The sequence below is a fragment of the Capra hircus genome, chromosome 11 (genome assembly GCF_001704415.2).
Source record: "Capra hircus breed San Clemente chromosome 11, ASM170441v1, whole genome shotgun sequence".
Taxonomy (NCBI): domain Eukaryota; kingdom Metazoa; phylum Chordata; class Mammalia; order Artiodactyla; family Bovidae; genus Capra; species Capra hircus.
Genome location: NC_030818.1, coordinates 101,934,251 through 102,203,094, shown reverse-complemented (window position 1 = coordinate 102,203,094; position 268,844 = coordinate 101,934,251). Strand labels below are relative to the sequence as shown.

The 268,844-nt window shown below is 49.6% G+C and overlaps 4 protein-coding genes across 4 annotated transcripts; 1 reads left to right on the top strand and 3 right to left on the bottom strand.

The window, feature by feature from the left end:
- Positions 1,489 to 18,697, bottom strand: GTF3C4 (general transcription factor IIIC subunit 4). Its single transcript, XM_018056039.1, has 5 exons — positions 18,291 to 18,697; positions 10,785 to 12,596; positions 7,706 to 7,836; positions 4,775 to 4,863; positions 1,489 to 3,383 (listed from the first exon to the last, which is right to left on the bottom strand). The coding sequence occupies exons 1-5, from the start codon at positions 18,633 to 18,635 to the stop codon at positions 3,319 to 3,321; spliced, it is 2,442 nt and encodes an 813-aa protein (XP_017911528.1). The 5' UTR covers positions 18,636 to 18,697; the 3' UTR covers positions 1,489 to 3,318.
- On the top strand, positions 19,120 to 92,150 carry DDX31 (DEAD-box helicase 31). Its single transcript, XM_018056040.1, has 20 exons — positions 19,120 to 19,463; positions 24,003 to 24,259; positions 24,367 to 24,442; positions 25,424 to 25,467; positions 26,786 to 26,856; positions 27,754 to 27,818; positions 34,218 to 34,262; positions 35,530 to 35,571; positions 36,370 to 36,434; positions 37,942 to 38,061; positions 38,189 to 38,295; positions 39,665 to 39,900; positions 40,643 to 40,819; positions 43,391 to 43,450; positions 54,782 to 54,832; positions 56,320 to 56,459; positions 60,361 to 60,442; positions 66,948 to 67,059; positions 72,889 to 73,057; positions 91,465 to 92,150. Exons 1-20 carry the CDS (start codon positions 19,368 to 19,370, stop codon positions 91,649 to 91,651), a joined length of 2,202 nt encoding a protein of 733 aa, XP_017911529.1. The 5' UTR covers positions 19,120 to 19,367; the 3' UTR covers positions 91,652 to 92,150.
- BARHL1 (BarH like homeobox 1) lies at positions 96,107 to 103,432 on the bottom strand. Its single transcript, XM_018056038.1, has 3 exons — positions 102,775 to 103,432; positions 98,728 to 98,950; positions 96,107 to 97,153 (listed from the first exon to the last, which is right to left on the bottom strand). Exons 1-3 carry the CDS (start codon positions 103,238 to 103,240, stop codon positions 96,859 to 96,861), a joined length of 984 nt encoding a protein of 327 aa, XP_017911527.1. The 5' UTR covers positions 103,241 to 103,432; the 3' UTR covers positions 96,107 to 96,858.
- Positions 112,656 to 266,668, bottom strand: CFAP77 (cilia and flagella associated protein 77). Its single transcript, XM_018056037.1, has 6 exons — positions 266,420 to 266,668; positions 175,864 to 175,963; positions 174,881 to 175,109; positions 140,803 to 140,908; positions 136,958 to 137,059; positions 112,656 to 113,463 (listed from the first exon to the last, which is right to left on the bottom strand). The coding sequence occupies exons 1-6, from the start codon at positions 266,612 to 266,614 to the stop codon at positions 113,341 to 113,343; spliced, it is 855 nt and encodes a 284-aa protein (XP_017911526.1). The 5' UTR covers positions 266,615 to 266,668; the 3' UTR covers positions 112,656 to 113,340.

Sequence of the window (268,844 nt, the reverse complement as noted above, 5' to 3'; positions counted from 1 at the left end):
CCTGGCTTCAAAGGCCCAGTCGTGGGGGACCTTTGCTTCCGCGCCGTCACCCAGAGCAGCGGCCTCACTGCCACCTATAGAGCCACAGAGCCTACAGAGCAGTGACAGCTGAAATTAACTTGAAATACGCCCCCCAGGCCAGGGACATTTCAGGATGGAAGAGAGCGTACGGTACAAGTAAACCAGGAGAGAGGGCCGGTCTGAAGACTCCCGTTGTCCCGCCCACTCTTCCAGGGCTTCACTACTTGGCACTGTCACCATGTGAGCTGACGTTTGGGACGTTCAGAAGGGTACTGTGTCTGTGACGCTGCCATTAACTCACAGTCGCCTCTCACCCTCACAGGTCAATGGATTAACCTCCATGGAAGAGGGGAGGGGTGAGGAAACAGGGGAGGACTCCTGACTCAGTGGGCAGAAGTTTAGGCTGAGGCAGGTGTCAGCTGGACTTCAAAGTCTTAAGAATGCTGTTGGGCAGAGCCCCTGTACAGAGAAACCACTTTCCAGTAAAATAGTTGCCAAGTTTACCCCTACAGATATACAGAATAACTCAGGCAACCCTTTTTAAGTTCACTCCTAAGAGTCAAAATTTCCCCCCAAATGCACAATAGATTTGAATAAAAACTTAATGTAAGTTTTACATGGCAGCCCCACAAAGTTCCGCAGTAAGAACAGAACAAGCACTAACTCTGATCTGTCGTTGCTGCTCAGTCCCTCAGGCGTGTCTCTTTGGGACCCCACGGATTGCAGCACGCCAGGCCTCCCTGTCCTTCACCATCTCCCAGAGCTGCTCACACTCACGTCCATTGAGTCAGGGTGCCATCCAATCACCTTGTCCTCTGTTGTCCCCGTCTCCTCCTGCCTTCAATCTTTCCCAGCATCAGGGTCTTTTCTAATGAATCAGCTCTTCACATCAAGTGGTCAAAGTATTGGAGCTTCAGCATCAGTCCTTCTAATGAATATTCAGGATTGATTTCCTTAAGATTGACTGCTTTGATCTTGCAGTCCAAGGACCAAAAAAGTAAGTGAAACTAAGCATGCTATGGCAGAGGAGGCAATGGCACCCCATTGCAGTACTCTTGCCTGGAGAACCCCATGGATGGAGGAGCCTGGTAGGCTGAGTCCATGGGGTCGCACAGAGTTGGACACGACTGCAGCGACTTAGCAGCAGTAGCAGCAGGCATGCTATGGGGCTTCCCTCGGGTCGCACAGAGTCGGACACGGCTGAAGCGGCTGAGCACACACGCAAGCAGGCACACTACAACTGCACAAACCGCAGCAAGGCCGCAACAGGACCTCAGCTTTTACTGCCATGTCTGCTGTAAAGGCTACAACTTTCTGGACTGTGTGCTCCATGATCTTCATGAGACTTCCCTGGTGGCTCAGACGGTAAAGCGTCTGCTGGCAATGCAGGAGACCCGGATTCGACCCCTGGGTTGGCAAGATCCCCTGGAGAAGGCAATGGCAACCCACTTCAGTACTCTTGCCTGGAAAATCCTATGGACAGAGGAGCCTGGTAGCTACAGCCCATGGGGTCGCAAAGAGTCGGACACGACTGAGTGACTTTGCTTTCACTTTTTTCTTCATGATCTTAATGCTGCCTAGCTCTCGTTCTCTTGATAATCAATTGAACATGGTGAACCCTGAAGTCTGGACAAACAGTCCACTTGAAATTGCCACCAAAATGAGAAAGACAAGCAGAAGACACCAGCAGAATGAAACAGCAGCAGAAATGCAGAATTAAACACAGGGGACAAAAATTTGAATGGGAAACAAAAGACATTTCCAAGCAGACTGTTTGGAAGCGCCTCAAAAAGGCCCGTCTCCAATATGTATGGACAGAGGGGGAAGATACTAGGAGGCAGACACTACAGGAGGGAGCAGTGCTTGTATTACACGCTCTCCAAAGAATACGAGTTTCTCAGCAAGTCACCTCTGGGAGACAGTGGAGGACAGAGGAGCCTGGTGGGCTGCAGTCTGTGGGGTCGCAGAGAGTCAGACATGACTGAGAGACTGAAAAAAACAACTACTCAGTGAGGGCAAAAGTCTTTCACTAAGGACACAAAAATGAAAGCATGGAGAAGTGATAGTATCAGTTAAATTTCACATTTTGTATTTCCTATTCAACTTCTCAGAAACAGGCACCTTTTCAAGGTGCGGGCATTATAGTCCTGTTAATAATTAGCACCAATCCCTCAGATACTTATTTAAAAATCCCAGAACACTGTAGTTCTAGAATGTCTATTTTTGATTTTAGGTTTTAAGACCAATTAACGTCTAACATCTCTTAACAGCCCACAGAAAAATACCTGTGTTATAAATACCAAGGATCTTTGCAGAGAGAAGGCATTCCCAGGCTCTGGTTGACCCAGCCACATACACCATAGCACCAAGGCTCAAGGGTCCACATTCTGAGCTGTCCAGCTCTCTCTAGAAGTCTCTAGACAGACTTGGGATAGAAATGAGACATCTGAACATGTCAACATGAAAAATAGTAAGGGTTTTAATACTAGGAGAAAATAAAGGAGAGAATATTCTTTTTCCTCTATGTACAAACATCTCACCTGGTCATCACAGTTAAGTCTGAAGAGAGGTGTGACACAGGTTAACAGGAATACTATGACACCCTCATACACATGGAGGAGCTGGGGCAGAACTGACGACACGGGAGAGATCGTTAAAAAACAAGTCACAATTACGAGAGTCACCTGATCTTCCGACACATTAAAACTAACTTTAGTCTTGGCTTTAACCTCTTAAAAATATATAGTTTTAAGAAAATGGTTTCAATACGCACGAAAAAAAACTGGAGGGATGCAGATCTGAAGCTATTTGTTGAGAACAAAATATCAGGCCCACATACTGTTTTAGACAGTTGAGTATCTGCTAGACACCATGTGCCATGTGCCCGGTAACTAAAGCCTCTTGAAGCCATGAGACAGTTCCAGACCTGGGCCAGGATTAAAGCCTAATTCGGCCTAGCGAGGCCCTTACCCACACTCCCTAGAAGAGGTCACTCTGTTGAGAAACAACAGGGCATCCACTGTGTTCAAACTGCTTCAGTCAAGATACTTCGACACTTGAAAAATAAGCGGTAGGAGTGGGGGCTAACGCTCATCTCAAAATGGCTTAAGATCTCCGCACACAGTCCCTTTACAGACATCCTGTAGTCCCTGGAGATGGAGCACACACTTCAGCAGGGAGTTCCCAGGCTTACCGACCGTCACAAGGGCACCTTTCCACTTGTGGAGGCCAGGCCTGCGCCAGCGCGTCCCAGTGCTTCACGCTAGACGACACTCTCTGTCTTCCCACCGTGGACACTCAGAAGACAGGAGAGTCGCAGAAAGGGCAGGGGCTCTGCAGTAACCTCTTGATCCAGTCAGGGTCTGCCAATGGGAGACGAGTGATAGTGAGTGCACACTTCAGAGAAGGCAGTCAAATGGGACACGCCCTGGGCCGACCACAGTGTGCACATGTGGGTATTCTGGCCCCAATGCACAGAGGTCCTCACTGTAACATTCCAGACGAGGCTGGACTAAATCTGTGGTTCCCAAAGTTAAATGTGTGATGAAACAGGAAAATAAAGATAACAAGCAAGTGTTTCTCATACACGGTTAATGTTAAAACTTACTCTGAAAACAGTGTCGACACTCTCCTCCTTTTACAGAACTCTCTGGCCTGTGCAATGCTCTGCCTACTGGTGAGTACTCTCCAGAGCTCAGAGATTCCTGTTCTCCACAGGAGCTGTATGTGGCTCAGTGCAAAGTCAACTGGCAGGTGTGCTTGTTTTTGAGTTTGTTCCCATCTTCCCTGATTTCCTGTCTAAACTGTAAACCAATTCTCAATTGCAACAAGTGTTTAAAAGTCCCCCAAATTCGTTTCAAAATACTGCAGCCAGAGGAGAGGGGGAGGAGGACTAGAGAGGAATCAAAAGATTATGAGCTGACAATTTCTGAAGCACAGGTACATAAAAGTTTCTCATCCTCTGTGTCTCTACTTTTAGGATTACATTTTCCACAATAAAGAATTAAAACAGAACATAACATGCCAACACGTCCACTTCTCAGAATTAGAAAGCTTCAGCCAGTTTACACCAAAAATCAAGAAGGCTGTGTGGTTTTACACAGAACATTCTGTGTAAAACATTTGAGACCACACGTTACCCCCAAAGTGTACACCGCTGTACACGTGCTGTCTAGTAAGCTCATTCGGTTAGTGTGATATTAATGAACCTTAGGTTATAAACTGACATTCATGTGACTATTTAAATCATCAATTCCTGGTTCATGTCTATGATCTTATTCCAACAGTTGATTCAGGAATGTGCACTTTGTCACTAGGGCTATCAGGAAAGAGAATACTGATGAACCAGAACAATAGCCCCACCGTGTCTACTAAAAGGATGCCTCCAGGTGCATGTCCCGTTTCAGCAAGGCTGTCTTTATCTATGTTACCAGCTGCAGAGTTTTCATTCAAATATAATCTACATATGCCATCTAAAACAAAGTCATTGACATTTTTTGAATGAATAATTTGCAGTGACAGAACAGCAAACTGCAGCCCTACTTACTCACATAGTATAATGCTATTTGGATGTTGGTGATTCCAGTGATCGTATGTTAATCGGTGGTGGGTTCATAACAACACTGTACAGAGCAAAGCGAACCTGCTCACTGTTCCCGATAGCCAAAGACCAAGGTGGGGGAGGGGGGTGCCCCCGAGGCATCAGCATGTGAGTGTGCTCAACCCCCCCTGCCAAGGCCAGGGGAGCACCCACCTTCTGGAATTGGATGGCGAGCGATGCTGTCATGGAGCAAACACCTTCTGTATATCAAACTCTGGCAGGACTGGTAGGTTAAAAAGCACCTGAAAGCAGACAGATTGTATCATCAGTGCTACCAACAGTGGAAAGCAGCACAGCGTTGAGGGTTAACTCACCACGGACAATTATTCTCAAATGAGTTAACTAAGTGAAGGGCAAAAATGGTTGACAAATTCACAGCAACCATGTATCCCCCTGCACAGGACAGCTGGCCAGACCCACCACACATTAGTAAAGGGGAAGTGCCTGTGTCAGGCTAAGCCAAGAGATACAAGGCTTCTAATCCAGACAGTCACTGCAGCCTGGGAAAGAATGCAGTCTGTTTATACTCGACGATACTGTGAGTTTTCGTACGTTAAAAGAAAATCAACTATATATCAGAAATTATTGTTAGTGATTTTTAAGATTAGGTATAAGCACAATGTTTAAGACTAATGGCACAGTGGTGAAACCTTGAAAGATATAAAAGACACAGTTAGCGGTACAAAAAAATAAGAGCCATAAACAAATGCTCAGAGATTCAATTCCATCCAATGACCCTTCACTGAGCATCGGCCAGGATCTGGCAAGTAAGGGCAGGTGGGAGCAATGGGAGGTCAGAGAGAGCTGCTGCGTTTTGCAGGGAAGGTTTTCTGAAAGCTAACAGGATTTAGGAAGAGCAATAACGAGTAAATCACACAAAGAAGAAGGGAGGTGGGGGAAGGAGTTCCTGGTCGGTTTACCTTGAGTAAAGACCTGGGTGCATAGGAAGAAAGACTATACCTGAATGAGAGCAAGCACCCATTCTCACTGGAAGTTACTTCAGTCAGCAAAAATGCAAATGATTTTTGTGGAAGAAGCCATTCGAGAGACAACAATGGACAGAGGTTACACACGAAAACTCCGGAGCCAGCAGGCCAGGTTCTCAGCTCTGCCACTAACCACCTGTATGACTGTGGACAAATTACTGACCATCCCCAGGCCCCAGCTTCCTCATCGGTGCCTGACACGTGGCTTGAGGTGTGTGCTGCTGAGCACCGCGCCTGGTGCACTGGCAGCACCAAGAAGTGCTGGCTGCTGTTGTTACAAGACCACTGCTATTCCCAGTCTCCCCTGGAACGTAAGTCTGAACAGTTGAATTAGAAAGAAGTATAGGTGTACAATAAAGACTGGAAAAAAATCCCAGTATCAGTCAACAAGAGAGGAAATAATGGAATATCCATACAATGGGAAACTCTATGGCTGTTAAGAATGGAATCTATCCACTGATATAGAAAATAACCACAACATTTTGGTAAGAGAATCGGGACGTTATTAAGGTAGTTATATGTAACAAAATCCTGTTTCTATCGAAAATAAAAGTAAACAATTCAGCGAGTGCCTATCACATATCAGACACTGTTCCAGAAATAGCCAGGAACAAAACAACAAGATTCCCTGTCTTCATGAAGCTTTCTACTCTAGAGGGAGGAGAAAAATCCTAAGTAAAAAAATATATTAAGTAGTGATAACTGCTAAGGAGGGAAACAGAGCCAGGATGAGGGATGAAGGCTACCAGGAGGGGAGAGGGATGTCATCGGGTGTCATGATGTTAGGCAGCCTGGTTGGGAAGAAGCCCTGCTGGAAGAGCGGTCCGAGCAGAGAGGACGGCCAGCGCAGATGTCCGGGGTGGGAAGGATGTCGCGTGTACGAGGAAAGACATAGAAGATGGGTTGGGAGATGACTGTAATAATCTGGGCAAGAGATGATGTTTCTTGGACCAGGGATGTAGAGGTGGAGGTAGTGGGAAAAGCTGGATTCAACTTTGAAATGCCTTTAAAACTTCCAAACAAAGCAACTGAGCAGGTGCTTAGACACGAAGCCTGGACTGAGGGAAGAGATTCAGACTAAAGTGATGTTTACGTCACCAGTACACAGATAATACGCAGCAGCCCAGGGAGAGAGCTGTGGGCTTCCCAGGCGGCTCAGTAGTTACAAATCCACTTGCCAGTGCAAGAGCTGCAGGCAACTTGGTTCGATCCCTGGGTTGGGAAGAACCCCTGGAGAAGGGAATGGCAACCCACTCCAGTGTTCTTGCTTGGAGAATCCCAAGGACAGAGGAGTATGGTGGGCCATAGCCCACAGAGTCGCAAAGAGTCGGACATGACTTAGCACACACACACTGTAGGGAGGGTGCTAATAGAAGAAAAACAGGTCCAAAGATGGACATCAAGGAGATACTGTGTCCAGGAAGCCAGATGATGAAATGGTGCTCTATGGAGGAGGAAAAGGGAGGGATCAACAGCGTCAAACACAGCCCACAGGGCCTCAGAGTGGCCCTCTCAGAGTGAGACTGAGGAGGGAGAAGGGGAAGACTTCTGCCCTTTGTCAAACCAAACAGTACAGGAGCCCTTTGTTCTCTATTAACTTTAATGGCCTTTGCTTTCATCGTCATGATTTTTTAAAATTCAGCACTAACTTCAAAGTAAAACAGTATTGTGTGTTAGTCACTCAGTCATGTTTGACTCTGTGACCCCATGGACCATAGCCTGCCAGGCTCCGCTGTCCATGGAATTTTCCAGGCAAGGATACTGGAGTGGGTTGCCATTTCCTTTTCCAGAGCATCTTCCCGACCCAGGGATCGAACCTGGGCCTCCTGCATGGCAGGTGGTTGCTTTACCATCAGAGCTACTAGGGAAGTCGAATATAGTATTACCAAAACAAACAGAGAAACCTCTATTACAACAAGAAGTTACAAAAAAAACTACTACTAAAGGGTTTCAGTCAAACAGATGGAAAAAAAACCACAGCAGGTTTTATGGCAGCAGCTTTTCTCCAACCTGATGGCATGGGCACCATACCCTTTGGATAAACACTTGACAGTGGTCTGTGGGGCACAGAGCTGGAAAACGCGCAAAAGCAGCTTACCGGAGCCAAATGTGGCCATTGGAGCAGACGGCCTGCTTGCGATCTGTGAACGGCAAGATCTCCTTACACAAACTACAGTGCTCAGGGAAGGTCTGCTTGTTCATCTTCTTTGAGATGTGTCCAATCAGCACCTAGTAAAACAAAGGGGTCAGTGGCACTTCATGGTGAGCGCAGGGCTTCCCAACACCAAGGAGAAAAGGACAACTCTGTGGCGTCTTCCACCAGAGAGGAGTGCTGCGTCCCCACGTGGGCCTGCCACACTGTGTAGAAAGTAAAGAAGCTGGACCTTCAACTTGTGTCAACTGGTTGAGTAAAATAAAATAAATTCAGTCAGGCACCCCTGCGACAACGGTGAACTTTACTCACTAAAGGAGAAATGTTCTGAAACACAAATCTTATTATTGCCTTTACTTGCTTCTGAAAGGACTTCAGAGTTCTGTCAGAAGATAAAGTATTCAGCTATACTTACCATGTTTGACTTTTAAGGAAGAAAAGCACAATCTGTACAGGCAAAGTATCATGTGAAATACTAACTCTAAAACGAAACAAATGTCTATTCTTTCAGAAAAGCTTACAAAGTAAAAAGATAATCGAGATTAAAAAATAATACCTTCTCCTTCTGATGGTCCAAAGACCCACGACCAATCTAGTGAGCCCGCGATAGGAGACCCGCCAGCCCCACAGCAAAGGTATGGGGGACCCGCTGTGGAGTAGGGAGGTAGACAGGGGAGCTTGCAGCCTTGGCCCTACTTCAGTTTTGCTTCTTTCTCTGCTTTATTAGGATTGCATCACTTCAATGAAAGTCTGAAAAACACTAAAGCTACTTATCTTGTTGGAAAAAACCTTCACAAGCTACGTTTTTGGGAGGCATGGAATATGTCAATCCTTAAGAACCACTTTATCTTATTAGCAGATAATGTCCTTCAAAGTTATAATCCATTTACACTTGAGCTCTCATGTAAGAAGAACTTACTAGTTTGCCATTCACTAAAATTAGCTCACTCATGTTCTGAAGGGTATCTTAATAGCTCAGAAGGGTGTCTTACCTACTGTGCATATAATTTGCAAATTTAAAGTCCACTAACTTTTGGCTTTTTTTAAAGGTCTTTAGAATTCTAATTTATGGTCCCTTACAGCAAGGACAACTACTGTACCAGGTTTGAAAAGATTCATTTTAGGTACACAGAAGGATTTTAAAACAAGACATGTATTGTTTTCAATCTAAACTCAGCTGCTGTAGCTGGGCAGAGGTATAATCTTCCTTTCTTTAAACTGGCTTTGTTGGAACCAAGCTAACTGTGCTAAATGTAGCTTTTCATGCTCATACAGCATGTGCAATAATTATGCTAAACCACTGCAAACCAACCTCCATTTTAGATTTACTAATAAGTTTTTGTTAATATTTTACGCTTATAATATCCTTACTTGGTCCTATGAACCAGCGGTAACTAGAAAACTCCTTCACATCATTGAGATCACAATGAAACTATCTTCAAAAGTTGACTTTCGGAGATGAAAAGTCAGTTACATGAACAGTGGATCTTAACTGCTCCTGAGTGTGAATGAACACACTGCTGCTGTACATCAGTAAACAAAAGGTGCAGCAGCCAGGAGCTATCACGTTACCGCTGCCCAAGGGTGAGCCCTGAGGGAACTCAGGATGGAGGCAGGATGGGCCCCATCCAGCTTTCAGCCGCTGCGGTGCCCCCAGTGGGGCATCCTAAGGAGACTGAGGCTGAGAATCACAGGATATGTGGCCCCAGACAGCTGAGGTACACATCACAGTAATGATTTTAGTGAGCCCAGACCCTGTTATCTTCCCATACAGAGAAAAGCCCTAAATTCCTTAACCTGATATGTCTTGGTTTCCTTATTTGCAAACAAAGACTGACTATGGTCTTTCGTGTAAAAACGCTTATATATCCTAGCTCCACACCCTTGCCCTTCTGGTGCAGTCTCTCCGAGTTATCTTAGATGCTGTGTCCCAGGCTTAAGTCCTCAGTTTTGCCTGACGAATAAAACATTAGTCAACTTTTAAGGTTGTGCTTTTTCTTTTCCAGTCAACATCAGATTGTTGCAAACATCCTTAAATAAGTTTAGGAGTATTTGGATATATACACACAACTTTCCAACATAAAAATGCAACAAGTGACTTGTGAATGGTTTAACATTATGCATGAAGATACCTGAATTTATTACCTTCAATTAACATTTTAGATTTTAGATAAGACTTCAGGCAGTGAGAATAAACATCAAATTTCAGAGTAAAAAGGACCATAGTCTTGTCTTCTTGAATATTTTTAGTATACAGTATGTTCCTTAAAACAATTTTTCAGGATTTTAGAAGATGTTAGCTTAGGATTCCTGATTAAAAAGTCTACACAACACTGAACTGCACAAAATTAAAGGCCTCTTTCCTCTAGGAATTCTCAGAACCTTTAGAAGGACGATGTATACTGGAAACCTCAAACAGAAATATGGCTTGGAATATCCCAAGCTTGGAACCCTACTGTTCTGTCAGAGAACTTTAATTCTGTGAAATACGTTTTAGATAACACTGTAAGGTTGTTTACCACCAAAATAAAGATTATACTCAGTTTTTGCGGGGGGTGGGGGTGGGGTGGGGGGAACACACACACAATGGATAATCGTTTTACTTCCTATGCCCTTGTAGGCTAAATCAGAAAACCTCCTAAGTCCTATCAAATGCAAAGAATCCCCGCCACAGGCCTCCCCCTCCCATCTTTCTGCAGACAGGAAAGGGAGAGAGGGCCTGTCATCCTTCCCCTGCAGTGTCTGCCCAAGTTTGCTCCTGGAGCTTATCCACAGGCTGAAATCGCCCAAATTTTGACCATCAATCAAAGCGCCAGTAAGAGTAAGAACTGACATAACTCTTAGTGGGACATGAATATGTCCTCTGCATTAACCTGTTTCCTATTTATTTTCCTGCACCTCATGCTCATCAATTACCTAAAAATGTCAAAGCAGAGGTTGAGTTTTACGAATTAAGTTTAAGTCATTTCTTTCTCGTGAAGCAAGCAGATTTTTCGGTTTTCAGTTTTTGTCGACAAACACCTACCCGTGCGGTTCTGTCATCATACTCCTCATCAGACATCAGGAAGTTACAGAGTCCCCTGGTGGGGATGCTAGTGTTTTCTGTGATCCAGGTGTGCAGGTACACTTCGCCCAGGACTCGCTTCATGTGCTCCCTCGTCAAGTGCATTTCCACTGCTTCAATTTTTCCCTGGATTTCAAGGAGTTTCTCTTCCATTGGCTCTCGGCCTCCAGTATCCCCAGATTGAGGGAGTGAGTCCTCTGTGGGGTCCTCTGGATCCCCGTCTTTGCCTTGCTTACTAATCTGTTTGGAAGAGGTGCCTTCCTCCTGCTGTTCATCCTCAGCATTGCCCACCCCAGGTGAGTCAACTAGTAAGATTTTTGAGTCCTCGTGGGTGGGTTTGCATAAGGCTTCTGAAGGGGTTTTCTGCATCGACTGGTATAAAATCCTCAGGAGGAAGAGTTTGAAACGCCAGTAATAGGTGGCCCCACTGCTTTCAATCTTTTTTTCCAAAGCTTCATGTAAAAATTGAGGGATATGCTTATCCTTTAAAATCTTCCAGCGTACTAGGTCTATTAAATCTACCTGCTTAAAGAGATTCTGGACAGAAGACTCCAGAAGCTGAGCAGCTGCCTCTTCAAAGGTTTTGAGAGTAACGAACTGAACCTGGTAGTTTTTGTTAACAGGATGGAGGCCGTTGACCATGCCCTCAGTGGTGATGACGGCCAGGTATGCGCCGCAGGGGCTCACGGCTATCCCGTGTGTCCTCACGGAGCCAAACACATCAGAGAGTTTAATCAACTGGTGCTCAAACTTCAACGCCACATCTGTGAAAATGGGGATCAGCTGCCTCACCTTGCCGTCACTGGAGCAAGTATACACCGTCCCATTCTGCTTGTCGGCAGTCATGGAGACGATGGGCAGGGAGTGCAGGCCTGTGACGTGAGAGTTGTGAACATTCAGACCTGCTTTGGAGATCAGGAGAAGACACCAAAACACATAGGATCCTCGTGCGGCTACCACCAAGCTACAGCTGCACTTCTGGTAAGGGTGATACAGCGGCACGCACTTGATGCTGTGGACTGGCAACTGGTCCATTTCTTTCCACAAGACGACAGGCTGCCTTAAGGTGAAATAGCCTTTGACTGCTTTAAGATTGACAGGAAGGATTTTTACAGGCCCGAAAGCACTCCCCACAATAAGGCCGCTCATTTTCCGATTGTTGTGCTCGTATTCCCACCAAAACAAAACGCTAGGAGAGCTGATTCCTGACTCGATGGTGTTGCATGAAGAGATGGACTCCTTCCCTGCGAACGGGAGCTGGAACTGCCACACGGCGATGTTCCCGTTCTCGAAGAGGACCGCCAGGAGCACGCTGCCCACGTCGCGGCACTCGTTGTTGTGCTTGACCTGCTGGGTGGTGCAGATGCCTGACCACTCCATCCGCACCGGCGCCTGCATGCTGTGTCGCCTCTGAAACTCGGCGAAGTCCCTGAGACTGCCCTCCGGGGCCTCATTTCTGGAGAACCTGTAGCTGGTCTCATAGAGACGCTCTCCGTAAATCTCCGTCAGGTCCACCAGCTGGACCCACTGCAGTCTGTTGAGGTTAGCCTGGATGGTCAGGCGATTGTCCATGGTCAGTGCGGCCAGCAGGCACCTGCCGTTAGCGTCACAGCCCACGGGGGACCAGCTAGTGTACTTGAACCCTCTCAGCGGTGGCAGAGCCTTCCCCTCAGGGTTGAACACCCTGTCCAACATGAAAGTCTGACTGACTGTCGGGTCTTCAGAGGTGGCAAACCTCTGTTTGCACTCGGCAACCTCCCTTTTTGAGCCAACCTGAAAATAAGATATAAAAACTATCAGATAAATATTTCATTCGAAGAGGAACAGATTTACATTGCATAGGGTGGATTAACTGATCCACATACATATGTACAGTAATTTGACATCAATTCTATTAATACTGACACGACATGCATTTAAAAGATCAAGTACGTGTCTAAAACTTGAGCATTTACTCAGGAAATGGCAATTCTTAAAATTTTAGTTTGTTTACAGGAAATGGCAGTATTTTTAAGGGTCAGAGAAAGTGTGTGGTTACTCACAGCCTGGTTCCCACCTCCTTCTCAGAATTAACAAACGCAGTAGCAATGACAGAAGTGTACTTGATTCTAAAGAGTCAACTAAGCATTCTGCTAAACTAGTCACCAACAGTAAAGGAGTTCAAAAGTCATGAAAACACATGTATCTATATCTATATATAAATATACATATATCTTTGATACAATTAGATGTTTGGATTTTTAACAATGCCTTTGCAATGTAAGTCTTCCATCTGAAATTTCACTGACAGATTACTCAGAACCAGCTCCAATAGCTCTTTCCACTGTTTCTACAGAATAATGTCCACCCTGCCTTCCCTGGCTCCCCCTTGTGTAGAATTATCTTTCTTCCTATCTGAACCCATCTATCCTAAAAGGTCAAGCTCTATGAGACTTTCTGAGAACATTCTCGCTTTCACTTATCTCTCTCTCCTCCAAGTCTGCAACATACACGAGCAGTTCTATTTATTTAATGTCGAGGTGTACAATGGTAAGCTCTTTAGAAACATTTTTAAAGGAACATTAAAGATAGAGGAGAGAGAAATGACCAAAAGAAGGTGATCCAGAGTCATAAGAAGATAGCCAGGAATACTAGAGCCAAAGAGAGCGGAGGTCAATTAGAAATGATTTCTGTTATGTCGGAAGTAGGAAGAAGGACCTGATCTACTGTCTTGTCTTCTCTTCCATAGACGCTTATCTTCAAACTGGAAAGGGTACATTAAACACGATCAATAAGGGATTCTAGCCTAAATATACATGGATATAACAACAACAACAAACTCACTTTAAATGAGTTTAAGCCCCCAAGCCCAGAAGAATTACACTCCAGAACATAGAAGATGAACTCAGAACTATAACATTCCTCAATAAAGCTCGGACAACCAGAAATGTGTCAGAAAACCATAATGCAATGAATAGTTAACTGCTAGATCACACTAACAAATAAGCTTATAAAGTGGAAGGTAGATAAAGATGCCCGGGAGAAGGAAATGGCAACCCACTCCAGTATTCTTGCTGGGAAAATCCCACTGACAGAGGAGCCTGGCAGGCTAGTCCATGGGGTCACGAAGAGTTGGACGTGACTGTCCACACAGACATAGATACAAACCCAACAAATGAATTAGAAGACTAACTTTTTCTGAAGCGTGTTAAACAGAACATCACTCTACTAAATTGCCCCTTGAAAAAGTTTTGTAACTAAAACTGTTTTGAAAGTGCTGTTTATTACACATTATTCCCCCTTCAAGAGTTACAGCTGGGAGCTACTATGGAGTAGCTCTGTAGCTACCATAGAGCTACAGAGTTACCTAAACTTTTTTTTAACAACAGAACCTTACGGCGTTGGTGGAGGGGCGGGGCAGTGCAGGGGCAGTCATCTTTCTTCATCCTAAGTAACACTTTGGAAATGGGCTCTTAGGCAGTGTATCTTAATTGCAGGGTAGTCTCTTGGATACACCTATGGATATACTGGAGAAATACAGACCAGAAATTCCAATTAAATAGAGGTGTCACTTGCTAGTCTGTTAATAAAACGACGCTAATCAAAGCCCACAGCTTTGTATGGGGTAGATAAAATTTGATTGAAAATCTGCAGATCGCCTGGATTCAAATCCTGGCTCTGTCACATACTGGCTCTGTGACCCTGAGCAAATTGTTTAAACCTTCTGGCTTTAATTTCCTCATCTATAAAGAGTGCAATGACACATTCTTGCAGAGTTAGGAAGGTTAATTAAGTCAATATATGTAAAGCATATATTAACAAATACTCAATAAATATTATCTGATGACAAGTAGTAGTACTCTCTGAGGATTCAGTAAATGTTAATGAGACCTAATAAAAGTAAAATGCAGGTTAGGTAGGTATTAAGTTGTCTGCCAAATGGAGGGTAGATATAAAATTATTCACCAAATCCCATAATACTACAAACCAAGCAATAATCCTCAGACTAGGATAATTTACTACAATAAAAACTACTATAGAACTGAAAATAAAGAGAACGCATAACTCCAAACAGCAGTACAGAATGAAATAAAGGAAGCTCAAGCTTGGTCCTAACTCACAGCAGCAAGAATCCTTGACAGGATGGAGAGCAGCTTGGATGTCAGCTAGTAAGGAAAATCCTTAGGGTTTTGTGCAATAATTTCCATTTTAGGTAATCTAAATTAACCTACTGCACCTCCCCTCAACTCTACACATCACAAAACTGGTTAATGAATCAAAACAAGTACTCAGATGCCCCAGGAGCATGTTAGTTAAGAGTCCAGCTCTCAGAGGCTGACCCCCAGTCAGTCTTTTCACTACATGCTATCCTGTTTCTAGTTGGCCACTATGACAACTAATCAGCACATACTTTGTAAGCACCTAACAAAAACTCACTTGAAGCTCATAGACAGTAAGCTTCTTGAGGGCAGGAATATAATTCCAAAGACAGGAAACAGTTATTTAACTTAATGGAGTAGATGGCGTTGATATTACTAAAGTTCCTAACAGTTGAAACAAACAAAAGTAGTCATGTACATATTATTAGATTTTGGAACTGTCTGCAACTAGATGATTCACTACATCAGCAGTCCAGTGGGAAGAGAAATTGCAAACTTGTTCTTAAGTCACTACTTCACTGGTTCTCAGAATCATGCCATTCGCTTTTATATCAATGCCCAGGACTGCTGCTGTTAAGTTGCTTCAGTCGTGTCCAACTCTGTGCGGCCCCACAGATGGCAGCCCACCAGGCTCCGCTGTCCCTGGGATTCTCCAGGCAAGAACACTGGAGTGGTTGCCATTTCCTTCTCCAATGCACGAAAGTGAAAAAGGAAAGTGAAGTCGCTCAGTCGTGTCCAACTCTTAGCGACCTCATGGACTGCAGCCTACCAGGCTCCTCCATCCATGGGGTTTTCCAGGCAGGCCCAGGGCAGTAACTTGCAAAGAGCAGATAATATGTGAACTATTATTATAACTGTGTATTTTCCTGAAAAAACACATAATCTAAATAACGATCAGAGCAAAAGCTTTAAAGAGGTTTAGCATCTAGCCTTTTAGCAGTTCTACACACTAAAACTGTGATCTAGGTTGTAGGAGCCCATCTTCCTTGTTGGAGCAAACTGGCCAGCACCAAAGAGACTGCAGTCCCCAGGGCCTACCAGTGGGCAGCGCCACCAAAGCACAGACTTCCTACACTCCCACCATCACTCCAGCGTTACCCTACAGAGGCCTCTCTCAGAACTGCAGGGCCATCTCAGCCTTCATTTCCCAGGCAGGGCCTGCGAATTAGACTGCCAACTGACCAGTGCTTTCTGTGAGGTGCACACCAAAGCAGAAGGGGAAGACACCACTGACTAATTTCAGGAAAGCAATTGATTACTAGAGCGATATATAAGGATTTCCTGTTACTCATTTTCCAGTTGTGGAACCAATGACAAGAATCAAATTTTTATCAGAATACAGCGATAAGAGATAACTTTGTATCCATAGCCAAAGCATTAACCAGAGTCCTTCCTTCATACTTGCATGACTGTTTTTTAACCTGAGCATTTACAGTGTGCCAGGAGCTGTGCTAAGTAATCACATGTGTACATATGTATACATATGGGTTGCCATTTCCTTCTCCAATACGTGAAAGTGAAAAGTGAAAGTGAAGTCGCTTAGTCGTGTCCGACTCTTAGCGACCCCATGGACTGTAACCTACCAGGCTCCTCTGTCCATGGGATTTTCCAGGCCAGAGTACTAGAGTGGGGTGCCATTGCCACACTTAAAATTTTCTCTACCTGATGTGCAAATAGTTAGCAACAGTAAGTTCCTTTTCAGCAGAGGAGACACCTTTTAAAACCCCTCTGTTTTGCCTCCCTCCTTGAGTGTTTCTCAGTTTCATAGGATTACCAACATCTATTCACCTGACTGGTTTATCAGTTGAGTTGCTCAGGCGTGTCCGACTCTTTGCGATCCCATGGACAGTTGCACGCCAGGCTTCCCTGTCCATCACCAACTTCCAGGCGATTGGTTTATACTTGAATCAATTTGTTCACACCCTGTCCAAGATCTTTGAAAGCTGTCATACAAACTTATCAATGATCTAATCCAACATCAAGCTGTCACTTTCAAACTTGGATTAATAAAAGTGGTGTGGGTCCTCTGCACCCCATTCAGTTACTGATCTATATTTTAAATGGCTTGGCAGAGTAGTTTTTTTTTTTTTTTAACTTCTCATTCACAGAAACACTTTCTCTCTATATAGATACATATTACAACTTATTACTACCTATTATTACATTGTTGTTTCTGACCTGTCAAAAGAATGAATGCAAGCTTCAAGAGGACAAGGATTTTGTTTTTGTACAATGTTTTACTTCTGGAGCCTAGATTGATGTCTAGCTGATAAACTGTTGCTGTTGTTTCAGTCACTAAGTCCTACAAGTCCTAGCCCACCCTTTGGCCACCGCGTGGACTGCGTAGCGCCCCAGGCTCCCCAGTCCATGAGATTTCCATAGTGGCACTCAAAAGTGTGTTGAAAGAAAGAATGAACGTACACTTGGATAATCACACATATGCATACAGGCCTATAAAGGACATAGTAATAAAGTTTTAATATTTTTAAACCATTAAATGAACAACACGACTTACTACTTTAAAACTTTGAAAATGGTGATGATCCAACAATAAAACTTGAGCAGCTTTAAAGTTCTGAAGGCAAACAGTTAATCTGAAGCCTAAAGCACGAAATCTACACGAAGCATTCAATCTATACGAAGATCTTAAGTTTAAGAGTTGCATTTATTTCCAGAAGCTTTATTTTTCATTCTACATTCCAAAGCCTTTTCCTTACTGAAGAAAAACTGGAGTACTAACGCCCGACATCCAGTATCTATCCATCTGCCCAAGATGAGAAGGACCACACATAAAACAAAGTCACTGAAACAGTTAAAGACAAAGCAAAAAAAAAAAAAAACAACCCCATAATTTTCTGTCTTCCAAAGCCAAGGAGGTGGAAGAGGAGGGCACATCACAGTAAACAAAGCCAGCCAGGAGCCTCGGGGAGCAGGCCCCAGACAATAGGAGCGGGTGGCAGAGGCAGGTCTGGGGTTGGGTCAACAGCTGGGTGGAGCCTAAGAAAGCACCAAGGGAAGAAATCTGCGCCAGCAGCCGGCCAGAAGCCGGGCCGTGGGGAGAACTCGTCTCCGGAGAGGGACGTTCCGAAATGTACCTGTGTCTCGGGAGTGGGTGGGCGATCCGGGAAACTGGGCATACACGGCATACCCCCCCGCCCTTAAGCTACGGCGGCGACCCTAAAGACTCAGGGTGCGAGAAGGCGGGAATCCCCGGCCGAGGCAAGGGCCCGGGGATTCCCCCAGGGACCCGCGGGGACGCGGCCGCGGGAGGGGAAGGAGGGAGGCGGGCAGGAGACCCCCAGAGCCCGGGGCGGCGGGCATGACTTACTTTGAGGAAGCAGCTGTGGAGGGGCGCGGGCACCGACGTGCGGTGGATAACCAGGTCCTGGCCCGGGTTGTGCACGTCGCAGATGAGTTCCAGCACGGCGATGCTGCGGGCGGTGGACACCGACACGCGGTGGTCCTCGGACCACGCCAGCGGCTCCAGGCCGCTCACCGCGTACTGCAGCCTCACCGCGGGCTCGCGCCGAGTCACCAGGAGGCGGAACGCCGTGCTGGGCCCCGGGGCCGCGTCCGCCGCCGGCTCCTTCCCGCCGGTCTCAGAGCCCTCCACCTCCTCGGGCGGCGCGGGCCTCTCGGCCGCGGGCCCCACCCGGGTCAGGGCCGTATTCATCTCTCCTCGGAGGCAGAGGCCGGGCCCCGGGGCGCGCGCCAACCTCCCCCCCCTCCTCCTCCCCCTCCCCGCCCCGCTCCGCCCCGCCCCGCCCCGCGTCGCCGTCCAGTTGCCGCCTCCCGCACCGCGGCCGCCGCCGGGCCCCCAGATTTCCTCAGCGGTGGTTTCCCCCCCTCACGGCCGGAGCACCGCCGAACCACGAAGGACCCCGCCGTTGCTAGGCAACCCAGCCCCTGCCGGGTGGCCAAGGCGCTGCCTGTCAAAAAAATAAATTAAAAAAAAAAAATCTAACCTTGTAGTGGGGCCGGATCGCGGGTGGGCGAGGGGCAGGGAGTCCCCCCCACCTCCACCCCCGGCGCCTGACAACTAAAGTGCTGAGGAGAGTCAAAGGAGGAGGCGTTGGTTCGACGGGACACGCCTCTCCTCTTTCCTGAGAGGAATTTCAAAAGAACGTCAAGAGCAATAACTCTGGGGTTCGGTGTGACTTGGCATCCCCCCCACCCCCGGCACAGGCCGCGCCACGAGGGACGGCCCTGCGGCCCGGGGCGCCGCTGATCCGGCCGCTAGTGGCGCGGGCCCCTTCGTGAGGGGGGCGGGGGACCCCAGAAAGCGCGCGCGGGCGCGCAGGACTCGGCGGGACAGCTACAGCGGGGTCCTCGCGCGCGTCCCACGTGGGGTCTCGCGGCGCCTCGCTCCGGGTTTCGCGAGATCCGGACGCGCCTCTCTGTCGACATGGCAGCCGCCAGCGGAGTGCTTCCTCAGGTCCCCGAGCCCCGGCCCGCCGTCTTCAGAACCTTCTCCAAACCCCGCCCGGCCCACGCGAGGCGGGTGAGTCCTGATCCGGTTTTCTGGATGCGTTCGCTCCCGGGGGGAGGCGGGCGGGGGGGGGGGGAGGGGAGGTGGGGCCTCGGCGCGCAGGGAAGCTGCCGTCCAGGCCTTCTCCGTCGGGACTCGAATTAATTCCGCGGAGTTGAGGTGGGGAAAAGTCAGACATCGGGCAGCTCCCGGAGGAGTCGCTGAGCCGCGCGTGTCTTAAGAGCCGACCACGGCCCGCAAAGACGCGCTCGGAGCGGGAGCGGAGCGGGCCGAGGCGGGCGGAGGCGGGCGGAGCTGGCTGGGGGCCGCTTGTTAGTTGAAGGCGGGGATGAGAGTCTTGTTACCCGAAGTTAGAAACGGACTGTCGGGGCGTTGAGTCCCTTAGCAGCCCCATCTTCTAATCTTCTCTCAGCCACTCTTATGGGTCAGTTTGTTTCGGGAATGAGGACTGGAGGCTAGAAATTTCTTTGAAGAATGTTCGAAACCGAGGTATACATCGACGCGCCATGAAGGGGTGGAGGGGCGGGGAAGAAAAATACAACTCATCAATGTAATATCTTCGTTAGAGAGACAAAGATGCCTGAAATTTAGCCCAAACCAGAGCAGAAAATTGGTTTTTAGGATGGCTGACTTAGTTCCTAGCTAAGAGGAGGACTGTGGGACGGAAAGTCTGTTGAAAAATCGTGTTGCCTTAAATAAACAGGGAGGATACAGTTTGCTGCCAAGGAAAGTGCGCGTATGTGTGTGTTTTCTCGAAAAAGCATCATTTAATGCCATTGAAAAATTATTTGTCAAAGTTCGGTTCAGTTCCTTTCAACTAGTGTAGTGCCGCTGAAGTTCCTTGAATTTACATCAGTTCATAGCAACTGTCTGGGTTATTGTCTAGACTTTTTTCGTGGTAATCAAGTTTAGGGTTTAGAGGCTTGTGAGTAAAAACTTTTCGGCTGGGCCACGTTGTGGCTTCATCTATTCTGAAGGGGGAGGGAAGTACAAAAGAGCCAGTTGGGCACAGGGGCTTTGGAATAGGACAGACCTGGGATTAGATGCCAGCGTTGCAACATGCTGGCTCTGTGACCTTGAAGAAATTACTTCACCTCCCTGATCCTCACTTTTCCTACCTATAATGTGGGAACAGTAATTTCGACTTCGTATAAGGTTATAAATCATATTGACTCCATTTTGGGTGATAGAATTGCTCCATCAGGTCACTAAGGTGCTTATACCAAGTACATGCAAGACATAGAAAATACTTGCTAAAAGTTCATTGAGTGGGTTGAATAAGTAAATGTAAGATATCTGGTTTTATGATTGCTTGAACCACTATATCAAAAGGATATTGTTAAACAGCTGTCTGTCTGTGTTGGCCTTGTCTGCATATTTGTTGTGTTCTGAATGAGAATTCTGTGTATGCTGACCAAATTTGCCTGAACTTGGCATGAGTAGCTAATTTACTGTACTTGGAAAGACCTTGACAGCTTAAATTATGCTCTAACACTACATGGAATGCTTTTCCTTAAAAAAAAAAAAAAAGAAAGAAAGAAAGAAAAAATATATATACAGATTTATTGTAGGAAATTTGGAAAGTAGATTTTTTTTTTTAAAAGGCCCACAATTGCCACACTCAGAGATAACTCTGGGTAACATTGTGATGTATGTCCTTCTAGAAAAGAAGCAGAGCAAACTAGGGATCAAACTGCACATGATGTTTTCTAACCAAACAGGATACAGTTTCTAAATGGTATTGCAGCATTACTCTTAGAAACTAGGCTGTGGAATTAATGCTTGGGCAAAGCCTTGATCCCTCAGTGATGCGGGTTCAGGTCACCCCCCCATCGCCACCTCGGTGTTGTTACCTTAAGATGGGGCAATACCAGTACTGTATGGCCCAGTGACATCACTCATGTAAGTACTTAGCGTACTGGCTGGTGCATAGTAACTACTTAATATGCTTATTAATATCAAAGACTGTTAGGGCTGGATGGGCCCTGGAGGTTGTCTGCCATATCCCCTTATTAGGCAGGTGGGGGAGCGGACGCAAGGACTTGCATATTTTTAAAGAGATCCAGGTATATCTTTTCTCCTCTGTGCTCAGCTGCCACCCCATGAAGCATTTCTGTATCTTTGCCTCCCTCCCCCTCGCCGTGGGCCACGGTAGTCTTCTTGTTTTGTGCCCTTAGAACGCTTTGTCCACATCTGTTCTGTAGTACAAATACAGGTTTGGTTTGCAGTCTTACACTTTTGTCTCGTTCACTTGTCTCTGACTTCTTCATGGGCTTGTCAGATCTTTGTACCTTTAGAACCAAGCTACTTGGCAGTTACTAAGTGGTCAGTTTTTTGTAATGAATATGTTGTGGATGCTGGGGGCAAGGGGACTGACAAGTAGAACAGTGTCCAGAGTACAGAAAAGGATCATTCCGTGACGTGTTGTTCGTTCAGCCACAAGTATTTATTGAGCACTTACTTTGTGCCAAACACGGTCCTGTGCAGGGGATGCAGTGCTATCCAGCACAGGCTTGTCCATTTATAACAATCTAATGGGAAAGACAGACATCACACAGCGAATGACATCCTGCATTTACTGTTGCACTGAGTGCTACAAAGGAGAAGCATGCCAGGAGAGCCAAGGAGTTTGATAGGTGGAGGCAGGAAGTCTGGAAAGGCTCCTCTGAGGATGTAGCAGGTGAGCCTGGATTTGAGGAATGAGTACAAGAGGGTGGGTTGGGGACTTGGGTTTGGAAGTAGCATGTGCAAAGGCCCTGAGGAGAGAAGGAGTTCGGGACAGCCTCAGAATTTAAGGAAGACCAGGATGGCAGAGAGTAAAGCTGAGGCTGGTGAGCTGGACAAAGGCAGATTCTTCATAGCTCAGGTCACACATTCTGGATTTTAGCCTGAGCGCAATGGAAAGCCCGCCTGATACTGTGTTTAACTCGAAACACTTAGAAAGACGTTGATATGGAAATAAAGAATGACTGGGATGATGGGGGGTCTAAAGTTTGTGTCGTGTTTGGAATATTTGGTGCAAAGAAGGAGAAAAAAAAAGGAATTCTGTGGTGAACAGGAGTGTTGTGTACAAGAGTTGGTGCCAAGAACAAACTGCAGACGAAGACTTGGATCTTCCAGGAAACAGATTTTGCCTGAATGTCAGAAAGAACTTCCTGACCCCTGGAATTTGGTTGGGAACAGAATGAGCTGCCTCGTGGGGTGGAGAACAGTAGGAGGAGGTGCAGGCAGGAGCTGCAGGGCTGCCTGGCAGGGCTCCTGCGATGGGAGGTCCACGCATGCGCAGCGGGAGAGGCCTTTAGGCCTTTTTGTGCTTCAGGAGCCTGTGATTCTATAAACCAAGCAAGATCTGCACATTTCATCCCATCTTGCAAATGGGACCTGATTCTTGACTTCATTTCTTTTTCAGTCTGAATATTCAGGATTTTGTAAAAATAAATTTGTGACATTTGTAAAATGAAGGAGATTATCAATACTAAATGTTAATACCAGTGCTAAATATTAATACCAAATATTTGAAGTTATATATATTGAATTAGCTACAGGTCCCCTTAGGGTTGCCAGGAACAGAGAACTGTTGTTAATGCCGGGTTAGTCAGAAGCTGACAGTCACAGTTAAAGCACACAGAAGTCCTGATCTCAAGCCAGGAGGAAGATGGCATGTTCCAAGAGAAACCAGAACTCCAGAATAGTGAGCCCCAGCTACTCAGGGGATGTTTGTATATTCATGTGTAATGTAAATTAGACGAGAAGGTCAAGGAAAATAGAGGAATTGGATATTCTTCTCCTAGGGGAAGTTTGGACGTCATGCATTTAACAACATTCATGTTATGGAAATAAGAAGCAACAGGCAAGAAAATATCTCGTGTTGTTTCCCGTAATCGGTGATCAGATGGGGAATGGAAAGGCGATGAAGTGTTGGAAATAATTGCAATGGAGGTGATGGATGGAGCAGAATTCTCATTTGGAATGGAAGCTGGGAGGAGGAATCGTCTCCAAACCCCCTGAATCTGGGGGAGCAGCATGAGGGCAGAGAATGACAGCCATCCAAACGCTCAGGCTAGGCGGTAATGAAGGTTTCCGCTTCCTGGGCACGTGCAGTAAGCGATGGGCTTTGTTGGTAGAGAGAGGCAGGATTCATCTCTCCCCTTCCCCGTGCTTGCCGTGTAAATGGATTCCCAGGGATTTGGATCACCTTAGCTGCACATTTCACTAGGTGGGTCCTCCCTTCCCTGCAAACAGACTCCAGTTGTTAACATTCAGCCTGAAAAATGTCTCTCTCTTGATGGTCTTGGTGGAAGTAGAGGTTAAGACGATTGGTGAGGTCTGGTAGATGTATCAGCTGAGATTTGTGGGGTTTTTTTTCCCTTTGGGGGGAGAAAGGGCCGAATTAAAGAATCTGATTGCATACCCTAAACTTGCTTGACATATGGGGAGTAATGATCTCTGCAGGGAGAAATGCAATTCTGTGGGCAGTCAGGCTTCACTCTGAGGTCTGTCTTCATGGACTGACGCATCTCTTGTCGCTCTTTCCTTTTGGGAACAACGCAGCAAGCAGCAGCCACCAAAAGAAAATGCCAGGCGTCCAGCGAGGCTCCCCCAGCGAAACGGAGGAGCAAAGCCTCTTTTCTCCCGGCCAAGAAAACTGCCGCGAAAGAAACTCGCAGGACCCTGAAGGGGAAGGCACAGAGGACGTTTTCTCCCAAGAAGCCCTCAGCCGGCGCGAGGGACGGAGACCAGGAGCAGAAGCCGGGCGCCAAGACTTCATCGCTGTTCAAAAACAACCCTGAGATCCCGGAACTCCCCAGGTATGGCCAGGGGCGGACGCCCTGCGGGAACGAAAGAGATTAAGTGTCTTCTGCCCTTTTCTTTGTCTCTTGGAACTGATGGCCTGCATCTTATTCGTTATTTGCAGACCTGTAGTAGAGCAGGTGCAAGAGAAGGTGTTCACTTCAGATGCTTTTCAAGCCCTGGACCTCCACCCACATCTCGTAAGTATCCCTCCTTATTTTCTGGGTGTCTCGATTTTGAGGGTCTGTTTGTTCATTCAGAATGTCTGTGAAGTGACAGTTCTAGGAAGAAAAAAAAAAATCAAAGAAGGGTTATATCTGCTCCAGGTACCCAGCTAAACTGAGATTGATAAGACGCTTTTCCAGGACAGTTCACGTGAGCTTAGGAATCTGTTCACTGTCCTCACCCCTACCCCAGCCCACCCCCCTTTTTTGTTTTTTGCTCACCTAACTCACGTTAGGACTGGGACTCCACTTGCTTGACTTGAAGACCACCTCATACTACTGGATAAATACGCATCAAGACTGTTTTGGGTGGCCAGTGTCACAGCGACCCTAGGAGAGGGGGATGAACTGTTGTCTTGCTATTAAGGGAGTTATAAAGAACTGAAGGAAGAAGGGTCTTTTAGAACATGGACACTTAAGAAACCCAGACAGCCATGAGTGAGTGTTCCAGGCGTGTTTACGAATAAGGTGAGAAAAGTACATCCACTTCTGGGAAGTCCAGCTTTTCTTGGCTCAGATGGTCATGGCTTCACCTGCTGCTGCTTCTGGGCAGGTTACCTTTGCTCGCGTTCTCAGCGCAGAGTGCAGCAGCTTTCCGCGTCTGGGTACTGTGCGCGCTGGGAGATGGGACCTCTGTGTCTCAGGGGCTGCCCCGCGTGTTGTAGGATGTTTGGCAGGTCCTGTGCTCACCCACTGCCAGGACCATCCCTGCCCCCCAGTTGTAACAACCAGCAGTTTCTCCAGATGTTGCCACACGTCCTAGGCAAGCTGGCGGGGAAGCAGTGTGCAGAACCACCCCTAGTTGAGAACCATTGGTTTGGAGGAACTTGATTGGATTGTGATGATCAGTTTTTACCCCAGTATTTTCCCCTTCTTTGCATCCTTATTTGCATTAAATATATTTATACCAAAAAAATTATATAAAGTATTTAATTTATTTTTTGTCATTTCTCTTAGATTTCCACGATAAATACAGTCTTAAAAATGTCTAGTATGACCAGGTAAGAGTTCTGGGTCACTTATTTTCTCAGGATTTAAGTGGGTATAAGCAAATAAAATCTGAATTGTCCCTGGAGGACAGCAAACTCATGTCTTGGCTTAGAGAGCAATGCCAGGTTATTAACCCCTGAGGGCTTGGTAACCACTCGGCTTCCCCATGCAGTACGTGGGACTGGGTCTCCATCCCTGCCACCCTCAACTCTAAACTCTTAAGAGGTCTCTTGTCCAGAGGTGGTCTGTGTGGGATGCCACTGTGGTCTGTGCTGCCTGAAAATAATTTGTCTAAAATACAAAATTTATCTTGTCATTTCTTAGTAGTAAGAAGTAGAGTCAGCTACAAGATAGGAGTAAATACTTGGTTGGGTGTAATGGGATGCTGAAAAAAGATTTTAAATGGTAGTCACAACTCCTGGAAAATGGAAATGGAGTAGTGGGAGGGAGAGGTCTGGAGCAAAAATGACCCCCGCCCCTCACCACCACCCCCCCCCCCCCCCCCCCCCCCGCCTTGAGTATGTGTGCTTATGCACGTTTTAATGTCGCCCGTCACTTGGAACTGTTAGTAAAAGTATCAAAGAAAAAATGAGCCCCTTTGTTACTGATTTGTTCAGTTTTAGCAATCAAATGTGATTTCCATATCCTTTCAGTTTTTTTTTTAATTTTCTTGAAATAGAATTCGTTTATAATGTCTTAATTTCTGCTGTTACAGCAGAGTGATTCAATTATATATATGTATATTCTTTTTCATGTTCTTTTCCGTTGTAGTTTATCACAGGACATTAGTTCCCTATACTATGCAGTAAGACCTTGTCATTTTAGTTGTTTGTTTTTGAATACACACCTGGACACACATCTTACCGTGTCTGTGGCAGTCATATTTGGTTTTCTAGAGAATGGGCAGCAATTCTTGGCTGTCTGCGGGGCTCACAAGTCTCCCTTTCTCTCTTCTGCTTGGGAATCTTTCCATAATGTCTTATTGCTTCGTATTCCCTGGTTCAGAAGATAATGTGATATGCTTTGTAGTGGCTCCAGCTTGTCATCATGCTGGTCACATTTTTCTTTTTAATTAGTGTAGCATACCAGCCAATCTCTGGGCTGCCTCAACTTTTTCAGCCCCAAAAGTTCCAAAAATTTAACTAGGGTTTTGCCCTTCTAACCATCAAGGGTTTCTCAGCCCTTCCCATGACTGTTCAGGTGACCTCGAAGGTGACATAGAGCCTGGAGCAGTTGCATTCTGTGGATCTTGTGTCTCTGCCTGTAAACCTGGGCAGGTAGTAAGTACATCATAGATAAGCATGTGCTCTTTCTTTCGGGCGGCCCAAGCGTTCAGAAGCAGAGCATCCCCGTGTTGCTGGAAGGCAGAGATGCCCTCGTGCGATCCCAGACGGGCTCAGGTCAGTCATCACTTGATTTCTGCCCTTCTTCCACAGTCATGTGGTGAGCTGTCTGTTGATGATGGTGGCTGCTTTGTTTGGTGGGGGGAGGGGAGCCCATGCTTGCTTCTGATCAGAGCCTTGAAAGGAGGGGGATGATAATAGGACCACGATCAGGAATGATCAGAAGGGAGTCAGGTTCCACGGTCATTTCTCAGCGTCCCTCCCAGGGCTCCACCTGGTCTCACCATCTATGGCTAGAGCCGTCCATCTTCACTCCAGTGGCAATGAATTTTTTTTTCTGGTGTTAAAGCACTCTTCCCATGAACACGCACTGATCAGATGCCAGTTGTTGTACTCAATCACGGAACACTGGTTTTGTTCCAAAACAGCCTGGAAGGGCTTTTCTGACCTTTTGTGCCTGTAAGAGCAGGTCAGCTGTCCTTTCCGCCCCCGCTCAGCCACTGTCCAGGTGGGTGGAAGCCCAAGGGTTTTGCCATCCGTGGTTTCTCCTTGGTTTCTGGAGGCCGGCTCTGGGCTTCCAACTGGCTCCTGACTGTGAAAGCACCACCGAGGACACTTCTGCCTTCAGAAGCTCCTATGAGAGGTTGAGGGTGACCCCGGGGAGGGGAGCGTCTCTAGTTCCTAGGAACATTCACTGAGCTGAGCTTCTGTGAGATTTGGGGAGCGTGTCATTGTCTTCTTTGTTTGACGTTAAAGGAGCGAAGCTGCAGGCTTATTAGAAGCACTGCATTCACAGAGCAGAGCTGTGACAGACAGGTGCCTTCCGTTTTCCCCTGAATGTGAGTGCACTTTTCCTATCCCCAGACTTCAGAGCGGTGCCAGTTTCCTTTACTATCTTTGGTTTTCTGACGTCCTCAGGCTCTAGTTTTAATTCCTCTTGTCTTCTTTTAAAAGGTAAAACCCTTGCCTATTGCATCCCTATGGTCCAGTCTCTTCAAGCAATGCAATCCAAAATACAGGTGAGTAGGAAGGCTGTCTTTCTGGGAGTTCCCTGGCGGTCCAATGGTTAGGACTTGGAGTTTCACTGCCAGGGCCCTGGGTTCAGTCCCTAGTTGGAGAACAAATATCCTACAAGCTGCTCGACAAGGCCAAAAAACAAAAGAAAGTGCATTTTTTCTGTTATTGTTCATGGTGCATATGAAACCATCAAACTGAACCAAAGCAGTAAAATCTTTTCACTTAGCTTTGTTGTCCTATCTCTGTTGAGTTCATTTACTATATAAGCATGTTGCATCTAAAGATTGTGCCCAGAGTGGGAGATAGAATAAAAAATAGAACAAATAATAGACAACTGTAACAGTCATTCTAGCAGGTCTACTAGGGAACATTTGTAAGATGCTACCTCTGTGTCAGACATGGTGCTGTATGCTTTGCTCAGGTTATCTTCTTGGCTTGCTAACTGCCCTAATCGCACTGAATTGGAAGGAATTACTGTTACCTCAACTTGACAAAAAGACAAGGAGACTTGAAGTTAAATACCATTCTAAGGCCATGTGGGGAGTGAGCCTGAAGTTGGGCCTCCACCTCCATTCTCTTTGGCTCCAGAGGCCAAGCTCTTCTTACCAGAAAAGGTTAGCATTGTATTAAAAACAGGGATTTGGCATGAATGGTAGAAGGGAAAAGAAGCACCCCATTAGTGAGCGTGACAGTTGGGCCGCCTTATGTTTCGTATTTTCTTGGACCTCTCTTTAGTTGTGAAAGAGGGGCCCACTTAGCACCTGGGCCAGAGGGGCCAGAACTAGGTTCCTTGGCATGGATCCTGAGGAGGCCGCAGGAGTGCCGTGTTCCATGGGCATCAGGATCATCTCAGAACCCAACTTGGAATCTCACGAGTAAACCCTGGTTATTCTGAGTTGAGAGGAAACGGTGAGAATAGAAATAGGAAGTGGAGTAGTTCACAGGCAGATGAGAAGAGCTGGTTGGTCACTTTTTTCCTTGGTTTGGGCACGCAGAATTGGATGTGTGTCGAGCCTTCCTGTTATTGCAGTGACAAAATAAATAGTGATAGTGTTGGGTTCCTGTCCACAGTCTAAAACAAAGACCCTGAGTCCAAACTGACACAAATGAATTGTTGGCTAAACAGACGGGACAAGGGGAAGCCCTTCCTTACAGTAGAATTCCGGTGAATTCGTATAGGACATCATCATATAGCAAGCAGTGATACTGCTTCAGGCAGGAGTCACCAGAGATGCGAGAGTGAGTGGATTAAAGTGTGATGAAAATGGGATATTTACACACTCAAGTTATCTTTCCAGGAAATAGAGGAAACAATGGTAGCCTTATAGTGGGGAGCCTGGCTGTCACCACCTCAGCCACGTGGTCACGGGGGACCTCACCAGTGCTGGGTTGTGTTGACCTCACAGGTCTCCTGCTAGGGGTATGAAGGATAAAATTGTACTTCCCTGGTTTTCTTTCATGTATATATTTTTTTCTTTTTAATTTTCCTTTATTTTTGCTGTTTGTTTGTTTGTTTTTGGTTGTGCTGGGTCTCCATTGTTACACAGGCTGTTCTCTGGTTGCGGCAGGTGGGGCTGCTCTCTAGGTGTAGTGTGAGGCTTCTGTGGTTGCAGCTTCCAGGCTCTGAGCACAGGCTCAGTAGTCGCGGTGTGTGGGCTTAGTTGCTCCATGGCATGTAGGATCTTCCAGGGTCAGGGACTGAGCCTGTGTCTCCTGCATTGGCAGCTGGATTCTTTACCACTGAGCCACAGAGGAAGTCCTTCTCTGGTTTTCTTGCCAAAAATGCACAATTCTAATTTGATCACAAACATCAAATAAAGCCAAGTCAAAAGACATTCTACACAGCAACTGCCAAGTACTCTTCAAAAGTATTAAGGTCACAGAAGACAAAGATACACTAAAGCTCTACCCCAGAGTAAAGGAGATGAAAAAAACATGACAGCTGAGTGCTATGTGCGGCCCTGAATTGGATCTGAGTCTGGAAAAAGGCGTGTTAGAAAATCAGGTAACAAAATTTGAATAAGGTCTTGGATTAACTGATAATATTGATTCAGTGTTAATTTCCAGTGTATCAGGTTGGCCCAAAGGTTTGTTCAGATTTTTCCATAAGATCTTAACATAATGATTTTGAGAATCAATGTCATATAAGGAAGCTGGGAGGAGGGGATAAGAGAGTTCTTTGAACTATTTGTGTAGTTTTGTGTAAGCCCGAAATTATTTCAGAATGAACATGTTCAAATTTATTTAAACTTTTTTTAGATGATTTTAAGTCAATAAAACAAATCCTACACAATCATTCAAGTGACAGAACCTTATGTAGTTATTGGAAGTGATGTTTTCTTCAGTTCCTCTTTGTGAACTTGATAGGCATTCTTGCTGTGTTAACAAAGGGAGGTTACAAAGCAGTGTGTATAATGAGAGTCCAGTTTCATAACTGATGGTGGTGGATATGCACATACATATGTGCGTGCACACTCAGAGATGAGAAAGACACTTTTCAAACTAATACTGGTTTTCTCTGAGGTGGATGAGTGAGAATTCTGTTTCCTGTGGACGACTGGTGTTTCCTTCCACTGGGTACTTCGGAGTGCTGGGATTCATACAAGGGCTTTCACATTGTACCTGGTACAGGTTAGAGAAGAAATATGAATTATTAGGTCAGTGTGGTAAAGTCTCAGCCCTTTAGATACTCCAGGAGAACATCTGTAGACAGTGGAGGGTTTTTTCCTTCTTGGAAAGTTGCAGGGTTTGGGCGTATATCTGAGTTGGCGTGGGTCCCACAGTTCCAGCGCAGCTGACTCATTTCCTGGACCTGCGAACTAAGGACAGCAGAGATGTAATTGTGTTCCTAGAGCGGACAGCGTGGTGGGGCTCTGCTCAGAACCTGGGTCTGAGTGAGACGTTGAGCGCATCATTCCATCCCTGTATGCCCCAGGGGGAATCACGGGGAGCCTGTGTCCTGGGGTTGCCAGGATTAAGGAAGGTGTTGCACCAGGAGAGTGGAGCCCTGCTTCCCTGATCCTGGCAACAGTATGTGCCCGCTCAGTGTCCTCGTCGTCAGCAACGTGGACTTGTATGAAGGGCAGTGTCCTGAATTGCTTATATTCAGAGCATTAACCAGCCGTGTATGTCATTGCTTTTATTTACTCAAGTATTTTTTTAATATCAATAACAGCTCATTCTATTAAAGATGGAAGTATTCTGTAGAAACAGTTTTCCAAGCCCAAATTTATTTCAAGTAACATTCAATATAGGCCCTTGTGGTTCAATGTAAACGGATCCGGCCTCTTAAAAACCCGTCTGGAGGGAGCAGCGAATTCAAGGCACCCAGCAGAGTCGTCAATTACTGTAGTGATGGGACGAGAATGGACCAATTTTCTGTGTTTCCACGCTTTCAGCTCCTTGGGCTCTCTCTTTTTTTTTTTTAACATCCCATCCATCCTTCCTCACTCCCTTCTGCCTTGCGAGGAACTGATTGTTCTTTCTTCTTCTCTGTGTAGTAACACCTTTTGAAATGTCAGAATCTCTAACGCTGCGGTGTTGATACCGTTGTACTAACATGTTTACTGTTCCCCGCCCGGGCTTCAGTGCCGTCTTGCAAAGATGTTGAGTACAGACACTCCTAGTTTGAATTCCAAATCTTTTTCTCCTTATAGGTAAATATTTCCTATGCAAAACATGAAAACCATCCTTGTAATTTGATTTGCCACTAAATCTGTACTTAGCTTCTACACTAATGTGGTTTTTTTTTTTTCCCCAAGATTTTTTTTTTTTATGTGGACCATTTTTTTAAAGTCTTTATTGAATTTGGTGCAGTATTGCTTCTGTTTTCTCTCTTGATTCTTCGGCTGCGAGGCACGTGGGGTCTTAGTTCCCTGACCAGGGATCAAACCCACACCCCCTGCATTGGAAGGTGAAGTCCTAGCCACTGGACCACCAGGGAAGTTCCCTAACAGAGTTTTGGTTCCTCCCGTGTCCCAGCACTTTGGAGATGCAGGGCACCACTGGACTCTTTTCAGATTACTTTGTTTTCTTCTATCATTGTTACTGTTATTTATGGATATAATGTATAGAAAGTGAAAGTGAAGTCGCTCAGTCATGTCCGACTCTTTGCGACCCCGTGGACTATAGCCAGCCAGGCTCCTCTGTCCATGGGATTCTCCAGGCAAGAATACTGGAGTGGGTTGCCATTTCCTTCTCCAGGGGATCTTCCCAACCCAGGGATTGAACCCGGGTCTCCTGCATTGCAGGCAGACGCTTTATCCTCTGAGCCACCAGGGAAGCCCATGGTAAAAAAAAATCTCTTGAAGAGTACCAGAGAGCATGCAGTGAGCAGTGAGTCGTTCTACTGCCCCTTGGCCCAAATGGCACAGCTCTTAGGATAGTGTGGTCGTTAGCAGCAGCTTCTTGTTTATCCTGCCAGGGATATTCTTTGAGTGTAAAGTAAGTCTGAGTATGCATAGTTCCCCCCACTTTGGCTGAAGTTTTTGTTTGTTTGATACAGAAATGGTTGCTTGCTATGCATGATTTTGCCTTGCTTTTTTTCACTTAATATGTTTTGGGGATGGTTTCTTATCATTACTGTGTTGACCTGCTTTTTTTTTTTATGGCCTTTTAGTATTCCACTATATGTTTGTTCCATAAATTATTGAGTCATTCCCTCATTGATGGAATTCATGTTGTATTCAACATTTTGCTACAAAGCAATTAAACAACTTCTTTACACACACTTATGAATCTTTTTGAGAAATTCTTATAAATGGAATTTGTATTTTTATTTGGTAGATAATGCCAAAATTGATCTTAAAAGGAGTTATACCAATTTTCATTCCCACCAACAGTGTACAAGAGTTTCTGTGTCCCTATTCCTTTATCAACACTGTCAGCTGTTTTATTTTTGCTCATTGACGGGAAAAATATTGTGTCATGGTTTTAATTTGAATTTCTCTTGGGAGTAAAGTTGAGCATCTTTTCACATGTTTAAAAGTCATATTTTGAGTTATTATTTCCATAAATTAACTGTTATGCCCTTCTCCATTTTTCTGTTTGAGTTGATGGGTTTTTTATTTTTATTTTTAGTTGAATTACAAACATTTATAAACTAATAAATGGTCCTTTCTCTTATGTATGGCATATTTTTCTCCATGTTATTTGATTCAATTTTGTTTAGGTATTACTTTTTCATTGTGAAATTTTAAATTTTTTGCGTAATAAAATTCTTCATGTTTGATAGTTTCTGAGTTTTATGTCATCTGTAAAAAGGCCAGCTTAACTCCAACTTTATTTTTCTAGCTTAGTTTTAAAAGGGCATTTAAATTGTTCATCTTTTCATTGCTGATATAAATTGCCCCTTACTGTATTTCCTTACTTTTTATATGTATTTGATTTAATTCTGGACTGTATTTGCTATTATAATCTCTTATGTGCTAGCATCAATTTTTAAAAAACTACTACAGATTTAAGTTGTTTTAACACTTGATGTTCAGAAATATCTTGATTATTCCTGCACATTTGTTTTTCCACGTGAACTTTGAAATCAGCTTACCTGGTTATGTATATTATCTTTTATATGCATGTATATGTATATTTGTGACTTTTATATATGCATAAATATGCATGTTCATGACGTTTTTATTAGAATTGTATTACATTTATGGATTGATTTAGGGAGATTAGCTTATTAATAATATTGACTCTTCTTATCCAAGAATCATTTATTTAAATTTTATTTTATGTTCCTCGGAGGTATTTAACATTTTTTTATTGTATTTTTGTGAAGTGTAGTTTTTATGTTGAGTTGTTTTATTTTTTGCTATTCCCAAACATGGTTCCATCTAACTTTCTGCATTGGAAGGTTATTGATTTTTATATATTAATTTTATATTCAGCTAGTTGACGGAATTGTCTTTCTGTAATAGATTTTCAAGTGATTTCTTAAGCTTTTTTTTTCTTTAGGATAAAATATCATCTGCTAATAATGACAACTTTACCTCCTACTTTCCAGATTCATGCATATTTCTTTGTCTGATTGCATGGGTCAGGACTTCTAGATCATTGTTCCATGATAATGGGCTTCCCTGGAGTCTCAGACTACATAGAATCCCAGGGAGACCTGGGTTCGACCCCTGGGTTGAGAAGATCCCCTGGAGGAGAAAATGGCATCCCACTCCGGTATTCTTGCCTGGAGAATCCCATGGACAGAGGAGCCTGGCGGGCTCCAGTCCACGGGGTCGCAGAGAGTCAGACACACTGAGCGACTGAGCCTAGGCACAGTGGACCGTCTTGTCACTTTGTTTAAGAAGACTGCTCCTGATGTTTACAAGTGGCTACCCTTAATATCTCCAGATTCCTATGACCTGTGTTCATTCAACTCATGGCATTTCTTTCCTTCTGTTCAACAGCGTGGTGATGGCCCCTACGCTCTGATACTAGTGCCAACAAGAGAGGTAAGCAGTCCCACTTTCGGGATGTGTGCTGATAACAAGTTCTTTCAGCAATATCATTGAATAAGGTTCAAGTGTTTTGACTATTTTTCTCCCTACTGCACCAATCACCGCACTCTTTTCCTTTGCCAGGGAACCATCCTCTGGTTCCTGACAAGAAGAAAAATTTGAGTAGTCTTAGAAACCAGAAGTTTTTGGTTTTGGAGAAGTGTGTTTCTATTATCTAAAAACTAATGACATTATAGATTTCTTTTAAAAGGAATTAAAATAATTGCATTTTTGTACATTTTTTTTCTTTTACAACTTAATTAAAAATTAAAAGCAGTTGACCCTAAAAATGAACCTTTTTTTTTTTTTTTAACTTGTTTCTGAAAGTTAAGCTTTTTGATATTTTTCTTCTTTCTTGGTGGGAATCTCTTCTATCCAGTTTATTTTATTTGCCTGTGGAGGCAATTGCAGATCAGGATGTGTGTTTCCTGTATCAAATGCCAATCACTTCCTTGCAGAGAACAGATCTCGGTGACGGAGGTTTCAGCCCAGCCTTTTGTATATCCTGCAGTGCCCTGTCTCAGCTCCATCCAGTGAAGGAGCAGGCATGGAGCTATTTAAATTTTTACAGCAGCAACCTCGCCTCTTCCCTGGGATGCTTCATGAATACTAAACACATGGAAACTGTGTATCTTCCTTGGATAAAGGGATTACGTAGAGGCTTTGTTGATGGTTGTTAATGGCTGTAACCTATGTTTATTTTCTCTTTCTCTGATTTCCACTGGGCTTGTTGGTTTCTGTGTTATTTCTGCCCCCCTTAATAAACTTGGGAAATGATCATCTCTGTCTTTAGCAGCTGCTCTGCCCCAACATTAGGAAATAGTCATGTCACCTCTACAGCTGCGACCCCAAGGCTAGCCTGTTGCGTCACCATACCCCTTCACACATACTACGTTCTCTCTTTCCAGAGGGAGCCAGATTCAGGTCACCTCTGCTTCATTTTCTTCCATCTTTATGCACCATAGACGGTACCTGTCTGCACGGTACTCTGGGAATTTGAGCCAGCAGAGGGAGCCCAGGACACTGTGTTTGCGTCTGTCCAAGAAATAGACTCTCCAGACTGACAGGTTTCAGCATCGGCCTGAGAACAAGATGTATTTCCCAAGGAGATCCTGTGCATAGGACTTTTTTCTTATCACTTCACACTGTCTAAATTTTTAAAAATAAATGAAAAGGAAGGGCGGGATCTTGCTCATCATTTCTCACTTTTTCATGTTTACAGCTGGCTCTGCAAAGCTTTGATACTGTCCAGAAACTGCTTAAGGTAAGGCAAGCCACGAGTTCAGCTTTGTCTTTTTTTCCCGACTTTTTGAGGAAAGAGATCCCACAGTCTTTCTTTTATTTTCAAAGAGCTAGGAATCACTCCAGTGTCCCTCCATTCCCTGGTTGTCTCTGCTCTCCCCAGGTACAGTTTGTAGGTTTTTGTTGATCTAAACCTATGAATCACTGATTTCTGGCTTAGCGAGTTTACTGATGTTTCCTGGTACTTCCATTCCTATAATCTATTCATCGTCGTCACTAGCAAGCAACGTACAGAGCTTCACAGGTACAACCTTAAGGTGATCCAGTGAAAGCAACTTAACAGGCCGCAAGCAGGGTTTGTTTCAGAATGAAGAGAGAGAGAGCTTCCAAGTCAAAGCCTGCCAGCCCACCAAATTATAATGCGAATTAATCTCTCCTTTTCTTTCATCATGGGTGGCAATGAGGAAGCATTGTATTTGGGTTTGATCTTAACCAAAAAGGAAAAAATAAAAAATGGCAGTAGACTCACTGAAACGTTTTTTCAGTTCAGGCTCTATGGGGAAAGGCAGAGAAGCTCCTTGAATCATTTAAAAAGCTCATATTCCTCTCTCGCAGCATCGGAAGCTAGTTGAATAGTTGTAATTTAGGTTAGTGCTGGTAACCACGGGCCTGGCAATGCCTCGGAACTCTGTCTGCACAGTATTGCCTCCTGCCCTGAGAAGCTCTCCCTCCCAACTTCCAGAAGGAGCAGGAATTTGCAGTTAGGCTCTGTTCTGTAAACGGGGCTTCACATTGATTATGGTCTGATGTCTTTCTGTAGCCGTTTACCTGGATTGTGCCTGGAGTGTTAATGGGAGGAGAGAAGAGAAAATCAGAAAAGGCCAGGTAGGGAGAGTTTTGTTTGCTGTTAATTCCTCCTTCAATCTGCCCTGTCTTCCTCTTCTCTAAGACTTTGGCCCTTCTCAGTCTGGGGAGAGCCTTGTCCCAGACGGTGGTTCCTAGTCCCAGGATGTACAGACAGCTCGAGTCCCCGTGAGGGATTGTTATAAACAGTGCTATTTGTTTTAAATATTGATGAGCCTACCAGTGGCTCCCTTTTGATGTGATCAGTGACAGCTCCTTACTTTCTTAACTCGCACCCTCAACCCCTCCCACCCCCCAATATCCATGGTCCCCCTTGCTAAGGATACATCACCTTAGACTCCCTTTTGTGACATTGGGAGTTTGGGAATTTGTTGTTTGATTTTACAAAAACAAGATTATAAACCTACATGATGCTTTACATCTTGCTTTTTATACCCAAATACATTTATTTGTAATGCTGTGTTAGAATTGGTCATGGGTGTCAGTAGAAAATTATTGCAAAAAGTATATCCCAAATTGTCTGCATTCTCTTGAAGACGTTTTTATTTTATTGTAGCCTCATGCTTAGTAGTTATGTCCAGCCCTGTGTGTAATGTGTAACCAAGGAGCAGATACTAAACGTGAAATCTTCAAATATTGGCTAGGATGAGATTCCACTCCACCGTAAATAACAGCAACGGTGCCACAAATGATATGGAAGTTTTTTTTCTTTTTCTTTCACATTTAAGAAGCTGGCTGGCATGGTGCATGCACCAGCGTGAGCATCCCTGGCTCATTCTGTGTTTTTTGTGCCATTAAGTGAGGCTTTTGTTTTCAATCTTTCCTCATAGTGTTAGGTAGTTGTTGGAGCTCCAGCCATTATATCTAGCTTCCTGCCATGCCTCCTTCTTCTAAAGGTACTGATAGGATTTGCATCTTTCCTTTTTCCACATATCTTATTGCTAGAACATAGCCATGCATCCACTTAACAACAAGGGCAGCTGGAAAATGTACTCACCTGAAAACTGTACACTTTTATTACCGCGGGCTGATGGGATAAAGGACGTCTGGGGAGTAAGAAGTTAAATTTGTTCTGCCTAGTCTGGGGCAAGGTGGGGTACATTGCCTGGAAGTTACAACAAGGATTCAGTGTAAGAAACCTTCCAGCCATTAGAGCACATTGACATGGGATGACTCATTCATGTAAAGGGATTCCCTGGCACAAGCGATGTGACAATCTGGAATGTTCTAGAAAGCATCAGATAAAGGGCATTGGTTATATAGTAAAGATTCATTTGAGACTTAACGGTTTTACGATTTTAATAGAATTTCAGCACTTGCAGTTATTTTCTGCAAGAAAGGGAAACTACAGGGAAAAGCTAAAACCTAAATGTATCTTTGTATCTCCCTGTTGTCGGGTTTGCCATGACTCAGACTGGAGCACCGTGGCTCTGGCCAGGAAACTCTCTTCCTTAACCCTTTCGCTGTGTCTTCCATTGATGCGGCTCTGTCAGATTTACTTTCTGTTGTGATGTATACTTTTAAACAGGCTCCGAAAAGGAATAAATATCCTTATCTCCACTCCTGGGCGCCTGGTGGATCATATAAAATCCACCAAGAACATCCATTTCCGTCAGATCCGTTGGCTCATTCTGGATGAAGCAGACAGGTGAGCCCTTCTGGGAAGCATGAGAGGTGAAGGGAAAGGGCTGTTGCTGGGTCTTCACTGAAACTTCTGGAGCCCTGTAGCATTCCATGTATTCATGGAGATTAAAACTCCTTCCTTGAAACCACAGAATCTTGGATTTGGGTTTTGAAAAGGACCTCACGGTGATCCTCAACGCTGTGAATGCTGAGTGCCAGGAACGACAGAACGTCTTGCTGTCGGCAACGCTCACGGAAGGTGAGTTGAAAAGAGACTCTTTGTTCTCAGTGAAGAGGAGGGGCTAGACATGAGCTGCCCCTTGGCTGTCTGCCTGGCTTGGTTCTCAGCCTCAAGGTAGGGGCCGGGGAGGCAAGGAGGAAGATGTCCTGAGAGGACTGCTCTCCAAACCGCATGTCCTGCGTGTCCGGCCTCCTCCCCCCGCATCCTGACTCTCCAGTCCCTGGCGTCTGGGCAGAAGGAGAAAGGGCAGGTCCCAGGTCCAGCACCCTCGCGGGAGGGAGAGGCTGCTGGCACTCACGTCAGTGTGGAGGTAGGAGGAGGCTGGTGGTCTCTAAAGGTTGTCATGGCGGGTGCTGCCCGCTCAGGGCAGGGCTCCTGTCCTGAAGGAGGTGACCTCTCTGCCAGCACATTTCTAAGTATCATCATCCTGACTTTCTCCTAAAGACACTATGGTGGTGTTTAGTTGCTCAGTCGTGTCTGACTCTTGCAACCGTCAGGCTTCTCTGTCCTTGGGATTTTCCAGGCAAGAATACTGGAGTGGGTTGCCATTTCCTTCTCCAGGAGATCTTCCCAACCCAGGGACTGAACCCACATCTCCTGCATTGGCAGGCAGTTTCTTTACCACTGAGCCACCAGGGAAGCCCAGCTGGGACTTTTAAGGCTCTTTTTAAATTAAACCTGAAAAGTACATTCCGTGAACTCATTTCTGTTTTTTCATCCTCGTGAGATGGGGCTTCTTAGCTCTCTGTCGTAGATGGGTGCACTGAGGCTCCACCAGGACCCCCTGCACGCAGAGCACTGCAGGGCGCTTCAGCTCCCGTGTTCCTGCTTGACCTGGTTAACCAGCCAGTGCACGTGTATCAGATGCCATCCACCTGCCCTGCCAGCACTTCTCAGAGTGTGTTCCAACTAGCAGTGACCTAAGAGAGAATCCGTGAAAAAGGGATTCTGTGCTCAAAGAGTGGGGGAAATGCCCCATTCCTACCCCGTCTAGGAGGTTCATGGGCGCAGTCACACAAGTGAAGGTCCTGGCAAGGCCTGTAAACACGGGAAGCCCTATGAAAGAATCCCAGGAAACCTTTTTATCAGGATTTCCATAATTTGCTTGACCACCGAAGCCTTTCTGGGGAGTGATGGGCAGACATCTGTTGCAGTGGTCTTCCACAGGTCAGAGTTTAGAGATATTGGTGGTGTCTATGGGTTTTTAGACCCTGGGAAGAAATTGGTGGATCCCTGGGAGACTGACAGTGGGGCAGATGAGTGTTAGCGTTTGGAGGTACCCATCAGGGATTTCTTAGTAAGCCTGGATGTGTGGTGTCGGGGTGTGCGAATGTGGCGGTTGTACAGCACACACCTGTCAGCTGTTCCTTCTCGCTTTCTCTCAAAGGTGTAGCGCGGCTAGCTGACATCAGTTTACACGACCCTGTCAGCATCTCCGTCCTGGATGAGAGCCACGACCTGTCGAGCCCAGAGAGCGAGGCCTCTCTCGAAGCTTCTCCTCCACAGGCGACTGACGAGCTGGACAGCTTCGCCATCCCAGCCGGTCTTGAGCAGCATGTGGTGGTGGTCCCCAGCAAGCTGAGACTCGTCTGCCTGGCGGCCTTCATCCTGCAGAAGTGCAAGGTAGGTCTGAGGGCTGGGCCTGACCTGATCCTGAAAGGACCACGGTGTTGTTTACGTCAGGTATGGAGGGCAGTGAACTGAGATGCACGTGAAGTTACCAGCTCCACCGTGGTGGCGAGTGCAGGCCATAGCAGAGCTCTTCTCAGTCAGTGGTTCTAGAATTGCAGTAAGGACTCAAGGTTCACTGTGTGCAGCTTGAGATCTGCTTCATAGACCAGTCCTAGACTGACACCAGAGACGTCACGTGGTTGAAGCACGCCGGATGTGAGCCAGATTACATGGGTCTGTGTGCGTGTTTTTAGAGACTCATCCTATTTGTGTGTTTACTGGATTCACGTGATAACTTTCTCTGGTACATGGAAAAATAGTACGTGGAAGGGCTTGAGGGTGCAGCTTCTAGACTGCCTGCGATCCCAGGGTCCCCGTGAGGAGGGCTGTGCGTGGCAAGCCCTGAGTGAGTGAGGGAGGCCGAGCTCACATCAGCTTAGCTCTGAAGCGTATTTGTGTTCTCAGATGCAGGAGGCCTGTTTGAGGTGGCAGCTAAGTCATTTTCCTGTCCTGCATTCTTTGTATGAATAGTGTGGCTGACCAGTATTGTTTTAAAAAATAATTCAAAGCCATCTGTCACCTCTGTTTCCAGTTCGGGGCCAGCCTGCCCACGTGTTTTACAGAGAGATTCATTTTAGTGTCACCTGATCTTAAAAATACATGGTGGTGTTTTCCCCCCTTTGTGTCCGTGCAGTTTGAGAGAGACCAGAAGGTGATCGTCTTCTTCTCAAGTTGCGAGCTGGTGGAGTTCCACTACACCCTCTTCCTCCAGACCCTGCTGAGCGACTCAGGGGCCCTGGCCCCAGAGCGTTTGCCAGCCACCTCCATGCCGTTAAAATTCCTGCGGCTGCACAGCGCCCTGGAGCAAGAGGTGAGCCCTGGCCTCCCTGGACTGGGACCCTGCTGGACCAGGGAAGAGCGTGGCTAAAGTGGGCGACCCCCTGGAGGCCACAGCGGGTGACACAGCCGTTCTCCCGGGGGAGGTGGTGAGGAGCCCCTCGTTCCTGTTCGCTTGTGCTCCAGGAGCAGGTCTCTTCCACCTGAGAGAGCGCGCGGGCCGGCTTGGCCGGACTCTGCCCCCGCCAGCTGTTAAGGCAACAGAGCACCACTAAGTAGCTGGCACCAGGGAAGGCTTTTGCCTTTTTAGTGCCCAGTGTGTAATTAGGGCTTGATGTCTTCAAATTAAGAGCATTAATGGAGCTAAATTGTGGCTCCCATATGGTACTGCTGAGCGTGACTGCTGTCACTGTCAACAAGATGCAGAGCTTTCCCTCGGAGCACTCGGGCCGAGAGAGGACGCGGGCGCCAGGGGCTGCGGGGGCTCCGCGCGGCGAGTGGTTCTGAGCAGGAAGGAGGGTGAAACACTCTCTTCATCTTGGGTAGTTAGGTACCGAGCTGCGTTCACTCTCATTCCGCAGCTGGTCACCGAGCCAGCCGTTCGGGGAGTCGAGCAGGATGTAGGACAAGGTGAGCTCGCCGGAACTGTGGCAGGAGCGACAGGCAGGCCTTGAAGAGGGAGCCAGCTTGTCTTAGAGGAGAGGCTACCAGGCAGCTGAGGAAACGGAGAGCCCGAAAGCAGAGGATGGTTTGGCTAGAGCCACCTTAGGAAAGTCAGAGCGTTTTTGGAGCCAGGGAAGGCCGTCAAGTCTAGCCCCTCTTTATGTTATTGCTTTTTTATTTTAATAATTAAGGAAATGGAGGCTCAGGAAAATGAAGTTACTCAAGGTCACTCAAGGACACAGCTTCTTAACATAAGACTATGCCAAATGTCCTGAATAGTCCAGCCTTAATGAGTTTTTTAAACTCTTGAGTTTTACCTCCAGGTTCCCCATTTCAGTTGAGTTTGTTGATTTCATAATGTAATGCCATTTATGGTTTGTTTTTTAACTCAGTTTACTAGTCCTCTAGGTCTCTTTTCTCCAGAGTCATCCCTCAGAGGAGGTGTGAGGATAAAGAAGAAGCTGAATGTGAGCTCAGGAGCATCTAGGGACTTGAGTTAGGGTGTTTCAGACAGTGCATCTCATAGGGTAGCAGGGTGTTTACAGCTGTGTGCACTGGGGCAGGCTGCCATTCACTGGCTGTGTGACCTCAGGGAAGCATCTGGCCTCTCTGTGCTCGGTGTCCAGGCCTCAAAAGTGGAGAGAACAGTTGTACAGACTTCCGGAGTTGTGGCGGTTCACTGAGTTAGTGCAGACCGAGTGCTCAGTACATGTCAGGGGCCATCCTTGCTGTTATTTCTCTTTCAGAAAAAGTAATTTTTTCATCATTAAATAATTTCTAGTATTTTATTCATGTTGTCCTGTTTGTTAGGTGCTTAGCCGTCACACCCTCCCTGTGAGATGGGCAGGAGGTTGAAGGGAGGGTCTCTATTTCATTTTTTAAACACGAGTGAAGTGTCTTGTCCCGAGGACTAAGCTAAAACCAGGCCCATCACATCTTCCTGGCTAGTTGCCCTGCCCACTGTTCCACGTGATCTCAGTGTGGTCTCCTTGAGTGGCCAACTCAGTGCTTTACGAGCATCACAGAGGGGCTGCTGTTGAAGGAGTTGTCTCCTGATGGCCATGCTGAATCCTCAGGAGTCTGGTCATTGTATTCCTTACTCCATGTCTGCATACAGCATGTCCTGCCTTTAAGGTGTTTCATGGGTTCTTAGAACTTTTTTGGTTTTGACTCCACGGAGAAGCCATGAACTCCCAGGGTTCAGAAACCAGTTCAGCCCTTTACTAACAGTGGATGCACATTAAGAGGCAAGTTCCTTAACCTCTTATGCCTCAGTTTCTCCCCCTGGCCTGGAGGCTGGTGACAGTACCTGTGCAGATCAGGTACGTTCAGACACGTAGAGCACAGGCCAGCTCTGGTACCTGGGAGCCCTCAGTAGGAGCCCTCAGAGGGAGCCTCATGATGTTGCCAGCTGTGTGGTTTGCTTTAAGAGGTGGGATGATTTCATTTCCTTCCTTTGACTTGAAATATTTTTCTCCAGTTAAGACATATGGTTCTTAACAATTTTACAATCATTTAAAAAATAAATTTAAAAAAAATTGCTCTATAGGAAAGGTTGGTTGCTGTTCATCCTCCAGACCACCTGTAGAAAAGGTGTTAGAATAAATTCTGAGTTGGGACCCCCAAGGGCAGGCACTTGCCTTCGGCACCCCTATTCTTGGTGTTGGCCGTCTCTGGAGGGTGTGCCCCCTCCCTGCATTATCTTAATGAAACGTGCTGCTCTCCATTATTTGCCTCTGTCTGGAAGAAGCCTAGTGCTGTAGGAACAGGGTCTTGTTGGATGATATGAAGAATCCACTTCTTCCTCTTCCTCGGCAAAACCTTTCTGTGCCTAGAAGTGGTTACAGTAGTAGGAAGTCGGGAGACTTGTGAGAATCTAAGCCCACCACCTAGCTGGCATTGAGCTGAGTTATAAAGACCCTATTTTTTCTTGTTTTTGTAGGAAAGAACAGCAGTGTTTCAAGATTTCACGCATTCCAAAACAGGCATTCTTTTTTGCACGGTATGTATCGCTCTGTGCTCCATGGGAAGGTTGGAAATTGATGGTGGTGGTGGTGGTTGCAATCTTTTGTCTCTGGACAGTTTGCCTTGCAGTCAGCGGCCCTACAGGGAGCAGGGTTCCCGGGGGCCACTGGCCGTGCTGGTCTCCTTGCCCTCCTGGTTTGTCACCCCGCTGCCACGGGTGGCGGGCTGCCACTGCCCAGAAGACTTGGCGATTTGCTCACTAATGGTGGCAGCTGTTGGTCTGAAAATGTGTGAATCTTGGTGATTTCTATCCACCAAGAACTTGTAAATTACAGCTATCGGGAGTAATTAGAGCTGAGAAAGCCTTTTCACAACAAAATCACTCTGCTTGCCTCTGCTCACCTTTTCTTAAAGGAAACTAGACACGCTTGGACAGATTCTGTGCGCTCTTGTTTAAACCTACCATTTGCCCTACAGTTTTCAGAGCCATTTCACTCGGCCTCGGTCTTGACGATTGTGGTTAGTCGGCCTCTCCAGTACCGCTCTGACCTTTTTCCTGCACATCTCTTGTGCTCTTTCAAGCTTGGAAACACACTTTCAATGTCCCCGCTTCTCCAGGGACTCACTTCACCAAAGGTGCTGCTCGCTCCCAAGATTAAAATGCCTTCCCCATGTGTTCCATCTCAGAAGATATAACTTAATCCCCAGTGGTAGTTTACGAAATCCGTATCTATACAGTAATGAAATCTCACCGTGGATTTAGTAACCCCATGAACAAGTGTGAGGTAGAAACAAAGACAGTTGGCTGTTTGAAGGCCTCTTTAGGGCTCACTTAATACAATTACTTTTGAAGGAACCCTTGTTTTCTATTTAGTTTTGAAGGTAATAGAGATGGTTTTCTTTCTAAATTGAGTTTATGAGTGAGTACAACTTTGTTACTTGTGTGTATGTACATACGATCATCTACAAGACAGGCCTGCCTGGTCACCTGCTGACGATTCTCAAGTGCACACGCGTGTGTGTGTGTGTGCGCGCGCGCATGTGTGTGTGCCCAGCAGTGGTTCCGCTGGCCCTGGTGATTCAGATCTTAGAGCAGTGACTGCTGGAACACTTGCCTCCAAAGGAGGTCTGAGTCTGGCCAAGTAGCCCTTGTCTTTATGACTCCCATCAAGTCAGATGCTTGTGTTTATCCTAAACCATCTTTACATGTCCAGAGTAAAGAGAAGATAGGTCCAGACAGTCTATTTGACACAGAAATTTGTTAAGAATCCTATGTCCGTTGACACTTCTGGAGCCTGACCCCTTCCTGTCCCTTCTGTCCCCACTTTCCCCTTATGTCGCATCCTTCAGCCAAACAGGCCCCTCTCTCGGCTCCTTCTGGCCTAAGGGCTCTAGTACATGAATTCCCTCCTCCTGGGACACCCCACCCTGACTGAGACTCACCCGTTCTTAGGTCTCAGCTTCATTGTCATTTTTTCTGGAAACAGAAGCCCCCGTGCTTCCCCATGAGACACTGCCAGGGCAGCCTGTGTTTCTCAGTGATGCTCCTCCCAGCTGGCCTCGGTGTCTTCCCACCGAACCCCAAGCTTGTGAAGATGGGGGCTGTGTGCTGTTTGCAGTCCTGTCCCAGCGCCTGGCACAGAGCAGTGTGCAGTAAGCACCGATATTTGTGGGTTAAATGGGTGGATACTTGGGGATCAGTGTTGAGAACCACTGATACATATCTTCGTCTAAAGACTGAGGCTGACATTAGTATACTTGTTCACTAGGGAATACTACTCAGCCATAACAGAATGGAATCATGCATTTGCAGCAACGTGGGTGGGCCTAGAGATGACCATTCTAAGTGAAATAGGCAGACTGGACTGCGAAGACAGATATCAAATGGTATCACTTATATGTGGGATCTAAAATACTGTACAAATGAACTCATTTATAAAACAGAGACGGACTCACAGAAATAGAAAACAAACTTACGGTTATCAAAAGGGAATGAGGGAGGGATAAAATAGTTTGGGATTAGCAGATACAAACTGTATATGTAAAATAGATGAACAACAGGTTCTTAACTGTATAGCATAGGGAACTATATTCAGTGTCCTGTAATAAACCACAATGGAAAATAATACAAAAAAGAATATGTGTGTGTATATACAGACACACACACACATTAACTGAATTACTTTGCTGTACACCAGAAACTAATACAACATTGTAAGTCAACCGTACCTCAATAAAAAAAAAAATAAAAATTCAGTTTTACCTGTGGGATTCTCGTAAACATTCCTATAAAGGATTGTTTATGACGTCTTTTTTTTAAAGTGCTCATTGGGAATCAGTTTACTTTTTCATGTCCATGGTGTTTTCTGAAGAGTGAGCGTTGGAGATCACCGATGTTGAAACAGAAGGCAGCAGGAGCCCTTGTGTTGGAGTTTGGGTTAGAACTGGAACAAAGTGCTTTCTTTGACCCTTACAATGCTGGAAATGTCCCTGGTGGGAAATTGTCAAGTCTCCCAAGGTAAGCAAATGCGACTGTGTATTTCACAGATGTGGGTGAGCTCCAAGTCTCAAAGAAAACTCCAGGTATTTGAAGTTCAGTTTTTGGTTTTTGTCTTTTTCTAGTAGCTCTATGGAAGCAAAGATCATTTTCTGAAATGCAGCTCTTGGTGGGGTCAAGAGCACTTGATGGCTTTCCTGGTTCAGCCTGGCTGCTGCCTGCAAGCAGGTGATGTCAGCTAGATGATGAGTACTCCTGACTTGGCAACATGCGGCGCCTCCCACCTCTGCCCCCTACCAGGCCCTGGTGCCATGTGAAAAGCACCCTGTTGCCATCATCTGATTTCTCTAAGCCCCTGAGTGTTCATTTGCTGGTCTAGGTCGCGTCTAGTATGCTGAGCCTCTGCCAGTCTCTTCTTTATTCTGCTTGAAGAAATGACTGGAAGAGAGCCGGGTGGGGGCTCGTTTCCCTCCATTTCTAAGCCAGGATGCCAGCCCAGGTCCCTGATGATACGAAGTTCTTCATTTCTGCTCGGCCTTCCTCCTCCTCCTGCCGCATGTGGTCGCTGTGGCCCGAAACTTGGGGCGTCTGAGACTCGCGGGCTGTTATCGGTGGTGCCTGGGTTGGGGAGGCGTTGTCACTGCGTCTCTGGCAGCAGTCTGTTGCTCACCACGCTCTGACTGCTCTCCGGGAGCCTCCTGGGTGCTAATGAGCAGTGGGGCCACAGGACGAGGCAGATGGAGACTCATGTCTTCGCATGAAGGGAACCTATGTTGTTAACTGTTGCGCGGAGACTTTCTGCCTTTGTACCGTCTCTTTTGCCATTTTGATTTTTCCCAAGATTCTTTTAACAAGGCCAGAAGGCTGAATGTCTTGTGTGGGAAATTGGGAATTGTGGTGTAAGCACACAAAAGTTCACATTTCTGCTATTTCCTTTTCTTCTAGAAAGTACCTTCCTGCTCCCCATTCCCCTCCATTGTATTTTTTCTGTGGTGAAGGAAGTTAAGGGTGTGCGTGTCTGTGTGTTTAATTATAAACATCTTAAAAGCAAGGACTATCTTAATTTCATGAAGTCTTTTAGGACCTGATATATGACTATATAACATGAGTTCTCGGTGCACATGTGACCACAGTGGCGTGGAGTCTGGGCAGAGGTGAAAGGATACTTGGGCAGGAGAGACCAATCTGGGAAAGAAGAGTTCTTACATACTTGGAATGTAATTCTGTGTAATTTTCCAGCTTTTTCTAGAAAACTGGATCTAAAGAAACCAAGGTAAGGAGGGAGCAAAGTACTAGCAGGAAGGAGTCATTTGAAAGTTCAGAGCCCACTTTCCTCAATGAAATTAAGAAATCAGAAGAACCAGACAGAGGAGATGGGCTTATCTTCATGCTAATTCCTTTGGCTCATAGTGAAGCACTCACGCAAAGCCAGAGGTTTTGAACATCACTGTTAAATCGAGCGGTTGGGAAAGAGAAACCCCAGTAAGTGGCTTCAGTGTGGCGTCTCCAGTTCCTTCTGGCCTTAGGGCTGGCGGGCGGCCCTCCTTGGTTGTCCCTGGTGGTGCCCAGTGCTGTGGCCCCCTGGCAAGGACGGGCCCTTCCAGCTCCGCCCGCGTCTGCTGGCTGAGCCTCTTGGAATGTGTGTGGTTGCCCGCACAGGCCTTATGTTCCAGAAGAGACCTAAAGCGCCCGTGCTGCTCTCCTTCACCTGCTCGCGTTCTCTTTTTTTGCTTGAATCACACCATTAGGTCTCTGCACTACTTAATTTCCTTTCCTCCTGGGGAATTTCCGCAGTGCCAGGTGGCCAGGAGACAAAGGATGCTTCTACACGTCCCAAGAATGTCCCTTCACTGCCCCTAGGAAATGGAGACTTTCTGGGTTTTCTCTGGCCTATGCCTTTTAGGTGAAATTTATCTTTTCCGCTCGTATTTCATCCCTGTTCATGGTGAGATCATTTGGAGACGGTCGGCTGTTGACTCAGTTACGCTAACTCATGTTGCCAGGTTTCTGGCGGCTCCAGCCAAGCTCTCGCGCCTCTGACAGCTTCTGCGCGCTCTCCTTCCCCCTCTGATTACGCAGCCCAATCTGTCACCCGGACGACGGGGGCCCGGACCCCGCTGATGGCTTTCCACACACGGCAGTAATGACTTCTGGCAGGCCGGGAAGGCGGCAGAGGCGAATTTGCTGCGTCCCTTGCTCAGAGAGCCACAGGCCCCCTCTCCCTGTTAGTAAAAGCACTTTGTGAGGTTCTTGGGTAAATAAATGAGTCATTTTAATCCAACTGACAGGCTGGCACCTGAGCAAGCTGCCTTCCATCTGTACCCCTCGGTCTCGTGGAGGCAGCCAATTGTCAGCCCACGGCCTTCAAGGCCTCGCCCGCGAGTGTCTTTCAGAACTGACTTTAGTAAGTTCTTTCATCTGAATTAGGTTAAAGGAATACAGGCGGGTTGGATCTTAAGTTCTGAGGGCAGGCACGGAACTGAGTCTCGGCCGCGTCTTGTGCAGGTCAGAGTCCTCTGGTCTGGTCCTGCCACAGCGTCCGGGAGGATGGAGCCGTCTGCCCCTCCTCTTCAGTCCTCTGCCCGCGTAGGGTGATGGGCTGTGAGTGGGGAAGAGAACCCAGAAGCTTTGACAGTCCCACCTCATTGCCTGCATGCCCGTTTCTACTTCATCACCAGCCAGAACACTCAGATCAGTGATTCTCAAGATACTTTTCACGTCCACTGTCTCATTGGATCGTCATAGCAACCTGGGGAGATAAATCAATTGCAGCCATTTTATAGGTGGGTAAACTGAGGCTCGGAGAGCAGAGTTGACTTGCCCAGATTGGATGGCTGCCTCAGTTGTCCTGGAGTCCAGTTCTTCCTGTTCCTCCCTCCCACCCTCAGTGTAGCCCCAGCCGAGACTGCCAAGAATTGCTGAAGGAAACAGCAGGGTTGAGTCCAAGCAGTGGCTGGCTGTGAGGTGATCCCTCCCCAACACCAGGAGTCGTGGGAAGCGGGAGACTCTCAGCCTGGTGTCCTGGGCTGGCTCTCCCAGCCTGAGTGGGAAAACCATGAATGGTCTGATGGCGGTGGCTGCCGAGCCCCCCGACTCACTGATTCAGTGTGTTTGTGCTTGGAGTGATTTTCCTGAACATCACATGCTGTGTGAGAGTTCCATCTGTGTTCCTTAGTTGGATTTACTAAACCAATGAGTACTAAATTTTTTACAAAGCCTGTCTTTAAATCTCAGACAGCCGTTGTCGCCATGCCTCTCCCACTGCAGAGCGCCTAAATGAAATAAATCATTTCTTCACGAGAGCTTTGCAGATTTAAGAGCCTGACAGTTTCTCTAAAGACAGTGACTGGTTTGTGTCAAGAACACTCTGAGTTGTGTTCTCAGAGGCATCGGCCCCGGAACATCCGCCTTCAGCTTTCAGGGCACCTGGGAGCTGTCAGGAAACACTTCCTGGGTGGTTGACACACTTCTACTACATGAAATGTCTACGTTACACCCACAAATGCAGCGTCTTGCCACCGTTCAGAGGGGACCTGCAATCCAGGTGGGATTCAATCAGCGAGAAGGCAGCCCACCCTGACCTGCCCACCAGTAGTCGTTCTGGCGTGCTCAGGTGACAGGGGTAGTGTCTTCCTCGGGTCCTGCTCTGACCCTGGAAGATCCGGGAGTGGTGTTTTAATGTGGTTCTTGCAGAACTTTGCATTGAGTTGTTGTTTTTTTTTTAAGAAACTTTATAGGGGTGTCCTTGGTGATCCAGTGGTGAAGACTACCCATCCAGTGCAGGAGGTGCAGGTTCAGTCCCTGTCGGGGAACTAAAATCCCACATGCCATATGGTGTGGCCAAAAAACAGTAAAAGCTGCTTTATATGCAAATAAATCCTTAATGATACTGAAAAGTGAGGGGAGAGGCAGAAAAGCTGTCCTTTACAGAAGGGTGCCAGTTATGAAATGGAAGCGGTCATAGGCTTAGAAAGCCCTCATCTGGTAGCCATCAGGGTATCAACTGATAGAGGCAAGCAGCCTCGACAGATGCGAATCCCACTGGGCAGAAGGTTCTGGGAATCAGTCTCAGAGTTTCCCTCACTCATCACAAGGAGAAAGGGCCCTCCTTGAGGGAGGGCGAGGGTGGTCACCACCTGCTCCGGCGACTGAGCCCAGCTTCCCCACACAGGAGAGACTGTGTCTCCTGAGGTCACGTGCTGGGCAGCACACCCCACCCTGGTGGTGTCCTTCTGCCAGGACGCTCTACCTGAATCTTGCCACAAGGAGTCAGAAAAACTCCAGATTCTGGGATGTGCCTCCAGACAGCTGGACTCCTCAAAAACTGTTAATATATAAAAAAAGTAAATGTTAAGGGCAGGGATACACCATTCTAGGTTAAGGAAGGCTGTTGTTCAGTCGCTAAGTCGTGCACGACTCTTTGTGACCCCATGGACTGCAGCACACCAGGCTTCCCTGTCCTCCACTATCTCCTGGAATTTGCTCACGTTCATGTCCATTGAGCTGGTGATGCTATCTGACTGTCTCATCCTCTGCTCCCCTCTTCTTATGGATCAGCCTTGTCGTGGCGAAGGGGCTTACATAACTCAGTGAAGCTCTGAACCATGCCATGCAGGGCGCCCCAAGACGGACAGGTCGTAGTGGAGAGTTCTTAAACAGTGTGGTCCACTGGAGGAGGAAATGGGAAACCACCCCAGTATTCTTGTTGCGAGAACCCCATGAACAGTACAATTAGGAAGGCTAGATGGCTGTAATAAAAATAGAACACAGTGATCTAGGCTTTAGTCCAGGGTTAGGGAAGGAAAACTGTTAAGGTTGGTGCAAAAGTAATTGCGGTTTTGCATTGTTGAACTTCGTTGTTTGATATTGGGATGCATTCTTAAGTAAATGTGGTAATGTTATACATCATTTTAATGTGCATTTCTCACTTTATGTTTTTTTGCTAATGATACTACTTGCTGTGTATTTTATATTTATTTTAGACTAGGATGATGTTGTTAGACAAAAAGCAAATTCAAGCAGTTTTCTTAATTCAAGTTCAGTTTGGCCGAGGAACTGCTAACTAATGTACAGTGTGGTGGTGGTTCAGGATTCTGCAAAGGAAACGAGAGCCTTGAAGATGAGCATAGTGGCTGGCCATCAGAAGTTGAAAACGACCAATTGAGAGGATCTTCGAAGCTGATCCTCTTACAACTACACAAGAAATTGTGGGACAACTCACTGTCGAACATTCTACAGTCATTAGGCATTTGAAGCAAATTAGAAAGATGAAAATGCTTGATAAGTGGGTCCCTCATGAGCTAACCCCAAATCAAAAAAATTAATCATTCCGAAGTGTCATCTTCTCTTACTGTATGCAACAGCAGTGAACCATTTCTCAATTCGATTCTGACGTATGACGAAAAGTGGATTTTACATGACAACCAGTGACAACCAGCTCAGTGGTTGGACAGAGAGAAAGCTCCAAAGCACTTCCCAAAGCCAAACTTGCACTGAAAAAAGGTCCTGGTCACCGTTTGTTGGTCTGTTACTGGTCTGATCGACAACTTTCTGAATCCCAGTGAAACCATTCCATCTGAGAAATATGCTCAGCGAATCGGTAAGATGTCCAGAAAACTGCCGTACCTGCAGTCAGCATGGGTCAACAAGAAGGGGCCAGTTCTCTGCAATAATGTCTGCCCACACACCGCACAACCAACACTGCAAAAGTTGAACGAATGGGACTACGAAATTTCACCTCGTCTGCCATGTTCACCTGACCTCTTGGCAACCACCTACCACTTCTTTAAGCGTTTCAAAAAGTTTTTGCAGGGAAAACACTTCCACAACCAACAGAAGGCAGAAAATGCTTTCCAAGAGTTTGTTGAATCACGAAGCACGAATTTTTACACTACAGGAATAAACTTATTTCTCATTGGCAAAAATGTGTTGATTGCAGTGGTTCCTATTTTGATTAATAAAGATATGTTTGAGCCTAGTTATAATGACTTAAAATCACAATACTTTTTCACTGACCTATTACAAAAGTCATCTCAGGTACAGTTGGTGAAACTTGAAATGGACTGATTATTAGAAAATAAAGTTATTTTAAGTTTTGTAGGTGTGCCCAGAGTGTTGTGACTGGTAGGAGAATGTCATTTTACTGAGGCGATCTGTGCTGAAGTATGAGGGGCGAGATATCATCATATTTGCAACTTCCTTTCGGGAGGTTCTGAAAAGTGTGACTGTACAGAGAGGGAAAAAACAGATGTGGCAGTTTAGCAGTTGGAGAATCGGGAGGAAGGGTTGACAAGTGTTCATGGTACTATTCTTTCGGTTTTTTGTAGGTTTAAATCTTTCTAAAATAAAAATGGGGGGGGTTAATATACATTCATTGTCAAAAGAAAAATGAAGCAAAGGACACAGGAAACTGCAGAAAGTGAAAGTGAAAGTCGCTCAGTCATGTCCAGCTCTTTGCAACCCATGGTCTATATAGTCCATGGGATTCTCCAGGCCAAAATACTGGAGTGGGTAACTGTTCCCTTCTCCAGGGGATCTTCTCAACTCAGGGATCAAACCTAGGTCTCTTGCATTGCAGGTGGATTCTTTACCAGCTGAGCCACCAGGGAAGCCCAAGTATACTGGAGTGGATAGCCTATAATGCCCCCAAGCCTCTGGACCTGGGGATAACCACAGCTGACAGTTCGGTGAACCTCCTTCCAGGTGTCGGTTCTTGGAATGTCAGTCCGTCTATCCATTTATCCATTTGCCTAATGTCTTCTATGTATTTCTTTGGGTGCATCAGCCCCGTCTTAGTTGCAGCGCATAGAATCTTTGCAGGACACAGACTCTCTGTTTGTGGCCTGCAGGCTAGTTGCCCCATGGGATGTGGGATCTTAGTTCCTGGACCAGGGATTGAACCTGTGTCCCCTGCGTTGTAAGGCAGATTCTTAACCACCGGACCACCAGGGAAGTCTTCCCCCTAAAGTTTTCTATTTTTATTACCCTCCTTTTTTTGCCCTGGACTTTTTAGCTGAAGAAAGACTGTTATTCTTTAGAATAAATACCCTGCATCCCGGATTTGGCTAGTTGTGTCCTTAAGGTGCTGTTTGCCTTGTTCTTCCCTCCCCACAGTAGGTGTGGACATTCGTTTAGATTCCAGTCTTAGGATTTTGTTTGTGTTTTGGCAAGAATATGTCATGGGTGACACTCTGTCCTTCCTGTTGCGTGACAGCAGGTTGTCTTCCTTTTTAATTGCATTGAAACATGGTCTCAGGGTTAGAATTATAAGGGCCTTAAAGGCGTACAGGACCCATCCCGGTCCCCTCCCCCCTGTTCTCTTCTTTTCCCTTTAGCTCACTATTTTTATAAGCTTTGGAGTTTTTCCCTCCAGTATTTCCTTTTGAAATATGAGCCCAGTATATTTGTATTTTCTCCACTCCTTATGCAAAAGCATACTATTTGCACTCAAAATATGGCCTCAATGATCTCCATGTCAGTGCAGAGGCGCCTCCCTCTTTTTGAAGCTGTGTTCTGTAGCTCTGTTCTAACAGTATGGTGGTTATTGCCATGTTTTATTCAGCCTGTCTCCTGCTGGACACTGGGGTGTTCACCAGACCTGCAGTCATAAGCAGTGCGAAATGAAGAGCCTTGTGCATTAGTCATTTACATTTTCACCAGTGTACCTTTGGGATGGATTTCTAGAGGGGAGATCGCTTTGGGTCAGAGAGCAACTGCGTGTGTAATTTTTCTGGCTATCCCCAGATTCCTTGCCATAGTATTTTGCATTCCCACCGTGTACAAGGGACACAGCGTTGTCTTTGATGGCGGAACCGTGCAGTGTAATTTGGTCTTAGAAAAGAGCAGACCTGGGTGGGCGGGCTACCCTCTGCTTGTTAGCTGTGTGTCCCTGGACAAGTTCCTTAACCTCTCTGAATCTTGGTTCCTCTCTGTTTTGAGGCGTTATTTTGACGATGAGTCAAGATAACGCAGGTACAGTGTTCTCATGTACCGCGAGTGCTCAGAGCCTGCTGCCTGGGGCTGCTCTTGGTATGTCTCGCCCTTGGAGGTGGATGCTGGCTGTGTGTTTACTGCCAAAGACAGAAAGATTCCCATTTTCCAGTCTCCCTGCCAGAGTGGCCATACATACCAGCAAGCAGAGTCTTTGCTCTTGAGACGGTGGCCAGCGCAAAGGAAAAGAGCAGTCTCCATTGCTTTTGTACTTTGTGTCCGTCTGGTTAAATCTCTGGCCGGTGTTCTGATTGTAACCACCTATCAGAAGAGGGAGCGTCGTTCGGTCCTTCTCGCTCTCCAAGGCCCATGAGCAACGTCCTTGATCAGTGACTCTGGGGCTCACCCCCATGAGGACGTATCTCGGGGTGACCTTCCAGAATTATGACTCAAAGCACATTATCGTTCAGCATTGCTAATAAGACCAGGCATATACCAGGCAGATTCTTAACCACCGGACCACCAGGGAAGTCTTCCCCCTAAAGTTTTCCATTGCTAATAAGACCAGGCAATACCCATGACTGTGTTCACCATAAAGGGGTGTTTCAGATAAAATGTAAAGCATGCCAGCAGTTCTCTGAATTCTTAACACGACACAACAGCCCATGACTCATTCCAGTTCTCCGGTCTGCATGCAGGTGGTGTTTTGCAGTGAAGTGGGTTGCGGCCGCCTTACCACAGGTTCAGTAGAACTCATCCCTAAATCAGAATTTTACCCACAGGTGGGCAACAGTGCGTTCCTGAAGTTGTATGCACGCCTGTGCACATTCCCAGGGATGAGCCCTCAGTGTTTGAACTAGATTATCAAATGGGCCCAGGACCCCAAAAAGGTTGAGAAACTCTGTCCTAAGCCATGTTCTTTTGTTCTTTTCTGTTTTGAAGGATATTGCGGCTCGGGGCTTGGATCTCCCTCAAGTCACATGGATTGTCCAGGTAACATCTCTCGTTTTTATGGTGCAGGCTTGAGGCCGGAATGTATGATCACGAGCAGATGCATTGGCTCGAAGTAGAGTAATTATTAAGATCCTCTTGGGTGTTGCCCTGGTCCCTAGGCAGCCACCAGCCTGATCCACACCATTCTCCTTTCATCTCTCCTTACCCCAGCCCCCCTGACCACCACAGCTCAGCCTCCAGGCTGCACAGCTGTGGGAAGGAGGGGCGGGCTCCCCAGCCCCCAGACAGAGGCGTGTCACACCCTGAGTTTCAGCACTCTGAAAATAACGGGAACCACTGGGCCCCTGGGAAGACAGTGGCTCAGCTGTCCGGAGAGCTGCCGGCGCACGCTGACCTGCGGGGGCAGTTAAGGCCTGACAGCACCTTAGCGCACACCTCCGGCCTTCGCCGCCTCGCCAGAGGGTGCTGGTGTTAGCCCTGGAGCCTGGTGGTTTCAGTTGTGTTTTTTCTTTTCGTTAGTCTGCAGAGTGGTATTTTTAAGCCCTTCTGTGAGAGGGCTAGGGGACACATGCCCTGTTTACGTGAGTCATAGTTTATTCACATTTTAGTGGAATTGCAGGATTGGCACCGGCTAGAGATCTGCTCTGCTCACCGCACATGACGACTTTGCTACCAGGGGCATTGTGTCTTCTCTCCTGCCGGCCACAGGGCAGATGTGAAATAGGATGATTTTAATGTGTGGGAAACGAGCCACGTAGAATTGATCATTGAGTGCCTCCTTGTAATTGTGGGTGTTGATTAGCTTAATATGCCTGGCCTGCCACTGTGGTCATCTTGGCCCGTGGTCTTTGAGTCGGGTAGCAGCAGAGGACAAAAGGGCAGAATGAGTGCAGGGTCAGTTATCGCTAATGATGACCAGTTACTGCCAGGGAGCACGCCTGTTCTGCTGAGTTCGAGCATTTGCCTGTCTCCCGGGCCAGGAATGCTGTCCGCAGGAGCAGCATGTGTCCCTTAGAAGGGAACCTGCCTCTGAATCCACCTGCAGCCCCGCTTCACAGGGACTGGGGACCCTGTGGCGAGGCGCTGGGACCTGATCCCTCTCCACCCTGTGCGCCATCTTCCATGCCCGCAGCCCCGCTGCTCTGTCTCTCGAGGAAGTAGGCCAAGGTCGTGCGGCCATCCTGCCTGCATTCTCACCTTGCCCAGTCACCTCGGTGAAAAGATGCAAATAGGAAAGCGAGGAGACCTGTGGAGAAGTGAAATTAAAAAGGAGATATTGGGACGGGAAGATGTCTCGTTTATCTGAAACTTGGCCACTGTTCCCGTTGGCATGTCGGAGCCTTGTTATTTCCAATGAAGCCGGGAGTTTCAGGGTTGAGTGACTTCTCCTTGTGATGGTGGTGGGGTAACCATAGCACCAGGATTTAATTCTTGGGATACCTGGAGGCAGGTGAGGGGTATTGCACTTCCAATTAATGGCAATCCCTTGATCTGTGAATGCCTTCCTTTTTGTGCCCCTCTTTTAGTACAATGCTCCGTCTTCACCTGCCGAGTACATCCACCGGGTCGGGAGGACGGCCCGGATTGGCTGCCATGGGAGCAGCCTGCTCGTCTTGGCTCCTTCGGAGGCAGAATATGTCAACTCGTTGGCTTCTCACAAAATCAAGTGAGTCAGAAACCTGAACGGGGTTTCCGCTGATCTCTCCTAATTAACTCTCTGTCGCTTCTTACAGTGGCTGGGCCTTGTAAGCCTACGAAGAGCCATTAACCCTTGTGATCCCTCATTGAGTCCCAGAATAGCCAGTGGCAAAGACTAAAACCCTTCATGCCGCCAGCACATGACAGCTGTGAGTCAGGGAGTGAGCGGTTGCAGTCCGTCTCTCTTTCGGGGAGAGGTCTGCACTCCCTCGCTCTTGCCGTGGAGTGAGTGTGCACCACCCTCCCAGCCAGCTCCACTGCGGTCTCTTACTGTCATCGAGTTTTGTCTCTTGCAGTTCATTAACGTTTTGGACCTTAAGAGGTGATTTATCTGTGAGAAAAATGATGCTTTGGGTTCATCACTTTCCCTCCTCCTGGAAAGTACGCCGAGGGAGGAAACCGTTCCTAGCGGGTGAATTATTGTGCACCCCACGTTTGTGGGCAAGGGCGCCCAGTCAGATGGCAGTGTCTCACATCCCCCAGTGTGAAGCCCCAGTCCCCACTCCCTCCACCTGGGCTGGAGACCCCACAGGGCTCGGCAGCTTGGAACCTGGGCCGGGGGCTTCCATCCAACCCCGATCTCCCCGAGCAAGGACAAAGACGGAGGGCAGCAGCTCAAGCTGGCCAGGCAGTTCTGATGAAAGCAGGAAGTGTTGACCTGGGCCCCAGAGATGAGGTGGTTTTGTCACGTTTTCTGTAAAATCTCCAACACCTGGAGTAATAGGCCCTCAAAATGGGCTTCAAAAGGCATGTGTGAAAAACTCACACTCATCTACGTAGGTTCACGCGTTTCCTCTGCTCAAAGCACAGTGATGCCAAGAGCATGTTTGGAACGCAGGCTGGCAGCCCAGTGCACGCTGGGCACGAGAGTGGCCGGCTGCCGTGACATCACGCGGTGACGTGGTGCACGGCGTAGCTAACTGGAGGGTCGTGTTTCTGGGTGGCTTCCTCACCCGGCCTGTGTTTTACGTAACAAGGCTTTTCCCCTTAAGTGCAGAGCTGGGAATGCCATCGCCTTGCCATCTGCACTGACATGCCCCGGCCGCCCGCTTGGACGGGAGAGCTCTGCGTGGTTGTCCCCGCGGGGAGCACCCCACTCCCCGCCCTGCGCCTCAGCCAGCTGCAGCACTCCCAGCACTGTTGCGGTTGCTGGTGTAGTGGTTCATGGGGTGCAGCTTCCTCAGAAACCACGCTCCCCACCCTTCAGGGTTGGGGAGGGCGGGGCCTGCTCCGATGGGTCAGGGGGGGGTCGTGTCAGGAGGGTCCGAGTGAAAGCTGGAGCTTTCCTCTCAGTTCTCTCATCTCATCTCTTACTCTGTCAGGCCAAAGAGTGTTTTTGTTTGTTTCAGTAAGGCGTGCGTCTTTTCTCTTGTGAGAAAAGACTACTACTTTGGCTACCCCTGGCTACTTTGTGGGTGAGCTCTGGTCACCCTGAGTGTGACCAGGTCTGCTGCTGCGGTACTGCCGAGCGTTGTTACACGTGCTGGTTTCCGTTCAAGGCAGGGCTGTCTGCGAGGGAAGTGTATGCAGACTGTTTCTTTGATTTCATACAATAAAATTAAATCTAACAAGTCATTCCAAAGTGTGCTGTGGGAAAAGGCAGACTTGAAGATTTTTGAAATCCAAAAGGTACACATCTAAACATCCAAAAAAACAGGAAGAAGGAGTGTGTGCCTATCTGGTGTCTGAGGACCTGAGAGCCAGGCGGTGGGATGCTGGGGTGGCTGATGAGTTACAGGGAAGATTCAGGGAGGCAGGCGGCAGCAAGGGCCATCACAGCGAACTGCCACCCACCTCCATGCTCCCAGCGCCGTGGAACCGGCCCGGACAGTGTACTTCAGCAGAGGGAGCGAGAGACCCGGGCCATGCCGCCTCTGAGTGCATACTCAGAACTTTGTCTCTGCATCCTTGTGACTTCTTGGTTTTTGCCAACTGCTTCACTTTTCCCCACTTCTCCTTAAAATGTTTTTCTAATGAAAGTCACTGTAGGTTTATTAAAATGGGAAAGCCTCCTCAAAATGCGTGTCTCTTAGATCAGGCTTAAGAAAGACAGTTCCTTGAATCTGTTCCTACTCTCTCTCCATAGCCAGGTGGGGGTGACTCAGGTCTGTTGATAGAACCATACATAGGCAAAATCGATTTGCTTTGTTCCTAAGGAGGAGGCCCTTTTAAACTGTAAATCTCTGCGGGCCAGCCCCAGCTCCTGCTCGCCTCAGGGAAACAGTGCCCCACCACAGCCCACGAGCGGTGCGGGCTGCACAACAGCACTCCCACGCACCTGAGGAAACTGCCCCTTCCTCTGGCATTATTGTTCTCTGTGTCCCTGGTGGTGAATGACACTGTACCTGCCTTCTTTCTTCTCACTTCAGGATCTGACCCCAAGTTTTTACATTGCTTTCCCTTTTGTTTTCTTCCTCTTCTTTTTTTTTTTTTTAATAGAGGCAAGGCAGCTGGACAAAGGGAAAGACAGGACTGGGCTCTGGTTTTTACTTTGCTCCAGCTTTGCAGGCATAAGTAAGAGGCAAATTCAATACCCATAACATTTTTCTCCCACATGAAAAAATAGATTTTCCAGGAAACTATGAACAGTTTCTCCAGCTCCTGCCCTCTCCGCATGTACCTCGCCTTCTTGGGTTGAGTCTTAACTGCCATGAAAAGATGTCCTGAATCTGGCAGCCAAGAAGGAGCGGTGCGGGCTGGGGACTGAGGGCGTTTCGGGAAAGCAGTGACACAGCGCAGGTACATCGCTGTCAGAGACGTGACGTGTTCATTCATAGCTTTGTCAGAGTCACCTTTGGGGGAGGGAATGGGGATTGTCTTCTCCCTCAGAAGAGATTGCCGTTCACATTCTAATTTGCTGTTACATTTTGAAAAAAAACAAAACATACAAGAAAAGCATTTTTCCTTTTTTTTTTTTTGGCTGCGCTGAGTCATTGTGGCACGCAGGCTTTTCTCTGCGCCTCACAGGGACTTCTTTAGTTGTGGCCCCAGGGCTGAATTGCCCTGTGGCGTGTGGGATCTTCGTTCCTTGACCAGGGATCGAACCCATGCCCCCTGCGTCGGAGGGAGGCAGATTCTTAACCACTGGACCACCAGGGAAGTCCCGAAAGTCATTTACCTTTTTAGAGTCTGTTTTCCTGCCCTAGAACTCCTCTTTCCCTCTCCCTTCCTTCCCTGGGAAGTCTGTTCTCCTTGTCTCTGCCTCAGGACTCTGCTGTGTGCCCTTCCCCAGGGCAAAGGCTGGGGCCTTCCAGAGCCAACGGGGACAGTGTGCTGTCCAGACTCCCCCAAGAGGCTGCTTGGAGATCTCATCCAGAACTCAGGCTTCCCCTGTGAATGGGAGCCACGAGGAGCCAGGGAGGTCACAGGAAGGTCCCCCAGGGTGGATTAGGATGGAGTTCTGCTGCTGTCAGCGGGAGACATTGGTCAGCTGTTTACTTTCACTCAGGTGTTTGTTTACCCCACTGTTAAGGGTCTTCAGCCACCTTACTGTTTTTTTGGCTTGTTGCCTTCTGCTCAAGTCCAGGTAATAATATGTCAATAAGCAGGCCTATGTAGTTTTCCAGATCTATTAAGAAATAATGATGTGATCCCCATAAAGGAGATGGTAAACATAGCCTCTATACATGTATCCGAGAGGATGAGATTGGTGGCAATGTCACCCCTTCTGTCCTTCTAATACCATAGAGTCCTCTTCCTTCTGAATTCCTGAAGGGTTAGGAAAACATTCCCTTTCCCATGACCAAGCATCACTTCTCCTTTATTTCTGATTAGCCGGAAGAGAGGCCAGTTTTATGCATCACTTTTATGATAGAATAATGTTTTTGGAAGAATAGAAAGCTTACCTCTGTATGTCCTTCTTTTTACAGCGTTTCTGAGATGAAGATGGAAGACATTTTGTCTGTTCTGACAAAGGATGATTGTTTTAAAGGGAGACGAGGGGGAGGCCAGGTGAGTTTCATTGTTGACTGTGCTTGCTGCTCACAGATATGACTCATCTCCTGGTGTGGGGAGGCAGCGACTCTGAGAACTGGGCAGTTCCTGCCACTGGCGAGTAAAGTGTGTGTTTTCGGGACCATGAACATTAGACGAGGCCACATCTTGCTGGCATTTCTCTCTCTTTGCTTCTGGATGCATTTGCTGGCCCGTCCAGTTAATGGGCCCCCATCCGTCCTGGGTGTCTGCCAGGTGGCAGCAGGCTCCCCAAAAGGAGGGCTCGTCCCCAGCCAGAAAGAGTCTGGAGGCAGCAGCGCTCCATGCTCAGCCCTGGTGGTCCCCCTCCAGCTTACCCACACGGACACCTGGCCTGACCCGTCCACCCAGGGCTGCGTGGCAAAAAGAAATGTCTCAGAACCTCCTTTCAGACACACTTAATTCATCCATTTTTTACCATGTGCTGTACACAGAGGAAGAGCAAAGCCGAGGCCGTTAGGAAGAAGAATCTTTATTATCTGAGCACTTCCATATAGAGATCCTGAGCAGCGCAGGCATCCCTGGACAGCCTTTCCTGCTTTCCAAGGCCTCCCCCTGCTCAGAAGCACTTCCACCCCCACTCTACTGTGTTCCAGGTGTACTACGTAGACTTGTATGTGTGTATCTGTGTGTGTGTAGTGTTGCTCTGTATAATTTTGTCCTTGAAATTTTAATATTTGGATATTTTTGCATCTCTATTCTGATGCCTGTGGATAGACTGGAAAATCGGAGCCAAATAGGTGAAGTTTAAGAGTCTCTTTTGTGCGTCAGTACGTGTCTTTGTTTGGAGCAGTATTCTCCCTGAGGCAAGGAATCCGTTTGCCTGACCCCGATTTAAGTTCTCCCACTTGAGAGAACCTGCCGAAATGCACTAAGGAAAGGACAGGAGCAGATGCCTGTTGCCTACCATGTGTTCTGGGCCTGGCTCTGTGCTGACGAGCTCTTCCCATGCTTGGTCCCGTCTTAGCCTCTCAGCAGCCCACAAGGCGGGTGTTACTCTCCCACTTCATAGATGAGAAAACTGAGGCTTAGAGAGCTGAAGGAACATCCGTGAGGGTGCACTGATAATCGTGGGTCCTTTTGGTGTGAACGCACGCCACTTGTCCTTCACAGTATACCAGCAAGCCTCCATTAGTGCTAATTAGACCAAGTAAATGAAACTAAAATGCTTTCTAAATTGGGGAACGTTAGCGGTTTTCATGGCTTCCCTGGTGGTTCAGTGGGTAAAGAACCCGCTTGTGAATGCAGGAGACGCAGATTCAATCCCTGGGTTGGGAAGATCCCCTGAGAAGGCAGTGGCAACCCATTCCAATATTCTTGCCTGGAGAATTCCATAGACAGAGGAGCCTGGTGGGCTACTGTCCATGGGGTCCCAAAGAGTTGGACATGACTGAGCAACTAAGCAGCTGTGTTCATAGAGGTAAAATTTGGCCAGTAAATGGTACCACAGCAACAATCCCCATGAACAAGAAAAGCTATTAAGGACTTGGTTGATCAACCTGTTATATTAAGTGATATTTCACTACAGAGGGTCCTGGCTCCACAGGCCTTCAGGCCATCCCATAATAATAGACTGTTGTCATGGGAACTGGCTGGAAACTATAGAGAATCATGGGTCTTGGCACACTTCTCTGTTCTTCTGAAACTACTGCAAATTCTAGTTAGGGGGCAGGGTTTGTTTTCTGTTTTTCCAGATGTTCCCACAGCTATGTAATTACAGCCCCAGGGCAGCTCTGTGGGCTGAGCAGGGGCACCCAGGGAGCTGTGTGAGGATGGGATAGCTCAGTGGTCAGGAGCACAGCCTTTGGGCCTGAGTCCCATCTCACCAGCTGTGTGGCTTTGGGCCAGGACTAGACCTTAGGGTCAATTTCTTCCTGTGTACAACTGAGATAATTTTAGTTTTCTTCTCAGAAGGAGATTGAAGAATTGAGCGAAAAATAACCCAAGAGTTCCAACACCGGGACCGAGTGTATTTATTATTATTATTATTATATCACATCAGTTAATAGTATAAGCATATATGGAATTGAAGCTCAGACTCATTGACACGAAGCCCAGTGCCTTTTTTTTTGCAGTTTCACACTAAGTGGAAAATTGGCACTTGGCTTCCCTGGTGGCTCAGACGGTAAAGAATCTGCCTGCAATGTGGGACACCTGGGTTCTATCCCTGTTTGGGGAAGATCCCCTGGAGAAGGGAATGGCTACCCATTCCAGTATTCTTACCTGGAGAATTCCATGAACAGAGAAACCTGGCAGGCTACAGTCCATGGGGTCACAAAGAGTCAGACACGACTGAGCAACTTTCACTTTGACCGTTCTCCAGAATTAAGAGCAAGCAGCCAAGTTACACAAGGAGATGGTGAAGGGTCCAATAACCTTGTCTTCACCTACACTGTTGCCAGGACCGGCTTTGGTGTCCGTATTTATCCCCGAGCACAGCCCAGTTCTGTCCCGGGTGGTCATGTGTCTCCGAGTATCTCTGGGGAGGCTGTGGATGGGCCCAGGGTGCCTCCTGCAGGATGCTTCCCCAGAGCAAGAGAGCCTTCCTCTGCTCTCTCCGAAACGAGCCACAGCCATTCTGTAAACATCTGCCCTGTGGCTGGTGGCCCTAGTTCCTCTCCTTAAGCCTTTTCTGTGGCTCGAGACCAGCCTGGAAGGCTGGCTGGGGTTTGAGGAGCCCTCCTGAGTTGGTGGGTGAGAGGCGGGGCCCAGAGTCCGACAGGCTCGGATCACGAGTCCTGGCTTCACAGTCAGCCATTCTGCAACCTGGGGCAGATTTTCCCCAGCCTGGGTTTTCCCCGCTGGAGAAGGAAGATGTCTTGAGTACCTGTCCTGCCAGGCCGCTGTGAGGTTTAAATAGAACAAGACATGGAGCACTGTGCATACTCTGGGTCATGTGAGTTCACCTCTGCCCTGAACTGCTGCCTTGATGGACATGATGTTTCGATATTTTTACGGTCTGGTGATCTTTGAAAGAGAAAAAGTGCTAAGTAAGGCCGGGCTTTCACCACACCAAAATAACTAACTGGTTAACTTAGAAAACTCAACTAGTCATGCCAGGTTCTAGATGTCACATCCATCAGCACCACCTGTTTGACCACATTTACCTTTCATTCACAGGACAAAGCAAAGCAAAAACTAAGTTGGCTGCATTACTGATTATCATGTAGATTACTGCCTTCAAGTGTGCGTGAATCCTATGAATGGTAAAGAGAATAAAGTGAATGGTGGACACAACTTTTGATTCTGTTTCGCCTGAAAGATGCAGTGCCCTAATTGGCATCTTTGATGTGGGCGATTCTTGCTGGTGTACCAGCCAGTGCCTGGCACACAAAGGTGGGTGCGGTGGCTGGGCCTTCATGCCGAGCCAGATGCCTCACCATGAAGCCCATCCTCGCCCAGCTTGGTTGAAGGCCATTGTAAATGTCCCTCTGGCACATACATTTTAGGGCTTCCGTGAACAGAAAGCAAGTGAGTGAAGCATCTGTAAAATGTATATTTCATATTTAGGTATATAAAATATATATAGCTGCGTCTGGGCGCGCGAATGTTCACCCACCTACAAAGAGAATAAATTTGATCTTTCAACTTGACTGGGAAGTGCTCAGAGGGTTCTAGGGACTGTGGCAGTAGAACTTAGCTTGGCAGCAAAGTGATTAAAACAAAGTCCTTCCATTTAGTTTAAAAGCACCTCAGAAGTTGTCGATGTCAAGACACATGCTCAGACCAAAAAAAGTCTCCCACCCCAACTGCTCCCACCTAAAACTTTTTGCAACAAAAATAACCCCATCCAGCTGTCTTGGACTCATCTGTTGACTCTTGATAGGCATGAATTTCCATCTCCACAGTATAAACATACACCCAAACATATTCTTCCTAAAAGTTTTTTTTGTCCAATGAGATGCACCTATAAGCTCATCCTAACAGAAAGCTCCCTGGCATCATGAGAGATTAAGATCACTAGCCGTCGCCTGGTTTTTGTGGTCTGTTTCTTCTTGCCAAGACCAGTAGAGTCTCTGCAGACACAGAGTATCGAGTGTGTCTAGACCTTTGAAAATGTTTTTTTTTCCTAAACCACCCACCGTCTGCTAGTTGCAAGCTGCTTCATTAAGCGGGAGTAAATCTGCATCTTTGAGGGTTGGGGGGCCGGTCCTCGGAGATGTGCCCTCTGGGGTCTCACCCCCCTCATTATGGGAGCTTCTTCCCTGTCTGGGGCTGAGCCAGTGCTGCCTGACTCTGCCCCCTCTGTCTTCAGTTTAAATTTAGACTGTCCTCCCCAGAAGACAACGGAAAAATACCTCGTTCATTCTCAAGAGGGGCAATTTTAAAGTATTTCTGGAAGTGGCAAGGGGCGGGGGGGCTAAGACCTGCTTTCTCTTCAGTGTATGATGTTTCTTGCCATTAACTTTTTCTTACATTCTACTAAAACTGACCTCATCATTTCAAATGTGCGAACCTAGTTTTATCGCCTTTTTTCTACATATTTTACTGGTATACACACATATATATGTGTATATGTAATTTTTTTTTTTTTGGTTGGAAAGAAAAGATGCCTCATTTTGAAACCTAAAGGGGGGAATAAGAAAAGCCCTTTGTAATATATTGCCATATTATCACTAAATCCCCTGACAGTTGTGACACAGAAGCAAGTCACCTGTCACTTAAGCTTGAGGTCTCTTTAATTTTCTCCTGGAATTCGCACCAGGCTGTCTTTAATTTGAGGCCTTTATTGGAATTCTGAAACCTCTCTGCCTCCCTGGCTCTCAGATCTATTCTGAGAGCTGTTACAGAATGTATACAATAACCAACAGAGGGATTGGAGAGGGCTGGAGCTCTGTTTATTTAACACTCTGGAGGGATTTTTGTGCTTATTCGGTCCTGGCTGCCCGGCTTTCAATATCGCTTTGACAACCATTCTGCCCTTCTCATTAATTTTAAACAGTTAAAACACAGGAAAAAGAGGAAAAAGTTTTCATTATTAAAGTGCTTTACTTTTTAATAACAGAGGATTCTGTCCGCCAGGGGAAAGGGCATCCTTGCTAATTTCACATTCATATTAAAAAAAAAAAGTGCGAGGAAGGTGACAGTTCGTTGCTGAGGTGGCTTAACGAAAGGAGGACGGCAAAAAAAAAAAAGTTTGCATTTCACATCAGTTAAGAGGGTAAAAAAAAATCCTTGTTAATGACAACAGCAAATGTCCACTTTCGTAACACAGCTCCTGAGTGACTTTTCTCTTGACATTTGAGTGGATAAAACCCTTAGGGGGACCATGTACCGTGAAATCAGCTAGACTGTCATCAGCCAAACAGGTAGCAGGAATGATTTGACTAAACTACAACCATTTTCAGGTTGTTAAGTCTCTATTAACACAGAGACTGCTCCCACGAAGGAGGCTTTTTCTCCTCCCACCCCGCCCTTCATTCTTCCTGCAGCAGCTTTCACCGTGAAAGATGCCAGGGAGCCTGGGAGAGGCGCGGCCAGGAGACCCTGGAGCACGCCCCTGTCCTTTACAGGAGTCAAAAAGGAGCATGAACTGGTTCTCACGCTGGTTTTCTCCTGGTGACCCACGTGGGGCGTGGCGGGTGAGGAGGGCTGGAGCTTCATTAGCACCATCCAAAGGATCAGCACCTCTGGGAAGGTGGGTTAGCCAAGTTTGGGGTCACATTCAGGAGACAGCGTTCCTGTCAAGATACAGGACACATAAGCCACGTGTTTTCAGGGAGATGTAAAGAAAGGAAATCTTTTCTCTGGGGTTGCTAAAGGCTGAAAAGAAATGAAATTTTGGTTTTATTCACATTTTCCACCTGTAGGGTCTTTTGTGCATACAAATATGACTTCTTACAGAGGGACCGTTGGCTGCAGAGATGCGTGGCAGCGGCCTCGCATGGTTGGCGGGAGCAGCCCAGTCCTCCGTGGGTTCCTGGGCACAGGGGTCTGGGCTGCAAGAATGTTTCTGGAACACTGAGAGTCTGGACCTCTCAGGAGTGAGGACACGTGCTCTGTGATTCAGGGACAGACTACCTTGTGGGCAGATGGCTGTGGGTTGCTCTTAGACAGAAATGGCCTGGGCTCCACCGATGAATGCCAGGCAGGGGGCAGGTTGAAAGCCTGAGTGGGAAACACAAGGTTCCTCTGAAACCGCTTCTGTCCCGTCATGTTTTAAAGGCCTGAATTGGACTTGGAAAATTCCAAGGTATCTCCCATAGACTTTCACTTTAAACACGAGTGATGAGAGGCCAGGAAGAAAAGTAAACAAGTAAATAAATAAGAGACCCGACCTACTCCCTCACAAAGCCATCCTCATCTTTGCTTGACTTTAACATCTTTATCGTTCCCTTTTCTTGCCTAGTAATATTGAAAGGATTACCCTTTTTGGCCCCTTGGTGGTTACTGTGTGATTTTACTGTTATTAAATCTATTATAAACCGCTTCATTATTCCTGACTCTGACTGACTGTCCTCTAATCCTTCCATCACCTTCCCAGAAATCCCGCGCCACTGGCCCCCAGGAAATCCAAGAACGAGCCACGGTCTTGCAGACGGTGTTTGAAGATTATGTGCACTCCAGTGAGGAGACAGTCTCCAGGGCCAAGAAAGGTTGGTCAATTTCTTGGGTGGTTTTAGATGGATAACCCAACCAGGCATTGTCCCACGTCCACCCATATGCCCCCAGACAGGTTGGGAGGCCAACCAGGTAGCTCTGCTCACCAGCCAAAGCCTTCAATCTCCCTGATTCTGCAGGGATTGGAAGTTGGCACGGAAGGCTTTAAAGTGATATTAAATGTTAATTTCATCCATCCTTGCGTTTTGCACAAATGAGGCTTTATCTTGGCTTACATCAGGTCTAGAGCTGTGACCCAGCAACTTGGGTCTCCGGGACCCATTTTCCCCTTTCTTTGAAAACTGGATAGATGAGATTTGGCACGTCGGTAGGAGTTGTAGAGATGGAAATCAGAGATGAAGGCAAGGTCTGGAAATGTTAGACCAAAGCAGTTCCTCCTTGAAAATACAAAGAAAAACTAAAAAGAGCAGTGCTGAGGAAGGGCCGCAGACCATGAACCCAGCTCCTGGGAAATTTATGAAAGGGTTAGGTATTAATTCAGTATTCAGCACCTTTGTAGCATAAATTGGCCCCTGGGATCACCAGGCATTAGGTATGGACTCAGTAGTTCACTCTGAGCGCCGAACAGAGCGCAGGGGAGGAGAGCTCAGAACAGCCCAATGTCTTCCATGCTGGAACGTGTGTGTCTTGGCTATTGACTGTCCCATGTCTGCTGATGAGACTCACCCCCGCTATGGGGAGATCCACAGTGACCCCTGATTTGGAGAAGAATGCCAGGCTGGCTTACCAAGAGATAAACGCTACAGCCTGTTGTTTTCTTCTTTTTATGAACTGAAACGTTTTTTTTAAATTCCTTTAATATTTATTGAATTGGGCACCATTCCCGGTGCTTGGCACACACCAGGGATCAGAAGACACAAAAATCGTCACCTTTGTACCCTTCTAGTGGGGAAGCAGACAGTGAAAGTAATAAACATAATGAATGAATCACGCATAAATTAGATAGTCTCGGGACTTCCCTGGTGGTCCAGTGGCTAAGACTCCGAGCTCCCAATGCAGGGGACCTGGGTTCAAGCTCTGGTCAGGGAACTAAATCCCACGGGCTGCAGCTAAGAGTTCTCAACTGAAGATTCTGTGTGCCACAACTAAGACTTGGCAAAGCCAGATAATTAATTAGTTTAATTCAGTAGTCCAGTGAAAGGTGATGAGAGCGATAGAGGGAACAGAGCAGATGAGGGAGATGGAGGACTAAGGGCAGACTGAGCCATGTTGGGATGGTTGCCACGCGAGCGAAACCCTGAAGAAGGGCCACCCTGGGGCTCTGACTGAGGGCATCCAGGCAGGCGCCTTGTGCAGTATGCCCAGAAGGAGGGGAGGGGCAGCAGAGGCAGGGCGTGGAGGCATCCAGGGCACCCAGCTACCCCGAGCGAAAGGGGAGCCATCGGAGGCCTTGGGACAGGGAGGTGGTCTGGCGGTTCTGAGAAGGTCACGTGCGGCTGGGTGAGAATAGACCCGGATAAAGATGAAGGCCAGGAGACCAGCTCCCAGGCAGTTAGAGTAATCAGGAAACCAATGAAGTCTGGTTTCTAATAATATCCCATTCACGTGTCTCCCTGCAGTGAATTCAGCAACTCCTAAGGTTCTTCCTGAGAACCTGCCTTTGGAGATGTACTAGAACATTCTCTCATGGAGAACAGAATGTCTCGGGGAGGGTTTGGGCACATGTTGAAAGTTTGACGAACTCAACTTGCTGTGGGATACCTGACCAAGTGTTGGCCACAGGGTTGATAACAGAGTTTGAGTGAAGAAGAGAAAGCAAAGCCACACCAGTGCTGTATTGCTGGCGTCAGAGGTGCTTTGGATATCCTAGCGAGCCCACAGCTATTTCAGCGTGTCTGGGTCATCAGGCTAAAAGTGACAGTGAATGGTCCTTAGGGAATATGGTTTTGGGTTGTCTCTTCATCATTACCATTGAACTTACTAACACCAAGAGGCTGGCAGGGTTACTTGTCTTCTTTTCAAAGGATGTTGAAATGGGGCCACTCTCAATGTTTATGGGCCAAGAAGGAAATAAATACATTATCTTTTAAGGGAACTGCCTATAGAACATCTTGGTCACCCCACAGCAGGCATTAGTCCTCTGCTCTTCTCTCCTCTTAGGATTGACTTCTGGAGGTTTGAGGAGAGGAGACCTGTAATTGCCATACCCCAGGAGTTGATACTGTCTTTTGCATTTCCCTATCTCCATATGCAATTCTCTACCCCTGACTCTCCTCCCTTTTAGGCATTTCAGAACCCACCTCATGAATAACTAACAAAAGCAGCTGGGTTTTGCCTTCATGGCAGAAAACTAGTTGCAAACTGGGCCAAGTATGCATTTGTTTTCCTTTTGTGCTTTCTGACCCAGCTATTGCTAATATCCAGCATTTCATCATGGTCAATTTCCAGAAGCAGTTAGCCCTTTTCCCCCTCACATCTTGCATCGTGTGAGTAGAGCTTCAAGTAGTAAAAATCGTGGTAATGTAAGTTTGAACTCCAGACTCCTGAACAAAAATTTCAGAAAGCGGAGTCCTTCAGCTGTGCGGCACCGCTTCCACTTCCTCTTGGGGGTCCTCCCCGAAGAGCAGGAGTTATGTGTTAGGGCTGCGCCTGGCTCGGAAGGGATCATCCCTCCCTGTGATTAGAGGGAGGCTGGCTCTTTGGTCACTTAGCCTTTAAGAGAATTGGTGCAAGCCGCCTCTCCCACTCCCTTTGGGTGGTTGTCACTGTTAATGTGCCAGACGTGTGCTCCTCTGGGGCAGGACTGGGGTTGGGAGGAGCAAGGATGGGCAGCACCTTCCAGGCTGGAGTTTCGCTCCTTTCGGCCTCCTTGACCCTGAGCATCATCCCCAAGACGCTGCTTTCCCTGACCAGATGCCCAAGAATAGACTCGGTTTATTGCTCAAAAGGACAAAATGTCCTATGTCCTTGGAAGGTATTTTGAAATAGATTTCCCTAAATCCTGTCATCCTTACGGCTCTGAAATGGGATTCAGTGAGAGCACCAGCTCTGAGTGGCTGGAGCGTCATCCGACTTGCATCCCACAAGTCTCCTGTCATGAAAGGTCTCCTTCCATGACCTCTTCTCTTCTGCCCCATCTCCGCCTCACAGCCCCTCTTCCTTCCACTCATTCCTGGCACTGCCAGCACGAGCCACTTCCTGCCCCCTGGAAGTACAACCTGCCTGTCGAGGGGGAGAACTCTGCTGCCATTTCCTGGCAGACCCCTTTCCCCGTAGCTGTTCGGTCAGTCAGTTCAGTCTCTCAGTCGTGTCCAGCTGTTTGCAACCCCATGGACTGCAGCACACCAGGCCTCCCTGTCTATCACCAACTCCGGGAGTTCACTCAGATTCATGTCCATTGAGTCGGTGATGCCATCCAACTATCTCATCCTGTGTCGTCCCCTTCTCCTCCTGCCTTCAGTCTTTCCAGCATCAGGGTCTTTTCCAATGAGTCAGTACTTCACATCAGGTGGCCAAAGTATTGGAGTTTCAGCTTCAGCATCAGTCCTTCCAATGAATATTCAGGATGGATTTCCTTTAGGATGGACTGGTTGGATCTCCTTGCAGTCTGAGGGACTCTCAAGAGTCTTCTCCAACACCACAGTTCAGAAGCATCAGTTCTTTGGTGCTCAGCTTTCTTTATAGTCCAACTCTCACATCCATACATGGATGGATTAGCTATTAGTGGAGCACCTATATCTCCCAGGACTAGGCTCTGCAGCCTCAGCTCTCAGGATTGGTGTGGAGAAGAGCAGTCGTTCTAATCTGCTCCAGCACAAGGGCAGTGTGAGTGAGGAGGCCTGGGCCAGCATTGGGGTAAATGAGGTTTTAAAGGTGCAGACTCTCCGGCGTGTCCTGGTCCCAGCCTGCTCTTTCTGTCTAGAGTAGATGTTGGGGGTTGGGAAGAGGCAGAGTCTCCTGGGTCGTGGTGGTTGTAGCACTTTCCCCTCTGAGGACTTGAATTCGTGTCAGAACCTTCCCAACTGCAGAGACCATTTGAAGCATTAAAGATCTTCCTTGAAAAACCTCGTCCCCAGTTATTAAAAAGGGGAGTGAACACAGATGACAAGAGGGGTGCAGAGGAGTCGCCTTGGTTATTATTTCTCATCGATTGGGAAAAGGAGTTCACTTTGCTCAGTAAATAGAGCTTTGATGGGTTCCCAGGATCCTTCCAGGAGCTGATCTGCTAAAATGACACTTTTTATTACTGTTCATAAACGCCGATCTCCAGGTGCTGCCTGGATATTACATTTAAGCTGTGGGCAAACTTGCCAGTCCAGTGGCTCAAACGGTGAGGGCGAGGGAGACTGGTGCCTGCTTCCAGCAACTGGGTGGAGAGGGGCGGGGCTACGACTGGGCCAGGAAGGCAGGGACGCTCAGTCCGTGGATGAGGAAGAGCGCCGGTGAGGAAAGGGCAAGATACTTGACTGTCACTGTTGTCCAGAGACATTCCGGGGAAACCAGGGATGGAAGAATGGTTCCTCCAGGGAGCATCCAGTGAAGGTGGATCCAGAGTGCCGCCTGCCTGGGAGCCACCTCTGGCTTCTCTCTGGCCAGTGAGAGGTCCAGAACACCGGCCTCTCTCTAACTTTAAAACAGGACCCAGACGTTCCTGGTTAGACTGTGGTGAATAGCTCTAAACCCATGGCAATCAATGACTGTTTTGAGAGCTCGTTTAGAAACTACATCCTTTTCTTTCTCCTCTTTAAAATTTCTTTTTTCATTTTTTACACAGTCTTTGAATGGGTAAGAAACACTGCATTGGTCAATCCTGCATGCTTTCACGTGAATTTGGTTTTAAAATTTCATGAGTCTGTGGCGAACTGGTGTCAGTGATTCCTGTGGCTGGGGAGCTGGAGGTGTGGCTCCGGGTGGAGGCAGGGTTTATAATAACATTGATAATAATAGCGTGTAGGAATAATGAGCATGACCTACAATCATGATAAAGCCTTGTGGACCTTTCGGATTTTATCACATTTGTTTGTGTCAGCTATTCAAAAAACTAAAATGTGGTAGAAAATGTGTTTGCAGTGTAAAGACCTAATGACTCCATTCTTCATGAGAAACTGGTATGCGCCGATCCTGTCTTAGTTTCTTCACTCATTCTCCTGCTCATTCACTTGCACAGCAAAGACCTACTGTGGGGCTTCCCTAGAAGTCCAGTGGTTAGGGCTCCATGCTTCCAGCACAACGGACATGGGTTCGATTCTAGGTGGGGGCACTGAGATTCCACATGTCATGTGGTGCAGCCAAAAAAAAACATGCTGTCTGCCAGGTACTGTGCTGGCCCCAAGTCTATAATGAGGAAGAAGACAGGACCCTGCCTTCTAGGCTCATTATAAGCTACACTGTAAAATCTGAGATAATATCAGGTTTATTAAAGTGAAGTTATGTTGGGTTTATTCACTGTGTCCAGTGTTAGTCACTCAGTCATACCTGGCTCTTTGTGACCCCATGGACTGCAGCCCACCAGGCTCCTCTGTCCATGAGATTTTCCAGGCAAGGATACTGGAGTAGGTTGCCATTTCCTTCTCCAGAGGTTCTTCCCAACCCAGGGATCGAACCCAGGTCTCCTGCACTGCAGGCAGATTCTTTAGCGACTGAGCTACAGGGGAAGCCCGTAGACTTCCCCTGTGGCCAGTAGACTTATTTATTTTAGGAATTAAACAAATATGTGAGTATAGATTTAGGTTGTTCATATCTGTCACGCCATCCTGGTTGTGTGTCCGTCGTTGCCTGGCAGGGTGAACTGCACAGGACGGGCCTTAGGCTGGGGCAGCAGAGACCTGTCCTGACACCCCCACCCCCACCCCACTGTCTTCCAGCCCTGCAGTCCTTCATCCGGGCCTATGCTACCTACCCCCGGGAGCTGAAGCATATCTTCCACATCCGACTGCTCCACCTCGGGCACATGGCTAAGAGCTTTGGGCTGAGAGATGCCCCTAAAAATCTTTGCGCCTCGGCCATGAAGAAGAAGAAAGCAAACCTGAAAAGGTAAGGCGGACAAGAGGCTGAGGGTCAGGTGGGTGTCAAGGGCCCTGTTCAGATTGGCGGTGGTGTGGTGGGCTGCTGTGTGCTTAGGGTAGACTCTGCCAGCTCAGGTTTTTGCAATTCTCTCAGCATACTGAGTGCTTGGATCAACCGGGAAAATGCCTAATCTGAATGCTTTTAAGGCATCTGCAGGAAGTTGGTGATGTCTCCTTTTGGGTCCTGAGTGGTGGGGATTATTGGACCTACAAGACAAATTCACTGGACCATCTTCACTGCCCACGGGTAGAGTAACTCAGGGCTTGCCAGGGTCAGAGCTCTGGATGTGCTGTGGGCTGCAGTCCACCCTGGAAGACTGTGGGGTGTCCATGAAACTCTGTTGAGGCCTCCAGGGGCCCCCAGCACTGCGTGCTGCTCTCCGTGGTGCTGATGTGCAACCTCCCATGGAGAGGTTGCACTGGCATCATCTCCCACCCATCTCCCCCCTAAAAACACCTTAGCAACTGCCCGGGGCCCTGGTGAGAGGAGAGCCTATGTGAGGAGGGTTGCCCAGCGGTTGGGCGCTGGGCTCTGAGGCCATCTTCACAGTTTCAGGAAGCCCTGAGATGATTCCCCTCAGCAAAATGCAGTTGTGAGAGCTCTTCTTTCTCTCCTCAGAGATGGGGTGTTCTCTCGGTACCAGCTCCAGGCTGTGTGGAAGCTAGAGTATCTTAGATGCCAAGAGCTGTTTTTACGGGGAGTTTGGGTGGATCGTGGTTACTACTTGTGTAATGTGTGGGTGGGAAGGACTCAGAGAAACCCCCAAGTGCTCCGGACAGTTATCTCCCAGTGTCCATCCTTTTTGCACGTTAGTTACAAATGCCAGTACATCCTTGCCTGCTGCCGAGCGCCTGTGGGCAGCACCGCACTGTCACCTGTTCCCATGCCGTGTCTGTCTTGCACATTCACCCAGAAGTGCTGACCACATGATCAGCCTCTCTGGGGCCTGGTTTCTCTGCTGTGAAATGACAGAGGGGCGAGGCCATTGGTCTTGGAGGCGCGGGACTTGGCCTTCAGCTCCAGCTCCAGTTCTGATGTGAGCCTGTGAGCCTCAGACCATATCTTTGCTTAATGTCTCAGAGCCTTGTTTTCCTCAGCCATAAGAGGGAAGAGGAAATCTGTGCTTTTAGCTGCTTCACAAGAACCAGAGGTCTGTGATGCGTGTCACTGTGCCTTTTGAAGCATGAAGGGCCGTCGAGATGAAACCCCGTAGGGCAGAGAGCTGGAGGCCAGGTGAGTTAGGATTTCAGAACACCCAGCGGGAGCTGTCCAGGGGCTTGGCCCTCACGAAGCTCTTCATGATGGATAAAAGGTTACCTGATTTAAGTTTCCATTTTGGAATTTTTAAGATGCTCGGTCTTTTCTCTTATACCGACCCCTGTCATATAGGACCACACTCCAGTGCTTCTGCGAGGCAGGCGTTTCTCCACATGCCCTTCTCTGATGCCTGGAGGAGACGGAGACACGTCCAGCTCTGATTTCTCCCAGGCGGTTCCGAGTTGCAGAGCATTGCCTGCTGCCACACACGGCCTGTCCTGGGCGAGGCTGTGGCCAGAGACCCCTCTGCTGGAGCCAGGTCCTCCCAGAGGGAAAGGGTGCCCCAGCTCCACCCAGATTTGGGGCGCTGTGCACCAGAGTTAGCTTCCTGCCCTTGGGTTTGGGGTAGCTGACGTCTGTCCATGGTAACTGATTTTTAAGAATGTGGCAAAACCCTGAGGCTCACAGTCAGATCTGGAGTGACTGCCTAGTGGTCCGGAAGCCTGACCGTCGTGTCACCATCTCTAAAATGCTGACACTTGCAGAGGTAAGACTCGAGCTGCCAGGTGGAGGCTGGTAAGAGACTCGCGTCGTGTATCCCCTCCCTGCAGATCAGTGTGGCCCCAGCAGCTCACTGTCGGCGGCTGAGGTGCCTCCGCCAGCATCTGCAGCAGCCCCTCTGCCAGGGCGTGCCGGCCCTCGCCCCAGGAGCACAGGGCGGGAGGCGGGGGCTCAGCGCCGGCATTGTCCTCACCTTGCAAAGCCACCAGGGAGCGCGCCAGCCGCCGCCTCCCGCCCCTGCTGACCCGCGCTGGCAGATGGGCACCAGGGCGAGTGTCCCCCTGCGAGCAGGGGATTTAACAGGGCTTTATTTAGGGAAGAATGGGCTGATTAGCCAATAAAGAGCATGTAAGATGGTATGGGGCAGCCTTTGATGTCTGGCTGGCGCGGCAGGGAGCCAGGCGCTGAGTGACAGCAGTGTGTCACAGGATTACTCCGCCCGGGACAATGCCGCGTGCTGTTCCTGCCATGTCACCGCCCTGATACAGCCACTTTCCCGTTGTTACACCCGTCTTTTGAAGGCATTTCTTCCCTCACCCCTTGCACCCTCCCGCCCCACCCCTGACTCACCAAGGCAGACGGGCCCTCAAGGATACAGTAAGGTACTTTTTCTTAGTGGGCGGGGGTGGGGGGTGGCGGGGTGGGGGGAGAGGATTCTTGTTGCTCCTGGAAGAAGAATGGCTGCACAGCTAATCTGCTCATGGACCGTGCCACCATGGCCAGGGGGGCGGCAGAGAGACCTGACAAGTTCTCCACACCTCAGGCAATGCTCGAGCCAGTGCCAGTTGCTGCTCTTTGAGGACGGGAAAGAAAAGTCCATTAAACCCTGCACGAGGGTGGAGAGTTAGGCCACGGCCACAGTAATCGTTCCGAGCTGAGGCGTCTCCTCTGAAATCCATCTGTTGAGAAAGAGAACAGCTTCCCTGGGTTTTGTATGGGTGGATAAAATAATAGTGCTAAATTCTCCAAACTATTCTGCAGTCCATTTTATGGTGTTTACTTCCTCGAAGAATTATGTCAGGCGTAAACCTCTGATAATCTGCAAACCAAATTTATGAGACTATAAGCATAATCCCGACTCACCTGCCATCACCACCCAGGGTTCAGCCAGGTGTTAGCGGGTGAGGCCAGGGCAGGGCAGGCGAGGTGATGACCAGGCATTTCTATGCAGTGACAACGGGACTTCTGTCTCCTCTACATGCCTATATTTCAGAGAAAGGAAAGACCGAGCTACTGTCTGCAAATGAGACCTTGCTCAGCAGGCGTGTCTCTGTCTCCCCCTTCAGTCCTCCACTCTGGAAAGGGACAGTAAGTGCCTTTCCCCTGTGCACAGAACTCTCCTGACACTGACACCCAGACCTGTCAGGCAGCCCCCACCCCGGACACCGGCACACCACACACACAGGGAGTCGGTGCTGCTGGCAAAGCACTGATGGCCCCCTAGCAACAGCCAGCACAGACGCAGCATCTTCTCGTGAAACGTGCTTCTTAGTTTAAAGCCAGGTGTATTCAGCAATTCCTGAAAGGAAACATACCTTCCAAAATCTCCATCTTCCCCGAAGACAGCACTGTCAGCCCTGGGAGGGCAGAGTTGTGTTGTTCACCAGGGTGTTTGTCTGCCTCTCTAGGCAGTCACGTGTGTGAGTAGAACCTGTCCAGCACCAGTGAGCAGACAGTTCCCTCATCTGCTTGACACTCTGTGAACAGTGGTTTAGGGATGTGGAAGCTCTGAGCCTTGAGGAAGGGCTTACTGTTACAGTGGCGATGTGGAAGGGCCTTGAATCACCCTGTCTGATTTGGATTATATGCTATAATTGTAAGTTTATCAAGACCTTTTCCCACTCTAGTTTGTAGCTACCTGAGACCGGCCCCACCCCTGGCTTCTACCATCTGGGTCTTTCTGATGTTGCTGTTAATGCATAGATACATCTTTCAATAAATTTTCTCACACCGGCCGAGCTAAGTGTTACCTGGTGGTACTAATTTGATCAAACAGGTGAACAGTCTAAACGTAGGGCTCTCTGGTCCCTTGGTGCTCACTGGGTGCACTCTCAGGGCCTGGCAGGCTGGGATCCGCAGTGGAAGGGGGCGTGGGCTGGTCCCCTTTGTCCTGCCCTTACCTCCCAGTCACCATCCCCAGCACCACAGAGCATGTCCTTCACCTCTGTTACTCCAAAGTTCTACATTTAGTGTGCTGGCTAAAATGAGGAAACATCCTTGGGGGCGGAATCATACTGCCAGACTTTTCTCATCTGTGAAATGCTTCATCACTAAAATTCAAATCAGATTGCGCAGACCTTTTCTTCAGTGTCTTACAATCTTGTGGCTGCACTCGCCGTCCACAGTGACTCTGGAGCCCAAGAAAATAAAGTCTGTCACTGTTTCCACTTTTACCCATCTATTTGCCAAGAAGTGATGGAACCAGATACCATGATCTTAGTTTTTTGAATGTTGAGTTTTAAGCCAGCTTTTTCACTCTCCTCTTTCAAGAGGCTCTTTAGTTTCTCTTCACTTTCTGCCTTTAGCCTGGTATCATCTGCATATCTGAGGTTGTTGATATTTCTCCTGGCAATCTTAATTCCAGCTTGTGCTTCATCCAGTCCAGCATTTCGCATGATGTCCCCTGCATAGAAGTTAAATAAGCAGGGTGACACTGTACAGCCCTGACGGACTCGTTTCCCAGTTTGGAACCAGCCCATTGTTCCATGTCCAGTTCCTACCGCTGCTTCTTAACCGCCATCCAGGTTCCTCAGGAGATAGGTAAGGTGGTCTGGTATTCCCATCTCTAAGAATTTTCTACAGTCTGTTGTGGTCAACACAGTCAAAGGCTTTAATATAGTCAGTGAAGCAGAAGTAGATGTTTTTCTGGAATTCTCTTGGTTTTTCTATAATTCAGTGGATGTTGGCAATTTGATCTCTGGTTCCTCTGCCTTTTCTAAAGTCAATTTGTACATCTGGAAGTTCTCGGTTCATATACTGTTAAAGCCTAGCTTGAAGGATTTTGAGCATTACCTTGCTAGCATGTGAAATGAGTGCAGTTGTACAGTAGTTTGAGCATCCTTTGGCATTGCCTTTTTTTGAAATTAGAATGAAAACTGACCTTTTCCAGTCCTGGGGCCACTGGTGAGTTTTCCAAATTTGTTGGCATATTGAGTGCAGCACTTTCGCAGCATCATCTTTTAGGAGATGAAATAGCTCAGCTGGAATTCTATCGTTTCCATTAGCTTTGTTCGTAGTAATGCTTCCTAAGGCCCACCTGACTTCACACTCCAGGATGTCCGGCTGTAGGTGAGTGATCACACCATTGTGGTTATCTGGGTCATTAAGATCTTTTTTGTACAGTTCTTCTGTGTATTCTTGCCACCTCTTTTTAATCTCACCTGCTTCTGTTAGGTTCATACCATTTCTGCCCTTTATTGTGCACTTCTTTGCATGAAATGTTCCTTTGGTATCTCCAGTTTTCTTGAAGAAATCTCTAGTCTTTCCCATTCTGTTGTTTTCCTCTATTTCTTTGCATTGTTCACTTAAGAAGGCTTTCTTGTCTCTCCTTGCTATTCTCTGGAACTCTGCATTCAGTGGGGTATGGTATCTTCCCTTTCTCCTTTGCCTTTTTCTTCTCTTCTTTTCTCAGCTATTTGTAAGGCCTTCTCAGACAATCACTTTGCCTTCTTGAATTTCTTTTTCTTTGGGGTGGTTTTGGTCACTGCCTCCTCTGCAGTGTTGCAAACCACCATCCATAATTCTTCAGGCACTCTGTCTTACCACATCTAATCCCTCGAATCTATTTATCATCTCCATTGTATAGTCATACACTTTGCTTATGGTTCAGCTGGTAAAGAATTTGCCCACAGTGCGGGAGACCTGGGTTTGATTCCTGTGTTGGGAAGATCCCTGGAGAAGGGAAAGGCAGAATTCCATGGACTGCATGAGGTCACAAAGAGTTGGACACAACTGAGCTACTTTCACTTACAGTGTATAATCATAAGGAATTTGATTTAGGTCATATCTAAATGGTCTAGTGATTTTCCCTACTCTTTTCAGTTTAAGCCTGAATTTTGCAATAAGGAGCTCATGATCTGAGCCACAGTCACCTGCAGGTCTTGTTTTTGCTGTTTGAATGGAGCTTTGCCATCTTCAGCTGTAAAGAATATAACCAGTCTGATTTCAGTATTAGTATTGACCATGTGGTGATGTCCATGTGTAGAGTCATCTCTTGTGTTGTTAGAAGAGGGTGTGTGTTCTGACCAGTGGGTTCTCATGGCAAAACTCTGTTTGCCTTTGCCCTGCCTCGTCCTGTGCTCCAAGGCCAGACTTCCCCTCTGCTGTATACACGGTAATGTGTGCATTTCAGTGCTACTTTCTTAGTCTGTCCCACCCTCTCCTTTGTGTATCTGTTTTGTGTACAGCAGTGTTATCTGTTTATCCCAAACTCCTAATTTATCCCTCCCCTGCCTTTCCCCTTCGGTAACCGTAATTTTGGTTTCTACTTTCTGGGAGTCTGTTTCTATTTTGGAAGTAAGTTTATTTGTATCATTCTTTAGATTCCACATAAAAGTGGTGTCTTGATATTTTGTCTTTGTCAGACTTATTCATTTAGTATGGTCATCTCTAGATACATCCTTGTTGCTGCAAGTGACGTTACTTCATTCCTCTTTATGGCTGAGTAATGCTCCTTTGTAAATGTCCACATCTTCTCTACCCATTCCTCTGTCAGGGGACACTTAGGCTGCTTCCATGCCTTGGCTATTGTGGCTAGTGCTGCCATGAGCATTAGGGTCCATGCGTCTTTTTGAGTGAGAGTTTCCTCCCATTTTTCATCTTTAAAGGCCTTTGCTCTGTTCTTCTCTGATTCTCACTTGTTTAATAACTGTTAATAACCTGCAAGAGTTACCATGTTGAATCTACTCTGGTATGAGAAGTTCTTGGGGCTCAGATGGTAAAGAATCTACCTTGCCCCCATCAGCCATCTCCTTGCCCTCCTCATTCCTTAAATGCTGATTGTGTCATACAGTGATGAAGGGGCTGGGTTTTGCCCACACGGGCATCTTGGTTGGATCACTTACCGTTTCTGGGGATCAACCAGGTGATGAGTACAAAGCCTCAACACCATGTCTGGGATTGGACTTGGGAGCACTTGTGGATATGCTGACCGGGATAGGAGTGCTGGTTCTTCCCGCTGGCCTACATGACACTTAAGTGTCCGTGGAACAGAGAGCGTGAACGTGCCATTCACTGCCAACCTTTTAGCACCTTGAACTTTGCTTATCAGGAAGCACCTTGAACACACGAGCTGGTGCCTGCAAGACAAACATGAAGACACTGCAGCTGCATCTCCCTGCAAAGCAATATTCTCATCGTTAGGAGCAGCTTGCCTGCCAGTTTTTATGTGGCATTTACAACCTCCCTAATATCACTTAATTAGCTGAAGGCAATCCTGGAATCTTGCCCACTGTGAGATTTCTCTCCATTTCGTGGAGCCAGTTGTCATTCTGTCAGAAGACAGATCAGCCAGACGTGAGTGCAGAGGCTGGAGCGAGCCCCCCTTGGACGCATGGGGTATCTCTCTGCCCCCAATCTCAGGGCAGTGTCTTGCTCTGCTGACCCATCTCCTGGCCCCTCTGGCCTCCTGGTGGTGATGGTCTCTTCCCTTAGCTCCCCAGCACCACCCGCTGTGAATCCCCGCAACTGCACTGCTGGAACAGTCCGCTGTTGAGTCTCCTGCGGCCCCTGTGCTCCCTGCTGACCGGCGCTCCTCTCACCCCATCAGCCCCTTGCTCCTTCCAGTGTTTCGGTGAGGTCTCCGTACTCTTGTGATGAGAACACACCCTCGCTTCCCGCAGCCCAGCTGACACCCCTGCTCCCTCGTGCTCCTGTTGGGCCTTTGCCCAGCGTGCTGCAAGCCTGGGCCTCTCCCCTCTCCTCTTTGCCTTCAGGCCTTCGTCCATCCTGCAGGGAAGCCTTCTCTGGCCCGCCTACCCAGGCGGACACCTCACCATCCCTCGACACACTGCCGTCGCCACAGCCCTCCGCCGTCTGTGGTGTCTGCATGTGTGGGTTGAGCCTGCTCCTCCTCTGCCCCCATGTAGCTCAGGGTGGAAACTCTGTCTGGTTTTTCTCATCGCAGCCCCGGCACTGACCTGGCACATAGTAGGCGCTCGGGAAGTATTTTCGAATAGATGGCTGGAACCTCAGAGCCTGAGAGGAAGACAAAGGGAAAGAGAAGAGAAGAATTGTTGCCGCATGGGAACCAGGCAGATGCCTCTTGTTTCATGAGCCCAGCAAACAGCAAATCCTGCATTTTGAAGCCCCGACCACTCCTCGGCTAGTCTGTCCTTATAGAACAAGCACACAGTCACTTTCGTCATAGCGTGAAGCAGTCCCAAGAAGGACCAAGCTTCTGGCCCTGTTTGCCCGATGTTGCAGTGTAGGAGGCATGGGGACTGACCTGCAGAACGTAGAGACAAGTGGATTTGCAATGGGGGCCTCCACCAGCCTGGACAAGACCAGAGCAGATGCCCCGTGGAGGGTCAGTTCGCTGGACCTTAGCCTGAAGGAAGTGTGGAATCCTGAAGAGTGAGATGGAAGTGGCCCTGAACTTGACTGTGAAACCTGGAACATCTAGACCATGTCAGCCCCTGGGAACCTGGAAGAGTGTGTCTTCAGAACAGGTGATGGGGTATCCCCAAGACAGGAGGGCAGTGAGGAGCTCGCCACGTGAACCTGTGGTTTAAAGATGAGTTAGGATTAAGATTTTATTTTCTTGGGTTCCAGAATCACTGTGGATGGTGACTGCAGCCATGAAATTAAAAGACACTTGTTTCTTTGAAGAAAAGCTATCACAAACATAGCGTATCAAAAAGTAGAGACATTACTTTGCTGACAAAGGTTCGTACAGTCAAAGCTATGATTTTTCCAATCCAGTGGTCATGAATGGGTGTGAGAGTTGGACTGTAAAGAAGGCTGAGTGCCAAAGAATTGATGCTTTCAAATTGTGATGCTAGAGAAGAGTTGAGAGTCCCTTGGATAGCAAGGAGATCAAATTAGCCAATCCTAAAGGAAATCAACCCTGAATATTCATTTGAAGGATTGGTGCTGAAGCTGAAGTTTTAGTGTTTTGGCCACCTGATGCCAAGGCGTGACTCATTGGAAAAGCCCCTGATGCTGGGAAAGATTGAGGGCAGGAAGAGAAGAGGGCGGCAGAGGATGAGGTGATTGGATAGCATCACCAAGTCAGTGAACCTGAATTTGAGCAAACTCTGGGAGACAGTAAAGGACAGGGAAGCCTGGTGTGCTGCAGTCCGTGGGGATGCAGAGTCGGGCATGACGTAGTGACTCAACAACAAGGATTAAAAGAGAATTTCCACATAGAACCTGGGTAAGCTGCACAGGGTGTAGACAAGAGTATATTCTCCCAGCCTCTCTGTCAAGGGCAGCCTTGAAGCCTACACTGGATTGTCTCTCTGGGGCAATTGTACGAAGAAGAAGCCTCCAGACTGGGACACGGGGCAGGACCAGCGCTGTGGTCGGTGACTGGGCCGCTTCTGGGCGGAGAACCCAGGTACACTGTGGTCGCTCAGGGATGATGTGTTTACTGGGTCCTCGGTCATCTTCACAGGCAGCCCGGCAGGCTGAGCCTTGCAGGCAGGGCTCTGCAGAGAACTGGCCCTCCTGCTCTCAGCACGCTGCTGCGGCCGTCGGTCGCCCCCTGCCCTCCGCTGCAACCCAGCTCCATGTGGTGACAACTCTGCACACGCGCCCCTTTGCATCTGGCCCTTGCTTCTACCCCTGTTTATTTCCTACCTGACACCATGCAATTACCAGCTCTCTGCCTCCTCATGGAGCACACGCCGCCTGGTCCCCACCAGGCTAATGAGGCGATTAGAGGGATTTCATGGTGACCCTGCGCTTCCTCCACACCTGGGTCACCTGCAGACAGCGGGAACCATGGGGCACACTTTCAGGTGAGCAGTCCGGACTGACAAGAAAGAGCAGGAACCCAGCCAGCTTCTCTCGGGAGGCTGCTGGGATGGCCACATTCACCGTTGGAGCCTTCCTGGCGCAGGAACCAGGAGATGTGGCCGGCCCAGCACTCATCAGCAGACGCCAGACAAGCCCTCGTGCAGCAGAAGACACAGCCCTCCATCGCCTTGTCCTGGCTTAAGGCTCACCTAGTTCAGACCGACGGAGAAGTCAGGAGGGAGCACGCCGGTCCCACAGTTCTCCACGTGCTGCTCAGACAGCTTCTGTTCCCCTAAAGGCGACCACTCCCCTCCTCTCGCCTCTCCCCACGTTCCTTGGGCTCCTTCCAGTCGCCAGCGTTCCACGTCCTCTCTGCTTTTACGACCCAGAGCCTTTCCGTCTGGTTAGGGCCCACACAAAATGCCTCCAGGTCTCTTTCAGAGGTGACCTGTCTGCGCTGTGGTCCTGAGGTTCTGGCAGCAGTCTGAAGCATGGAGGGATGTCTTACCCACCGAACAGCCCAGAAGGGGGACGTGGTTTGAGAACCAACATCCCAGGGTGTGGTGTGTGGCTCTTTGCCTGTGGGTTTTCTGTTCTTTGCTGGTGACAGCAGCATCTCTCCCAAGGGCACCTGTGTGCCCTTGGCTGTGTCGAGTCCGTGTGCGTGGTCTTGGTGATGTCATGTGGCCCCAAGTCTGGGTGACCCCAGAGCCTGCGTGCCTGGTGCTTTGCTGCCTTGCATGCACCCTCAAGAGCCTTCTGGCTTCTGGAGTCAGTACTGGGCTGAGTAACAGGTAGATGGATTCTGTGAAGAGTGTTTTTTCCACGTGAACAGATAATTCTCTGTGTAACAGAAGTAGACTTGGCACGAGAGGTGTTTTGGTGCCTGTGTGGAAGGATTTGATCTGGAGCCAGCAGAGCAGCGACCCTTCCTGGAGTGAGTTGGAGACGCTTTCTGCTCCTGAGACAGATCTTTGAGAAGAGACAGCTGCGGGCAAGATGTGGGTCCGACTTTTTCTCTCGTTTCCTTCCCAGTCTAAGCAGAGGGTGCAGGGGAAAGGGGCTGGGTTGGATGATGAGCTCGTGTGGAGTGTGGGGAGAGACGACAGACACGCGGCGCCCAGCCAGGCTTGGAGTCGTTGTCCAGTAAATGCTGTTCCCTTCCCCCTGCCCGCTTCTCTCCGAGTCTGTGAACAAACAGTGCAGGCTTCACAGACGCGTCCTAAACGCTCCCACACGCCCGCGCCCTGTGCCGTTGGTCACAGCACTCCTTGGTCTTCCGTAAGGCCTGTGTTTCCAGCTCCTGGTGGAGGTAGGGTGCTCACAGCCTCCAGGGTAGACCCTGCTCACTAGTCGGGGCTCCTGAAATAAGCCCAAAGTGACCATTTTCATCTTCCACCTTTTAGTCTCTGAGATTGAAATGCCAAATGTGCATGATTTACAAACAGAACAATCAGTGTTGTTCTCATTGATCAAAGCCGCCCCGGGTCCACGTGACAGTGCGTCAGGTGTCTGATGACGCCCCTTGTCTGCTCTCTCCTCGCTGCTGATAATAATAGCACTTCCCGAGTGCCTTCATGATCGGTTCTCTGATACTCGCTTTAGTTCGTTGGTTCGTTTCATCCTTTGAGAGTAAGCAGACTGGCACTGGGAGAGCTGGGTGCCTTGAAACTCAGAGAGCAGGTCCCATGGCCGCTGCAGGGCGGCACTGGGTCCTCCCCCACCCGAGGTGGCTCTCCCCTGGCAGCTGGCCCCAGGCTGCACTGCGCCAGTGCCTCCAGCTGCCCCACCCCCAGCCCGGCATCTGGGTGGCTTTTCTCTCCCCCCAGGTTCTTTTCAAAATCTGGCTCATCCAGCTGCCTAAACATGCAGTAGAGACCGGCTAGCCCAGAGAGGAGGGCGGTCACGTCTGTCACCGCAGCCAGTGGTGACAGCAGGGGTCACGGTTGCCCACGTGGCACTCAGCCCCAGCCGGGCTCCCGCAGAGCCACAGGGCTCCTCCTCTGGTCCTCCGTGTCCTCAGGTACTGTCCCTCCCCAGAGCAGGGCGGGGTAGGGACTCACACCCAGGCCTCCTGGCATCACACTGTAGCTTCTCCCATCCTTGGCATCAGGTCCGCCCCGCGGTTCAGGTGGAAACTCCTGGCAGCCTACCCCCTGCCCATGTGCAAGTGTGATGATCCAGACCACCCACCTTCTCTGACCCACCAGCAAGCCCTCCAGTGGCCCCAATCCAGGGTCACCTTTCAGCGAACCCATCTTTCCGGCCTGCTGGGGTGTTGTGGGTGTCCTGGCATCCGTTGTGTTAGCCTCCCTGCTGGCTTCCTGTCTGCAGGTGTGATAAACACACCTCGTAATGTCATGCAAGTCACTGATAATAGTGTCAAGCAGGACAGGCCCAGAGGGACTGGTGCCGGAATCCTGCCCCGAGCTCATCTGTCTCAGGCAGTATTCACGGGATGCGGTCACACCAGCTCCAAAATTTCATCGTTTCCATGTCCAGCCTGTGCTTCTCCATCTTGACAGTTTCACAGAGAATTAGACTTTATAAAGCGTTGTTTTCCCTTCACACAACCCCTACCACACCCCGTAGAGGCCTTTCCTGACATGTAAGGAATCTCAGCTTAGAGGAAGCCGCCGACTCTGGAGGGCCGTCAGGGGAGGGCATGCTGGGCCATCAGAGTCCTCGGCTGCATCCTTCTGGGACCCGTGGAAGGTTTCTGGCACTTGGGTAACCCTGAAGCTCCACGCACTTCTGGGGTTCTCACTCAGGGTGTCACTCTCAGGCCCCGGCTATCTCTGGGCATTGTCTCTGTCCCCCTTCCAGCATGGCGCCTCTCCAGGCGGCAGGGCAGGCCGGCATCTCCCTACTAATCACCTGGGACCTGCCCGGCCTGACACCTGCCCGTGCCCGGCTCCTCGCGGGGGCTGGCGCTCAGGGGTGAGGCTGAGACCCACTTTTCTTCCATCTCTGTGTCCACGAGCCACTCAGGCACTTTGCTGGGATAGCATGTACAGCCCTAACAGGGCTCCCCTGGAATGCAGTGTCTTCTGGGGCCCTGGAGTTTTACAGACGCTCGAGTTGGTTTGATCCTAAGATGCTGCAGAGAAGGCATCCTTAAGACAGGCTGCCCACCATTGCCTGTCTCTGCCAGAACAGAAGCTGGGGTTGAAGAGCCTGATGCACTTCCTTCCCTTCCGTGGCTGTCAGAGGTCTGACAGTGTGTGTTCCTTCAGTGTGCTGACCTTCCTGTCCATACTAGCGGATTCTGTGCCTGAACGACTTGGTTGCACATTGAGGGCTGCCTGTCACCTTCTCCCTGGAGTTATCAGTCACTCTCACTGTCACCAGAGAGCCACCCAAACCCCCTCAGATTCGGGGCCTTTCTTCATCCACAAGGGTCGGGGCCAGGCAGGAGGGTACAGACCTGGAGGCGGCCTCAAGCCATCTTTTCAGTGGCTGTGACTTGACTTGCTTCCGTATTTAGGTTTGCTGACCACCCCTGTGGTTCTTACCTGCCTGTGTGTTAATGTTTGGTGGGCCTGTTGCCCGGCCAGCTTGCCAGCATCACCATCACCATTATCATGTACTCTCTAAATTGGCCAGTAGAGAGTGTTCTGAGAGTCTGAAGGAATGTTCTAGAGGGAGACTTCAAGACCATGGGGAAAGAGTTCTTGTCCAATGACTGTGGTAACTGGATAACTCTTGGGAAGAAAAGGTTGAATTTGCCACATCCTACCGTAAACCAAAACAAAATCTAGATAGAATTAAAGCAGTGGAAAGTGAAGTCACTCATTGTGTCCGACTCTTTGTGACCCCAAGGAGTGTAGCTTACCAAGCTTCTCGGTCCATGGGATTTTCCAGGCAATAGTACTGGAGTAGATTGCCATTTCCTTCTCTAGAGGATCTTCCCGACCCAGGGATTGAACCTGGGTCTCCCGCGTTGTAGACAGACACTTTACCGCCTGAGCCACCAGGGAAGTAACGTAAAATTAAAGCAGTAGCAGGCTCAAAGAAAATTGTTGTTCAGTTACTAAGTTGTGTCCGACCCTTTAAGACCCCCTGGACTGCAGCGTACCAGGCTTCCCTGTCTACCACCAACTCCCGAAGTTTGTTCAAACTCATGTCCATTGAGTCAGCAATGCCATCCAACCATCTCATCCTCCGTCACCCCTTCTTTTGCCTTCAGTCTTTCCTAGTATCAGGATCTTTTCCAGTGAGTCAGCTCTTCGCATCAGGTGGCCAAAGTATTGGAGCTTCAGCCTCAGCATCAGTCCTTCCAATGAATACTCAGGGTTGATTTCCTTTGGGATTGACTAGTTTGATCTCCTTTCAAGAAAGACAGTATACTTGAATATTTTAAAAAGCTGGAATGAGGAAGACTTTTCTAAGCATGATCCTAAAGCTATAAAATGTAAAGTATTGAGAGACTAGACAGTACATAAAAATGCATTGTTATCCTCTGATACAATTTACAGTTCTGTCCTGCAAAAGCATGCCATGTGTGTTAGACTGACTTTTTACCTAGGATGGTTGTCTCTGAATTTATTGGTGCTGTTGGGAGAAGGTCCTGAGAGCTCTCCTTTTCAATGGTCATCCTTGCAGGCGTATGGATTTCCTAATTAGGCTGGATTTCACCTCATTGGCAGTGGAAGTGGCATCTGCCTGTCCTGCTGGGTAATCCAGCCTGGTAACGAGGGGGGGTTATCCAGCCTTCACTACAAGGGAGTTCCCTGTGGTTAGATAAACTGATCTGTTGCTTGGTAACCACGGGATTACTCTGGTGGATGCTCAGGATGCCCACTTGAGAGGGGCTTGGGTGTTTGGAGGGCAAGGAGGGCAAGAAAGTTGGCAAGTTGCTGGGAGAACTGCAGCTTGGCAGGAGAAGGAGCCGAGGCCCCATGCACCCGTCGTTTCATCTTCCCATCTGTACTTCGCCCATTCGGGCGTTGGGCCCCAGAACAAAGGGGAAGCAGGCGGCGAGCCGGCTGAGTGAAAGGAGGGTCCCGTCAGGGTGTCTCCTGACAGCAGGGGGAACCTGTGCAGGGCTGACCCTGAGGCCCTTCCTCCCGCAGGAGAGGTCCCAGCCTGGAAGGCAGGACCCCGTGTTTGCTCTCTGGACAGTCACTCAAGAGCTGGAGTTTGGGTCTCAAGTCGGAAGAATAGTGATTAGAGTAAAATCATAAAATAGCTAGGAAATGTTGAGATCATAACCTCAAGACAAGCACATCCGACTTCCTGCCAGCATCTTCTGCCTCAGTCAGGGTAGACTCGGAGACCCTGAGAAATGTTCCTGATCAACGCACCACTTGCCCAGCAGAGGTCACCCTCCAGAGCCCCAGGCCTGGATCAAGGGTAGGAGCCACCCCCAGGTCACCTTCCCAGCCCAGGCCTGGCTGAGTTTGTCAGCCAAGAAGGACCGATCTCCCATGACCCGGAGGCAGAATGAGGGGGGACCTCGGGGGCGGCGTGTGTATACAGTTATGCGTCACACTGTGTGTGCGTACACACTGGTACATCGCAGCATGTGTGTGTGTACAGTTACGCATCACTCTGTGTGTGTACGTGTGTATACACTGGTATATCGCACGCGTGTGTGTGTATACAGTTGTGTCACTGTGTGTGTGTGTCTGTGTGTATACACTGGTACATTGCACGCGTGTGTGTGTATAGTTATGTGTCACACTGTGTGTGTATACACTGGTACATCGCACATGTGTGTGTACAGTTACGCATCACTCTGTGTGTACACTGGTACATTGCACGCATGTGTGTAGTTTTGCATCACACTGTGTATGTGTGTGTACAGTGGTATATCACATGCATGCGTGTGTACAGTTATGCATTACTGTGTGTGTGTATACACTGTGTATTGCACACGTGTGTGTGTACAGTTATGCGTCACTCTGTGTGTGTGTATACACTGGTATATTGCACGTGTGTGTGTGTACAGTTATGCATCACACTGTGTGTGTATACACTGGTATATTGCACACGTGTGTGCATACAGTTATGCATCACTGTGTATATACATTGGTATATCGCACATGTGTATGTGTACAATTATGCATCACACTGTGTGTGCATGTGTGTGTATACACTGGTACATTGCACACGCGTGTGTGTACAGTTATGTGTCACTCTGTGTGTGTGTGTGTGTATGCACACGCACGCACTGGTGCATCGGCATGGCCTCTGATGCAAGGTCTAGAGCCCAGCGGCCTGAGCGCAGGCGGCTGCTGAGCCCCCGGGCTGGAAGCGGGCCGCATCCTTGCTCTGTGCCTGGGCTGCCAGCAATTAGCGTATTAATCCCTGTAAGATGCCGGTTATTTATGTTGCCTTAACAGTGGCAGGAGCCAGCATCGGAGTGGTAGCGCTTAGGCTGCTGGGAGGATATTTTGACTGAAATTTTGCATATTTTGAAACTCGGGTTGTTACATTTAAAATTATACACGATGTGAATACCTGGCTTCAAACAAGAGGGGGAGAAAAAGCATTCCTTCCTGTCAGAACCTTTCCAGTCTGTCTGTCATGTCACCTGACTAAAAATAAACCGCACGCCCGGGAACTGGCAGCATTCCGTTTGGGACACGCTGGGCGCATTCAGCAGCAGGCCCATTTCCCACTGCGCGCCCCCCGCACATGAGCCCCGAGGGTGGACGGACCTCCGCCAGGGCCCGGCGGTCAGAGCCACTGCCCATCTGAAAGGGTGAGCCCAGCACTGACGTCAAGACCCCAGAGTCGGTCCCAGCTCTCCTGTGGCCTGGCGGGAGTCTCTTGGCCCTCTGGACTTCAGCTGCCCTGGTTTTAACTGTGGTTGTCTGCAGCCCACGTGCCAGCCACCAGCCAGCACTCCATATGTCTTATTCTCTTTCATGTTCACAAAGCCTGTGAACTACATTTCAGGGATCGTCCCCATTTTTCAGATGCGGAAGCCCAAGTTCCCCGTGGACGTCATTCAGCTAGTGAATGACAGAGCAGGGTTCCAGGCCCGGACCCCCCTTCACGCTGCAGCTCTCGCCTCACAGCTGCCCCTGTCCTCCGGCCTCCACCCGCATTGCCCCACCGAAACATCCCTGTGAGGCGCGAAGGCCTCCTCCGTGTCAAATCGTGGTGGCTTGTCATCCTTGATCCTGCTGGGGCCTCCTGTCCCGCCCGATGGTTCCATCCGGGACCGGCTGGTGGGAGGAGCTCAGGCTTGAGTCCATGGCCCGTGTGTGCATCGGGCTTACGGTCTTGGGGCGGTACTTCCCCTCCTTCGGCCTCAGTTTCCTTGTCTGTAACGTGAGATGGTGACCGAGCCTGCCTTGTGGAGTGACAATCCTCCCCCGCGCCCGCTCTGACCTCCTCACCACGCCCTGTCCTGCACTGACACACAGGCGTGTTACTGCAGACGCCTGACCCTTAACCATAGGGTACTGTCCGGCCTCGAGTCTTCTTCCCCGCACAGGTTGCCTTTGCATTTCTCCCCGTTTGTGACAGTGGAAATGTGACTGGCATGGATTGAGACCCCCGCCCCCCACATCGCGTACACCCCGCCCTCTGCAGTGTGAGTGTAAAGGGAGACGGTAGCTTTAACCTAGTTACAGACTTTGTAATCACTTTACCAGCACAGTATTAGTCTCGTAGTTAATTCCTGGGCTTTGAAGGAGTTCTGTTGTATTTATCTTCAGTCCGATGTATCCTCTGATTTTTACAGCAGAGGGTAGCGTCTGCCTTCTTTTGGAGCCCGCGCTGTTGCCACCTCAGGGTTGAAGGCACCATGGGCACAGCAAGATGGACCCTCTGGTGACGACCCTGTTGTTTTGGATAAAATCCTGTCTTAAGCATTATTTTACCATTCAGTTTTCATAATCATTTTTTCTGTGTACGATTGAACTTCTACAAATTTCCCCCTCTGATCTTCCAATCAAATAAATGATGAAGCGGCTGCCTTTTGAAACCAGTTACTAGGATTCACCATCTGCCATTGATTTCCAGGCTTCGGGACTTTCCTTGTGGGTCGAGTCCATCCCTGGTGCAGACGCCACACCGCCGTCTGCCCAGGCGCACCTGGGTGTGGGACTGTCAGGGTCAGAAATGATCTGTTATTACCAGAGGCTCTTCAGTCAGGGAAGAGGTGTCGGTGGCAGGCACCGCAGCCCCCACCAGCCTCCCAGCCAGGGCCGCAGGAGGCAGCCGAGGGCAGGGGCTCCCAGGTGCTGGCGGGCAGAGTGCTGTGAATTTCAGGGCCGGTTTTCCCCCCACCCTTTGGCAAACTGCTGTATCATACACCTCATTCGCCATCAGAGTGTGAGTGTGTTTCATTCTTTTCTTTCCGTGAAAACAACACAGAACAAAGCCTCACTTTTAAAAATGCCATGATATTTTGCCACCGTTATGAAAATCTGTCAGCAGCGTATCTAATCTTGCGGTGCATAGAATATCAAAACAAGCGCTATTGAAGGGATTGTACTTCTGTTAATACAAAAATGTCAGTTCCGCACTCTCGGAACCAGCTGCCATCCGCCTCTTCCCAAATGGAGAAGGGAAAAAGAGAGAATAATAAAGTTTCCTTTCTCCCCCCTCCCCACCACCCCACTGTCGCTGCTCCCCAGGCCTGACCTTCAGAGGAAGAAGACCCAGAGTAAGCAGCGCCTGGCTGAAATCTTGCGTTCCGAATATGCCAGCGGGATGGAGACCGGCGGCGCCAAGGTCAGGAAGCAGAACACGCGCGGGGGGCCGGCCAGCCAGCCCCGTGGTGCCGCCCGCACCCCGGGCCCAGCCTCCGAGGGAACAGATTAAACACACCCCCCCCCCCACCCCAGGCCTCCCGGAGGGACGGGGAGACGTCCCAGAAAGTATGTTAACCTCTGCCTGCACAGGGTGGGCCCTGGAGTGGGCGTCCTGTTCTCATCAGGAGCCCTGTGAGAACTGAGGGTGCCACCACCACCCCCTGCAGACCCCTGCCCCTGCGGGGGCAGGGGTCAACAGAGGGTGGATTAGCTGATTACCCTGCCTTGTGTAAGACCCCTCTCAGATGTATTCCATCACTGCCCGTAGATCACATGAGCACTTAATCACTTAATGTAAATCCTGACGTCCTGCGGCACCCACCCGGAGGGGATCCTGCCTGGTGGTGCCGTTCTGAAGAAGTTTCACTGTTCACTTTAAGCTGCCCTCTACACGTATGTTAGCCTGAATTTTGTAAAACAGGATTTTAAAAACTGGAATTGGTAGAGAAAAGCCTATCAGATTCTTTTCTTGATGTATACAAATGCTTTATTAAAAAGGACCAAATGAGCTTTTGGTGTGGGTCACAAATGCCTCCGGGGTCTCAGTTCCCGCGTATGCAGGCAGCTCAGAGCGCCCGCGTCACACTCACCTGCTGCTCTGTCCTTCTTGTCAAGGGGAAAACGTACTTTCTTGGGACTAATTGATTTACTGTTGCCTTTTTCTAGTTTGCCTTTGAAGTCAAAAGGCACCGCTGTCCTGAGCGTTCTCTTCCATCTTGCGCTCCAGAAAGGCTCGGGGTCTGTACTGTGGCCCGGGCCACAGCTGCCCCTCCCCCATTGTGTTTTCTGGGAGGTCTGAAGGAGAACCCCCCGGGTCGTATTGATTTCCTAATAAATGTAAGATTTGGGCGGGGTAACTCCAGTGGCCCAGGAGAGGGGAGCAGAGCCTCCTGGCTTTCTGTCCTCGGGCAGTACTGTCTCCACCTCTCTTGTTCTCTCCCCCATTCTCTGAAGTTACTAGCACAAGTGTGGAGGCCCCCCTAGCCCCTCCAGAGCCACGTGAGCTCAAGGGCCCGGCGAGGATGGTGAGCGTTACACAGGCAAGTGGTCTGCAGGAGCCATGGGGAGGGGAGGCCTCCTGGCCTCCATCCCTCAAGTGTAAGGTGAACGTGGCTGGACATCCCACCAGAAGGGACGTGTCCTGAAGGTGAGGGTGAGTCTCAGAAGCCCTGGCCCACCAGTGCAGGGAAATGTGACCTCAGAGACTTGGCTGTCGCATCGGAATTAATAGGGGTCTTTGGTGAAATCTGTAACAGTGATAATAAATAAATACACTTGCACACATGCCATACTGACTGGGTAAATCTGCCACCTACTTTTTATTTCCATATGTGAGGGTCCACAAGATTGGGATGAGAAAAGGGGGGATCAAACTTTGTCAACAAAACCCAGCTGTCTGAGAGAGGGTTAATGCCAGTGATCTGGAATGATCAAAGAGAAACTCTGCTTTGCGCCTCCCCCCACACAAAGTACTCATTCCATGAAAGGAGGACTCTGCCCTGGGAGCGGGCAGAAGTGCTAGGGCCCTGCAAAGCATTTAAGTGACTGTAATTTTGAGATCTAAACTTCCTCTTCATGTGCTGAGACTTAAGTGAAGGTTTCTTGCCATGGATGCTGTCCGGGCCTGTTTCTAAGTAGAATCAATACATTACCCCCAGTTAATAAAGAAACATGGATTTAGCAGATTTAGGGTTAATATTATCTAAATTTAAATAACCTTAAAATAATCTCTTTCTCTCTTATTATGGCTCTTGACAGATTATATATTTCAGGCATCAATTAGGGAAAGCTTTAGCCTAATTCCACTATACATATCCTAATTTTGTGTGTATTTCTAATCTTGCTCTTTTTCTGATTTCCCAAACTTACCTCTTTCTCTGTCTCATAAACCTGATCCCCATATTTAGAAGTCAGAATCTGGACATTTCATGGAATGTTGCAGCCTAAAGCTTTTTTCCCTCATGGGCTTGTAGAATGCTCTTTTTTTTAATTCCAGACATCTTCATGTTTGGAACCCTGTGGGCTGCACATCTTCACAGGGGCCCCCATTCTCACGCACTACAGGGCAGAGAGCCCTCGGTGAGTGATTAAGGAAGGCCGCGCTGATGCAACGCAAGCGGCATTTTCCACTTTCAGAGAAGCGGAGCCAACCGACTCACAGCAAAGGACATTCTGACAAAGCCTGGTGGATTCCTTTGATTTTTTTTTTTTCTTCCCCACTGTGGTGAAGGGAGGCAAGATTTAGGGAAGAGAGAAGAGTCAATGAGAGCCCCTAAGGCAGGTATATCCGAACGGCTAGCACCCTAGGTATTTAGCACTTGAGCCCTTCAGTGGAAAGTCAGCGGAAGCCATTAGAATCCAGCCGTCGCTTCCAGGAGACGGAAATTTAAGGCTCCCTCCCCCTCCACTGGAGAAGTTGTCCTCCTTGCAAAGGGCACTCCACTGGTCTTGTTAAATTGCCTGCGTGACCACGACGCCTTATCTCTTAATCTGCTCCACCAGAGGAGAAGTTCAGAGCAAAGCCTTTCAGCATGGAGGCGGCTGAGCACCCCTTAAAATCAGCTCGACTTCTCAAACAGGCTCGGAAGCCTCGCAACAAGACTGCTAGGGGAATCTCAACTTCTTTTCAGCTCTGTTGCCCCTGCTCCCCTGGAGTCTAGGTTTCTAAGCAGGGTGGGGGTGGGTCAGTGGAGGCACTGAGCCGCTGCTTTCTCAGTGCCTCTTCTATTGTCTTGCCTGCTGGGGGGCTCACACATCCCTGCTTTTTTTTTCTATCTTAAGGGAGAGTTCACCCAGCCCCCGGGGTTGGGAACAGAGAAACCGATTTAGCCTTCTAAATGGATGAAAACTGAAGCCCACCTCACTGCAGAGGTTGTAAAGTTATTATTACAGATGGGAAGTGCAGGACAATTTAAAATACTGTAATTATAAACTTGTCGGGGAGCCTTGTTCTTCATTAGTGTAAGATATGAAATCAGCTCGGAGGTACAAGGACGATTACATAGTTGGGACTGTGTCTGTGATTTACACGGCCGCTGTGTAAATGTAAGGGTGGTTGCTCCAGTCTATCTCCTTCCCTTGCACAAAATGAAAAGCACACCAGTGCAAGTTGTCCTTTGATAGATTTTTAATATGATTTTAAAGAGTTTTGTTTGGTCTCATTCTTATTCAATGAGATTAATTTAAAGCACTTATCCCCTGGGTTTAAGTCAATCCATGTAGGATTTGGGCAGGGTGTGTTGCGTGGGGGTGGGGGTGGGGGTTTGTTTGCAGGAGGCTGTGAGAGACTTCTTTCCCACTTCATTAACCCTGAGTTGGGGACAGTCCCCCCTTGCCCCCTCCTCCAGCCAGAGCTGAGGATTTACCAACCCCCATTCACATGCAAAAGAACTCGAAAGCCGAGGGGCTCCTTGACTTAATTAGCTGCTGTGCATTTGGCAAAATTAGAATAATACCCTCCTCACCCTAGGAGAGAAAAGGGGAGGCGAGAGGGTGCTGGCGGGGAGGCGGGAGGAAGCTGTAGCAGAGGCCAGCGGAGGGGAGTCAAGAGTGGAATCCGAACCCCACCCCTCCTCCACCAGGCAGTCCTCTCCTGGAGCAGTCCACCACAAACCCGGAGTGGGGCTGGGCTTGCTGGGCCTCCAAACTTCCCAGCTCCAGGCGCCTCCTGGGAGTCTGAGCTGCAGGTGGTGTGTGGGAGCGGACCACCTGAGCCCAACTCCCCTGTGAGCAGCGGGGCCCCAGGAGGTAACCTTGGCCCTTTGAACGGGAACGTGAAGTCTGGAGTCTGGCTGGAGACTGAAATCCCTGTCCTGAGACCTGAAGTCAGAGGCTGGGGCCCCGGAGCAGACAACGGGGATTCGGCTTCCCTCTGGGTGGTGTCCCCAACATGGTCATGGGGTGAAGGGGCAGTGAGAAAATGGGGGAGTCGGGTTCCCCAGCGAGGGCTCGTCAGGTCCTACCCGGGGCAGGGGCCGGGAGCTGCCTCGCCAGCCGCTGATGCACGCGGCCGAGGCGCAGGGCGGAGAGGCCCACGGGGGGAGCAGCCTCGGAGCCCATCTGTCGGCCCCCGCGCCCGGCCGGCCGGTCACCAGCTGCTGGCGCCCTTGTTGCGGCCAGATGAGCTGGCTCAGCCGGGGCACCGCATCCCGGCCCGCAGCCGAGCCTGCCCGGGCGCTGACCCCACCCCGGCCCCCGGGACCGGCTGAACAGCGCGGAACCAGATGGAGAGGCAGGAGCAGGGGGGGAGCCGCGCGCTCGCCTCACTACAGAGATGGGAAGACTGAGGCCCGGGATGGGGACTCCTGCCCCCAGCCGCAGCTCCCAGGAAGAGAGGGAGATGAGTCACAGTGCTTCCTTACTGAGGGTGAAGAGCCCGAGTCCCAGAAGCGGGAAAGGAACCTTTGGGAGGAATGGGGAAGGGCCGAGCGCGGACCGACCAACGGAGCGTGCGGACAAGCGCCTGGTCATTTGTAAGAAGTTTATTTTCGACGTTAAAAAAGAGAGAGAACCCGAGGGGTCTGACTGTCCCCCAGACGGAGGCTGGACGCGGGGGTTGGGATGTGGGTGGGCAAGTCCCCTGGCTTCGGCCTGCCCCGCCTGGCACTGCGGGCGGTGGGTGGGCACAGGCCACAGGCTCACTGATTCACAGACACAGTCACGGGCTGATGGGTCACGAATAAATAACTTCATATACACTTTGCACACGGTATGTACAGCTCTACTGCCGGCCCTGGCGCGGGGGTGGGGGTGGGGGCGGCGGGGGGCTCCGCACTCCCCTTCCCCTCCGTGTGTCAGGGCTGCGGGGTGAGGGCTTGGTGTACAGCTGGACCGGGAAGGGGGAGAGCGCTGCAAGGAGGTCGCCCCACCTGCTCCCGGGAGGGGGCGCGCCGGTGGCGGGGTTGGGGGGGTGGGGTGAGGGGATAGGACGTATGTACACCGGATGGAAGTGGCTCCCTGATGGAGTGACCGGGAGAGAGGACGGCGCGGGGGGGTTAGGGGGACTCAGTCCGGGGGTCCGGGCCTTAGAAGACTTGGCATTTGGCCCTTTTGAGGACCCTGGGCCCGACGACAGGGAGGGCCGGTCGGGGAGCCGCCCTTGCCCCGGGAAGAGGCGTGAAACCCTGCGCCCTCCCAGAGCGCGGGGGACCCAGCGCGGAGCCCCGGGGCCGGGGGCCGGGTGCTCCCGGGCGGGCGGGCCGGCGGGGGGGCCGGCGTTCACCGAGGCTGCGCGGCCCGCGGGAGGACGCCGGCCAGCGGGGGCAGCGGCGGCGGCGGCTCGCTGGCGCCCTGGAGTCCGTGGATGAGGATGCGAGGGACCAGAGGTCTCTGCAGCGCGGGCGGCGGTGCGCTGGGCCCGCGGTACAGATAGAGCGCGGCGCCGGGATCCAGGTTGGAAACCAGACTCTGCGGGTAGAAATAAGGCGACGGGAACATCCGCTGGAGCGCCGAGTAATTGCCCGCCTCGGCCAGCAGCTCCAACCCGACGGCCGTCTGTCGCTTCCACTTAGTCCTAGGGACCGAAATAAACGCGCAAGGCAGGGATCAGGACTGGGGCGCTCGGAGACCCCTGCCCCTCAGAGTGCCTGCCCCGGAGCGCCTGCAGAGAGGCCAGGAGGGAGCCCACTAATTCGTTCAGATCACTAAATCACGGGTTGCTGGGCATCGTTACCGCGTATTAAAGGCATCTATGCTATTAATCTTCCACGAACCTTCCATGACTGTCATCCCCGCTTACAGATAAGAGAACTGAGGAGTGGGTCAGATCTCAGGACGGCCTAGAAAGAGGAGACCCCGGGTTCTAAGCTAGGCTGTTTTATCCCCAAAGCCCGGGTTAGCTCGCCACACTTCTCGAAGGGTATCCCAGCCTGGGCGCTTGGAGCGGGATGTCGGAGCTCTCCGCCCCGCGCCCCCGTGCATCGGCCCCCTGGGGAGGCCTTGGAACGAAAGATCACCCCGGAAAGGGCCGCAGGGGGTGCCGGGGTCGGTCTGCTCGCGGCGGAATGGGGAGCGGTTGATGCTGCCAGCCGCCCCACCGGCCCGGAGGAGACCAGCCTCGCCGCGGGACCACAGTTGGCCACGGTTCTGCGGAAGCCCGCGGACCAGAGGCCGCGGCGACTGCAGGGGAAGAGCGCACGGCCACATCCGCCGCACCCCGCGCGCAGGTCTGAGGCTTGGGGCCAGCCCCACAGTCTGTCCTGTCCCGAAGCCGGGAGGCCCCCATCCGAGTGCCGGCTGGGGTTGGAGGAAGGCAAGGAAGCGAGGCCACGCTGGTTGCCAGGGCTGCGGCCGGACTCCTGGGTGCACCTGGCCGGTGAGGCAGCCCCACTGAGCCGGACTCAGCCACACCACCGACCGTTTTCCTGCCTGAATTATTCATCATCGTCATAATTGTGTAATTACTGTAACGGGCCTTAATTATTAATGCCCGAAGCAGTAATCGGTATTTATTATTAATGGGGCAGCGTGTTCTGAGCTTGTTTATGGAAAGCAACATTCCAGCCTCCGCTAAGAGTGTGCGGGTGACTGTGGGTGTGTTTGTATTAGTGAGTTGTGTCGATGTGAGTGTGTGACTGGATTGAGCGAATGGCTGTGTGTGTATTTTGTATGCGCTTATGTTTCTCTTTATCCTGCGAATGTCTTGGGAAGGAAGATTAGGAAACACCAGGTTTGAGGCCAGTGCCCAGCACCAATTTTCCGGTCCCCCAGGCCCCAAGGAGCTGGTTCTGGGCCCCTTCCCTCCTTGAGTTTCAGGGACTAGAAAGACTGGGGAGGCCTGAAGAATCCTGGGAAAGCTCAGTGCCACCCCCTCTACCCCAGCGGCTGCCCAGGGCTGGAGGGAGGTGGTAGGACGTGGCCTGGGTGGGCAGGCTTGGCCCTCCCGTGGTCCGCATGTCTATCTGTCCTCCTGATCGAGTCCTCCCTCTATCCCTCACTGTGGGCTTCGGGCAAGGCTTTCTCTCTCTGCCCGAGGCCTCACTTTCCCAGTTTCACAGAATGGGGAAAGCTCAGAGGTCCTCCAGGCAGTCAGACCCGTGTCCCAGGCGGGTCCGTGGAAGGGCGGGGAGGAGAGGGAGGGGGCCTCACCTGCGGTTCTGGTACCAGGTCTTGACCTGCGTGTCGGTGAGGTTGAGCGAGGCTGCGAGCTCCATGCGGTCCTGCACGCTCAGGTACTTCTGCCGCTCGAAGCTGCGCTCCAGCTGTGCCAGCTGGTGGTCGGTGAAGGCCGTGCGCGCCTTGCGAGGCTTTTTCAGGCGCACTGGAGGGCTGTCCCTGGAGCTGGAGATCTCCCGGTCGCCCTCCTCCTTCACTGCGGAGACACAGCCGTGCATCAGGGCCCAGCCTTGCCGCCCGCCCGCCCTTACGGTCTTGTAAATGTGGCTCCCGGTGGTGGTGGCCCCGCTGCACTCGAGCCCGAGCCCGTGGGGCCGCGGCAAAGCTGCTCAGGGCTGAGACCTCCCAGCCCTCAGACCGAGAAGGATCGACACCTCCAAGAAGTAACCCAAAGCCTAGAGAGAACTCGACCCAGCTCCCACACTGCACGGGCACTCCCTGGAGGGATTAGAGGACTGACTGGGTGGATCTGCCAGGGGAGGGGAGCGGTGGGGAGGGGACCCAGGAGTTCCAGCCTGGTGGGCTGCTCCGGTGCATGCTCCGGGGTTTAGGACTGTGCCCCCGATTCGCTGGCTGCATCTGGGCCAGGAAGAGAGGAAGCTGAGGACCAGAGTCTGGGGAGAAGAACCCATGTCGAGGGACAAAAACCTGTTCACCCTGGAGTGGACGGTGGTCCTGAAGGACACCCATGTCTCGCCTGGCCCCTCTTTGGGTGCGAATCTATAGGGATGGTTCCCCTGTTTCTTAAATTAAAACAGTGCACAGCGCAAAATGCAAAATGTCAGGTGCCCGATCTGGGAGCACAAACCGTTTGGAAAAATAAGTGACATGTTTACCCCTCAGATGCACACGTCTCTGAGGTCCGTGTGTCCTTGTCATTTGCCTACGGTAGCTGCCCTGTGTTTCCCCCGATGGTCGAGACACACCAGCAGGGTCCCCGCTCCTGAGTCACAAGGATGGGACTGGACAGTGTGGTTTCTTTTTTCCCCAGCACTTTCCTTTAGAATTGACTGCACCGAAAATGCACACTTGCTGGAGCAAGCTCAATGACCTCCCTCCTTCTTCCCCTAAAGTGATGATATCACCAGAGACCATCTCCCCCAAATGGGCATGGGGCTTCCCTCCCTCTTTTTCTCTGTGTTTCCTTTATGCTGAGTTTCACTGAGCATGGCGTTTGCAGTGACAGGGTTCAGCTGAATGCGAGTTGATTTCTCTCTGTAGGAAACAATAATCCAGTTAATTGAGCCACGAGGGAGCAAGACTTTTCAACCAGAAAGCGGTTCAAGACTGGGAGGGCGCCGGTCACTGGGTACACCCCAGCGGTTGAGCCAGGAGAGCGATAGCCGGTGAGAAACCAGTGAGAAGCCGGTGAGCGGGGGTCCACGCCTTCCCACTGCCTCCTCCAGACCAGCTCGCCGGCCTCTCCCTGCTCGCCTGGACTCAGGCCACGTTTGGGCAAGCCTGCCTCAGGAGATGGGGATCTGTTAGGATGGGGGATCTTTTCTGTCTAGGCCAGGCAGGTAAAGTTGGAACAAGTTTGAGGAAACGATTATCCAAACCTCTAACTTGGTATTGTGGAAACCTTACTTTTTGACCTCATTGTCTGGCCTATTTGTAAAAACCCCCCATTTCTCAGGACTGAGCTCCAAGGTTGGGGGGCGGGGTGGAGGTTGAGTTTAGGGTGTCCAGAAGAACGGGTTGGCTCCTGGGGCTTTTTCTCTAATTCCTCTCTCAGGCGCAGGTTGGAGCCTTCAGATACACACTCGCGGGTGCCCAGCCTCAACCTCCGAAGCAGGCTCAGTCAATCTCAACGCCTGAGAGTTCCAGGCCCCCCCGCCCCAACCCTCCCGGCTGGGAGCACAGTGCCCGTTCGTTTCTCCATGGATATCGGCTCTTGCGAGCCAGGCCGTGTGCTGCAGAACGCCTGACTTCAAAGCCCGGTTCCGCTTCTTTAAATGCTATGCTGAGGAACCTTTGATGCCAAAACTTGGGATAGGACTGACCTTCCCTGCGTGCCCTCCTTGGAGGAGGGACTCTTTGCATGGTAGGTGGATAGGGGAGTCGCTTAGCTGCCAACCCCGTGTGTCTGTCTGTCTCTCGGTAAGGTCTCCTGCTTCTGTCCGCCTTTGAGAAATGCTCCGGAGGCGGTTATTTCTTCTTCTTCACCCGGGACTTTGTTGATGCAAATGTTGGGGGGACCTTCCTCTATCTTCAGCTCCAACCCTATTTAAGTGATATGTGGACAGCGGGCCCTCATCACCACCCCGATCAGATATCATCAGGGACAAGAGAAGAAAATTGATATTCCAATTATCTTAACCCCGAAACCTTGACTCAAAATCCCACCTATGGGCAAAAAAATAAACAAATAAAGAGACACGAGCCAAACTCTTTCACCAGCAACACGCAGTGCAGGAGGGTCTTGCGGCTTACTCTAACTATAAATCTGGGTGTTGTTGAGAATTATAAATAATAAAATATGGTGTTACACATATATATTTACCTTGCCTCCCTTGCTCCCCCTCACTTCCCCACCACACACCTGTTTTTCTCCCAGGCAAGTTTTTCTTGTCTCCCTAAACAGACCTGGGGGGAGGAGCAGGGGTCCCTGGGCCACAGGCATCTGGACCCCCTTCCTCTAGCTCCAGCCCAACCTGCCCATCTAGCACGGCTGACCCAGGGAGACCTCGGAGTCTCCACCGTTTGCTTGGGGCAGTGGAGGAGGGAATAAGATGTGGAGTGGGGCCCCATATGGGTTTTGGTTTGAGGTCAGGGCGTGTCCACAATGAATTCTTGGTTGGGAGGAGAGTGTTAAATGAGCCTTCCTAAATTTTTGTGATGATTTAGTGCAAATATGGGTCAGGAGATGTAGGGCCCCCAAGACAATATAGAAGTTGGCTTTATAGGGAAGCTTTATCTCATGGAAAGCATTCCGGGAATTAGTTATAAGGCTGAAAGAGCTCTGAACAGCCCCTGCCAGCCCTTCATTTTCTACTGGATGGGGACACAGGGCTCTGAAACTCCTTCCCTTCCTGCCTCCTGACTTCTCCCTGAGAAAAAACTTTGTGCCTCTGGCCTCACCAAAGACCTAAAGTCAAGGCAGTGGCCAGGACGAGAAACAAAATTAAGGAATTCTTTCTCTCCTTCCTTCCTTTTTTCCTTTCTTTCTTCTTTCCGTCCTCCTTCCCTCTTCCCTCTTAGTGCTGATCTCAGCACTCTGGTTAAGGAGGATGGAAAGGAAACTAGGGAAAGATTCACGGGGAGAAAAAGCAAGTAAAGGGTCCTGCAACCCCAGTATAGGCTGGGTGCTAGGGGATCTCTGGGTCCCACACACACAGCCCAAAGTTGATTGCTCAGTGCACTTCAAATGAAATCCAGTGAGGACAGTTGGGTGAGCACGGAGACCTCTGAACTCGATCCCAGCCAGCCAGCAGCCTGCCCGACTGCTGTTTCTGCTTTGAACTGAGCATTTCTTTTGCAGGATTCCCTGGACCCGGATCACACCGGGGGCCAACGGGAGAGGAAGCTGAATTCCCCTCCCCATCTGGATATTCAAATTAAAGGGTGGAAAATTGACTGTTCTCAGCGCTCCAGCTGAAATTTCCTGCTAGGTTTTCCCCCATATAAAAAAGCATTCAAGCAGAACCCATTGGGTCTTCCGTTGCTTCTGCAAGGTCTTTTCCCAGAGAGCCACTGGCCTGAGAGGAACTTGCTTCTCCCACCGGAGGGTTGGTTAGTCCCAGCCGAAGTTTGGAAAGTTTGCTTTGTGTGTTTTCGGGAATCTCTCCTGGGTCACATAGAACTCCTCTCCTCGCTCTCTCCGCTGGACTCTTTGTTGCTCAAAAGCATAACCACGGGCCTGACTGACTGAAAGCTTCAGATGAGACCAGCGGCTCTGCCTGGGCCCAGGGGCGCTCAGGGTGAGCATGTGCGTGTCCCTGCGTGTGTGCACCCCAGTTTTAATGCCGTGTTCAGCAATGGAGCCCCCCTCCCCTAGGTTTTCATCTCCCACTTTCTTACCTTTATACTCAGAGTCCGATGAGGCGTTGCTGCCACTTTTGTCCAGCTTGTCTCTAAAGTCCTCCCCAGCCTTGGCCGCAAGACGGCCCCCAGGGTCAGGAGCGGCTGGCTGCCCGCTGCTAGAGTAGGGTGCACAGGCCGCAAGCGGTTTGCAGTCGGCAAGGATGTCCCTGATCAGAAAGGAGGAGGTCACGGTGCGAGACTGGGCTGGGGCCGAGAGCTGCCCAGGCTGCAGGTGGGAGTCCAAACCTGGTCCCGAAGCCCCGCCAGGCCGCTGGGCTCCCGTCTCCAGACAGTCCCTTCCTGGCGAGGCTGGTGAAGAGCAGTCGCTGCTGCTCTCTGAGCGAGGACTCAGCTCCAGGGGAGAGCGGCAGTCCCCGAGCAAGGGGTCCCCCTTGGGAAGGGCGGGGCTGCCCGCTCGGTGGGAGAGAATGGAGTCGATCCCAAAGCCATTGGAGCCTTCCATAGCCAAGCTGCGACCTGTCCTCCCCAAAAGCTCCCCACCCACCCCCAACCCCAGCCGCCGCTGCCCCTGCCCCTAGCTGCGGGCTGGCATGGGGAAGGCGGGCAGGGAGCCTGCGGGCACCTTGGATGGAGTTCAGCCTTGGGGGAGCCCAGGAGCTCTGGGCCAACCTCCTCTGCGCATTAGATCCAAAAGGGCTCAGCGCGTCTTCTGCAGCATCGCACGGAGCAGCCGAGCCGAGGGGGGGTGGTGGGAGTGTCAGGGAGAAACGGGAGGGAGGGTGCGCCAAGTTGGGGAGAGCCAAGGGGGAGATGGACGGCCTGAGCTCCCCTTTGGCACAGAAGAGATGCGAAGACGCTGGAATCTAAATAAAGAAGGGCTTAAAAAAAAAAAATCCAAACTGTACGCTTCTTCCAGGCGAGCGGTGGCCGAGGGCAGCGGGGTCAGCACCGCGGATAGCAGCGGGCCCGAGCCGCGCTACCATCCAGGGGATCGGAGCGCACCTGGCGGCGTCAGCACCGCGGATAGCGGCGGCGGCGGCCCTCGGCTCATGACGCTCCACCTGACCGGGGAGGTCTTCTCTCCACGCTCCCACCGCTCCGGGGGCCCCGTCAGCACCGTGGACAGCGCCTCCCGGCTCCTCGGTTGCAGCTCTCCGCCTGTCCTCCGCGCGCGCCTTCGCCTCCCCCCCTTTCCTTTAAAAAATGAACTTGTGTCACTTTTACTTTGGGGCTGGGTTTTTTTTTTTTCGTTTCTTTTTTTTTTTTCGTTGTGTTTTGTGTGTGTGTGTGTGTGTGTGTGTGTTTTTAAGGGGACTCGCCCACGTGTCCCTGGAGTGATGACGCTGATTGGCTCTGGCCGATTTTGGGGGTGATGTCACGGCTCCGCAAGCCACTGCCCGATTCCTTTCAGTTTGATTAAAAGAGACACTGAATTAATTACAGCACAGACCCAACTGTTTACCGGCGATTTCCACACGGTTTGCTTTCATTAGGCCAGTGATGAGGCTCCTAATGAGGGTGATTAGCCGAGGGGGGTACAGGCGAGCAGGGAGGGGTCCAAAGCCCGGCTGCCGCTGCCATTGGGTTAGGACGTAAGGTTTTTAAGTTTTTCCCCTACACTTTCCCACAGTTATTCAAATTATTCTTCCATCGGGCTGTCAATGATACCTTTTCTACCCCCTCCTTACCTCCCTGCCCTGCCGGTTTTTTTTTTTTTTTCCTTCCTCTAGCAAGAAAAAGGGACTAAACCCAGCAGAAAAAGAATTGTATGTGTGGAGAAGAGATTTTAATTTGTTGCATCGTTTTCGGGCATTTCCTTTGGGGTCTACATGTTTTTCGTGGAGGAAAATCTGTAGCCCCCCTCTCTGATCTCTTTGGATCCGGTGGGCCTGGCAGGGGTGGGGAAAGCTTGGTGTCTGCGCCTGGAAGGAGACAGAACCATGGCTTCACTGTGGGGCGAGACTGGAAAGCTGGGCAGGTCGGGTCTGGGACGTTAGAGGGACCCCAAGAAACCCGTGTGGCCCGAGAGGGGCCACACAAAGGACCCCAACCCAGCCGACAGTCTCTCCTGCGGCGGAGCGTGTCTCGGGGGTCGGGTGTTTTTGTGCCTCTAAAGAGGAACCTGCGCTAGCTTCTGAGTGCGAGTGTAGACGTCTGCTAACGACTTCATATTTCGCGAGCAGCGAAAGCACGCCCGAGGATTTGTTTTCAAAGCAGCGCTGGAAACACGGTCATTTGGCTGTGAATAACTCGCCCCCTCCACCCTCCCCAACTCCGCCACGGTGGTACTCCAGCTCTGCTCCTTTCAGGGTTCGGCCTCCCGCTCGGGGCCCAGGGCTGCGGGCAGATCTGAAGCGCGCCTGGGGCCTGGATCCTCTAGAGGCTACCCCAGGGGTGGGCGACCAGCTCTGCGGTCAAAGGGCGGAGGAAAACCAACCCGCGGGCCTACCAGAGGCGCCCTTCACCCGCCCTGCGCCCGGAGCTCAGGTCTTTCCAAGCGGGCAGGCACCCTCCTGGCCCCTCTACCCTCGGGCCCCAAGAAAATACCGTAGCCCCGCTTCAGACTGAGCATCTAAGATCGCTGCGGAATAGCGAAGCGCCCCAATTGCCCTACACCCGAGACCCGGCCGGGGAAGGCCGGTGCAGCTGGACGGAGCAGAAACTTTCTTCTCCCTCGAGCCAGGCCGGCGGTGGCCCCTTGCCCGGCTCCCCACGCTCTCCCTCTGAGCCTCCTGGCAGATTGGAAGCGGCCTTGCCGCCGGCCGAGCTGGGGGCGAGGACGGGCGGCTCCCCAGGGACGGCGGGCCCGGCTCGGCTGCAAGCTGTCAGGGGAGGCGGGAGGGCAGGCGCCGAGGGGCCAGGAGCCCACAGGCCCCCGCCCTGGCCCGGCAGCCGCTGCAGCGGGCGCCTCTCCCGCCCGGACCGAGCTGGCGATTGCCGGTTTTCGTTTGGTGGATGGAGAGGGGGCCATAAATCACGAGGACCACGGACCGCCCTCGCCATTCCCGGCCAGTCCTCGACTTGGGCCTCGCTCCCTCTCCAGGCACCTCCGGAGGCTCCGCCACCCCCTCTACTGCTCACCCCACCCCCGCTCCCAGCCCGCTGCCTGCACCTCGGGAAGAATCTCATCTTCCCCAGATCCCAGGGTCCCAGCTTGGGTCAGCGGACCCGTCATCCTGGGCCTGTTAGAGATCTTGCATGCCCCGGGCCCGCATCCGTGGCATGCGCTAAGCCGCAAGCAAGTCGGGTCCCGCTCCGCCCGCGGCGGTCCGAGCTGCCCCTGCCTTGGGCGGACTTTTTCTGGCCTTGGAGTCTTATGCTGGGGTTTGGATGCCCGGCCCAGTGAAATCGATGCCTCTGGCAAAATAGACACTGCGTGGGTATGGGGGGTGAGTAGTAAAGGTGGGGGGGGGGCAACCTTTTACCATGGAAATAAAAAAGGCTAACCGCTCCCCCTCCAACCTGCTGCAGCCCTAGCCGGCTTCTCTGCGATTCTTCAAGCCCAAGAATACTTAACAGGTTGTTATACTATCAGTTTTGAATTATCCTAGTATACAGTGATAAAAACATGTTATGCCATTTATCCCACCTGGAATTTGGATCCAGCCCACTGTCACTAACATTGTTTTATTCCTATTTGGGGGTTTCCAGCTCCACTACTGTGCCCCCATCTTTTTCTTTTCTCCATCAAGGGGGTAGTTCTAGCATCTCAGCCTGTCCACAGCCTGAGAGGTATGTGTGTACCCACCTAGACTCTTGTTTAGCTGGGAAGAAGCTCAAGAATTGGAACTTTACTAAGGTTCCTGGGGCTCCTGGGTGGGTGATCCACCCCTTACTTTGTGAAAGGAGCCTGACTGGTCCTGGAGGGGTGGACGGTTCAACAAAACAGGATGTGAACCATGGCAGATTAACATCCGAGAACTTCATTTACAAGGCAGGAAACAGATCTCGCTCCCTCTCTGTCCCTTCTGAGCCCCAGCCCCCTACCCAGCTGTCTTGACCCACCTCCTCCACCCAGGGAAGGGAGAGGCTTGGAAGACCTAGGGGAGAAAAGGCAACGGGGGAGATGCGGTCAGATCCAGGACTAGCACCTCCCAGACCGCTCTTCTGGGCTCCAACATCTCCTCCCCAGCCTCCTGCCTCTGGAATCCTCTAGCTTCAAATGCCAGCCCCCTGGCCATCCAGCCCTTTGAAATTGCTTTCTTTTAAACCTTCTGTCTCTCTGTGGACCCAGAGCCCTGCAAAATCCCAAACCAAGCACCCACAGGGCAACACCAATGGAGAAGGAGCCATTGCTCTTCTCCAGGGCAAGGAGGCAGCTGCACGGACTGGCCCGCAGAAGGCCCGGGCCCTGTCCCTGCTCCCACTCCGGGCAGCTCATGTCTCTTGCCTGGACCTCAGCTTTCGCTTTGGTCTAAAGACATTAACATCGGAGGCTTGTAGCAAGAGGCCAGGATGGGAGAGGCCCATGCCCCCTATGAAGTGGCCTGTCTATGGACTCCAGGCCCTCTGCCCAACCAGGGTCTCTGGGCTTGGGTTTGGCTTTGGGTCAGGATGGGGCCTGGGCCTCTGGCTGAGCAATGTGTCTTAGCAACTTCCTTATCTGTAGCCCCACCTGCCTCCACTCCGTGTCACTCAGTACCCCCGGTCCTGAGCATGGAAAAGGCCTTATTTTGACCAGTTTTGCTCACTGACTTACAGGCAGAGTTACACAAGGAGATGTGCTCGAAGCTTTTCGTAAATGGTCCTCAAGTCTTTTCTTCTTGTGGAGGATTGTGGCTTGAATGCCGTGATTCAAGGTTCTGAGTACGTGGGACCAAGGGCAGTATAACACCAGTGGAGTGAGGTGGCTGGGGGTATGGACTCCAGGACAGGCCAGACCTAAAGTAGAATCCTGGTCCTAGAGCCCAGGGCTGGGGCTAAGGTGAGGCGAGTGAGGTGAATAACACAAGTCTATTGAACCTGTTGCCATTAAAAAATATATATATGGCTGAGTGGCATGTGGGATCTTAGTTCCCTGACCAAGGATCAAACCCAAGTCCCCTGCATTGGAAGTGCAGAGTTTTAACCGCTGGACCACCAAGGAAGTCTGAACCTGTTGCTGTTTTGTCCATCAGAGATTTTTAAATTTTGATTTCAAAATATTGCATTAAAATATTGTCTATCTTGGTTACCGAGTTTGGCGGAAAGTCAAAAGGTTTGTGTCCTAGGCTGCGGTTTGCCTCCCTCACCATAGTCCCAGCCCTGCTCTGTGACCTTGAGCTTTCTCAAGGTCACTTTCTGGGCTGTATGTTTTTCAGTGGAGTTGTCCACTTCATGTGGTTGTGGTGAGGACTCTGCACTTGGCTTGGTTCCTGGAGAATAGTGATTATGCCTTTCACATGACAACTACTAAGAATGATAGCCAGAGCTTTTCCTCTGGCAGGTTAGGCGCCCCGCCCGCCAACCCCGCCCAGGAGTCAGCCCTCTGCCCTGCCCTTTGCCTCAGGCCTTCCTACCAAAACCACTTTTTAACATGTCAGGGGACAAGGGATTTGGGCAATGTGGGACAAGGGATTTAGGCAATATGGGCCGATATGGGCCAAGCTTGGGTGCTAATATCTTTCTGCAAACAGATGGGCCGGACAAGGATTTGGACAGTTTGTGGGTTTCAAGGTCATGCTGCTGTCAATCACTTTTGTTGGTTCAGCTCAAAACCCCATGGAGCTCCTGAGACCGCAAAGAGAACATATTCTTTCTTTTCCTCTGTTCTTCTCTCCCTCCCTCCTTCCTTCCTCTCTCCTCTTACCCTTGCCCGCCCTCCTTCTCTTTCCCTCCCTTCCTCCTTCCTTCCTCCCCGTAAACATGCATTCGCTCCTGCACACCGGAGCGCCATGCTCCTGCTGGCGGTGTCACCAGGGCAAGATGGGATGGACTCTCGTGCCTCAATCTCACAGAGCGCAACGACGCCCATCAACCTAAATTTGTCTCCAAAGATTATTTCCCAATTGTGAATTCACGTTTTTAAATTGCTTGCATTCAGTTCTAGGAACCTGTATAAAAAGCCAACCTAGATTTTTTTTCCCGTTTAATGATGATTTCAAGCATCAAAGTGTTTCCCAAGCAAAAAGAAATGCAGGCGAAAGACGGTTTTGGTTCAGAAGGATGAATGCAAGAGAGGGTTTTTGACTGGAGACACAGACCTGTGTGTCTGTCACCAGGCCCACCTTGGCGCCCGAGCTGCTGGTCTGCTTGCTGTCATGCACATGTGCTTGCTCTGGGCCCTGAGATCTGTGGGTCTAAGTTGGGAAGCTTGGATGAATGAGTCAAAGAGCTAAGCCATCTCCTGCTGGACCCAGGGAACTCCCAGGACTAAATTTGCATTGGTGGCCTTTGAGCACTGCTTTCTCTTCAGGCTTCTAGAAGCTCCCTGCCAGGCAGAGCTCAGACATCAATCACCACTGGCTTGTTGCTACCATCCCTGCTAAACATCTTGCACAGTTGTCAGACTCCAGAACCCCATCTCCTTTCTTCTGGCTGAGAAGATTGTTAGTTACCTGGTTTGATCAGAGTAGGGGGTGGCAGGGAGAGAACCAGTGGGGTTTGGGCTCTAGTTTAAAAATCTGGAAAGAGGCTGAAGTCAGTGGGGATTCAGCATGAAAAGAAAGCTGGACCTACCAGCCAACAAGTCTGTTCTGGTCCTGGCTCAGCCCCGGCTTCTCTGGCGGGAGCAGACATGTCCTCAGCCCCCTCCCAGTTTTGTGAGTCCTGTTTCAAAGTCTTAGTACCCCAGGACCCCGCTTGCTGCCACCTCCTGCCTGGTGCACATGAACACAGGCATTGCCTTCCTCCCACCTCCAAGGGAACTTCTGAGAATTTCAAGCTGACTGGGTGGGGGTCCAGACCAGCCACCTCTCGGAGGCTCAGGAGGACAGTACACATGGGCCTCTTTGTCTGGTTGACTCTCTGGTGGGGTTTGGCCAAGAAACCCAACCTGGAGGCGGAAAGGCGGAATGTTCCCAAATGCCAACCACCAGGGAAATGAGCAAAACCAGGTCACATCCCTGGTGAGGGCCAGTGTGGTGAGTGCTAGCGTGGCATTCTTTGGCATGTGATCAGGAGCTGTCCCCATATCTGCCCCTCTTTAATTGAGAGGTGGCTTTTGGGGGGCAGACTCTGGGACACACAGTGGACCAATCACTGGCTTGGGGCCGACTCACTGAGTGAAGTCGGGCCCCTTTGACATCTCTTTTCCACCTGTGAAGTGGGGAGGATGGTGGAGGAGGGAGGTTAGCAGATGAGCCCTAAGGCCCCTGCAGACTGGAACCTTGGAGGGGGAGGCTCTGCCCTGGGTTGTGAAGGATGATCAAGGACCCCAGTTGTGCCTCGAGGTTCCCCCCAGCTCAGGCTCTGCGTGAGCGAGGACAGGCGTGTGGCCAACGCGACAGGATACCTGAGAAGGCAGAATCGGACTGGAATCAGACCTGGGGCTTTGTGCGGGTGCAAATAATTCATGAGGAGGGAAGGACCAAGCTAGGGGAGGGAAGGAGGCTGGGATGGAAGGGCCAGGCTCCTCCTTGGCCTCCTGCTTAGACCTGCCAGCGGGTGGCGCTGTAGGACAAGGAGCCGAGCAACTCTGCTGCGTGCTTGAGCCTGGCCCTGGACCACCAGCGGCTGGGGGACTCCAGGAGAGGGGGAAGGCCTGCTCCTGGTGCATGGATCACAGCCCCGACCAGCCCCCCAGTCCCGTCCGACCCGCTGCAGAGGCAAGAAGTGATCGGATAGACGAAAGAGATTTCCTGCCGCGTTTTCTGGCCAAGTCCGTGTTTCCCCACCTTGGCCCCGTCCTTGGTAAAGCTGGCCTGGAGGGGCCGCTGACCAGTGGGGCATCTTGCTCATTGCCGTGGCAGATAGAGCCTAATTTGGGATCCTTTAGGCGATTCTGTGTCCTGATGTGTACCCTCCTATCCATTGTGGATTTCAGAGCAAGAGAGAGGGCTCCATTCAAAACATCTTGACCTTCTTGGTGCATCTGGACACAAAGGCTCCTTGGAGCATCCTGCCCTCATCGCTCGACCTCCCTCAGACATCCGGTTGTCCCTCTTCAGTGTGCTTTATTGATAAGAAAATCATCTGCATGCCCCTGTTCCTTGAAAGTGCTGGAGTCTGCTAATCGCAGGAGACACGTGCTTCACTGTCATCGTTCCCGAAGTTCGCTTGAGAAAACTCCTGGGGTGTGTCGGGGTCCTGACTCACAGATGAGGACACTGACACAGGGTGGCACAGAACGCTCTCAGCTCGGGCTGGGGTGCTGTTCCCAGGGCTCAGAAGGCTGCAGGTGGGGATGCTTGTCTGGTGCGTGGGGCGGGAGCGGGACTTTAGACCCTTAGGATGGGGTGGGGGTCCATCAGGGCCCCGCTGAGCCAGGTTCCCGAGGGGGTTGGTTAGTGTGTGCGGCATTTTTACGGAATTAGCTTCTAAGGAGCTGCAGTGCTGGCCTGTGTTGAGGCTGGGGAGGCTGTTCAAGAAACTCCCTCAGATCTGTAGTCACAGACTCACTGTGTCTCTGCCAAGGCTGATGGACGACCCCGCCAGGTACTTGGCCTGGGTGGGTGGCAGGGGGCAGGAACCACAGTGGATGGTCATACCGTGGGGCGTTCCACAGGCCCCTAGCTCTGGGCCCTGGGATCTTAGACCCGTGATCCGGGGCCACTTTCCCTTCTAGAGGAGACAGGCAGTGAATGAGGGCTCATTGCTTTGCTGAGAATAAAACAGGTTGGTGTGGGTTTAGCTGGGGTCTACCCCTGGTGGCTCAGAGGGTAAAGAATCTACCTGAGACGAGGGAGACCGGGGTTCTGTCACTGGGTTGGGAAAGTCCCCTGGAGGAGGGCATGGCAACTAACTCCAGTATTCTTGCCTGGAGAATCCCCATGGACAGAGGAGCCTGGTGGGCTGCACTCCATAGGGTCACGAAGAGTCGGACACACACACACTCCAGGGAAGGCCTTTTGAGTGGGAGGCTTGTTCATATCTTTTTTTTTTTTTGTCCACACCACACGACTTGCAGAATCTTTAGTTCCCTGACCAGGGATTGAACCTGGACCTGAGTCCTAACCGCTTGACTATCAGGGAATTCCCATAGGGGATAGCTTACCCTTTTTTACTTTTTAAACTAATTCCTGATTTTATTTTCTTTTTGGCTGTGTCATGGGTCTCCTGGGGGTCTCCGACCAGGGATTGAACCTGGGCCCTGGCAGTAAAAGCCGGGAACACTAACCATGAGCCCACCAGGGAACTGCCTGAGGGGGTTGAGGGGACTTGGCGTTTGAGCTAAGATCTAAATGACAAGAAGGGGTGGGCAGGTGACAAGCTGTGGAGAAGGGATTGTGGGGAGAAGCAGGAACCTGATACAATTCTCCAGACAGATGATGGGGACCCGGAGATGAATCAAGGTGTTTTTGGAAGTAACACTGACAGGCTTGTTGATGGATCGGGTGCAGGAGTGGAGGAAACGGAGTCGTGACGGTTTTTGTCTTCAGCCTCTGGGTGGTCTCAAGTATGAGATGGGGGAAATGGAGGGCGAATCGAGTTTGGTGGGGAAAACAGAACCCAGAATTCTGTCCCGGCTGTGCTGGTTTGAGATGAATGGCCGACGCTTGAGTGGAGACGCCTGGCCCGGGGCGGGGGGCCTGGGGAGTCGCAGTTGGACAAACGAGCGTGGGATTCCGGGGAGAGATCCAGGTTGAAGGTCAGTGCTGGGACCCCTCAGACTAGTCAGGGGATTTTAAAGCTTGAGAGTTTGCCTGACGTCTTATAGGCGCTGATCAAGATGTTGTGGAGAAAGTCAAGGCCCTGAGAGAGCCTGAGGCTGATTCTCACACTGGTTTACTGGTTTTCAAATAAAGGCACAAGAGGAGGTTGACAAATAGCTCTTTTAATTTAAAGTAGATCGGTATCTAATTTGTGGGGAGAAACCAGAGGACCTGCAGAAAGATGGAGGTGTGAAGGGCCCCAGTCTGGGTGCTTTCAGCCCTGGAGGGCATTGTCTTTCAGGAGGTGGGAGGGGTGACCTTCCCAGGTCAGTGTTGGTGGAGGCGTCTTAGCCCTGAAGAGGTGAGGGCCCGCTCCAAGTAAGGAGCTTGGGCTCTTCCTGTCCTCAGGGGTCCCAGAGAGACAGTACTGCCACGGAGAGACATTAGGCATCCCCCAAAAGAAAACTTAAATCTCATGTTTGGAACATGAAATGAAGGTTTTCAAAGCATGATACTGTCACACTTTGTACAGCAAATACATGGGTTGTTTTTAATACTTGAGGACAGAGCCTTAGTCTGGAGCCTATAAAATCTGCCTTGAAACTTGAGTTTCTCTTATCAGGCTGGGGCTTGAGAAGCGAGGTAGAGTCCTGCTGGAAGAGGGGAGTCTCTAAGTGAGGGGTTGCTTGGGCTAAGGGGAACGAGTGTGGCTAACTCTAAAGGGGGGCTCTTGGTAAAAATAAGTCATCTAAGACCCGAATCCAAGGTCCTGGCTGAGGCAGAACCCACAGAACGATGGGGGAGTGTCTTGTGTGAGTTGGGGCAAGGCAGGCGAGTCCTTCAGAGAATTTTCTACTGCATCAGACAGGCTTTAAGGGTGGGTGTAGTTGCCCATCCTCAGGGTCCCCTGGCGCACGGCACACTCTTCCCGGTGGGCTTTGAAGGCTCTCTGGCGATCGGCCTCAGTGGGGAAGGTCGCGAGATGGGGGCCCACCTGTGAACAGAGGGAGAGCCAGTCAGCGGGCATGAGTGCTCCGGGGCTCCCCCGGGGATGCCCCATCCTTCTGTCTCTGATAATGAAAGTCACTGTCAGAGGGAACCAAGTGGAGGGGAAGTGCTGTCCTGGTGTTCCAGGGTGAAGTGGGGAGGACCCACCGTGGGACAGGGAGGGGTGTCAGAGCAGAGCTGCCCAGTGTCCGCATTTCTCCCTCTGTCTCGCTTGTTGCCAGGACGACATGCACTTGATAAATATCACCTGCTGATGATGGCAGTCACCAGGCAGTGGGACCTCTCAGCCAGCATCATCCTTCAAAGCTGATTCTCCACCATTAAAACACCAAACGAACCGCTCTCTCCAAGGGGGGCCGCCAGGCACAGTTGGGGCCCTGTCCGTCACTGTAAGACCATCTGACCTCCACCCGCATCCCTGCGGCTGACAGTTGGGCCAGAACCAGGGCCAGACCCGAGGTGTGGGGGCCTCTGCCGTTAAATTGTTGTGCAGTCAGTCTTTGGGCCAGTCTTTCCCTCTTGAGAAGTGGTGACCTGTCCCCTAGGTCTGCTGCAGCACCTCCAAATATATGAGAATCCCCCCAAATGGCACTTCTCTTCTAACAGAGGCACGGGGTGGAAAGGGTTCGTTCAGGCTTGGTTGTTTCAAGGTGTGCATGGTTCATTCATTCATTAAGGCCACACGTGTTAACCACTGAGCATAGCTCTGTGCCAGGCACTCGGTCCCACAGTGAACGAGGGGGACTCACTCTTCCTGGGCGGGGAAATGGTGTGGGTGATGGCCACCCAGCTGTTTCATGAGAGTCTGTGGAGTGCTTGGGGGCTGCGAAGAGCACAGAGAGATGGACTTGACCCTCCCCAGAGTCAGGGCCTCTCTGGGGAACAAAGGGGGCTTACAGGAGGAACTGGGGGTTCCATGCTAAGGGGGCTGTCTGTGTGATGGCCTTGGGGCCCCCCACAGCTCAGGGTCATGTGGGGACGTGGTGGTCCAGATGAAGGGTCCGCTGGAGCTGCTGAAGGCTCTGCCGTGACTTCAGGATAAGGTGGGATCCACATGGCCAGCACGGCCACAGGCTCTCGTCAAGAGCCAGGCCAAGGGACCCCTCCCTGCAGGGGTTAGCTAAGACCGCAGAGCTGCAGGCAGCCTTCCAGTGATAAAAGGTGAGAGAAAAGAGAAACGGAGAGAGGATGAAGAATTAAAAGGAAATAGAGGGAAGGTGGGCCTTCCCAGGTGGCTCCAGTGGTAAAGAACCCACTCGCCTATGCAGGAGACGTAAGAGACACCCGTTTTATCCCTGGGTCGGGAAGATCCCCTGGAGGAGGGCAGGGCAACCCACGCCAGTATTCTTGCCGGAGAATCCCATGGACAGAGGAGTCTGGTGGGGTTGCAAAATGCTGGGCACGACTGGAGCAACTTAGCACGCACAGACACAGAGGGGAGGCGGGGAGGGACTTGCAGGGAACGTCTCTGTCCTCCGTGTCCCACACCCTGGTCCCCGGCAGGACTCACCGTGGCCTGGGGACCCACAGCCCTGGGGGGATGTCATGGCTCACCAGAGCTCGACCTCCTTGCAGACCCTGTCAGCCCCCCAGTCCAAGGTCTCGGTCACAGGCTAGGGTGGGACACTTCAGGTCCAGGGAGACAGTGAGTCAGGGTGCATGCAGGGCCCAATGGCATCTGACTCCACTGTGTTCATTTTACAGGTGAGGAAACTGAGGCCCAGAGCAAAGTTGGTCCAGGGCCGGCCCCAAAGGGAATCAGGGACAGAGAAGCTCTGCCTTCGCACCCACCCCCCACCCATGAACCCCTGGGTCCTAGGTTCTGGATTCCTTCTAGAATATTCTGCCATGGCTGCCACTCTGGCTGTGTCCAAATGGCACTGCAAAAACTTATTAGAAACTGCTAAAAAAAAAAAAAAATCAAATGGTGATGTGTAGATTGAGTTAGCTACTCCAGGACGTAAATCTGCATCCCTCGTTCTCTGGGGGATGTGGGCCCTTTGGAGTCTCTGCAGAAAGCCATGACCCGCTCCTCTGGGAAAATATGTGCCCACGAGTCCTCAGGAACAAGTAGTGCAGGAGAGTCATGGACACGCTTCCCCCGTCCCTCTGTGGACACTCGTGGTGGCATTTCCGGGAGCCGTCCCAGCTCCAGCCTCAGGCCTCCCGTTTCTGGGCCATGCATCAGGGTTGTTCCCGGGCAGGGCCCAAGCCCAGGCCCAAAGCTCTGAGTCCCCCTGGGCGGGTCCTTCCCATCGTCACCGAAGGCCACTCAGGCCCAGGCTCAAGGCCTGGGAGTCAACTGATTTCCATCAGCCACAGTCTTTCATACTTTTGGCTGTACAATAGGTCTTTGTTGGTTATCCATCTTAAATATAGCAGTGTCTACATGACACTCCACAGTGCTGTTCTCAGCTCGGTCTCCAGTTTCAGAACACTTATCAAATGGCCTCACGGAAGGTATTGAGAAGAGAGAAGTTCCAATACTTCATGCAGGACAGAAGTAGCCGTAAACAAAAGGCCTTTTCCAGGGTCCATCCTGCATCCCCTCTGGCACGGGACAGGGGCTTGTAAACAGGAGACACAGGGTCTCCCGACACCCGTGCTTCCCAGAAGGCAGCTAGAGACGCTCAGTAAGACCTCCTGGGCAGCCCGGCCGATGGAGTGGCCGAGCTGGCTTCCACGGTCATCTGTGGCGTCCAGAGCGGCAATAGTCCTGAGCCGGGGGCCAGGCGCCAGCCGTTCCTCACTGGGAAGCACAGCTCTAAAGGCCCATGCACCCCTCTGGCTCTCGTACGGGACTGAATGGTGACCTCCCGGCCAAAGGCACATCCACGTTCTAACCCGGGGAACTGTGACTGTGATCACTATTTGTGAAAGGGGGCTTTGTAGATATGATTACAGATCTTGAGATGAGAATTATCCCGAGTATTCAGGTGGGCTTTGAATCCAATGATAGGCATCCTTGTAAGAGACAGAAGTCACAGGGAGAGGGGAAGGCCATGTGAAGACAGAGCCATAGACTGGAGTGATGAGGCCCTCGGGAACGCCAAGAGCCGCCAGTGACTGCTGGGGCGTGATGCTGTTGGTGGGTGGTGAGTGGTATTGATGGTGAGTGGTATTGATGGTGGGTGGTGCTGGTGGTAGGTGGTGAGTGGTATTGATGGTGGGTGGTGCTGATGGTGGGGGGTACTGATGGTGAGTGGTGCTGATGGTGGGTGGTACTGATGGTGGGTGGTGCTGATGGTGGGTGGTGCTGATGGTGGGTGGTGAGTGGTACTGATGGTGGGTGGTGTTGATGGTGGGTGGTGAGTGGTATTAATGGTGGGTGGTGCTGATGGTGGGGGGTACTGATGGTGGGTGGTGCTGATGGTGGGGGGTACTGATGGTAGGTGGTGCTGATGGTGGGGGGTACTGATGGTGGGTGGTGCTGATGGTAGGTGGTGAGTGGTATTGATGATGAGTGCTTCTGATGGTGGGTGGTAAGTGGTATTGATGGTGGGTGTTGCTGATGGTGGGTGCTGAGTGGTACTGATGGTGAGTGGTGTTGATGGTGGGTGGTGAGTGGTATTAATGGTGGGTGGTGCTGATGGCGGGGGGTACTGATGGTGGGTGGTGCTGATGGGTGGTACTCATGGTGAGTGGTGCTGATGGTGGGTGGTGAGTGGTATTGATGGTGAGTGGTATTGATGGTGGGTGGTGCTGGTGGTGGGTGGTGAGTGGTATTAATGGTGGGTGGTGCTGATGGTGGGTGGTACTGATGGTGGGTGGTGCTGATGGTAGGCGGTGAGTGGTACTGATGGTGAGTGGTTCTGATGGTGGGTGGTAAGTGGTATTGATGGTGGGTGGTGCTGATGGTGGGTGCTGAGTGGTACTGATGGTGAATGGTTCTGATGGTGGGTGGTGAGTGGTATTGATGGTGGGTGGTGCTGATGGTGGGTGGTGCTGATGGTGGGTGCTGAGTGGTACTGATGGTGAATGGTTCTGATGGTCGGTGGTGAGTGGTATTGATGGTGGGTGGTACTGACAGCGGGTGATGTGGTTGTGTGCCGTGCTAGTGGCAGGAGGCTTGGAACACTGGTCTCCTGAGTAGATGTCAGGGGGACCCAGGTCCTAGGTGCTGCTCAGCTTAGAGGTAACCAGGTTAACATCAGCACACAAACAAAAGAGAAGCCCAGGGGAAGCTCTCTTTTTCCTTCCTTGGAAACTTTATCAAGGAAGAAATATTCACTCATCCATCCATCTAAAAAGTATTTATTACGCACCTATGTGCCAAGGACGTGCTTTGGTGTTCCTGCTGCCACGTGCCCCTGGTTTTCTACAGGGGCGTCTGGGGCACAAGAGGTTCGCCCCAGTGACTGACAACACACTCTGACACCTGCTGTGTTCTCAGCAGCAGTGGGCTGACATGTGGGAGGCAGGCATTTAGTATGTGGTCCCTGCTGTTGAAGGATTCCCATTCCTGCTGGACTTTCTTCTCGGAGTTAAGTCACTCATGGGAGGGATGACTTCAGTCTTCCATGGGAGGGACCCAGGGGGGCACAGGTGAGAGTCCAGCCCTAGAACCCTGTAAGGTGGGGTTTGCACCTGCCCTGTTCCCCAGTGACCTGCAGTGCCTGGCATGGGGCCTGGCATTCAGGACGTGTTGAAACAAAGTTGAAAAGACCGAACAAATGAGTGGATGAGTGAAGGAAGGAAGTGGGCGAAATTCACCGGGCTTCAGATGGTCAGGGAGGGTTTCTCAGGCCAGGTGGGACTTGATTACGGCCTGGGAGGACTGGGATGAGAGTGTGGGCCGGGGAACACAGCAGGGGAAATGGTGTCAGCAGAGGGGGAAAGTGACAATCAAAGCAGATGCTTAGTGGCTGGGGCTGGGGACTCTCCAGAGAGCTCACTCGAGCAGAAGCTTACTCCCCGGCCCTCATGGAAGAGAAGTGAAAGTCACTCAGTTGTACCCAACACTTTGTGACCCCATGGACTGTAACCCACCAGGCTTCTCTGTCCATGGAATTCTCTAGGCAAGAATGCTGGAGTGGGTTGCCATTCCCCTTTTCAGGGGATCTCCCCGACCCAGGGATCGAACCCAGGTCTCCTGCATTGCAGGTAGATTCTTTACTGCCTGAACCACTAGGGGAATCCATGAGACAGAAGGAGAAGAGAAGGGGCCTGTTCTGTACCCATGAAGCCCCCAGCTCCTGAAGCAGAACACGGAAGTCCACGGAGAGGGGCGTTTCGGCTTTCAGAACACCAAGAGGCAAGTCCCCCTCCACAGAATGTGCCCTGGAGACCAGCGACTAGGACCTTGGGCCCATGGTTGTTTCGGTAACAGACCTGCTGTTTGCCAGGCATGGTGCTCTTATTTAACACAAGCCTCAGAGCATCCACTGTTGTCTCCATCTTACAGATGGGGAGCCAGAAGGTTAGGTCACTCGCCCCAGGTCTCACAGAACCCCAGAGCCGTGGGGTCATCCCGGCCCCAGATCCTCACCGAGAAACTCCACTCTCTTAACAAATGCCCAGGAAATGAGTCAAGGGAAAGGCCCTGCCAGAAACCAGGCGGCTCCCACCCGGCTGCACGCTCTCTCCTCCGAAAATAGCAGCTCCGCCAGAGATGAGGGTCCTAATCACAAGCCAGGCCTCAAGCATGTGTGGTCACGACCCCGCAGACCCCCGGAGTCAAAGGATGAAGAGCCGTGGAGCAAAGAATTCCTTCAGAGATGCTTCTAAATTAAGCCATCTGCAGTCTGTCTCCGCCTGGAGCTAAGAAACTGTAACGGCTTTGGCAGGAGACAGCTCTGCTGAATGGAGCTGAGTCGCTCTCAGGTCAATGCAGGTAAATAAGAGGCGAGTGCCACTGGCCTGCCAGCAGCCCTGGGAGCAGGATGGGCAGGTTGGCGAAGGTGCTGGTCCTGTTTGAATGGGGAGCATCTCAATACTTTGCTCAAATAAGGACCAGGTGCCTGCACTACACGGGACATCCTGGGGACGTGCTGGTGAATAAGGCCAACCCACACGGACCCTGCGAGATGGCACAAGAGGCGGCTGCTAAACGCACTGTACATGTCATCATTTAATGGCAATTAGTAGCGCTGTGGACTGGGGATTCTAAGTCCATCTAGGGGCAGGAAGGTCTTTCTAGAGAGGATGAGGGAACTATCCAGGAGAAGAGGAAGGCAAAGATGTTCTAGACGAGAGGGACCAGCCCAAACCCTGAGCAAACGTGGCCAAATGGGAGAGAATGAAAGCCAGTGAGTGTGGCTGGGGGACACAGAGACGAGGCCGGGGAGGTGAGCAATTATCACTATCAATCCTTAAAAAAGAGATTTGTTAGGGACCGCAATCCCCTGCCTGGATGATACCCTTTGCCTCTCTGCAACCAGATTGGAATAAAAGATTCCCAGAAACCTAGGGTTGGAAGAGACCCCAGAGATCAGTATCTCCAACTCTCCCATTATACAGATGGAAAAGCCAAGGCGCAGAGGTGGGAAGTGATTCTCTCAGGGTCTCCGTGGTCCTGGGCAGAGCTGACACCAGGAGCCACTCCATCACCATTTCCTGAGGTACCCGCCCCTGTCACTGTGGTCCCCATTCTGCCCCAGGGGATCTGGATTCCTGGATCCCATTTCCCAATTCATGTGAAAGCCTCTGTGCTTTTCTCGTCTGCTTTGCATCCGATTGATATCTTTAATTGTGCCTTTGACGTTCATTAATTTTGCTCTTGACTTTGTGGTTTCCTTCTTTGAAGTCTCTCTGTTGTTCTGTTTCCAGCATCTAGAGTTGTCTGCTTAGCTGTAATTGCCTTTTAATCTTTCTTTTTTCCCCTAATATTAACATTTATATAACATAGCATTGGCAACTATGTTTCCCTCTAAATTTTCTTTAATCTCATCTCACAAGTTTTGAGAATATTTATTTTTGTTTGATTCTCTTTTCATCTAATCTCCATCAAATTTCGTTTGGATTTCTTCTTTCGTCCTGAGGTTATTTATAAATAGGGTTTTACATTTCCAGGCAATTTTGTTAGTTACGTCTGTGACTGATTTTCTAATTTCTTTGGTGCCAAAGTGATCTGTGTGAATCAGATAGATTCTCTGGTGTTTGTTGAGTTCTTATGCTTGTGTGAAAAGTCGGATCCACTTTGGACGGAAAGTCACTGTGTGGAATAAACTGGTGCCATTATAGAGAAGATGCCCACGTGACCTGGGTTAGGGGATAAGGTGTGACCGTTGCCCCTTCATCTGCATGCTCATTATTTCTCTTATTGAATAGTTACTGAGTACCCACTGTGTGCCAGGTGCTAGGAGTCAGGGAGAATTCAGATAGCCTCTGCTATCACAGAGCCAGGAAACTAGCAATAAAAATACAGTCACCCAACTGCTTATTTGCTTATAGTCGTGCTATTAAAAGAAGTATAGTGACTTCCCTGGTGGTCCAGTGGCTAAGACTCCATGCTCCCAGTGAAGGGGGCCCAGGTTCTATCCCTGATCGGGGGACTAGATCTCACACGCTGCAACTCAGATGCAGCTAAGAAAGGAACATAATATGATGCCATTTACATGAAAAATTTTAAACCTACAAAATGATCCCCTGTGTTGTTCAAGCCTGTGCATGAATCTAGTTAAATGGAAAGAAATTGGAGGAAAGAATATGCCCAGAAGTCCTGCCTGGCTTCCCCTGTGGGAGGGAGACGGGAGGACAGGGAAGCAGAGAGAGCTGCGGTTTCATCTGTTCCCTTTTTGTTGCTTTAAGATGAAAACACTAGGGATGATTTTCAAACTGCATTTTGGAGAAGCAACTTAGGGCCAGAAGTTTCTCCCTCCACACACCCACAGTTTAGAGACTTATTTATTGGTGATTTGTGTTAGATTCCATTTGAATCCTGAGTCTGGTCTCCAGGGTCGTTACCAGTGGTGTGTGACTTTGGCTTGAGCTCCCAGTGGGAAGGGGCTAATCCTTGGGAATGATCTAGAGATTTTGATCACCACTGTCGAGTTCAAAAACTGAGCAGCTTTCCCACAATCCCCCTCACCCTGACACATCCTCCTAAAAGGGGCAGGGGGGCCCAGACTGCTTTCCCAAACCCCTCTCATGAGCCACACAGTGATTCCCCAACTGGACACTAAAATCTCCAGTGCCCAGTCTGGGGGCCAAGAAGTCCGGGTAGAATCTGAGAAAAAATAGCCGAGTTAACAACAACAGAAAAAAAATCTCCCCAAGAACTAAAAAAAAAAAAAATGACAGCTATAGAGATTTTAGTTTAGTTTTTTTTTTTTTTTTTTTAAGTGACAGCCGCTCAGGTGACTGGGAGAGAGATTTCACTTTAAAAGATTGAGAGGCTGTCTCCTCTAATGAGAGGTACTTGAAAATTATGGATCAGTCCCAGGTCAGTAATTTCTGTCAAGCTCGGGCAGCTGGAGGTCAGAGGCCCCGTAGAACACAAATCCATGTAGGATGTCGCTGGTGGAAGCGGTGGGTCCTGGACTCTGATGGAGCAGGTCTGCAGTGTGAGTAATTAACAAAGGCGGAAGTCTCTCCTGAGACATCTGGTCCCCTAAATTGTTATTCTACTACAGCTCTAATTTCTCTGTGGTCCAAAAATAGATGGAGCAAGGACACAGGGCCTGACCCGCTCTGCTGACACATGCTGTGTTTTCAGAGAACAGCCAAACCTGGGCTTAGAAAACAAACTTCCTGCCTGCCTGCAAGATCTAACGTGGGACCGAGGGAACCGTGTCAGGTGAAGGGGGAGGGGGCAAGGAGTCGGGACAGGGCATCTTCACTGACAATGGAGGAGACTGATTCTCAGGATGGTTAAGACACTGGGTCAAGGAGACCCAGCTACTACGTGGCAAAGCTGGACCCGGGAACCAGGTTTCTGCTCCACAGACTGTGAAGTTCTTGAGACTCACTGGGGCAGAAGGAAAGACAGTCACGCACTTGTCTTGGAGCAGGAGAACCGATTTTGCTATTTCCAGAAGCCGAACAAAATCTCTAGATCATTCCCAAGGATTAGCTAAGGCTAGTCGGCAGCAGTTGAGATCAAAATTGAACAGTGAATCTGTTTGCCAGATGCTGGTAGATAAATCATAGGGCAACCCCAAGGCAGGGTGTTTGAATTTTCTGAAACACTCTGGGTTGGTGCCCGTCTCTGCTCCTTCCGTGTCTAAGTTTAATAGGCTCCAGGTAAGTGAAGCTCCAATACTTATAGCCACCTGATCTGAAGAGGCGACTCACTGGGAAAGACCCTGATGCTGGGAAAGATTGAAGGCAAAAAGAGAAGGGGGCGGCAGAGATGGTTAGATAGCGTCACCAACTCACTGGACATGAATTTGAGCAAATTCCAGGAGAAGATCCCCTGGAGGAGGGCATGGCAACCCACTCCAGTATTCTTTCTTGGAGAATCCCATGGACAGAGGAGCCTGGCGGGCTACAGTCCAGGGTCACAAAGAGTCAGACACGACTGAGTGCCTGAACGACAACAACAACAAAAGTGGAGTCACAGTATCTCACCGGGGAGGCTGAGGACACCCCGGGCACCCCCTCATCTGAGGCCGTTTCTTGGGGCCCCATTATCCCCCTGTTCAGGGCTCCAAAGACAGAATCTGGGCGATGAGCGCTCATCCGACTCCAGTGGGCTGCTTTCCCCCGTTTTTAAAATAGCTTTATTGAGATATAAGGGCTTTCCTGGAGGCTCAGCAGTAAAGAAGCCGCCTGCAACACAGCAGATGCAGACACAGCTTCGATCCCTGGATCGGGAAGATCCCCCTGGAGAAGGAATGGCAACCCACTCCAGTATTCTTGCTTGGGAAATCCCATGGACAGAGGACCCCATGGGCTACAGTCCATGGGGTGGCAAAAAGCTGGACATAACTTAGTGATTGAACAACAATAACAATAATGCATACACTGTAAAATTCACTCCAAGTATATAAATCTGTGCTGTTCACCTGAAACTAACATGACCTTGCAAATCAACTATACTCAAATATAAAGTAAAAATTAATTTAAAAATTTTTAAAGAAAAAAATAATGTTTTCTCCCAAAGAAGTGTATACATCAATGATTTTTAGTATATTCATAGGGCTATGCAACCACCAGCACAATGTAAGTTTAGAATATTCTCATAATTCTGGAAAGAAACCTTGGGCCCCTAGGAATTGCACACCACTTTTCCCTCCCTCCAGCCCCTGCAACAACAAATCTCTTTGTCTCTAGGCGTTTGCCCATTCTGGACATTCCCTGATGACCAAGTCGTACAGTGCATGGTCTTTGGTGATCAGCTTCTCTCATTCAGCTAACATCCTCAAGCTTCCCCTATGCGGTAGCGTGGCAGTTTATTCAAATGGCCCCTCTAAGGCAGCGATGGCAAGTAGGCAGCGCTCCCCATCATGATGTGGCCACATTCGGTCATAACGTATTCTCAGGCTAAATAGAGGCTCCTGAAAAAGTGTGCTGTGATTGATTAGCAAGGTCTGCCACGGGCACGGGAGGGAGAGTGCGCCATGGATTTGCTCTAAGAGATCAAAACAGGGTCTCCCATGGTGACAAGGAGGTAGCACAAAGACTCAGAGCCCCGGGAGAAGACAGCCCTGTGTTCACCTGCCCTGAACTGTCTCTCTCCCTCTCGGGGCGACCTTGGGGCACCCTCAACCGGGATGGCCAGTGGGTAGGGCAGCAGGAGGGGAGAACACGGAGAACGGAAGAGAGGAGACGGAGGGACCAGCAGGAGGCTGGCGAAGGAGCCAGCAGGGACTCCCCAGAGTCTTGTTATTTACAGAGTGGGCCCCCCGCCCCGCCTTGGGCGTAGGTGCAGGAGACCAATAAGGATTAACACACACTCCACAGTCATCCCACAGGGGATATCCCACTGGGGACAGCGATACGTGCCACTTAGAGACATTGCTTCTGCTTTTCAAAACCATTAAACCTTCATTTAGGATGCAGAGCAGAGGCCAGAATCATGCTGGTCGTGGCTTTCCATGGGGCCTGTAAGTAGACTAAGTTTCCAGTGATAAAGCCTTGAGTGTGGTTCTGAACTGTGCTCAGCACCACATCTGCCCCAGCCTGCCCTTTTGTCCGGCACTCACGGGCTGGGCCAGCGCCCGCAGGCTCTGGGAGTCTGCCTGCCTCGGGGTGCCTCTGCAGAAGTTCTGTCCGGGAGGCCTGGAAGCCACCGAACCATCCGGTCATGTTGGCTCTGCTTCCTGCCTTCTCTTTGAAAGTCCCCAGGAGAAGGGTGTCAGGCCGGGAGCTGGTGTGTGGGGGCCAAATGCGACTCGGGCAGAGAAAGCCCCTTTTCCTCATCTCCGCTGGAGCCCCCTACACACACACACACACACACACACACGCACACACATGCACGCACACCCCAGGATGCAAATGATAACCGCAGAGCCATCACTTGTGAAGCTTGACAGAAAATAATGAGAAACACTAAATCTTTTATAAGGTCAACACTCGCCTTAGCCGAGCAGCTGTCAAACAAGAAAAGAATTTAGCGCCGGAGCCACGAAACTTCCATCGGCTCATTAAGTCCAACAGGGCCCGGGCCTGGCGTGGCGGAGGAGACGCGGGGCCTTTCCGTTTTGTGTCAGTAATTTGCGGCGGAGGAGGAAGAAGAAACAGCCCGCGCCAAAGGGGCCTGGGGGGTGGCTGGGGAATCGTTAGGACGCCGGGAGCGGCCCCGGCTCCTAATTGGAAGCATTGGGCATTATCAACGGAGGATTTGCCTCAGTTCCCTGACAGCTCGTGGGCCCAAAATGATCGCCCACTTGTCAGTGTAAAAGACCATTAAAAACAAACCATTTTGATTTAATTGGAGGCGGTGCACCGTGGGGCCAGGTGAGGCTGCTTGGTAGCCCGGCTCCCCCCAAGCTGCCGCCCCTCTCCCTCGGTGATGGGGCTGGGAGTGGGGGTGGGGTGGAAGTGGGGGCTGGAGGCGAGCGTTTTCCAGACTTTTCTTCACCTTTCAAAAACTGTCTGAGAAAGGACTGAATGGGAGACGGAAAGAGCTTCACAGTGGCTGTGAGGGCTGTTTTCAATGGGGTTGTCAGCATGCACCGTGACAAGCAGAGCTGCCAGGAAGTGGGGGGTGGGTCCCCCCTTGCCTTTTCAGAGCTCAGATGATGGGCGTCTGCTTGGCGCTCTTCTTCTGGGAGGTGGCCCAGAGGCGTCTGGCTGGAGTGGGGTCAGCCTGCGGGGGTGGAGGGCTATCCCAGCTGGACAGGTTCACCCACCCACCCCACTTAGACCTGTCAGGATGCGGATGGTCACGGCGGGGCTCTAACCTGCAGTGGACAGCGGAACTTCCCTTACTTTAAGTGACTTTTGTTTTAAACTCAAGCGAAGGAGGGAGTTAGGGGAGGAGGCGATGTGCTGATGGAGAACCTTTGTGAACAGGGCAGGCCCCAGAGACGCGGGTGCTCACCCTATGGAGGCCGCAGCGGTGAGGATGCCTGGTTGAGAACTGCTCATCTTCTCAGAAAGAGGAGGCCGCTGGCTGCAGATACTGACCTAAACTCCCAATGGGTCCCCCCATCAGCTTGGGGGCCTCCAAGTACACGGAGCATCTATCCGCTTGTAGCTTTCTGAGTCAGAGGGTAGACTCCCCGATGCCCGGGACTGTGCTTTCCATGTGGATACTCGGTATTGTGTGCACTGTGGGTACTTGATAAATATTAATTGGCGCCTGCCAGATCTCAGAGAGGGCTATATATTTGTGTATTAATCTCACCCCCCCTACCCCGGCCCCGCAAGCAGGGATCTCATTTGCTGCCTACTGCTTCCCTGCAAAGACAACATGAGCAGACCACACAGTGCTGGAGAGCATCTTCCCGAGGGCGAGGGGGGAGTCGCGCCAGCCCATCTCTTCATAAACTTCTACTGTTCATCGTGATGAAGGATCAAGCTGGGAGGAGACACCAGATCCCTGGCGAGCACTGAATTCCAGAGCTTCCAATTTTGCTGCTGAGTTTAGGCAATGGGGATTCCTTAATTACTTTCTCTGGAAATTTACCTGACAGTGCTTTCCCAGGTAGCGGCAAGGTGGTTATCCAGGCGCATGGTTCCTCGGTTGACAGATTCTTTGATTTTGTGCTTGGTTGCAAATTAAGTCCTTTGCTGAGCTGTCCATGCAGTGCCCGTCAGCACTTTATTGCTTATTCATATTGGTTGTTGAACAACTCCTGTTGCCAGGGAAGCTGGGAACATACTCAGATGTGTGGTGTCCGTGGCTCATTGGGGTGGGGTACAGGCTGGGTGTTGTCTTTCCCCTTTTTTCTTTTTAGAATAATAAGCTGGAAGAGTCTTCCAGTATCTTTTAAGGAGGAACAGACTCTGTGGTTGAGAAGGCTGATCCTGTCAAGTCACAAATAGGAATATTAGAGTTAAGGATCGTCAACTGGACAGCAAGGACATTGATGCCATATTCCAGACACTGTTCCTGGGAAATGTCAAAGGGCAGGGGACCTTACTTGACTGCTAGGGGTGCCCTGTGGACATTCAACAAATCCTGGCTGGATTATTGGATGGACAGAGGGATGGATGGATAGATGGATGGATGGTTGGATGGATGGATGGATGGATGGATGAATGGGCAGATGGATGGATGAATGGATGGTTGGATTGATGGATGGATAGATGGATGATTGGACTGATGGATGGATTGTTGGACTGATGGATGGATGGGTTAGGAGCCTGAGATAAGGCAACAGAGTCCTTAGAAATGCCTCTGAGATTCAAATATCCTTAATGATCCTCTCCATCTCCTTCAGCTAAACCTTTAAGGAGAAGGGGGTTTTTATTTTCTTCAATATTTGTACCCGCAGTTTTGTTCAGAAATATGTAGAAAGGCAGTTCCAGTTGACAAATCCTCTGTGGCGGTGGACAAAAGTAGAGAATGTAAGCTGAGTGGCAGGCATCACGGCATTTAGGTGACCCATGGTCCCTGCAACACAGGGTCTCACCTTCCAACATTCAGAACTCTGCCTGGAGGAACAGGCCAGAACCAGGACATCAGTGACAAAACAGTATATTACTCCAGGTATTTGCAGGGCTGTTACTTAGAAGGGGAAGCAGGTGGCTCCATAGGGTTCCAAAAGGAGAGACACGACCTGGAGGTGGAAGGAGGTAGAAATGGGCAGAACGTCAAGTGAACCTGAAAAAGAAGCTGCTGTGGACTGAATTGGTTCCCTCTAAAATGCATGTGTGAAGCCCTGCCCCACAGGGTGATGGTATTTGGAGGTGGTTAAGTTTAGATGAGGTCATGAGGATGGGACCCCCATGATGAGATTAGTGCCCTTTTAGGAAGAGATGCCAGAGTGCTTGCTTTCCCAGTCTTTGCTGTGTGAGGTCACAGTGAGAAGGTGGCTGTCCATAAGCCAAGAAGAGAGGCTCACCAGATCCCGTCCATGCTGGCACCTTGATTTCCAACTTCCAGCCTCCAGAAATAAATATCCATTGCTTAAACCACCCAGCCTACGGTATTTTTGTAGTAGTGTTCCGAGCAAGTTGAGACAGACCTCCGGGGACTTCCCTGGAGGTCCAGTGGTTAGGATTCATGCTTCTACTTCAGGGGGCACAGGTTTGATCTCTGGTCAGGGAACTAAGATCCTGCATACTGTGCAACATCACCAAAAAATAAAAAATAAAAGACAAACATTCATAAACCTTACGGCTAGTTAACTAACAACAGCCTGCCTCCAAGGGGACGTTCCTTTTGAACCCCTGGCCTGCTTTATGTCAAACACATGAAAGGGCACTGCCTGACTTGGTAAATATGCGCTTTGAACACATCTGTGTAGGAGGAGATGATATTGACCCAGGGAGCTGGGGAGCTACTTACTGAAAATGCAGGCTGGGCAGCTACCCCAGACCCACTGGATTGGGGGCCCTGCGGGGGGGTGGGGGGTGGACCTGGAATCTACATTTTAAACCTCTCAGAGGACTCCAGGCACAGCCAAGTTTGAGAACTGTTCTTCTAGAAGAGCAGATGGCAGAACCCTGTCCGGCCCAGAGATGCTACTGCTCCATGACCTTGCCCCGGCCAGGCCCCTGCCACGTCTTTACGTGCACAGTTGCATTCGATTCTGCTGTGATCCCCGCTTTACAGATGCAGAGGCAGGCTGGGTTCTGGAGCACCAGCGTAGTTTCCAAGCCCCATGGGTTCAGCCCTGTTACTGGGCTCTGTCTCTGCCTTGCACCGTTTGATACAACAAGCTTGAAGCCCCGATCAATGGGCTCTTTCCTCTTTAGCCTTGGGGCCAAGCTGGAATTTAAAAAGTGCTCAGGGGGTTTGTCAAGGTCTAAAGGCGATCAGGGCAGTGGGAAGTTTTGTTTATTGCGAGGGCTTCAATCAGCCAGAGCAGGGCCAGCCATGACCCTCTGGACACCTATAAACACCTGAGTTCCTGACTACCCTTCACTTTCGTTCCCAGGTCCTGCGTTTGGCCCTCACTGGTCCCTGACCTCAGTTGCAGGTCCTTAGTATTTATCAGCCCTTCCAGGGCCTGAGGCCTGGAGGTAGCAGGCCAGAGGGCTCAGCCACCACCCGCCACCTTTTAACAGCGGCCACTGAAGCCTCCAAGCTTCGATTTCCTCATCTCTGAGACGCATGACTTATCCCTGTCACGTAGGGTTGCTGCGAGCATCGACACGACATAAGACCGTCCTTCAGAGCACGCGGGGGAGCCCCTCGGCAGCTCTTGGAATGTGCGAGCTGTTGCTGAGGGCTTTCTGCTGTCCTCTGGGAGCCCCATCTTCTTGGATGTCCTTTCGGCCATGCCTCCAGCCAGTGGACTTTGGTCAAACTACCCACATTGTCTGCATCGTGGAGGCATCATCTCCCAGGATCCCTTTGAGCAGAGGAAGGGAAGGGGCAGAGAAAACATCGCCGTTGTGTCACTTCCTCCCCGACGCGTTGTGTACTCTGATGTCCATGAACTTGGCACCTCCCAGGGTAACCAGGGAGGCTGTGTTTTTTGCTTGCGGCTCGTGGATACGAGGACACCAGCCTCTGCATCCATCCTGCCTGCACTGTTGACAAACTTCAGTTTGAATGAACCCCGAATTATCTGAGTAGGTGATTTGATGTTGTTTATCTGCGACACCCTCCTGCTGGCCATATGCCAGGCGTCTAGGACCCCCGTTACGCCCGCAGCCTTGGTGCCAAGTGACAGAAGCTGACAAGTGGGGATGTGCAGAATTGAGGGATCCATGGGAGATGGGGAAGGAGTCCTTCCAGAGGGGGCAGATGTTAACCTGAACGTGTTCTCAAACCCAGGGAGATTCTCTTTAGATCGCGGAGGATGGATTCTCTTACGGATGAGCTGGAAGAAGAAACCGGGGACCTGGAAAGTCTTATCAACTCCCAAAACTCAACATGAGATTCTAGCCATCTCCAGAGATTAGACGTATATACCTGATGTCAAAACAGGCTGGTCTTAATCTATTTTCCAGCTGATTTTCAACACGAAATGGCAACCATCTTACGGAGAAACCTGAATGAACTTTTCGGCCAACCCAATATTTTGGCCACCCTGTGGGGAGGGCGGAAGTGCCTCCTGGATTAAATTGCAAATTCCTGGGTGCTGGAAAGATTACAGGGGCAGCTGGGCTCGGGGGAGGGGGGGTCCCCAGGTTTCAGGACTGTTTCTGGTGTGCTGGCCAGGTCCCGCCTCCCCTACGACGCCTGCCACCTCCCTCCATGACCCGGGTGTGCCCAGACTTCGAGATTTCTCCAGCAGCGCCAGAAATGTTGCCTCTGTCTCCTCTAGCCTGCCCCCGCCTCACCGGCCTCCCCTTTCCCACTTCTCCGCATGCTCAGAGCTTCGGCTCACCGCGATTTGAGCAGCACTGTCACCTCGTGACCAGGTGCCTAAAAATTCTGCCTCTCTGAGGTGCCAGATTATGCAAAACCAATTAAGCCCCTGCCTTTATTCCTTCGGCGAGTCAGCCTTCCCGCATACTGATCTGATTTATGATGGGGCAGGAGGTGGAATCTGAATTTAGGGAAGACATGTCAAGAGCATCAGGGCCTCTGAATCATTCTTCCCCTTGCCCCATCTCCCCGTGTGTGACATATTCCATCCCTGCTCTCAGTGCCCTACACGGCACCCTGAGATGATTCTTATTCCAACGCGACAGCGAGGCAGCGTTCTTAAAATACATCCCTGGTGCAGGGGCCTCGGGGAGGGCCAGTCCACCTGGAGTCTGCCCTTCCTGGGTCAGCGAGGAGTGACTTCGGGGCTGGAGACCGTGCGGGCCCTCTGGAAAGAGGGCGGCTGCGGGGTGGACGGGCTGAGAGGCCGCCCTGGGGCTTTAACAGAGAGTTAACCTTCCAGCCTGCTATGATTTGTAAGAGAGCTTAAAGGTGGGAAAGAAAATCCTTTTCTTAGATTCAGCAGCTTCCACTAATCAGCTGCATCTCTGGATGTCACTGCTTGGCTGACTGCTGAATTTTTTTCTTTTTTTTTCCCTTCCTCGCTGTCTCCTGTTCTATTAGGGAGTCAGGGGCCCAGGAGACCCGAGGCAGGGTTAGTCTTCCACAAAGAGAGGAGTCTGATCCCAGCGTTCAGAGCACACGAGCTTGTAAATCAAACTGTTAGCTTAATAGCTTGGGCCATTATTCTAAAGCAGTGGGGCTGAAACCGAAAGCCAAATGAAAATATAGTCAATTTGTTCATACTTTAGTGATTGAATGACTATGTAATGTCGGCGGGGTATCGGGGCTGTAGCGGGCTTGGTGGGGGAGAGGCGGAGGGTTCAGGTTGGAGCAGAGACCCCGAGATGCTTGGGCAAATCCCCCTCTAGAGTGGATCTTGGCAATTATAACTCAGACGGGCATAGAGGTCCAGATTCCACAAGTCAGCCACCTTCTTGGCTGGGGGAGAGTGCCGGCCTCTGACCTTCAGGCCTGATGGAAACCACTTAGGGGAGACCAGGCTTTGCCGGCAACTCTGGGAGCGCTCCGAGAGCCGTGGAGAGGAACAGAGCTGAGAGGGGCTTGAGCAGAGGGACAGGCACCCCGGGAAGGACGTAGAGTCCCCGCCCTTTGCAAACACTTAAAAAATTATTTTGTTATTCCCATTGCTATTTTATTTATTTTCATTTTTTTGGCCTTGACATGTGGCGGGATCTTAGTTCCTTGACCAGAGATCAAACCCGTGCCCCCTGCATTGGAAGCGAGGAGTCTTAACCACTAGCCCACCAGGGAAGTCCCTAAAAAACATTAAAAAAAAACCTAACTGGCTTTGTAAAAGTTACATGTACTCACTGTAAAAACGGAAACTGCAGGAAAGAGAGTCTGAGAAAATCAAACAGCCTCCAGCTCACCCCAGGAATTACTGCTGCTGCCACTTGGGGCCCCCCTCCCGGACATCTGTTCTGGAGCACCGACCCCACGTGACGGATGGATGCCTCCATTCAGACAGGGTCACATAAGACAGGTTCTTTCCCCCAATAATATGTAGGCCAAGCAGTACTAAACCAGGGAAGTATGATTAAAATGCCAGTAAGTAGAGGGTAAAGTCAATATTTTCAATGGTGGACTTCCCCGGTGGTCCAGTGATAAGAATCCACCTGCCAAGGCAGGGGACACAGGGTTCGATCCTTGACCCGGGAGGACCCCACACGTCACAGGGCAGCCGAGCCCAGGCACTGCAGCTACGGAGCCCACAAGTGCTTTAGAGCCCGCGCTTGGAAACGAAAAAAGACAGCAGGGCGAGAAGCCCATTCCCTGCAACCAGAGTCGCCCCCCACCCTGGTCGCCACACACAACGGCGAAGACCCAGCACAGCCAAACATAAATAAAATGCATTAAAATGTTTTCAGTGGCTGTGTAACATCGTGATGCTGTACATTGTCTCTGTAATATCTGTGTAATGTGTCCCAACATATACTTAAGCCAGTACTTGGCCTGCGACGTCTCCAGCCTTTCGCCATCGCTGTCAAGACCACCATAAATATAGGGGGCACCCCACTCCTTTGTCTTTGGTGCTGTATCATTAGTCTTTTTGTAAAAGGGGATAAAACCGTCTGTTTTTCTTGATTTAATACCAGGAGACCAGAGAATATATGGTTCATATTGGGTCGCTTTTGAGAGCAGAGGGGGCACTTGTTAATAATTCTGCCTCCCAACTGGCCCCAGGGAGGGCTGTCCTGAGGAGCCAGACCCCCTCCCTGCCCAGGGACACCCAGGGAGGCTTCCACAAAAGGCCGGAGAACAGGCTGGGCCAACTGGAGTGTGCACGGTGTTGGAGGTTTTGTTATGGGGGGTCATCCCCACCCCCAGACTTGGGGCTTTGCCAACTCAGGTTGACATCTCCCCAGCATTTCAGGCTGAGAGAACTGGATGCCCAGGGCTGGAACTTCTCCGAATTTCCCCATCTAGCCGTCCACCTGCACAGTTTCCTCTCTCCACCAGCCGTCTGTCCACCTTACTCTTCGCCTGTCGCCAGCAGCCCGATGGAGGCATGCTGTCAGCGCTGAGAACAGGGTCTGACACAAAGGCGCTCGGGGATGAGGTTTGTAAATGAATGGATGAGTGGACGACTGAGTGGGTGAGTGGGCGATCACCAGGACCATCCTCGCGGCAGCTGCCATTTTTGGCGGCTTGATACGGGTCGGTGCTCTGCTAAACACTGGGCACGTGTTCCCATCAGACACTCCCAGCAGCTCTGCCGACAGGCACAGGCCCATTTTACAGAAGAGGAAGCGGGACCTTGGACAGGTCAAGCCACACGCCAGGTCAGGAGTGGTGGGGTCACCACCCGGCGCAGGTCTAGCCGACCCTGGAGTCACGCACGCACAAACATACCACACCTCCCCCGTCTCCTGCTCTGCTGGCCCCCAGTGCACCTCGTGGAGGGCAGAGACAGCCCGGCCAGCAGGAACAGAAGGTGCAGGCCCCAAGCCCAGCGGTGCCCCCACTCAGGGACGAGGCAATGAATTCTTGTCCCTTCCCGAGAATGAGGGCCTGTCCCAGTTCACCCCAGCTTGGGGTCTGCACGCTCCACGAGCCCCATGCTTCCCGCCATGTGGCTGCTTGGTCCTGGAAGCTGGGCTTGGAAGAGACCCTTAAGAACCAGTGCCCCACCACCCCATTTTCAGGTGGGGAAACTGAGGCCCAGGGAGGGCCAGCCACTGGCCCAGGCCCAGGGGCTGGCTGGCGGCTCGTCGTGAGCATCCTGGCAGAGAGGCCACTCGCCAGCTGTCGGCCGACCCTCCCTCTGGGCACTGGCTGTCGCGTGGCGACTGCTGGCTGCACAGCCCGGGAGGTAGCCCTGGAACTCGTGTGTCTGGAATGGGAGTCCCACCAAGGGGTGCTTCTGCTCTGCTCCCTCCCGCGGTCCCTCTGGGCTCAGACGGGAGGGGCCCGGAGTGGCACTGGTGGGGACGGTTGGGTGGAAAGCCAGCTCGCTCCGTACTGACCCGGCCCGGGAGCGCCCGCGCCCTGCCTGCTGCTTTTCCGTGTGAAAGGTGTTTAATTATTTCTGACAGAGTTCAGCGTCGACATCTGTTCGCGAGCGGGGAGAGTCCATTTAGGTTATCCATCACCGTGACAGATTCCACTTTTTTGGAAGCGCCTTTTCCTTTCATAATGGGGCCGGGTGGGGAAGGGGGGCAGGCGGATCAGCACAGACACGAGGCACAAAGACCTTCCTGGGGCCCCGACAACAACCAGCACCCCCTCCCCGCCCCAAGGGAGGAGCGGCTCTAGCCACGACTGGCCCTTGTGGGTCCAGACCCTGCCGGTGGCTGCTGGGCTGGCGGGCACTGGGACATTTAAGTTGGGAAGGGGGTCTCACAGGGCCTGTGAAAGGCTGTTCGATTCTGTCCTCCTGGCCGGCACTGGCCATCCAATCGTCGGATCCTTCACTCATTCTTCCCACAAACACTTACTGGTCACCTGCTGGGTGGCTCAGTGGTAAAGAACCCACCTGCCAGTGCAGGAGATGGAGGAGACCCAGGTTCAGTTTCTGGGCGGGGAAGATCCCCTGGAGGAGGAAATGGCAACCCAGTCCAGTGCTCTTGCCTGGGAAATCCATGGACAGAGGAGCTTGGTGGACTATAGTCCATGAGGTCACAAAAGAGTCAGATACAACTGAGGAACTGACATTGAAAGTGTTAGTCACTGCTGGGTGTCAGGCCCCATGCTGGGCTCCTGGGACCCAGCGGGGACGCAACGGACGTGTCCTTGTGGGCTCACACTTTACTGGGGAAGATGGACATTGAACAACGAGTGGCCCAGTTAACAAATGAATTGCAGTGCAGCTAAGCGCCTCAAGGGGGCAGAAAAGAGCCCAGTGGTATCAAAGAGGGGACCTGCTGGGGTGGGACTGGAAAGGATAGTGTCCTCAGGAGGCTTCACTGCCCAGCCACCCAGAGAAGAGGCCCTGGACCAGGCAGGAACCCCTTTCTCTCAGGGCAAGTTCCTTCCCCTCTCTGAGCCTCAGTCTCCTCATCTGTAGAATGGGACATTTGTGTCTATGAGATAATGCATGTCTGGCACTTGGGACACAGTAGGAGCTCAGGAAGTACTTTTCACCGGTGGTATTTCCCAGCAAGGAGGGGGCTGAGTGTCTCGGCAGTGGCGGCAGCACCCTGGGGCTCTTGGCGCCTCTGCAGGGCTGTCCTGGCTGGTGTCCAAGGACCAGCCCTGCTGAGATTCCTGTGGCTGAACTTCCAGAGCCCATGAGCCTCCCCGGGGAAGATGAGAAAACACCCTGTAAGCCCAGGCGCTTGTGTTTTATTCTACTTCTTGTCATTTCAATGGCACAGTGGGTGGTGCCTTTGAACTCGGGCCTGGCCTGGGTTCCAGGTCCAGCCACTTGAAAATGAACACCATCTCTGCCAGTCCTCCGCAGAAATCAGGTAAGGATGCTATGTGAAATAATAAGTGTAAATGACTCAGCATGAACACAGGGCTGGCATCACAGGTGGGTAGCCCTGTTCCTAACGGGTTTTTACAACAACAGTCTTAAGATCAGAAGAGACCTGTGCTCAGTTGAGTCAAATCCCCTCTCTTAGACTCATTGGAAAAGACCCTGATGCTGGGAAAGATTGAAGGTAGGAGAAGGGGGCAACAGAGGATGAGATGGCTGGATGGAATCATCGACTGAATGGACATGAGTTTGATCAAACTCCAGGAGCTGGTGATCGTCAGGGAAGCCTGGCGCGTTGCAGTCCATAGGAGAGTAGAGAATCGGATAAAACTGAGCGACTGAACAAGGAGAAGAAATAGAACTCATTTATTTCTGGATTTCTGCTCCTGCTCTGGGCCAGGCTGTGGGGGTACCTGCGGGTGAGACAGGCGTTCTGACACAGGGGACTCTGTGTTACTTGGGTGGGGTGTGTTGGACAGGGAGAGGGGCCCTTTCCTTGCTCCAGCAGGGTCAGGGGAGACCACCTGAGCCCTTTGTCCATTGCTTTGGGACCTATGTGTATGCTTAGGTACTCAGTCGTGTCTGACTCTTTGCGGCCCCCTGGACTGTAGCTCGCCAGGCTCACCGGTCTGTGGAATTCTCTAGACGAGAATACCGCAGTGGGTAACCATTCCCTTCTCCAGGGATCTTCCTGACCCAGAGATCGAATCCAGGTCTCCTGCATTTGCTGGCGGCTTCTGTACCATCTGAGCCACCAGGGAAACCCCTGGGAACTATAGGTAGATTTAAAAGCAGAGACGAGGGGCTGAGAGGGGCTGAGAGGGCCTGGGGGTTGGCATTGTAGAGCAGAGTGCCAGCAGTTTATCTCGTGCCCAGGGGCCTATGGGTCCCATCCCTCCCTGGGCAGGGTCCCCAGGATGTCTGTCCCCCCGCCCCACCACGGACATCGAACGTCAGGAAAATCAAAAAAAGAAGAGTGAGAGGAAAGGCGACAGAAAGAGGGGCCAGAAAGGAGGCTACGGGCCAAACGCCTGAGTGTGGAGATGGGGCAGGAGGGATGAGGGCGAAAGGAAGGAGCCTGGGGGAGGCGAGGGGTGCTGCCCGGGCTGGGCAGGGAGCGGCAATGGCCCCGCAGCACACCCCGCTCCCCTGCGCTGGGCGTGGCCCTGCCCGTGTGCGGCGACGGCCCAGACTGACGGGCGGCGGGGCGAATGGCCGCTGACATATGCTGATGGCGGCCACTTGGGCAGGACATGGGCGCCGCATCGAGGGCGGCAGGCAGGCCTCGCTGGCAGCCTGTTCGGTTGCATTAGGCTCAGGAAGGCACGGCCCCCTTCATTGTCTAAATTGCAGTCTAACTCAAACAAGCGGCCGGGCCTGGCCAGGAACGCGGCTTTGCGTGGCTGTCTCCCTGGGGCCAGGCGCGTCCCTGGTGGCGCTCAGGAAGGGCTCCAACATGCTAGCTCTTCGTAGCATTGCTGTTGTTGTTGCGCCAGTCGAGGGGCAGAAGCCCTCAGAAGCCCCTGCCTAGAGGACAGGTAAAGAACAGGAAGCAGGGCACCCGCAGGTGCGGGCAGGGGCGATGGGGGCGGGACTGACCTTCTGGAAGTGAGGCATGTGCCAGAGGGCGTCCAGCCCCACGGGCGGCTTGTACTTCCTCAGCTGACTGCTCCGGGTCTCATAGAGCTTCCCAAGGATCACCTGCAGGGCAGAGAAAGGCTGAGGCCCGGTGGTGACTGGCTCCTGCAGAGGCCGGAGCCACAACGACGGGGCTGGAGGGCCTGGGGCCAAGATTCCTGCTGGGGCAGCCCCGTGGGGCCCTTTCCCCCTGGTTCCGGCCCTTCTCCCAATCTGATTTCAGGGGACCAGGTAGACTCGGGGAGGGGACCATGGGGTGCTGAGAGCGTGCTGTTTTGGTTTCTGGTTCGACCCTAGAACTCTCTGGGTTCTGGAAGGCAGCTGCCTCAAGGGCAACGACGTGTCCTCCTTAGCTAAGATAGCCCTGGTGGTTACCAGGGATGCCACCAGTTCTGAACAAATGAATGATTTGACGGGGCTGTTGCCATTTCTGGGAAGCAGGTCCTCAGCATGGTCTGCTCGTGGAAGAGAAAGGAGGACTCCTTTGAGAGGAGGAATTAGAGGGCTCAGTGGAGAGCCCTCGAGGTCTCTGTGGGTGGGATTTCAGAGCTGCAGAGGCAGTCCAGCTCCTCCTTAGCTGCACGCCCCGTACCCACAAACAGATGCTGCGAGCCTATGGTTAGGGACCCATAGCTCATGGGGTCTGCTGTGGACTGAACTGTGTCCCCTCCAAATCCATAGGGTGAAGCCCTAGCCCCCAGTGGGGACTGTATTTGGAGCTGGGCCTTTAAGGAGGTGATTAAGGCTCAGTGACATCAGAGGATGGGGCTGTAATCCAATAGGACAGATGTCCTTATATGAAGCGGAAGAGACACCAGGGGTGTCCATACAGGAAAGGCCCTGTGAGGACGGGGTGAGAAGGCGGCCGTCTTCAGGCCGAGGAGAGAGGCCTCCAGGGCAACCGAGGCTGCCACCTCCACCTTGGACTTCCAGCCTCCAGGATTTCTGTGGTTTAAGCCACCCAGTCATACGTTGTCACAGTCACTCCAGCAGACTCACCCAAAGTCCCGCCCCCCAGTTGCAGGATCAGAGGGGGACTCTGATTCAGTGTGTGCCCCTGGGGAACTCCATGCACAGTCAGACCTTAGTTCACAGCTGTGACCTTGTCAGAACTCAAAACCTCCTAGGGGAGTTAGCAGACAAATAGGGGGCTCTTGTTTATACCTAGAGCTAGAGAGTTGGAATTCTACACCTGGAGTGGGTGAGCTGGACGATGCGCTGGTACCCAAGTGACCCAAAGAGCATGGGCCACTGCAGAAAGGGGCATGAGAGGGCGACACGGGTCAGATGGTGCAGCCAACAAATAAAAGCTGACCTGAATTTAGCCAAAGACACCACCACCCTATTGAACCCCTTTTATTTTACTTTTTTTTTAAAGATAGCATCTCTTTATTTTATTGGTTTATTTTTTGGCCGAGCCATGCGACACGTGGGATCTTAGTTCCCTAACTAGGGATCAAACCAGGGTCCCCTGCATTGGGGACATGGAGCCCTAACCACTGGGCTGGCAGGGAGCCCCTTTTATTGACTTATTTTGTTACCCAATTATATTAATTTTATTTAATGTGTCTGTGGATAACTTCCAAGCCCCTTGGATCAACTTTCCCCTCTGCTTCCTAGAACAGCAGCTTTGAAACTTCATCTCAAACCGAAGCTGAGAGGCTGCCTCACCAGGGCTTAGTGAGCTGGGCTTCAGAATTAGGAGGATGAAAGTGAGTCTTAGCGCCTTTCTCAACCTCAGTTTCCACTGCAGAAAATGGGGTACAGATGCCTAGCAAACAGGTTCTTACAGGATTTGCTGAGTTAGCTTTGAGCAGAGTGTCTGGTCCTAGACGATTGCTCACTAAATGGAAGCCAGTTTCCAAGAATTTCGTTTGGGGTCATCACCGTCCAAAACCCAGGACATCCTGAGCTGCTAAGAGACCAGTTTCTCCTAAGATGGGAGCAATCTGACCTTGTAAATCAACCATCTCATCAACCCTAACAGACTGTGTGTCAGCCCCTCCGTGTTTTGAGGGTCTGAGTATTCGTAGCTCTTTGATAGAAAGCATCACAGTCACAGAGAATCTTGGAACAGAAGAACTCTGTGGTTGGTTTGACAAGTGCTTTTTGAGTGCTTACTATGTCCTGTGAAAGTGTTAGTCACTCAGTCGTGTCTGACTCTGCAACCCTGTGGACTATAGCCTGCCAGGCTCCTCTGTCCATGAAATTCTCCAGGCAAGAATATTGGAGTGGGTGGCTGTTTCCTTCTCCAGGGGACCTCCCGACCCAGCGATCAAACTCGGGTCTCCTGAATTGCAGGTGGATTCTTTACCCTCTGAGCCACCAGGAAAGCCCCCTTCTACGTCTTGGGAAGCCCTGACTATGTGCTGGGCCCTCATTCAACCCGACCCCCTTTTTTGCCCATCAAGGTCATTGAGACCCCAGTTTGGATGGCATCACTGACTCAATGGACATGAGTTTGAGCAAACTCTGGGAGACAGTGAAGGACAAGGAAACCTGGTGTACTACGGTCTACAGGGTTGCAAAAAGTCAGACACGACTGAGAGGCTGAACAACCATCACAGCGGCGAGCCACTCAAAGCCACAGCCCCCTGAGCTGCACCAGTCCCTGACCAGTGCTCGGGGTAGAGCTGCTGATAGTGGGTGACTACAGGCCAATGCTTTGGCCACCCAATGTGAAGAGCTGACTCCTGGAAAAGACCCTGATGCTGGGAAAGATTGAAGGAGGGAGGAGAAGGGGACGACAGAGGATGAGATGGTTGGATGGCATCACCAACGTGAGGGACATGAGTTTGAGCAAGCTCCAGGAGTTGGTGATGGACAGGGAAGCCTGGCATGCTGCAGTCTATGGGGTCCCAGACTGAGTGATATGACTGAGTGACTGAACTGAACTGAACTGAACAGGGTTCTCTGTTGAAACAGGAGGGGCACTGGCTATGAGACTGTCTCTAGATTCAGGAGACGTGTCCTCGGAGGCTCCGGATTCCATGGACCTGTGGCCCTCTGAGTTGTTGTGAAATAGCTGCTAATTAAGAACATGACTCTGGCCTGGAGCGCTCAGTATGAAGTAGCAGCATGTAACGGTAATGCTCCCTTGGAAAAAACTGGTCGTTACCATAGTGAGCTCTCTCTTGAGCTATTAATGAATAAACTAGTCACGGACTGCTTTTAAATTATTACTACAGAGACTTCCCTGGTGGCACACTGGGTAAAAATCCACCTGCCAGTGCAAGGGATATGGGTTCGATCCCTGGTCCGGGAAGATTCTACATGCCAAGGAGCAACTAAGCCCGCATGCCACAACTACTGAGGCTGTGTGGGGCAACTGCTGAAGCCCGCGTGCCTAGAGTCTGTGCTCAGCAACAAGAGAAGCCCCCACAATGAGAAGCCCGTGCACCACAACCAAGAGGAACCCCCGCTCACGGCGACTGCAGAACGCCCACGTGCAGCGATGGAGACTCGTGCAGCCAAAACTAGAATTAATTATTTAATTAAAAATATGTTATTGCAGTGCTCTGCTCTAAGTGGTTCCGACTCCCCACCGCTGAGAACAGCCCAGAGGGGCCTTAGGTAGAAATCAGTCTTCCTCTCTAGGGGCTTAAGCCAAAGTTGAACCTGGTCATCACCAAGACCCTTTCAGCACAGCAATGAGCAACTTGATCACCCAGTCAACACCCCGCCTCGCCCACCAGCAACAAGTATGCACGGGGCGGGGGGGGGCGGTGATGGGCAGCCTCAGGCCTTGCCCCTCCGCAAGCCTCCCCTGCCCTCCCCTCCCCTCCTGCAGTGAGCATGGTGTTTACCTTTTGCTTTTTCTCCAGTTTAATGGCTTTCTGGGTGGCCTTCTGCTCCTGCACCCACAGCTGCTGGTACCGATGCTGCAGCAGATCAAAGAAGGGGGTGGAAGGCCTGTGGGGAAGAAGGCAGACGGGTTTGAGGTGGTCCGGGAAGGGCCAGAGACCCCCCCCGTCTCCCCAGAGGCTGCCTGCAAGACTGTCAGGCCTGCGGGGAAGAGTGCCCTCCCCAAGGCTGTGAGAGCCTCTTTCTGGCTTTCTGCAGCCATGGAAGAAATGAGTGCCTTCTGTAAATCATTCAACAAATGCTTACTGCCCACCAATCAAGTGCTGGGCCTTATATGGTGACAGACTCTATCCTTGACCAGATTTAAGACAGACTCCTCAGACCCCTCCTTTCCATCAGGCCTTGTCCTTGGGACCTCTTTGGCTGGATGAAGTCAGCCTTAGCAGAGAACCTTGCTAAGTCAGTCCCCTCACCCCTCATGTCTCATCACCTTGGCTTGCCTTTACCAAGAGTCCTGTTAAGGCAGTTTAGTGAGAATCCCCTACCTACCCTTGAAGTCTCCCCTTCGTAACTTGCCTTCCACTCTGCTCCTTGGGTAGAAGTTCCCATTCGTGTTGTATTAAGAACTGAGTCCAGCTCTATCCTGAGGTCACTTTCCCCTTTGAAATAGTACTGAATAAAATCTGTCTTTATTGCCTTCAGCCTCTGCTCTGATTCTCGTTGACAGGGGTCTCCAGCCAAGGTGCACATACCCTGCGTTCAGCATTTTGCATACCCCACTCCTCACAACACTGTGAAGTGGGTATTATTAATACTATCACTCATCCTGCAGCTGAGGGGGTCAGGTCCCAGAAGAGTGGGAGCAGGGCCGTGTGTGAGGCTCTCTCAAGGCAACCTAATGGGTGATGAGGGAAAGAACTTTCCAGAAGAACCAAAGCTAATAAGACGCAGGAGGAAGGACAGAATTGAGGGGAAGAGCATCATTACCTTGTGACTCCTAATGAAATAATGGATTTAGGTAACCAGCGATGATGAGGTAGAAGGCTGACGGGAACTTTACAATGGATGGCTCAGGCTGCAGCAGCTGAACCACAGGATCAATTTGTTCTTATTGTGATAAATGTGCAAAACATAAAGTTTACCCAAGCGATCAATCTTACCATCACTGAAAGTGACAGACATGGGACCAGGAATGATTTTTATTTATTTGGCTGCACTGGGTCTTAGTTGCAGCATGTAGCGTCTTCACGGCAGCATGTAGGGGTCTTCACTGCAGCATGTGGGGTCTTCACTGCAGCATGTGGGGTCTTCTGAGGCAGCGTGTGGATTCTCTAGTTGTGGCGTGCGGGTTCAGTGGTTGCGGCAGGCGGGCTTTGTTGCTCTGCAGCACGTGGGATCTTAATTCCCTGACCGGGGATCGAACCCTCGCCCCCTGCATTGGAAGTGCAGAGTTTTAACCACTGAGCCTCCAGGGAAACCCCCTGGCTTCGTGTTTTATACGGCCTTCACGGTGGTATTTAAAGTCTTGGAAATTGTTGTCGGCCCTTAAAAATTGGGAGATTTTACATTAAAAAACAAAAAAAAAAACAGCTTTCCCAGATTGTCCTGAAGATGTATATGTTCTGATCACATAGGTCTGCCTTCCTATGTGGCAACAGTTGGCTGGAGCTGAGTATCAGGTGTCATTTAGCCCAAGTCCTCTCTCTTCCCTACTGCACTGCACTGCCTGCTGGGCCCCTCCAAGCGTTGGATTTTGTGGCCCCGGAAACAGACACAGAGCTGGACTGGACCCTAAACACCCACCCCCATCTCTCCCACCCTCCAGGTGGACTTCTCTGGGACCAGGCTGACCTGGGACTCCTTTCAAGTGGCGCTTCCTCGGCTTTGAAATGCCACTCGAGCTCAGAGTTCTCTTTCCAGAGTAGCCTGCAGCGCATCTACAAACAGTGGCTCTTTGTTTTCTGGTTCCTTTACCCCTGCGGTGACTTTTATTACTTAATTATTACACACCCCATGCTTCTGAGCAGCCTAATTTATAGCCGTGCTTTCTAATGACACAAGATGCGTAATCTCGCAAGATCTACCCCAAGAGGCCTTTCACAACAGAAAAGCTATCTTTCCAGCAGCCTCCTCTGCCCACAGCACCGCAAACCCACCCTCACGGCCCTCCCACAGCCTCGCTGACCGTCTTTGTGTCCTGTTTCGGCCAGCGGTTCTTATTGCTGGAAAGAGGCAGGGGCGGGGCGTCGGAGCAGAAGAGCTGACAAAGCTTGTAAGTTACAACAGCCCAGTCCTGACTGCCTGGTGGAGGTCCAGCAGGTTTTGCCCATTTTTGTTCTGGCTCATTCAATCGGATCCCAAGGGGGAGAGGCTTGTTGGACATGGCGAAAACCCAGGATGTAAATGGTATCACGTCATCTCTTGCTTAAAATGCCCTCGGCAGCCTCCCATTTCTTAGACTCAATCTAGATTCCTTGCCAGAATCTGGCAAAGCCTTCCCTCCCCAAATTCCTCTCAGACCCTCAGCAACTCCTTTGCCTACAGGTCTCAGCTTTTGGGTCACCTCCTCAGAGGGCTTGCCCCTGACCAGTCCATCTTCCAACGGCCCTTGCCTGGTGCCCTCCCCGGCAGAAGCCCCCTTGTTAATTTGTCACTGGTCTATAACTGCTCTCGGCCATCGAATACCAATGCCAGCAGGAATGGTTTGCTCTCAATAATTATGCATTGTTGAAAAGGAGGGGGTGAGAAGAAGGGAATTAGTCAAAGAAAGAAAGATTAGGTGAACGTTTTAGGAAATAAACTTTTCATAAGTCAGGGTAGTGTAAATCAAGCTATATGTGAGTTGTAATAAAACTGAGAGTAAATTGATAGAAATTATAATCCAGGGAAGGAAGGATAGTCTTTCTAACAAATGGCAGGGGAACAACTGGACACCATGGACAAAACCAAAGAGAAACCTCTTGGCCCAAGTCTCATACTTTATACAAGAATTAACTCAAAATGGAGCATAGAGTTAAATGTGAAACTGTGAAACTTTTTGAAGAAAACATAGGAGATGCTCTTTGGGACCTAGGGCTAGGCTAGGTGATGTGTTCTCAGGCTTGACACCGAAAGCATGATCCAGCAAAGAAAAAAAAAAAAAAGGTAAATTGAACTTCCTCTAAATAAAGAACTTTTGCTCGTGGAAAGAGCCTCTTGAGAATATGACAAGGTAAACCATTACTAGGAGAAAATATTTGCAAACCATGTACCTGACAAAGGACTCCTATTTCGACCATATATAAAACTCGCAAAACTCAACAATAAAACAAAATGAAAACAAAAAATGACTGTATTAGAAAAAGGACAAAACATGAAGAGACAGAGGGTATATGGATGGCTAATAAGTACAGGGAAAAAATAGTAACATCCTTCGCCACTGGAGAAATGTAAATTGAGAGCCGGATGACATGTCCCTTCACACCTATTGGTGCAGCTAAAATAAGAAATACGTAGTGACAGTGGGCCTTCCCTGGTGGCTCAGATGCTAAAGAATCTGCCTGCAAATGCAGGAGACCTGGGTTTGATCCCTGGATCAGGAAGATTCCCTGGAGAAAGGAATGGCTACCCACTCCAGTATTCTCACCTGGGAAATCCCGTGACAGAGCAGCCTGGTGGGCTACAGTCCATGGGGTTGCAAAGACATAACTGAGCGACTAACCACAGTGATAATGCTCAGTGCTGGCAAGGACGCAGAGAAACTAAACCTCGTACACATTGTTGGAGAGAGCGTAACATGGCATCGTTGCTCTGGAAAATGGTTTGCTAGTTTCTTGAAAAACTAAACCTACACTTACCATCGGAGCCCAGCAATTGTGCTCCTGGGCATTTATTCCTGAAAAATGGACACTTAGGTCTACACAGACACCTACACACCCATGTTCATTGCTGGAATACCTGTAATATCCCCAAACTGGGAACAACCAAAACACCCTTCAGTGGGTGAATAAACTATGGTCCATCCATACTATGGAATATCATTCTATAGTAAAAAACGAAAGGACGATTGGTACAGCAACAGCTTGGATGATGTCAAGGCCGTTATGCTCATGGAAAAAGGCCAGTTTCACAAGGTCACATACTGTCTGATTTCATGTACATACCTTTCCTGGAATGTCCCAGGGATCAGGGAATGGCGGGGAGAAGGGTCATTACACAGGTGTGTGAAGGGGTGTCTTTGAGGTGATAAAACAGTCTGCATCTTGATTTGTAACACAAATTTACACATGTGATAAAATGCATGGACGCCAAATACGCAGACACAAACTGCTTGTAAAACTGGTGAAATCTGAATGAAATCTGCGTATTGTATCAACGTCAGTTTTTTAGGGTTTTTTTTAAATGTTTTTTCAAATTTACTTAATTTGGCCGTGTCGGGTCTTAGACCCTTCATCGCGTCGCGCAGGAGCTCTTCTGGAGCATGGATTTTCCGGTTGTGGCGCACAGGCTCAGGGCTGCGTGGGCTCAGTAATTGTGGCGAGTGGGCTTAGTTGCCTTGCGGCATGTGGGTTCTTGGTTCCCAGACCAGGAATCAAACCTGTGTCCTCAGCATCAAAAGGCGGATTCTTCACCACTGGGCCATCAGGGAAGTCCCACGTTTTCAGTTTTGATATTGCGCTATAGTTACATAGGATTTTATCACAGGGATAACAGAGTGAAGAGTAAACAGCGTCTCTCTGTACTATTTTTACAGCTTCCCGTGGCTTTATAATTATTTCCAAGTAAAATATTTTCTCAAAATGCAATCGAGCATGCATGAACCAGCTTTCCAACTTTATAGAAAAAAATGTTACAATATTACTGTCATACAAAGAGGTGATCAAAGAGCTTGGAGCCAAAAAATGTGGGGGGAAAATGAATATAGGGTGTGGCAGGAAATCAATTTTTTAAAAATGTGTTATTTTTCTGGATTTTGTGGCTTATGATATTTGTCAGCTTATTTAAAATTTTAATTTGTTCTGATTCTTTTTCTCATTCTGATTAAGTATTCAGTTTTATGCCTAAATTTGTATTCAGGATGTTGAACTTTTTTTCTTAAAGAGAACCCCCAAATATGAATACGTTCCTGGTCCCAGGAAACATGGAGCTGCCCTTGTGTGAAGGTAAGATGTTTCTTTTAATTATAAGAGAGTATTAGGTATAACTTCATGCTAATAATGTAAAACCAAAACAAAACAGGTGATTTATCCAGGAAAATATAAAAGATCAAAGTTGACTGAAGTGCATATATAAAACTTTAATAGAGCCACGGGTACCAGACCAAGGTATGTTCACGTGTGTGACCTCCTAGCCTTGTTGAGAACAGTATTCCAGGGCTTTCCAGCAGTTTTTACAAAAAAGCTTCCCACATCATGCTATGATCCCAAATCGAGAGAAGGAACATGTCTTGGTCAGTATCACCTAGAAGAGCAAATGAAATTCTGCTTGAGGGTGTGATGAATTTAGGAGTCTGGGGCTGACATATATACAGCTAGGTATAAAAGAGATAACCTACTGTATAGCACAGGGGACCCACTTAGCTCTGTGGTGACCGAAGTGGAAAGGAAACCCAAGCAAGAGGGGATATATGTGTGTGCGTGCTATGTCACTTCAGCCATGTCTGACTCTTTGCAACCCGATGGACTGTAGCACACCAGCTCCTCTGTCCATGGGATTCTCCAGGCAAGGACACTGGACACTGGAGTGGGTTGCCAAGCCATCCTCCAGGGGATCTTCCCGACTCGGGGATCAAACCTGCGTCTCCTGCAGCTCCTGTGTCGCCAGTGGATTCTTTACCACTGAACCACCAGGAAAGCCAGGATATATGTATACGTGCAGCTGATTCATTTTGCTCTCAGCTAGGAACTGACACAACATTGTAAAGCAGCTACACTCCAACTTAAAAAAAAAAAAGGGGAAGGGCCTAAAGACATGAAATAAAGTTATGCTTGAAAACTAGCAAAAAAAAGAAGGAGTACTAAGTGAAATATTACTCGATCAAATTGGGCAATGTACTAATACCAGAAGGCCCTCCTGTAATGCCCTCCACCCATGCTGGAGGCGAGGAGTGGGGAGCCAAGGAGGGGTCCCAGAGGGCAGCTCGCCCCTGCCCCTTCCCGCTGAGCTCCGAGGCGGGGAGGAAAGAGACTCCTTCCAGTGCAGCCGGAAGTTGCAATGCGAGGATTACACTAGCTGGACGCATTAACCAGGGCACTGACCTGGCCTTTTGTAATTGCAAGTGAGCAGAAGAGCCTCAGATGGCTGAGACTTCACTCAGGAAAGGCTGGGAAAGCAGCTGACCCTCAGAGCAGCTGTGAATAAGGCGAGGACGCTCATGTTCCAAAGTCCCTTGCCCCTCCCACTTGTGCACATTTATCAGGAAATATTATCAAGCTGCTAGAAGGAATGAAGCGGCCATACGTATGACTCAGGAAGATCTCCAAGACGTAGGTCAAGTATCAAGAAAGAAGCTGGGGAGAAAGAGCCATACTTGCGTAAGTGCGTTGACGCAGGTGTGAAGGGTGGTGAAGGACTGTGCTGGGGGAGGGGGGCAGACGTGGTGGGCGGGGCAAGGGGCTCCTCTCCTCCAGTCTACTTACTGGTTTTATGTCACTCTTGAAAAGTGAAAGTAAAGTCGCTCAGTCGTGTCTGGCTCTTTGCAACCCCATGGACTGTAGCCCACCAGGCTCCTCCGTCCATCGGATTTTCCAGGCAAGAGTCCTGGAGTGGGTTGCCATTTCCTTCTCCAGGGGATCTTCCTGACCCAGGGATCAAACCCAGGTCTCCTGCATTGTAGGTAGACGCTTTACCATCTGAGCCACCATGTGCCTCTTATGCAACAACGAAAGCAAAACAAGAAACCCACATCTGAGAGGTCATGGGACTCGGCCGGGGCCAAGGTCATGGACAGGGTGATGGATCTAGGTCAGAACTGAATGCAAGTTCCTCCTCCCCCTCCCCCGCCATGCACAGCTCTGCCAACATCACACCGGAACTAGCCAGGCTGTTTGCTTTTTGCCTCTTTCATCATAATCAGATGGGGGTGGTCGGGCCTTCTGGGCACCGCTGTTTGAAGCGAAGTTTCAGCGTTTCCCTGTGTACTCGGCCCTTGAAGGATGCACCTTTTTTCTTAGCATTTAAAAGAATGAATCGATTTATTTTTGGTTGCTCTGGGTCTTTGTTGCTGCACGTGGGCTCTCTCTAGCTGCGGTGAGCGGGGGCTACTCTTCGTTGGGGCACAAGAGCTTCTCATTGCTTTGGCTTCTCTTGTTGAGAAGCACAGGCTTTAGCAGTTGCATCACCTGGGCTCTGTCGCTGGGGTGCACAGGCTTAGTTGCTCCGTGGCATGTGGACTCTTCCCAGACCAGGGATCAAACCTGTGTCTCCTACATTTGCAGGCAGACTCCTATCCACTGTACCACCGGGGAGGTCCAGCACGGATGCACCTTTAGGAGCCATTTTTCTTATTTTTTTCCACAACTATTTTTTTTTCCTTTTGCTGCTACATTAAAACATGTTCAGGGTTGTCTTTTTTGTTTTAAAATAAACGTAGTTCTTTACAGTAAAGAAGACGTTTTTTCCACCTCAGAATGAATGATTTTTGCCACAGGCCGAGAGCCCCTGTGGTCACAATTACAGCCAGCCAAACTGCAGCTCTCTTTTGAGGAGCTGGAAGGGGTTCACTCAGAAGATCTCAATTATTTATCCTCACTAAATGAGACAGGAAAGGTGGGAGTGGGGAGGCTGAAGCCCAGAGAGGTCAAATGGCTGGCCCAGGGTCACACAGCACACTCAGCAGCCTAGCCTGGACCCACACCCACACCCACACCCACACCCCTCAGGCTACACTGTCTTCAGCCAAGAGAATGCAAACCCACTTCCAAACAGGCTCACGGGGCTGCCGGCTAGCTGACTGCAGATAGAGGCCAAATCCAGGGACCTGGCTACACTCCGGCCCAGACCCGCTTTTCCAACCACATGAGTCTGATGCTGTCCCCATCAGCACCTGACCTGGCTTCTCTTTGCCCTTTAGGGTACTGGGGACAGTCTCCCAAGGTCCTGGCCTCGGGCTGCCGTCTCTGTACCCATGTCCCCCCCAGGAGCCTCCCCACCTTCCTCCGGTCACTCCATCCCATCCTTTAGGTGTTGGTCTCAACGAGATGTCCCATCCCTACCCCCAGGTCCCTCCCTGAGACCTCCCTTAGCATTGCCAACTTTGCCTTCCTAGCTGCTCTTTGCACTTAGGAAAGTTTTGTTTTTTACAAAAATGTTTTCAGTGATCAACGGATGGATTCAGTGTCTGCCTTCCTGATTAAGCTCTGAGCCCCATGTGGCAGGGACTGTGGCTGGATTGTTCACTGTGCATCAGGCTGGGACAGTCTGCACTTTGTAAAAATGCTGAATGGCCCCAGAAGCCTTTAAAGATCGTCTTCCTGAGACACTGACCTCCTCAACGCCCAGGAGGGAGGTCTGTGGCAGAAATGAGTTTTTCCTTAGGGAGTCCAGTGGCGAGACAGGAGTGGCCTGAGTCCTACAGAAGGGGTGCAGGCACTGAGGCCTCACCATGGACGTCTTTACTCCTCTCCCCCTCTGTCTCGGGGGCTCAGGTATTGAAGCTGGCATGCCAGAGTGAATCCTGGCTCTGGAAAGGGGCAGCAGTGGCAGTTCCTCCACGCCCCCCAAGAACAGAGGGTGCAGTCAGGAGGGGTGATACGGGGGAAGAGGTCCCGTCCCAGGGATGAATTAGGGGACCCATGAAGCAGAAGATGAGACTGAACATGGGTCCTCTGAGAGCCCAGTCAACCAGGGAAACCTGGGACCCTCAGATCCGTTCATTATGAATCTTGAGAAGCACGTTCGAAAGTGATTCGGTCTTCCATGTGGTGACTTCAAAAAACAGTCACAACCGAAAAGCTGAGCGTTATGTTTTATTTGGTGGGAACTCTTAGGACTTCAAGTCCGGGAGACAGCATCTCAAGTAACCCTGAGAGAACTACTCCTAAGAGGCGAGGGGAGGAAGCAGGTCATACAGGTTTTAAGCAAAGGGCAGGTAGGCTGAACATCAGATGGTTATTGTTAACTAAAGGAAATAGATATCTCAAGTCAAGGGATTGAGTGCTTTTCTATGTGTGAGAAGATGCAAAACTCCGGGCTTGCTGAAGTCATACCTTTCATATGCATCTCAGCTCTCTGGGGCCAGAATCCTGCGTTCTTCACATCCTGAGCTTCCTTGAGGCTCACCGTAGGGAGTGGCTGCGGTCTGATGGCTGGCAGACGGCAGGTACGCTTCCCCTTTCTGAGTGCCCTTGGGGCTCAGGGGCTCGTATTGGAGCTGCAATCGCTGATGACTGTGGCATCCTTGTTTACTGATACGGCAGGAAATACTTCATTTCTCACATGTGATGCTGGAAGGGTTCCCCCAGTGTACTGGAGGCTTGGGGATGGAGGTTGGGGGCACTTAGAGACAATCTGGAGCCCAGAGAGAGAGAAGCAGCAGGCTGGGCATGAATAAGCATCTGTGGAGAGGCCAGAAGGAATCAGAGCAGGTCCACACCAGCGCTGGGGAGCTTGGTCAGGGCAGGGGTCCTCCTGGAGGCGGGGGAAGGGACTGGCCACAAAGGGGCATGTGGGGGGGCCGGTTCTGGGATGATGGGAACATGCTATGGCTTCATCGGGTGCCCAGTTACATAAACTTGTCAAGATTCATCAGATTAAACATAGACCACATGATTATCTGTAAATTGTACCTCAGTAAAGTTGGTGCAAAGAACTGACTCATTGGGAAAGACCCTGAGGCTGGGAAAGATTGAAGGCAGGAGGAGAAGGGGACGACAGAGGATGAAATGGTTGGATGGCATCACTGACTCAATAGACATGAGTTTGAGCAAAATCTGGGAGAGAGTGAAGGACAGGGAAGCCTGGTATGCCGCAGTCCATGGGGTTGAAAGGAGTTGGACACAACTGAGTGACTGAAAAGTTGTTGGAATCTTCCCTGGTGGTTCAGATGGTAAAGAATCTGCCTGCAGTGCAGGAGACCCCGGTTCAGTCCCTGGGTTGAGGAGATCCCCTGGAGAAGGGAATGGTAACCCACTGCTTTATCCTTGCCTGGTGAATTCCATGGATAGAATTCCATGTAGCCTGACAGGCTATAGTCCACAGGGTCACAAAGAGTCGGACAAGACTGAGTAACTAACACTTTCACTTTCAAAATGGTTTTAAAAGCAAAAACTGAGAAGGCTGAGGAAGTAGGCGTCATCACAGAAAGTCTTTGCCATAGTACTAGGGAGCTATGGATGGTTTCTGAGCAAGGGGAGAGAGCATGGTGACAGTCACACTTTGGAGCAGTTGCCAGGGGTGGCAGAGTGAATTAGTGGAAAGGAAGGGAGTAGGATTTGAGGATCCAGGGCCATTTCAGGGGGAGGAAAGATAGAGAAGGAGGGCTACACACCTTGCAAATGAGACCTCAACTCTGCTCACTTACTCACGTGTCCATCCATCCACCTGGCACACCCAGGAGCATTAACCAGTCCCTCGTGATGGGCCAGGCTCTGTGAGATGTGGGGACGTGTTCTCTGCACCCTGGGGTTTCGGGGCCTGCTGCAGAAGTGCTGAGATCCACCACTGCTCACACTTCTGTCTGCTTCCTGGATCCTTAAGACAATCTCTAGAAACAGATACTAACACCCTCTTTTCACAGAGGACAAATTTGAGGCCCAGAGAAGTTCATTGTCTTGCCTAAGACCACGCAGCCCCTGGCTGATATGTTGGCACTTGCCTGGGAGGTCCGTGAGCATATCCACCCTGTGGCTCCTTCCCCCTGCTGCAGAGCAGAGAGCTAATTGCCAGTGCACACGCGGCAGTAGGCGCTCAGAGGAGAGAACGGTTAGTTGAGCAAGGGTGTGGAACACCGAGGGCTTCCCAGGTGGCGCTAGTGGTAAAGAACCTGCCTGCCAATGCAGGAGACATAAGAGATGCAAGTTCGCTCCCTGGGTTGGGAAGGTCCCCTGGAGAAGGAAATGGCCACCCACTCCAGTATTCCTGCCTGGAGAATCCCATGGACGGAGGGAGCCTGGCGGGGTACAATCTTTAGGGTCTCAAAGAGTCAGACACAACGAAAGCAACGTAGCATGCATGAAAAAAGTCTCCTCTGAGCTTTTCGGCGGGTCTAAGGGGATGAGCAGGAGGTGACTGGGTGGAGAAATGAGTAAGGAGACTCCAGAAAGAGGGCTCGGTGTGAACGAAGACAAGGCATCGGGCCTGGCTGGCACCACACCTCACAGCCCTAGAGCGGCCTGATGGGCACTGGAGAGTAACAGGCATTCAAAACTGCCTCCCGGTTTTTAATGAGCACTTCCTACACCAAGCCCGCTGGCTGCACTTCCAACTGCAGTCCCCCTGCCTCTTCCATAACCTTGAAAGGGAGGGTTGAACGCCTGCCTTCAGGTGTGGAAAATGACATGCAGAGAAATCAAGCAAATGGCCCGAGGTTTGCTCACAGACATGGGGCGGCTGGGGGCCGGAGCCAGCGCCCCATCCGGATTCCCCAGCTCTGAAGACCCCGGGGTCGTGACAGTTAGGCTCTGAGTGATCCGTGCCAGCGAGGGCGCCACGAAGGGCTTCGACAAATTATTTGCTGATAACCTGGCAGGACCCTCTTGGAAAAGATCCTCGCCACCCTGGCGTTCCCGCTGACAACAAAACCGTGTCAAAACCCAGTCTGGTCGAGCGGAAAATGGGGACTAAAATGAAATGAAATCAGCAGCTACTCGGGGTAGGGAGAAACCTCAAATTAGTTGCATCTGGCCCATCTTCTGCTACTACTTTGCGATTGATAACCCCCAGACCAGGGGTTGATCTCCCATGGAGGCACCTGGGGACAAGCAAGGGGAATGGAAATTACCATTTGCAAACATTAGACTGACACTTTGTGCATGTGGGGGCAGAGAGGGCTGACAGCTCTGATTTGCCGCCTGTGGCTCCTCTCTGCTGAGGAGGGCTCTAGTGGATTAGAGGGGGCCCCTTTCATGGCAAACCCATCTTCATCTTCGCTGCTCATTAAAACTTTGTGGAGCTGGAGAAGTTGGCGAAAGGGAGGAAGCTGTAGGAAGCTTCTGAGGGACACGAGGTACACATTTGTTGAAAGGTGTTTGAGAAGGGAGCCTTGGGTCTGACAAACCGGATTTTAGTGCGGCTCTCCGTTCACAGTGGGCTAAAATAATTGGTCATCAGTGACTACTAATTCGGTTTAGTAGCCAGAGGCAATTTTTTTCTTCCTAGAAAATCAATGACAGCACGGAGGTCTGTTCAACGTGATTCCGCTCAAGACGGGTCCTTATTTGGCGCTTGATGCTTCTTCCAGTGGAGACAGCTATTTTGTTAAAATAAAATTAAAATCCATCTCTAATGTGCCAGCGGTCTGCTGCTCCCAGGGGTGGGCAAGGAGAGGCCCTGGCCCTGGTCACGACACAGCCGCGGGGACTTGGGAGTGGATGGTGGCTTCTGGAATGGGCCACACTTTCCCGGCTGGGTGTGAGGTTCAGAACACGCCGTGGTCCATTGGAGGGTCTGGTTTTGGAGGAGGGGAGAGGCTGAGGGGCTGGGCATCTCTTGGCAGCTCTAAATCAAAACCCAGCCTGCTAGGGACAGCCACCTGCGGCACCATCTGAGGAGGCTCAAATTCTGTCCCACCTCCACATTGGATGTGTTCTAGGATGGCACCAGGCAGTGAGGGGCCTCCCTTCTCAGCCTAACCTGAGGCTTCCTGAATTGGCCCATCTGTGTGGGCAGGTGGCCTCAGGGACCAGGACTGGGCACTTGGCTGGTGCCTAAAGGGTACCACTGTTTCTTATAATAAGGGATTCTGGTTAACATGGCTTCAGTTCAGTTCAGTCGCTCAGTCGTGTCCAACTCTTTGTGACCCCAAGAATCGCAGCACGCCAGGCCTCCCTGTCCATCACCAACTCCCGCAGGCTACCAAAGCCCAGCTAAAGCCTTTTTCTTTCTTTCTTTCTTTTTTTTTTTTGCAATTGAAAAATTTTTTTAAGGTCATTGGAGATTCACATGCAATTGTTAAGAAATAATACAGAGAGGGAGAGGGGGAAGATATGCAGAGAAGCCTCAGTACCCCATACCCTGCTTCCCCCAGTGGTGACATCTGATAAAACTAGAGTCAAAACCAGGATGCTGACAGTGGATAATTCACCCATCTTCCCCTCATGGACCACACGTTTGTGGTGAAGGGGCTGGCGTAACTCAATGCAGCTATGAGCCACGCTGGGCAGGATGGGTCATAGTGAAGAGTTCTGATGAAACGTGGTGCACTGGAGGAGGGAACGCACCCCACTCCAGTATTCTTGCCTCAAGGACACCATGGACAGTATGAAAGGCAAAGTAACTCACACTCACTGGTGTATTTGCTTGTATATAATTTCATCCCATGAGTCTATGGACTCACCACCACAGTCAAAATACAAAATGGCTCCATCACCTCAAGGGTGCTTACTGTTATGCTTTTATAACATCACCCAAGTTCCTCCTACGCTGCACCCACAGGCCTAGGATGTGTTCTTTTCATCCTTACGAGAACACTACCAGCGGACTTTCCTGGTTGTCCAGTGGCTAAGAATCCATATTCCCAATGCAGGGGCCCAGGTTTGATCCCTGCTCAGGGGACTAGATCCCATGTGCCACAAAGATCCCGCATCCTGCAACTAAAGCCCAATGCAGACAAACGAATGAATGAATGAATAAAAAGAACCCTAGCAGATAGGAACTACTATTATGTCATCTTATCGATAAAGAAACTGATCGATACAGAACTATCGATACTGCTATTGAACTATCAATAAAGCTTTCAATGAGGGCTTCCCTGGTGGCTCAGTGGTAAAGAATCCACCTGCCAATGCAGGAGACACAGGTTCAGTCTCTGGTCTGGGATGATCTCACATGCCGCAGAGCAACTAAGCCCGTGCCACAACCACTGAACATGTGTGCTCTAGAGCCCGGGAACAGCAACTACTGAATCCCGTGTGCCCTGCAGCCCGGGTTCCACAGCAAAAGAAGTCCCTGCAGTGAGATGCCTGTGCACCACAGTAAGAGAGTAACCCCCACTTGCCACAAAAAAGAAAAGCCCGCTCAGCAACCAAGACTCCGCACAGCCAAAAATAAATATATAAATAATTCATTTAAAAAAAGCTTAGTGAGATGAAAAACTTACTTGGGATCAATATCAGGCAATACTGCACTATGTGATTGCAAACAGACAGCCCATGATGTGATCACTCACCTAGATCTAGCCAGACATCTTGGGGTGTGATGTCAAGTGGGCCTTAGGAAGCATCACTATGGATAAAGCTAGTGGAGGTGATGGAATTCCAGTTGAGCTATTTCAAATCTTAAAAGATGATGCTGTTAAAATGCTGCACTCAATATGCCAGCAAATTTGAAAAACTCAGCAGTGGCCACAGGACTGGAAAAGGTCAGTTTTCATTCTAATTCCAAAGAAGGACAATGCCAAAGAATGCTCAAACTACCACACAATTGCAACTCACTTCACATGTTAGCAAAGTAATGCTCAAAATTCTCCAAGCCAGACTTCAACACTGTGTGAACTGAGAACTTCCAGATGTTCAAGCTGGATTTAGAAAAGGCAGAGGAACCAGAGATCAAATTGCCAACATCCGTTGGATCATAGAAAAAGCAAGAGAATTCCAGGAAAACATCTCCTTATGCTTCATTGACTACGCCAAAGCCTGCGATGGTATGGATCTCAACAAACTGTGGAAAATTCTTAAAAATTCTTCTCCAACACCACAGTTCAAAAGCATCAATTCTTCAGTGCTCAGCTTTCTTCACAGTCCAACTCTCACATACATACATGACCACTGGAAAAACCATAGCCTTGACTAGATGGACCTTAGTTGGCAAAGTAATGTCTCTGCTTTTGAATATACTATCTAGGTTGGTCATAACTTTCCTTCCAAGGAGTAAGCGTCTTTTAATTTCATGGCTGCAGTCACCATCTGCAGTGATTTTGGAGCCCCCCAAAATAGTCTGACACTGTTTCCCCATCTATTTGCCATGAAGTGATGGGACCAGATGCCATGATCTTCATTTTCTGAATGTTGAACTTTAAGCCAACTTTTTCACTCTTCTCTTTCACCTTCATCAAGAGGCTTTTTAGTTCCTCTTCACTTTCTGCCATAAGGGTGGGGTCATCTGCATATCTGAGGTTATTGATATTTCTCCCAGCAATCTTGATTCCAGCTTGTGCTTCTTCCAGCCCAGTGTTTCTCATGATGTACTCTGCATATAAGTTAAATAAGCAGGGTGACAATATATAGCTTTGACATACTCCTTTTTCTATTTGGAACCAGTGTGTTGTTCCATGTTCAGTTCTAACTGTTGCTTCCTGACCTTCATATAGGTTTCTCAAGAGGCAGGTCAGGTGGTCTGGTATTCCCATCTCTCTAAGAATTTTCCACAGTTTATTGTGATCCACACAGTCAAAGGCTTTGGCATAGTCAATAAAGCAGAAATAGATGTTTTTCTGGAACTCTTGCTTTTTCCATGATCCAGCGGATGTTGGTAATTTGATCTCTGGCTCCTCTGCCTTTTCTAAACCAGCTTGAACATCTGAAAGTTCATGGTTCATGTATTGCTGAAGCCTGGCTTGGAGAATTTTGAGCATTACTTTGCTAGCGTCTGAGATGAGTGCAATTGTGTGGTAGTTTGAGCATTCTTTGGCATTGCCTTTCTTTGGGATTGGAATGAAAACTGACCTTTTCCAGTCCTGTGGCCACTGCTGAGTTTTCCAAATTTGCTGGCATATTGAGTGCAGCACTTTCACAGCATCATCTTTTAGGATTTGAAATAGCTCCACTGGAATTCCATCACCTCCATTAGCTTTGTTTGTAGTGATGCTTCCTAAGGCCCACTTGACTTCACATTCCAGGATGTCTGGCTCTAGGTGAGTGATCACACCATCGTGATTATCTGGGTCGTGAAGATCTTTTTTGTACAGTTCTTCTGTGTATTCTTGCCACCTCTTCTTAATATCTTCTGCTTCTGTTAGGTCCATACCATTTCTGTCCTTTATCGAGCCCATCTTTGCATGAAATGTTCCCTTGGTATCTCTAATTTTCTTGAGGAGATCTCTAGTCTTTCCCATTCTGTTGTTTTCCTCTATTTCTTTGCATTGATCGCTGAAGAAGGCTTTCTTATCTCTTCTTGCTATTCTTTGGAACTCTGCATTCAGATGCTTATATCTTTCCTTTTCTCCTCTGCTTTTCGCTTCTCTTCTTTTCAGAGCTATTTGTAAGGCCTCCCCAGACAGCCATTTTGCTTTTTTGCATTTCTTTTCCATGGGAATGGTCTTGATCCCTGTCTCCTGTACAATGTCATGAATCTCAGTGCATAGTTCATCAGGCACTCTATCTATCAGATCTAGTCCCTTAAATCTATTTCTCACTTCCACTGTATAATCATAAGGGATTTGATTTAGGTCATACATGAATGGTCTAGTGGTTTTCCCTATTTTCTTCAATTTAAGTCTGAATTTGGCAATAAGGAGCTCATGATCTGAGCCACAGTTAGCTCCCGGTCTTGTTTTTGCTGACTGTATATAATCAAAGAATATAATCAATCTGATTTTGGTGTTGACCATCTGGTGATGTCCATGTGTAGAGTCTTCTCTTGTGTTGTTGGAAGAGGGTGTTTGCTATGGCCAGTGCATTTTCTTGGCAAAATTCTATTAGCCTTTGCCCTGCTTCATTCCGCATTCCAAGGCCAAATTTGCCTGTTATTCCAGGTGTTTCTTGACTTCCTACTTTTGCATTGCAGTCCCTTATAATGAAAAGGACATATTTTTTGGGGTGTTAGTTCTAAAAGGTCTTGTAGGTCTTCACAGAACCGTTCAACTTCAGCTTCTTCAGAGTTACTGGTTGGGACACAGATTTGGATTACTGTGATATTGAATGGTTTGCCTTGGAAATGAATAGAGATCATTCTGTCGTTTTTGAGATTGCATCCAAGTACTGCATTTCGGACTCTTTTGTTGACCATGATGGCTACTCCATTTCTTCTAAAGATTCCTGCCAGCAGTAGTAGATATAGTGGTCATCTGAGTTAAATTCACCCATTCCAGTCCATTTTAGTTCGCTGATTCCTAGAATGTCGACGTTCACTCTTGCCATCTCCTGTTTGACCACTTTCAATTTGCCTTGATTCATGAACCTAACATTCCAGGTTCCTATGCAATATTGCTCTTTACAGCATCAGACCTTGCTTCTATCACCAGTCACATCCACAGCTGGGTATTGTTTTTGCTTTGGCTCCATCACTGGTCTCATCACCTCATGGCAAATAGATGGGGAAACAATGGAAACAGTGACAGACTTAATTTTCCTCGGCTCCAAAATCACTACAGATGGTGACTGCAACCATGAAATTAAAATATGCTTACTCCTTGGAAGAAAACCCTTGACAACCTAGACAGCATATTAAAAAGCAGAGACATTACTTTGCTGACAAACGTCCGTCTAGTCAAGCTATGGTTTTTCCAGTAGTCATGTGTGGATGTGAGAGTTGGAAGGCTGAGCACTGAAGAACTGATGCTCTTGAATTGTGGTGTTGGAGAAGACTTTTGAGAGTCCCTTGGACTGCAAGGAGACCAAACCAGTCAGTCCTGAAGGAAATCAACTCGGAATATTCATTGGAAGGACTGATGCTGAAGCAGAAACTCCAATCCTTTGGCCACCTGATACAAAGAGCCAGCTCATTGGAAATGACCCTGATGCTGGGAAAGATTGAAGGCGGGAGGAGAAGGGGCCAACAGAGGATGAGATGGTTGGATGGCCTCACTGACTCAATGGACATGAGTTTGAGCAAAGTCTGAGAGATGGTGAAGGACAGGGGGCCCTGGTGTGTTGCAGTCCATGGGGTCACAGAGTCGGACGCGACTGAGCCACTGAATGACAACAGGCGCGTCTGGCCTGCAGACATGCTTAGTTTGGTGTCCACGTTTAAAAATTCTTGTTACCAATATATGCATTTTTAAGCCAGGAGGAAAAGCTCACATTAAAATCCCAGTGTCTGGCTTTCCTTAAGGAGGCATCAGATCATCCGATGACACTGGACTCACGTTCTCAACTGTCAGTAACTGGCTGGAGTTTGATGCAGTCCCCACCGCTCCCTATTGCCTTAACACAGGGCCGGCTTCGCCTTCGGGCCTGCCAGGCCTCTGCAGGCATGTGATGCTGTAGCCCCTGCTCCACGTCTCTTAAATAACAAAATTGCTTGATATTTTCTCTATCTTCCAAGAGCCCAAAGAACTTACTGATGAACTCGCACCATTGTTTTGACACAGCAGGAGGTAGAATTGGTCTCACTTAACATAGGGGGAAATGGAGGCCCACGGAGATGGTAAATAATGAGCTCAAAGTCAATGAAGGAGCAGGAGAGCTGTGTTGAGTCTAGTGTTCAGGCTTCGAGGCCAGCTGCTCATCCTCCTTCTGCCTTCATCTCTGCTCCCGCCATAAAGAGGGTGCTGGGAGGGGCAGGCTGGGAGAAGAGAGAAAACCTCCTAGAGGAGGAAGGGGATGATGAGGCCTCTAGAGGAAAACAAGGGCCGACTTGCTCATTGGCCCGAGAGCATGGTGCCTGGGCCTCAGGACACTCCTAGAGACTCATCAAAAATGTTCTGCCACTGCTGCTGCTAAGTCACTTCAGTCGCGTCCAACTCTGTGCGACCCCATAGATGGCAGCCCACCAGGCTCCCCTGTCCCTGGGATTCTCCAGGCAAGAACACTGGAGTGGTTGCCATTTCCTTCTCCAATGCATCAAAGCGAAAAGTGAAAGTGAAGTCGCTCAGTCATGTCCAACTCTTCGAGACCCCATGGACTGCAGCCAACCAGGCTCCTCCATACATGGGATTTTCCAGGCAAGAGTACTGGAGTGGGGTGCCATCGCCTTCTCCGAAAAATGTTCTAATTCCTTTTAAAATCAGAAGGGGAAAATAAAAGTAACACAGCCTGGGTTATATTCATCTTTATACCAACACAGCCATAAAAAACTTTAAATTATTATTATTTTTTTAATGGAGGAAGGGACTCATGAAGGCGAGAGTGCCCAAAGCCCGTAGAAGTCCTGCCCTAGAGCCAGACGCTGCATTTAATACTGTCTCTCCTCCCCTCTGTCTTCCCAGGTGGCTCAGTGGTAAAGAATCTGCCTGCCAATGCAGGAGGCGTGGGCTGGATTCCCGGGTCGGGAACAGCCCTTGGAGAAGAAAATGACAACCCACTCCAGTGTTCTTGCCTGGGAAATCCATGGACAGAGGAGCCCAGCAGGCTACAGTCCATGGGGTCGCAAAGAGTCGGACACGACTAAGCGGCTAAATAACTCCCCTCTCATCCTGCTGAGGCCAAAGATTCTCTGTCTTGTGGATAAATAGGAATCATCCAGAGAGCTTATTGACAGAAGGGCAATGCCTGGGTCCCACCATCAAACAGTCTGACTCGCCCAGCCTGGGCTGGGACCCAGGCCTCTACATTGTTCCTGGGGTGAACGCCCTGCCCCCTGTGGGATGCTGACCATGTGGTCCTTGGCACTCTTTGGGGGGTCTACCACTCTAAGCCTCTTCCTTGCAGAGGCCCCTCCAGCCTAGCAGCCACCAGCACCTTGCCTGGGGTGGGCTGGCCATCCGCTCTGGTCCCAAGGGATGCCTGCAGCCTCTTTGTCCCCTCTCAACCCTACCGCCTTTTTCTTAATTGTCCCCGCTTGGCCTGCGGGCCTGTCTTTTCCAACTAGCCTGGAGGAAGGGGCGGTAATTGAGGTACAGCCTCTCTCCCTGGCAGGACTCTTAGAGTTAATTAGAGGAGAGGACCTCTGGGCTGGCAGTTATTTTTTAATTGTTTGTGGGTCCAACATAAAAGCTAATGACAGAGGAGGGAGGCTTAGTTAGCAGCACACTCCTGACTTCTAAATTTGTCTAAGAGGTCATTTGCAATTTGTTAACATTTTTCACAAGGGTGAATTCAATTAGCAGTCCCTGCACCGGTGCTCAGCAGAGAGTGACAGGATTGGCAGAGAAGCTGGGCCAGGCTTCCAGGAAGCTTCTCCCAGCCTTGAGCGCCTGAGCTGGAAACTCGGGAGCTCTCCCCACACCCCGCCCCCCAACACCGCACACCCCACTCCTGACCCAGCCAGCTGTGACTTGAGCCCCTCTGGAGAGAAAAGGCTCAACACAGCCAAATGGAGGAAATCACCTCTAGACCAGGGGTCCCCAAACTCCAGAATCTGATGCCTGATGATCTGCGGTGGAGTCGATGGAATCAAGGTAATGTACTTGAATCATCCCGAAAACATCCCCCTGACCCCACAATCAGTCCATGGAAAAACTGTCCTCCACAAAAGTGATCCCTGGTGCCAGAGAAGGTTGGGGACTGCCACTGTAGACTCCTAGGGAATCTGTGTGCAGGGGGATCTTGGCATCTGGGGAAAGAGGTGAGCACCAGATAGGGGATCCCCGCTAGGGAGTATGAGGCTGGTAGTGAGAGCACGGGCAGAAAGATCAGGCCTGATAGGGACAAAATAGATAATTAAATAGTTAATCCCACTAGGGAATTGCAAATAGAAAAATGTAGGAGACCCCTATAAGTTAATGATCCTCGAGAAAGCAGGGTTGCTTAACCACAAAGTCAAGCAGGCTTGCTTAGCAGCAAAACCATGCAACAGACGCACCGGCCCTGCTCCCAAACAATGAAGGAGTGGAGGTGTGAGACCTACGTCCCGCCCAGGGAGCTCAGTGAGTCAGTAACCCCTCAAACGTGTTCTTTGGCTCCTAAGACATGTTCTTTGCAGCATGCCCCCCAAACAATAAAACAATAGAAAAAAAGGCCTACAACCTGCCCAATGGTGTCATCAGGATAATGCCCCCCCACCAAAAAAAAAAAAAAAAAAAAAAAAACACAGGCTCTGCGCGCATAGAAAACAATTCTTTATGGGGACGTGACTTTTCAAAATGAAAGACCCTCACTGTATGTACCGAGACCTGAAAATATTTTTTCCGAAGTGCTAAGACAGTCCTGGCCTGACCATCCAGGGAGGGGCGAGGAACTGGTGACGGAAATGTACGTCTACTCAAGAAAGGCTTCTCCCCCTCCCCACTTCTCCTTTGATTAGAAAACTGTGGCCCACTTAGTTAAGTTCTCAGGGCACGGGCATTTCTCGCCCACTCTCGTGGAAGCCTCACAGGCATGCTGTTCTAATGAATCACTTCTTATCTACCGCTTTGCTTTCGCTGAGTTCTCTGCACTGAGACGTAAGGGCCTAGGGTACCGGAGGTCTTTGGAGCCCCTGAAATGACGCCAATCGGTTTCAGATCCACTGGGGTGTCTGTGTAAGCTGAGGGCGTCCCGCTTTGGTGTGGAAACTCTGCTTGTGGACCATGACCCCAAAGAATTCCACATTTCCTCATCATCATGGGAGAAGTGAGAAGCAAGCTGGGTGTCAGGTGGTGGGAAAGGGATGAGTCCACCGTAGGTGATTTGGACAGCGGACCTGGGGACTTAACGCAAACATGCAGAGTGAAAAAGCAAGTCGCCATGCAACGAGATTTGAATGGTTTGCATGCCTATGTGCTGAGTCACTTCAGTCATGTCCGGCTCTCTTTTCGAGCCTATGGACTGCAACCCGCCAGGCTCTTCTGTCCCTGGGATTCTCCAGGCAAGGATACTGGAGTGGGTTGCCATTTCCTTCCGCAGAGGATCTTCCCGACCCAGGAATGGAACCCACGTCTCTTACGTCTCCTGCATTGGCAGGCGGGTTCTTCACTACTAGCGCTACCTTGACACCACACTAAATAATATGCATTATTTATGAACATTTAAGGGTAAAGCAAATATGTGAACACCTGGGGGGAAAGCCTGTTCCAGCCTCAGGATGGTCCTCAGGGGACAGAGGGGAGAGTGTGGGATTAGGAGAGTTGAGGAGGGGCTTCCACTTGTATTTGCTTTATTTCTTTAATAATGATAGTAATAGCAAAGGTTCAGGGACTTCTCTGTTGGACCAGTGGTTTAGAATCTGCTTTTCAATTAAAGGGACTCGGGTTCAATCCCTGGTTGAGGAACTAAGATCCCACACGCCTCGGGGCGACTAAGCCCGGTGCAACGAAAATGCGGAGCTGGTGTGCTCTGAAGTCTGAGAGCCACAACCAGAGAAGTCTGCACGCAGGACGGAGAACCCGCGCTGCAGCGGAGAGCCAGTGCAGCCGAGAATGAGGACGATGAAGATCGGAAGCAAAAATGGCCAAGTGGGGCATGTGGTAACTTGGAGCCTGGCAGTGAGTTATGTAGCTTCTGAATTTCTTTATTTCTTTTTTTGGAGAATTTCCTCAAAAACAAAAAAAGAAAAAGTTGGCAGAAATAGATGTCTGATTGTTAGGAAAGCATTTACACCCATCACATGTTGGCTGATTCCAACTCTTGACTGATTACAAAGCACTTTTATATTTTTCATTGAAACATAACCTGTAGCAAGATGCCAGGGGAAGCCATTATAAAATAATAATGTTGAAGGTGGTTTTCTCAAAGTAAAAGCATTAGTCACTCAGTCATATCCAACTCTTTGTGACCCCCAGGGACTGTAGCCCGCAAAACTCCTCTGTCCATGGGATTCTCCAGGTAACAATACTGGAGCGGGCTACCATTCCCTTTTTCTACATGGAGCGCTCCAGACCAGGAGATTGAACTTGCATCTCCTGCATTGCAGGCGGATTCTTTAACCATCTGAGCCACCAGTTTTTCCTCAAAAGCCAGTATCTAAAATGAAAACCTTTCTGACTTTGTTTTAAGATGCTTTGGTGATTATAGTGGGTTGAGTGGTGGGTGGCCCCCCAAAAAGATATGTCCTAATTCTAAGCCCCAGTACCCAGGAATGTGACCTTATTTGGAAAAGGAGTCTTTGAAGAGGTCATTCATTGAGGACCTTGAGATCAGACCACCCTGCTTTCCTTGGGTGAGGCCTGTATTGCATGACAAGTGTTTCTATTTGAGACAAAGGAGAAGACACAGACACACAGAAGGAGGCCATGTGAGCAGAGATTGGTGAGAAGCAGCCAGAAGCCAAGGACACTGGGGCCACCAGAAGCTGGAAGAGACAAAGGGTTTGCCCTAGAGCCTTCGGAGGGGGCACAGCCCTGTGACACCCCGACTTTGGACCTCTGGGCTCCACATTAAAAAAGAATACATTTCACATATTTCAAGCCAGTGAGTTTGTGGTCATTGTTACAGAAACCCAGAAATAACAGCTGAAGCTCAGGTCCCGGCAAGTTGTGCCCAAGAAAGGGTTGGTTGTCTCCTGAGCTCTCCAGCCTTAGAATACTGGCTGTTCTCTAAGTCAGGGGTGGATCACCGTCATGCCATCAAGCTGTCTATTCTTTTTTAAATATTGGCATTTGGGGATATCCCTGGTGGTCCAGTGGCTAAGACTCTGTGCTCCCAATGCAGGGGGCCCGGGTTCAATCCCTCGTCAGGTAACTAGATGCCACACGGCTCAACTAAGGATCCTGTATGCCACAGCTAAGACTCCTGTGTAGTCAGATAAATATTTTTTTAAAGAAATATTGGCATTTTGCCTTATTTATTTATTTGGCTGCATCAGGTCCAGTTGCAGGTATGCGGGATCTTCAGTTGCAGCATGTGGGATCTAGTTCCCTGACCAGGGATAGAACCCAGGTGCTCTGCTTTGGGAGCTGGAAATCTTAGCCACTGGACTACCAGGGAGGTGCCTGTCTATTCTCTCTTATGCAGTCAGTCAGCCAGCATTTATCAAGAACCTGCCACATCCCAGGCGCTGGAGGTAGCGGTGAGCAAAATCAGGTATGGCCCAAAGCACCCTGGGCCCTCGGTCTTCCTCTGCTCCCCTCCCCTCTGCCCGCCCAGAAGCAGAATGCGCTGGCTGCATGGCCATTTTTCGCAATCGTTGCCTGCTTTATTGTGTGTCTTCCCTCCTTCTTCTCTGTGTCCCAAATACCCAGTGTGACGCCCTGCACGGGTGGGCACTAAACGAACCTGCAGTGCAGGGTGGAGGTAACAACGTGGCCTTTGAGATCAAACCCCACTGTGACCACTTTCTGGCCACGCAATCCTGGACAAATGTGTCTGGGCCTCGGGGATAAGAGAGTCTTATCTGTAATAAGGGGATAAGAGAGTCTTATCTGTAATATGGGGATAAGAGAGTCACTATTTGGGAATTCCCTGGCGGTCCAGTGGTTAGGACTCAGCGCTCTCACTTGTCAAGGTCTGGGGTCGATCCCTGGTTAGGGATCTAAGATCCTTCAAGCTTTGCAGTGTGGCCAGGAAAAAAAAAAAAGTCATTACTTACAGGGCTGCTCTGAGGGTCACATAAGAGGAGGCACCTGGCCTCATAGGAGCTGCAGAACCAGAAGCTGGCATTACTATTCATCAGAATTGGTGCAGGGCACCAAGAGTTTCGGCATGGATGTCTGGCCACCTCCACGTGGCCTGCAAAGGGGCCTGAGCTGAGCCCTGAACTGGTCCTTAGCATTCAGTGAATTCTTGGGCTTCCAGTTCCAGCAAGGAGCAAGGACAGGAATGATGTGTCAGGCTTGAGGCCTGGTTTGCTGTGGCCCCAGGCGGTGCTGGCTGGCTCCCCCATAGTACCAGCTTCTCCACACCTGTGTCGAGGTAACACTGCGCCATGAGAGGGACAGAGCAGCTGCCCCCCAGCCACCCCTCTAATTATGTCAAGGCTGGAGGCGTGCAGAGATCCTCCGCCAGGCCGGGCACTGAGCCCACTTCCCACGCTTTGCCCACCGACCTGGGAGGGTGAGGCCCGGCTCTGAAAAAATCAAAGCAGGAGCTGAAGCCTGTGAGGTGCGACTGGGGAGGCCCCGAGGGGGAGCGGCCCAGCTTCGTTAGCGCTGACCCCGGCACTGAGCCGCTCCTGATGGATGAGGCTTGGGCGGGACAGGCCCCTGGGGGACGGCGGTCCTATCCATTATGGGCCCATCAGCGCCTCCTGGAGCCCTCTCTGCTCCGAATGCCGGGAGCCTCGGGCCGGGAATAAATCTTTGTCTGGGCCGCAGGAGAGAGGCGAGGGGAAAAAAGGCAAAGCATGAAAAATGTCTCCTTCGGGCCCTGACAACAAAGCCGCCTTGGAGGAAGGAGCGAGTGAGCGGGAGTCTGGGGAGATGGGAGGCGATGGAGCAAGAGGAGTCGGGCAGGGGGTCCCCCGAGAGGCTGGGCTTCCAGGAGAGGAGGAGGGACAGAGTGCGATCCTCAGATCACAAGGTCCCGGGCTATCGCTGCCCGCCTGGGCCCCTCTTTAGCAGAACTCGCTCCAGGTCAGGCCCACGTTCTGAGCAGGAGGCACCCCTGTTGGGTCCAGTGTAGGGTGTCCCTGGCCCGAGGCGGGCTGTGATGAGCCAGCCAACACCTCCACCTTCTGAGAATCTTTTCCGGCCACTGAGTGTGAAGGTCCTGGAATGAACACTCACCACCTGCGGAGGGACACAACCTCCCCCTCCACGCCTTAGTTCTTCGTGGGTAAATTTGTGCCGGGTTTCAGTGAGGATGAACTGAGTTATTCTGTGGAAAGCCAGCCCCCAGCGAGTGGTCCTCGGCCTCGGCTGGTGTTCAGAGACGCCATCCTGCTCTAAGGACTCCCCTCCATGCCTGGAGGGCTGTCTCTGCCTCCTGAAGAATTCAGCCCGCTGCAGACAGGGACTGCAGCTCGGAAGGAAACGTGGTGCAAATCCTGCTGCAGCCACTGACCAGCTATGTGGCCTTGGACAAGTGAGTCTCTGGGCCTCAGTTTCCACATCTGTAAAATGGGGACAACGGTCCAAACTTGACAGAATTGTGAGGATTTAATGAGACGATGCATGTAAAGCACTCAACATTATATCCATCGGCTGCTTAGCGAGGGCTCTGCAAATGTTAGCTACTGGGACTGCTCCCCGGACACACATACATATGCTGGTCCTCGTTTTATTTTCTAAAACCCCTCAGAGCAAAGCCCCCCCCACTGCCGTCATAGCAGGGCCTCAGGATATTGAGGACCGTCTAAATCTTTTCTCAGGCAGCTGTGGAAGACCATTTCCTGCCATATTCTCTGACACAGTGATCTCCTTGCCCTTGTCCCAGGCTGATGTCTCCTGTCTGGACACTCCACTGGTTATAGGCCTTCCCCTGAATCTGTGATGGCTCACATTTTAAAATGATGCTACAAGAGTGACCTGAGTGGCAGAAGAGAATAGGAAGGTCACCTCCTTCATTCTGGACCTGCTACCTCTATTAATGCGGCCAAGAAACACATTTGGTCTTTGAGGATGCGTCATTGCAATGTGGATTCATAACATCCACCATAGAGAGCAGAGTCTGCTAAATCAGGGGTTTTCAAACTCTGGGATTTAATGCTTGATGATCTGATAAAATAATAATAGAAATAAAGTACACAATAAATGTAATTTGTCTGAATCATCCTGAAACCATCCCCTACACCCCAGACCCTGGAAAAATGATCTTGCACAAAACCCGTCCCTGGTGCCAAAATTTTGGGGACCACTGTTAGCTAAATGATACGGGAATCTCTGGTTTTACCATCTCATCTCTGCATCTCAGATCAACTTCCTCCTCACTGTGAATAATGTCTCAAAACCTTAAAAGGCCCTGGACCGCATTTCTCCAGCAAATATTTACTGAGAGCCTACTATGTTCCAGGTTCCGACGATAGAGTGGCGGACAAAACTGACAAGGTCCGTGCCCTCCAGGACCTGAGCACCTGATGAAGAAGTAGAAGACTATTTAACCACAATTGCAGTCAGCATTGGGGAGCAGATTGGTGGGGGGCTGGTTGCCCGGTAGGATGACCCGTTCAGCCCAGCTCCCCGGCACCGGGGTCCTTGTGAGGTCCACATGCTCCCCCTTGTGGTCAGCCTGGTTTCACTCTGCTGAGTTTTGGCCAGCGATAACACCCAGAACTGGTCTTCCCTTTCAAAACCTGTCTCAGATCCCTAGGACAGATGCTTGGGAAGAGGCTTATTATTATTTTATAGGAGTTTGGGTGGGTGGCTTGGATTTCGGCCTTTGGCTCTGGGAGAAGCAAAATAACCCAGAGTGATTGATGGGCCCCTTGTAAATTTGTAAAATAAATCAGCTTGGCAGAGAGATTCAAAAAACCTGTCAGGCAGCGAACATTTTTTTAACAGCCTGTGAAACTTCCTCCATCCTTCACATTTGTCAGTGTCAGGCTGATGATGCATCTGATAGCTGGGCGCGCAGCCGCCGCGGACGGGAGGGTGGGCTGGCAACGTTCCCCATCTTTCTCGTGTTTCTTGTTTTCCCGTGGTCTGAACACTTTCAGCACCTGGACTGGAGGGAGTCTAGGCTAGACTAATTGGTGGATGAGGTAAGAGTTCTACCCAAGTTGCTACTGGCTTCATAGTCAGACTTCAATGTGGCCATGTGCTCGTACACTCATTCAGCCAGTATTTACTGAGGGCTTTTCAGTAAAGGCACTGGGGTCGGCACCAGGGATGCTGGGGCGGGAGGGGGCAAAACAGACCTGGAGCATCCCGTGTAGGGCAGTTCTGGGTGCCCCATCACAGAGCTCGTTTACTGGGACGTGGGCGAAGGCGAAGGCGAAGGGGAAGGGAAGTGAGATTCTCAAAGGGACATTCACTGGGCTCTTACGATGCTTCCCAGGTGGCACAGTGGTCAAGAATCCTCCTGCCAACGCAGGAGACCCAGGAGACTCAGGTTCAATCCTTGGGTCGGGAAGATCCCCCAGAGTAGGAAATGGCAACCCACTCCAGTATTCTTGCCTGGAAAATCATATGGAGAGAGGAGCTTGAAGGGCTACAGTCCATAGGCTCACAAAATAGTCAGACGTGACCAAGTGACTGAGTGCGCACACACACACACAGATTATGTTTAAAGCTTTAAGGAAAATCCAGACAAGATGGTCTTCCTCATATATCCTCTGTCTCAGCACACCTCTCGTGCAGGAAAAGCATCTCTACCCATGTCAGCTCCGTCCTTATGTTTGCTGGGGAGGCAGCTCACTGCCACGGTCAGCATCACAGGTGGTGGGGCCAGACCAACCTCCATCCCACCACAGAGCAGCGGGGGCAAATGACTTCTCCTCTCTGGCCCTCTGTCTCTTCTTCTGGGTGATGGGGATATAAGAGTTGTACTCACTGAGCTGTTCAGTTATTCAAGGAGAGAAGGCCTCTGCGGCGCTCAGCAATGCCGGGCATGGAGTGGTAACAATAATACTAGTTGCCGTTGTTAGTTCAAAGCAGGGTCTGCCCATCTTCCACCTGCTCATGTCAGATACTGGCGTGCAGGGGGCTGTTTGCTCATTGACTGAATGATGGATCCCCCACTAGCGTCCATGAAGGCAGAGCCCTGGGCACCCAGAATCTGCCCAGAGCGCCAGCTGTTGCCCAGCTCTCCCCTTCCCCCACAGCCATCCTTGTCTTATCATAATTGAAAATGTTGGACCAATTAGGAGCAGTAACAATTAAGATGTGCCGAGGGCATGTGAACATTTGCAAACACTTATTAAGATGCATCAATAATTAAGCCCTTCTTTAATGGTTACATTTCTGGCCTCCAGATGTATCTGTTTATCTTTTAATGGACCTGGGGTCACAGCGTGCTTTGAGATCTGTGTTATGACCTTACATGTAATGAGAATTTAAAATTCTTCCCTCGTTTGGATTCTGAGTTTGACAGTGAAACAGCAGAGCAAGGATCCCCAGGCTTCTTTCCAGCTGCCTGATCCTAGAGGTTCGCTCTTCAAAGCCCGCCAGTTAGCCAGGGTGCAAATCCAGACTCTGCCATTGTGCAGCCTCGGGGAGTGCCCAAATCCCCCCTTTCCGGCTTCCCAGGTGGCTCAGTGGTAAAGAATCGGCCTGCCCATGCTGGAGACACGAGAGACTGGGGTTCGATCCCTGCATCAGGAAGATCCCCTGGAGGAGGAAATGGCAACCCACCCCAGTATTCTTGCCTGGAGAAGCCCATGGACAGAGGAGCCTGGCAGGCTGCAGCGCATGGGGTCGCAAAGAGTCGGACATGACTGAGCGCATATGCGCAAAGTGAAGAGAATGCTTCCTGCCTCGTAGGATTCATCAGCAGTTATCTGTGCAGGTAGCTGCCACGTTTAAGTTCAGTTCACAGCAGCTTCTGTTCATGGTGGCTCCTATTATCATCAGAGGATAAAAAAAGAGGAAGCAGGTAGCTGAATAGTCAAGATGACCTGTCTACACCAACAGCTGCAAACTCAATGCCTCCTGGGACCAGATGGGTCACGAAAATAAAAGAAGCCAGGCTGGATGCAGGCTAGGATAGACAGAAGGGCACCCGTGGATTCTGCCCAGCAGGCGCTGCTGCTCAGTCCCTGCCTCCGGGGAGTGTAGGCAGGAGTGCAGACCCAGGATGCCTGGGCTTCTGGCTTTTCCTTGGTGGCTCAGTGGTAAAGAATCTGCCTGCAACGCAGAAGACCTGGGTTCAGTCTCTGGGTGGGGAAGATCCCCCGGAGAAGCAAATGGACACCCACTCCAGTATTCTTGCTTGGAAAATTCCATGGACAGAGGAGCCTGGTGGGCTATATAGTCCATGGGGTTGCAAAGAGTTGGACACAACTTAGCTACTAAACTGCCTGTTTTCATATGAGATCTCCTGATTTTCTTTTTATAAGTCATTCAAACTTTTCTGGCTGAGCTCTGCAGCATGTGGGATCTTCCAGCAGGGATCATACCTGTGCCCCCTGCATTGGCAGCATGGAGTCTTAACCACTGGATCGCCAGGAAAGTCCTGAAATTTTGATTTTTTAAATCACTGCCTGGGCCAAACGAACACCTCTGCAGGTTGATTTGGCCTCCACCCCTACTCTTGATCACATGTCTTAATGGGCATCCTTTGCCAGATAATTGCTTAGATGTCCACTTCCTTCTAGCCGGAGGCTCAAGGATTGAAATGTACCTTTCTGATTTAGGGACAGTCTGTAACAAATTGGTGTGGACTGGAAACCAAATCAGCTAACTGGAAAGGGAGTAATTGAATAGTCCCAGATTCAGGTTTTGACTCCGTCTGGCGTTGAGAGGTCGAATGAGCGGGTGGGTGGAGGTGCACAAGGCCACTCAGGTCCAGTTATTTTGTCCATCGTGAAATGTATAAAAGGCCAGAGGATTTGATACTGGGGGAGGCAGGGGGCAGAACTGTGATCAGAGTGTTCTCTCACTTGGCGGTTAAATCTACAAACACAGCATCCCTAGCTTAGAGTAGGCCTCTCGTGTGTTCAGTCTGAAGTAGAACTTTATTTTTTTAACATATTTGTACTTGTGAGTAATTAGTAGTCATTTCTTTCTTTGCTTCTTTCCTTATTGGATCAAATCACCCCGACCACTCCTCGGGTAGTTGAGTGTAATCGGATTTGGTTTCTAACAGGCTTTTAAAGTAAAGAAATAAATACAATCAAGGCTTGTAACAGGTGATCATTAGAGAATGGGCCTCGGTCCCATAACTTTAAAGTACTAGCCCCATTACGAGAGGGGGCGATGATTTTGTAACTGTTCTTGCACGGATGTTGGAAGGTTGAGGGGCTTCGTGGGCAGGTCGGGCGCTGCAGTAAAAGCTTTTCCAGCAGCCATTTAACCTCCATTTATGAAGAAATAAAGCGAAATTGATGCCGATTTGGGCCTGCTTTGGGGGGTATTTTTGTTCCATAAAAGCCCGTTTGCTTGCAATTTGCTGAGCTGCCCTGTCACATCAGAAAGGGCCGCTGTTGATAAAGATAAAGCTTTATGGCCACGATATTTGCTGCTAACAGCAACCTAATGCAGCATTTTCATTTTTGTGCAATTAATGTTAACGTCTGCTACGAAAATTGTCATTAAATACCATTTTAAAATCCATTCAATTTGCATATGCAAAGCCCATTTACCATCACAGAAGATATAGCCGGCACTTCATCACGTCCTTTCCCTGGAATTGTAGCCACTCAGTTTTATAGCGATTTAAGATTTTTATATTGAAAGCTCGATGGTAATGGATGTTCTTTCTGAGCCCAGATGACTTAAGCTTTTCCATTGTACGTAGAGCCACACAGCACCAGGACCAGATGCTATGGGAGGTCGCGCTGTACCCGAAGAAAGAGCCCTGGATGGGGAGTGCTGGCCGGCCGAGATCTGACTTGGGTCTGGTCACACCCTGCTGTGTGACCTTGTGAAAATTTCTTCACCTGTCTGAACTTCTGTTTTCCTGTTTCAAAGAAGGGCTTCGAACCAAATGATTGCTAAGGTGCTGTGTTCTAATATCTCATTTTTTTAAAATAAAATTTTCAGCTGCACCCCCACAGCATGCAAGATCTTAGTTCCCTGACCAGGGATCAAAACCATGCACCCTGCGATGGAAGCACAACGTCTCACCCCCTGAGCCACCAGGGAAGCGCCTTGTATTTCTAAATGAAAGCACGCCGGTTAGGAGTCCAGGCCAAGCCTTTCCGTGAAAAAGTTTTGTGAACTTAGGGAGGTCAGTTCATCTCTCCGTGGCTCGGCTGGGTGAGTAACCCTGCCTGCCTCCTGCACAGTGTCTGATTCACAATGTTGTGCTGGCTTCTCCTGTATGGCAAAGCAGTTCAGTTGCACATATATAACATACATATATTCTTTTCCATAATCTTTCCCGTTACGGTTTATTGCAGGATATCGACTATAGTTCCCTGGGCTATGCAATAAGACATTGATGTTTATCTGTTTTATGTGTAACTGTAATCCCAAACTCCTAATTTACGCCTCCTCTATCCCCTCTCCCCTTTGGTAACCATAGGTTTGCTTTCTAGGTCTGGGAGTCTGTTTCTGTCTTATAAATAAGTCCATTTGTATCCTATTTTAGACTCCACATATAAGTGATATCATATATTTGTCTTTCTCTGCCTGACTTATTCACTTAGTATGATAATCCATAGGTCTATCCATGTTGCTGCAAATTGCATTATTTCATTCTTTTTTTATTGCTGAGTAATATTCCCTCGTGTGTATGTATATACCTGGGTTGGGAAGATCCCTTGGAGAAGGGAATGGCAACCCACTCCACTATTCTTGCCTGGAGAACTCCATGGACATAGGAGCCTGGCAGGCTACAGTCCATGGGGTCGCAGAGAGTCAGAGAGGACTGAGCAACTCACACTAACATATACATACGCCACGTCTTCTCAATCCATTCATCTGTCCATGGACCACTTCCAGATTGCTTCCAGATCTTGGCTAAACAGCGCTGCTACGAAACACTAGGCTACACAGGGTTTTAACGATGATGGGATGGAATTGACATAGAGGCAGAACGTGCCCTGAGAATCCCAGAATGCTGGTTACTGCTGTAACATCCTATTTACAGATGAAGGAACAGAAGAGGGCTGGGAATGAAGGTGTGACTAAATGCCCGGGTGACTCCTGGCTGGGGCTCCCCCTGGACACCATGCTGTCTTCAAGACACTGGTGACCAAAATGGGCCAGGCTAGTGACCACACAACAGGGACTCTGCACTGCACCTTGCCTTGCCTTCAGAGACTGACTTGGGTGCTTTTTCAAAACGGGAAGAAGGATGATGTACAGATAATTAGTGAATCTGGCCCACGAGTGACTCTCCAGTGTGTCTCTAGCACCACATTCCAGGCCTTGAGGGCTGATGAACAGAAATGCATTTCCATTGAGAGAGAGTGGTGCATACTCTTTGAGGCCAGAGAGATGGGAAAGCTTACCCAAGAGAGGATGCTGCATTGAGCTTTGATGAACAAGTAGGTTTTACCAGGTAGGATGGTGAGAAAAGGCAGAGGGAAAAGCATACAAAAGTATGGTGGTGAACACTGTGGGAAACACGTCAGCTAAAAAAAATAAATGTAGAATTTCTATGTGGTCCAGCAATTCCACTTGTGGGTATATATGCAAAAGAATTGAAAGCAGGGACTCGAGCAGATACTTGCACACCCATGTTCATAGCAGCACTATTCACAATAGCCAAAAGGTGGAAGCAACCCAAATGACTATTCTGAAAGGATAAACAAAATATGATGTAGTTTGGACTGTTATTTAGCCTTAAGAAGGAAAGGAATTCTGATCCGTACTATAGCACAGATGACTCTCAAGTACATCATGCTAGGTGAGACACGCCAGACACGAAAGGACAAACACATATTACGGGTTAGGAAACTCTGCTGTGCTGGACAATTGCTGATTTTGCCTGCCGTTCTGTTCTGTTCTCATCCTTCTGGGTCAGAACCCCTCTTTCCACATCTTTTCCACCATCAGCCCATATAGATTGCGGAGACTGATTCCAAGCAAGCTCCCTCCAGCGAGGGGCCAGGGGTCAGGGCTGACCAATCAGAGCATCAGAATCCCCTGGCCTCAGTAAATGGTGCAGAGGCAAGACACGGTGACCCAGGCCTGGGCAATCAGTGTATTTTTCAGTTTCTACTCGCCCCTGCGGTTGGGTCAGGAACAAGCACGGTACTGAAGTCGGACCAAAGAATCTTAACCTCAAGGCTTTTATAGTTCCTTTCCACTGAGGTCACTAAAAGCATAGGACCTAAGGATGCGACTGTCCTTGGCCACTTTGCCAAGTGAGGAAGAAGCTTATCAGAGACTGGAGCCAAAACTGGGAAGCACAGCCAAGTCATGGAGAGACAAACAAGACATTGCCTGATTGCCTAGATCCAGCTATGCCTGAAGCTCTTCCCTTTCACTCATGTGAGCCAATAAATTCCCCATTAAAAAAAAATCCACATTGTTTGAGTTGAGACTTGATTACACCGAACCGCATTCTTTTATAGAATGTCACACATTCCAGAGTTGGGATGGGGGTCACATGTCTGCCTCTGAGCCAATCACCGTGAAGGTGGTTTGTAAAATATGCTGATTTCCATCGGCTTGGATCACTCACCCCTCCCTGGAGTCCAGAGTCCCACTCCCGCATTGTTCCTGACCATGAGCGCCCTATCACCGCCCCAGTGAGGGGATGGAGCCTTGGGTACCTGCCATCTTACCGTGCCCGGATCCCAAACGTCATATTTGGCGGGAGGGAGGGCGGCTCCTTCTTGAGGCGCCTGTCATCCTGGTCACTGATGCGGATGTCGTTGAGCTGACGGTAGTGCAAATTCTCCCGGGCAGTGACCAGGCCAGCCTTCACGGCCCCTCTGTTCATGGCGATATAATTCCGGGTCAGCTCGTGGGGGCAAGTCGGCTGCTGTTTAAACACGTTCCAGTGTCCAATGGCTGAGGGCGGGGAGAGGCAGAGCGGGGGTCACCAAAGTCAGTCAGGGAAGGAAAGCAATCGTGGTGTCTCACTGGGAGGAAACTGGGGCACAAATGTCTTTCATTAACCCAGAACTGGCGGAGGGACAGCCCTGCTCGGCTCCCCGGAAAGGGAGGGGCCAGGATCCCCAGATGCTAGATGGTGCCTGAGCATCCCTCTCGGAGCTGGGCTTGCCTGTCCTTGACCCCCTCCGGGGCTTCCCTGGCGGCTCAGGGGTAAAGAATCTTCCTGCCAGTGCAGGAGATGCAGGCTCCACCCCTGTGTCTTCTTTTATCAGGAAGATCCCCTGGAGAAGAAATGGTGGCCCACTCCAGTACTCTTGCCTGGGAAATCCCACGGACAGAGGAGCCTGGCAGGCTGCAGTCCGTGGGGTTACAAAGGGTCAGACATGACTTAGCGACTAAGCAACAGTAGCCGCAGGCCTCCTTTGAGCGATCAGAGGGCTGGTCCTGACCCTGTCCATGCTTGCAACTCAGAAGGTACAGAGGACAGACAGTCTCCTGCCTGGGGACAAGGCTCCACACGGTCAGGGACCCTTGCTATTTCTCTGACACATTAGACCTGGACCCTGTGTGGTCCTGTCCTTTTCAGCTAAGCTGGTTTGGAATCATGCTGCAGGGCAGACCCCCGACTCTTTTCCTGGAGTGTGGCCAGCTGCCATGTGGCCTGGTTAGAGGGCTCAAGTTCCTCTGGCGACCAAGGACGCTTGCTCACCTTCGGGGACCCCTCCATCCAGCCCCCGGATGTAGAGTCCATAATTGAAATTAATTCCGGGCAGACTGCAGCTTCTTTCCCGGGGCTTCCCGAGCTCAGCCTGTTGGGGAAGGACAGAGGGCACAGGTCAGGAGTGGGATCTCAGACCCAGGGTGTTACACTGAAATCAGTAGCCCCAGGACCTGTGGACGATCTCAGCGTGACTGGGATGTGGACTGCCGACGCCCCTGAGACAAGTGCTAAGCGCTGTTGGGCATTGAGACACACCTTGGGGAAGTCTGCCTCTGGGCTCCTGCTCAGGGGCAGGTGAGGAGAGCAGAGTCAGGAGGACCCTGGTGGTAGCGGGCGGTTGGGACCCAGGCCCCAAAGGAGGAGGTGCATTGATGAGGCGGGAGAGGGCGGCACAGTCCCACGCTGAGCAGCCGCACTTGGGTTCAGCCCAGATCCGCCCGCCTTAGTGCTGCACGTGATGTTTCATGGAGACGGATGGAAAGGCCTGGTTCACGGAGACTCCACTGGGGCCACAGCCCGAGGGAGGGGCATCTTCCTCCCCAACCCTCCACTCCTAGGTGGACCCTCCAATCCTTGTCCCTGGAGCTGCCTGAGGCTGGGGCTGTGGTAACAAGGCCCACTGTCACCCTCCTGGTGGCGGGACAGCCATTCTCACTCTGCGTCTCGGGTCAACTCCTCCTTGACCCCACAGAAGGGGTTTGTGGGGATGAAATTGCTCTGTGATCAGCCACATTGATTTCCCCATTGTACAGGTAGGGAAGCTGAGAACCAGAGCGGCAGGACCATGATCCTCAGCTCCTGAAGGACAGGGCCAGGTGTGACGTGCAGGTGCATTTGGCCTCGGGGTGAAGCTCTTTTCTTTTAAATGAATTATTTATTTCTTTTTGACTGTGCTGGGTCTTCACTGGTGCGTGGGCTTTTCTCTAGTTGCAGAGACCAGGCTTCTCATTGTTGGGACTGTTGTTGCGGAGCACGGGCTCTAGGGCACACGGGCTCGGGAGTTGCGATCCACGGGCTTAGGTGTTCCGAAGCATGTGGGATGTTCCCAGACCAGGGATTGAACCTGCGTCTCCTGCACTGGCAGGCACATTCTTCGCCACGGAATCACCAGGTAATCCTGGGGGAAAGATCCCTCTTAAGCACGATGCTTGTGTTGCCCCTCTGTAGACGAGCAGCTAGCTCCCTGGGCCCAGGGGTCCTTACAGTGCTTAGAATGTTGCTGCTCTTCGTCAGCGGGCACCTGCTGAGGTCTGGGTTCTCCATCCACTTCTCTTCCTTAGGCCTCATGGCTGCCCTGTGAGGCAGCCCATTGCTGTCCCCATTTCTCAGACAGGGAAGCTGAGGCACAGAGAGGTCAGGCAGGTGGCACGAAGCCACATGGGAAGAAGCGGCAGAGCTGGGGTTTGAACCCAGGCTGTGTTCTCCAGCCCACGTTCAGGTCCGCCTGCTAAAGAGATACCAACCAGGGGTGCCTGGCTCCTGGTGCCATCAGGCCTGGGGGCCGGGGACTTTATGAGCTGGGTGGGTGCAGCTGCTCCTCCCACCCCGCGGGCCCCAGGCTCCCAGTTGCAGGGTGTTAAACCCCCAGGACATCACTGCTCCAGCCTCACCAGACTGTCCGGAGGCTCCACCCTCACCCTTTCTCCTGTCCCCTGTCAGTCTCTGTCCCCAAAGCTCGGGCTCCCAGAGACCTGGGTGCACAAAAGTGGATGGTCCAGGACCACCCGTAACTGCTCATCACCGCCTTTGGAATAAACCCCTCCCTTAGGCCGGCAGTCTGGGCCCTGTACTTTCCAACCCCGCCCACCTCTGCAAGTTTGCCCCCAGTTCCCCAACGTGACCCTCAGACTTGGGCACAGCAGACCACTCCCCACCCTGAAGGGTCTGCAGGCATCCCAGTCGCATTCGCTCCTGCCTGCCTTCCCTTTTCTGGTTCTTATTCTTCAAACTTACTGGACCCTCCGGCTCACAGTGTCTTCTCCCTCCTCTGGCTCCAGTAACTCTCCTATATGTTGTGTTCATTTGGATAAGCTTCGAACTTAAGTGACCTCAGTTTCTAGGAAAGCACATGCAGGCCAGCCTGCCTGGATTATAAATCCCTACGCATCTGGAACCATGGCTTCTATCAGTTTCTTTTTCCTGGTAGCACATAACGAGTGCTCACTAAACGCCTGAGATTAAAAACTGCCTCCTCTGGGAAGCCCTCCTGGGTTGCCCTCAGTGCAGACAAACTTCCTTGTCTATGGCCCCATAGGGCCCTGAGCTCACATTTAGGGTGGTCCAGTGGTTAAAGACTCTGCGCTTCCAATGCAGAGGGCATGGGTTCAATTCCTCGTCAGGGAACTAAGGTCCACCATGCAGCATGGTCAAAAAAAAAACAACAACCATAAAACAAAAACAAGAAAGAGAATTACACACTAGAAACAGTAGGACTGCTTCAGCGGGGACGGGCTATGACAGTATGGGACTTGGTGGGCAAGTCAGTCACAGAGGACCACATATTGTATGATTTTATTTCATGAAATGTCCCGAATAGGCCAATCCATAGAAACAGAAAGTGCGTTAGTGGCTGCCTACGGCTGAGATGTGGAAGGGAATAGAATGATTTAGGGGTGACGGTTAAAGGGTATGAGACTTCTTTCGGGGGTAATGAAAATATTTTGAAACTGATTGTGGCGCTGGTTGCCCAATCCTGTGTATATGCTGAAAGCCATTGGATCGTATACTTTAAACGGGTGAATTGTATAGTATGTGAATTATAGCTCAATAAAGCCATTAAAGATTACAAAGTAGTGTAATTGGGGTATTAATTGTGTGGTGATCAGTTTAATGTCTCTCTCCCTTGGCAGACTGTCCGCTCAGTCTTTCTTTCTTCTTTCCTTCTCTCTCTCTATCCCTCCCTCCCTTCTTTCCTTTTCTTTCAAGGTTGATTGTTTTAAAAATAGACTTTATTTTTAGAGCAGTCTTGGGCTTACAGAAAAAGTGAGCAGAGATTCTCAACACACCCCACAGAGACTATTTATTTTCACCCCTGATTTTCAAAGAGATCAGCAGAGAATAGATACCAGTGAAGAGGGGTTGATCGAGTGAATGCATGAATGAGCTGCCTCTTTGGAGACACTATCAGTTCTTTGCTACCCACCGCCTCGCCATTTTTCTCCTTCTCCCTTCCCATCTCGGATCCCAGGCCTTGACCTTCCTCGAGAACTAGGAGCTCTGAGTTTCAGGCGGGGGCCTCAGCTGGGTGGTTTGTTTTGATTTCCTTCTACATGAGTCACTCCAGCCATAGACAAAGCCCTGGCTCCTCATTTGCTTATGAAAATGATCTGCCCTCTCCAGTGCCTGCAAGGGAAGTTAATTAAAACGTGACTTCTCCAGGAGAGGCCCCGCCTCCCTCCCCGCAGGTGCGGGTGGGCCGACTTCCAGCTGGCAGACTCCATGGCTGCCACTGGGCAGGGGGCGGTGGAGAAGGAGGCGGGGGGGGGGGGGGGAAGCGAGTGGCACCATTTCCGCGCTTTTTAGTGACGGTTGCCCAGGAATCAACAAGCGGCCAAAAACACTGAAGCTTTGGGCTGCAAAAATCATCCCAATGGGAAAGTCACTCGTTCGTTCCCTGCACAAATATTTATTTTGCAGTTCCTCTGCACCAGGCTCTGTGCCAGGAGTTGCAAGGTAAACAAACTGCCCCCTGCCCTTATGAAATTCATTATCTCGCTAAAAGGACAAACTGAACAAGTAATGACAACCAAGGGCATCAGAGGGTTTGATAGCGGAGCATAGACTGCCTCTAGCTCTGAAAATGTGTGAGTCTATAGAGCGAGAGAAGGTGTTTGCAATACATACATCTGACAAAGAGCTGTTAGCCATCATATATAAAGAGCTGCTACAGATGAATAAGAAAAAGGCTGCTGAGGCTGCTAAGTCACTTCGTGTCCGACTCTGTGAGACCCCATAGAAGGCAGCCCACGAAGCTCCACCATCCCTGGGATTCTCCAGGCAAGAACAGTGGAGTGGGTTGCCATTTCCTTCTCCAATGCATGAAAGTGAAAAGTGAAAGTGAAGTCACTCAGTCATGTCTGACCCTCAGTGACCCCATGGACTGCAGTCTTCCAGGCTCCTCCGTCCATGGGATATTCCAGGCAAGAGTACTGGAGTGGGGTGCCATTGCCTTCTCCAAGAAAAAGGCAGGCAATCCTATAGAAAGACAAGAAAAGACTTGAATAGGCCCTTTATTAAGAGGATGTCAAGGTGGCTAGGACCCCTAAGTCAAGGTGCTCAACCTCTGAGGATTGCAAAATAGAAGCTCAGTGCTATTGGTAAAGATGTGAAGTAACAAGAACACTCAGGTAGTCGGTAGGAGTGTAAACTGGTACAAGCACCACAGAGAGCTGTTCAGCACTACCCATTAAAGCTAAGCATATACCTACCAATAACCCAACAATCCCCTCCTGGACACCCAACGGGGATGTGTGCCCATGTCCACCCAAACAGATGTCTGAGAATGCTCACAGCAGCTTGATTTGTCATAGCCAACCACCAAAATGGCCATCCCAGCTGGATAAAAAAGTGGTGATGGATTCATTCCATAGAATACTCCATAGCTGTGGTTCTTAACTGGGGGCAGTTTTGCCCTCCCAGAGGACATTTGCCCGTGTCTGGAGACATTTGTGGTTGTCACAGCCAAGGAGTCAGTCCTGCCCTCTGTCCAGTGGGTGAAGGCCAGAGATGCTGGCCAACATCCCAAGATGCAGAAGACAGCCCCCACCCCCAACAACAGAGAGTCATCTGGCCCCCACGCCAGTGGGCTGAGGAACTGCCCACAGCAACAGGGATGAAAGATCAGCTCCACACAACCACACGTGGTTCTCACTCAAAGTGTGGGGCGAAAGGAGCCGGACACACAAGTTACACACTGCTTCACGTGGATGAGGTTCAAACACAGCACCACTAATGTCTGGTTTTAGAAGCCAGGAGGGTGGGTACCTCTGGGGCAGGGACACTGGCTGTAGGCAGCACATGGAGGCTTGGCGGTGTTGGTCCTGCTGCCCACCTGGCGTGGGTGCCCTACGAGGTCCTGTCTGCTTCCCTCTTGCAAAGCCCGTTCGTCTGTGATAGTAGCCACATGTGGCAAGAGCAGTGGGTTCCTGATATTACCTTCATGCTTGAAATCCTACCCTTGGCAACTTAGCCCTTTAGATTCATGCTGTGTGTCTCAGAGCCCTTGCACTCACATAGAAACACCCTAGCTGTTGTGCAGTGGCTCAGTCACGTCCGACTCTTTGTGATCCCATGGACTGCAGCACGCCAGGCATCCCTGTCCTTCACCATCTTCCGGAGTTTGCTCAAACTCATGTCCATCGAGTCGGTGATGCCATCCAACCATCTCATTGTTTGCCGCGCCCTTCTCCTCCTGGCCTCAATCTTTCCCGGCATCAGGGTCTTTTCCCCTAGGGAAATACCGCAGAGGAGCAGCGTATTCACCCATTACCAGCTCAGCTGCCCAATGAGACGGGCTAACTGGGCCCACCCTGGTGCTACCACCGCCAACCACGCAACATCATAGTCGCGGTGACCGCAGGCCAGGCTCCATGGGGGCACTTACCCCTTGTACCACTAACAGCTAAGGCAGCCCTGCAAACTATACAGCTTTTCGGGTGGGAAAGGGAGGGCTGGACAGCTGGACTTGTTTGCCCAAAGCTTCACCACTAATGAGAGGCCACAGCTGGATCTGAACCCACATCGGACTCCACGTCTTTGCTGCCCCCTGGCATTTAGCGTCAATTGCCCGGGATCCTCCATTGTCTTTTCCTGTGCACAAAGTCAGCTCCGCAGACTGGATTTTGCTCATGTTTGCATGAAGCCCTCTACACACACAGAGGACATGAGTAGCCTTCTGTCTAGGAGAGCCCTGGGCACAGGCACCATTTGCTGTATAGTCAGGGGGTGATGGGAAAAGCCATCATTTCAGTGACCTGGACACAGGACACCTAAGTCATGCCTGGGTCAGAGCTGGACAGGAAAGAAGATCCAGCTCTTGGGTAGGCATTTTTGGGGAGATCCGACCTAAAAACGATTCCATTGGGGCAGCCAGGGAGAACAGGAGTGCTGCTGGTCCTTTGAGAGGCTCCCCAGAAGCAGTAAAAGGACCAGCCAGAGGTGGGTTGGCCTGGCACCAACTCTGGGCCTCCCTCCCCAGTTTGTCCAGAGGGGCTTTCTAGAAGCCTACAGAGAAAAGCTGCCTGGTAGAAGGGTCTGCGGTTCCCTGGGCAACTCAGAGGACTGGTTAAGGACTGACAAACTGGTGCCCAGAGGAGCTCCTGACTCTGAACTTCCAGACGCAGGCAAAAAGGTTGTGAAACCGCTGAGACGTGGTCACAAGTCAGCTCTGATTGGACACTTGGGTAAACCAGGCGCTCTTCGCATTCAGCCCAGAATAGGGCGAGAGCGCTCAGCTGGGACGTTCAAAGGTCCTGGGGCAAAGGCACAGATGTTGGGCCATGTGAAGGCGGAGAGCACCTGCCCACACAGGGATCCCAGAGACCACCTTGTTCTCTTTCTAACAGAAGTAAAGGAAACAACAAATAAGAGCGAATATTTACTGAGCACCAGCTACATGCAAGGCTCAAGTTATACCCTGTGACCTTGCTTATCAAGCCCTGTTAGTGAGCACTTCCTGTGTCCTGAGAGCTTGTTGTACTTATCCCTGAACTCTCCCAACCCCACTGGGAGGTTGTTCTCCCATTTGATGGGTGGGAAAACTGAAACTTAAAGAGGTTCCTATTTGCCCAAAGGCACCCAGGTGGAAGTGTGTGCTAAGTCGCTTCAGTCGTGTCTGACTCTGTGAGACCCCATGGACTGTGGCCTGCCAGGCTCCTCTGTCCATGGGATTCTCCAGGCAGAAATACTGGAGTGGGTTGCCGTACCCCCTTCCTGACCCAGGGATCAAACCTGTGTCTCTTGCGTCCACCTGCATTGGCAGGTGGGTTCTTTACCACTAGCGCCACCTGGGAAGCCCAGTAAAGGGGAGAGCTGCAGTTGACCTCAGCCCTCTGATATCATACTTCTGCGCTCACCCTCAGCAGCCCCTCACAACCACTCTGTAAGGGAGGTCACATTGTCCCCATTGGACAGATGGGGAAATCGAGGCTCAGAAAGGGATGGAATGGCAGACTCCTTTCACTTCCCACCACCCTCCCCGCACCGCCCGGCGACGCTAAGCCCTCCTTGTATTCTCATTCTTATGGCTGACTTCGAAGACATCTTAAGCGCGACACTCAAGGTCTTTTCAGAGGCACAACTTCACTTTGCACAGCACGGAACTGTGAAATACGGGCAGCTGCTCGGATCCGAGCTACTAGCAGCAACCCCTTGTCCTTGTGGTGGTTAGACTCAAGAGGTGAATGTGGGAGACGAATCCCCGCCCTGAGTCTGGCTGCCCTGCCCTTCTCAGCCATTTCAAACTGCGCCTTTCTCTGAGTTTGCTCTGTCACAGAGTGGTTTGGCTGGAATACAGCTCTGGGTGACAGCTGTCCCCATCAGCAGACAGCTTCATTAAACCTCATTAAGATGTCACTGCTCGCTGCCTTGTTTCTCGTCTCCCAGCTCTAATTAAAACCATCTCGCTCCCCGTCCCAGGGGGTCTTGGGATTCTCTGGTCTCCTTCTTGCATGGCCGCTCCCCTCTGCTCCCCAACATCGAGGCCCGAGCCCTGGAAATGCACGCTGAGATCCAGGCCGGGCAGGCAGCCCCTGGCCGGGAAGCCCCCTCGGAGCGGCCTGTTGCCAGCCTCGGGACTGCTGGGGCTTTCTGGAGGCAAGTGCAGGTGGCAAGCACTGCCGGCAGGCTGCTTCTGGAGTCACCGGAGGCCCAGGAAGGAAGTACCAGGGGATAACTTCAAAAAAAGTGACTGGCCTTATAACTCGAGTGTGACGATTCTCCACCCCGTACGCTCTTAAAAAATCCTTAACTTGCCCCCATTTCTCACCTCTTACCAAGAGGTAAAAATGGGTGAAACTAACTGGCTCTGCTTCTTGGACGGTCTAAACTGGATCTCGCCCTGCACAAACGAGCTGGGGGTCATTTCCAAGACGGGTTTTCTGCCTGGGAGCTCAATGCCTGAGTTCCAGACCAGTCTTAGGTGCTCATCTGTGAGGACCGAGCCCCCTAGGCGAGTCACTCCCACCTCCTGGCAGCCACAGAACCCTGTGACTCATTAACCCTCTAGTCCAGAGTCTCAACTCAATGAACGCTGTTCGACAGTTGAGAAGCCTCCGCTCGCTTTCCCGCATCCTATTAAAGCGTAGTTCTGTGAAATCCCACGGTTATTGCCTGGTAGTTATTAAATAAATATCTGTATACGGCTCTGCCCACACCCGCGCATGCACACACATCCCGTCCTGCTCACGGAGGGGGAGTTCATTATTGTAAAACAACTTAAGATCCTCGAATGAAAAGCACAATATAAATGCAAATTGTGATCACGATTAGCATAGAGGATATTTATTTATTTCCATAATGAGAACTTCAGATAAACAATCATGTGAAATAAGGTGCATTATGCATCAAAGGACCCCGGCGTCGTCTCAGAAGCCGGGTTCTTTGAACCGTGTGTGTATTGTGTGAGCAGCAGTCGAACATGGCATAACGCTACTAAAAAGCCACACACCAGAAGACCGCATCCATATATGATCAAAGGCATCTTAAAAAAACGTTAAGTGAAAAAAAAATCAGTGGGATTCAAAAATTTGCATATACTATTGTTACAAACCCACAGAAAAGAATTCATTGAAAAAAAATAACTGGAAGTAAACATTAGAAGGTGTGTGTGAGAGTGTGTCCTTAGAAACGGGGCCTTTGGGTGGGAGGCTAAGGGTGGGGGCTGGGTACTGAGACTTTATTTCTATCATTAAAAAGGCAGAGTTAAAGCCAGTTTCTCTTTTCTGTGTTCCCTCCCGCCAAGCATCAGAGTTAGAGTTCTTCTCCTGGGTCATCACCACTCTGCTGCACATGTGTAGTGGGGGCTGAACTGGCTTTCCCAGGTCAGGGGAGGAACGGAGGGGAGAGGGGAGCCCCAGGCCCACAGGAAGATGTGGAAAGCCAACGTATTAAGGTCACAGAGCTGAGACCTTGCTCTGCCAGTTCCTGTGTGACCTTGGGCAAGTCACTTGACTTCTCTGGTCCCCATCACTCACCTGTAAAACCTCCCTGACTGAGGACTGGATCCCAATAAGCCAGTGGCCTCCATTACTGCTGTCACTGTTGGTGTTACTGGGTCAGCTCACCAGCTCAGGTCAAGGTGGGGTGGCCCGGGCAGTGCAGACACCTCTTCAGGCCCCACTGAACCTGCCTGGCCACCCCATGGGCCCCTGCCTGGTTCCCATGCCCCGGAGCCACCTGTGTTTTGCTGCCTGGGGGTGTTCCTCCGTCCTCCACCCCCCGGGGCAGCCCCGGCTCCCTTGGTGCTGCCAGAACCATCGCTGCCGCTGATGTATGGCCCTTGGTGTGCGAGGCAGCCACGGGGATAGGGCCCCGGCGTGTCCTCCCCTCCCCCCTCGACAGCTTGAAACCAGGTCCTTCATTTGCATTTACATGATCTCGCTGTGCAGCTTATGAGATCGAGAGATTTATTTGCTACTTAGCTTGATGTTTGATTACACTCGGAGAAGGCAGTGAGCAGCAAAGTGCACCGATGCCTTGCTCTGAGCCCGCGGCCTCGGGGGGCCAGTAACTCAATAGCGGGTTTAGGTGGATGAGGGGGAAACGCTGTGCGTTTTAAAAAAGGCAAACATGAGAGGTTGGAAGGAACAAACACCATGATTTGGATTTTTTTTCTTTTAAAGCAATGAAAATTGACTAGGTATCCTCTGAGATTATGAGCAGACCTGAGCCACATTCAGGAGGCAGCTCACTGTCCTGGGAGAACTTCCTCCTGGGCAGCATCAGAAGCTCCCACAAGAGATACTGCCTCTGCTATCGGGAGGTGGCGGGGACGGACTCCCGCTTACAAGGACGGCTCTCGAACCAGAATGTCTGGGTCAACAGGGGCTCTGTCAGTTACACCTGTGTGGTCTTGACACAGTCTCTCAACCTGCCTGCACCCCAAGTTCCCTATCTGCAGAGTGGGGGAAACAACGCCCCATTTTAGGTCTGCGGCTGAGACAAGCAGACGAGACGCTCTCGCCACCATGGTGGATAAGGAGCGGGTACCTGATGAATGAAGCTGTTATGGGCACGACTGGCCATTCTCTGAAGACACAGGGGTAAAGCTAAATGCCCCGGTGGAGAGAAATCACCGGGCGTAGGGCTTTGCTAAGTGTTACTCTCCTGTTCTGTGATTTATCCGCCGTGTAGGGTTTAATCCCAGACTCCCAGCAGTCCACTCTCGGAGCGCACAGCTGGGGCGAGCTCCAGGAAGGCAGACTTGTTTTCCTAATGGTCTGAGCTGGGCGTAATTAGGAGCAGCGATCTGCTGCTACCAGCATATTGCTCATCACATCCCAGCTCCAGACAGAAATCATTCTTCACCTTACTGGGACTTTACAGTTTGGTGCTAAAAACAAGTTTGGGGGCTCCCCTGGTGGTCCAGTGGTTAAGACTCTGCTCCCACTGCAGGAGGCACCGGTTGGATCCCTGGTTGGGAAACTAAGATGCCTTATGCTGCTGCTGCTGATGCTAAGTCACTGCAGTTGTGTCCGACTCTGTGTGACCCCATAGATGGCAGCCCACCAGGCTCCTCTGTCCCTGGGATTCTCCAGGCAAGAACACTGGAGTGGGTTGCCATTTCCTTCTCCAACGCATGAAAGTGAAAAGTGAAAGTGAAGTCACTCAGTCGTGTCCAACTCTTTGTGACCCCATGGACTGCAGCCCACCAGGCTCCTCCGTCCATGGGATTTTCCATGCAACAGTACTGGAGTGGGGTGCCATTGCCTTATGTTGCAGGGCTTAGCAAAAAAATACCCCAAAAACAAAAACCCACAGAACAACAAGAACAAAACAAAAAAAATCCCCACAAGTTTGAGGCCAAATGCACAGGTTGGAATTCTGGATTCTCAGCTCTGTGTGGCCTTGAACAAGTTGTTGAACTTCTGAGCCCCCATTTCCTTACTGATACAATAGTTACAATGGGAATACTCAGCTCGGGAGGGTTATTGGAACCTTTCATAAAGCGGTGGGAGTTAGTAGAGGGCCAAGAAAGTTCTCAGTAAGAAGCAGTCATACAGACTCCTCTGGTGGTTCAGTGGTTAAGAATTGGCTTAGCAATGCAGGGGAAACAGGTTTGATCCCTGGTCCAGGAAGACCTCACATGCTGCAGGGCAACAAGCCTGCATGCCACAGCCACTGAGTCCTCTCTCTAGAGCCCGTGGTCCACAACCAGAGAAGCCCCTGCATGGAGAAGCCTGCATCCCACAACGAACAGCGGCCCCCATTTGCTGCAACTAGAGAAAGCCTGGGTGTGGCAACGAAGACCCAGCACAGCCGAAATAAGTAATTTTTTTTTAAAAAGAAGAAGCAGTCATACTAGCTGGTGGACATCATTAGCCTACCCACTGGGTGGAATTATCAGTGACTTTGTCTCTATTTGAACAGAAAACTAGCTACGAAATTGATAAACCCCTTGACGGTGCCTCAAAAAATTAAACGTAGAATTGCCATGTGTTCCAGCAATTCTGCTCCTAGATATAAGCCCAAAGGATCTGACAACAGGTGTTCAGACTAATACATGTACACACGTGTCTATAGTAGCATTATCCTCAAGAGCTGAAAGACGGAAGCCACCCAAGCATGCAGCACCAGGTAATGGGAAAAGTGTGGTCTATCCATACATATATGGTAGACTGGTCCTCACATATGCATGAACCTTGAAAACACAGGTTGAGGGAGAGAAGTCAGACAACAAAGGCCACATAACGTGTGGTTTCATTTACAGGAAACATCCAGAATAGGTAAGTCCACAGAGACAGAAAGCAGGTAAGTGATTGCTGGGGATGGGGGAGCAGAGAACGGCAGTGATCGCTTCATGGCTGTGGGATCTCCTTCTGGGGTGATGAACACATCCTGGAATGAAACAGCAGGTGTGAGTGCGCAGCATCGTAAAGGTGTTAGATGCCACTGAATCATACACCAAAGAAATCGGCAATAGCTAATTTTATAAAATTTTGTCTCAATAAAAAGAAAAATTAATATGTCCAAGCTGGGCTGGATGAAGCACAAGCCGGAATCAGGATTGCTGGGAGAAATATCAATAACCTCAGATATGCAGATGACACCACCCTTATGGCAGAAAATGAAGAAGAGCTAAAGAGCCTCTTGATGAAAGTGAAAGAGGGGAGTGAAAAAGTTGGCTTAAAGCTCAACATTCAGAAACTAAGATCATGGCACCTGGTCCCATCACTTCATGGCAAATAGATGGGGGAAACAGTAGAAACAGTGTCAGACTTTATTTTGGGGGGGTCCAAAATCACTGCAGATGGTGACCACAGCCATGAAATTAAAAGACGCTTACTCCTTGGAAGGAAAGTTATGACCACCCTCAACAGCATATTAAAAAGCAGAGACATTACTTGGTCAACAAATGTCCGTCTAGTCAAGGCTATGGTTTTTCCAGTGGTCATGTATGGATGTGAGAGTTGGACTATAAAGAAAGCTGAGTACTGAAGAATTGATGCTTTTGAACTGTGGTGTTAGAGAAGACTCTTGAGAGTCCCTTGGACTGCAAGGAGATCCAACCAGTCCATCCTAAAGGAGATCAGTCCTAAGTGTTCATTGGACGGACTAATGTTGAAGCTGAAACTCCAATACTTTGGCCACCTGATGCAAAGAGCTGACTCATTGGAAAAGACCCTGATACTGGGAAGGATTGAGGGCAGGAAGAGAAGAGGACGACAGAGGATGGGATGGTTAGATGGCATCCCTGACTCAATGGACATGAGTGTGAGTAAACTCTGGGAGTTGGTGATGGACAGGGAGGCCTGGCGTGCTGCAGTCCATGGGGTCACAAAGAGTCCGACAGGACTGAGCGGCTGCACTGAACTATGTCCACAGGAAGGTTATGCCATGCCCCTTATCCGGACAGTTTAGGACGTTCCTCTCTCTCTCTTCAGGATGGGAAAGGAAAGAAGTGCAAATGAAGCGGCCACTGTCTCACTGTGGGATCATTGACCACGTGGTTGAAAACCTCGCGCAGCTTCAAGGAGGTGAGACTGGGTGGAAATGGATGCCGGGACTGGGGGACCGTATCCCACCCCGATTGCGTGTCTCTGATGGGAGACAGGGAGCTGGGGCAGATCCGTCTGTTAGGTGCATCTTAGAGCTCCAAGAATACTTCTGTTTGAAGGCCAACCCGAGGACCAGTGAAACTGGTTGGGCTCTGTTTCGCGAGGTATGCCTTCACTTTGGGCCCTTTTGGAAGGCCACAGTCAGCAGCAGGAGCAGTGGGAGGGAGAAGGAACGCTGGACTGCGGGTTGGGAGACCTGGACGCTCATGCCTAGCTCCTCTCCCCTCCTTCTGAGGCCCCATCTCGCCTGTTCCTGGGACCCCGGAGGATGTCAGACAGGAGGTCAGACAACCTCAGGTGGATGTACACCCGGAATACAAAGCCTGTGTCCTGAGCCAGCCAGGCAGCCGCTGGGAGACATGTTCTATTTATGGGAGGCTCCATGTCAGTCTTCTTTGGAAGAAAGGGTTCTTCCATTTTAAGAGAAACATGAAATCGCTCAACTAAGGCCATACAGAGGTCCTCTCCTGGTGCGGACGGGTGGGATCAGGATCCAGGCTCTAATCCTTCTGCACCCCTTTGAGAGTCACCTCCTCAACCATCCCCACCTCAGCAAATAATGACAGGATTTAGACAAGACGACTGAGGAAAGGTGCCCAGGGGTACCCAGCACACAGCAGGGGTGCCCACCAGCCGGGAAGGGCTCCCCCCTTTGCCCTTTGCTGCACACATGCCCCTGGCTTAGTAAAGGAAGAAACCCCTCTGGGTCGGCTTTGATATGGCACCAAGGAGGGAAGGAGCCAGTTTCCAGATGGTGGAGAAGAAATAGAAAAAGAGTCCGCCTCTACCTTCTCACACCTGAAGGCGTAAGAAATAAATGGCATCTTCGTTTGGTCATTGGGTCAGTTCAGCTGCTAAGGGTCAAAGCCAATGGTCTGTGGAGAAATCAGATTTAAGAAAGAGGCTCCCTACCAAATGGAAAAAAAAAAAAAAAGGAAAGAAAGAAAGAAAAAGCAAAAGCAGAGAATGATCTATGTACTTTTCAAAACTTGAAACAGAAATCAAAGGAAAATGGAACTGTTTTAAGTTTTGACAGCTGCAGGGATCATTCTGTTTGGTTACTCTATTTATGTTTTCATTTTCTTTATAGATTCATTGAAAATCGCATCATGTAATAGGGAAGAAAAATGTTCCGTGTTTTCTCCCCCCACCCCCATAAACCCTTGTTCTTTCCCAAGAACAGATGAAAACGCCAGCTCCAGTGACTTTTGTTTTGATGTATATTTCATAATATCTCATTGATTGTAAGTTTTATTTCCATGTCAATAAAAAAAACCAGTATTGTAATAAGTGAGAAGGAGTTTAACACAAAATGGCAGCTGACCTGTTAGCACAGCAGATCGCAAGAGTGGAGGAAGGGGTTCTGAAACGAAGCCGCTTAATAAGGATGGCTGTTGATTCCAGCACAAAGCTGGGCGGCTGGAGAACAAGGTCCCACCTTGGCCCCGTCTTTGCAGCCTTGGGGCTGTTTTCTGGTGGGTTCTGGGTTTCCAGTTTATAGGAGAGGTCAGGCTGGCCTTAAGCAATGCTCTTTTATATAGCAGAGGTGGCGGAGGCCGCTTACAGGGCATAGGGCACCATGCTTGGCACTTGGGAGTTTTCAGAGATGGGTGATGACCTAGTTGTAGAGGGAGGAAAAAGACATGGCCACGGAGAAGCATTAACCACAAGCTTTGTTGGTGGGGCTTGGACAGGAGTGAGAGAGGGCAGAGGAATTATGAAGACTGTCCGGGGGCTTATGGCCGAGGGGCCACAGTCCAGAAAGGGAAGGGCAGGGGGAACTCCGGGGTAGAGGGGGCTGGGAGAGGGGCTCAGGCGTCCACGTGAAGTCACTGTGAGCAGGGCAGGGAGTCTCTGGGTCTGAGATCTCAAAGGTCAGCTGAGGCTTGGGGGTCTTATGATCAGGAGGCAGTATCTTATCAATGATCAGACATTGGTGTAGTATTAAGGGAATTGAAAAATGGGCAAGTCGCCAGTGGCTAAAAATCTGCCTGTTTGGGCTAGATTGGGGCTTCCCTGGTGGCTCAGGCGGTAAAGAATCTGCCTGCAATGCAGGAGACCAGGGTATGACCCCTGGGGCGGGAAGATTCCCTGGAGAAGGGAATGGCAACCTACTCCAGTATTCTTGCCTGGGAAATCCCATGGACAGAGGAGCCTGGTGGGCTACAGTTCATGGGGTCGCACAAAGTCGGACATGACTGAGCGCCTAACACTTTCACTTTGGGGCTACAGCCTTGCCCCACTGTGAGCCCACAGGAAGGTAGGAGTTTCTGGATCCAGTGGGAGCAGCGGAACTGGCAGTTTGCTGCCTTGCAACCGTGGCAGGTGTGCAGCAGCCAAGAAGGACAGGCTAACGGGGAGGGCCAACCTAGGAAGGCAGCCTGGAGGAGGTTTCCTCCTCATTCCTGGGCCTCCAGTGTTCCTGTCTGTAAAATGAGGAAGCAGAGCTAGCTGATCTCCGGGCCACTCCAGCTCTGGCATTCTCTTTTTGGAGCAAGTTCCGAATCCACATCACCTAGACCCATGTCATCTGATTCTTTTGTTCAGGAAGGCAGAGCGCACACTGGGCATGCTTTGGGGTCACGTCAGCCTGATCTGGGTGCCATGGTCCAATCTCCCATTTGGCAACTCCTCTCTGAACACCACCCAATTCATAGGCTTTTTGTGAGCAGAGACTGTTCAATGTCCCTCCCATAACAAGCCTCACTAAAACTCGGCAGTAGGCTTGAGTGGCAATTGTTAGTAGAGAGAGTGGATGCTATTCTTGACACCTCCGTTAGCAGCATCTAAGCCTGGGGACCTGCCCACCTGCACTCACCCAGAACAACCAGAGCAAAGTCAACTGGGCTGCCCTGGGATGGACCTCCACCCCTTCCTCTCAGACCCAACCTGCCTGCCACTCTGAGGCCCCTCCCCAGGTTTGTAGGAAATCCTCTGAACCCTGAGCCGCACCATATACAATGGATAGAAAGGATTTGGAGAATGGGATGATGAAAACCGTGGATCAGCCAAACCAAGCCCCATCCTCCAACGCCCTCCCCCTCATGTCTACATTCACAACTGAAAATTGGAACTGCCAAGGCTCTGCGGTTGGGAGGGGCTGGGGAACAGACCATGGGAGAGAAGATCTGAGCTGAGCAATATTAAGTGCTCAGGATGAGAGACTGTGTGATAAATGATTTAATGGGTGGCTTCAAAGATGGAATAGGGCTGCATAACTCAGGTGAGGATTTCAAATATATGGCATAATTGCTACATGTGAAGTCTGTTTGTACTTAAGCTTTTAGTCCTGGAAATTACCAAGCTCTGTGCTGCTCCTACGACTAATCATTAAAGAATTAAGAGTGAGAATACCCATTATTGTAAAAGACTCGAGTGAAGATGGTCTTGATCCAACTTATAAAATAGACAGATTTGGTGCAACTGAATAATTTTCCTCTTCTCTGCACAAAATCAGGAATGCTAGTCATACGCAGTGGCTGGGGTGAATGCTTACAAACTGGTATAGACCAGCCGATAATTACCAAAATGAGGAAGAAAAAAAAAGAACAGCATTTTGTAATGAATGACAAGCTGCTGAGCGGAAATCTAATTTGGTCTAATTAAGCAGCCTTTTGTGAGGATTTGTCTTTAGATGAAAAGAGGGAGCCAAGGAGATCTAAATGCAAATGAACTCCATCATTTTGGTTTTAAAGGGCTAGGCTGAGATGAGTGCCTTCACGCCCAGCCCTCTTCTTCATTAGGTTCCTAGTCCTCTCCTTGTCACCCCGAGCCTGCACCAGGCCCCACCTGCCTCGGAGGAGCCTCACATTTCCTGTCCCTCGCCTCTCATATCTTTTCAAATAGGGTGCCTCTTGTTGACAGAGCTGTCAGGGAGCTTTTGCTTATTCAGGAGCAAATTTTATTTTGCCCAAAGTAATAAAAGCCAATGGGGTTTTGCTTATTAGAGGAATCTGCTGCTATTCTCTGAGGGTGCATCTTCTGAAGTCTGGAGGGTTGAATGCACACCCAACGCCATTGGCACTGACAGAGAGACTGGCGGAAAACCAACCCTGCAGCTCAACCTGCAAGGTAGACCAGATATCTGCCTGTGTGTCCCTGGCTGCTGTCTGTTTGAAGCTGGGGTGCCCACCTCTCTAGTCAATCACAGGATCAATCATCTGACCAGGTGGGTTCTCTTTGGCCCACAGAGGATTACAACACACATCTATCTTGCCCTACACAGAGATGCTAGCACAAGCCCCTCAGCCTCATGCAGATACTTCAGGGATAAGCAGAGGGCAAATGCTTGCTTGCTGTTCCTGCATTCACAAGATAGTTCTCAGGTTCAACAGTTCACTAGAAGGACCCCCAGAGCTCAGAAGAGCCGCTCTACTCATGGCTGTGGTTTCTTTCAGCAGAAGGAGCTAGACTAGAATCAGTAAAGGGAAGAGGTGCATGAGACAGGGTCCATAAGAGACCACTTGTCCCCTCCTGGTATTAGGAGATGGAGCCTTTGGAAGGTGATGAGGTCTTAAGGGTGGAGCCCCCATAAATGGGATTAGTGCCCTTATAAGAAGAGATCAGAGAGCCAAATATCTGTAAACCAAGAAACATACCCTGCCGACTCCCAGCACTATGAGAAGTGTTTGTTGTGTAAGCCTCCAGGCCTTGTTCTAGTAGCCCCAGCTGACAAGCACAAGCAGCCGCTGTGGGCTGAGCCATTGCTATGTGCCTGCTGTCTTGGCCAAGGGCCAGCACTTGATGCCTGCCGATTCCTTGACCCTTCCTGACCTGACCTTCCATTTACACTGTGCTTAGCCTCTCCTCCTCGCCTCCCCTGCTCTCTGCTTTTCCAAAGCACTTATCACCAACTCTGTGGGTTTTTAAAAAAATTCCTTTAGCCATACTGTGGCAGGCGGGATCTTAGCTCCCCGGCTAGGGATGGAACCCCTGCCCCCGGAAGGGGAAGCACCGAGTCCTAACCACGGCTTGCCAGGGAAATCGCACCAACGCTGTTTTACTGATAAAGTCTGGCCATCGCCTTCCTTCCCTCCCTAACATGGGAGCTTCATGAGGCAGGGGTTATTTCTCGTGCTACTGTTGTTCCCTGCTCTGTCTTCATGCCTAGAATAATTCTTCACACATAGTAGACATTCGAGAAATCTTTGTTGAACAGGGACTGAATGAATGAATTCTCATCATAATATATGAAACAGGTCTCCTCTTGTCCCAGTGTTACAGATTAGCGCTCAGCAAAGTTACACTGAAGGACAGGGAAGCCTGGCATGCTGCAGTCCACGGGGTCGAAAAGAGTTGGACACAACTTAGTGACTAAACAACAACTGAACAAGGCTACGTGCATGTCCAGGGTCACTCAGCTAATCGCCAGAGGCAGAGCTGGGAGACCGGGGTACCTGACTCTGGGACGCCCTGGCTGGCGCCTCTATGATCTGCTGCAGACTTTTCATAGTCCTGGAACTCAGAGAAAGCCATCAGCTTGATAGGAGGCACTGAGGTAAATGCAAAAGGCTGTTTGTGGTTCCGGCTGCCCCAGGCCTGAGAAAGTCAACGTCACAGCACAGACAGATCAAGAAGTCCTCTCTCTTTTCCTGAACCATCTCTTCTGTATTAGTTTCCTGTGGCTGCTGCAATAAATAGCCACAAACGTGGTGGCTTAAAAACAGCAAAAATTTGCTTTTGCTGAGTCCTGAAAGCCAGGAGTCCCAAATCAAGGTGTCAGCAGGGTTGGTTCCTTCAGAGGCCGTCAGGGAGGAAGTGTTTCATGCCTCTCTCACAGCTTCTGTGGGATGTTGGCCATACTTGCATCCCGTGGCTCACAGGTGTATTACTCTGATCTCTGTGACTGTTTTCACATGGCCTCTGACCCCTCTGTCTGTGTCTCAAATCACTCTCTTCTTTTTCTTCTAAGGACACCAGTTATTGGTCTAGAGTTTCACCCTAAATCCAGTATGGTGTCATCTTGAGATCCTTAACCTGACTGCACCTGCAAAGACCTATTTCCAAATAAGGTCACATTCACAGGCACCAGGAGTTAGGACTTGGACATGTCTTTCGAGGACATATCCTGTTAACAGCATGACATAGCGGTACCATCCAACCATCCATGCTGGCTAGCAAGGGGGGGCACTATCATTGCCCAGAATGGAGCTAACAGCATGTCATGGGGTTCCCCTCGGTGCTCAGTGCTGCATCAAATGAGCTAGACTTAACACAAATCAAGACTATAGTGACGCACCGCCTCACACTAGTCAGAATGGCCATCATTTAAAAGTCTACAAATAACAAATATTGGAGAGGGTGTGGAGGAAAGGAACCCTACTCTGTTGGGAATGTAAGTTGGTGCAGCCACTATGGAGAACAGTATGGAAGTTCCTCAGAAAATTAAAAAATAGAATTACCCTATGATCCCACACCGGAGAAAGCAATGACAACCCACTCCAGTACTCTTGCCTGGAAAATCCCGTGGATGGAGGAGCCTGGTAGGCTGCAGTCCATGGGGTCACTAAGAGTTGGACACGACTGAGCGACTTCACTTTCGCTTTTCACTTTCATGCATTGGAGAAGGAAATGGCAACCCACTTCAGTGTTCTTGCCTTGTGAATCCCAGGGATGGGGGAGCCTGGTGGGCTGCTGTCCATCCATGAGGTCGCACAGAGTCGGACATGACTGAAGCGACTTAGCAGCAGCAGCAGGATCCCGCACTCCTACTCCTGGGCATATCTCCAGACAAAACTACAATTTGAAAAGATACACGCATCTCAACGTTCATAGCAGCGCTAGTCGTAATAGCCAATGCATGGGAGCAATCTGAATGCTCGTCAACAACTGATGGACGAAGAAGATGTGGCGTATATATACCATGGAGTATGTGTGTGTGTGCACACGTGTGCTTAGTTGCTTCAGTCATGTCTGACTCTGGGACCCCATGGACTGTAGCCCGCCAGGCCCCTCTGTCCATGGGATTCTCCAGGCAAGAGTACTGGAGTGGGTTGCCATGCCTTCCTCCAGGAGATCTTCCCTGCCCAGGGATTGAACCCACGTCTCTTAAGTCTCCTGCATAGGCAGGCACATTCTTTGCCACTAGCACCACCTGGGAAGCCCCATTCAATGGAATACTACTCAGCTATTAAAAAGAACGGAATAATGCCATTTGCAGCAACAAGGATGCAGCTAGAGGTGATCGTACTTAGAGAAGTAAGTCAGAAAGCCAAATACCATACGATATCACTTCCAGGTGGAATCTACAACACGACAGAAATGACCCTATCTACAAAACAGAAACAGACTCTCAGACACAGAGACCAGGCTCACGGTGGCCACAGGGGAGTGGTTGGGAGACAAACGGAGTTTGGGGTGAGCCGATGGAAGCTTTCATATATGGCCTGGATAAACAACAAGCTCCTACCATATAGCACAGGGAACCATATTCCGTATCCTATGATAAATCATAATGGAAAAGAATATTGAAAATCATGTATACCTATATAACTGAATCACTTCGCTGTACTGCAGAAATTAACACAACATTGTACATCAACCATACTTCAGTTAAAAAAAAAAAGATGAGCAAGACCCCCATTTCTTGGGACTGACCTCATGTGTGAATCCCTGACTATAGCTCATGAGAAAATGAGAGATCAGAGCTTGACCGGCTAGTGGTAAATAAGCTAAGTTCTGGGGCCTGGAAACCAAAAGAAGCTACCCCAGGGGAGACATTCTGGGGAAGATTTCTCAGATCATGTGGTTTGTGATGTAGCAAGGGAGGGGAGAGGCTGCTTGGAGAAGGCAATGGCAACCCACTCCAGTACTCTTGCCTGGCAAATCCCATGGATGGAGAAGCCTGGTGGGCTGCAGTCCATGGGGTTGCTGGGAGTCGGACACGACTGAGCAACTTCACTTTCACTTTTCACTTTCATGCATTGGAGAAGGAAATGGCAACCCACTCCAGTGTTCTTGCCTGGAGAATCCCAGGGACTGGGGAGCCTGGTGGGCTGCCTTCTATGGGGTCGCACAGAGTCGGACACGACTGAAGCGACTTAGCTTAGCAAGGGAGGGGTGAGTGGATTCTTCTAGCTGTGACACATGACGGGCATTCCTGGTGACCAGGCAGAAGATAAGACACCTGCACAATCTCTGGGCACAAAGGAGGCTGGCCGGAGTGTCATGAGGGAAGGGAAACGGGCTGTGGGGACTCCCAGGAGGGAGCGGGGCTCATCTGCCCACCAGGCAGACCTCCAGGGAGAGGCGGCGCTGGAGAAGGACTTGGAATGTCGAAGAGAGAGATGCGGGGCAGCGTGCGCCGAGACGGCAAAGGGCACGAACAGGAAACCAGGGCGCGTAGAAGCGCTACCCCAGGACGTTTGTCTTTCTCTGCCTGACTTACTGCACTCAGGAATCGCTTACATGGGGCATCTTTAAAAATGGTACAGATGAACTTCTTTACGAAAAAGAAATAGAGTCACAGATGCAGAAAACAAACTTATGGAGAAAGTGAAAGCCGTTCAGTCGTGTCCGACTCATTGTGACTCCATGGACTACACGGTCCATGGAATTCTCCAGGCCAGAATACTGGAGTGGGTGGCCTTTCCCTTCTCCAGGGCACCTTCCCAACCCAGGGATCGAACCCAGGTCTCCCACATTGCAAGTGGATTCTTTACCATCTGAGTTACAAGGGAAATCAAAAACTTCTGGTGACTGGAGGGAAATGGGAGTGTGGAGAGGGATAAATTGGGTTATTGGGGTAGACATCTATACACTACTATATATAAAGTAGACAACTAATAAGGACCTACTGGATAGCATAGGAAACTCTCCTCTAAACTCTACTCTAAAACTCAGGAATGACCTATATGGGAAAAAAATCTTAAAAAGAGTGGATACACGTATATGTATAACTGATTTACTTTGCTGTACACATGAAACTAACATAACATTGTAAATCAACTATACATCAATAAAAATTAGAGGGGAAAAAACGAGAGAGAGAAGGGCAGCAGAAAATGGTCCAGCCGCCCTGGGGAAATATGGGTAGTGGGGCCAGAGCTGCCAGGCTGTCTTCTTTATGGAGTCATGGATGGCTGGGAGTCAAGGGTGAGGGGGATGACCGGTCCTGTGGTTTAGGAAAGTGGTGCCACTGGTGGGTAGGGCAGACAGCAGGAGATGAGGGCTCCCCAGGAGTCTGGCTCTGCACTCCAGCGGGGCTTGGGGGAGGAGACAAGACCAGAACCCAGAGGGCAGCTATCAGGACCTTCCGGACTCAGTGTCAAGGGGAGACTTTCGAGTTCTTCCCTCCCAAGTGTCTCCAAAGCTGAGTCAATGCAGAGAAAGCTGCCGGCTGCATTGCATACGGCTTCTGTATGCTTCCTGCCCCCAAACTAGCCTTTCTCCTCGCCCACCTTCCCTTAATTTCTCCAGCCACTGCAAGTACTGAGGAGGTTCAAAGTGGACTATCTGCTCAGCCCCCAAGTGGTCCTCCTCCCCACCCCTCAGCTGGGAGACTGAAGCCAGCCTGGGGCCCATGATGTTCCCTCTGTAGACGAGCCTTAGAACAAAATTTAAATCTACACCCTGGCCTAGATTTTTCAATTCCCCACAACACATGCTTCCAGCCAGGCTGGGCTATCCCCAAAACTTTGGAAGTCTGACTGTCCTTTTCAGAATATCAGAAAAGTCTGATTTTTTTTTTTTTTTTTGGTGCTTTGAGGTTTGCAAGATCTTAGTGCCCCAACCAGGGATTGAACCTGAGCCCCCAGCAGCGGAAGTGCCAAGTCCTAACCACTGGGCCACCAGGGAAGTCCCAGAAAACTGATTCTTAAAGGCCAGGGACAAGCTACAAAGCAGAGTTCCAATATTTTCTTGAAAGCTGAAAATGCAACTCTTTCCCCTGCTGAAGACCACAGGCTCAATGAATGCTGCCAGCTGGTAGCAAAAGTCTTCTTGTACCGAATCACTCCCTTTCCAACAATAAAATAGTTAACATTTTCTGTCTAAAATGATGTGCTTTCTTGATGTAAAACCAGCTCAGAAGGATGGAGCATCTTTACCATTCTACACCCCAGAATTCCCCTTAGAAATCAAATATAATCCTCTTTAAGAAGCTTTAAATAATTTTGAGCTTTCTTATTGACTTATTAAAATGCAGCTTAAAACACGTCTTCAATGCAATCCTTTTACAAGGGTCAGGGATAGAAAATTTGAAGAAATATGATTAGCAGATCAGTTGGAAAGACTTAAGTACTCAGCTGCAAGTTTGAGTATTTCAGAGAAAACTTTGGAACCCCTCACCAAGCTGCCCTGGGACAGGATCGCTCTCCGCCTGCCTCCCTCCTTTCTGCCCGCAGGTCCAGGCTTCACTAACTTGGTGATGCCCTACGGGTTCTCTGCAGAGAAAAATCTGCTGCCACCACCCGACTCATGTTTCCCCTGCAATGCATCCCCAGGAGCTTCGTCTGTGAGCTTTCCTCTGTCCTAATGACCAAACTTTCTCAGAAACCCCTTTGTTAAGAGCTTCAAAGGGCTTAGATTCCAAGGGTGGTCTTTGATCCCTGGCATCCTCACACGATAGGAGCCAGCGGTGTCCTGACTCACTGTGAACCATCCCGCGTCACTGAACTCATCCCGCGTCACTGGAGTCCTGCTCTGTCCTGGGATGGATGGAGTCAGAGGCGCAGTTCAGGAATTTCCACGTTTAAGTGAGTGAATGGGTGAATAATGAACAAGTGAATCAATGAATCCACAAGGCTTTCCTAAGTGTATAGCTGCCCAATAGAAAGGCATACAGGGACTTGCCTGGTGGCACAGTGGATAGGAATCCACCAGCCAATGCAGGTGACATGGGTTTGATCCCTCATCCGGGAAAATTACACACGCCGTGGAGCAACTAAGTCCATGAAGCACAACCACTGAGCCTGCCGCCTACAGCCCAAGCTCCGAAACAAGAGGCACCGCAAGGAGGAGCCTGAGCAGCACAGCCGGGAAGAGCCCCTGCCCGCCGCGACTAGAGAAAGCCGGTGCCCAGCAACGCAGACCCAGGGTAGCCAAAAAAGAATAAATAAGTCAATGTTTTTAAAAAAGGAAAGCCACACAGAACAGGGACTAGGAAAAGCACCGTCTTTCAGGGGAAGGCTTCCATCGGACCACATGTACCCCCTGCTTAAATCAAAGACATCGATCTTAAAAAATGCACATTGAATCTTGCCTTGAATCAAGCAAGGCTTCTGTAAGTGCAAATCCTTGCAAGAGACAAATCCCAATTACGTGACAGAGTTTGTGACACCTGCAGGGCACCTGCATTACACATCCAGGGCAGGCGATAGAGACCAGGGTTTGTCAGAAGAGGAGCTGACATCACCGATAGGATATCTGGCTCCAGAGATCTGAGAGGGTCAGCGCCAGCTCCTGCCACAACTAGGACCCGTGTACCAGCACCAGGGAAGGCTTCTAGGATGCATCCACGGATTGTTTGATTTCATACATCTAGTTTGGCCTAGAGCAGCCCTCTCTGGAGATCAAAGCAGTCCATCCTAAAGGAAATCAGTCCTGAATATTCATTGGAATGACTGATGCTGAAGCCTCAATACTTTGGCCATCTGAGCTGAAGAGCCCACTCACTGGAAAATATCCTGACCTTGGGAAAGATGAGGGCAGGAGGAGAAGGGGGCAACAGAGGACGAGATGGTTGGATAGCATCATCAACTCAATGGTCATGAGTTTGAACAAACTCTGGGAGATAGTGAAGGACAGGGAAGCCTGATGTGCTGCAGTTCATGGGGTTGCAAAGAATTAGACACAGCTTAGCAACTGAACAACAAGACCTCTCTGGATACAAGAAGTTATCCCGATGGGTGTGCGGTTTGGTGGGTCAATGAGCAGGTGTGGGAGCCATGATTACCTGCCTGGGCTGAAACCCAAGCTCTGGTACCAGCTGATCAACCTTGAGCAAGTGACTTCACCCTCTGAGGGGTCTGACTCAGTCTCCCCAGCGGTAAAATGGAGATGCCAAATAGTAACTGCCTCCAGGGATTATTATGAGAATCAGAGATGATGCCCATCCAGCATGAATCCTGAAAAGTGACTGGTTTTGTGGGTTCAAACCAGAAAAACCCTGGCCCTTTGATACTGTTTACCCCAATACTGCCTAGTACCTGTGATCCCCAAACAGTAAAGGGGGCCGTTACTGTTATGCTTGTGTTCACACTGGCCAGCACCATGAACACAGTAATCAAATCTAAGGATGTCCAGGGCAGGTCACATTGGGACACACACTGCCGCTTGGTGGTTTCATTTTACAATAAAGAGTCTTGTAAATAATTTCCTAAGTAACCAGTCCATCTCATCACAGAAACCTCCCTGAGTGAGTGAGTGTAATCACTCAACATAAATTTGCAGACAGGTGAGTGCCAGGCATTGTGCTCGGTGCTGGGGTTACTAAATGAGAGACAAAATTCTTGCCCCTCCCACCGCCCCCCTCACCCAAAAGACTTGTAATTTCCTGAAGGATAGAAAGAAAGGAGCAGGTCATAGGAGCCATGATAGGGGTCTGCTCAGGTGCTGGGCTCTCCTGCTAGATTTAGCAAATAAAAAAAACAGGCGTGCACGTGTGCTTAGTCACGTCCAGCTCTTTGTGATCCCGTGGACTATAGCCCGCCAGGCTCCTCTGTCCATGGGATTTTTCAGGGGAGAATACTGGAGCGGGTTGCATGTCCTCCTCCAGGGGCTCTTCCTGACTCGGGGGTCGAACCTGTCTCTGTTGCATCTCCTCCACTGGTAGGCAGATTCCTTACCCCTGTGCCATCTGGGAAGCCTCAAAAATGCAGGACACCTAGTTAAATTCGTTTCAGATAAACAATGAATAACTTTTTTGATATAAGCGTGTCCCAGATATTTCATGCAGCATACTTATCATTGCACAGGGCATTCTTATTATTCATTGGATATCTGAAATTCAAATTTAACTGGACATCCTATATTCTAGCTGGTGGCCCAAGCCACATAAAAATCCCATTTCACCCTCAGAGGAGGGCCAAAGGCTGTTGTCATCCTCATCAGAAATCATTTTGACTTGAGTGATGACCCCCGGCATATTATCAAGTAACGGGTCCACATACGTCATAGTCCATTTGGGCTGAGATGACAGAATGCCATCACTTGGGCAGCTTAAACAACACGTATCTATTTCTCCCAGTTTTGAAGGCTGGGAAGCCCAAGATCAAAGCCTGGCAGATTGCATGTCTGTTGAGAACCCGTTTCTGGCTTCAGACAGCTAACTTTTCATTGTGTCCTCATATGACAGAAGAGGAGAGGGAGCCACCTGGGGTCCCCATCACAAGGGCACTAATTCCATTCGTGAGGTCTCGTCCTTCATGAGCTAATCACCTCCCAAAGGCTGCCACTGCCTAACACCATCACCTGCGGGATTAGGTTTCAACATGTGAATTTGGGGAGAGGGGTTTTAACATACGAATATGGGTGCATTCAGTCCACTGCAATGCGTCCTTCAGGTGAAAATCACACTACCCTTGAAACAGCACGGTGGCACCGTTGGTAAAGAATCTGCCTGCCAATGCAGGAGACACTAGAGATGAGGGTTCGACCCCTGGGTTGGGAAGATCCCCTGGAGGAGGAAATAGCAATCCACTCCAGAATTCTTGCCTGGAAAATTCCATGAACAGAGGGGAATTGCAGTCTACAGTCCATGGAGTCACAAAGAGTCAGACATGACTGAGCTCACACACACACGCTTAAAACAGAATGCCCCTGCACAGAAAGCCTGTTACAGCTGTGTTAGCTAAACCCCAGGGCTGGCCAGGTTTCCCGTCACCAGCCTTCCTGATTATGTTTATAGCACAATGTAAAAATATCCCTAAGTGGAAGAAGCATGAGATGCCAACAGGTGATGTTAGAAGTCTGTGCAGGACCTGAAGGCATGGCCCTTGACTTCTGTTGTTCAGCCGCTGAATTGTGTCCACCTCTTTGCAAGCCTGTGGATTGCAGCACACCAGCTTCCCTGTCCTTCACCATCTCTCAGACTTTGCTCAAATTCATGTCCATTGAGTCAGTGATGCCATCCAACCATCTTATCCTCTGTCATCCCCTTCTCCTCCCGCCTTCAATCTTTCCCAGCATCAGGATCTTTTCCAATGAGTGGGCTCTTCACATCAGGTGGCCAAAGTATTAGAGCTTCAGGATCAGTCTTTCCAGTGAGTATTCAGGGTTGATTTCTTTTAGGATGGACTGGTTTGATCTCCTTGCTGTCCAAGGGACTCTCAAGAGTCTTCTCCAGCACCACAATTTGAGAGCATCAGTTCTTTGGCACTCAGCCTTCTTTATGGTCCAACTCTCACATGGCTACTGGAAAAACCATAGGTTTGACTATACAGACCTTTGTTGGCAAAGTGATGTCTCTGCTTTTTAATATGCTGTCTAGGTTGGTCATAGCTTTTATGGACTTGGGGCCCATAATAAAGATAGAAAGAAGGGGTTGGGCCTCACTTCAGGGGCCAGAAAGCCCCTCGGGCAGACCAGATGCTCCTGACAGTGGCGATTTCTGCCCTGGGGCCCTGTTACCTGCCTGGCCTCAGACTTCCAGGGAGCTGGGTTTGTAGCCACATCCTCCAGATTACTTTGTGAGACCGTCCCAATTTCTGCCTCTTGTCCAGTGTTATTTCCTGGCAGACTTTGGGTGACAGTCGCCGAGGCCAAATCCTTCAAGGCCCATGGCTTTCCTAACCAAGAGAGCGTTCTGACTGCTTCCCAGACACTCCGAGTTGTGTACACAAGGCTGACTCCTTTATCAGGTCCTGGGGTGCCATGACCAGGGTTCTTGGGACTTTGATGTCTCTTCCAAGCAGAAGGAAAAAGTAAACATATCTGTTCGTAAGATATAATTTTTAATCTAAAATACATGGGCTCATGAAGACAAAAGTACCCAGCGCCCGTGACCTTTAGACCATGTACAACCCACTTTGTATGTCTGTGGCCACTCACAGAATACTCAAAGCACTGGCCTCGCTTGGAAAAGGACCCAAATTTCTTTCTCAAGCAGGAATAAGTGAGGGGACTTCCCTGGGGGTCCTGTGGTTAAGAAACTGCCTTGCAATGTGGCGCACGTGCATTCAATCCCTGATCAGGGAACTAAGATCCCACATGCCTCACGGCCACTAAACCTGTGCGCGGCAGCTAGAGAAAGTCCACAGGCCCCAGCAAAGACCCAGCACAGTGAAAAGAAAGAAAAAGGAATAAGCAGCCAGATTTCAGGGCGCTGCTGCCCAAGAGGCAACACACTTCCAGCAGGAAGAAGACAGAGATGGAAGGGGACTGGGCTCCACCCCCGCCCGCGACAGTGACTGCCACCCATGTGCCGAGGGAGGGTCGGCAGTCAGGCTCTGCAGTCGTTTTGACCCGGGCTCTCATCCCACCTCCATTGCTGACCAGCTCGGGGCCTGGAGTAGGGGGCGTTCTTACTGAACCTCAGCTCCCTCATCTGTAAAATGGGGAGATCAAGAGACCATACCTCTCAGGGCTGCTGTTAACAACTGGGGAGAGACTGTCTGCAAGGCCTCAGAATCAGGCTGGGCACTTAGAAAATGCTCCGCAAATGATACCTGTTACCACCGTAATATTACTACTGCACACTGAGACGTCTTTGAAAAAAATCTCTTTAAAAACAAGGGAGGACATCCCTGGTGGTCCAGTGGTGAAGACCCCGAGCTTCCACTGCAGGGGTGCGAGTGCAATCCCTGGTCAAGGAAAGTAAGCTTCCACATGCTACAAGACGTGGTCAAAAAGTTTAAAAAAATAAAGACGGAGCAACTGGTAGAATCTGAATAAGGCTGGTGGATGGAACCAGTGTCAGTTTCCCGGCTGTGGTATTTCGCTAGTTATTTAAGATGTCACCATTGAGGGAAGCTGGGTGAAGGGTGCTAGGGGCCTCTATGTATTGTTTTTGCAAACTTCCTTGGAGTCTATAATTATTTCAAAATTAAAAGTTAAAAAAAAAAAGATGGAGCCAAGGAGATCCCCCTCATGAAAGAGAACGTCAATGCCAATAAAGGGCGAATGGACTTTGCAAATAACTCATTTTCTGGGAAACACTGATGCGCCCATGTGTCCCCTCACGTCCTCCCCCCACCCCCCGCCCCATTCAGCTGCCGTGGTATTTTCCTTCATTATGCCAGCGCCTCAGAACTAAACCTCTCTAATTTTCTACACCGCAGCTATTTATTTAAATGCTAACTCGCATTATGAAGTGATAATCCACACGCGCAGGAGATAATTTATGAAGCATTTAAATTAAGAGGAGCAGCTAATTGAGAGCATGTGTCTTATAAGCCTTGCTAACACCAGAAAACTACAAATTAGGGGGGATGCAAGATATTTCTATCTTGCTTTTATCTTCTCTTGGAAGGCGCTTGGAGGAAAAAGGCTTCCGTGACTGCACTTGCTGGCCCCACAGCCCCTCTGGTGGGGGGCGTCCCTGCCCTGGCACTCTCGGGCTGTGCAGAGACCACCTTCTCCCCAGGCAGGGTCTGCGTTTTCCCCACCACTCTTTTGCTAACAAGGGAGCTTTCTTTTTTTTTCCCTTTGAAGCTTCTCCGCTGGATTACAAAGATGCAAAGTGGCAAAGACTGGTATTTACTAGGCATTTACGCCTGATTGGAGAAAGCGAGGAAATCTGGGGAAGGGGAAAATCCAAAGAAAATAGGATGTGTTTTATAATTATTTCAGTTCTTTCATTTTAAAAGGGACTGCCTGGGTTTGTGCACAGTGGCTGAGAGTTCAACTGGGGCAGAGGGGCACTGTGTGTGCAGGCGTGTTCCTTCACTTTCCCCACATGAGCATCTACTATGTGAAAGGGTCTCCCTTGGTGGTTCAGTGGTAAAGAATCCATCTGCCAGTGCAAGAGACACAGGTTTGATCCTGGGTTGGAAATCCCCTGGAGTAGGAAATGGCAACCCACTCCAGTATTCTTACCTGGAAAAACCCCATGGACAGAGGAGCCTGGCGAGTTACAGTCCGCTGGGTCGCAAAGAATCGGACTCAGTGACTAAACAATTACTATGTGAAAGACACTAGGGGAAGAGCCACGAGTGAAACAGACATCCTAGTCCCTGGTCACGTGATGTTTACATTCTAACCAGAAAGGCAGGATGAAGTGATTAATTACCCTGTGCAGGTGTTGAGGGGAAGGGCTGCTGTGCCCTGGTCCAGGGTGGTCAGGGAAGGCTTCCTGGGAGAAAGACATTTGAGTTGGGACCTGAAGGGTGAGGAATAGCCGGGTGAGAATGAACTTAGCAAGGGCAGGAACTGGTGGGGAAGGGGACATAAGACTCTCAGTGTCCCCTGTCCCAGGGAGGCATGACCTGAAATATGTAGAGATCTTACTAAGTGAAGTAAGTCAGACAGAGAAAGACAAATACCATATGATATCACTTATATGTGAGATCTTAAAAATGATACAAATGAACTTATTTACAAAATATACAGTTAGGGAATTTGGGGTGGACGTGTACACACTGCTATATTTAAAAAGGATAATTTACAAGGACCTACTGTATAGCATAGGGTGTCCAGTGTTATGTGGCAGCCCAGATGGTAGGGGAGTTTGGAGGAGAATGGATACATGTGTATGTATGTCAGAGTCCCTTCGCTGTTCACCTGGAGCTATCACAACATCGTTCATCGACTATACTCCAATACAAAATAAAAAGTCTTTTAAAATAGATACAGATTCACACACACAGAAAACAAACTTATGGTTACCAAAAGGCAAGAGGGTGGAGAGGGATAAACTGTGAATTTGGGCTTAAGGGTGAACACCACTATATATTAAATAGATAAGTAAGGTCCTATTGTATAGCCCAGGGAATTATATTCAATATCTGTAATAACGTATAATGGAAAAGAATCTGAAGAAGAATCTATGTAAATAAAAAATATGTATAAAATATATATGTAAAGATAAATATCTGAATCACTTTGAAACCACTATGGATCAACTACACTTCAGTTTAAAAATACTAATGTCTGGGTCCCAGCCCTAAATATTCTGCAATCAAAGAATCTTTGTAACCTAAGTTACAATCCCCTTACTTGTGGGTTTTGCAAATTCAAATAGTATTCATATCAGATATTCACAGATCAAGGCAAATATGAATGTTCTTTTTTTTAATGTAAAAGCTGATTCTACAGATTTTTTTATTGAAGTATAATTGATTTACAACGTTGTGTTAATTACTGCTGTACAGCAAAGTGATTCAGTTATACACATAATCTTTTAAAAAATACAATTCTTTTTTCATTATGGTTTATTTCAGGATATTGAATATCGTTCCTTGTGCTATACAATAGGGCTTGAATAATAGCTTGCCTCTGCTAATCCCAAACTCCTATTCCATCCCTCCTCAGCCCTCACCCCTTGGCAAGCACCTCCGCTCTCTATGTCTGTGATTCTATTTGCTTCATAGACAGGTTTACTTGTCAGACAGGAAGGTTCTGAGGTTTCTGCGGACAATTCTTCCTGCCAAGTTCATCTGGTGCCTCTTTTTGAGTCAATTTTTTTTTCTTTCATTTTATGTTGCCTCATGCCTTCACCCAGTTCACCCTGTTTGTTTCTAAAAACTAACTGCTTCCATAAAGTGCCAGGATCAGTGGTTAGAGAAGCTGTCTATTCTGTTTGAGGGCCCAGCAGCAGGATTTGACAAAATTGGGGGGCTTTTTAGAAAGTCCATTATGGGTAGTCTATAAAGTAGTTCTTGCTGATTGTAGAAATCCAATGGTCAGATGTGTATAAAGCCAATGTAAACAGTCTTCTTGCCCACATCCCACCCACTCAAGACTCCAGGTTAACAGCTGGGCGTGTCCTTCTAGGACTTTCTCACTGAAACATATGCACATATGTTAACATTAATACAAAGAGAGGGATTTTGCCCTACATCAGTGGGATTTGCAAGGTGCCTCTCTCCCTCCAGCACAGCTTATTGGTATAACTTTTGCTTCATGTCTGACTCTTTTTGACTCCATGGACTGTAGCTCCCCAGACTCCTTTGTCCATGGGATTTTCCAGGCAAGAATACTGGAGTGGGGTGCCACTTCCTCCTCCAGGGGAGCGGAACTGAAACCTCAGTTCCTCCTCTTCCTGCGCTGTTAACCTGGGTAAGCCACTGAACCTTTCCAAGCCTCAGTTTCCTCATCTGCAAAATGGGGGACATCAAGAGAGCTCATGGGAAAACATCCACAGAGACTGAGCTCGGGGCCCAGCCCCAGGGCACACATTCAGTTAATGGCAGCTGTCCATATCCTATCTGTTGACCAGAAAAGTAACAAATTTTCTTTCAACATGAAACTATAAAATGTGTGTGAAGGTTGTAGGTACCATTTCCTGACATAGATACCATTTCCTGATAGCTCAGCTGGAAAAGAATCCGCCTGCAATGCAGGAGACCCTGGTTTGATTCCTGGGTCAGGAAGATCCACTGGACAAGGGATAGGCTACCCACTCCAGTCTTCTTGGGCTTCCCTTGTGGCTCAGCTGGTAAAGAATCCGCCTACAACGCGGGAGACCTGGGTTCTATCCCTGGGTTGGGAAGATCCCCTGGAGAAGGTTAACAGCTACCCACTCCAGCATTCTGGCCTGCAGAATTCCATGGACTGTTTAGTCCACGGGGTCTCAAACAGTCGGACACAACTGAGTGGCTTTCACCTTCACTTTTCCTTACAAACACCTGACAGTTTCCTTGTTAATAGATAAAACCGTGTTCCGTATGGAGATGTTACCTGTGAGGTTTTATTTGGATTTAGGTAAATCCACCTCTTTCCATGATTCCCATCTCAGCCCCTCTGCCCAATGCCACCCCCTACTGCTGCCAAAATTAGGAAGTCCCACAGTTAGGGATTCCTAGTTCAGGGTCTCTTGGAGTAGAATTTACTCTGTGCATCTAAGATGCTTGTGCATCCAAGGCTAAGTTTATGCCCTTTGAGGCCAAGCCAGGTAAGGTTTTGCCTCTTCCCATAGGCAGGTCACAGGGACACATCTGTCCTCAGGCTGACTTCAAGTTTCCCTCCAGGGATCACATTTCACATTTCTGTCTGCAGCCAGTCACAGCGACCCCTCCCTCCTTCTTTGTGTCGTTAGACTGGTGGCCCCTTTGCTCCCGTGTCACTGGGGCTCTTCCATTGAGGCCAGGCCCACTCTTCTCCTGGGAGTAATCTCCAGCATGTGGGGGATGCCTGGGAAAGCCGCCTTCTTCGGGTTACCCAGGTGGGCGGCTCAGGTGGACACAGCCTCCAACCTTATCCAGCGACCCGTTCCAGTTTCCCACCATGCAGATGGGCCTGGGTCTTTGTGCAGCACTGGAAACACCTAGCACCTAGTGCGTGCTCAGAAACTCACAATGTGCTCCACATTTTTAAAGACCTGTTCTTTTTTTTTCACTGGAGTATAAAACCTGAAGTTCCAATACTTTGACCACCTCATGCGAAGAGCTGACTCATTGGAAAAGACTCTGATGATGGGAAAGATTGAGGGCAAAAGGAGAAGGGGATGACAGAGGATGAGATGATTGGATGGCATCACTGACTCAATGGACATGAGTCTGAGCAAACTCTGGGAGATAGTGAAGGACAGGGAAGCCTGGCGTGCTGCAGTCCATGGGGTCACAAAGAGTTGGACACGACTTAGCAACTAAACAATAATTGCTTTACAATGTTGGGTTAGTTTCTGCTGTGCAACAAAGTGAATCACCTGTGTGTATACATATTTCCCTCCCAGTCGAGCCTCCCTCCTGCCTCCCCCCGCCTCCATCCCACCCCTCAACAGAGCTGAGCTCCTTGTGCCGTCCAGCAGCTTCCCACCAGCTATCGAATTTCACGTGTGGCAGCGTATGCATCTCAGTGCCACTCTCCCGATTCACCCCACCCTCCTTGGGCACTGTTCTGTGTCTTCCTGTCCAGCAGAGAGGGCTGGCTAGCAGGTTGAGGGAGCGGATGGTGAAGTCGGGGAATACGAAAGAAGCATATAAGCAGTCTGTGCATGGAAAAGGCAGCTGCCCTGGAGAGGGATGGAAGGTGGTACTCAGATGATGCGTGCCCAAGAGCCAGCGGCCAGTCCTCGGGCAAGGCAATCTGCAGCGGCTGTGCCCTCTCTAAATGTGAAGACCTTGTGGCCCAGAAACTGCTTGGTTAAGTTTTAACCTACAGAAGACTTCCCTGGTGGTCCAGTGGTTAAGACTCTGCCTGCTAATCGAGGGGATGTGGGTTCGATCCCTAGTTGGGGAAGATCCCACAGCCACAGAGCAGCTAAGCCCGTGTGCCGCAACCACTGAGCCTGCACTCGAGAGCCTGCGAGTCGCAGCTACTGGAACCTGCGTGCTCTGGGGCCCACAGTCCACAACAAGAGAAGCCACTGCAACGTGAAGCCCGTATTCCACAGCTAGAGAAAGCCCGTGAGCAGCACTGAGGACCCAGCGAAGCCAAAAATAAATACGTATATATTTTTAGTTTAACCTACAGAAATACTTGCGCTTAGTGACAAACATGGTCTTGCAGTGTGATTTGATAATATTGAAAACCTCAACAGGATGGTGGGGGATCTAGGGCTGATGTGGGCTGCAGATCTGATGGTCCATCCATGGAATGAGTTGCTAAGCTTTGAAAAAGGAGGAAGTGGTACACCCACTGCTATGGAAAGATGTCCCACTTCTGATGGAGATGAAAAGAAAACCCACTGGTGGGAAAGCCAAACAAACCAACAGGATCGCTTGCATGCACTTGAACATTTTCTGGAGTAACTCAGAAGACATGCCCCGCAGAGATCACTCCCAGGGAACGGGGCTGGGTTTCTTCTCCTTGTCCCAGGGGAACCCACTCCTTTCCTGTTGCGCCAAGACTGAGGTTTGTATCCAACTGCTGCTGCTGCTAAGTCGCTTCAGTCATGTCCAACTCTGTGCAACCCCATAGATGGCAGCCCACCAGTCTCCCCCATCCCTGGGATTCTCCAGGCAAGAACACTGGAGTGGGTTGCCATTTCCTTCTCCAGTGCATGAAAGTGAAAAGTGAAAGTGAAGTCGCTTAGTCATGTCCGACTCTTTTCGACCGCATGGACTGCAGCCTACCAGGCTCCTCTGTCCATGCGATTTGCCAGGCAAGAGTACTGGAGGGGGGTGCCATTGCCTTCTCCTACCAAGGCCACACACTAAAGCAATTGGCTCCCTCCGGAACCTGAGACTCTGGCTGTGTGACAGTGACTAATCGCTACCTCTCTGAGCCTCTTTCTTCAATAAATAGATGTCAGGTGCCTACCATGGGCCAGGGACCACAGAGTCCTCTCTGGGTTTCCCTGACCCGTCCTCCTTAACATTTGCAGAGAAAACCAGGAGGACCCTTGGGGCTTTTAAAAAATGCTTCTTGCTTTCTCAAGGACGTCGGCTCCAGAGCAGATGGGGGAAATCTCAGGCGCTGTGACTGGGCTGAAGCGGTGCCACCAGGTCCACGCAGGAAGCCTGCCTCTTTAACAAAGCATGGCGGACACCACCGGTAATTGCCTTGTTACGGCCATCGGTGTCATCGTTCACCAGCAGGTCCGGGGAAGGGCCCCGGGGAGCAGTTCTACCTTTGCGAAACCAGTAGCCCCCACGACAACCTCCTGCAGTCTTCCCTTTGCTGTCCCCGCAGAATAAATCCTCCGGTGCTCTTTGCTGAATGATCATGAAGACATGATTAAAGCTCCAGATTTATAGCTTCCCTGGGCTTGAGAAATCAAGCTGCTCCCGCTGCTAGGGCTGCCCCCCTCAGCTGCTGGGGACCGGTGAGCGGCAAAATGGAAGTGGTCCCCGAGCCAGAGGCAAGGCCGCCGAGGCAGATGCAATTAACATGTTAGCCGAATAGTAGCAGCGGCACAAATGGGAGGGGCCATGGGGTCTCTAACTCCGAAAGCACGCCCTGAACCAAACCCCACATCTTCTGGATTTTGTCTGACCCGGAAGCACCTGGCTCTTCACTCAGCCTTGGCTCACTTGTGCTATCTATAAGCATCCTCCTCACATAGTCACTTTTTAAGCGTCACCCTTGAAAAGTGTGTGTGGCCTGTTCCTCTTGGAAGAACATGTCTGATCGGGAGTGAAGATTTCTACAGCTATCGGAGCACACGTGTCAGGGTATCACTGCTATCAGAGGCCATCACTCAGTGCTATCATGTGCCAGGCATGAGGCTGAGCATTTTATGTTGAAGAACCTTCATTTTTTTTCCTATTAAAAAAAGAAATTTTACTGGAGTATAGTTGATTTACAATGTTGTGTTAGTTTCTGCTAACACAGTGAATCAGTTATCCATAGACATATATCCGCTCTTCTTGGACTCTCCCACATAGGCCATTACAGAGTATTGAGCAGAGTTTCCTGCGCTTTACAGTAGCTCCTTATTCAGTCGCTCAGTCACGTCCAACTCTTTTCAACCCCGTGGACTGCAGCACGCCAGCCTTCCCTGTCCATCACCAACTCCCAGAGCTTACTTAAACTCATGTCCATCAAGTTGGTGATGCCATCCAACCACCTCATCCTCCGTCGTCCCCTTCTCCTCTTGCCTTCAATCTTTCCCATCATCAGGGTCTTTTCCAATGAGTCAGCTCTTCACATCAGGTGGCTGAAGTATTGGAGTTTCAGCTTCAGCATCAGTCCTTCCAATGAGTATTTAGGACTGATTTCCTTTAGGATGGACTGGTTGGATCTCCTTGCAGTCCAAGGGACTCTCAAGAGTCTTCTCCAACACCACAGCTCAAAAGCATCAATTCTGCAGTGCTCAGCTTTCTTTATAGTCCAACTCTCACATCCATACGTGACCACTGGAAAAACCATAGCTTTGACTATACAGACCTTTTTTGGCAAAGTAATGTCTCTGCTTTTGAATATGCTGTCTAGGTTGGTCATAGCTTTTCTTCCAAGGAGCAAGCATCTTTTAATTTCATGCCTGCAGTCACCATCTGCAGTGATTTTGGAGTCCAAAAAAAAAAATAAATAAATAAAAATGAAATAAGGTCCTTTTTACTATCTACTTCATATATTTGAATTGTGGTACTGGAGAAAACTCTTGAGAGTCCCTTGGACTACAAGGAGATCAAACCAATCAATCATAAAGGAAATCAATCCTGGATATTCATTGGAAGGACTGAGGCTGAAGCTGAAGTTCCAACAGCTTGGCCACTGAATGCAAAGAGCCCACTCACTGGAAAAGACCCTGATGAAGGGAAATATTTAAGGCAAAAGGAGAAAGGGTAGACTGAGGATGAGATGGTTAGATAGCATCACCAACTTAATGAACATGAGCTTGAGCAAACTCTGGGAGAGAGCGAAGGACAGGGAAACCTGGTGTGCTGAGGTCCATGAGGTCACGAAGAGTCGGACATGACTTCAAATGAACAACAGTGTGTGTATGTCTATCTCATATATTTTTAAATTAAAAAGAATTTTTTTAACTGAAAGTCACATAATATGAAATTGACTGCTTTAAAGTGTAAAATCTGTGTCATTTAGTACATTCACCATGTTCTACAACCGTTGCCTCTGTGGAGCACTGAAACCTTTTCATCATCCAAAGAAGATCAGCACCATTAAGCATTCGCTACCCCCATCTCCTCAGCCCTAGGCACCTGCGAATCTACTTTTAGCCTCTATGGATTGATCTCTTCCAGAGATTTCATATAAATGGAATCAAACAATATGTGCCCTTTTGTGTCTGGTTTCTTTCACTTAGCATCATGTTTCTGAGGTTCATCCACCTCAGGAGTCAGGATTTCCTCATGTGCATGGTTGTATAATATTCCATTGTCTGGAGAGACGACATTTTATTCATCCCTTCATCCATCGATGGATGGTCATATGATTTTGACGTGGGTGCTGTCATCATTTCCATTCTACAGAGGAGGAAATGGGGGTGTTTGAAAGGTCAAGCTGCTTACCCGAGGCTCCCAAACTCACGAAGTGAAGGAGCCCAGGTGTGGCCAGGCAGTTGGACCACTGAGCTGGCCAAGAACCAGGAGAGGAATCAGGCCAAGAGCAGTGGCAGGGGGAGCAAACACAGGAAACAGGACATGGTGAGGTTTCTGCAGCAGAAAAGCTCTTCGGGTAACCTTGAAGAGGGTGGTCAGGAGCGTCCCTGGCAGGCTCAGTGGTCAGGAATCCGCCTGCCAATGCAGGAGCCGTGGGTTCTATCCCCGATCTGGGAGGATCCCACACGCCTGGGATCAACTAAGTCAATGTGCCACAACTATTGAGCCTGCACTCTAGACCCTGGAAGCCCACGCGCCTCAGCTAGTGAAGCCCGTGCTGAGAGTCCTTGCTTTGCAACACGAGAAGCCACTGCAATGAGAAGACCCCCGCACCACGACTAGAGGAAAACACATGCAGCAACAGAGATCCGGCACAGCCAAAAATAAATCCATAAATAAATTTTTAAAAACTTGATAAATAAAGGAGTTGGTCAGTAACTGTATGGTTTATGAAGTCTTACAGGGTATTTGGCGCAATGTACTGAATGATAATTTAAGACCAGGATGATCAAGAGTAGTTTCTTAATGTCTCCAGCGCACACACACACACACACACACACACATAACCATCCATCCATCCATCCAGGCTGGACTGGATGCAGGGGGATAAATTACACAATTCCAGGGTGTAAGCTACGCTGCTACTGAGAACACAAGTCACAGCTTACCTGATTATCTTTCCATTTTTACCCCCAAGGCAAGTTTTCTTCCAGGATCTGGTCTGGTTATCAAATCTGTGAGTGTCTTCACCCCTGGTCGTGCTTGGGGGAAAGAGTGTGACTTCAAAAGGGCTCAATCATTTCATGACTTTGTTCCCAATACTTTTATCTCCTTGTACACATCTCCATTCTTTTCCAGCAATAGCCTACTTGGAAAAGCAGCTGCTAGGTATCGTGAAAGACATAACCCAAAGAAGGCTTCCTCTCTGAATTTTCTGCAGTGTCTGTCTACATCTGCGCTGCCAAAGACAACAGCCACTAGTCACAAATGCTATTTAGGTTTATTTATTTTTTAAAAAAACTTTTTATTTTATATTGGAGTACCCTGGGGAAGGAAAGGGCAACCCACTCCAATGTTCTTGCCTGGGAGATCCTATGGACAGAGAAGCCTGGCGGGCTATAGTCCATGGGGTCACAAAGAGTCAGACACGACTCCTCGACTAAACAGCGATGACAGCCGATTAGCTATGACAGTTTCAGGTGAACAGCAAAGGGACTCAGCCATACATACGCAATATCAATTCTCCCCTGCAAACTCCTCTCCCATCCAGGCTGCCACATAACGCTGAGCAGAGTTCCCTGCGCTATACAGGAAGTCCTTGTTGGTTATCCATTTTAACTATTTAGGTTTTTGGAAACAATTGCAAATGTAGTCTTTGGTTGCAAGAGCCAGATCTCCAGTGCTCAGTGTGCCCCTGAGATGGTGGTGACGCTGTCAGATAGAGCAGAAACAGGGGGCTTCCGTCACCGACGAAATCTCCATGAAGAGGGTTGAGCTGGCCTGTACAGTGCCAGATCACTGGGCAATGGTCTCCATGTCATTCTGACCTGTGTAGACCTGACCTTCAAAAGGAAATACACGTTTTCTTTATCGGGGTCACGATTATTGATAGGATACTACTTTGCTTCCGAGGAAAGGGGAAGTGGATAGATTACACAGGGCTGGGAAGATTCAGCCCAGGTGCCCCACGTGGAGGAAAGGAGGTGGGCAAGTTGGGATCCGATGAGCTGTCCGTGCCCCCCTGCCAGATACAAGCAGGTGGGCAGGCCTGCTGATAAGGAAGACATCAAATCCCCGGAAAAGTGGCAGCAGCTATAAACACCACTTGGCGCAACGCAGGCCCGCTGAGGGCCTGGCCGGCATGAACACGTCTGGCTCCAGGACTATGGGATCCTTCTCGATGTTCTGATTTAAGGCCTGGCAGGGTTTTCACTGCGGCGTCCCCCGATCTCACACGCGCAGCGAGGCCCCGCTCTGAGTCGGAAGGAGGCCCGCAGCTCAAGCCCAGTGCTTCTCTGCTGCTCTGAGCCGCCGAGAAAATGGGGCCATAAAACACGACGAGGAAGGCAAGGGCCTCAGGAAGGAAGGGACTGGGGCTGTTAGGCTCCTAACTGTGCCGGGGAGAGCTGGGCCTGGGGACCCCGGAGGCCAGGCTCGTGACGTTGGATGCACAGACGAGTTTAAGGAAGGGAACAGGATGTTCTTGGAGCTGGGGTTACCCGAGGTGGACTCCAAAGACAAACATGCCCACTTCTTTATGCTCCTTCCCTGCGTGCGCGTTTCCCTTCCCTTCCTCACTCTGCTTCCCTGGGAGCAGGCGGCAGCCGTTTGTTTTCGCCTGCCAGTGGAGGCTTGAAATATTACAAAGGTGGCGTGTGGAACGCTCCCCGCGGCCCTGGCCCGATGGCACGCGCGCAGACATAAAAAGCAAATACCATCAGTAACCCGTCGCCAGAAACCCAGCAACAAGCCGAGAGTTTTTCTCCCTGCCGGGGCTGTTAGCGGCGATGTATTTCTCCCTGCACTAAGCACCATCTTTCCCAAGGCTGCATTACAATGATTTATAAACCCCATTTCTGGGGAAAACGAATAGATCAAAGCGAGGAGAAAGAAAGGGAGACATGAGCAGCTGGAGGAAGATATTGAAGCATGAAACAAAAACACAAATGAAAAACTAGGCGGTGACACAACTGAGCAATTCCTCGCTGCACTCGTATCAGAGAAAAATAATAGTGAAATCTTGATTTTAATCCTTTCTTTCCCTTTGATGAGATGCGGCCTCCTGTCAGTTACTGGGGTTCTGAGCCACTGGAGGGCTTGTGCGGGAAGAGGCTGCCCGGCATCGCAGTGGGCAGAGGGCTCTGCCAGGGGATGCTCTGATCTCAGCTACACCCTCGCCTCCCTCACCTTCAGGGGGAGACCATCCTAGGGGCTCGGTTGGCTCCTGAGTAAACAGAGGGCTGCCCTTTGTGGCAGGTCATGGCATGTGGTCAGGGCATGACCTCTTTAAGATCTCCAGCAGCCTCTTCCAGTCCGCTGTTGCCTAGACCGAACAGTTTCTTTGACCTGCTGTCGTCCCATGATGACCAGAGGGAGCAGACAGACCTGAGGTCTGGCGCGGCAGCAGGGCCACTGCGATGGACGCCCGTCTGGAAATCTCAGCTAGGCTTTACTTTTGAGCTCCCGGCCATCCATGTGCAGGAGAGACGTGGAGTCAGCTGAGGAGGGCATGGCCAGGCACGGGCATACGGGCTGGGCAAAGCACAGGAGACAGCAGGGTGGGGGTGAGGCCAGGCTGGCTGGAGGAGGTGCCCTTGGAAATGTGTCTTGAAGGAAGGACAGCCGCTACTGTGGACAGGTTCTGTCCCCAGTCATCCGCCCGAGGCAGCCTTCCTGGCCCCTGTCCAGCTGTTTGCCACAAGAAACACACGTTTTTACTTAATCCTTTATGGTCTGTTTCTCCTCCATTAGAATTATCATGAGCGAGGCACGTGGTCTCTCTCATCCACCGTCATCTCCCTAGAGCCTAGGCTGGTGCCTGACACGTAGTAGATGCTTCATAAAAAGGCAGTGAATGGGACGTTCCTGGTGAACATAATTCAGGGGGCTCGGGTTTGATCCCTGGTTGGGGAAGTAAGATCCCGCATGCCCTGCAGTGCAGCCGAAAAAAAGAGAGGGAGACAGGGTATGACGGAATGAATGCATGGAGTGTGCAAACGGACGGACGAGTGGTTAGGTGTGTGAATGAATGAATGAGTGTGCGTATGAATGAATGAATGATTGAGTGCATGAATGAATGAATGAATATGAATGCGCGAATGAGTGAGTGTGCGAGTTAATGAGTATGGAAAAACGCATGAGTGGATGAATGCATCGGCACTCACTTTCTCATTCAGTCCCCACAGCAATGCTCCCGGGTATGTATGATTACCCCCACTTTTACAGACGGGAAAACCAAGAGCAGTTATGTAATTTGTTCAAGGGCACACAGCTAGCAGGTGGCTAGGGCAGGATGAGAGCTGGGGTCTGTGGACCCAAAGCTCACACACGGGCCACCACATTCCGTGGCCTCCCCAAATCCTCAAGTTAGAACTTCATGCCTTACACTGACAAGGTCGTCTTGTTGGGAACTGAGTGGGGGAAGATTATGGAGGATTTGTCCTTATTTGTAAGGTGAGAAGCCCTCGCAAAGTACTAACGGGCTCTGCTGCAGTGACAGAGGACATTGCCAGGAGCCAGATTCCATCCATCCCTAAGGAGGCCTAAGCAAGGTCCAGAGTAGGTCTGCAAGTAGAATAAGAAGGCTGCCCCCTCCTGTATGAGATATGGCAGCAGTTCTTCCTGCAGGCTAATTTATCCACTTCTCTTTCAAAGGCCAACGCGATGAAATGAAGTCTACACAGGACCGTAACCAGAGGATACTGTGCGTGGCGTGTCATGACGTTTGGGGTCCTCGCGGCCCTTGGGTGCTCTAAGTGACCAAGCACCTCTGATTGAAGGGGGCTTTGAAAGGGGGACCTTGGTGTGTGACTCGGGTGGGGAGAACTGCCTTCAGCCAGGGGTTGGTTGAGGTCAACAGGTTGTCCTTGGGTCCTGGAGTATGTGGCCAGTCCACCCTGCAGCCTGGACCGTCCGTGACTCGCCTGCCTTGTCAGCTCAACGGTGAGGGTAGCACTGGCCCTGGCTACACCTGTGGGCATGTCCACTCGCCTAAAAAGCCAATGTCAGGATCCCCTGACGGCCCAGTGGTTCAGAATCCACCTGCCAAGGCAGGGGACACAGGCTCAATCCCTGGTCCGGGAAGATCCCACGTGCTGTGGGGCAACTAAGCTCAAAGAGCCACGGCTACTGAGCCCAGGCGCCTACAGCCTGTTACCGCAGGGAGACGCCCTCACACCGCAGCTGGCGTAGCCCCTGCGCGCCGCAACTAAAGAAAGCCCCCACTCAGCAACAGACCCAGCACAACCAAACACCAGTAAGAAACTAAGCAAATAAATAAATACCTTATGTATAAAAAAACCCAGTATGCCCGTCGCAAAATTAAGAGCACTTATTTGCTTTTCCAATGGAGTCTTCCGTTCTATCAACAGAAAAGGATTCACCACCCCATTCCTCTCTAAAGGGTGTTGTATCACATTATCCCACCCAATCGGTAAAAAGGAAAAAAGGTAATCTGGGGGCAGCTTCTCCAGAACATAGCTGCCAGGAGGGTATGTGGAGACACTGATTCTACCATCTGTTCCCTTCCACTGCAGGCAGCAAAAACCCCAGGAATATGTGAATACTTCTGATGGAAAAATAAGCTTAGTTCCACTTTGCTCATGTTGGTTAGAAAAACCAAAGTTTCACCCTCAAAGTTGAAAGCAAGCAAACTGTCTCACACTGGTTGTTTAATATTTTAGAGAGCACTCGAGCTCCTGGCATGACAAGTTACTGTGTTTTCTGCCTGATCTGATTTTTAAATAGACGAGTTACAAACCTCCTGAAAATTGGAGTTTATAATTGAAATATTGATAAACTCTTTCCCGTAAAGAAGCTACTAGATACTGCAGTAATAACTAGGAAACAGGCAAAAAATAATAAGAATGCTTTTCTCTGCTTAGCCAAGAAATACAGTGGCAGAGTTTATTGCTTACAAAACACAGCTGCCTTTCCTCAAATTGGATAGGAAAAAAATGAACCCTGATAAATTATGATGCCCCTAAATTCCAAAGATTGTACATCAATAATTGGAGGAGGCCACCATCATCTTTCTGGGCAGCCTACTTATTAGGACCATAATTTATTATTATTATGCTTTGGTGGAAATACACAGGCTGATAAAATTCAAATCCATTAAAACAAATGTCCTCCTTTCTCTGAATCAGTAAGAGACACTGCTTCCAAAGGAAGTATTGTAAATTAGAAAAGCAAATGATTCCTATATACTCAGAAGTGAGACACTGAAAGATAATTGAAGGGGGAAACACTCACTCTTATCCAGACTTTCTGAATCTTAGCCTAGAATTCAGGAATTGCCACCACAGTGGGCAGCAAGATGCAGGATTGGGTACCACTATCTGATGCTTCTGGCCCCAGCCTCCAGACTGAAGTCCTTTTTATGAAATGTTTCTGTTTTTTTTTTTTTAATGAATTTTTTCAGGTGCGATTTTAACTAACATGAGACACATCTCAATGTTTCATTTGGAATGATTTTTGGAAATCACTGAGTTTCTCCCTTCCTCTTACTGAGGAGAAGCTGGAACTCACCGAGGGCATGCAGGAGAGAGTCCCAGCCAAGCATCAGGCCAGGCCCAGGCGTATCTAGCCTCCCTGCCACGATGCTTGACCAAAGAAAAGTTGAGTAGTTTGTGGTAACTGAGCACCCTGTGTTAACTGAGCGCCCAGCATGAATCCAACCTGGCATCACTAAGGGCTTTCGCAGGCATGCTCACCATGTCCGACTCTCTGTGACTCCATGGACTGTAGTTCACCAGGCTCCTCTATCCATGGAATTTTCCAGGCAAGAATACTGGAGCAGGTTGCCATTTCATCCTCCGGGGGATCTGCCCAAGGCAGGACTGAACCAGCATCTCCTGCATTGGCAGGTGGATTCTTTACCCCTAATTTACCTGGGAAGCCAATTGCTTTATAGGCATCATCTTATGAGAAATGGAATTGCCTCTTGGAGTAAAAGAATTTGCGAGAAAGGGCCAAGAGGGCATCTGGTCTACTCTGCCACTCAGACCCAATAACTGTTCCTTGTGAAGTCCATGGCACTTTAATCATCTGGCGTTTAGTTCCCATGACAAGGCACCCCTTCTGTATCAGGCAGCCCAATCCATCGAGCCTTAGTCGCCCGGCTGAGACCATACCTGGTAAGAATCCAATGCTGGTAGCATTTAAATTCTTCTTCCCTCTGGAGTGAATCAGAAAAGCTGTCTCCATTTCTATGGAACAATTCTCCAAAGACTTGAAAATCATCGAATTTAACCTTGGCCCCTTCTTCTCTTTTGACTGGTCCTCCCATGGCTTCTGATGGCTCACCACCTTTTCCCTTTTTCTTCATGCCCAGTGTACTCCAGGTGGCCAGAACTGAGGAAGAAAGTGCTGGACAGGTATTGCCTATGCGTAACGTCAGTGCGCAGGCCAATACCACTTGGCCGCTTTAAGACTGTTCTGGGGAACAAGCTTGAATTTTCACTTAGGCCCCAAAGAAGCAGCGTCAAAGCTCTCATCAAGACAGAAGCAGCAGGGGCTTGCCTGGTGGTTCGGTGGTAAAGAATCCACCTGCCAGTGCAGGAGTCATCCCTGGCCCGGGAGGATCCCACATGCAACTAACAGCAAGTAAGCGCACAAGCCACAGCTACCGAGCCGGTCACCGCAGCGACTGAAGCCCACACATGCTAGAGCCTGTGCTCCGCAGCCAGGGAAGCCGCTGCAGTGAGGCGTGCACGCAGCTCAGCGAGTAGCCCCCGCTCGCTGCACCTCGGGGAGTGCCCAGCACAGCAACAAAGGCCCAGCACGGCCAAATACGTTACTTATAATTACTAACAATTATTAATGTATATTCTTACTTATCCAGAAAACTATACATCACTGAATACCACAGGACTTCTTGCCCTTCCTGTGAGCATTAAAACCGCTAGCACCAAAAGACCATAGTTTGTGTCAGACCCATGGCCCACATCCACAAGTCTAAGCCAAATTCACCATCTTTCTGCAGACCTGCTCCCACTCTGGAATTTCCTATTTCGCTTAGATGTACCATCATTGACTCGGGTGTCCAAACCAAAATTTGATATCCACCTTCAGCTTCTTTCCCTTGCCCTCCACCCTCAATCAGGGAACTCCTAAGTAACTCCCCAAGCCATTCCCACGGCTACTGACAGCCTAAGACCTGCCGCCTCTCCCCTGCACAGCTACAGTGGCCTCCCCTGGGTCTCCTGGCCTCCGGTCTATGGACTTTCTGCAGCCAGGTGGTCTTGCAAAAAAATCAGTTCCTCTCATTTCACTTCTTTATCTCGAACTTTTTAAAGTGTAAGGCCAGAACTAAGATCTCCAGGCAGGCCGCGTGGTGTAACGGTTTGAGCGCAGGCCTGGACAGCCACCGTTACTAGCTGTGTGGATGGCTATTCGGGGGGTTGTTGTGCTCGGCTCTGCTTTGGCCGCATGGGGTCTTCATTGTAGCACGTGTGCCTCTCTGGTTGTGGCACGCATGGTGCACGGGCTTAGTGGGAGTTCATGGGATCTTAGTTACCCCACTAGGGATCAAACCCTGGCCCCCTGCATTGGGAGCATGGAGTCTTATCCACTAAACTATCAGGTAAGTCCTTGGATGCAAGATATGAATGAATCACGCCTCCATTTCCTCGTTTGTAGAAGGGGACTCATCTCACAGAAGCTTAGGACTTGCTGGGAGCTGGTGCTGTCAGTGCTTTCATTATTCACAGTCTAGGCCCACATCCAGCGTATACCCGCATTTTACAGTCATCTCTCCCAAATTCCACGCTCCCAGGCCCCCCCTGTTTCCCTAGCAGCTCTCCCACACAGCATCCTTCTTGTCTCCCTGATTCTCCAGGTGCTGTTTCCTTTACCTGGAATATCCTCCCCCCCCCAACTCATTTGCCTACCAAACTCTTAAGCATCCTCCAAAACTCAGGCATCAAATTTAAAAATATTGACGATAGCAAGCGTGAGTGAGAATATGGAGTACCCAGAACTCTCATCCGCTGCTGGTGAGGATGCAGAATGGCGTGGCTCCTTTGGGAAACCACGTGAAGTGTCAATCGCTCAGTCATGTCTGACTCTCTGGGACCCCGTGGGCTGTAGCCCCCGAGGCTCCTCTGTCCACAGAATCCTCCAGGCAAGAATACTGGACTGGGTTGCCATTTCCTTCTCCAAGACACTCACAAGTGTACTTATGTAACCCAGCTCCCACTCCTATGTATTTACCCAAGAGAAATAAAAACATATGCCTATGCAAAAACATGTGTGTGGCTATTCATCACAGAATTAGTCACAGCAGTGCCAAACTGGCCGCAACCCAAACATGCATCACCCGGAGGAGGAATAAACAAACTGTGGTACATCCATACGATGGAAAACCACTTGGCAGTAAAAGAGAAGAAGCACAGGTGCATGCTACAAAGGGATGAATCACAAATGCACTTTGCTAACGTCAAGCACCAAAGACTGAACCGTGTGGTCCCTTTCATACAAAATTCTAGGGAAAACAGAACTCTATTGGCAGAAAGCAATCTGCGATCGCCTGGGGCCAGGAAGAGGAAAGGAGACGCAGTGTGAAGGGGCACAGGGGAGCTTTTAAGGGAAGGAAAACGGTCCCACATCTTAACCGTGAGGGAGGTCATGTGACTGCACACAGCTACCAGAATCCACCAAACTCGATGCTTAAAATGCGTGAATTTTACTGACGACAATAATACCTAAGTGACAAAGAGAGAAAACTATTAAAACGAACCCCCAGACTGTCCCCCTAATAAAAAGGCCCCCCTTCTCTGACTACCCCCTCCAGCTGTCCTGTCCTGGTTCACGTCCCATTTGTTGGACTTTTCCCATGACCTTGGCATTAGTCAGACAGGTCTGTCTCCCGATCTGCCAAGAGGTGAGGGCCTGGGATCCTTCATTCACCTCTGTCCCCCACTGTGCCTTGTCACCAGGAGACAAGTTTCAAGAACTCTGCCAAGTGCTTACTGTCTTGCTGCTACTAAGTCACTTCAGTCGAGTCCGACTCTGTGCGACCCCATAGACGCTAGCCCACCAGACTCCGCCATCCCTGGGATTCTCCAGGCAAGAACACTGGAGTGGGTTGCCATTTCCTTCTCCAATGCATGAAAGTGAAAATTGAAAGTGAAGTCGCTCAATCGTATCCGACCTTCAGCGACCCCATGGACTGCAGCCCACCAGGCTCCTCCGTCCATGGGATTTTCCAGGCAAGAGTACAGGAGTGCGGTGCCATTGCCTTCTCCAGTTTACTGTCTTACACGTCCCCAATTGAGCCTGACAGCCACCCCAGGTGGCAGGTAGGACTGTCTCAGCTTTACAAAAAGATAGAGGTGGGACTTCCCTGGGGGTCCAGTGGCTAAGACTCTGCGCTCCCAATGCAGGGACCTAGGTTCAATCCCTAGTTGGGGAACAATATCCATATGCTGCGATTAAGACACAGCACAGCCAAATAAATAATTTTTTAAAAAAGAAGGAGGCTTAGAGACGTTGAAAAGTTGATTAAATACCTGCCCAACGTCAGGCAGCTAGAAGAGGTGGGGCTGAACTTCAAAACCAGGTCTGTCTGTCTGTCTGAGTCAAAGCTCTGCCTTAAACGCAACATTGCGCTGCCTGATGCAAGGCATGCGAGAGAGAAAGTTGTCAAGGAGGATGCGTTATACTGAGTCCAGTTGAATGCAGGGCCTTCCGCTCTTCCCCTACTCAGTCTTTCCAGGGTCACGCTGAGTTTTTTGTTGCACGTATAGTGTTTGTGTGTGTTCTTGATCCACTAAAATCTGAGCTTTTTCTCTTTCCTCATTTCTGAATTAAACCAAAAACCTAAATGAGCCCTCTGCCCAGGAGACCAGTATTACCTCGCAAACAGCTAGCACCTCCAAGTTGTCGTCTAATTAAGCCGCCCTCCCAAACCAAGCACATAACAGTGTCCCCACGTTAACAATGGCAGCCTCCCCTGGCGGCCCCTCACTGCCTTATACAGTGTCTGGCTGTAAAACCAATAACCCCACGGCCGTGGAAACTGCGCTCCTAAAGTTGGTCTTTCCCTTCAGCAGAGATCCTTTGAACGCTGGGCATTTTTACGAAGAAACATTCCAGGGCCAGGCACTGAATGGAAGGGGCAGGTGGATTCTTTCATCAGCCCCATTTTCTGGTATGTTCTCACTTTCAGCATTCTAGAAATCTGCTCTTTTGACATATACGTTGCACAAGGTGTTTGAAGTCCTCGTGTTCGCTGCTGTCAGCAGCTTAGTGTGAGTTTAAGGGGAGGGGGAGCTTGGAGCACACGCAGGGAGGGCTCGCTGGGTGCAGCGGGCATGCCATCCTGGGCAGACCAGAGCCACGTCTGCACCCTGCTTTGTGTGGGGTGGGGGGAGAGGTCACTCTCGCCAGGGAGCGGGAGAGGTTATCTCCTTGTGGTGGGGGGATGGTGGTGGGGGTGGAATAAGTCCTCTGCGGCTTCGCAGGTGAGCTGCTCCCAATAATTTACTAGGCTAGAAACTGGAATGAGAATGTGCGTGGCTCAGTCATTCAGCCATGTCCGACTTGTTTGCAACCCCATGGACTGTAGCCCACCAGGCTCCTTTGTCCATGGAGTTCTCCAGGCAAAAATACTGGTGTGGGTTGCCATTTCCTCCTCCAGGGGATCTTTCTTATCTGGGGATCAAACCAGCGTTTCCTGTGTCTCCTGCTTTTGCCAGAAAATTCTTTACCACTGAGCTACCTGGGAAGCCCTGGAATGAGATAATATGGCTTTTTTCCCCTAGGGAGGGGTCCCCTGAAATAGAAAAGGATCAATTAATCTGACCTAGTTTGCTCTCTGCATCCCTGCAATAGAGGCAAGGCACTAACTGATAGAGGCGGACCATCTTCAGCTGTGTTCCACAACAGATTTCACTCGTTAGTTGATTTTTTAAAATATTTATTTAGCCGTGTCGGGTCTTAGTTGTGGCATGCGGGGTCTTAGTTGCAGTCTGTGGGATCTAGTTCGCCATTCAGGGATGGGACCCGGGTCCCCTGCACTGGGAGTCCAGAGTCTTAGCCACTGGACCACCAGGGAAGCCCCCCTTCGTTGATTTTAAGGGGGAAAAACACAAATTGCAGAGTCAGCAACACAGTGTCGATTCTGGCTCGAGTTTGTGTACTGGCGCCCCTATTTTACCGACTCTGAGACTTTGGGGGCTGGTCATCTGCACTGCTGGAGCCTCTGTAAAGTGGGAGGACTAATTCCTATGTCACGAGGCTGCTGAAAGGTCAGCCTGAACGAGGTGATGCCCATACATCTTTCAGCACACTCCCCGACACAGAGCAGAGCCCTCAGTCAACTGCAGGATAAACCTTTTGGTGCAATTCCACGTCTAGTTGCAAGAGAAAAGAGCCAAACAGCTGCTCATATGGCCACTGTGTAGGTCAAGTTTACGAGTTCTCACAGTGCCCGGGGACAAACCTAGGTCTTGAGGAAAGGCTCCGCTATGACGATCATTCACAGCAATTAAGTCAGAAAGGTCCTTCGTGGTTAGCATCTCCATGTAAGGGCTGACAATATTTGCCTCTCACTTCTTGTTCAGTGGGGACAGTTTCAATTTGGGAGGAAGAAAAAGTTCTGCAGATGGATGGTGACTGTTGGACAACAACGGGAATGTATTTCACGTACTTAAAAATGGGTAAGATGGGGACTTCCCTCGTGGTCCCGTGGCTAAGACTTTATGTTCCCAAATGCAGGGGTTCGATCCGTGGGTTGGGAAGATCCCCTGGAGAAGGGAAAGGCTACCCACTCCAGTATTCTGGCCTGGAGAATTCCATGGACTCTATAGTCCATGTGGTCAAAAAGAGTCGGACACGACTGAGCGACTTTCACTTTCACAGTTTCAATCGGACTAGGGGACTAGATCCACACGTCACAACTGAGAGCTCTGTGTGCCGAAGCGAAGGTCCACCGCAGCCAAACGAATAAACGCACACATGTTTTTAAATGGGTAAGATGGTAAACGCTAAGTGTGTTTCATCGCAATTTGCTAAGGACCAAAAAAGCAATGACTTGCAAAAGTCAGTTTCTCACCAGCAGCAACAAGTGATTTGCAACACACGTGCCAGTGGGTTCAAACTGTGAAGCTTTTCAGGGGTCCACAGCCAGGACCACCGGCAGGGTGGCCTTCCCGGGGGTGAGATGGGGCGCGACCCCTGAGGACAGCGGGTTGGGTCTGGGGCGTGGCCGTGCCGCGTGCGCACTGCCGCCTCATTTCCCTCTCTTTCGGCTTTCCTGGCACAAATCCAGCCCATAATTAGGAAGATCCTCCAAGGAGAGCGAATACTTCCTGCCCAAATGACAAGCTGTGGATTAGGCTGATATCTTTCCAGATGTGGCATTTGTGTCTCTGGCAATGCTGCAGGTGGCTCTGTGCTTACAGGCCGGAAAGCTCCATCTGAGCGCCTTATCCCCACAAATACCTTCTTCCTCTCCTCACACTGATGCCCAGGGCTTTCATTTTCAAGCTGATTTCCCTCAGAGCCACAGGCTCCCCTCAACTCTGTCATAAATAGACAACAGGAGGGGGCAGGGTGTCTTCAGAACCCAAAGAGGGGCCCGGTGGGGCCCTTCCCCCAGGTGGGCTTCCCAGCTCTCCTCCCAGGGTCTTCCAGGCATTTTACAGAGAAACCCTGAGGCCTGCTATCGTCTATCCAGGGCCCAGCGCAGAGCTGACCCTCGATTAATGGCTGTTGATTCAATGTTGAGTGGATATAATGGGGAGGGGCCCAGAACTGCCACTGACTTCATGCAGTGTTGTGGGTGCAAAATTCATCCTTTGCACACCCAAATGGGTGGTGTTCAAGTGCCAGTATCTACCATTCGAGCACGTCCAGGGGCCCCATGAATGTAACCTGGAGTCTTGTTCTCCAGGTAATACTCTGATTTGACCCTTATAGACTCGTCTAAGTGACAATAACTGACATTTTGATAACATAATAATCCAAAATGAGCACCGCTGCCTCACAAAGCTCCCCAAGGTGATCTGTTTCATGTAAGAAAGACACAGGCCTATTTTACTTTACTTTGTTTATTGTTATTATTTTTCTCGCTGCACAGCCTGCAAGGTCTTAGTTTGCCAACCAGGGGTTGAACCCGTGCCTCTTGCCATGGAAGTGTGGCATCTGAACCACTGGACCGCCCGGGGAATTCCCAACAGGGGCCTATTTTAAACTGAAAGAGTTTTTTTTAATGAACATGAATGTCCATCAACAAATGAGTGGAGGACCTCCCCGGTGGCCCCGTGGTTAAGAGTCCACCTGCCAAGGCGGGGAACATGAGTTTGATCCCTGATCGGGGAAGATTCCATATGCTGAGGGCAGTTAAAGCCTGTGCTCTGCAACCACCAAGTCCTCACGCCCACAGCCTGTGCTCCGCACCAACAGCAACACTGCAGTGAGAAGCCTGAGCCCTGCCACTGGAGAAAGCCCGCATGCAGTGGCCGAGGCCCAGGGCAACCGGAAGTAAGTAAATAATTTTTAAAACAATACTAATTTTTAAAAAAACAAATGAATAAGTGGATAAGTAAACTGTAGTTCATTCCTACAATGGAGTAGTACTCAGCTATTAAAAAGGAATGGAGTACCAATATATGGCATGACCAACCTAGACAGCATATTAAAAAGCAGAGACGTGACCTTGCCAACAAAGGTCCCTATAGTCAAAGCTGTGGTTTTTCCAGTAGTCATGTATGGATGTGACAGTGGACCATAAAGAAAGCTGAGCACCGAAGAATTGACGCTTTTGAACTGTGGTGTTGGAGAAGACTCTTTAAGAGTCCCTTGGACTGCAAGGAGATCCAGCCATCCTTGGATCTATCCTAAAGGAAATCAACCCTGAATATTCATTGGAAGGACTGATGCTGAAGCTGAAACTCCAGTACTTTGGCCAACTGATGTGGAGAGCCGACTCATTAGAAAAGACCCTGATGCTGGGAAAGACTGAAGGCGGGAGGAGAAAGGGATGATAGAAAATGAGATGGTTGGATGGTATCACCAACTCGATGGACCTGAGTCTGAGCAAGCTCCAGGTGATGGTGATGGACAGGGAAGCCTGGTGTGCTGCAGTCCGTGGGGTCACAAAGAGTCGGACATGACTGAGCGACTGAACAACATTATGTAGATGAACCTGGAAAACACTATGCCAAGCAAAAGAAGCCAGAATAGGCAAGTCCACAGACAGCAAGCAGATGAGAGGTTATCAGGAGATGAGGGGAGAAGGGAGTGGAGATTGACTGCCTGGTGGGTACAAGAAGGTGGTGGTTGAAAAACATGACAAATACACTAAATGTGACTGAATTATATCCTTCAGATGGTTAATTATATGTATTTCACATCAATGAAAAAACATTCAAGTACAAAATAGTCTAAGATAAGGTTTAATATGCAAAATGAAATGAGGCAGTGCAAACTATAACACAGATTTTTTTTTTCCTCATTTGAATAAATTTTCTGCTAAAGATGTTTCCTTGCTTTTGGTATGGATCGTTTTTTAAGTTTTTATTCAATTTGTTACAAATTGCTTCTGTTTTATGTTTTGGGGAGTTTTTTTGGCCACCGGGAGTGTGGGATCTTAACTCCTCCACCAGGGATCAAACCCACACTCCCTGCATTGGAAGGTGAAGCCTTAACCAGAGGACCAGCAGCAAAGTCCCTGGATAAATTCTGCCAGTTGCAATCCTGACAAGATGGAAATACTGTGCTGTCCGGGTAAGGATGCTTTCACGATCCATTCTACTTGTAATTTCTCATTCCACGTCTGGCTTCACATCTAGCTGGCTAGCAAGCTGCCTCAGAAAGATCGGGGGTTCTTTTCCACCTTATTCCCTGTATTCCTAGCACCTAAGTTGGCTCCTGGCACATAGCAAATGGCAAATAATTGTGTGCTGAGCAAATGAATGATCCTAGCAACAGAATTTCACTCAGCCTGGGTGAGCAGTAGAGGGGACTCTGGGTCATCTCTTCTCAACCTGGGATGCACACACCCCTCACCTGGGACCTCGTTAGAGATGCAGATTCTGATTCATCGGCCTGGGACAGGAGCTGACATTCTGTTTCCAAGTGCCCAGGGATAAGGACGCTGTTGGTCCACCAGTCACATCTGGAGGAGTGGGAGTCCAGGCATGCCAGACCCCAAGCCTTGTCACTGAAGAAACAGTGCAGGTTTCCAGGTCAGACACCTGGGCGGTTTGCCTCCCCAGACCTCACTGCTCACTAGTCCTCCCGGCACGGAGGCGCCGGAGCACTTCCTGGTTACCCCTGGGGAGGGTGATTAAGGCAATTGGCAACTTTTTCCCATGATTCCATGGTAGGCTGTCATTTCGAGGAAAATACGTCCAACTCAATTCCCAACACTCGGTGTTGGATGTCTTCTTATGTGTGGCGGGGGGAGCAGGGAAGAGTCTGTGGCCCTCCCCCAGAGAAACCTGCTGCTCTTCTGCCTTTGTGTTTGTGAGCATGTAAACTCAGCTGGAATCACAGCTAATAAACAGGTCATCTTGTACTTCCAAAATAAAAACATGCCGTCTTTCAGCGGAATAGCAACTGTACATTAAAAAGCTGTCAACTTCACTACAATTTCCCTGAACCCTGCACTGCAGAGAGATACCTTGTCACTCAGAGTTGAGTGCAGCTTTACTGAAATACCTCCTTGTCTGCGTAAATAATGAGTAGAATTGCATAAGAATACCTGGTCCCCAGCCTCCTTTCCCCCTGCTCCCAAAGAAACATGCAAATAGCAGATTTATGGGGTGAGGTGCTCAACACTTCACTTTGAAAACAAAAGCATGTGGTCCCACCAAACCCAGTGTTGTGTATTTAGGGTGCAGAGGAGAGAGTGGGGGGTGAAGGGGCAAGGAGAGAAGGGTGATGGTGATGGGCATGGTGGTCTTTGCCAACTTCCAATCAAGGAGTCAAACTGTCACTCAACAGCTATTTTGAGAACACACACAGGCTTGCATCAAAAGTGCCATATCCGGGAGATATTTGCTGAAGAAGAATGACCCAGACCTCACAAAGTGGCAGCCCACACAGCCTGCAGGTTTCAAGACCTAGATTCAAGAACCACTCTACCACCTGCCAACTGCGGGATTTTAGAGGCCCTTCACCTCTCTAAGCCTCAGATGTCAGACTCTCAAATGACAACAAGAATAATGATGGCCTCATGCAGTGAAAGCAAATGAGATGATGAATACAAAGATACTTTAAATCCTCAAGTATAATCTAATTGCTACTCATTATTATCAGTAGCTACAGAGATCAAATTGCCAACATCCGCTGGATCATGGAGAAAGCAAGAGAGTTCCAGAAAAACACCTGTTTCTGCTTTATTGACTATGCCAAAGCCTTTGACTGTGTAGATCACAATAAACTGTGGAAAATTCTGAAAGAGATGGGAATACCAGACCACTTGACCTGCCTCTTGAGAAATCTGTATGCAGGTCAGGAAGCAACAGTTAGAACTGGACATGGAACAACAGACTAGTTCCAAATAGGAAAAGGAGTACGTCAAGGCTGTATATTGTCATCCTGCTTATTTAACTTATATGCAGAGTACATCATGAGAAACGCTGGACTGGAAGAAGCACAAGCTGGAATCAAGTTTGCCAGGAGAAATATCAATCACCTCAGATATGCAAATGACATCACCCTTATGGCAGAAAGTGAAGAGGAGCTAAAAAGCCTCTTGATGAAAGTGAAAGAGGAGAGTGAAAAAGTTGGCTTAAAGCTCAACATTCAGAAAACGAAGATCATGGCATCCAGTCCCATTACTTCACAGGAAATAGATGGGGAAACAGTGGAAACAGTGTCAGACTTTATTTTTTTGGGCTCCAAAATAACTGCAGATGGTGATTGCAGCCATGAAATTAAAAGACGCTTACTCCTTGGAAGAAAAGTTATGACCAACCTAGATAGCATATTCAAAAGCAGAGACATTACTTTGCCAATGAAGGTCCATCTAATCAAGGTTATGGTTTTTCCAGTAGTCATGTATGGATGTGAGAGTTGGACTGTGAAGAAAGCTGAGCGCCAAAGAATTGATGCTTTTGAACTGTGGTGTTGGAGGACTCTTGAGAGTCCCTTGGACTGCAAGGAGATCCAATCAGTCCATCCTAAAGGAGATCAGTCCTGGGATTTCTTTGGAAGGAATGATGCTAAAGCTGAAACTCCAGTACTTTGGCCACCTCATGCAAAGAGTTGACTTATTGGAAAAGACCCTGATGCTGGGAGGGATTGGGGGCAGGAGGACATGGGGGTGACAGAAGATGAGATGGCTGGATGGCATCACGGACTCAATGGACCTGAGTGTGAGAAAGCTCCAGGAGTTGGTGATGGACAGGGAGGCCTAGCGTGCTGCGATTCATGGGGTTGCAGAGTTGGACATGACTGTGTGACTGAACTGAACTGAACTGATGCAAGAATGCACGTTAAAACTACTGCCTGGCCCATAGAAAGAACCCAGGAAATGTGAGCTCTTATTATTGTTACTGCTGCTCTGGGTGATGATAGTGACAGTCCCCACTGATGGTAATGATAGTGACAAAATTGAGGATGATGTTGTCACTAATAATGATGATGATGGTGGTGATGCTGATGATGGTGGTGATGATGATGATGGGAGTGGTGCTGATGTTGACAACGGTGCTGATGTTGACGATGGTGTTGATGTGGATGATAGTGCTGATGTTGACAATGGTGTTGATGGTGATGGTGTTGATGATGGTGTTGATGGTGACAATGGTGTTGGTGTTGATGGTGATGGTGTTGATGTTGATGATGGTGTTGGTGTTGTAGATGGTGTTGGTGTTGATGGTGATGGTGTTGATGCTGACGATGGTGTTGATGTGGATGATGGTGCTGATGTTGACAATGGCGTTGATGGTGATGGTGTTGATGATGGTGTTGATGGTGACAATGGTGTTGGTGTTGATGGTGATGGTGTTGATGTTGATGGTGTTGGTGTTGTTGATGGTGTTGGTGTTGATGGTGATGGTGTTGATGGTGATGGTGTTGATGCTGACGATGGTGTTGATGTGGATGATGGTGCTGATGTTGACAATGGTGTTGATGGTGATGGTGCTGATGTTGATTATGGTGCTGATGTTGACAATGGTGTTGATGGTGATGGTGCTGATGATGGTGTTGATGGTGACAATGGTGTTGGTATTGATGGTGATGGTGTTGATGTTGATGATGGTGTTGGTATTGTAGATGGTGTTGGTGTTGATGGTGATGGTGTTGATGCTGACGATGGTGTTGATGTGGATGATGGTGCTGATGTTGACAATGGCGTTGATAGTGATGATAAGTGTTGATGTTGATGACGATGATGGTGATGATAGTGAGATGCTCCATTCTTCCTGAGTGGTGATCCAGATTGCTGCATCATAGGATCAAGGACCAAGAGAGATGCCAGCTCTGGATATGCAGATTAGGGCATGTTACCCAGACTGAGAGTTGGAACTGTAACAAAACTGATTTAGATGAGCTTGAATTGGAAAGACTATATCAGACCATAAAGAGTGGAATCTCTCAGCCCAGAGCTCAGATGTGGAGGAAGGAAGATGTTCCAGCTGCCTATATGGGTTTAATCAGGGCACTTCCTGGAGGAGGGGAGCCAAAACCAGTGATTTAAGCAGTTGACGGAATAGGGAATGGTGATCTCACATGCCCCCATCCAGAAGTCCCTTGTTGGCTTAGCAGTTGCCACCTGCATCCTCCAGGTCTTTGAAGCCTAGGGTTGGACTCAGTGCTGACAATCATTACATTCAACTTCTTCCTTAGCCTTTATTGAAGATTATTGACCATACCTCCCTGACCCCGCAAAACAAAGGGGAACTTGGAGATCCTTTTTCCCCTAGAGATCTACAATGCAGTGGTGATTACATTCTCCTAAAATACCCATATATGTATACCAAATGGTATGCAGAGCCCATTGTTCCAGCTCATCAGAGCTGATAGTTAAACATGCAGAAATTCTGCAAGTCATTAATAAAATTAAATTATATAAGGCTACAATTAAATGAGATATAGAAGGAAATGGCAACCCACTCCAGTATTCTTACCTGGGAAATCTTATAGACAGAGGAGCCTGGCAGGCTACAGTCCTGGGGCCACAACAGTCAGACAAGACTAAGCAACTAACAACAATTAACAACAAAGGCAATAAAAAAAAAAAAGCAATGAATACCTAAAACTCATCACTTTCTAATTACTTTACTACATTTTATTATTACATTTTATGATTATCTTGAGATTTATTTACCTCTATCACATCTATATAGTGAAAATACTGTACACTCATTTCCCCCTTTAGGGTGATCTTTCTAAATTTGATCATATCCCTTTTACGGGCTTCCCACTGCCCTCATACAAAATCCAGAGACTCCTATCATGGCATCCAAGAATCCTTCCTCCAGATCCACTTCTTACCACGCTCTGCCTTGAATTTCCACCTGCGGGTGCTGACTGTCGGGCTCCCCAGGTGACACTAGTGGTAGTGCAGATCTCTGGGTTGGGAAGATCCCCCTGGAAGAGGAAATCGCAATCCACTCATGTATTCTTGCTGGAAAATCCCATGGATAGAGGAGCTTGGTGGGCTGCAGTCCATGGGATTGCAAAGAGTTTGACACGCCTGAGCATCTGATCACACACACACATGCTGACTGCCTTTCTGGCCCACATGGTCTCAGCCCACGCTGTTACCTACCCTCTAGAGGCTAGAAGTACATCAGTACAGTTCAGTCGCTCAGTCATGTCCAACTCTTTGCAACCCCATGGACTGCAGCATGCCAGGCTTCCCTGTCCATCACCAGTTCCTGGAGCTTACTCAAATTTATGTCCATTGAGTTGGTGATGCCATCCAACTATCTCATCCTCTGTCATCCCCTTCTCCTCCTGCCCTCAATCTTTCCCAGCATCAGGGTCTTTTCCAGTGAGTCAGTTTTTCGCATCAGGTGGCCAAAGTATTGGAGTTTCAGCTTCAGCATCAGTCCTTCCAATGAATATTCAGGACTGATTTCCTTTAGGATGGACTGGTTGGATCTCCTTGCAGTCCAAGGGACTCTCAAGAGTCTTCTCTAGCACCACAGTTCAAAAGCATCAATTCTTTGGCGCTCAGCTTTCTTTATAGTCCAACTCTCACATCCATACATGACTAATGGAAAAACCATACCTTTGACTCAGTTCAGTTCAGTTCAGTTCAGTTCAGTCTCTCAGTCGTGTCCGACTCTTTGTGACCCCATGAAACGCAGCACGCCAGGCCTCCCTGTCCATCACCAACTCCCGGAGTTCACTCAGACTCACGTCCATTGAGTCCGTGATGCCATCCAGCCATCTCATCCTGGGTCGTCCCCTTCTCCTCCTGCCCCCAATCTCTCCCAGCATCAGAGTCTTTTCCAATGAGTCAACTCTTCGCATGAGGTGCCCAAAGTACTGGAACTTCAGCTTTAGCATCATTCCTGCCAAAGAAATCCTAGGGTTGATCTCCTTCAGAATGGACTGGTTGGATCTCCTTGCAGTCCAAGGGACTCTCAAGAGTCTTCTCTAGCACCACAGTTCAAAAGCATCAATTCTTTGGCGCTCAGCTTTCTTTATAGTCCAACTCTCACATCCATACATGACTAATGGAAAAACCATACCTTTGACTCAGTTCAGTTCAGTTCAGTTCAGTTCAGTCTCTCAGTCGTGTCCGACTCTTTGTGACCCCATGAAACGCAGCACGCCAGGCCTCCCTGTCCATCACCAACTCCCGGAGTTCACTCAGACTCACGTCCATTGAGTCCGTGATGCCATCCAGCCATCTCATCCTGGGTCGTCCCCTTCTCCTCCTGCCCCCAATCTCTCCCAGCATCAGAGTCTTTTCCAATGAGTCAACTCTTCGCATGAGGTGCCCAAAGTACTGGAACTTCAGCTTTAGCATCATTCCTGCCAAAGAAATCCTAGGGTTGATCTCCTTCAGAATGGACTGGTTGGATCTCCTTGCAGTCCAAGGGACTCTCAAGAGTCTTCTCCAACACCACAGTTCAAACGCATCAATTCTTCGGCACTCAGCCTTCTTCACAATCCAACTCTCACATCCATACATGACCACAGGAAAAACCATAGCCTTGACTAGCCGGACCTTAGTCGGCAAAGTAATGTCTCTGCTTTTGAATATGCTATCTAGGTTGGTCATAACTTTTCTTCCAAGGAGTAAGTGTCTTTTAATTTCATGGCTGCAGTCACCATCTGCAGTGATTTTGGAGCCCCCAAAAATAAAGTCTGACACTGTTTCTACTGTTTCCCCATCTATTTCCCATGAAGTGATGGGACCAGATGCCATGATCTTCGTTTTCTGAATGTTGAGCTTTAAGCCAACTTTGTCACTCTCCTCTTTCACTTTCATCAAGAGGCTTTCTAGATCCTCTTCACTTTCTGCCATAAGGGTGGTGTCATCTGCATATCTGAGGTTATTGATATTTCTCCCGGCAATCTTGATTCCAGCTTGTGTTTCTTCCAGTCCAGCGTTTCTCGTGATGTACTCTGCATAGAAGTTAAATAAGCAGGATGACAATATACAGCCTTGACGTACTCCTTTTCCTATTTGGAACCAGTCTCTTGTTCCATGTCCAGTTCTAACTGTTGCTTCCTGACCTGCATACAGATTTCTCAAGAGGCAGGTTAGGTGGTCTGGTATTCCCATCTCTTTCAGAATTTTCCACAGTTTATTTTGATCCACACAGTCAAAGGCTTTGGCATAGTCAGTAAAGCAGAAATAAATATTTTTCTGGAACTCTCTTGCTTTTTCCATGATCCAGTGGATGTTGGCAATTTGATCTCTGGTCCCTCTGCCTTTTCTAAAACCAGCTTGAACATCAGGGCGTTCATGGTTCATGTATTGGTGAAGTCTGGCTTGGAGACTTTTGAGCATTACTTTACTAGCATGTGAGATGAGTGCAATTGTGCGGTAGTTTGAGCATTCTTTGGCATTGCCTTTCTTTGGGATTGGAATGAAAACTGACCTTTTCCAGTCCTGTGGCCACTGCTGAGTTTTCCAAACTTGCTGGCATATTGAGTGCAGCACTTTCACAGCATCATCTTTCAGGATTTGAAATAGCTCCACTGGAATTCCATCACCTCCACTAGCTTTGTTCGTAGTGATGCTTTCTAAGGCCCACTTGACTTCACATTCCAAGATGTCTGGTTCTAGATTAGTGATCACATCATCTTGATCATCTGGGTCATGAAGATCTTTTTTGTACAGTTCTTCCATGTATTCTTGCCACCTCTTCTTAATATCTTCTGCTTCTGTTAGGTCCAGACCATTTCTGTCCTTTATCGAGCCCATCTTTGCATGAAATGTTCCCTTGGTATCTCTAATTTTCTTGAAGAGATCTCTAGTCTTTCCCATTCTGTTGTTTTCCTCTGTTTCTTTGCACTGATCACTGAAGAAGGCTTTCTTATCTCTTCTTGCTGTTCTTTGGAACTCTGCATTCAGATGCTTATATCTTTCCTTTTCTCCTTTGCTTTTCGCCTCTCTTCTTTTCAGAGGTATTTGTAAGGCCTCCCCAGACAGCCATTTTGCTTTTTTGCATTTCTTTAGATGGACCTTTGTTGGCAAAATAATGTCTTTTCTTTTTAATATGCTGTCTAGGTTGGTCATAGTTTATCTTCCAAGGACCAAGCGTCTTTTAATTTCATGGCTGCAATCACCATCTGCAGTGATTTTGGAGCCCCCCGAAATAAAGTCTGACACTGTTTCCACTGTTTCCTCATCTATTTCCCATGAAGTAATGGGACCAGATGCCATGATCTTCGTTTTCTGAATGTTGAGCTCTAAGCCAACTTTTTCACTCTCTTCTTCCACTTTCATCAAGAGGCCTTTTAGCTCCTCTTCATTTTCTGCCATAAGGGTGGTGTCATCTGCATATCTGAGGTTATTGATATTTCTCCCGGCAATCTTGATCCCAGCTTCTGCTTCTTCCAGCCCAGCATTTCTCATGATGTACTCTGCATGGAAGTTAAATAAGCAGGGTGACAAGATACAGCCTTGACATATTCCTTTGCTGATTTGGCCCCAGTCTGTTGTTCCATGTCCAGTTCTAACTGTTGCTTCTTGACCTACATATAGATTTCTCAGGCGTCCGGTCAGGTGATCTAGTATTCCCATCTCTCTAAGAATTTCCACAGTTTGCTGTGATCTACACAGTCAAAGGCTTTGGCATAGTCAATAAAGCAGAAGTAGATGTTTCTCTGGAACACTCTTGCTTTTTTGATGATCCAATGGATGTTGGCAATTTCATCTCTGGTTCCTCTGCCTTTTCTAAATCCAGCTTGAACATCTGGAAGCTCATGGTTCACATACTGTTGAAGCCTGGCTTGGAGAATTTTGAGCATTACTTTGCTAGCGTCTGAAATGAGTGCAATTGTGCAGTAGTTTGAGCATTCTTTGGCATTGCCTTTCTTTGGGATTGGTATGAACTCTGACCTTTTCCAGTCCTGTGGCCACTGCTGATTTTCCAAATTTGCTGGCATATTGAGTGCAGCACTTTCACAGCATCATTGTTCAGGATTTGACATAGCTCCACTGCAATTCCATCACCGCCACTAGTTTTGTTCGCAGTGATGCCTCCTAAGGCCCACTGGACTTCGCCCTCCAGGATGTCTGGCTCTAGGAGCACGGTGTGATCAACCTGCGAGCAGTGTGTGACCAGTTAAAGGAGCACTCAGAAAGCAGGCCCAGCTGCCGGGGAGATGCTGATCAGAGAAGTGTTCACAATAACAGGACTTTCCGTCTTTTTCATTTAATTTCTTCAGCTGGGTCAGGTCTTAATTGCAGCACGCAGCCTCTCCCGTTGCGGCACAAGGGCTCTAGTTGTGGCGTGGGTTTAGCTCCTCCACAGCATGTGGCATCTTAGTTCCTCAATCAGGGATCTAACCTGTGGACCCCTGCATTGCAAGGCAGATTCTTAACCACTGGGCCACCAGGAGAGTCCCTCAGTTTTTTATGTATCTGGTGTTTTGAATAAGTATTACCGACACATGGCACAAAATTCAGAAGAAGATATAAAGGGTGTAAAATGAAGAGGAAGTCTTCCTCCCGTATCTGTCTCCCAAGAATCTCTCTCTCCTGCCCCCCGAGAGGCCACCTCTACAGGCAGATCTCATTCTATTGCGTGGTGCAGAGACTGGGGCTCTTTTGGGGGGTGGACTTGAAGGCTTACAACCACCTTGTGTTGAGCTAGTCTATCAGTGTCTTTTTCCAGCTGTGCTTTTCTCGCTTCATGTCTCTGTGTCATCTCGGTAATTTCCACAACATTTCAAATTTTCCATTATTATTATATTTGTTACCGTGATCTGTGATTAGGGATCTTTGATGTCATTATTGCAAAAAGACTATAACTCGCTGAAGGGTCAGATGATGTTCAGCATATTTTTGGAATGAAGTATTTTTAAATTAAGATACGTACATTTTTGTGTGTGTGGCAACATGCATGGACCTAGAGATGATCATACTGACAAAGTAAGCCAGAGAAAGACAAATATATGATGTTGCTTATATGTGGTATCTTAAAAGAGCAAAGATACAAACGAACGTATTTACAAAACAGAAATAGACCCACAGATATAAAAAAGAAACTTATGGTTATCCAGGGGGAAAGGGGATGGGGGAGGGATAAAATAGGGATTTTGGGATTAACATAGACACACTACTATATATAAAATATATATATGTATATAGCAAGGACCTACTATATCCACAGGGAGCTATACTCAATCTTTTGTAGTAACCTATAAGAGAAAAGAATCTGAAAATATATAATATACATATATATACATATATATGTATATATATACCTATATCTGAGTCACTTTGCTGTACACCTGAAACACAACATTGTTAACCAACTGTACTTCACTTTAAATATATATATATAAAATAAAAGAAATATAGAATATATGTCAATAAAAGAAAAATATATTTCAATAAAAGAAATATAGAATGATGGAAATAAAAAGGTGGTGATCGGACTTCCCTGCTGGCTCAGTGGTGAAGAACCTGCCTGCCACTGCAGAAGACACAGGTTCGATCCCTGATCGGGGAAGACCCCCTGCGCTGCAGAGAAACCAAGTTCCGAGTCTCAGCTATTGAGCCTGTGATCTAGAGCCTGGCAGCTGCAACTACTGAGCCCTCGTGCCCTCGAGCCCGTGCTCCACAGTGAGAGGAGGCACTGCGCTGAGAAGCCCAGGCGCTGGAGCTAGAGAGCAGCGCCTCCTGCTGCAACTAGAGAAAACTCCCCCCAGCAGCAAAGACCCAGCACAGTCTTAAAGAAAGAAAGAAAGAAAACTACATTTAAAAAGATGGTGACTGACGTCTTTAAAAAGTTGTACTCTTTTCTGGGTGTTCTTTCTATAGAAATCAGTCTGCATATATCTTCATGCCATGAAAAAAGAAGTGGAGGGGCAAATTCTTTTTTGATGCAAGAACAAGAAATGCTCCTTTAATAGACTCGGACCAACTGACCAACTCAACTTTATTTGGTCCAACCCTGCTACACTGCATTGAATAGTGTCCCCTAGAAAGACATGTCCCCAGAGCTTGCAAGCATGACCTTACCTGGAAAATGGGTCTTTACAGATGTAATTAAATGAAGGCTCTTGAGATGAGATTTAGGGGGTGGGGCCTAAATCGAATGAAAAGTGTCCTTACAAGAAAAGACTGCGCTCCCAATGCAAGGGGCCCAGGTTCAATCCCTGCTCATGGAATTAGTTCCCACAGGCTGCAACTACAGATCCCACATGCTATAGCTGAGCCCTGGCACAGCCAGATAAGTACATAAATAAATATCTTTTTAAAGACTAGGAAAAGACAGACACAGAGGAGAAGGTCATGTGACCATGGAGGCTAAGACTGATATGATTGGGTCACAAACCACGTAACATAATACCTGAGCCACCAGAGGTTGCAGGGATTCTCAGAGCAACACCGTAACTTCTGACCTCTGGTCTCCAGAACTGTGAGGGAATCTACCTCTGTCGTCTCAAGCCATCCAGGGTGAGACAGCTCGTTATGGTGGTTGGAGGAAATGAACACACCCAGCGAATCTATAACCAGACTCTCCTCTCTTCACTGCCTGGCTTCTCTCTGGGAATGAGCACTTGCTGCTGATGGGTGGGTGACCCCAAACCTCACAGTCCACTTGTTGTACAAATACCCTCTAGTAACAAAAAAACTCAGGTTCCCCTGCATAAAAATCCCACTTGATGGAATCTATGCCAAGGTGAAGACTCTCTTCCTTTTTCTATCTGTCTTATAGACAGTGGGTGCTAATGAAGTCATCAGTTGAAATCACCAAGTATTTAGGGGATAGAAATGAACCAGGAGGGCCCTGGGGTGCCCTCAAGGTATTGACAGGTCAGGTCATGCTGGGCTCCATTAAATAACGATATTAATTGAATTCTGCCATCTTGGCAGAAACACGCGCTTGATGGGATCAGTGTTAAATCTGCTCGAGTGCAGTGAACTTATCTCTCTAAACAGTACTCGGTGTCCTTGGGGTTCCTCCAGCTTCACTGGCCACTCACCCCAGGGGGTCAAGGCTTTCATGAACAAACTATCCTCTTGGATTTGAGAAGGGGGATATGCTGAAAACGGATTCAGATTCATTTTTATTTTGTGCAAAGCGAAGACAGGCAAACCCCTCTTCCTAGAATAGTGTCATTTATTGACAACTGGACATAAAATTTCAGACCTCTAATTAGCCTGTGCTTCCAGGTGACTTAGTCGTAAAGAATCTGCCTGCAATGCAGAAGAGTCGGGTTCCATCCCTGGGTTGCGAAGATCCCCCAGAGAAGGAAACGGCAGCTCACTGCAGTATTCTTGCCTGAGAATCCCATGGACAGAGGAGCCTGGCGGGCTACAGTCCATGGGGTCACAGAGAGCTGGACACGATCTTAGAATAGAATCTCTCTCTCTCTCGCAGGACCCCAAAATGGGAGTGACGGCATTAAGTTAATAAATAAAATGAGTGGGCAATCTCGTGGTGACATTTTCATTAGCCCGCTCTCTTTCTGTCTCATTAGCCTTCATGGGGAGAGGAAGGATTGTTTTAATTAGCAGGGTTGAGAAGTCGGCCTCGGTTGCCTGCCCCCCTGCTGTTCCCAGGATTACCCTGTCAGCTGATAAATACAATACAAATCATTACAGCCCACAGTGCCACCTCAGAAGGCGACAGCAGAGAGCGGATCCACCCCAGTCCGGGGTAAGTGCCCTGGAACAATGTTCTTTCACTAGAGCATTCAAGCATAAATCAAGCGTAATATTGGGCTTTATCAAACAGCTCAATATCCTCTCACAGGAAAGCTCTTTCTAGTTTGGGACCAGCCATGTGTTCCTCTTTTCCCCTTTTGTGCCCCGGGCTGCCCAGACAGAGGCGCATCTGACAGAACGGCCATGCTCAATGGGATCAAGGCTGCAAAGTCCCCCACCGGATTTACTCGTTAGATGCTCAAACCAAAAGGCTGACCAGAAACATTCCCCAGGCCCCCATCAGACTCATATATGCATTCCCACTGCTTTTAGGGACTTAGGGGCTTGATAACACCCATGCTGATATTGATTGCATTTCGTTGATGCCAAGTTCTACACTATTTCGCTTCTCCACGAGGTCAAATTGCAGATTCATAGCTTTCAGCCACCTGTGCACACAGCTATGTTTTCTTTCACGGAGAACAGTCTGTCTTTAAATCTTAAAATGAAAGCGTCTTGAGATTGAATTGAAAAATAAATCTAGATGCTCATAGACATGCCAAGATTACTATTTACCAGGAGACAGTCTCCCAGGCTCTCATTAAACCATTTATTTATTCACTCGTGCAACAAACATTTATTGAGCACCTACTTTATGCCGAGTACTGCAGGCGCTGGGGATGAAAAGATGGATTCCTGCTGGCAAGGAATGAACCCACAAGAACAGACATTTTAAGTACATGTGCTAAGAGCGAGGCCAGAAAGTGAAGAGGAGCTAAAAAGCCTCTTGATGAAAGTGAAAGAGGAAAGTGAAAAAGTTGGCTTAAAGCTCAACATTCAGAAAACAAAGATCATGGCATCTGGTCCCATCACTTCATGGGAAATAGATGGGGAAACGGTGGAAACAGTGTCAGACTTTATTTTTGGGGGCTCCCAAATCACTGCAGATGGTGACTGCAGCCATGAAATTAAAAGACACTTACTCCTTGGAAGGAAAGTTATGACCAACCTAGATAGCATATTCAAAAGCAGAGACATTACTTTGCCGACTAAGGTCTGGCTAGTCAAGGGTATGGTTTTTCCTGTGGTCATGTATGGATGTGAGAGTTGGACTGTGAAGAAGGCTGAGTGCCGAAGAATTGATGCGTTTGAACTGTGGTGTTGGAGAAGACTCTTGAAGGTCCCTTGGACTGCAAGGAGATCCAACCAGCCCATTCTGAAGGAGATCAGCCCTGACATTTCTTTGGCAGGAATGATGCTAAAGCTGAAGCTCCAGTACTTTGGGCACCTCATGCAAAGAGTTGATTCATTGGAAAAGACTCTGATGCTGGGAGAGATTGGGGGCAGGAGGAGAAGGGGACGACCCAGGATGAGATGGCTGGATGGCATCACGGACTCGATGGACGTGAATCTGAGTGAACTCCAAGAGTTGGTGATGGACAGGGAGGCCTGGCGTGCTGCAATTCATGGGGTCGCAAAGAGTCGGACACGACTGAGCGACTGAACTGAACTGAACTGAAGAGCAAGGCCAGAAATGCACTCAGGATATTTCGGAGGCAAGGGCAGGGTGAGCAGACAAAACATCTCAGGATGGGGATAGAGTCTGAAAGGCTTCTCGATGGCGAGGACTTGGAGCTGGCAGAGGAAAAGCCACAGGAGAACTGGAGGCAGGGGGAGACAGAGAAGCAGCCCCCCAGGCAGGCGCAAGGAGACGTGCCCACAGGCGGGCACCAACTAGTTCTCGGCATCTTGGGGTATCCATCCTCATGGAGGTAATAAGGCAAGACTCTCTGATCTTTCCTTCTTCATGTGTCAACACACCCATCTGCCTGCTCATAGCATAGTATCTACCCATGCTCAGAGCCTTTCCAGAGCCCTGGGTAGTTTTCATAAATAATTTCACCTGGAGTTTATAAATGTTGTCTCCAAGAGAGTTGGTCTGGTAGGAGCTTACTAGGTCATGACCAGAAGAAGAACAAGATCTCTACTCAGTTCAGCTCAGTTCAGTCACTCAGGCATGTCCGACTCTGCAACCCCATGGACTGCAGAATGCCAGGCCCCCCTGGTTCATCACCAACTCCCGGAATTCACTCAAACTCATGTCCATCGAGTCGGTGATGCCATCCAACCATCTCATCCTCTGTCGCCCCCTTCTCCTCCCACATTCAATCTTTCCCAGCAACAGGGTCTTTTCAAATGAGTCAGCTCTTCACATCAGGTGGCCAAAGTATTGGAGTTTCAGCTTCAACATCAGTCCTTCCAATGAACACCCAGGACTGATCTTTAGGATGGACTGGCTGGATCTCCTTGCTGTCCAAGGGACTCTCAAGAGTCTTCTCCAACACCACAGTTCAAAAGCATCAATTTTTCGGTGCTCAGCTTTCTTTATAGTCCAACTCTCACATTCATACATGACCACTGGAAAAACCATAGCCTTGACTAGACGGATCTTTGTTGGCAACTGCTACTAGATAAAAATGACTTAAAAATATGTTGCCTCCTCCTTCTGACACACTCACTGAGATCCCAGGTGCCTCAAATGAGAGAACAAATCCTGTTGAGATTTTTCCACTATCTTGGAAGTCTGGAAGGAAGAAGGTTTTCTTCAGATCACAGCAAGGAAGGAATTTTCAAAGGGTAACTCCAGTCATGGGGGGGGGTTGGGGGGAAGTGGAGATACTCTTTGCTGTGTTTAACTTATGGGTAGATGCTAAGGTAATCTCTGAAGCTCTTTTTTATATGAGTGTATTTGCTTATTTTCCGGCCGTGTTGGGGCTCCACCGCTACCTGGGCTTTCCTCTCCTTGCCGAGAGGGGGGCTCCTCCCCTCCGCCGCAGCGTGTGCGCTTCTCATGCACGGGCTTCTCTTGTCGGGGAGCACAGGCTCTGGAGCACAGGTTCAGTACTTGTGGTGCTCAGGCTTAGTTGCTCCGAGACATGTGGGATCTTCCCAGATTAGGGAAGATCCCCATGTCTCCTGCGTTGGCCGGTGGATTCTTTACCACTGAGGCACCAGGGATGCCTTCTAAAGTTCTGTTTAAAAGATAAACATAACTATCTTTAGGCTATGATATGGATTACTCCTTCACAACATATCATGAGATGTAATGCCTGCAAAATCTTAGGAAAAAGAAACAAGATTGGTCCCGAACGGTGGACTGAGCATGTATATCTACCTTCCTACTCTCCTAAAATATCATGAAAGGATAAAGAAAGTACGTGACACAAGGAAAAACCCAAAATAGTGCAGGAAAACAAGAAAGAACTCTATCAAGGGACCAGGACTTTCGAGAAAATTCCAAATGGTCAAAATCAGACAGGATTAGAAATACAGACAGCAAAACCAGAGGAAACCATCACCAGAAACAAGTGTGGGAAATGATACGGTAGAGTCAGGGAGTGTTCAGGAGAAGGTCAAGTCCAGATCAAACACACAGGAAAGGAATGTCTCTGGAGCACTACTCAGGGCCTATCTGAGGAGCTGTTTTTGGAACAAGCAGGTTGGCTCAGCCTTTCCGTTTCCAAGGTTCCACTAGGCAGACAGCAACGGCAACACCTGCGCCCAGACTGAAGCAGTGAGTGTGGGGAGGAGGACGAAAGGCTCCTTGTTCCCCAAAGTAGGATCTCACCCAGAAGAAAAACCACCGGTTCATCCCACCTCCTAATATACCCAACTCTTCCCCAGCAATCACCAGAGGCAGGCCACAAGACAGAGACAAAACTTGCACGTACGAGTATTTAAGGAACGGGAAATATAAATGTTCTGCACAACGAAGAGAAGCCAAATAGCTGAGAAAAAACGTCACCAAGAAAGAAGGGAGACAAACAAAACTCACACTTGAGGAAATAGAGTTAATAAAGCAAATAGAAGACGCTTGTTAAGAATTGTGATTCATTCCCTAAGAGATATCAAAGGACAACATATCTATTTTTTCTTGGAAAAAAAAAAAAAACAGTAGTATAGCCAAAGAAAAAATTCAAACTCTTGAAAATGAGAAGGGAAAAAAAATAATACATGCAAAGTCACCCAGCTTGTCATTCATTCATCCCTTCAACTAACAGCCGTTTATTGAGCACCTGTTATAAGCCAGGCCCTGTACAAGCTTCTAAGAATATAGAGATTAAAAGGAGCAATCTCTGGCCCAAGGACCACAGCACATCAAGGTGATTCCCACCATGAAACTGTGAACAAAGGCCACAGAGGCAGTGTTCAGGTCACAGAGGGAGTCAGAGAGGAAAAGGTACCATTTGGCTTGAGACTTTGGGGATGAGAATGCACTTTTTCTAGCCCGCGAAAAGAGTAAGGAAGCTGTTCCAGGCACAGAGAGCAGCCTGTGTAATTAGAGTTAATATTATTGGAGCATAAAAATGGAGAAGAGTCCTAAAGCGCCAATACTTTGGCCACCTGATGGGAAGAGCCAATTCACTGGAAATGACCCTGATGCTGGGAAAGACGGAGGGCAGGAGCAGAAGGTGGGGCGACAGAGGATGAGATGGTTGGATGGTATCACTGACTCAATGGACATGGGTTTGAGCAAGCTCTGGGAGATAGTGAAGGGCAGGGAAGCCTGGTGTGTTGCAGTCCATGGGGTCACAGAGTCAGCCAAACAAAACAAGAACAAAAAACAAACAAACAAAACCCGGGCCACCAGTGCATGTAACCCGTTTGCTGCAACACCTCCCGTAGCCTGTCAGCAGACACCTCTAAACCACCAGTACACTCACTCATTCATTTTCTTCTACAGTCATCTGTTCATTTATTCAAGAGACTGTGCAGAGTGCCCACGATGTGCCAGATGCTGGCTAAGAACCCGAACTAAAGCAATGAAAAAGACACAGCCCTTGCCTAGATTCACTCACAAGTCACTGCAGGTAGAGTGCAGGTAGAGTCCCCAGAAAGGGACAATTTCCACAGAGTATAAAGCGAGAGAGACGCACAGAAAGCGCTGGCAGATAAAGAATCACTTTCCAGGAGAAGCTTCTTAAACTGAGTCTTATAGAATGTGTAGGAGCAGCGAGCAGCACGGTGAACAGGCAGAGGGTAGGGACGGGGGGCTTACAGGAGGAGATGCAGATGGGGATGTGCAGGGAGCTGCAGACGGGGATATAACCGGAGTCAGGTCCAGGGAGTACCCAGAAACCTACTGATCATCAGACACTTACAAAGAGATAGACATCTGCCCACAAGAAGCACCCAAAAGCAAACCTGTGACCTTCCCACCAAACTCCTCACACTTCCTTCCCCCTCATCCCCGTACACTCACGCATCGCGCATCACGAAGTCCCGCGAGGTCTGCGTCCCAATCTCCCTCCAATGTGCCCACCCGTCTCCATCTCCTCCATCCTCATTCAAGGACTCTCTCTCACCTGCATGACTTCATAAGCATCCCAGTGGATCTCCCTGTGGCCACCCTGGTGCTCTGCAGTCCATTCTCCACACTGTAGCCAGAAGGGCCTTTCTAATGCCCATCCGACACACCCTTCCACCTCCAGTCCCGATCACTGCTTCACTGCTCAACAGCCTTCACTGGCTCCCCATTTGATGTCGTTCAGTCACTAAGTTAGTGGACTGCAGCACGCCAGCCTTCCCTGTCCTTCACTATCTCCCAGAGTTAGCTCAAACTCATGTCCATTGAGTCGGTGATGCCCTCCAACCATCTCATCCTCTGTCGTCCCCTTCTCCTCCTGCCCTCACTCTTTCCCAGCATCAGGGTTTTTTCAAATGAGTCAGTTGTTTGCATCAGGTGGCCAGAGTATTGGAGCTTCAGCTTCAACATCAGTCCTTCCAATGAACACCCAGGACTGATCTCCTTTAGGATGGACTGGTTGGATCTCCTTGCAGTCCAAGGGACTTGCAAGAGTCTTCTCCAACACCACAGTTCAAAAGCATCAATTCTTCAGTCCTCAGCTTTCTTTATGGTCCAACTCCCACATCCATACATGACTACTGGAAAAACCATACAGATTGTTAGTGATCCACATTAGTTGTGCTTAAGGATTAAATACCAATAATGAGGCAAAAATACCATAGATGGCATAAGATCACCATGATAGTCCTATGAATGGTGTCCACGCCACACTGGAGAAGAGACCACAGAGTTCTACATGCTTGCCACACCCACCAACATACCAGCCTGTCAAGTCCAACACAAAGGAGGCCCCTCTACTGATGGTCGTATTATCCTTACCACAATTCATGGACCAGGGACTAGGACTCAGGCCCAAAGGTGTTACATGTTGAAGTCCTAACCTCAGGACCTCAGAATGTGACCTGATTTGACCATAGGGTCATTGCAAAGGTAATTAGTTAAAATGAGATCATAATGAACCTAGGGTGGGCCCCTAATCCAAAATGACTGATGTCCTGAGAGAAAAGGGAAATTAGGAGAATTCCCTGGAGGCCCAGCAGTTGAGACTCTATGCTTCCACGGCTGTGAACCCAGGTTCAACTACTGGTCAGGGAACTAAGACCCGAAAAGTCAATGGGCATGACCGAAAAGGGGGCATGGATTTAGACATAGACACACATGCAGGGGGAATGCTGTGTAGACATGGAGATGGCCTACTTTAAGAGAGAGAATCCTATAACAGATCCTTCCCGAGTGGCCCTCAGAAAGAACCAGCCCCTGATTTTTGATCCAAGGTTTCAAGGCTGAGCTGACACCTTGATCCCGGATTTCCAACCTCTAGACTGTGAGGCAATGAATTTCTGCTTTTAAGCCACCTCAATCGTGGTCATGTTTTGCCCTACCAGCCCTGGTCATCCAAAGCAGAGGGCAAGATCACTAGACCCAATAATGACCAGAGAGGAGCAGATGGGATTGGGGCTGGGCTCCAGAGGAAAGGGCAAAGGTACAGAAAAGCAGAGCTCTCACACTGGGAAGAAAGCAGTGGACAGGCTGGGAGGCATCTTACGCCCACGTGCAAGAGTCAGAACTCCTTATGCTCCGAGCAATCGGTCCTGAGCTGCCCAAACCGGGTTGAGGCTGGCCCACGTGTGTCTTAACGCCTACTCTCCCCAGCCTGGCACTAACTCCACTGTAGGTATTATGTATTGATAAATTCATTGTCTTATTAGGGAGTGTCTTCTTTATATTTAGATTAATGACCACATAATGATCACCTGGGCAGATTTAGATGATGTCATTTTAAGAAATTATGGCTTAGATCCATCTTCTCTCTCCCCTTTCCCTCTGCCCTGCCTGAATTATTCCTGCGGAAGAAACCAATTAATAGCAGCTTGACTGCTGTAATGCAGGCTGCTGTACAATGTAGCGATGCCTAATGGAGTTTTAATTTCCCCGCGGTGAGTCAATATTTGCTTTAAGAAAGAAAAATGTCACCATAAACCACTGCCCCCAATGAATTTGGTAGCACAGAGGGTGAGAGAGGCTTCTTCTTTAGGTAAACAGTGATGGAGGCTGGATCTGGGGGTCCGGGGGGGTTCACTCTTCACAAATAGGGTTGCTTATGGTTTCTCGTTCTCTCCTTCAGACAATGGCGGTTATTAAATATTTTGCTTTGCAAATGTAAATAACTGTCAGAGATTCACCCACAGTTTAAAGAGTCTGAAACAAACTCATTATAACAGAAGAAGAACAATTTATTCCAGCCGATTAATAGCTTGAGGGGCGCAGGGAGGGAAAAAGAACATGAGATGTGCCTGTTTGAAGACATTATGGGTGTTTTCTTATTTCCCCCCAGCTAGGGTTGCAGGTGGAAACCCAATCCTACTTTTTAAAAAATGGATTAGACTTTTCAGGATCACGCAAGGAAATAAAGTTTTGCGACTCCTCTCTCTCATAATAAGTCTGTCCAAAAATGATGGTGCTCATTCTGTTGAAAGATAGTTTCATTTCCTCCTCAAAATTGGCATGAAAAATTTGCCTTGCCAAATGAACATTGTATACTGAACTTGTCAAATCCTTTCTCCTGACACAAATAAAAGATAACATTGGGTGGCAGCATGTAAAACAGCTCTGACAAGACAGCAAAGGGAAACAAAGAAATATGCATATTCTGATGCTCTCGGTTTTAGAAGCTGGGCTGGGGAGGGGTGGGGGGAGGCGGGTAGCAGCAGCATGACTGGCCAGCTTTGAATGCTTCAGGTAACAATTGAACAAGTCACTTTCATGTCGATGTTCAATGGTATAATGACCCTGCTTCCAATTAGCCAAAACATGACAAAATCCTAACTTTTATAGCGGCACAAACTGTCGGGGAGAAGATGGACGGAGTGACAGGACTCCTCATCCAGAGGTTCATGGGTGGACTGCATGGCTGCAATTACTAGTTCCGACGCAGTGGGAAAGTATTCCTGGTGTGTTTAAAAATAAATAAGGTAAATGATCACCCTTTCATTAGATCTGTACTCATATCATATAAGTGCCTTTTCTTCCTATTAAAATTGTTGATTGAAGGCCGTTAGCTGTTTATCAGCTCGAAATTACATTTCTGCTCTCTTCGGGGCTGCCGCCCATTCAAAATCACACTCAGCGCCTAGTTGGTAACAAGAAAAGACTCCTAAAACTGCAATTGCAGGAGGGGAAAGAAAAACACATGAGCAAGAAACCCAGATTGCACCTTCACGTCCCCAAAGGCATCACGCTTCTTTGTTCTGCTAAGAAAAATTAACCTCAATCTCAGCTCCGGGTCCCTAGATTGATTATCATAGTCATTTAAATACTGTAATCTCATTTTCAGCATTGGGATAAAGAAAGGGAGGGGGGACCCTGGGAGGGTGGAAGCAAGGCTGGAGAGAGAAAGAAGGAGGCGGGGAGGGGATGGGAAAGCAGAATAAATTATCTGACAAAGGGAAGCTGGGGCCTTTCTGCTCACAGAGCCTATTTCGGATCCTTCCACTTGATTGGAAAAGTTGATGAAGTTTAAATGAAGCAGAATTAGAACCTCAGGCCGCTGAGTATTGACGGGGCAACACGAGAATGTGCAATTGAATAGCCCTGGGTTTTGGCAGAAGACAAGGGAAGGGCCTAAATGGCGTAATCTTCAATCGAATCGAACAGCCACTCGGACAAGGCAGGGTAATAAGTGAGGGCCAGCCCGGGCCTGTTGGTTAAAGGAATTAATCCGCCCTGCCGCCCGCCCGAGCCGGGCTTTGATGCCCATTGTGTGGGACCCTGTCCCAGTCTATCTAAATGCTAACGAACCGCGGGGGTGAGCAGGGCTGTGCTTTTCTTTGCTGGCGCTAATCTGATGACAATTTGCTCTCTCTGATTAGGGGGGCGGGGAGGGAACGGTGGTGGGTGGGAGAGGAGGAGGGGAGGCCTGCCCGTTGAAAGGGGGGCCATTCTGGTGAGCCCCAGCCCCCCAACCCCAGAGCTCCTAGCTCCCTGGCCCGCAGACGCACACGTTTAGAATAACATAAACTCCAGGCGTCCGTGGGAAACCAAGTGTCCATGCTCCTGTTCTCTCTGTCTTGTCTCTTCTTGAGACCATATGTGCGCGCGAGCGTGCTCAGTCGCGTCCGACTGTTGCGCAATCCTCACGGACTGTAGCCCACCAGCCTGCTCTGTCCGTGGGATTTTCCTGGCAAAAATACTGGAGTGGGTTGCCATGCTGAAAGCGCAGGCTTTACCTTAAGCCACCCAGCATCAGTCCCTCCTTCCCTTCTTCCTATCACACCCCCTCAAGACTTTCCCTCCAAACACGCCCAAGCTCGTGGCAGCCAGTCTCTCACCCTGTCTGGTCATCTTCTACGTCTAAAATGCTCAGCTTTCTCCTCTCAGTTCCCTGAGTCCCGCTTGGTCATCCAGAAGCTCCAACAGGCTTTTCTGGACCACTCCAGGCCACGGGGCCGCCTCCTGTTTTGTCTGTCTTGTAGGTCTGAGTCACACGGGCCCTATAGGTTTCAGCCTTAGAAGTGCAGCAACTTCTAGGGAGTGTGTGTGTGTATGTGTGTGCGTCTGGTGTGGCAAACGTGCCCAAGTAGACTGTAAGCTCCTTGAGAACAGAAAACACACCTGTGGATGACGCTGACCTTTTAGACAGGTGTAGGTGTAGATGGGGGCTTCCCAGGTGGCACTAGTGGTAAAGAACCCGCCTGCCAATGCAGGAGATGCAAGAAAGGCGAGGTCAGTCCCTGGGTCGGGAAGATCTCCTGGAGAAGGGTATGGAAACCCAGTCCAGTATTCTTGTCTAGAGAATCCCATGGACAGAGGAGCCTGATGGGCTATGGTCCATAGGGCCACAGAGAGTTGGACATGACTGAAGCGACTTAGCATGCACACACACACAGATGTAGATGGATTAGATTTTTCTCTCTCATAGATCGAGTTGAGATCATAGACTCAAAAGCCTGGCACTTAGCAGATATTTAACAATGAGGGCTGTGGATGTCACCAAGTTCTTTTGATTAGTCCAGTGGTGGGAACCTCAGGCTACAGAGTCCCAGACCTCTCAAAGCCTGGCACCCCCACCAATGTGCTGCATGACTGTGGGCAACTTGTGAAACCGCTCTGAGACTTAGCTTTCCCACCTGTAAAATGGGAACGATGGTAATCCCACATTTTTAGAATTGTGGCCAAGATTTTAGGGAGGTGATGCCTAAGAAGGGCCAGCAGACAGCGCCTGGTACACAGTGGGCTCCACGAAGTACAACCGCTGTCAGCTGCCTCAGGAGAGCATCAGCCGGCCAAACGGGTCACCAGCCAGGAACTGTCTGGAAACCCAGACTCCAGGCCTCCACCTCCACACACACTCCCTCTCCAGGAGAAGTCAGGCCCACAAGCGTCCTGCCAGGTGATCCTGGGAGGACCTGCCACCAGGGGACCACGCTACTGCTAAAGCAAAGATGGAGGTTTTGGAAACACCAGACAGACACTTTCCTTTTAGAAGGGGAGTTTCTGAAAGACTTGCTTAAACCTCCTGATTTATGCCCACCGCATGCCTACAAAGAGAGCAAAGTCTTAACTGACAGTTTATAAAGGTTTTGGAGGCAGACACAAAGCCCGGTGTTCAGTCCTAAGGGATCCCTCAGAATCGCCCCAACAGGCTCACTCAAATGATGTGGGGAAAATTCAGAGCATGACGGACCAGGGGGTTTGTTTAACTTGCAAAAAGTAAACAAATCCCAGGCACTAACCCTAAACCATCATGTTGCTCATCCCACCCACAGTGCTCCAAACATGCAGCCTGGCAGGGTCCCAGGCTGTAATGACCACGTCTGTCCCAGCAGAGAAGGGCTCGTGACAAGTCCTCCAGTCCACCTACAGCATCCCGCAGCCAGGCATGGGTTCCTCTGCCCCCAGGAGCACTGGGGGCGGGCATGGGGGGAGGCTGGCACTTAGACCTACTGTTGATGTCTGGATTTGTCTCTCACCTTCTGTTCTCAGTCTTGTTTATCCTACTTGCTTTGGCCCCTGCAGCTCTCAGATCCAACCGGGAGCCCCACTTTATCTGGCCTCACTCCCCATCCAGGCTCCCCTCAGCTTTTGCTTCCCTGCAGCTTCCTGAGTTCCAAGTTTCTCCTTGCCCTGGAGGCATGAAACCACTTATTTTGTCTGGAACAGTCTCTACCCACCACCCACCCAAACACAGACACACACACACTCTGGCCAGCACCCAGTAACTGTCCACTCCACTCATTCCAGGAGGTTGGGATGAGATGTCGCGTCCCTGGGCTTGGACTTTAGCCTCCTGACACTGCAACCGCCTCCACGGTGCTTATCCCTAGGGAAGAGGGAGTTGCCCTATTGTCTGCCTTCACCAGGGGCTTCCCAAACGGCACTAGTGGTACAGAAGCTTGCCAAGTGCAGGAGACCTAAGAGATGAGGGTTCCATCCCTGGGTCGGGAACATCCCCTGGAGGAAGGCATGGCAACCCACTCCAGTATTCTTGTCTGGTGAATCCCATGGACAGAGAAGCTTGGTGGGCTACAGTCCATAGGGTCGCAAAGAGTCAGACATGACTGAAGCGACTTAGCACACACACACGCACTGTCTTCACCAGGGCTGTGCGCTGCCTTCAGACAGGAACTCAGGCTCTCCTGTCCACAGAGGTCCCTCCAGGCCCAGCATGCTGCCTGGCACCCAACAGCTCCTTGATAAACATTTTGCAAAATGTCAAAAGAGCAAATGAAAGGTAGGTTCCAGACGGTTCTCAGGGAGAAAGCCATTCAGGTGTGCAGAAACCAAGGCTTTGGGACATTCCAGGGACTTGCCCAAGGTTAGAGTGTGCAGGAAATTGAGAGCTCATGACTGTGGCTCCGGGGCCTGGAGTGTCTGGTCCAGAGGAAGTATGTAGTACTGAATGAATGGATGATGGATGGATGATGGATGGATGGGTGAATGAATGATTGGATGGATGGGTGGGTGGATGGATGGATGGATGGGTGGGTGGGTGGATGATGGATGGATGGATGGGTAGATGGATGGATGGGTGGATGGATGGATGGGTGGATGGGTGGTTGGATGGATGGATAATGGATGGATAGATGGATGGATGGGTGGGTGGATGGATGGATGAATGGATGGGTGGATGGGTAGATGGGTGGATGGATGAATGGAAGGATGAGTGAATGGATGGATGGGTGGATGGATGGGTGGATGGATAGATGGATGGGTGGATGGGTGGGTGGATGGATGGGTGGATGGATGGATGGATGGGTGGATGGGTGGATGGATGGATGGGTAGATGGGTGGATGATGGATGGATGGGTGGATGGATGGATGGGTGGATGGGTGGAAGGATGGGTGGATGGATGGGTGGATGGATGGATGGATGGGTGAAAGGATGGGTGGGTGGATGAGTGAATGGATGGATGATGGATGGATGGATGATGGATGGATGGATGGGTAGATGGATGGATGGGTGGATGGATGGATGGGTGGATGGATAGATGGGTGGATGGGTGGTTGGATGGATAGATGGATGGATGGATGGATGGATGGATGGATAGATGGATGATGGCTGGATGGATGGGTGAGTGGATGGATGGATAATGGATGGGTGGATGGATGGACGGGTGGATGGATGGATGAATGGATGGGTGGATGGATGGATGGGTAGATGGGTGGATGGGTAGACGGGTGGATGGGTAGATGGGTGGATGGATGATGGATGGATGGGTGGGTGGATGGGTGGGTGGATGGATGGATGGATGGGTAGGTGGATGGATGGATGGGCGGATGAGTGGATGACTGGATGGGTGGATGGATGATGGATGCATGTGTGGGTTGATGGATGGATGGATGGATGGATGGTGGATGGATGGGTGGATGGATGGATGGATAGATGCATGGATGGATGGATGGGTGGATGGGTGGAAGGATGGGTGGATGGATGGATGGATGGATGGGTGGCTGGATGGGTGGATGGATTGGTGGATGGGTGGATGGATGATGGATGGATGGGTGGATGGACGGGTGGATGGATGATGGATGGATGGGTGGATGGACGGGTGGATGGATGATGGATGGATGACACATAGCCTGAAGAGGAACTGAGGATGCTCAAGTCTGACAATTCAATGCATTTTCCCCCCTTCCACCTCCCCATGAACATGCCCTCCTTTTTCCCAGAAAGTTTCCCTCAGTCCAAATTTGATTCACCCTGAAACTAATGAAGTTTAGACTTTAGGGCCCTTCTTTGCACATGGCTCCTTCCAAGGCCTTGGATCTCATTTCCAACATCATTTTTAGTTTTATACTATTTCTTTTTCACTTCTTAATTAATTTTTTTTTTTTTTGCCTCACCATGCAAGTTGCAGGATCGTAGTTCTCAGACCACAGACTGAAACTGGATCCCTGCCTTGAAAGCACTGAGCCCTAACCACTGGACCACCAGGGAAGTCCTTGTACTCTGTTACTTAAAAAGAGATCCCCGAATTGCATACGCTGCAGGCCACACAATACCTACCTTTCTCTACCCCTGCCCCCATCTTACCCCTCCTGGCTCAAGATTCAGCTCAAGTCATCCAGTCTAGGAGACCTTCCCTCACACCCCTCCATCCAGGCACAGCTGCCCTCAGGCACTAAACACAAATCCATCCAGACCGAGTGCTTGCTCAGTCACTCAGTCATGTCCAACTCTTTGTGACCCCATGGACTGTAGCCCATCAGGCTCTTCTGTCCATGGGATTCTCCCAACAAGAATGCTGGAGTGGGTTGCCATTTCCTCCTCCAGGGGATCTTCCCAAGCCAGGGATCGAACCTGCGTCTCCTGCAATGGTAGGCAGATTCTTTACCACTGAATCGCCTGGGAAGCCCAGCCAGGCTTTGCTGTTTATTTTAATGCCTGTTTCTCTCTATGAGAAGCTCTGTGACAGCAAGGCCCATAACCAGATTGGTTTACACCCCTCCCCCACCCCCGTATCCTTGGTGCCTAGCTCTGTGTCTGATACACAAGCAGTTAATTCTGTTAATTCAAGCACGGAGTGAAGGCTGTACCTTCTCTTGTCCATTTCAGACCCTTGCTCGGGCCAGCTCCTCCCCAGGTGCCCCCTCCTCTCCTGTCCAGCCACTGGCATCCAACCCACCCCGCAGCCCCAGCCCAGGTGCACAGGCTCTCAGAGCTGCCCTGGGTGCTCCAATGCTGCTCTGCCTTCACCCTCAGATACACCTCTTAGCGCCCCTCCTTCCGCCTCTAATAACTTTTAGGAGTCGTTTTAATGCACCAAGTCTAGTTCTCCCTGACTGGACCATAAACTCCTTAGAAACGAATCCTTAAACCTTTCCTGTTTCCACCAGTGCCTTGTGCATTATAGGTGTGCAATAAATATTTGCTCATTGACAGATGGGTTCACTGACAGCTTCAAGCACACACCAAAACGAATGTTTTAAAGTCATTGTCTCTGTTCTTAAAGATCTGTGGGAGACCACGGGGATGCATGAAGGCAGCTCTTGAACGGGACCATTAAGACGGCATTTTAGGCGGCAATATGGCCAAACTGACTAGGGTCCAGCAAAACTCACCCAAAAAGCTGCCAGCAAATTTTCCAGTTCCCTTAACTGCAACTCTCTGGCCGTAAGATCACCTCTCTCCATGGCTTTTGGGGTGCCCACATCTTTGTGAGAGGTCGCGGCCTCTGAGCTTTGGCTAGCTAGCTGGGGCTTTTTCTCTGATGTGGCTAGAGAGCTTGGACGTTGTGCCATTGGTTCCAAAGGGCCAGCCACCTGGCAGTGATGTGGCCTCTCATGAATGTTTTACCTCTAAATCAAAGCGCTTCTGATTCTTCACTTTCATTCTTCTGGACAAACACAAAAGGTTTTGATCCAAACAAAGAAATTCATCTTGTTCGCTTCTGGGTTCATTGGCCTCCCCACCACCCCCCGCCCACTCCCCACCGATATGTATTGTTTGGTTCATATAAAAGATCAAAAAAATCCCTTTTTTGGGCTCATTATGTGTTTTCTACAATGCTCTTGGTTAGCTATTCTCCCCTGTGTGCCCTTCATGTTGACCTTTCTGCTCACTGACCCATGTCAGTCAGTTTCTTGACCAAACCCTGATGGGCCTTTAAACTGTTGGGTGGAAAAATACAGCTGTTTTCTTTATAAAGCACGTTGACCTGCTCCCCTGAAATGTTGTCGGTAGTGCCACAACAAGAGCGTATGGGCTGGGCTGCAGCTCCGGTCCACCAGGAGTTTAATTTCCGATGAACCAAATCAATTCCATTTTAAATCTTAAATGAGTCCATGCTGAGAAAAACGCAACCGACACAAGCCGGTGGCAGGCGACACGCCAGGGAGACAGAGCCTGTGCGCAGTGGCCAGTGGCCACTCGACAAACCGCCCCGCGCTAACCAGTTGAGCTGATGAATTACCGGGCCACATCTGCGGATGGCTGGAGATGCTTTTTTTTTTTTTCACTCCAACGTGGGTGAGGCTGGAGATAGACAAGCCCTGACGGAAACCAGCAAACAAATGGAACATGTAATGAAGGGAAAGGAGATGGAGCCAAAGAGGGGGGTTTGAGAGACTTCCCTGGTGGTCCAGTGGCTGGAATGTTGCCTTCCAATGCAGGGGGTGCGGGTTCAATCCTTGGTCAGAGAGCTAAGATCCCACATGCCTCATGGCCAAGAAACCAAAGCATAAAACAGAAACCACATTGTAATAAATTCCGTAAAGACTTTAAAAATGGTCCAAATTTTTTTTTTTTAATCTTTAAATTAAGAAAAGAAAGCAAGGGATTTTAAATGGCCGTAAAAGTTCCAACGGTTCTCATGGTCCGGGAGCTAAGATCTCGCAAGACGTGCCACACGGCCAATAAATAAAACTTTTTAAAAATTAAAAGAAATTATACGGCCATAAAATGAATGGAGTTGGGGGACAGAAGCAATTAAACTAAAGCACCGCATTTCTATCTTCTTTGTGTTAAATTTTCAAGAGACCCTGGACCACAGATGAACTAATAATGAATCCCCACATGTTGATGTTTTCTGGTTCAGGGTTTTAGAGAAACCCTGCCTCAGCACTATTGGTACTTGGGGAGATGATTTCTTTCTTAGGGTGGTGGGGGCGGGCATCCTGTGCATTGTTGGATGGCACTGCTGGCTCCTAGCCACTAGCAGCGCCCTTTCCAGTTCTGACAACCAAAAGCCTTCTTCTGACATGGCTGGATGTTCTTTGGGGAGCCAGACTGCCCCCCGAGGTTGAGAACCACTGGTCTGCTTCTAGAGTGCCATAACCTCTTCTGTAAGATAGTGTCTCGTTCAAATCTGTCTTCCTTACATCCTTGAGAAGCAAACAAGGTAAGTATTGGCACTCATATTTTACAAATGAGGAAACAGGCTCAAACATTAAGCCATTTGCCCAAGAACCTTCACGAGAGCTAGAAGTAGGATTGTCTTCATCCTTAGCCAGGGCGCACCCATCTGTTCCAGGATACACGGCTTTACGAAACATCCGATGGGGTGGGCAATGGTATTTTCCAAAAAAAGAGCACAAAAGGGGAAAAGAGTAAGCCCCTGAGTGGATCTGTTTCATGATACATTCGTAGTTCAGACTAAGGACATTTACTGAAGGTCGATTAATGAGAATAAGGTTGTTTTGAGGAACTTAAGTGTTGGAAGCAGGATGATGGAAAATAACCAAAGTGCCCCCTTATTCAGTGCCCTCCTGAGCCTGGCACAGCTGTGTCATCTCATTTATCACTGTTCAGTCACTAAATTATGTCCAGCTCTTTGCAGCCCCATGAACTGCAGCATGCCAGGCTTCCCTATCCTTCACTATCTCCCAGAGTTTGCCCAAACTCATGTCCACTGAGTCGACCATGCCATCCTACCATCTCCCCCTTCTCCTCCTGCCCTCAATCGTTCCCAGCATCAGGGTCTTTTCTAATGAGTCATCTCATCGAATCCTCATGACTCCCCCACGGCTGATGCTAACTATAACATCCCATTTTACAGGGAGGAAACTGAGGCTCAAAGGTAAGTAACCTCACACATGGCAGAGCAAGAAAGCGGCTGAGACAGAACCCGCCCTGGGATCGGCCCGGCTCTAGCCTGCCATCCACACCGCCTTCCTCTCCAGTGTGGCGGCTTCAGTTTTATTCCAGCTTGAGCAGCCAACTTATAGCTGCATCTCTTGTGATCATGCAAAAACACAAGCTGTAGCCGGGAATTGTTTTCACAGTCCTTGTTCACACAAATTCTGGTGTTTGAAAGGAGTCAGGTGGCAATTTCTCTAAAGTTGAATTGTTACCAACAGTCAACAAATGCTCGCATCTCTTTTTTCTTTACAAATATTTAATACAAGTCAGGCAAGAAGCACACAACACTCACAATATCTGCTAAAACCCACCAAAATGCAGTACAATTGTGACCGTACCTTGGCTTGTTTTTGGAGTGACAGCCCAGCAGAGGAACCTAGGGTTTCACAGAGCCAGGTCCCCAGGGCTGGACGATGGCTCTGCACACTGGCCTCCAGGAACGGAATCACCCAGTCTCAAAAGTCCAGCCAGGTCTGAGCTTGCTTCCAACCCCCTCAGTCTGTGACTCATTCACTTCAGGGCCAGCACAAACAAAACAAACCAACTCAAATCATACCTGACAAGTTAGGGTCTCCATATAGAACACGTTTAATTGAGTTGCCTTCCCATTATACTTTTTAAACAGTTAAAGGTGCATTTCCGGGGTTTCTATAAGGTGCATTTTCTTAACAAGCAGTTTGAGTGAGACACTTTATGAGAACGCATGCTGCTAGAAAGAGATGGCCGATTTGAGAACCACTGCGATAGGAAACAGGGGCTTGAAATTTCCACAAGGCCAGTCCTAAATCGAGAAAACTCTGTCTTTCAAATACAGGAAAAACGGCCTAAATTCTATGAATGAACAGCACTTGAGCCTGGAAGGTTCTGGAAGGTGCTGGAAACGACTGCTGACTTGTCCATACGGGACTCAGAATTCTTCCTAGAGGAACAGCCTTACTGCCAGTGATCTGAGAGTTTAGAAAGGGGCTGGGTTCATCCTGGGGAACCCAAAGTCCTGAAGTTTGAGAGCCAAAGGCCTCCTGTAGAGGGACAAAGAGGAAGGCAGGTCTCAAGCAGAGCTGCCTCCCCCCACCAAACCTGCGCCCCTACCATGATGGTAAAAAGCCTGAGAGGGGGCAAGTCTGCTTTCTGAAACAGCCATAGGGCTGGGCTCTGCTACAGCCCCTGCTCGCTCACCCTGCTCACTAAAGGATGTGCCTGGGTGCCAGGAAGCCAGAAGTTTTGATTTAAAAGAAGAGAAAAGAAAAAAAGGACCGAGAGAGAAACAGTTCCAGGGATGAATGAGCCCACAGCTTTCCCTGGGAAAATAAAAGCTTCCCACCAGCTGGCTGAGACTGTCATTAGGACGGTGGTGGAATTTCAGCCCCTTCCCCATGCTGTATTTTCTCCAGTTACTCTGTAAATTGAATGTAAAAGCATCTGAACAATCAGAGGCACATTGTCTTCAGTGCAGAAGCGGAATGTAACATTGTCACGCTTTCCTCGAACATGAAAAAGACACTGACCCGCAAGGGGATGTTCTCCTGACTGTGGGTCTGCCCATCTTGTTTGCATCTGTCTCTATCTACGTGTTGACGTCCACCAGCATCAATACTTCTTAGAGACGTTACGTTCCTAGCGTGGCTGCCTAATTTTGTCAAGCATCCAGTTTGAACACACTGGCTCTAAATAAACGCTTCCTCGTGATGACGATGACTACGATCCCAGCAGTGGTGCCAAGGCTGAGGACCTAGAACTCAGTTGGGGTTGGGGTGGAAAGCTGTGAACACTTAGGATCTGAGGAGGGTGGAATCAAACAGCCCTAGAAGGCTTGGTTTCTCCTAGTCTCCACCTCCACCCCAGGACCAGAATCTACCTTTTCACCCTTCAAGGTCCAGTTTCAGGACTTTTCCTTATAAAGCCTCTCAAGTCCTGCTCAGGGTTTCCTCCTCCCAAATCTGAACCCTTCCAGGTAGTGCAGAAACTTGAAACTTACAAGGGGTGACCTATGACATTGCCTGTCTTATTATTATCTGTGTATGTGTGTGTGTGTGTGTGCATACACACACACAATAGTAACACACACACACATAAATATACATGTGTTGCACACATATATACACATATACCAAGCAAACCAAAGAGACCTCGCCTGCCTCTCCAGAGTGACAGAAGATTCAAGATTGTCAGTGAAGCAAACCAAACAGTCTCTCCCCATAATTGTATTGACAGGATATCAGCTGAGTCTGACTGACGGGAAGGGTGTATACACAGATACACACATACACATATATACAATACACCCACATGTATATATATGCCATAAATATGAAATACACATATATACGTGCACAGAGGTGCCTGGCGAGCTACATACGGAATGTATGGGGTTGCAAGAGAGTTGGACGTGACTCAGCAACTAAACAACAACAATAATTTTATATATATATTTATATATATATATTCCATCTCTGTAGCTGAATAATTAACTCCTTGCAGGCAAAAGCTGAGCTCTGAATTTGCCTCTATGCCTTCAACAGAGCTTAGCATGGTGCTGAGTACTTCATAAACACTCAGTAAATATTTCTTGACTCTGAACAAATCCCAAGAAATTAGTAGAGTTCACTCTGAAAGTCATGTTGCGTGAAACAATAATGGAATCAGACTCATTGGTGAACATCTTTTGACTGCCTGTGCTACAGATACATAACCAATCTGGGTCGTCACTTATTAGCTAATCGTGCATTGTGGCCAAAAAGAGCCCAGGTCTGGAGGCCAGGTGATGTAAGTTTCACCCCACTTTGGTGAGCAGGTCAGGGTAGCGCCTTGGGCAAGTCTCTTCCCTCCTCTGAGCCTTAAGATCCTCAAAAAAAAGAATTGGACTAGATGGCTGTAAGCCTCCTTCCAGCCCCCAAATGATGTGATTCTGTAACTCTATCTTACAAACGCATGCACTTCTTATTTGTGACATAAACCCCCACAGAAAAACAAAGTCAGTGATAAATTATGAAAAAATCGGGTGCCGTGATCATTTGCACTCTCTAAGGATGCTCAATTCAATAAATTCCATCCCTGTACCGCGCCTGCCTCTCTAGGGCAACAGAAGATTCAAGGCTGTCAGCGAAGCAAACCAAACAGTCTCTCCCCATAATTGTATTGACAGGATATCAGCTGAGTTCGGCTGGCAGGAAGGGCGAACCCTGACAGGTTCTGTGAAGGAGCCTTCAATGCTATTGGAGCAGGATCCTATGTTGAGTCACAGAGTTCTGGCGGAATGAGAATCAAGCAGGGAGAAGCTGGCTTCTTTCTCTATTTAATTTTATTCTTCCCAGAGAATCACATTTGAAGGAAAACTGGCTCACATCACTTTATACAATAGAATAGGAGCCCTTCCTAGTGGAAAATATTTACATCTTCTTGGGGGCCACATGAAAACACGGGGTTGATTCAACCAGCCCCACTCAATAGCCAGTTGGCTTGGTTTTAAATGAGGCAAACAGTTGCTGAGCATTTGCTGATAAAATATCGCTTGGATGTCTGAGGTTTTCACTTTTCACTTGGTTACGGTGGCATCTTGCAGACACATTCTTGAATAGCTGATATGTGTGTGTCCCTGTAAATTCCATGGGTGTGAAACAGCACCGTTGTGTTTGTTCAAGGCAGTGTGTCTGCATTTTAAATGAAAAAAAAAAGCCCTGATCCTATTCACTGGAGAAAACAATCTGAGCAACAACACCCCCAGTTTCGGGGGAGTAAATGACTATAGCTATGGTGTTACATTCTCCCAATATAGATACAGCCTTCAGGTTCAGAGTGAGACAAAACCCAAATATATCTCAGTTCCAATCATCCTCCGGGCAGAGGGCACTCCTGCCTCTGCTGCACACAGTGAGAAAGCACACAGAAAGGAGGGTCTGAAAATCTGCGTTCGTGAAACTGACATGCCACAGTGAAGAAATCCATAAGCCATGCCTCAACAGAAAGTTCAGTAATATATTATTTTTGAAAAAAAATTTTTTAAAGGCTCCACCATTTTGGATACTTTCAATCTTCTCCTTTCCTTGAGAGCTGAAACCCTCCCTCCCCAAGTTTTTTCATAATTTAAATTTTCTTTAAAATACAGGAAGCTGTTTGGAGTTTGAAGTGGTAAGAGGAGAGCTGTGCTGGGAGCCAGTGAATGTTGCTTCTATCCTGAGTCCCGCCAGAACCTTGCACAGAGAGCCCACCACGCAGCTTCAGCACGCCCAGGAGAAGGTAACAGTCAAGGTTACTCCTCGGGCTCAGGGTTTCTGCAACTTTGACTTAGGTCAGGTTTTGATAGAAAATCTGGTAGCAGAAGTCAGTATTGAAATGTGGACATAATCTTAACTGCTACTGAAAGTACCTTCAGTTCAGTTCAGTTCAGTTACTCAGTCGTGTCCGACTCTTTGCGACCCCATGGACTGCAGCACACCAGGCCTTCCTGTCCATCACCAACTCCCGAAGTTTACTCCTACTCATGTCCATCCAGTCGGTGATGCCATCCAACCATCTCATCCTCTATCTGTACCTTAGGGCCCATTAAAAACTGGAGGGAGGAAAGAAAGAAGTCCAGCTGCCCAACGAGACAAGCTGGGCACAGTCACCAGGACGCCCCCTGCTGCTCGAGCCCCGTCCTTGCTGGCTCTGTGTCTCAGGCCCTGAAGACTGAACCCCCACCCGTAGGCCACTGATTCCTGTACATTTTCCAGCCCAAAGCTCAGGTTCAGGAATTGGGACTGAATGTCTGGAAGCTGTGCAGCTAGCGCCATCCAGAGGCCAAATGCTGTCCTTCTGGATACGCAGTACAAGTAAAAGGGAAAAGGTACAGGAATTTTTACCTAGAGATGTATGCTTGTTGCTGTTGTTCAGTTGCTAAGCTGTGTCCGACTTTTTTGCAATCCCATGGACTGTAGCCTGCCAGGCTCCTCTGTCCCTGGGATTTCCCAGGTAAGAATACTGGAGTGGGCTGCCATTTCCTTCTCCAGGGGATCTTCCTTCGTTCCTAGGGAGGGAACCTTTGTCTCCTGCTTGGCAGGTGGATTCTTTGTCACTGAGCCACCTGGGAATACATGTCATACACATGTATATTGTACATACATACATGCGTACACACATATATGCAAAACATACGTGTATGTGTGTGTGTGCATGCTAAGTCATTTCAGTTGTGTCCAACTCTTTGTGACCTATGCACTGTGGCTTGCTATTCTTCTCTGTCCATGAAATTCTCCAGGCAAGAATACTGGAGTAGACTGCCATGCCCTCCTCCAGGGGATCTTCCCAAGCCAGGGACTGAACCTGTTTCCTACATCTGCCTGCATTGGCAGGCGGACTCTTTACCACAGTGCCCCCTGTATATCTACACATATACCTATATTATATATGTGTCTCTATGTATATATGGTAGCTTGGGATGGGTATCACACACTATTAATTCACCATAGAGAATAACTCCATCATGTTGTCTGTCCATTTTGTACTGAAGTAGGAAGGTGTTGGCCCATCAGTAACTGCTTGAGTGAAAGCAATGATCAGAGGCGGGGACGTTGATGTTCTCTTGATCCCAGAATGTCTGATCTTGATCTCATCTGTGGGAGGCACCTGTCCTCTGAGAGTGACTATTCTCACTCTCAGGTGAAGAACTTTGCTCCACTTTGGGTGGCCAAAGAAGGGGAGCATATTAGATGGAAGAATGTCCAGTGAAACAAGCCAGCTTCTCCCAGCTGCTGGCCCAGGAACATAACGATAGTTTGAAGAAGGCAAGAGGAGAAAGTCAAGGTTTTCAAAGGAGCCAATTACCTCAGCTCATCTTACTACGATGTTAAAATAGCCTAGGTTCCCTGTACCAAAAACAAACAACAACCAAAACCTCTGGGCTCTGAGCAGCTCCTGGCGTTCAGATAAATAATTGCTACTGAATCCACGGTTATCACCTGCGCCTTCCACCTCCGGCGTCTGGGGAGCTGCGCGCATCTTTAAAGGCACACTGCCCTCCAGTGGCGAAAGGTAAAATTGCATGACCTGCTTTCCTAGCGCCAAATTTCAACTTGACTTTCCTGGCGCCCTCATCCCGGGAAGGCGCGTGGATGCCACGGAGTTGGGTGATCACTAGTCTGCAAACGTGACTAACGCGAGCGGGTTTGCGATCAAAGGGGAGGCGAACTCTTTGGAAACTGCGCCTCCCTCTCTCGCCGTTGCCTGTGGGCCCCCCATGGCAGAGAGTTCTGCGCTTTTTGGCGGTGGGTGTGGGGACGATGCTTCGGGTCGTGATTTTGCATAAGAGTATGACCGGGTGGAAATTAACACGGAAGTGATACTTTCAGGATAGACACAGAACCCTCTTACATAATAGCAGCCAAGGCGTGCAGGAGGATTGAGGGAGGAGGCCTGCACCCTGGGAGGGCTGGCAGGTGGTAAGGATAACCAGTCTGTCACCCCTTGGGTTCATTCTGGGCGAATACATATGCGAACAGCAGCCGCCAACGTGGAGGGCTTACCGCGCTCGTCGGCGGTCCCGCAGGGATTGCCTTATGCGATCTGCCCGATCAGTCCCTTGAAAGAGTTCTATTTTCGACCCACTTTGAGGATGAGGAAACTAAGGCTCAGCGAGACTACGCGGCCTGCCACTGACCTCACCAAGGCCGAGGGACGGGGGGTTCCAGGTCTGTCTGAACCAGAGCTGGAGCTTCCAACGCCGCGCTCGGGCGGGAGCGGTGGGACCCGGGCAAAACAGGTGGAAACCCGCGACCCCGCGGATGTTCAGTGACGGGACGAGCGCAAAGGGGCCGGTGGGTGTGGGGCGGGCCTCACCTTGACGATGAGCGGGTTCTGAAACATGGAATCCCGCACGACCCCCAGCCTCTCGTTCTCCATGCCCGGCCGGATGTCGGCCACGGTCAGGGGCCGCCGCGGGGGTGGGCAGATCTGGCTGACCGTGCGGCGGACCGGCGGCTTCTTCTTCTTCCATCGCGTGAGGTCCTGGCAGGAGTTCCTAGCCTCTGGCATCCTGGGGGGTGGCTGGGAGTCGGCCGGCCAGCTGGATTCAGCGCGCTTTCCAGCTTGGGGGAGGGCAGCCGCGGAGCTCTGAGCAGGTGAGCCCCCAATCCCGGGACGCACCACCTGGGCCCCGGGGTAGGCTCGGACGCCTGGCTCCATCCGGAGGGAGGCGTGCCCACCTCGCGCTCCCCCACCTCCTTGCGAGGAGAGCTAAGACCCACAAAAACCCCTCTGTAGGTTTACGAGAGCGTCTTCTGGGAGCCTCGCTATGGATTTGAAAAGGGGAGAAAATCATGACCACCCCTTAGGGAAAAATGGAACCGCCCGTCTCCGTGGCGACGGGACGCCAACGGCGCTGGAACAGAGCAGGTTGATTGACTTACAGGAAACTTACTCGCGGCCACCTAATTGGACCTGTTTCTGAGTTTTCTTACTCGAGGAAAACTCAGGAATCACCACTGGGCTATGAATCTACGTGAAGTCTACACAGATTTTAAAAGCGACAGATTTCTAGAGGACCATTTACACCTGATTTCCAAGTTAAAACACTCCCCTCCACTCTCCACCCCTTCCCATTTTTCCCAGCGCCCCTCCCCCGTCTCCATCCCACCCGCCCCGCCCCGTTCCCTCGAGACACACACACACACACACACACACACACACACACACACACACACACACACACACACACACACACACACACACACACACACACACACACACACACACACACACACACACACACACACACACACACACACCCAGGGCAGGCTGCTATGCGTTTCAGGATGAAATAGAAATTTGCATTCTAGGACTGATGTTACTGCTAATCTCAAATTAGTCGTCTTCTTGAGTCCTCTGTTTTCTTCTGTGAAATGGGTAGTGAGGAAAGTCTAGAGTTGAATGAAATCAATGGTACCCAACTTTGTGCAACAGAATAAAGAGAAGTTGAAAAATACAGACTCACTGAATCAGAATATCTGGAAATGGGTTCTAGGAATCTGCATTTTAATACTCCTTCCCTTTCGGATTTTCCCCCTTTTTTTAAGTTCAAAGCTACAGAAACTTTGAAAGAAGAGTGCAATGAAAATCTGTGTAGACTTCACCTAGATTCATTCAGTTCAGTCGCTCAGTCATGCCCGATTCTTTGTGACACCGTGGACTGCAGTACTCCCGGCTTCCCTGTCCATCATCAGCTCCCAGGGCTTGCTCAGACTCGTGTCCTTTGAGTTGGTGATGCCATACAACCATCTTGTCCTCTGTCATCCCCTTCTCCTCCTGCCTTCAATCTTGCCCAGCATCAGGGTCTTTTCCAGTGAATCAGTTCTTTTCATCAGGTAGCCAAAGTACTGGAACTTCAGCTTCAGCATCAGTCCTTCCAATGAATATTCAGCACTGATTTCCTTTAGGATTGACTGGTTAGATATCCCTGCAGTCCAAGGGACTCTCAAGAGTCTTCTCCAACACCACAGTTCAAAAGCATCGATTCTTTGGCACTCAGCTGTCTTTATGGTCCAACTCTCACATCCATATGTGACTACTGGAAAAACCATACCTCTGACTGGATGGACCTTTGTTGGCAAAGTAATGCCTCTGCATTTTAATATGCTATCTAGGTTGGTCATAGCTTTTCTTTCAAGGAGCAAGCGTCTTCTAATTTCATGGCTGCAGTCACCATCTGCAAGGCCTAGATTCACTGGTCCTTAGTATTTGCCCTATTGTCTTTCACACACACATACTGCTGAATCATTTTGAAAATATCCGCAGACAGTATCATGCATTTGTGCTAAGTCGCTCAGTTGTGTCCGATTCTTTGCAACCCAATGGACTGTAGCCCACCAGGCTCCTCTGTCCATGGGGCAAGAATACTGGAGCAGGTTGCCATGCCCTCCTCCAGGGGGACAGTATCACATTTGACCTTAAATACATGTATCTGCCAAGAATAAGGACGTTCTCTTATAGAATGTTGTTATGTCTATGGATTTTAATGTGATACAGTGGTAGCTCAGAGGGTAAAGAATCTGACTGCAATGCCGGAGACTTGTGTTCGTTCGATCTCTGGGTCAGGAAGATCCCCTGGAGAAGGGAATAGCAACCCACTCCAGAATTCATGCCCATCCATGGCTAGACCATGGGGTTGAAAGCAGTTGGACATGAGTGAGCGACTAACACACTATGCGGTCCGTGTGCAAAGTTGGGAATCTGCACTTTTTAAGAGCTTCCTAGTAACTGCTGCACT

Coding starts and splice junctions, on each gene's coding strand:
- GTF3C4 (XM_018056039.1), bottom strand. CDS start 18,635: ATGAATACGGCCCTGACCCGGGTGGGGCCCGCGGCCGAGAGGCCCGCG. Junction 12,597..18,290: donor TCCACAGCTGCTTCCTCAAA/GTAAGTCATGCC, acceptor TCTTATTTTCAG/GTTGGCTCAAAAAGGGAGGT. Junction 7,837..10,784: donor ATGATGACAGAACCGCACGG/GTAGGTGTTTGT, acceptor TTGTTTTACTAG/GTGCTGATTGGACACATCTC.
- DDX31 (XM_018056040.1), top strand. CDS start 19,368: ATGGCAGCCGCCAGCGGAGTGCTTCCTCAGGTCCCCGAGCCCCGGCCC. Junction 27,819..34,217: donor CAATGCAATCCAAAATACAG/GTGAGTAGGAAG, acceptor TCTGTTCAACAG/CGTGGTGATGGCCCCTACGC. Junction 38,296..39,664: donor GTCGGCAACGCTCACGGAAG/GTGAGTTGAAAA, acceptor TTTCTCTCAAAG/GTGTAGCGCGGCTAGCTGAC.
- BARHL1 (XM_018056038.1), bottom strand. CDS start 103,240: ATGGAAGGCTCCAATGGCTTTGGGATCGACTCCATTCTCTCCCACCGA. Junction 98,951..102,774: donor ATCGGACTCTGAGTATAAAG/GTAAGAAAGTGG, acceptor GTGTCTCCGCAG/TGAAGGAGGAGGGCGACCGG. Junction 97,154..98,727: donor ACCTGGTACCAGAACCGCAG/GTGAGGCCCCCT, acceptor TTCGGTCCCTAG/GACTAAGTGGAAGCGACAGA.
- CFAP77 (XM_018056037.1), bottom strand. CDS start 266,614: ATGCCAGAGGCTAGGAACTCCTGCCAGGACCTCACGCGATGGAAGAAG. Junction 175,964..266,419: donor AGAACCCGCTCATCGTCAAG/GTGAGGCCCGCC, acceptor CTTCCCCAACAG/GCTGAGCTCGGGAAGCCCCG. Junction 137,060..140,802: donor AACTGGAGAAAAAGCAAAAG/GTAAACACCATG, acceptor TCTGCCCTGCAG/GTGATCCTTGGGAAGCTCTA.